The following is a 252,754-nucleotide window of genomic DNA, read 5'->3' on the forward strand; positions in this document are numbered from 1 at the left end:
GTATTATTATCCCCATTTTGCAGATGAAGAAACTTTGCTTTCTTTTATATTCATCCCTCTTAGATCTATATTCAAATGCAATCTCTTTCCCTTTGCTAATTTCATGATCTGGGAGGGGTTATCAACCTCTCTGATCCTATCCGTGTTTTCTGAGCTGTTCAATGGAGAATAAATTGACAGTCCTCAAAGCACCCAGAATGGTGCCTGACACACATCAATGAGTTTATTCTTATTAGGGTTCTTCCTTCGTGTTCATATTTATTTCTGGACTTAGAGATAAGAACTTAGTTGAAACTGGAGAAAGAATGATGATAAAGATAGGTTTTCAACTCTAGAACATAGATACTTTCAACTTTTCGTAGTGTATTGGTTTGCTAGGGATGCCGTAACAAAATACTGCCAACTTGATGGCTTAAACAATGGAAGTTTTAGAGTCTAGGACAACAGTTCTAGAGTCTAGGAGTTCAAGATCAAGGTGTTGGCAGATTTGGTTTCTTCAGGCCTCTCTCTTTCGCTTGCAGATGGCCACCTTCTCACTGTGTCCTCACATGGTCTTTGCTCTGGGCATGTGTCCCCCTGGTGTCTCCCTATGAGTCCAAATTTCCTCTTATAAGGAGACCAGCCATGTTTGATTAGGGCCCACCTTCATGACCCCATTTTAACTTACTTGCCTCCTTAAAGGCCCTAACTTCAAATACAGTCACATTCTCAGGTATTGGGGGTTAGGGCTTCAACACATGAATTGGGAGGGAACACAATTCAGCCCATAACACATAGATTTAGCAATTTGGAAATAGAAGTCTGTTTATTGACAGAGACTGATAGATGCATTAAGCATTGAGCCAGGCTTGTGACCTGAAATTGACAAGGCATTCCTATGAATGGCAAGAGCTGGAAGGCAAGGGAAATGGGAGTAGAACTGAATGATCAAGGTTACAGCTGCCCCTGGTCATGCGGCAGTAATCTATGACAGGAAGGAGAGAGAAAGAAATTCATCTCTTGCAGGTGTTCCAATATTGGCTGATATCTATCAGTTGTAAACAACTATTCTAAGGTAACTCCTACTTACTGTGTTCTGTCTATATAATGTGTACAACTTATTCAACAAATGATTCTTGGTCATCAAAGATATGTTCTGCACTAGGACATAAGGACATGCAGTATATAAAACAAATGGGCCTACCCCCATGGAGCTTGTAACCTGGCTGGGGAGGCAGACAACAGTTTGGGCACAAGCAGATGGACGTGAGCTCGTGTCAGAGGGATGTCACACAGGAGGAGGGAGAGGCGAGTCTCCTGTACAAAGTGCTACTTCTCCTGAAACCAGAAAGATGTTTAGGAGTAGAACAGAGAGGCAAGAGGGAGAAAGGGTAATGCAAACAGGGGGATCTGAAGATCCTAGGGCCGGAAGAAAGGGAGAAAACTGTGTATTTGAACAACTAAAAGAAAGACTAGAGCTTAAGATGTCAGTGAAGGTGAGGAAATGGCAGAAGATGAGGCTGGAGAAAAAGGCAAGAGCCAGACCTCTAAGAACATTGTAAGCCATGAAATGGATCTCAGATTTCATCCTCACACAACAGGAAGTTACTGAATGGCTTTATAAACTAGAAAGACATCTCAGATTTGGGGGTTTGAAAAATTATCTTCGTTGTGCTTGAAGAATGAATTGCAGTTAGGGGGATAGGAACCAGAGCCACTGCATTTAGCCTGCTTTATTATTATGGAATCTGGGAGATTGAGAAGAAGCAAAGAAATTCAAGAGGCTCTGGTGAGAACATCCAGGGAATGGAAGGCTCCATCATGATGCCAACCACAAGAACGACTTGTCAGGACAGAATTAAGGGGAAGGACATCAGTGTCATTAGAGTGTCTCTAATGACAATCCCCTATTCACATCTGCATTTTCTGTTTTTGAGTTTGTTATACTCTTCATCATAAGGAAAAAATATGTATTATATAATACTGGATGTTAGCTTGTACATTTGGTTTTTAAATTTTGGGAAGGAAACTTCTTTGTACTTGGCTGAACTGTTCCATCTTTGGAAGTTTGTTTATTCTTTCTGAACTTTTGGGTTGTATTCTAGAAAATCCTTTAGGGCTGGCCCTTTTTTATGTTTGCCAATTTAACCATCTTGGTCAGAGATGAGTAATCAGATTAGTCTTTCCAAATTTCATAGTATGATGGGGAGAACAAAATGTAAGTTTTTTGCACTTGAAGGATTCCATGTACTTTTTAGACTTTCCCATGTACAGTGGAGAGAACAACTTTATTCATTCTTTGATTATCCAATAGGAGGTCTTAACAGACAGGAAGACCTCTTGGGAGGGTCCCAACAAAACCAACCTAAACCTCTATATACTCATGTGAATGACCAAAGTTTTCTGTAGAGGAAACACTTGGAGTCCAGAATGTGAATATGTTACTCATGTGTTACTAGTGATTTGAGAATTTTTTGTAAAAATAGACCCTACTCTTCAGTACCTGGTAACAAGAGATGACAATTTTCAGAAGCCCATTGCCTAGACTTTGAAGAGATCCTTTTGATATGTCTTTTTTATGTTTCATAAATTCTTGGGGTTTTAAGGTAGTCTATTTAATAGCCTTTATAAATTAAGGTCCCAAAACGTTAACCAGTAAATATATTTTTGGTTCTGAAAGTTAAAACACACAGCAGAAAAATGGATTCAGAAATTTCTAGGAGCTGTGATGTGGAAGTCAGGAGAATTTGCTCTAGTTGAGGCTAATGTGAATGAACCATGTGGGCATTCACAAAATCAAATACTCACTTTCTTATCTATAACATTAGGGTTGAGAAAGCTGCTTGCCCTCCCTTACCCAAGCCCCCTCCTCCCTCCTCCTTCTCTCTTTTCCCCCCACTTTCCCCTCTACTGTTGTGTGTGAGGGGGCAGGACTCGACTCTCAGAGCTCCTTGAACTCTGGCTCAGGTGGATAATGGGATAGAGGAGGGCAGAGCTAAGAACATGGGTTGCTGTGTTCACACCTGCCCATCCCACACACCATATCCTCTCTGCTCTTGAAATATTGGTAAAAATCCATGTATTTCCCCCACCTTCTTTTTTCTTCTGGCGGGGGGGAGGGACAGAGTCTCACTCTGTCACCCAGGCTGGAATGCAGTGGCATGATCATAGCTCACTGTAGCCTTGAACTCCTGGGCTCAAGTGATTCTCCTGAGTAGCTGGGATTACAGGGACATGCCATCATGCTGGGCCACTGTTTCTATTTTTTGTAGAGACAAGGTCTTATTATGTTGCCCGGGCTGGTCTTGAACTCCTGAGCTCAAACAATCCTCTCACCTTGGCCTCTGAAAGTGCTGGGATTATAGGCATGAGCCACCACGCCAGGCCCATGTAACCTTTCAACAACATACTTATTAATAAAATCATTAGAAAATATTATGAAGGCTGGCTATAACATTTGCTAATACTATGAAATTTGCAATGTATGTCTCTGTCATTTTGGATCAGATAACAGTAACAGATAATATACATTAGGTTATGGAACCTGAACTGATCCTTTTCATGTCAGAGGCTTATTAATTTATTTCAAATGGGGACAGCTAGGTTAACTTTTAGGATAACAGAGAATTTATGCAAGTTATTATCATTGACCTGGAATTATATTTATGAACTGGCTTTCTCAAGATGACTGGAGAATAATAAGTGGTATTAGTTAAGTGCTTTATAGTTTATTGAGTACATTTTATGAGCATTCTCTCATTAATCTTGAAACATGCTGAAACTTCTGGAGCTATACCTGATCAGAGCAGCCTTTTCCCCTTTCCTTTGCTCTTTGGCTCACACACAATAGATCACATATAATTGAGGAAGTCAGGGCAAGCGTGTATTTCCAGATCCTCTTTTTTAAAACAAAAAACCCTATTTTTAAAAAATTCAAAAAAATATTTGGACATGTTAAGATAAGTCAAATTATCAGGCTTTTCAATTGATTCCTGGCACTGAAATTGTCTTTTTAAGACTTTTGTGTAAATGTGCTGGCTTGCTTGCACTCAGCTTTGGCATTAAGTTTTCCTAATCACTGTCAGCTTTTTGAACAAAAATGAGACCTTGTAATGTGCTGTGTAAATAACTACACAAGTTAATGACAGAAAAATTTCTACTGATAGGGTTTATGGGTTTAACTGTAACTGTGTGAGTAACTTAGGGATCTTGTGGAATTAGAGGCAACAGTCTGGCTTACAAAGAGTGAGTGGGGAGGGAGGGCAGGTGGGGACCAAGACCAAGAGAGCAAGGACAGAAGGAGAAAGACAGAATAAGAGAGAAAGGAGGGAAGGAAGGAAGGAAGAAAGAAAACATTTGCACAAGTTTCCATTGTGAACAAAAATAAAATCTTAAGGTCACCGCCCACCGGCTGACTGAATAGACCCCCTCTTGGCCAAGGGACTGTCCTAAAACCAAATTGCCTGCCATGAGGAGGGAGGTCAGACATGCCTCATCATGCCCCCCTCCCTTCTTTGGGACATCCTTTGTAACCCACTGACAGGCCTAAGAGTATGCAAGACAAACCTGCAGGTCCTCAATTTACATAACAAATATATGTCTGGTGGCTTGTCTCTGATAAACAGCTCTTGATGTTAGAACATTCCAAGCCTCTAGACAAAGCTTCATGTCTTTAACCAATTGCAAGTCAAAGAATCTTTAAACCCACCTATAACCTGTAAGTCCCCCCACCCTTCAAGATGGCCCACATTTTCGTGCCAAACCAATGTATGCCTTCCACATATTGATTTATGACTTTACCTGTAATCCCTGTCTCCCTGAAATGTATAAAACCAAACTGTAACCCGGCCACAGCGAGGCCACTTCAAGGCTTCTTGGGCGTGGCTCTGGGTCATGGTCTTAAATTTGGCTCAGAATAAATCTCTTTAAAATTATTTTACGGAGTTTGGTTTTTTTCCATTGACACCATGAACAGGCATTTCAGCACCTTGCCCAGGAATCAAGGTCTCCCTCTGCTCCGAAGCATAGTGGTTGTGCCGGAAAGGCAGCTTTAAGTAACCATAACAATAGCATGAAACTGGCTTCGTAGTGAGATAAGATCAGGTATCTTCCCAGTGACCTACTGTGAAGGAAAATTCAGTTTTTGCACAGTTTCATTGTGTGGAGAGAACAGCACTATTACTAAACATTTTTTTTCAAGACTACACCTTTTGGGAATTGGCCTAATCTGTTTTTTGGAGGCAGTTCAGACATGAATAAAGGAAGGAAAAAACCATCTCCTTCCTTATTCCCCATCTGTTTATCTCACTATTTCTCATCCTCAGATACACTGAACTGGAAGCTCACAAATCCAGTTTCTTCTTCTAGATCTCTCCTCAATGTTAACTTAAGGCAAAACGTACAAAGTCCTTGTTTTGTATAAGTTTTTTTGCTCTCTCTAAGACAAAAATGTTTCTGCTATATACCACGTAGAGACTTTGCAGGGATTTATTCAGGATGAATGAAGTAATAGTGGCAGATGACTATACTTATTCCAAAGAATGCACTACTATAGTATGTCTATTTGGCTTTACATTGATTTTTTTTCCCTGGTCATTAGTTAATTAATTTCTACTAGACAGTAGAACTGCTCTGTTTGTGTCTTGTTATTTTTGGAGTGTAATAATTTTCCCAGAGAGCTAGAAATAAATTTAGTGAACTGGAATTGGAGAATAATTTATTCTTTGCTACCATAGATGTTAATTATTTATCATAACACAGAGCTGGCCAAAAGGGAATCTCGGAACTTTAGTTTGGATGGAGACTTTGCTTTTTATGGTTTGTTCTAATCCCTTTATTTTATAGATGAGGAGATTAAAGCAATTAAGGTTAAGTGTCTTTTCTTATGTCACACAGTTATTATCGATTGGGTCATACCTAGAGGCTAGATTAACTGTTCCTAGGGAGTACATTTTCTACTAAATAGCTGTCTTTGTGAAGGGAATAATAGCAGAATTTATGGGTACTGAAAGTTGCCCAGAGATCTCAGGAAGAGGTATTGGGATATTCAGGGTTACTGTGGTGTGACATTGTTAAATAGAAATATATTATTTTTCTGGAGTCTCCAAAATAGTGATAATGATGTTGGCGATGATGATGATAATAGTAATAGTTAACATTTATTAAGGGCTTACTTAGTTATAGGCATTATACCTAGAGGTTTACACACATCTCATTTATTCCCTAGAATGATGCTGTGAGGTTGGAACTGTTAATTCTTCTGATTTACAAAAGAGGAAAATGAAGCTCAGAGATATTTAATAAATTGCCTGACTTCTCACCATTAGTAAATGGCAGAGCAGACCAACGTGACACCACTCTGTGTCTTGGCACTGTATTACTCTGCTACATATTTGAGAGTCTATGAAATTTTATGATGCTCATTGTCTACTACCAACTTTTTCTGACTTGTCTTGGAATGAATAGTATTTCTAGAAGAAATCTTTGATATATTTAAGCAAATTTCAGAATTTTATAGTAGGAATAAGATCTTGGATGTTAAGTAACTGTATGTTTAGGTGGTTCTGAGTAACAAGATTTTTCTGCATTGAGTTTTAGAACAAAGAATGGGAAGGGAAGTCTTCCTTAATATTAATAGAAAGGCAGGGAACATGGACCCCAGCTTACCAATTACCAGCTGTGTGGCCAGAAGCAAGTTGCCTAATTTTTCAGGTCAGTTACATAAAATTTGATTAGGAGATAATAGCAATGTCCACATGAGGGTTATAGACAAGATGGATGTGCAAGTACTTAGTACAGAACTAGGAAGATCACCAAATGTTAGTTGATCTCAGTGAGTTCCTGGTAAAGGTCGAACTCTTTCAAGAGACCGTATTTTAGCAAAATGTTTAGAGGAAGAAAAAAATAACTACATAAAATTAAAACCCAGATACTATGGAAAGGTTTCCTGGTAACTTTCAAATGAAAGCAAAGGAAAAAGGGTTATACAATGTGAGTATGAGTAATGAATAAATTTAACCATAAATAGGTAAACATGATCTCAATTATTACTGTGAATTAGTGAGATGGCAGTCAGAACTGGAATATGACAGGGTAAGGCCACCTGAAATAGAAATATTAAAGAAATAGATCTGAAAGCAGGGACAGGGTAGTAGAAAGCATATGCACAAATGAATTCCAAAAATCTAAAGGAGAATTTGTTTGGGCCAACAAAAAAGGATAAAGAGAAACGTGAATGTACATATTGAAATCTAGCTTGGCTAAATCAGATGTATATCAATTCAATGTAACTTAATGATTCCACTTACAGTCAGGGTATGATGCTTGGTGGCAAGAATTAAAAAAGAGAAGAATTAAGTTTTGACTTTAAACACCTTCTTATCTGGTGAATATGAGTAGAGCAGGTGAGTGACACTTGGCACAGAGTGAAAGCTTTATAGTGATGGGGTGGTATATTCTGTCTACTTTCAAAGGAAAGCATGTGAAAAATACTTGACTTACCTTATTGTCAGTTTTGATTGTCTGAAGACAGATGAAGCCAAAAAGGAAAAGCATGACTCTGTGTTAAATTCTAATCCAAAAGAAATAACTTCCTTTTTAGAAATTTCCATTTCGGGTAAAATGCACAAAGCAAATGGCAAATGTAAAATAGTTTTAGTAAACTGCATATCCATTTTTGTTTTTTAATTTATAACAAATTCTACATTTGCCCTTCAAGAATGTTAAGATTGGATAAATGGATTCATAATGAGTATATGGTTACATTTACATTTGGTAAAGGTATGTGAGCCTATGAAACACTGAGTTTGTTCATTCTTTGAAGGTGAAAACATAATAACAAGATGTAGAGTTAAAAAATATACTTTGGTCTGTTATAAATGAAATTATGCAAAGAGATGTAATCTGTGAATTGTGCTAATTAGCTGTAATGCTACACATGTGATTTATGAATTCACTTGGTTAGATTTTTAAAATTATTTTTTATTTTGAAATAATCTCAAACTTAGAGAAATGTTTTAAAAAAGTAGTATAAGAAAGGTTTTTTTCTCTAGAACCATTTGAGAGTAAGTTGTCAACATGATGTCTCATCATCTCATATTTTGGGCCCACAAACAAGGACATTTTCCTACATAAGCATAGTTTACCCATAATAATATATATTAATATATACTTTTCAGAGCAATCATAGCTCCCTGAAGCCTTGAACTCCTGGGCTCAAGTGATCCTCCTGCCTCAGTCTCCCATATCATTGGGATTGTAACTGTGAGCCACTGTGCCCAGCCCATCATAATTAAAGTTTAACAGGCTAAGGTATAATGTATTGTTGCAGAATAATACCAGAAAATGCTCCTACTGTAACTTCATGTTACAGACACGGTATTGTCTTCATTATTATTATTATTGTTATTTTTAGCAATTATAGCCTTATAAATATTTTGGTACATATACATTTGTAATTTCTTTTTTGATCATATTTTTGTAAACACATATTAACATTTCGAATGTCTTATTGTTCTATTAATATTTTACCTGTCTACCGTATGATCCAGCAATCCCACTACTGGGTATATACCCAAAGGAATTGAAATTAGTATGCAGAAGAGATGTATGCACTCCTGCGCTCACTGCAGCACTACTTCAATAGCCAAGATATGGAATCAGCCTAAGTGTCTGACAACAAATGAATGGATAATGAAAATGTGGTGTATATACACAATGGAATACTATTAAGACATGGAAAAAGACTGAAATCCTGTCACTTGTAACAACATTGATGAACCTGGAGGACATTGTATTAAAAAAATAAGCCAGAGACAGAAAGACAAATACCGCATGATCTCACTCATATGCTGGAATCTAAAAAAACGAAAATCGATCTCAAAGAAGTAGAGAGAACAGTGGTTACCAAAGAAACTAGGGAGGGAACTGGAGAGGAAGGAGGATGGGGAGAGGTTGATCAACAGGTATAAAGTTACAGTAAGATAGGAGGAATAAGTTCTGGTGTTTTACTGCATGGTAGGGTGACTATGGTTAACAGTAAGGTGCTATATGTTACAAAATAGCTAGAAGAGAGGTTTTTGAATTTTTCACCACAAAAAATTAAAAATGCATGAGGTGATGGACATGCTAACTACCCTAATTTGATTATACAACATATACATGTATTGCAACCTCAAATTGTATCCCATAATTATGTACAATTATAATATGTCAATTAAAAATAGAAAGTAAAATATAATTGACTAAATATTGATTGAATTATACTGTGATTGCCAAAATATATATGACTTGGCTAATAATATGAAACAAAATGTTCACATTTAAACATACAAATAAATTGTATTTATATAACAATGTGACTCATAATACAACATACATATTTTACTTATTTTATCATTTTTGTCTATGGCAAGTGAAGTTATTCATAAGATTTTTAAAAATTTGGCATGGTAGGAGGCCGAGGCTGGAGGATCACTTGACGTCAGGAGTCCGAGACCAGTCTCAGCAAAAGTGAGACCCCCGTCTCTACTAAAAATAGAAAGAAATTAGCTGGGCAACTAAAATAGAAAAAAAAAAAAAAAATTAGCCAGGCCTGGTAGCACATGCCTGTAGTGCTAGCTACTTGGGGGGCTGAGGCAGGAGGATTGCTTGATCCTGGGAGTTTGATATTGCTAGGAGCTAGGCTGACGCCGTAGCACTCTAGCCTGGGTAACAGAATGAGACTTTGTCTCAAAAAAAAAAATAAAAAATAAATTAAAAATAAAAATTGGTACAGGAATTGGAATGTATTTGCTGTCCTATTAATGGTATCATTTTATTTTTTAAATTTTTTAAAGATGGGGGTATTGCCATGTTGCCCAGGCAGGACTTGAACTCCTGGGCTCAGGGGATCCTCCTGCCTCAGCCTCCCAAAGTGCTGGGACTACAGGTATGTAACCACACTTGACTTTAAATGCCAATTTTTTTTTTTTCCTGGAAGGAATTATGCCAAACTTTGATAAGTTAATTTACTAATACAGTATTTTTTGACATTGTGTATTTACATTTTTACACTTTTAAAAACTTTTCTAATTATTTCCTTAGGTTAATTTCCTAAAGGTAAAATTTCTGAGTTAGAAGGATATGCCAGATTACCTTCCAAATATGTGATACCAATGTAAACTCCCCCCAACAGGCTGAGAGTAACTATATCCCTTCTAACTATGTAATACTTTCACTCTTTTAAATCTTTGCCACATGTGGATAAAAAAATTAAATAGTTGTTTCCATTTGAATTCGTATATCTTTATTGCTAGTGAGGTTGAATATTTTTCATATGCTTATGGGTTATTTTTTAAAATTTGTTTAGTTGCCTGCTCATTTTCCTTATCCAGTTTTAATATTTTAAAATATTTTTATTTTGTGTAGTAGTTATTAGAGTTATGAAAGAGCACTTATATCATAGAAGTGTGTTCTGAAAAGGTTATGCATTAAAAGGCACGAGATCTGGGATTGTAAGTAAAATAACCTGGTAATATGGTGGAGGCAAATGAAACAAGAATGGCCATGAAATGACAGATAATGATGGAAGACTGCGGAAGGGTTCATAGAGCTTCATAATACATTCCTCTCCATCTGTGTATACATATGAAAATATCCTTTAGAAAAGATAGACTATGTCCTTATATAAATAAATTTATATTTATAAGGCCAAGAAGGAACTTTTGGTTTGAAGAATTTAAGAATATATCAAAACATCAAATTGTACACTTTAAATATGCAGTTTTATTTGTAATAGCCCCAAAACAGAAACAGCCTAAATGTCCACTAACAGATGAATGGATAAACAAATAGTGATATATTCATACAACAGAATACTCTCAGTAATAAAAGAATGAGCTATTCACATAAGCAACATTTTAAGATTTATAAATCTTAAAATAATTATACAGCATGAGGAAAACCAGAATACTAAAAAAAGAAAACATTTTATGATTCCAATGTTAAAAGACAGTAAATCAATGGTTGCCTGGAAGGCCAGTGAGGACAGGGAAAGATTATAAAAGGGCAAAAGGTAGATACAGGGGTGATGGGTATATTTGTTAACATGATTATGACAGTTCCATAGGTTTATATGTATGTCAAAACTAACCCAATTGTACACTTCACATATGTGTAGTTTATAGTATATCAATTATACATCAATGCAATTTTTAAAAATGGTTTAAATAAAAGTCTAGATCTACTTTTTTAGAAAACCATAAGGTTTGGCAACCCTACATTGACTCCATCATGCTTTGTAGGTGGAGTTCAGCTCTCCTTCAGCGACAGGAAATATTGGCAAGCAATAAACAACATTTCCGTATGAGTCAACAGAAATGCTAATGGAGTGACAAAAGCCACATCCCTGGATTACGAGAGCTCCCATTTCTCTATTTTCATTTATTGACTGTGCAGCAATGGCCTTGAGGTCATTACAGTTGTAAATAAAACCTCATTTGCTCTGACAATGACGTCAACTCCAGGAAAAACACCAGTATGGAGTGTACCCACTCATCCCACACAGCCATAGTCATCAGAACACCTGTGGATGCAGTTGCAGAAGAGGCACATTTTCTCTACTTTGGTGCAGTCTCCTCAAGACCCTATTAATCACACCCAGTGTTTCTGTACTAACCCAGGTTTCAGCCTGGTCCCTCTGTGTAGTCTTACCACAAGTGACACCAGCAAACTAAATTTTGTACATGGGGCACATGGTTCCTGTGCAGTGCCTGGGAAACAGCTTCTCCTCAACAGTGCTGGGCATTACGTGATAACCTCTGGGAAAAAGGGAACCAATTCATCCTTCTCCCCCAAAGCAATGCAGGTTGTCACAACAACTTCCCTTTCCTCAAGATGATCTCTGGTCTAACAAAAATATTCTGGCATTCAGGCCACAAATTAGACCACAAAGTGTAATGTTCTTTCCCTGGTGGCCTTTGGCCACAATGCAAATTAAATCACAACTTGAACAAGGCAAAATTCTTTGCAAGTTGCCGGTAATACCCAGACTAGATCTCCTTGGACAAAATGGGTCAGGATCATGCCCTAGCTGGTCAGAGAGGAAGGAACGACACCTCCTAAGAGCTCACACTATTCATGATTTTCTCCAGAGACTGGGAAAGCCGAAACATCTACCTTCTTTTCTTACACCGGGGTGACAAATATATACTGTGGGGCCCCGTCAGGTGGTAGAAGTGAAATGGCTTACACCGCAGAAACTGGCAGTGACCTAAATCTGGCAAGGGCCCTGGCTTGCACAGGTTAGAAAGTACAATGTGGCTCCTTAAAGCTTCCCACCTACCTGGAACTTACGGGGAATCTCTCCACCATGGACGTTAGATGTATGGGGTTCAAGTCAGGTAGACGGCTCCCTCACAATGTCTTTCCTACCGAACACGGAGGACTTTCTCCAGCGTGAACTTTCCAGTGTTGAATGAGGCCAAGGCTTTGTTGAAAATATTTCCCATATTTACCACACTCATAAGGCCTTGCTCCAGTGTGAACTGTCTGGTGATTACTAAGGATAGAGCCCTGGCTAAAGGATTTCCCACATTCATCATACATGTGAGGCCTGGATCTAAAGCGAATTCTTTGGTATTGAATGAGGCCAGAGCTTGGGCTAAAGAAAATTTCCACATTCGCTACACTCATAAGTCCATTCTCCAGTGATGAATGAGGCTGGAGCTTCGGCTAAAGAATTTCCCACATTTGCCACACTCCTACAGCCTTTTCTCCATTGTGAATTCCCTGATGTTGAATAAGTTTGTATTTGTGGCTGAAAAGCTTTTCCAAATTCACTGCACTTGTGATGACTTTTTCCACTGTGAAAGGTCTCCCCAGATTCAGGGAGACTGTGTGGCTTCCCTAGTTGGTAGTGGCCTGTCCTTCTCCAACACAGGGGAAAGGCCTTCCTGACACCTGGAAACTGCAGCCCTTTCCAAAGGCCCTGTCCACTTGCCTTCTCCATTGATTTCCTTCTGGTGTCGGTGCAGGTTCGCACTAAACCAGAATTGTTTCTCCCATGCCTCACAAACGTACCATTTCTGCCCAGACAGCGTTTCTTGGCGCTCAGCCAGGTACAAACGTTTTTCAGGACCAGGACACACATCTCACAGGGATGAGCATTCTGGGTATGGACCTGGCTATGGCACTTTCTACTGAAACACTGCACAAAACGTGCCTGCTCATGCTCCGCTCCACACCAACGACCTGGTGAGGCTGTAAGTGCAAAGTTCTTCCGCATCACATGGTACAGCTCTCTCTGAGCTTCATCAGAGAAACTCCTTTCCTCCCTGATGTCATTAAAGGTACACCATGTCGTTAAAGATCACGCTGAGACGCCCGTAGGCAGGCCATCCCGGAAGCAGAAGAGGCTCCCATGCTGCCCCGGAAGCGGAAGCAGTAGCGGAAAGCAGACTCATCTCAGGGTGGCGCCAACCCTCAGATCCGCCTGTGAAGGAGAGGCGACGCCTCGAACCCGCCTTCCCGCAGTCTTCACTTTGCACCAGACAGAGTGTCCGGTGAGTATAACGAACTCTTGTCCGTTTTCTAAAAAGTGATTTCTAGGCCGGGTGCGGTGGCTCAGGCCTGTAATCCTAGCACTCTGGGAGGCCGAGGCGGGAGGATCGCTTGAGCTCAGGAGTTTGAGACAAGCCTGAGCAAGAGACCCCATCTCTACTGGGAAAAAAAAAAAAAGTGATTTCTATTAATAATTTATGAGAATGTAGTGGGTAAATCCGTGGGCTCTGAATTTAATCAGGTTGGGTTCAGAGTCTGGCTCTGCTACTTACTGTGTGAATTTAAGCAAATTGTTTTACCTTTCAGAGCATGAATAAAAGGAAGATTAAAAACAATTTATACAATTAATTAATAAGTGAGGGAATGCTTGTAAAGCATTTAGCATGATGGCTGACATATTAAGCACAAAATAAATATTAGTTGCTTGCAGTATTATTAAAAAAACATATATTACAATATGCGTATTTCTGATTGTTTCTGGAAGCCATTCCAGTTCTTAAATTGCATACCACATTTGAAGTCACCTGAAGAATATATATAAAATGTATACATTTTTGCAATTTTAAAGAAATTCCCAAATTACAAGTTTAGAGGAATCCTAGAAAGGACTGCAAGTTTGTAGACTTGTCAAAGATATTAAAATGAAAGAACAGTATATTTTAATTGAACTACATACTTGATGGGCTTATATTAAACAACATTATATTCATCTAGTCTGTTCACTCTTTCATGCCCTACTGTAGCTAATTCAAGAATTTCCAGTCCCTTCTAACCTCCTTATCTCTATAACACCACTTTCATTTTCAGTAGGAGTCTTTTTGCTGTACTCCACCTTTCACTGTCAGCAGGAGAGCTCTTACTTTACCTGAAAGTATAAAGTGGAACTTCCTTTGCTTACTTTCAACACACCTGGGACTCCACTTCTTTTCTCCTTGTTTCCAGACCATGCTAGCAATGTCACTTTTTTGCCTTAACTCTGTCTCCATTGGTACTTTGAAATGTAGTCCTTTCCCTCTTCATTGGAATAGTACTTCAGGATTTATCTGCTTTATTTCTCCCTTATTTAGAGTTCCCCTTCCTCTACTAGCATCAATTCAATGGCATGTAAACATTTCAGTTTTCTCTTTTCTTGAATTAAAAAAAATAAAAATGAGCAAGGTGCGCATAGCTCATGCCTAGAGTCCCAGCTACTCAGGAGGCTGAGGTGGGAAGATCTCTTAATGACAGGTGTTCATGACCAGCCTGGGCAATATAGTGAGACCCCCCATCTCTAAAAAATAAATAAATAAATACAAATAAAAATGAAAGAAATTCCTTGGTCATATATTAAGCAATTTATTTTAATGTTTGTGTGTATTCATTATTTCAGATTAATCATGTCCCATTTATTCAATACATTAAAATGTGCCTTTCTCTTCACTTATGTTTATTGTCTGTTTTCCCCACTTCAAGAGTGGATGTTATACAAGGGCAGAGTTTTTGTTTTGTTTTGTTTTCATTATATCTCAAGCACCTGAAGGACTCTACTTTTCCTGTTTGTTTGTTTGTTTTGAGACAGAGTCTCGCTCTGTTGCCCGGGCTAGAGTGAGTGCCATGGCGTTAGCCTAGCTCACAGCAACCTCAAACTCCTGGGCTTAAGCGATCCTACTACCTCAGCCTCCCGAGTAGCTGGGACTACAGGCATGCGCCATCATGCCCGGCTAATTTTTTCTATATATATTTTTAGTTGGCCAGATAATTTCTTTCTATTTTTAGTAGAGACGGGGTCTCACTCTTGCTCAGGCTGGTCTTGAACTCCTGACCTCAATCGATCCACCCGCCTCGGCCTCCCGGAGTGCTAGGATTACAGGCATGAGCCACCGCGCCCCGCCTACCTTTCCTTTTTAAAGAACTCCATTTCTTGAAACACAAAGGGCTCTTTAAATATCTTTGAATGGATGAATGAATGGGTGATGGACACCAGTGGACCACCTGAACTTTTAAGAGTTCTCTTAAGATAATAACAGTATCGATGCTGCAGTGTCCCAGTATACCCAGACACATTGTGGTTTTTGTCATCTTTTACTTCTTCACCACTTAACCCTCTTTATCTCTTAACTTCTTGAAACATTTTCTTGCCTTGCATTTCATGCTCCTGCGTTCTGTTTTTTGCCCTCCAATTTTTTAGTCTTTTCGGGTTTCATTTTGCAGTGTCCTCTTCTGTTAACCTGTTGGTGTCAACTTCTTACTGTTGATGCCTTTTAGGGCTTTGACCCAGGCTCTCTTATCTTCACACATAGTCTCCCTCAATATGCACATTCATTCCCATGGCATCAATTTTATCTAAATGCGGATAATTCTCAAATCTGTAGCTCAAGCCCAGTTCTTGTACCTGAGATTCGTCTATGTTTATCGCTCTGACCTTCTTGCTTCTATTAATTACTGCCCATGGAATCAGGTTCTTCTCCTATGTTCCACATCTCTGTGAATTGTGGCACTGTCTCCCCATTTTGCAAAGTCAGAGATCATGGTGATATACTTACTCTTCCTTTATTTTTCTTTTTTTAATTTTCTGAGGATTTCTTCTTACCCAGCCTATTCTAACTCTGTGGTGTCTTCAGACTGACAATAAAAGCAATAGGTTTATGGACAATTTCTATTTACAAATAACCTTAAACTTACGCATTATTGTTGAAATACTTGTACTGTATTATGTTCATTGGTCCCCTTCACTCAAAAAAGTGTAAATTCCTTAATGGTAGGAGATACATCTTAGTGTTTGTTACATTCCCAGCTCCTCACACATGTCTTAGCAGTTAATGTGTAATCAAAAAACATTTGTTCAAAATGGTAAGATATTCAAGATAAATTATAATTTTAAGTAATTTAATTATTTCAATGTCTTTGGGTTTAATAGTGTTGAGTACACAATAGCTGAAATTATATATATTAAGGCAATATTTTAAAACTTTCTCTCAATAGAGGAAATAGACTAGATATTGTACATTCGAGTAAAAATATATGATTTGAGTGCATTCTATTAAATAAGAAATTTCTGTCATAAAAACTCTCTACAGAATCCTCAAATAAATACCAGTACTACTAATAAACACATAATTCTTCCTTTGTATGCACATATACTTCAAACATTAGCAGAGAAGGGGTATGGTTGCAGATAATCAGAACCATATGTTTGGAAGTATGGAAGATTCCCTAAAGAGATACTTGCCTTGCCAAGTAATGATATTGGCAGCATGTCAGAAGTGTAAAGAATCTAAGAAGTTCAAACTACAGGTTGGCCAAATTAATCTTAATATGTTAATATTCATAATTTTTTAATACTCTAACGGCAGTTGTAAAATTTGAGAAAAATTTAACATTGTCAGTAACTTGAAACAAAATTACAGCCCCTAAAATGTATTTTACTTTTCACACACTTTTTTGAAGTTAAAGGCTTTATTTTTCAGAGCAGTTTTACGTTTATAGAAAAATTGAGCGGAAAGTACCCATGTTTCTTCCCCTCTCCCGCCCTTTCTCCCCTTGTCCTTATTAATGTCTTGCACTAGTGTGGTACATTTGTTACATTTGATGATGTAGTATTGATACATTATTATTAACTGAAGGCCATAGTTTACACTAGAACTCACTCATTGTGTTGTACAGTTCTATGAGTTTTCACAAATGCATGTCATATATCCACCATTATTGTATCATACAAAATAGTCTCACTGCTTTAAAAATACTCTGAGCTTCACCTGCTTACCCCTCTCTTCCTCCACCCAAACCCCTGAAAATCAATGATTTTTTTTTTTACTATGTATAGTTTTGCCTTTTCCAAGCTTCTTTGAAGTCAAAGAATGCAAAGAAGCAATACGCATAAACGCTTTTAATGAATGCTTACAATGTACAAAGCATTGATCTAAAAGCTGGAGAAATAAGAATTCATCACCGTAATGAGCTCATGATCTAGTAGAACTAGCTGGTATGCAAATAAATAAATAAATAAATAGATAAATCACAATAGACTGAGGTAAGTATAGGAGTCTCATTAAAAACATATAGAGGTGGCACAATAGCACAAAACTATCTGTAGATGGGGGTAAATGGAGGGTTGTTTGCTTAGGCTTCCCAGAGGAAATGATTTCTAAGCTGCGTTCTGAGAGACCAATAAGGATTTGCTGGAACAGAGGAGTCATCTGTCTCTAGTTTTTATATTTTGACATTTCCAGGAGCCATTTATACTAAATAACATTTCATACATATAGCCACTTGAAAACAATTCCCTTTTTGTATATTCTTTATATGGTCTAATATTTTATTGGCACTATATCCTGGGCACATAACAAATAAAAATAAGTGAAAGCAATTTAAAAGACTTGCATGGCATATGCAAATAATGATGTTATTGACCCAAGCTGCTTGTACTTGGACATGTTTTTCTGTCAGTGATGATCAATTTATGACCAATATGGCTGGAATTAAGGGTGTTGTCAGAGCCTATTAAAGGAAGTCATCTGTCACACACTGAGCCTGAACATATGAACCTCAGTTTTATGACAGAATACATTGCCAAAATGGTTTAAAGATTGTTTATTCAAACAAATATATGCACATATATACACCATTAATGTTAACAAATATTGCTGTTTTTTCCTTTAAGTAAATTTCTATTCTGAAAAAATTAGTACCTTAAAATGATTATAGATAATTTGAAGTTGTATTTTTTTATATTTCTGTGCCCCCAGGTATATTTTGAATATCTGTAATTGTGAATGTGAATTGGATGAAAACATTCAATATTTGTTGGATAAAAGTATGAGTACAAGGTTTATAATCCAGAAAATGAAGGACATAAAACTCAATACCACATTGAGGTATTTTTTAAAACCCATTTTGATATTTCATCTAATTCCTTATTTCCATAATTTCTTATTCATACCCTTTAATTTAGACCAATAATATGGATCACTGCAAATAACTTTGAAAACATGAAGGGGTCTTATCATCAACCTATTACTTTAGGTAATTGAAGTAAGAAGTCTTTGGCTTATTGTGCATATTAATCTCACAGAGAAATTTTCAGATCATGGGCATAGCTTTAATTAGCTGTTTGTCTCAGATCTCAAAGACTCAACCTTTAGTCATGCTTTAAATAAAAAAGAAAATACAGAGTGGCTCAAGTCATTTCCTGTACTTAAAACATTTGGCAAAAATGAGTTCCAGGGTTGTTAAAACTGATGTGTTCAATTTTGGCAGCTTCTTTTGTCCTCAGGGTACATTGTAACATCTGGTATTCTATAGTGTATATACTAATAATGAGAGGCCTTGTTTTCTTATTGTATTTTTAATCCTTAAATATATGTGAAAAACAAAACTTACAACAGCCTTTTAGATGAAGGATATTGTAAAATGATATTGGCCTAGTTTGGGGAAAACACATGTTTTTCTCTTCAATTAAGCCCAAAATATATGAATTGAACACCTATGAAGTAAAATTTCTCTCTTTTTATTTCAAGCAAAGAACCTAACAAAATGAAAAAATAAATTTCCTAAGTTGAATCATTGAGGAAGACTTGTGATGATCTTAGCTTCCATTGATATGCCTACAGCAACAGTCTTATTAAATTTCTTCTCAGACCCAGGCATTTTCTGGTATCTCTAGTGGAGGAAATTAGCTTCAGAAGGCACAGATAGGCAGAGGGAGCCCTTGGGGCAGCTGTTCTGTGGTTACAACACAAACAAGCTATTCTGGTCTCAATGAGCTATATGTTGAACAGAAATTATAAGCCACTCACTTGCTAGCTAAAAAGTCTTGGGGTTTACAAAAGCAACTTATACTCTAGGAAACAAGGAGATGTCCTTTAACCCAAGTATCTGTGCAGCCCCATTGTGTAGGGTAAGTGTGTATTTGTGTGCCTGGGCCTATGAGTGTGATATGAATTATAAAACTTTATATAAGATTTCAGATACATAGTTTGCTAGGTGTTATATATGCATATATATTAATTATTTGAACAATTTTTAAAATACATTTTATTTATTAGAAGTTTTAGGTTTACAGAAAGATTGTGATAGCAACAGAGTTTTTCCCTATACCCAGTTTCTTGTTATTAACATCTTGCATTAGTACAGTACATTTGTAATAGTTAATGTACTAATAGTAGCTTTTTATTATTATTAATAAAGTTCATATTATTCAGATTTCCTTAGTTTTTACCTAATGTCCTTTTTCTGTTCCAGATCACATCCAAGATATTTAGTTGTCATGTCTCCTTAGTCTCCTCTTAGCTGTGACAGTATGTCAGAATTTCTTGTTTTTTATATCTTTGACAGTTTTGAGGAGTACTGATCAGGTGTTTTGCATATTTTCTTCATTACTTGCTCTCTTAAAAATTTATAGCTAGTGGATAAATTCCCCTTTGTCTAAGGTTTAGGGATGCAAAAGAGTGACGCTAATTACCTTGAGGTGAAGTCAATGGCCCCATTGCTAGATCTCATCAGCAAAAAGCTTCCTTTTTATAGAAGACTGGATGTTTTTCCAGGATTCATGCTGTAAGAAATAATATCCTGGCAGTTGTTGTGACCGTTTTTAAAAAATACATTTTCATGTAGATGTCCTTGAAGACTGGTGACGGTCTTTTTATGATCTCAGTGACGTAGAGACAATTCTGAGTTTTCCAGTTGGCAATACTCGAGTATCATTAGGTGCTATTCTGAATCGAAAACGTGGCTGTTCTGGGATTCTCTCATCTGATTCAAACACTGCATTATAACCAGTAGTAGGAAATGTGGTGTGTGTGTGTGTGTGTGTGTGTGTATGTTTTTCAGCAGAATATTTTTATTTATTCAACAAATACTCATTGAGCCTCCATTCTATGTCAGGCACTTAGCTAGTTGCACTGACAACATAGTTCATGAGCCATTTTCTTGTCTCTTTTCTGGTGATACCGGGGCTTCCCTGTTCCCTAGTCCCTAAGTCTCCTAGTAAACCCTTGAAGATCACATTTTAAAGAAATCAAATTCAGTTGACCTTGTATTATAAACAAGTTAGATGAGAAGTCAATATTTTTAAACTGTAAATGAAAGAAGTAAATTACTAAACAATGCTAGCTTTGTACCTGGATTATGGCCTAAGATGTATGATGTGGTATCTTGTGATTACAAATGTAAATCATTACATTGGGAACAAAGGTTACATGTTATGTGGGATTATGTTTTTCTTTCTTACTTCCAGGTCATTTGTTTTGCATGTGTTTTGCAAATAAAGATTTTATTGTTTTGTAAGTCAGCCAATATTTTTAGTTCCATAGTCTAGACTGGTGAATGGCACCCATATTGACATCCTGTGCAGTCTGTACACACTGCCCATGAATAAAAAGGACAACATTACAGGGCTCTATATCTCTGCATGCAAGTTAAAAAAAATTTTATTCTTGCCATGCCATTTAGCTTTATTTTGTGAATTCCAAGAATTAATTTATCCATTTTTATCTTGCCTTTTGATAGATTTGAAAATGTTATTTCGGTCTAGCATTAGAAATAGGTTTTACAAAATATCTTCTATCTTGAATGCATGGAAAGCAAAGAGGAAAATTTGATGTTACTTTGTGTTTCTTTGTACCTTTAAATGGTGTCAAATACTTCAAGGTTAATTAATTGTGGTGCCTTGGGGAAATAATATCGCTTAAATATACAGCATCAACATAAAATCAAGAAAACTTTAGCTCTTGATTTTGAAAGTGTTTGCATATTTAAAATAATTTCTCCAGAAGTCTAACAGTTTTTGTTTGCCTTTTTAAAGTTACAAATGTTGTGACATCCTGTGCATGGATTTTAAGTTAAATCCTGCTTAGTTTGGAGTATGTCTATAAAGATACAAAATCATCATTAATGGTTCAGAAATCTAAAAAGAAAGTCACAAATTAAGTGTTCTGTGGAATTAAGCATCTGGAAGGGGAGAGCTTAAGCTCTCCACCATGTGATATCACCATGTGATATTTTTCCTTCTTATGGGAAGTGGAAATATAGATACATTTATGTGTTCAGTTATTAAGTAAATTATGCCAAAGGTTTCATCATCTTTTATGACATCTGCATCCTATTAAGGAAAGATACATTTATTTGTAGATTCCCTTGATTAAAATTCTTTTGTTCAGGGACCATGCTAGCTCATACTAACCCTTTCTAAGGTATCTAGGGAGACGTTTGTTCCTGTTTAAGGATTTACCTACGACTGCCCCATATAAGAGCTAACTGGATTTAGTCTTAAAGAGGCTATGAGTAGCTTTCTTTTTTATCAATTATACATTTTCCCTTCTTCCTCCTAAGTAGTAAAAGTTTAGAATATCCATTATTCCTGGAGTAGAGAGTCTGGAAATTTTCCAGGTTGGTTCCTCTGTAGGATGTTTCACCAGAGCCTTCCAAATTATCCACCCTCCAACATGACCAAGAAATGCCAGTTTAGGGTGTAGGACTGTTCAGACACTTAGTTTTTCCACTTTCAGATAGAAAGTTGGAAGCAATGTGGTTAACATGTGAATATTCATTGAGCATTATATTTATAAATATGTACTAGGAGATGAATGAGCATGTAAAAACTATTGGCCAGTTTCCTTCTCTCAGTCTCATGAAAGCACTGTCTTGATGAGATTAAAAGAAAGTGTTGTCTAACTCACACTTGGAAGCTTCTCCTAATACTGTGCAGCTCCCAATCAATAACACCTGTGTTTCTAGAGCTCACCCTACCACAGAAAGGAAGAAGGCAGGAAGAGAAGGAATCTGATTGATTTCTTCTCTTGTTCTGAGGCCTGTAAACTGATAAAATGAGAGAAATCCTGACCTGGCCCTAACCTGTAAGAAAGAATGTTTAATAATACTGACTTGTGTTATTTGCTAAGGCTGCACCAACAAAGCACCATAAACTGGGTAGCTTAAATAAACTGAATTTTATTGTCACAGTTCTGGTGGTTAGAAGTTAGAAATCAAGTTGTCTGCAGGGCTGTGTTCTCCGTGAAGCCTGTAGTGAATCCCTCCTTGCCTCTTCCTAATTTCCATTGGTTTTTCTGGCAATCTTTTGGTGTTCCTTGGCTTACAGCTGCATAACTCCAGTCTCTGCCTTTGCGGCCACATGGCATTCTCCCTGTGTTGTCTTCACATGGCCATCTTCTCATAAGGACAACGTGTTGGATTAGAAGCCCTCCCTGCTCTGGTATGAACTCATTTAAGCTTAACCAACTGCATTTTCAGTGACCCAGTGACCCTATTTCCAAATAAGATTACCTTCTGAGGTACTGTGAGTTAGAAGCTATATTTTATGGGGTGGAAGGGCACAATTCACCCACTTACAATTATTTCTTTTTTCAATTGTTGTACCTTGCATGGTGATGACTTATTCTGAAAAGTGGGGTGACATTTTCATTGTTATAGTCATTCAACAAATCTGAACAGGCAGTGTCTGGAGATACCAGAAGGGGAGCTTCCTGTCTTTAGGAAGGTTAGAATCTAATTGAGAAAACAGATCATTTACAATTGATTTATGTAAAATGATAATTCTTATAATAACAGTGGGATCAAAGTGCTGTGAAAGCAGCTAATAGACTGATACATTTTTCTTGGATTGAAGTGATTCTTATTTTCTTTATGCTTTAATGGTTTCTGAGTTTTCTACAATGAGAATTTGTTAGTTCAAGGAGACATTTTCATAAAGGGAATAGACAAAAGGATATGATTTGAAGCATTTAAGATATATGCCGGAAACCAGCTTTCAATTACTGTGGAGGAAGACGTTATGTAGAGATTGCTTTCTGTACAAGAGCTCTCCTTTATTCACCTGCCATTCATCATTCAACAAGTACCTAATCAGTTCCTGCTGGGCACTGTTCCAGGTGTCGAGGATACAGTCTTATACAGACAGGGTATAACCTTGCTTTCAAGGAGCTTATAGTCTGGTAAGAAGATATACAAAAATGTAAAGAGACAAATCATTACAATGTGTAATAGAGAAAATAGTGGCAGAAATGCAGGAAAAGTCTCCATGTGTCTCTGTCTCCATGGCTGTCACATATTAGGAGGGAATATTTAAGCTCTGAATCCTGAAGAATGAGAATAAGCCAACCATGCAAACAGCAGGAGAATTTTGAGTGGGATTTTTGTTGGAGAGGTACAGTAGAAAGTTGAAGAGTAAGGGATGGAGTTTGAGTGAGTTTCAGGTAAGAGATCTGCATTTATAAGTTATCTTGGTGATACGGAGTGGATCAGCATAATATTGGTAGTGAAGGTCAAGTACAACAACTTCCAGATTCCTTAAGTGTCAGGTGTTGGCAGAACAGATGAAAAGGGAACATTAGAGAAGCAAAGAGATGAAAGAGACAGAGGCAGAGTGAAGGAGAGAAGGACAGAGTTGTCAATAATGTTAAATTATAGAAGTTCCAAAAGAGTGCTGACAAAGGTGCTAGAAAAATATCAAGTAATTTGCGTACACTTACATATCAATGTATGTAAACTTTTATGTGTGTATACCTTTGGCTTCTGCAATTCTACTTCTATACATTTATCTTAAGAAATATCAGAAATTTGTGCTAAGATATCTGTACAAAGAAATAATTTTCAATGTGGTTTATAAGAAAAAATAAAAGCAAACTAAATATCCAGTTATAGAATATTGGTTTAATAAATTGTCATGTATCCATACAGTGGAATAGTATGCAACTGTTTAAAAGTATATTATAAAGAAGCAAGTCTAAAAATTTTAATTTCAATACTCTTTTATTTTCTTAAAAATTAGGGAGGACCCTAAAGAGCTTTTGTTATTGTGAGTTATAGCTACAATATTAATATTTCCCTCAGATCCTGTCTTACTATGCTAATGTATAGTTCAACTCATTCCTTTTTACTGTGCTCTGGGCCCAAGGTAACTGGGCACAAAATAATAACTTCTGAGACACGTAGACCAGCAAAGATACACACCAATAGATGTTTTCTATAATGGGAAAGAATAAAATGAATATAATCGTTAAGAAAATTTCCAATATACCACCAAAAGTTGACTCTTGGGACTTCCAGGCAGACTTTATGAACTAAGTGGCCTCAAAACCTCAAAATCAAAATTTAAAATAATACACTGTCTTTTCTTCTGGAACCCATCAAGATGAGTCTGAGGAATTTATAAGTAATTTTCTGTATGAGAAACTATTTCTGAGTAAGGAAAAATTGTAATGAACCTCCTGTGTTTGTTACTTCATTATAGTATCCTTGTTTCTTGTTTAGCAATAGCCTAAACAGGCTCTGCAAGATGCTCAGAAAATGGTTTCATGGGTGGAGCTGCAGGCTAAACAGGATACCAGAGAAAAGAACTAACAGGCCTTGCTGGTTTCTCAGAAGCAGCCCTGTGTATTGTAAGAGGCTTTCATTAGGAGACCTGTACCTTCAGCCCATCAACTAGGTGCAATATCAAACCTGCTTCTAGCTTACTCCTCTGTTTGATTAAATTGGGGAAAATTTAGCTACTGAGGGGCTTCTCCTCTATTTAATCGAATAGTCTTAGTCCTGTAGGGAGTCTTAATGCAATAAGCTGCTATTGTCCTAATGCAATCATCTGGTAAGAGTCCTCATCCAATATTTGAATTCCCTGGACAGCATCCCCCATTATTATTGACCAGGCTTCCTGTAACATCTTCAGTAATTTAAATTTCACTACCTATACCAGGCAACCTATTCTTTTATTGAATGGCTTGAACTATTATGAAGTTGTTACATAGAGCAGCAAAGTATTTCCTAAATAGAAAAAGACCTGTTGTTCTAATTCTATCCCTTGGGAAGACAGAAAAACTCCAGTCCCTCTTTTTCAGGTTATTCCTTCAAATATTTGGAAGCAACCATGTTATTTCCCCCAGTATTTTTGTTTTCAGCACAGTTATTTACAGTTTACTCATCACATGGTTTCAAGTCTCTCTACAATTCTCATTGTTCTATGGACATATTTTGAATTAAACAATGTCCCAAATTTGAACACAAAATTCTGTCTCTGTGTATAGTAATGAGTAGACCTATCAAATTATACATTTCTATGACATTTACAGTTAAATAAATTTTAAGTATTTTTCAGATACCTTATCTCTTTCTCTGTATTATACTTTGAGAATTTCTTTTTACTCAAGTTTTGAATTTTATTCCTAATCTTGTGAAATCTAATAGTTGATGCAATATAACAATCCAAGGGTAATTCTGGATCTCAAATTTTTCATTCAAACACTTGTCTATCTTTAACCTGCTTATAGGAATTCTTTTTTCCTTTGTGTTTGAAAACGATCCATTTCACACAGGTGGGTTTATATAGGATTATGGCTGGTGTCTGTTGTGATTTCGTGATGCCTGTGCCGTACCAGTAGTTACATATTTTGAATGTCACCCACTCCTGATCTTAAATATGTCAAAGGGATTGAATATAGATTGAGGGTTAGATTTAATGTAAAACATCAGAATAATACCCATATGTGTGCTCCTCTAAAATAATAAAACTTATAAATGCTATATTGTCTATAATATGCACATTATGGAAAGACTTAGAAAAATTCTTTTAATTAACCAATTTATCTATCTTTGATATGATAATTACAAAAGTTAAATGTTATCCAACTTTGAGGAGTACATCTATTTAATGGTTAAAAACAATGTTAATCTCCTTTAAGCAAAATGTGTTTGTTATTTAATGCTGGGTCCTTTCTGTGTAGATTGTTCAGAATGTAAAATAACCCATTGTTCTCAGCTAAAATGGTTCTCTGTTACTATCTTCTTTCGATCTTTGTCCTTCATGCAGTTTTAAATCCGGATGCATAATTTTCCTGCCAGAAGTTAATGCTTACTTCTCATTTGTTTTCATTTCCTGTTGCCTTCAGAGCTCCACAGAGAGAAGGTGCTATTTCTGCAGTTTCTAATTCATGTGGCTTTCCCAGGCAGATTGTTTATTTAATGAAAAAGAAGAGAGGTACACTCTATGTTTGGAGTTATATAAATATTCTTAAAAAGGATTTCCTCATTTATTCTACTTTAGCCTTCCTGTTCAGGGAGAGCTTTAATCACTATATGATGACAGCTGCAGTTACAATTTTATAATAGTACCAAATATATTAAATACATTGGAAATAAGGAAGGCAAAATGGAATAATAATTCCTAATTTCTCTCCATATGTATTATCAGTATAGGATTATTGCATAACTACATATTCAAAACCAGCTTATCATTATAGACCCAATAATAAAAGTAACCCATAGTGCTATGGTCCTAGCTAAGTTTGGATGGAAGTTATTGAAAAGAAACTGACAATGTATTGTTCTGTATGTTCTATCTTATAGTTTTATTTCTCTTTTAACTCACATTCTTCCTCTATAGAGTTTGCTCACCAAGTTGTGGTTAAAGTTGGAAAATTCTTTAAAAGGTATTATAATGGAAGGATATTTTCAATCAGAAAGTTTTCTTTTATATTCCCCTTGACATCACCTTATGATTTGTTTTAAAATAAACATAGAATTCAGAATAAACCATAAATAAACCTTAAACCCTTTTACACTGTTGCAAATACAATTATTTCTCAAATACATAACCGGAATGGGCACATGGTACTACAGAGAGAAGAGAAACAGCAATGATTAAATATCATTAAAAATATTTTATAATATTAATATAACAAACATTTACACATATGTAATACTTATATGTATTACATCTATATAACATTACAAATAATATATTTGATATATATAATGCATATATTATATGTATTTTAATATATTTATATATATTTATTTATAAACAAATACACTGTTCAGGTTGGAATTACATTATGGCTTTTTTATTTCATGGAGTGAATACTTATAGATCACTCACAGATATTTTTTTCTCAGAACATTTTTATGCCACATTAAGCATTATAGTATAAAAATAGTGAAGTAAAGCCATCAAAATGACTGTAACAGCCCAACATAATTACTTAAGAAGGCAAATATTAGTATGTAATTTTTTATCTAAAGCATGATATCTATAAATATAGATGACCTATTTAAGGAGAATAGGAACATGTTCCAGTCACACAGAAATAGCAGAGAGAAATGTCATGAATTCAGTGTTATGTGAAGGAAACTTCATGTTCTGTCTATATAATAATAAATTGTCATGTATTTTTTTACAGCTTCTTGAAGTTGACACATGACCTTTAGATTTTTTGAGCATGATGTGTGATTTTTTTGTTTGGAGTTGCACTGGTTTTGTTCTGCAATAAAGTACATTAATTAATCTGTTATTCTTTTTATTTATAATTTTGGACATTACTTCCAGAACAATCATAGTTTGATGTGCCTCAAAACCTTTGAACTCAGAAAAGTAAAGGAAGTTGCTTTATGTCAAGTATGATAAAAACAAACAAACATTGAATAAATGTTGGATAGGCAAATAGTTTTCTTTGTGTTTGTCTCAAGCATACATTGAAAGCTTATTAAACTGTCTTGTGTTAACTTGTATAATAAATGTCATAAAAGAATCATAGCTCTGGAAACTTTTTCATGGTTCCTTTAGGCAGAACTGCATCTGAAACAAACGGAAGTGAGAGAAAGTATGATTGTGCAAAAGAAGTTAGAGGAAAGGATTTTATACATGTCCTAAACAACTGTTCCTGTTACGCTCACCTGCACTGCCAGGTCATTCATCCTTTCTTTTCAGTTGTCTTCTCTTTTTATTGTAAGTTAGGGCAAGTAATTGCTTCCTCTATTGTCTTTAGTTTTGGGTTACATTAGCCTACTATTACCTGGGCCAGATGTTTCTTTGACCAAGATGGCTTTTTCTCTGTCTGTCTCTAGGCTTGAGCCTGTCACCATAGTTCTTTTTTATCAAAACTTTCATCACCTTGAAAATTTCCTTCTGTGCCTTTCAAAGTCCTTCACAACTTTCGGAAATGAGGGCTGATTATCACTGACATGATCGACTGACTTTATTTCCTAGCTGTGATTTTCTCAGTATAATTTATCTTCACAACTCTTATGTCTTTGAGCTGTTTCCACCTATTTGTTTAATAATTTTATAACTTCTTTCTTTGTATTTTCTAATATTATGACAAAGAAGGAAAGGTAGGTGAATTGAAGCCCACATTTCAATGGAATAAAGCTAAGAGTGCTTTTTTAAAGAGAAAGCTCATCTATACTACTGAGCTTCTCTACTGTCAGAATATGAAGAAGATAGTAAATTCTTTACTTTGCAGATCTGAGACCTGAATCACAGGACATTTGTTGCTTTAGTAAACTTCCACTTAGCAAAATATTTACAATTTACTATTAACAATTAGAGTAAAAGTAACATTGAGTGATATAATTATTGCTGTATAGGTCAGTTCAGAGCCTGCTTAACACAAAAATCTGAATCTCAGATCCAACCTGTTTTCCACCTTTTCTTCTTCCTTCCCTCTTTGTCTTTCTCACCTTTCTAGTCCCCTTCCCTTGTACTTCCCTTCCACCCAACTCCATACCAACTCACTTGAACACAGATTTCATGTTTCTTAAAATAAAAGTTAGTGTTTTTATAAGCATTTTAATAGCTCATAAAAGATTTTAGCAATTCAGAAAAGTACAAAGAAGAGAGCAACAATAAACTTCCCACTTATTGTTACCATTTGTGGGCATCATTCCAGATATCCGTAGCAACCCATCTGCAGCTAAATGGCTGAATGGATGGTGATAGTAAAAGCAGCAGCAGCCAGCACTTGCTGGGCACTGTTAAAAATACTTTCAGCGAATGTATTTAATCCTTCCTGTGAGGTCATGGTTATTTTTATTTCCATTTTACAGATGAGGAAACTGAGACTCCTGACAGTTAAACAACTTACTCAAGGTTACATAACCAATAAGTGTTGATGGAGTAAACATGTGCTCTTAGAATTGGTGAGGAAAATAAAAGAGAATGGAATAACATACTTTTATTTTTTTAATTAACAGATTTAATTTTTTTAGAGCAGTTTTAGGTTCACAGCAAAATTGAGCAAAAATTATAGGGAGTTCCCATATGCTACCCCTCTCCCACCCGCACCCTTCCCTGTACATTTGTTACGACTGATGAACCGACACTGATACATCATCTCTCAAAGTCCATAGTTTAAGTTAGAGTTTACTCTTTGTATTGTATATTCTGTAGGTTTTGACACTTATAAGTGAGAACCTGTGGTATTTGTTCTTCCATTCCTGAGGTACTTCACTTAGGATAATGGTCTCCAGTTCCATCCAAGTTGCTGCAGAAGACATTGTGTCATTCCTTTTCATGCTCCATGGCATGTATATACCACATTTTCTTTCTCCTCAGTTGATGGGCACTTAGGTCGATTCCACATCTTTGCAATTGTGAATTGTGTTTGGGTACAGTGTCTTTTTTTATAAAATGACTTCTTTTCCCAAACGGTAGGTCTACTTAAAGTTCTCTGAGGAATCTCCATGGGGCTTTCCATAGCAGTTGTGTAAGTGTACAAGTTTACAATCACACCAACAGTGTATGTGTTCCCTTTTCACTGCAACTGTGCCAACATCTGTTGTTTTTTGATTTTTTAATAATGGGAATTCTGACAGGGGTTAAGTGGTTTTAATTTGCATTTCTCAAATTAAAATTAAAACCTCATTGTGGTTTTAATTTTCATTTCTCTGTTCATTAGTGATGTTGAGCATTTTTCATATGTTTGTTGGCCATTTGTATGTCTGTCTTCTTTCGAGAAGAGTCTGTTCATGTCTTTTGCCCACTTTTTGATGGGATTATTTGTTTATTTGAGTTCTTTGTAGATTCTGGATATTAGCCCTTTGTCAGATGTATAGTTTGCAAACATTTTCTCCCATTACGTAGGTTGTCTGTTTACTCTCTTGATTAGTTCCTTTGCTGTGCAGAAACTTTTTAGTTTACTTTAGTCCCATTTATTTATTTTTGTTGTTGTTATATTTGCTTTTTGGTTGTTAGTCATAAACTCTTTGCCTATACCAATCTCCAGAAGAGTTTTTTCTACATTTTATTCTGGAATTTTTATGGCTTTAGGTGTTACATTTAAGTCTTTAACTCCTCCATCTTGAGTTAATTTTTATATATGGTGAGAGATGAGGATCCTGTTTCACTCTTCTGCATGTGGTTATCCAGTTTGCTCAGCATCATTTATTGAATGGAACATCTTTTCCCCAGTGTATGTTTTTGTCTGCTTTGTCAAAAATCAGTTGATCATAGCTGTATAGTTTTATTTCTGGGTTCTCTGTTCTATTGGTCTGTGTGTCTGCCTTTATACCAGTATACTGCTGCTTTGGTTACTATATCCACGTAGTATAATTTGAAGTCAGGTAATGTGATACTTCAGGATTTGTTCTTTTTGGTTAGGATTGCTTTGGCTATTTGGGGTCATTTTTGGTTCCATATGAAGTTTAGGATTATTTTTTTTAAGCCATGGGGAATGACATTGGAGTTTTGTTGAGTATTGTGTTGAATCTGTAAATCACTTCGGGCAGTGTAGACATTTTAACAATGTTGATTTTTCTAATCCATGAGCATGGGATGTTTTTCCATTTGTTAGTGTTATCTGTGATTTCTTTCATCAGTCTTTTGTGGTTCTTGTTGAAGAGATCTTTCCATGTCCTTGGTTGAGTATATTTCTAGATATTTTATTTTCTTTGTAACTATTGTAAATGATACTTAGTTCTTGTTTTGCCTTTCAACTTTACTGTTACTAGTATACAGAAATGCTGTTGATTTGTGTACCTTAATTTTATAACCTCAAACTTTACTGAATGTATTTATCAATTCTAGGAGTCTTTTGGTGGAGTTTTTAGGGTTTTCCAGGTATAAGATCATACCATTAGCAGACAGGGATAGTTTGATGCCTGCTTTCCCGATTGAGATGCCCTTTATTTTTTTCTCTTGCTTGATTCCTCTGGCTAGGACTTCCATTATTATGTTGAATAGAAGTGGTGACAGTGGGCATCTTTGTTTTGTTCCTGTTCTTAGTGGGAATGCTTTCAGCTTTTCCCCATTCAGTATGATGTCGGTTATGGGTTTGCTTTTATTAATATTATTTTGAAATGTGTTTCTTCTATGCCTCATTTGATGAGGATTTTTATCATGGAGTGCTGGATTTTAATGAATGTTTTTTCTGCATCTGTGGAGATGATCATATGGTCTTTATTTTTACTTCTGTTTATGTGATGAATCACATTTATTGATTTGTGTATATTGAACCATCATCCTTGCATCTCTGGGATGAATACTACTTGGTCCTGCGGATTATTTTTTTAATGTACTATTGAATTCAGTTTGCTAGTATTTTATTGAGGATTTTTGCATCTATGTTCATGAGGGATATTGGTCTGTAATTTTTTTTGTGTGTGTGTGTGGTGTCTTTTCCTTGCTTTGGTATCAGGGTGATACTGGCTTTATAGAATGAGTTAGGAAGGATTTCTTCCTTCTTGATGATGTTATGGATAGTTTCAGCAGAATTGGTGGCAGTTCTTCTTTGTATGTCTGGTAGAATTCATAACCGAATTCTACCAGAACCTGCGCAGGATGGCAAGGGTCTATGGCAGGCAGTCCACCCAGATTCAAAGGTGGTGGCTGTGCTGGCTTTCATCCCACTTGGAACCTCTCAGTGAGTGGTGGTGGCTGTGCTGGTTTTTGTTCTGAGCGTGTCCTTTCAATGGGTGGCAGCAGCCGTAGTCTGGCTGCCCCAACGGTGGGTAATGGCTGCCAAGGGCTACTGGCACATCCTCCACCCAGGCCCTGCAGGAAGTGCAGTTGAACAGTATTATCCAGACCCCAGGTGCTGGGCCCATGGTCTTCTGCGTACTCAGGCTCCTGCCCCCCTGCGTGTAGGGGTGCACGTCACCTGCCCACAGGGCACATATGAGCACCAGAATTTCCTGCTCCCTCCCCACCTGGAAGGGGCAAGAGGGAGGCAGCAGTCATAGATCTGACCCCTGGACAAAAGTAGTGTTCCAGGGTTGGGATGTTATAAGGCCACAATGCAGTGCCCAGGGCTTGCAAGCCAGCTGACCTTTCTCTCCAGAGCAACACAGCTGCACAGCCTCCAGTCATTTCTCTATATTAGACCCGAGGCCTGTTGCAGTGGAGGGGCCCTCCCGAAGCTGTGCTGCAGCATCCTTGGGGGAAGCACAGCCTGTGAGTCTCTTCTCTGTCCCTTTCCCACATATGGGCACTTTACCTAATTACTTCTGGTCCTGCTGAGCAGGTCACTATCTTCTTCATTTCACTCCTGTCTCCTCTCTGTGGATTCTCAGTCTCTTGCTTAGAGGATCAGTGCAAAGGTAGAAATCTGTTCACCACATTCAGTCTTCTTTGCAAGAGTGGCTTTGTGCAGGCTGTTTCTAGTGCACTGTCTTGGCGCCCCACTTCCAACTGTAGGCTATTTTAAGTGTTCTGAGCACATTTAAGGTACGTTAGTTGTTTCAAATGTAGTTTTGACTTAGTATATTTTTAACTTAACAGTGGGTTTCTCAGAAGGTAACCCCATTGTGAGTTGAAGAGCATCTATATATATCAATCAAAAAAGAATAGATTTCCACTTTATTTTTACAATTGCTTTAAGAATAAATTTAAATGTATTTACTTGAGCCTTTTTCATGTTAAAAATTAGTTTCAAACTTAAACTACCTGGATATAGTTACTTTCTGGTATTTTCAGTTTAAGGCAAAATTCAATTGGAATTTAAATAATTTATATCAGATATATCAGCATTTGCATAAAATCAGGAAAATTCAGTAAGTGTAACTTATTGACATTATTCATTATAACAACAATCATTCAAAAGATCTGGTTCAATACAGAATTGGATGTATTCTACAGAAAATGAAGTAGAATGATTAAATAAACTAAAATAAAATCACCTTCTCTACTTCTATTATATTTTCTTTTTAAAAAATATTTATATATCAAGAATAAGCATTGGTTGGGAAATTGCTGAAATTAGATTATAGTGTTCTATGAATCTAGAGATTAGGAAGGAATTTAACTATTAATAACTGATAAGGGGGCTGTGTTTATACATCTTCAAGGCTATCACCACCCTTTGTAAACTGCCCTGACTCTTCTTTGGCAATTATGTTCTATGGGAAAGTAATAAAACAATATTCCCCTTTATAATTTTAACTTTGGAAGGCAAAGCCCCAAATAAATGACTAATTTTCTTTCATTATAATGAAAAGTTAAACATTCAAACTTTAAAGAGTGAATACATCCCCTGTTAGGGAAATATAATTGAAAACAAAATCTTTCCCCAAACCAGAACACTTCTCTACAAAGCTGATAGATAAAGAAATCAGTTTTATTGTTGAGTAAGTGTTGAACCAGAATGTGATGCACATCACATTGAAAAGACAAAAAGGAATAAATTTCACCTCCTTATATCTTCAAGCAGATACACCTAATACATACATGCTCTCAACATGAGCAATCATTAGTCATCAAGTAAGAGTCCTTCACAATAACTTTGTCACGCTTAGTTCATCCTAATTTTATTGTGGTTATTGGGGAGACTCCCGTGTGGGCTTTATCAGGAGGAGTAACTGACTTCTCATTGCATATTGGAACAAGGTGCCCGCAAATGTTAAGCTCTTCCTCTCCCACAGTATCTGGGAGATAGGGGCACTGTCTCCCTTTACGTTTGCGTTTAAAAAAGATGCCTGTCCAAGAGGACAGGATTCTAGAGCTTCCCTATTCAGATAGCTGAACATGTGGAAGCTCCACACCTCTTCTTCCATCCCTCCCCCTATGCATGTCTCTCTCTGTATCCTTTGTAATATCCTTTATAATAAATTGGTAAATGTAAAAGAAAAAAAAGCTGACTCCCAGGTCCTTGAGGAAACATTCCTGTGTTGTGAGACTGGCAGAAGCTTATTTAGTCATTATAAAGATTTACACTATTTTAAAAGGACAGAGAAAGAAATTCTGAAATAAAAATAAGGGGCAAGGAGAAGTCTCTTGCCTTTTTTTCAACAGGGAGAATTATGTCTTTTATTTTTAATTTGTATTTGTCCGTGTACTACCCAGAGGAACAGAGAAATGGTGTTTTTTTTCATTATGACTCCCTGCCCTCCCCCAACGTTTTGAAATAAGCTGGAGAGCTTTCTTTGGGTGCTACCTATTTATTTTTACAGCTTTATGGAGGTATAATTGACATCCAATATGCTGTGCATATTTAAAGTGTACAATTTGATGTGTTGACATATGAAACCATTACCACAATCAAGATAGTGAACCTGTTTGTCACCCACAAAAGTTTACTCATGCCTCTGTATAATTCTTTCCAGCACTCCTGTCCTTCCCCTTGCTAGGGACACACTGATCTACTTTCTGTCACTACTGATGAGTTTCATTTTCTAGAGTGCTACATAAATGGAATCATTTAGTACGTACTCTTTTAAAAAGTCTGGCTTTTCATTTAGCATAGTTATTTCGAGATTCATCCATGTTACAGGTTATAGTAGGTCTTTGTTTTTATTGACAAGTTGCATTCATTTCTTAGTATATACCACATTTTGTTAATACATTCACCTATTAATGAATATTTGGCTAGTGTCCAGTTTGGAGTTATTATGAACAAAACTGCTACGAACATATGTGAACCAGTTTTTGGATAGACATATAATTTCCTTTCTCTTGGGTAAATGCCTAGGAGAATTGCTGAATCACATGATAGGAATATGTTTAATTTTTTAATGAACTGCCAAACTATTTTTCTGGAGTGGCTGTATCATTTTAAATACCCACTAGCAGTGTATGGTACCTTCTTCAACACTTGATATAGTCAGTTTAATATTTTAAAAATATTTAGCTATTCTAAAATGTGTGTAGCAGTATCTCATTATGGTTTCAAATTCTTTCCCTAATCATAATATTGAACATGCTTTTGTGCATTTATTTACCGTTGAAGAGGATCAGAATTTGCTACTTCAAAATATGATTGAAAGTGGAGAAGCAGCAGACTCAGGAAGAACTCTTTGGCCTCTACCTTTCTGCCTAAATTCAAGGAATAAGTTTCCCTTTATGAAGGTGATATAAGTTTCTATTTATAAAGGTGTTTTCTCTCCTGTACCAGGAAGAGGGGAATAACTCTTACGACTTGTCTGCATAACAAATCTCACTAAACAACCCTTATCTACCATATATTTCCTAGTTACCTTCTTACAGTTTACCAACCATAGTAGCTCAAATACCCTTTTCTTTGCTTAGTGACTTATCCACAATTTATCATCCTTTGTTAAAATGGCTTGTAAGCTCCTAGGTCTAACAATCTCTTTGGGTTTTGCCCTCTCTTCTGTGAAGCTCCTATGTACATAAAATCAAAATAATCAATAAAACTTGTATCCCTTTTTTCCTGTTAATCTTCTTTTGTTAGCTTAATCCATAGGCCCCAGTGACAGAACATAAGAGGGTGCAGGATAAGTTTTTCCTCCTCTACACCATCCATATATCTTTGGTGAAATGTTTGAGTTTTTTGCCCAATTTTAATTTTAATTGGGTTGTTTGCTTTCTTCTTGAGTTTTGAGTGTTCTGTATACAAATCTTTTATCAGATGTATGTTTTGCAAATGCTTCCTGCAACCTGTAGCTTGTCTTTTCATGCTCTTCACAGTGAATTTTAAAGATCAAAAATGTGTAATTTTGATAAAGTTAATTTATCAAATTGTTCTTTTATGGATTATACTCTTGACTAGGAAAAATTTGGCTAACCCAAAGTCACAAAGATTTTCTCAAATGTTTTTCTCTTGAAGTTTTATAATTCTAAATTTTATATTTGGGCCTGTGATCAATTTTGAGTGAATTTTTTGTATATGGTTCAAGATACAGAGTGCAGTGTTTTTGTTTGTAAATGTGGCTATCCAATTATTCCAGCACCATTTTTTAAAAAAGCTATCGTTGGTCCGCTGAAATGCCTTTGTATCTTTTTCAAAGTTCTGTTGTCCATACATGTATGAGTCTATTTCTGGACTCTCCATTATGTACCATTGATATATTTATTTATATTTACATATATTTATTAATACTTCCATAGTATAATTTTTTTTTTATTGTAAGTTTATATGTCTTAAAATCCAGTAGTTTTTACTCTCCAACTTTGTTCTCTTTTTCCAAAGTTGCTTTGGCTACTCTGTGTCGTTTGTATTTCCATATACATTTTATAAACAGCTTGTTAATTTCTATAAAAATTTTGACCAGGATTTTTATTGGGATTCCCTTGAATCTATTCAGAAATATATGGGACAGTTGACATCTTAAATATTGAGTTTCTAACCCATGAATGAGGTATATCTCTCCATTTATTCAGGACTTCTTTAATTTCTTTAATTTACATAAACATTTATGAACCTATAAACAAATCATTAGAATAGGATCATGAGCCTGCTAAGGAAAGGCTACTACATTCTGCCTGCAATATCAGAAATTTTTGGAGAGAATAAAACTCTTGTTCTGATTTATGGTAAATAGGTGATAATTAGGTGAACAAGTGAGATTGGGGAGAAAAAAAAGTGTAAGAGCATTGGAGTTAAGTGTAAGAGCATAGGATTAAACACTGAAAGATCCACAAATAGTTATGGTTTGACATATTTGAAATCATTGGTGAATGTGGGGGACATGAAGGGAGATGTGTGGCTAGACCCTTGTCTTGTAGGCTCCTTGAAGGCAGTTGGACTTTATCCTGTGAGCAATGGGCTACTAAAAGATTTCAAGCAGAGGAGCAGCATGCATGTTTAAAAGATCACCCTGAAAGTTAAACAATTAGTTTAAACATTTTTAAAGCTATTTGTACCTTAACCTTTACAAACTGGGGGGAAGTCTCCATATTTGTGGAATATTATGTATACTGTATAAATATTATTTATTTTTGTTTGACTTAAACACATCTCTTTTAGAATTACAAAATGCATATTAGCTTTATTTACATTGGACTGTGGTGAGCAGTTTAACCCTAAGGCTATACCTGCTTCAGATGTTCTCCCATTTTCTATGGTTTCAGTTCTTTTCAGCATGCTCTCTCTTCATTTACCTATACAAAAAGTTGCATTGTTTTTCTTCTTTTGTTGTTAATTGTTGTTTTTATTATGCTCTGTTGTAAACTCCTTTATGCACTTAGTAACTTTAATTACTCCCTTTATGTATTCCCTGACACCAATGCCTGCCCGTACTCGATACTGCCACCCAAGTTGTCTTTTTCACATTATCATATCTCTTAATAAAATTATGATGCTTTTCTATAACATTATCTCTTATAATTGACTCTATGTAACTAATTCAGTTGCTTTTCCTTCTTAGGCTTTCCACTCTAGGGGGCAGGCAACACACGCTCTGCTGTTTAACCTACCTCCTACCTTTACCACAACCTAAGCGAGTGTGGGATGGTGGTGGGCTTCTTTGTGGTTTCTTGAATTCCTGTGTGCCTCTTTAAAAAATTGCTATGCTGTCAACATACATTTTGTTAAACAGGAGTCTGTTTTACCACAGCTAGTGAGGGTTGTATACGTTGCTGACAAGTACAATCAGTCAAAGTTTACAGACGCTAAAATCTAGCCTTCTCCGTTCCCAGTCATATTTCTTTTCTCCCTTTTATGTTTCAAAGTTAATTTATACTGTTTCAAAGAAAGCTGTTCTTTCTAATCAAATATTTATTCCTTAGTAGACATCCTCTTCTTATATGTTTTGGTTGTTGACTGTCTTTCTCTAACTCTGAATATTGGGTTTTCTTAGCTGAACAGGTTCCTGACTGACCTTAAAACTCCCTTCCCCATCATGTCAGTATTGTTTGTATCCTTTAAAGAAGGCAAAAGGATATTTCTGATCTAACCTAATTCTTCTGTTTACCCAGGTATTTTCAGATACAGTGCTTTGTAAAATCACTGTGGGATCTTAGAACGCTGGTTCTGAGCTAGGCAGTGAGAATAAATTTGCCAAATTCCACATCTTCCTTGCAAACATGTTTTTTTACCCTCCTTAACCTTCTAAACATTTTTTTTTTTAGAGAAGATAAGAGCTTGATTAATCTTTATTACATTCACTATATGTTTTTATTTTGATTTTCTGGGAGCACTCTAAGTTTTACAGTATTTAGAGCCTCTGTAGCTACGGTCCCCCAACCCCAGTCTGCAGACCACCGCCGCAGAGTTCTGCCACCTGCCCCCCATCCGTAGAAAAATTGTCTTTCATTCTTTTTTTTTTTTAATTTTTTTTGACATAGTTCATTAAGAATCACCGTCTACTTGACAAAATTCCAGTTTTTGATACTAATTTTCTGATATGACTTCTGGAACTATTTGGTCTCAAAAAACTGTTCTGCTTGTTTTATAAACAATTGTTGTGAGATTGAGAAATATGGATATGTGTGTAAAGGTAATGAGTAGTTAAGTATTTTTTTCTCACAGTATTTTGGATAAATGTTAAGTTAGCTTGCTTAGTTTAGTGTGGGTGCATACTCAGAGCAGTATGATACTTGTTGAAACTTTCAAACTAAGTGAGACAGACAAAATCAAATATAGTTTTTTACCCAAGATTAATACAACCCTGTAGCCCCATTAAAGTATAGCTAACTGAACTGACCACAAGGAACATTTTGTTGCATAGAGTTCAGGGGTATATGGCTCAGTTAACGAAAATAAATTTGTGGTGCCTCCACATAAAATTCAAGGAATTCTAAAAACCAGGCCAAGTCAACCAACATGAGTGTGAGTCAATGATAAATGAAAATAATTCCTTAAGCCATTGAGTGCTACTTGGCATTGAATAGCAACAATTTGATTTATATTGCATTTATGTTTTACAAAATCAAACTCCCTTTTTTAGAATTTTTTTCAAATATACTTTGATGAACAATTAACAATCTCTTTAAAATAACTGGGGAAATGTTGGAATAGGTATTGTGCCAAATTATTCATGGTGAAGGGCTTAAAAAGAGACATTGTTCACAAACTTAGTGATGTGTTTTTAGTTACAGAAGAATATTTGTGATACATGTGATAACTGATTTTACCTGGTGAATCATGCTGACACATTTGAGATGAACTGCTGTAAATAGCACCTTCTTATCACAGCTGGGAGTGAGGGGGCAAAAAGGACTGTTCTGGACAAACATTCTCAGATTCACGTGTCAGCTTTGTCGAGAATAACTGTTCAACAGGCTCAGGACATCTTACTGAAGTCTTTCTGTTTCACTCAGGGTTTTTTGTTTGGTTTTTTTTTGAGACAGAGTCTCGCTCTGTTCCCCGGGCTAGAGTGCCGTGGCGTCAAGCTTACAGCAACCTCAAACTCCTGGGCTTAAGCCATCCTTCTGCCTCAGCCTCCTGAGTAGCTGGGACTACAGGCATGCGCCAACATGCCTGGATAATTTTTTATGTATATTTTTAGTTGTACAACTAATTTCTTTCTATGTTTAGTAGAGATGGGATCTTGCTCTTGCTCAGGCTGGTCTTGAACTCCTGAGCTCAAACAATCCTCCCGCCTCGGCCTCCCAAAGTGCTAGGATTACAGGAGTGAGCCACCGCTCCCGGCCTTTCACTCAGTTTTAAACATTCTCTCTCTGATAGGCTATCTCCATTTGTGTCCTTTGTCCATCTTCTTAGCAGTTGGCTGGGATTTGGCTTTGCTTGAACGATTAAATGTTTCCTCTCTGTATGCCATCAGTTTCATGCTCCACACTTGTTACCACTTAGGATTATCTGAACCAATACCCATGCTCTGCCTGGATCCCGTGCCCTGGGGTTCTGTTTTTTCTAGAATGCATATAAAGCCAAGCACATTGTTGTATAGAGAAGTATCTAGCTCTGTAACTGTGGGATCCCTTTATCTCAGAATAGGAAAGCAAGAAGTTACCATTGGCACTCAGCTATAGTTATTATTATCACAAACAATAATAATTTAAAGTGTGATTGTTTCTGGTATGTGGTCTTGGTCTCTTGTCTGGTTGAAGACAAATTCCTGGTCTCCTGTTGGCTCTTCCTAAAACTCCCTAGACTTTACTATTATTTTTTAACTCATGAATAGAACCTTTATATCCTTTCCATGACCGTTTCCTGACCTTCTATAAACTTGAGTACAAATCCTTTGGAACACATGTTCTTTCATGTAGTGGAAAGAATGCAGACAGACTTGGCTTTGTAACCAGGCTCCTCTGCTTACTAGCTGTGTGGACTTAAGCAAGTTATTCTCTGAGCCTCCATTAGCTCTGAGGTTAAAGATGATACTGATATCTAGAGTGTTATGCTTTGATTATATGAAGTATAAGGCATTTATCACTTTGCTTAGAGTACAATAGGCTTTTAAAAAATGCTAATTCTTGCCCTTCATCATTTCTCTTTCATTCCTATCATTACTCTCAATACTTACCAGATCATTCCTAAATTAGTTGATTAAAAATCCAAAATTGCATCAATTAGGTGATCATATTGTCATCTTGCACATATCTTCTTGAATATTCATTTCCTAGAAAAATATCTTTGAATAATAATCTTTGAATATTTTCACTGAATCCCATGCACAAAATATAAACAGACTGCAGCTGAATAAAATGGTGAGAAACATTACAGAGAGATAGGTCACATGGCAGCTGAGGACACACCAAGTAGTGAGGGAGGAGGAGAGGGCAAGTGAGCACAAGCCCAGCCACAAGAAGGTAGTGCCAAAAGTGTAAACCAGTAAATTCCTTTCCAGTGCTTAGGAATCTTTCTAATATACTGTGTACCAAACTTTCTTAATTCTAGTTTTATTTTCCCCAAATGCTCTCCTTTTGTTCCCCCTCTATAATAGAAACAAATAGAAAAGTTAGAGATACCTACTCAATTTTATTTGTTGAATGAGTTAAATAAATGGATGCAATGATGACTAGTATGATGTATAAATTTTAGTACAAGACAACACAGGCCTAAATCCATGATCTACCACTTAGTACCCATGTGATGTTGGAAACTTAATTTAGTTACACTATTGAAGGCTCAGTTTTCTGACTGTCAAATGGAGATAATATCTGTCTCATAGTACTGTGGTGAGGAGTAAGACAATGTTCATAAGGTCTTTAGCACATTGCTTAATAATGCTTATTACTCATATTACTATCACTCTATTATTCCTGTTACCACCACCTCAGTTGTGTATCTCCTTCAGAAAGTCTACTAAATGTCTAATGGTCAAACACAGTCCCATTCTTTTATTAAAAGGGCTTGGAGACCCTGGGCTTAAATTCCAGTAACCACACTGGGTGGCTCTTTAGAGACGCGTGCGTGTTTACCTTGCTGCTTTCGAGAGTCCTGGTTTGCTGCCCTTTTCCAGTATGAGAGGTCTTGGAGTCACAGCCTGCCTCCTTTCAACCTTCAGGAGTTATGTGGGCACTGAAGTCTTCTCCTCTGGAGAACTGGAAAACCTTCCACTCTTTTTTTATATTCAATGTTTATACTCCTGGGTTAGTGAATTTTATTGCACTTAAATAATTTATATACCCTTCAAACTACAGATGACAATAATATGCACTGGCAGGTCTATTCGGTCATCTAATGTAAAGTTCTCCTGGGCTGTGAAAATCAGATGTATATGTGGTTTATTTTGTGTGAATAGGTTGTAGTTTGTTTCTGAAACTTAGCTTTTTTTTTTTAATCTGAGCCTCATCTTCCATCACATTTCGTAGGTGTATGTTTAGTAGAAACTATTGTACTTATAAACAAATATTTTCTTAAAATGAAGTATATTTTCTCAAAATGTATGTTTTCCTTGATGAAATTTTCTGTTGTATTTGACAAAAAAAGTTTCTGGAATAAATTCTGTTTAATCTTTTGTAGTATAAGTATCTTTTCCCTCTTTTTATTATATCCACAATTTGAAACATTTTTGGGGTTGTTTACAATGCTTACGTAACTAGTTTACTGCATCAGCAGGACTTCGATAGACACAAACATAAAGTAACTTTATTCCTTCTCCCTAAATGCTCCTTTTGACTTATCTGTCAAATTGTTCACTTCTATCCCTGCGTGAGGATTCCACAGTTTTGCCAGTCACTCTCAGGAATTAATTAATTGTATTGGTTTTCAGCCAGTAGAAAGTGCAGCCCAATACAAAACTGTCAATCTCTCATTGGGTTTGAATCTCCCCTTCCTCAGCTCAGTGCTGCTGTTGGACAACCTGCAGGAGGAAACAGGATGGTGTTGGGTTTTGTACTGTTTGCTCATCCTTTTCTGTTTTTTCTTCGCCTCCACTCACCATGCAACCTCTGACTCTTCAATGGTTGGGAGTGAGAGTGGGGACTGGGTAATGGGGACTGTTAAGGAGCACAAAACTTTTTACTTGACTGTTGTAGTTATAATCTCATACTGGAATCCTTTGGTATAGCAGATTCCAAATGTTGATTATTTCTCTCGTGAGGCAGTCTTTGTAGGTTCTTTGAAGTTCCCCTGTTGGGAAGCCCCATCTGCAGTTCCCTGAGATGGGTAATGTATATCACTCTGGCCTCAGCCCTTGTCTTCTGGCAGCCACCCCACACTGACTTTGTCTGTTGGGTCACTTAATTCTAGATAGTGCTCTCGGGCAACTCCTTCAAGGTAGCACAGCCCAGATCCGTCATCCAGCCCTCATCCAGTCTATGAAAATGTGAGTGCAGCCGTGGAACAGCAGACTGTGCTCAAAACACCCCATTTTGCTCCGTGCCACAGGTTGCTGGAGTCAGCCTCTTGCCTCTGGACTGCTCAAGCATGAGTCGGGCACCAGACCCTGCTTTCCCCAAATTCCAGAGGTCACCAGACCATCCTGCATTCATCCTTCTCACTTAGTTTGGGGATTTGGTGATGATGACTGACTACTTTTTTCCTCTCAACTTTATTTAAGTCTGATTGACAAAATTGTGTAAATTTGTGGTATACAATGTTATGATTTGATATGCATATATATAGTGAAATGATTACCACATCTATCACCTCACTAAGCTACCTTTTTAAAAATGTTGAGACAAAGACTCTCTCTTGTTCAAATTTTACAGGCTCCTCTGAGCCCTCTCCTCAACTATGCCTCAACCCTGTCCTATAAAGACTTGAACAAAACGCTGACATAGTTTCTAGCAGCTCAAAGTCACATCTCTAAGATGACCTTTGCCTTCCTTGAAGTTCCTGCCTGCCAAAAAAATTTACTGTTTGTTCCAGCCAACACCTGAGAATAGGGCCTCTGTCTTCTAGTCTCTTGTGGGAGAATAGGCTCCTGATAATTTCCAGCTGGCAGACACAGCTGGCCTAATGGCATTTATACTAACTAGCCCTTTGTAGTTTTCCCTTCCCTGATTCTACTAAGCCCACTTTCCCCCTCCTTATTCCTTCACTCTCCCTTTAAAACACTGTTCACCTCTGTACAAATTGGGGTTCAGTTCACTCTGGACCCTTTTTTCTATTGCAATAGTTATTTCCTGCAGTTAACAAATCCCTCCTTTCCATTTTAACTAGGATATGGTTTTGTTAACCTTTGACTTTGGGGGTAGAGATAGGAAGGGAAGCATCTATGAGGTGCTCTTACCCTATTTCTCTGAAGACCTCCATACTTTGTTGTCTCTTTATTTCCAAGCCTCTTTATATATATATATATATATATATGTACATATATATATATTTGAGATAACAATGAATTAAGAATCTATGGGCCTTTTTTTATTATCCCATTGGCAAGTTCCACACAGGTGCTGGAACTTCTCCTTAGACTATGTGAGTCCTTGAAATCTTTTACTCTATGCTGTAGAAGCACAACTGAGAGTAAGACAACAAAAATACGTTGTATATTTATAAAAAAGTTGTACACCGTGCACGACAGAAGATTTTATAATACATTTCTGATAGGTAGCACATTAATCATAATTTACTTCAAATTTTAATATTATAAAAGGAATATTAAGCATATTGTGGAGGTCTGAAGATATTGTTTGTGATACTAATACATAGTAATGGTATATCAATTTCATATGAGCTATAATGTTTACACTTCATGTTTTTCAAGTTTGAATATCTTTTTTTTTTTTTTTACTTTGAAAATATTAACAGAGGTACAAATGTTTTTGGTTACGTGGATCACTTTTGTGCTTTTGTTATGCTTGAGTCAGGGTTATAAGTGTGCCCATCACCCAGATAGTGTTCATTGCACTTGTTAGATAGGGTTTCACCCATCCTCTCCTCAATTGATTTCCACTGAGTTTTACTTCCCTCTGTGCCCATGAGTGCTCACTGGTTAGTTCCAGTGTAATAGCGAGTACATGTGGTGTTTATTTTTCCATTCTTTAGATACTTCAATTAGGATAATGGTCTCCAATTCCACCCGAATTGTTGCAAAAGGCCTTAGTTCATCCTTCTTCATGGCTGAGCAGTATTCCATAGTATACATATACTACATTTTGTTAATCCACTCGTGAATTGATGGGCACTTGGGTTGATTCCACATCTTTGTAATTGTGAATTACACTGTAATAAATATTCAAGTGCCGGAGTCTTTTTGATAAAATGACTTCTTTTTCTTTGGGTAAATACCCAGGAGTAGGATTGCTGATCAAATGGTAGGTCTACTTTTAGTTCTCTGAGGAATCTCCATAGTGCTTTCCATAGAGGTTGTACTAATTTGCAGTCCCACCCACAGTGTTTGAGCATTTCTTTATCTTTGCATCCATGCCAGCATCTATGGGACTTTTAGACTTTTTAATGAAAGTTATTCTGACTGGGGTAAGGTGATATCTCATTGTGGTTTTAATTTGCATTTCCCTGATAATTACTGATGTTGAGCATTTTTTCATATATTTATTGGTCATTTGTCTATTTTCATTTGAAAAGCGTTTGTTCATGTCTTTTGCCCACTTTTTAATGGGGTTGTTTTTTCCTTGCTGGTTTCCTTGAGTTCTTTGTAGATGCTGGTTTCCTTGAGTTCTTTTTAGGTACTGGTTATCATCCCTTTGTCAGATGTATAGCTTACAAATATTTTCTCCTATTCTGTAGGTTGTCTGTTTGCTCCGTTACTATCTCCTTAGCTGTGCAGAAGCCATTTAATTTAATCAAGTCCCATTTATTTATTTTTGTTGCTCTGATTGCCATTGGGATCTTCATAACTTCTTTGCTTAGGCTGATTGATATCCAACATTTTATTCTAGCACTCTGATGGTTTCATGCCTTACATTTCAGTCTTTTATCCATCTTGAAATTGATTTTTTGTGAGTGGTGACAGATATGGATCTGGTTTCATCATTCTGCATGTGGCTATCCAATTCTTCCAGCACCATTTATTGATTAGGGCTTCTTTTCCCCAGTGTATGTTGCTGTCTGCTTTGTCAAAGATCAGTTGGCTATGTGTGAATATTTTTACTTCTGGGTTCTCTGTTCTGTTCCATTGATCTATGTCTCTATTTTTGTGCCAATACCATGTTATTTTGGTTACTATAGCCTTGTAATATAGTTTGAAGTCTGGTAATGTGAGACCTCCAGATTTGTTCTTTTTGTTTAAGATTGCTTTGTCTATGTGGGCTCTTTTCTGGTTCCAGAGGAAGCATAGAATTATTTTTTCTAGATCTGTGAAATATAATCTTGGTATACTGATGGAGAGTGCATGGAATCTGTAAGTCACTTTGGGTAGTGTGGACATTTTAACAATGTTGATTCTACCAATCCATGAGCATGATTGTTTTTTCATTTGTTTGTGCCATCTGCAATTTCTTTCCTCAGTGTTTTATAGTTCTTTTTGTAGAGATCTTTCACCTCCTTGTTTAAGTATATTTCTAGGTATTTTATTTGCTTTGTGGCTATTTTGTATTTCTGTGGTGGTATCAGTTGTAATATCTCCTTTTGCATTTATGATAGAGCTTATATGGGTCCTTTCTCTTCTATTCCTGGTTAATCTAGCAAGAGGTCTATCAATTTTGTTTATCTTTTCAAAGAACCAACTTTTTGTTTCATTGATCCTTTGTATTTTTTTGTTTTACATTTTGTTTAGTTCTGCTCTGACCTGAGTTATAATATTTCTTTTCTTCTGCTGACTTTGGGTTTGCTTTTGCTTTTCCTTTTCTAGTGCCTTGAGAGGTGTCATTATATTGTTGCTTTGTGGTATTTCTGTCTGTTTGATGTGGGCATTTTAAGGCTATGAATTTTCCCCTTTGTACTGCTTTTGCTGAATCCCGTAGATTTTGATAGCTTTTGTCTCCTTTGCCATTCAGTTTGAGGGATCTTTTGATTTCTATCTTAATTTCATTATTGACCCAGTAGTCGTTCAGCATCAGGTTGTTTAATTTTCATGGCTTTTTGTAGAATTCAGTGTTTCTCTTGGAGTTGATGATTTCTAGTTTCATTCCACTGTGGTCTAAGAAGATACATGATATGATTTCTGTTGAGACAAGTTTTGTGGTCTAAGATATGATAAATCTTGAAGAATGTCCTATGTGTTAATGAGAAGAATGTATATTTATTGGTTTTGGGGTAAAGTGTTCTATAAATTTCTGTTAGCCCCATTTGTTCTAGAATCCCATTTAAGTCCAGCGTTTCAATTATTTATAATGTTTTCTGCTTGGATGATCTGTCCAGTTCTGTCAGTGTGGTATTGAAGTCCCAAGCCATTATGATGCTGCTGTTTATCTCTTTGCTTAGATCTAGTAGGGTTTGCTTTATGAATCTGGATGCTCCTGTGTTAGGTGCATAAATATTTAGGATCGTTATGTCTTCTTGGTGAATTGGTCCCTTTACCATTATATAACTATCATTTCTATCTTTCTGTACTATTATTGATTCAAAGACAATTTTATATAAGAATGGTTTCACTTACTGTCTTTTGATTTCTATTGGCATGAAATATTATTTTCCATCCCTTAACTTTCAGTCTATATGAGTCCTTTTGGGTTAGATGTGTTTTCTGGACACAGCAGATACTTGGGTTATATTTTTTCATCCTTTAAGCCAGCCTGTCTTTTGAGTGGGGCATTCAGAATGTTCATGTTGATTGACAGAATTGATGTGAGGATGCTGTCCTGTTCATCCTTTTCCTTTGTTTTATGTCTTGTGCCATTGTTTTATGTCTGAGCTTTAGCCTCTGGGTGGTTTTACACTAGTGGATGTCTATTGTGCTGATCCATGTATAACGTGGTTCTGAGTGTTTCGTGTAGGGCAGGTATGGTCTTGACAAATTCCCTCAGTGTTTTGTTTGTCTGGAAAAGAAAGTCTTTATTTCTCCTTCATATATGAAACTTAGTTTTTCAGCATACAAAATTCTAGACTAGAAGTTCTGTTGAAGAAGACTGAACATGGAGCATCAATCCCTTCTGGCTTATAAAGTCTCAGTTGAGAAGTCTGCAGTTTGCGTGATTGGTTTTCCTTTGTAAATTACTGGGTGTTTTCTCCTCATGGCTTGCAGGCATTCCTCCTTCATGTTGACTCTGCCTGATGACTGTGTTTCTTGGTGATTGCCTCTTGCAATAAATCTCCCATGTGTTCACTGAGCTTCTTGCACCTGGATGTCTAAATCTCTAACAAGAACAGGGAAGTTTTTCTGAATCATTCCCTCACATAGGTTTTCTAGCCTTTGTGCATTTTCTTCTTCACTCTCAGGGATGCCCATGATCTTATATTTGGCCATTTTACATAATCCCATATTTCTTGCAGGCTTTGTTAATTCTTCCTAATTCTCTGGTTTTTTTTTTTTTTTATTTTTGACTGACTGAGTTAATTCAAAAGAGTTGTCTTCATCTTCTGAGATTCTTTCTTCTGCCTGGTCTAGTCTGTTCTTAAAACTTTGCAATGTGTTTTTTATTTCCTCAAATGAATTTTTCATTTCCAGAAGTTCTATTTGTTTTTTTCTTAATATGTTGATCTTTTTAGTGAATTTTTCATTCGTTTTCTGAATTGTTTTTCTGGTTTCTTTGAATTGGTTTTCCATTTTCTCTTGGATTTCATTGGGCTTCCTTACAATTCATATTTGGAATTCTTTATCTAATATTTGAATATTTGATTTTGGTTGGTATCCATTGCTATAGAGCTGGTGTTCCTTTTGGGGGGTGTTATTTTGCTCTAATTTTTTATACTTCTGGGGTTCTTTCACTGATTCCTTCTCATCTGGGGCAGCTGTTCCATTTTGTTTTTGGCTTTTCTTTTGTTTAGATGGGCCTTTTCCCCTCACCCCACTTATAAAGGAGTGTCCGTAGCATATGTTGGGTAAGAACCTTTGGCTTTGTGGGCATGTTGATGAGGGTCTGGGCTCTGGATGGATGCCTTGGTTTTAGATATCCTTAGTGTGGTTGTTCTCTCAGTTGCTAGTTGTAGACTATAGCAGTGGTGAGTTATGTGTATGGGCTATTTCCTGTTTCTCTTTGATGAGGTAGGATGGAGGTTTTGAAATTATTTCTCTTTCCCAAGCTCTGAGGTTTTCTTAACAGTGTGAATTGTATTGGCATGCCCAGTTTAATCTCTGAGATAGCAGGTGTTGCTTGTTGGTAAGAATTAACCACCCTGTATGATTGAGTCAGTAAATGCTGTAAAGGGCTGTGTAAATTTATCTCCCTGTCAGTAGGTAGTGCTTGCTGGAAGGAGCAAGCTGCAGTGTTGTTTTTGAGACCTGTGATTGGCTCTAGCCCCTCAGGAGAAGCACTTGAATGCCTCAGGTGGAGGGTGCTTCCAGGTGAGTTCTTATTCTCTGCCAAAGCAGAGGCAGTTGGAGGAGTGAGGTTGGGTGGGGCTGGGTTGGGTAAGTTTGCCCTAAGGCTCCACAATAGCTGGTATTGTAGCTGTTTCGGCAGGGTTCAAAGGTCTGCTCCTAGCTTCTGGGGAAAGCTGCCAGGGAGAGGCTGCAGTGGCCCCACCCTGACAGTAAGTCTGCTTCTGGAGGCCAGCCATCTGAGATTTACAATATGGCTATCAGAAGGGGGTTTCGCTTTTCTTTCTCCTCCCCTGCTCTGTGGTTGCTGTGCTGGAAGGCAGGAGCTCAAACTAGCTGTGCTGCCCGATGATGGTGCTGCAGGCTGGGAGCTTCCCTGTTCAAGATCCTGCCGTGGGCTGAGAGCATAGCCTTCCTGTGGGGGAAGGGGTGCTCTTGAGTGTACTGCTGCTGGGATACACGCTGTGTTCTCTTTTTAGTTCTGCCTATGCAGGCTCCCTGTCCTCCTGAGATTAGGTCACAGTTTCTCTGTTCCCCCCAGCAACACAGTGGAGTCCTGTGGGTACCAGAACTGGCTTGTGGGCCTGTCCCTGGGACCCAAAGATCAATCCCTGACTGTGCCAGGGAGAAGCATGCTGGTCCTGAGTTGCCTGTGGGGTGCTCAAGCAGGTTTGATGTCCCTCTGCTTTGAGGTATGCCCTGCTCTGATGGAGTATACAGGCAAGCAGCCCTGGGGAGGGTCAGTGAGCAGGGAATTCACAGTCTGAGTACCCCTTAATACTTTCCAGGTCTTTAGGTGGAAAGGTTTAAGCCCCTCTCTCTCTGTGGAAGCCCCAGTGTAGTGTATGCACCAACAGGGGGGAAGGTGCAGCTCCTGAGAGCCCTAGCTCCATCATCTCTCTTCAGCATCCACGGGCAGGGGAGGGGAAAGGGGGGAAAAGAATATGAATGGAAGGAAAGCTAGCACTCTGGTCGTCTCTGTCCAGAAGGTAGCCCACCTGGAATGTCCAGGCTGGGGTCACATAGATCCCCTAGAGCCTACCGGCCCCGTTTGGCTCCTACAGTCTGGGCCAGAGTTGGGAAATGTTTGTGTGGGAACGGGCAAGACGAAAACTGAGGGGTTGAAGCCCCCTGGGGAGGGCAAAGGTGCATGGTGGTTGTAGAAACAATATGGCGCCCACTGTCTTGGATCAGGTCTGTGGATGAGAAGTGCCCCAAGGGGGCTGGCAGCCTGATGCTTTGTTCTCAAGAAGCTCTTAGTTCACTGGCAGCAGCAACTTTTGGGCTCGTGATGGTAGAAAGGCTCTCCAGCAGATCCGGAGCCTGCTGACTGCCAAACATGTGAAGGAAGGAGAAACAAACTTGGAGTTCGCTGGACTCCAAGCCTCTGCCGGTATCTTGCTCCTCCTTGTTCTGCTCTGCAACTTCTTCCTGTGGAATCTCTTGTAGGTTCTGGCACTTTTCTCTTGGAATTACACACAATCTATGGTTGTTTGTTTATTTGTTTTTTGTTTTTCATCTAAAACTTTTCCTTTTTTATGACACAATCTGGCCACTGATGTCTCTGGTCAGCCATCTTGCAGTCCCTCCCTCGAGTATCTTTCTTTTTTATTAATTTTACCATATTTATGCAGATATCTCATCAATTTTTTTTTTGTAATGGGATAAAAAAAAATTAAGCCTAGGCTTATAGCCAAGATATAATTATCAACAAGATCAAAACACTCATGCTTAAATAATATAAACTTGTCACTTCAAAAGTGATTTGTAATAACTCATAAATGTAACTATAAAAATGGTAAATGTTTATTGTAGCAAACTGAGAAATATAAAAATATATGATGAGAGGATTGAAATCACCATGAATTCAGAAAATCAAGGACAGTTCTTTTAAATTTTGATGTGTATTTTCTAGTTTCTACTTTCACAGGGCATATTTTGTTTCTATTGAGACCATAGTGATGCATTTGCAATTTATCTTGCTTTTTAATTTAATATACATTAGTATTAATGCACAGTGATTGAGAACATGGCAAATATATTTTAATGACTGAAGAAAAATCTGTCATATAGTTATAACATCATATATTTTATCATGTCTCTACTATTACATATTTATATAGTCCTCAAGTTCCATTATAACAAACACATCAATAAATTTATTTATGTGTAAATTAATGTATAAAGCCCCCATTTTTACCTTAGAATATAAACCTTCACTGACTGATGCAAAGATCAAAAGGTTTGAACATTTTGAGCTTTGTGAAAGATATTTACAATTTATTTCCAGATTCTACTAGCTATGTGTGAGTACCAGTATTACCAAACCCTAATAGACTATTGCTTTATAAATTTCAATACTTTCACACGTGAATATAGTATTTTATTATTTGTATTTTTACTTTGTGATACTTACGCCTTTTAATTGGCTTCCATTTTCAGCACATGAAAGTCTGTGCCAATTGGAATATTCTATTTGAAGCTATGGTTATGTTATATATCATTTTAATGTGCATTTCTGGCTTTGTACTTTTTTGTTAATGACTTATCACTTGCTGTTTATTTTATATTTATTTTAGACTATGGAAATGATGTTAGACAAAAAGCAAATTCGAGCGATTTTCTTATTCGAGTTCAATTGGGTCGTAAAGCAGCGGAGACAACTCGTAACATCAACAATGCATCTAGCCCAGGAACTGCTAATGAACATATGGTGAAGTGGTGGTTCAAGAAGTTGTGCAGAGGAGAGGAGAGCCTTGAAGATGAGGAGTGCAGTAGCCGGCCATCGGAAGTTGACAATGACCAGTTGAGAGCAATCATCGAAGCTGATCCTCTTACAACTGCATGATAAGTTGCCGAAGAACTCAACATCGACCATTCTACAGTTTGGCATTTGAAGCAAATTGGAAAGGTGAAAAAGCTCGATAAATGGGTGCCTCATGAGCTGACTGAAAATAAAAAAAATCGTCTTTTTGAAATGTTTTCTCTTCTTATACGCAACAACAACAATGAACCATTTCTCGATAGGATTGTGATGTGATGAAAGTTGATTTTACATGACAACCGGCGATGACCAGCTCAGTAGTTGAACAGAGAAGAAGCTCCAAAGCACTTCCTAAAGCCAAACTTGCACCAGAAAAGGTCATGGTCACTGTTTGATGGTCTGCTGCCGGTCTGATCCACTAGAGCTTTCTGAATCCCAGTGAAACCATTACATTTGAGAAGTATGCTTAGCAAATGGATGAGATGCACCGAAAACTGCAAGGCCTGCAGCCGACATTGGTCAACAGAAAAGGCTCAATTCTTTTCCAATACAACACCCAACTGCATGTCACATAACCAACGCTTCAAAAGTTGGACAAATTGGGTTACGAAGTTTTGCCGCATCCATCATACTCACCTGACACCTTGCCAACTGACTATCACTTCTTCAAGCATCTCGACCACTTTTTGCAGGAAAAACACTTCTACAAACAGCAGGATACAGAAAATGCTCTTCAAGAGTTCTTCGAATCCAGAAGCATGGATTTTTATGCTACAGAAATAAACTTATTTCTCGTTGGCAAAAATCTGTTGATTGTAATGGTTCCTATTTTGATTAATAAAGATGTGTTTGAACCTAGTTATAATGATTTAGAATTCATGGTTTGAAACCACAATTACTTTTGCACCAACCTAATAACATTCTATAATTAAATATTGTACAGTATATATTACATATAGTATATATAGTACATATTCTATAGTGTACTACAATTTAATGATTTCTTGTTAGATGACAAGGCTTCTAATTTTTTTAATCAGAAAAAATGCATTGTTCATACACCTCTTGGGCTTACAGGTTTTGATTGTTATCAAAGATAGCAAAGATGAAAGGGGTAAAAGGGAATGAAGCCTGTAGCTTGGGACTCATTAATGCAGTAATCTGATTAGCCAATATAAATTAGCCAGAATTTTTTTTTTTTTTTTTTGGCAACAGAGTCTCTCTCTGTTGCCTGGGCTAGAGTGCCATGGTGTTAGCATAGCTCACCGTACCCTCAAACTCCTGGGCTTAAGTGATCCTTCTGCCTCAGCCTCCCAAGTAACTGGGACTACAGGCATGTGCCACCATGCCAGGCTAATTTTTCTATATATTTTTAGTTTTTCAGCTAATTTCTTTCTATTTTTAGTAGAGATGGGGTCTCGCTCTTGCTCAGGCTGGTCTTGAACTCCTGACCTCGAGCGATTCTCCTGCCTCGGTCTCCCAGAGTGCTAGGATTACAGGCATGGGCCACTACACCCGGCCTGCTAATATATTCTTTAGCGGAGCTGGTACTCTCTTTAATGTGTCCTTTAGAAAATTGTAGGAAAAAGAGCAGGAAGTATTTCAGCATGATTCTACTTCCTGACTCCCAATTTCTAACTGTGGATAGTTTCTTTTTGCCTGAAACTTTAAAATTTTATTTTTTAATTGAAAAATAATAATTGTACGTATTCAGAGTACATGGCAATGTTTTGATACATATAATGTATAGTGATCAGTGAGGGTAAGTAGCACATCCCTCATGTCAAACATTTATCATTTCTTTGTATTGGTAACATTTAATACCCTCCATCTAGCTTTTGAGACTATATATATATAATTATTAAGTACAGGGCTATATGACACTAGAACTTACTCTTCCTATCTAGCTGTAATTTTCTATCCTTTAACATATTGCTCCCTATCCCTCCCTTCCCCCTACCCTTCCCAGTCCCTGGTATCCTCTATTCTACTTTTTACTTCTATGAAATCAACTTTTTTTGGCTTTCATAACATATATTATTTAACTTTCTGTTCCTGGCTTATTTCACTTTTTACCAAGGGGAAAACCTAGGTAACTATGGTGATTGACAACTATGGAAGATGAAAACATGGCGGTGGTGGACTCCAAAATCAGTCAATATTTTTGGGCAGGATACTAGTGGGCTCAATTTATGAGCTCAGTGTGAGTGGGAAAGGAAAATGTAAATGAACAAAACCAAGAAATTCTAGCGAAGGTAGAGAGAGTCCTAGGTAAGCAAAACAAATTCTAAGTTTTTTCCTTCTGAGACTCTTAGATTTCATGACCAGAGTAGTATTAAAAAATAAAGAAGACAATGTTATTGGTTGCATTTTAGCTAATCTAACTGCCATTGAAGTATTGAGGATGGAGAAAGGAAATACAGTTTCTCTAAATCTAAGAAAAATTAATTTTAATTCAGCAGAGACTCTTTAAAACAAACGTTTGGCTACTTCATAGTGACCTGGGACCAATAAAATCTGTTTTTGCCAGTTGATCATAGCTCAACTGAATCAAGCTGCCAAAATATTATTTTAATGGATTTTATTGGTCAGTTTCAACTCTTAAGGTAAGTTAAATGTAAACATAAATTCACATAATCTCAATCTTACAGTATATATACGGCTCTCATAGATTTTTTAAAAAAGCATCTTCTGGTCACTGAATATATTTTTAAGATAATCTGAACTTGTTGACTACACTTTTCCAAGAAGGGTTTCCATGGATTTTTAAAAATAAACTTAAATGTGCCCTCAAAAATGGGCCATTATTAAGATATTCTTCCTGATCCTCTCTTGACTCTTTCCAACACAAAAATTGAAACTTAGTTTGACCTCTTGTACCACGGTGTTTGCCATGTACTCCAAAACTAAATAACATTATCGTCACAAATAAAACATTCAATAAAACAGCTGCCATGGAAAACTGATTTTGAATGGGGCGTTCCAGAGTTTAGTGTTATCTTTAGCATCGAAATCAGATAAAACTTGAGCTCTCATAAGCTGTTTGGTACTCAAATTGGCAGTTTTATTTAAAATTCTTGTGTTAATTAAATTAGTCTTATTTCATGTACTACTAAATAATACCACTTTGTTGCCTAAGTGGAGTTTTGACTAGAACATTTTTCTCCTGAGAAAGACCAGACAGGGGTCTTTTTTATTCAGTTGGTACTACATAAAAGACATTTTCAGACAACACTATGGCCCTTTATTGATTTAACATGTGCTTTGGGTTGGCTTTAATCCTCCCATCCCCCCACCCTCCCATGCCCCCAATCTCTTCCGCAGTCGCAGAGAGCATATTGCAGTACATAACAGGAAACCTTCTTGTCCGTGCTCTGCCACTCAGGGTGCTTTTAGGGGTGGGCTGCTCAGTGATTTGGACAGCTGTCCTCACTGCTGCTATACTGATGGGAGTCAGAAAGCCAAGGTGGAGCAATTCACTGAGGGAGGGTTAAAAAAGAGTGTTGTGTTTTTTTTGTTTGTTTTTATTTTTGTTTTTGTTTTTAAAGGGATATGAGGAAGGCACTGATAGGAGATTTCTTTTAAATTTCTTGTACCTTCCTAGATGTAATGGGGACTCTCTCATTGAACGTTTTAGATAATACTGAAAGAGGTGGATTTGAGAAATAGCTCCCGTTTCTCAGCTGACATCAATTGCAACAAAACACTTTCTTCCCTACTGATACTGTCTCAGTAATTGGCTTTCTGTGCAGCAAGTAACCACTGGAACTAGGCTGGACCACTTTTAAGTTTGGTAACAGTATTTGGCATAGACAATCATTTAACTTGTAGGTATTGGATTTAGATGATAACAGTAGCTATTACAAGAAGCTAACACTTACTGTATTGTGTCAAACAGTATAAACTAAATACATTATCTGAATCTAGGTAGGGAACATTATTACTGCATTTTATAGATGCGGCAACTGAGGCTCAACTCAAAGAAGTTGATGTAACTTACTCAAGGTCACACAGAGAGTAAGTAACAGGACTGAGATGCAGACCCTGGTAGTCAGGCTCTAACCTAACGTGCTCTGATTATGTGCTCTTTTACGCTTTGGTAGTTTGTTTCTCTGTCATGAACATAGATTTTAAAAATAACCTGAATTTTTCTCTCTGCAATTTTCAAGAATTTAAAGCTATAAATTTTACTTATGTGGGCTGGTTTAATCTTTTAAACAGAAATCATAATATCCCAAGGATGTCTGAAAGCTGTATACTTTTCAAGAGATTATTTTACATGTGACAACTTAAGAAGCTATAGCTAAGAGATAATGAAGAGTCAAAGTTTGGTATCTGATCTCCAGTCCAGCGCCCCACCCTCACCCTTTCTTAGGAGAATGGTAACTATTTACCAGTACTTGCTAAGTGCCAGGCATTGTGCTAAGCACTTTGTTAGTAATATATCATTTAATCAGTATCATTTGCATTTTATAGATGAGACAGCGGAAGTTTAGAGGATTATGCAGTTTGCTAACTCTTCCACAGCTACTAAGTGGCAAAGTAAGGATTTGAACTCCAGTCTGAGTAGAGCTCATGCTTTTAATTGTACCAAACTTTTCTACAATGTAGATCTGGCTCGAGGAAGACTGAATGCATTGCAGTGCAGTTGGCCCTTGGGGACCTTGCTGCTTTGTAAGTTCTGGGATGTCACACCCTTGGAAGGATGGCATTTTCCACAATGCTGCTGACTGGTATCACTGGCAAGCAGAACTCCATCCTTGTGTGGCTTTGCAGTAACAGATGCCAGTGTGTTAGGGAAAAGAGGACAGCATCTGTGAAACTATCTTCATCAAATCTGGGGAAGACTTGGACTGAAGTCTCAAACCAAATGACAGCAAATAATAGTCAAATTTCAATATTAATGTTATTGTGCCCCATTTATATCCACATGCCTGTGTAGCCTAAGGACATTTGAGTTTGTTAGGTGTCCTTTCATAATATAAATTAGCAGAGTTTTCTTGGGCTCAGATTAAACGAACGTGTAAGCAAAACAAAATCTTTAAGGTAGGTAAAACTTGTATCATTAGAGAAATAAATAAGGATATAGACTATAGCTCACTGAGACGCTCCATCTTTCTTTTTGGCATGGTACTTTTTTCCCATTTCCAGATGAGAAAATTCTAAATACTCCTGACCAATTGGGAGAGCATTTCCACTTATCTTTGAATGACTCTTTTTCCGTCCAAAATTTCCTAGCTAGTTGTACATGGCTGCTCGTATATGTCCATCCTTCTCATTCTGTGGGGCTGATCTTCTCTTGACCTTGGCCAACTTCTTAGCCTTCAAAGATTTGTGTCTGTCATAATGTATTTGAAAGCATTTAGTGTACTGCCTGATCCCCTGCCTTCCAGACTTTCTATGTAAGGGTGAGATAGGGAACTGGCAGGCGCTGTTCAATAAAGAATCATAAGCCCCAAACTGAGGTCTCTGATAAAATAGGAGATGGCTGAGAAACCAGACAAAACTGGCTAGAACCCAGATGGCCATGAAAATGACCTTAGGTTACCCTAAATGCTGATTATACCCTCCTTATAATATATTAGCATACTAAAAGAAACCCTCACCAGTGCCCTGACAGTTTACAAATGCCATAGCAACTCCCAGAAGTTACCCCATATGGTTCAGAAAGAAGAGGAACTCTTGGTTCTGGGAATTCCCTGCCCCTTTCCCAGAAATCTTATGAATAATCCTCTCTCCTCTTAACATAAAATTAAATAGAAGGTATAAAATAAGACCCTGGAAACTCACAAGGTGGTACTCTCCATTGCTCTGAGAAATAGCTGCTGCCCTCTCTGTGGGCAGCCTCCTTTTTTTTCTTCTTTTCTTACTTTAATAAGCTTGTTTTTGCTTTACTCTGTTGGCTGGCTCTTGAATTCCTTCCTGCCTGAAGCCAAGAACCCACTTTGCTTTGAAAGGGACCCCAGTTTTGGGGTCTACTTTCTTATATCAAGAGTGGTTGAGGGCAGTGATCTTTCTGAAGGCAGGGACTAGAGGAGTTATCTTGGAGCTATGTTTGCCTAGAAAGTACATTGCTTTTATTTACATTTTTGTGTGCTTGAAATGACTTTGGGAAGGCTGTTGGAGAGTGTGGAAGGACTTATAGCCTGAACAGTCCTACCTCCAAATAGTGAAAGTATTCTCACCAAGAAGAAAGTATTTCAGAGGTTGTTGAGGTTTATCTGAGTCATTTATTGTGACATGAGAGATCTAAAGTTTAATATTTGACAGGTAGCATGAAAGGAATGATAGAAAATATATTGCTTAACTTTCAGTTAATGAAATTTGAAGGATTTTCTTTCCCCACTTCCCTTTCTGTCGTTAATGAAATAGTATAGCAAGAACTTGGGTGACATTATTTAATCTGTCATCTGTTAATAGTAGCAAAATACCTTGTGGTTATAGCAGGTTTCGTATTTAGGTACTCCTTCTTCCCAATTGGCATATGTGAAATAATGGCTGCAACTGAGTTGTGGAAATTGTGTTTGTCATCCCACCATCCATTTTGTCCTTCCTCTATTGTGTAACCACAATGTGAGTTGACTGCTGTGATCCTCTCTCCAACTCTAGGAGTGATCCCTGATAACTAAGTAATCCAGGCAGAAACCAGTCTACTCATGGCTCCCAGAGATTGGATGTTGTGAAGAAGGAGCTACTTGGAATTGAATTTGGATTTTGTGTTGATGATTGTGAGAATCATCTTGCCCTCTTTTGCCCTTAATATGAATGAGATAAAATATACCTAGGAGTGTGTATTCTTCCATGCAAGAAAAGGTCCTGAAAAGGAAGCTGGCACATGGAGAAGTATAGAGCCTAAAGAATTATAAGGAAATAGAGTGCAAACTCTGTTGAAATCATGTGGAAAATTTACCCTCCTGGGTCTTTAGTTATGTAAATTAATAAGTGTCCTGGATTGATTTTGCCTGTTTTTTTGTTTTTATTACTTGCAACCAAAAGCATCATAACCGATATGAGAGTATACAGCCAATGCCAAATAAGAATAGTACTTCATAAGAATAATGTACAAGGTCTGTCTGGAAAGTATCCAGCCATTGCTAATATTAGCATAACAAGAATGGTTTCGTGACATCGATGTAACCTTGTAGCCAAGTACAGTGGACTGTAATGCACATGTGTGAACAATGACAACTGTCACTGTACTAGTTAGTGGGGTGCTGGACGCCGTTGAGTGAGCATGTGTACTCTGTGGCTGTTGCATTCAAAATGACTAAGCGAATAGAGCAACAGATCTGTATCAAATTTTGCGTTAAACTTGAACATTCCTCTGCGGAAACTATTTGGATGAGTCAGAAGGCTTTCGGGGATGATGCAATGAGTGCAGTGCAAATAAAAGTGTGGCACAAATGCTTCAAAGATGATGGAGAATCTGTTGGAAGTGATCCACGTTCTGGGAGGCCTACAACAAGCAAAACACCTGAGAATGTTGAACGTGTATGGCTTAGGTTGAGACACTGGGAGAACTGTGTGAGATCCTAAGGTGCGTACTTTGAAGGGAACTGAGGCGTCATTGTCCTATGAAAATGTTTCTTGTATCTCGTATCTTCTTCAATAAATGTCTCTATTTTTCATATTGCATGGCTGGATATTTTCCAGACAGACCTTATGGTATCTTTCTTTGGGTGGGAAACTTTGGGATTTGTTTTCAAGCATTTATATATGCTTTTCCATTAATATTTAAAATGGTTATTGCAGCAGCAGTATATACTTTTATGCTTATGCTTGCTTCACACGGAAATTGTGCTACAGAGAAATTAATTACTCTGTTGTAATTCACTCCATAATATTGCAAAGTTAAGAAATTAGAGGAAAGGTTGTGCAGGAAGATAGAGGGAAAGAGTTGAATAATTCTTCAAATGACTAAATGCAGTCATTTGAATGGGAAAAAGCATACATGGCTTAGAGAAAACTCATTTTATTTTTGTTCTCTTGTTACCAAATTAAAAGAAAACATACAGGTAAGATCTTATACTCAGAAAATGTTTATGTCTTTATTTTGTCTCATTTTAGTACTTCGAACTCCATAGTAGTTAACCCCTTTCAAGTCTTAATATATTGAAGCGAGAAGAAGAAACACACACAGAGGGGACACAAAGGAAGATTTTCAGTAAGGATAATATGATGAGCTTATTAATATCTTCTCTAATACTTCAGTTTTTTGGTTTGTCACATTTACATATTATTAATGGAGAATGAATATTCCTTTTTATTTTTAGTAATCAGTTATTCAAGTTATTCAAAGGAATCTTGCCACACATTGGCATTCATCCCCAGCTTGGGACTAAGCTAGGGACATTCTTCAAAATGACCAAGGTAAGCCTGGATCAAGGGCTGTGTCCGCCACTAAGTTAGCTTCTAGTTTTTATTTTTAGCGCATGACTACAGTCACAAAGCTATGCTTAAGCCTGGGTGAGTCATGATTCATTGCTGACTGCCATTCTGTGGCGCAAACTTTCCATCCTGCTAATGGAGAAAATCAGAGTACTCAAATGTTTCAAGAATTTTAAGAATGGATTCTTGATTCAAGCTAAGCACTTATGCAGATTAATAAAAGAGGAAGTACTCTCCAGAGCAGACATGTGACATTTTCAGTCTTTTTTCTTAGCTGCAAAATGTTGAGCCTCAATTTGTGTTCAATATTCATATTACATCCTTACTATCTATGTCTGCCACTTTAAATTATTGCCTCATTTATGTTAAGTGGCATTATGTTTTATGGTAAGTTCAGATTATTCATAAGAAAAGTTGTATTATTTAATATACTTTGTCTCACTTTAGTGCTTCTAAAATAAAAGGCAGTAGTATTTTTAAAAGACATTAAGATGTTTCTTGTTTAGCCATATGTAATTTTGAATCATATTAATATTGATTAATAATATTAATTAGCTTCCAGATTGATTACTAAGTCATCTATTATTTTCAGTGACATGTTCCACCTACATAATTTCAGCCCTTAAGGAGACTGGCATTTTTTTAGTAAAAGCTTGTGCTAAAATGCCTATATGATTTTCCAGCTAATATAGATGCTCTAGTTCTTATCTCTGACCTTGACCAAAAAGATTTCATTATTTCATTATTTAAGGTTGTGGAAATATTTTGGTTTCTAGTTTTCCTTAGTTTACTTTTCTTGAATACTTCATTTGGTCAGGAAAGATACTCTGAAAATACTTTTCTCAAGATGCCATCACCTGAAAAGCCAGCCATATGCATATAATCCAACTAGATTTCATAGTCACAAGTCTGAGGCCAGTATCTTTGTGAGCTTTGTTAAGAATGTCAGGTGCAATATGGAAAGTCCACACTTTCTTCTTGGCCCTTGTAAAGACTTTTATATTTGTGTAAATTGACTTATTGGCCAAAAATCAAAGTCAAAGACAATGAACCATGCATACTCTGTCCTATTAACTAAAGGGTTACACATATCATTTTCATTTGAGCAGGTAGGAGCCCGTGTGTGTGTGTGTGTGTGTGTGTCATGGCATATAAGAGGGGAGTAGAGATTACCGGGGACATTGGTAAATCTGGTAAGAACTCAGGTACTCTTTGTGACTTATGTTTGGCAGGTAAAAACGATACAATTTTTCCTTCTTACATTTTCAGCGTTTTCTCCATTTGCAGTGTCCTGCTATTTGCACACACATGGTTCCTTCATGGCAATGACATAATCAAGACTCCTCTTGAAGAAAGTCACCCTTTTATATCCACCCCCAACCCTGCCCATTGCACAAGAGGAGATTGAAAATTTTGAATACTGCACACAAAAATTAAAATCAGAGGGATATCAATTTCTCATTCATCTGCTTAAAAAATATAAAACAAAGAAAGTTAATTAAAAATTGAAAATGTTAATAAACCAAAGTATCCTAAAATTTTCATTTTCTACATACATTTTCAGTTATTCAAATGCATAAATATGACATGTAATTTTAACAAAAGAATGGAAATTTCCTTGTTCTATAGAGTTTATACTCTTTTTTCTGCCTTTATAATATTTTATCTAATGGATAAACCATACTTTATTTGAACACTCTCATGGAGTCAGACATACAAGTTTCTAATGGGATTTTGCACTAATGGGTACTGGTAGGATTAGCAGCTTCATACATAAAGATCTTTTGCTTCTTTAAAATAAATTTCCATGAGAAGGGTTACTGGCGCATAGTGAAGATAATTTTAGTTTCTTTTGATCCATTTCTAAAAGAATTGCATAAATTTCCTGTGCTTTAAGCAGTGTGCCAATGTTCTGGCATCACCATATGATGGTTAATATTTGAGTATTGCCATTCACGCTGTCACTCACCAATGACGTATGCTGACCAGTCTTCTAGGAGTTTGGGATACATCAGTGAACAAAAACAGAGAACAGCATTTGGCCTTGTGAAGGAAAAAAAGGTGTCTATTTAGTATGGGCCAAAATAGGCCATAAAATTGGGTATAATTTACATTCTTTCAATTGCTTGTGAGAATGGATATTTGTCTATGTGTTTATTTACCATTGGCATTCCTTCCTGTGTGAATTTTCTGCAGACATATTCTGGAGTCAGTCTTCAAAGCAGAGATTCCATGGCCATTACAGCCTCAGTGACCTAAATAAATCAACTCCAACATTTTAGGCAGGTTGAGAATGTTGATAGTCATCTCTGTTTCTCATGCACTGATCCAGCATTTGGTGACAGAGATTTCTGATATTGTCTCACATCTGATGATTACTTCCTGCAAAAGATGTCCAAAGGCAATGTAACAGGGATATTAGCAGCCACAGCACTCAATCACCCAGGAGAAATCTAGAAGGTGAAGCTTTCATACCCCGTTGGATCACCTTGTAGGACTCATTCTACACCTGGAGGGGATTAAATAGATGGTGTAGACTTCAACTGCTTAGAAATATCTGCTTCTGCCAGATTTCCTGCTACCTGTTTTACTTGTGTAGAGTTATTTAGTTGTCACATTAGCTGTGTTTGAGTCATTCCCCCAGTGAGTTGGACACAGTCTGAGTGTGCCTTATAGGGAAAGGGCAGTACGGTTTGTAATCAGAATCTGTATTGACTGAAGGGTGGCAGCAGTTCCTTGTCAGATGAATTAGCCTCAGGTGATTTGACTGTGAGCACTCAAAGAATAAGGAAAAAGTACCTAGGGTGTAGAGCATAAACATGAGTGATAATTATTATTATATCATTATATACCATCCTTATATAACATCATTTTGATGACAGGAAAAATGGAAATCACTCTAGGGACCTATAGTCGGGTGATTTTGCACATTTCTCTTAGTCCTAAGTGCCCCTAGGCTCATATATATTTTATGGAGTAGGAAGTCCGTGAAAAAACCCACTGTGTCCTCTGTAATCAGTTTTCTCCGAAAAGCAGTGACCATCCACATAATAAAGCTCCTGCAAAGGCGAGACAGTAGACCAAAATAGAGAAAATCTGAGTCTATTTCTTCAATAGATTTTGAGAGTTGTGTCTACACTGTATAGCTGAATATTATTCATGATTTGTCTTTAATTTGTAAACATGTTTTTTAAATGAAAATTTGATTATCTCTCTGTCCAGCCATTTTCAGCCTTGTATGTATGTCCAGCTACTGGTGATTTTCAGTTGTCTTTTATTTCCTGGGCCTTCGTACATGTTGCTTCTTCTGCCTGTAAAGATACTTTTTTCTTCCTTTGCTGGATAGCTCCTGATCATTCTCAAGCATGATCTCCTCTGGAAAGATTTTTCTATCTCGGCCGGGCGCGGTGGCTCACGCCTGTAATCCTAGCACTCTGGGAGGCCGAGGCGGGTGGATTGCTCAAGGTCAGGAGTTCGAGACCAGCCTGAGCGAGACCCCGTCTCTACTAAAAATAGAAAGACATTATATGGACACCTAAAAATCTATATAGAAAAAATTAGCCGGGCATAGTGGCGCATGCCTGTAGTCCCAGCTACTCGGGAGGCTGAGGCAGTAGGATCGCTTAAGCCCAGGAGTTTGAGGTTGCTGTGAGCTAAGCTGACGCCACGGCACTCACTCTAGCCTGGGCAACAAAGTGAGACTCTGTCTCAACAAAAAAAAAAAAAAAAAAAAAAAAAAAGATTTTTCTATCTCTTATCTCTTCCCTCTTTCCCCTTCAGTTAACTGTTGTCATGGTATTGTGTATAGGGGTTATCATACCACAGTGTATTTTAATATTTTATTCCCATGTCTCTCTCCTTCATTATGCTGAGCAACTTGAGAGAAGGAAATATTTATTTTATCATGGTGTTTCTAGGAATCAACAGTGCTTGGCATGTCCTAGGTTCCGATAAAAATTATTTGAAGGAATAAATGACAGTAAAAAAATAAAGTAAGGGTTTTCTGACAATAGAGCCATTTTCGCAACCGAGGGAGCAGAGGCATGCTAACTGAAAGACCACAGTATCAGATAACTGACAGCTCCCGTCTGAATTGTCTCTTCTAATTTTCTTTTAGACCTTTATAACGTATCTTCTTTGATCAACTGATGCTGTCATAATGATTCATTAGCTGTTTTGTGAATCTCTGCAATATAGCACTCTGCTTAAAATGAACAGGGATTCACCAAACTTAACATATTGTTTGATCTTCTAATAACAGAAAACCAAGGAAGTAGATTCATAAGAAATGGCAAGTGTACCTGTTATCTTTATTAATACATGAATACCTGTCATTACCCTCAAATAAGTTATGATTGAGGTGTTGTATGTTGGACTGTAGTTGATTTATAATGCAGTGCTGATGAAAATGTTGGGATTGTTAGGATAGGAATTTTGTCTTTCATTTCTTTTCTTATTTTCTTTTAGAGACAGGATTTCACTCTTCATCCAGGCTGAAGTGCAGTGACACAATCATAGTTCGCTGCAGCTTCGAACTCTTGGGCTCAAGTGATCCTCTAGCCTCAGACTGCCGAGTAGCTGGGCTACAGGCATGTGCCACTACTCCTGGCTAATTTTATTTTTTTAATTTTTTGTAGAGACGAGGTCTCCCTCTATTGCTCAGGCTGGTCTCTAACTCCTGGCCTCAAGCGATCCTCCTACCTTTGCCTCCCAAAATGCTGGGATTACAGGTGTGAGCCACTGTACCTGGCCTCTCATTTATTTTTTATATTGCTGAGGTCAGATTTAAGACTTTGGGTCATTTTTTGTTTCCTTAGCTGAAATGGCAAAAGAAAAGCTTTGTAGAAATTACCAAAAGTAAGAAATGTTATCATTTACACTCAGATAAATTAATAATAAAGAGAAAATAAACTTGAAAATCAAAACCAAAAATACTCCTAACCATTACACTTGGTATGAAGCATTCACAGAGGAGGAGGAAAAATTATATTCATAAGTAATAACCTAGAAAATATAACTAAAATTATTTGACACAATCAGAAAATTCACTAATGTAGTGGGTTACTAAATATATCAAAATCATGAAATTTTTAAAAGTAAATTTTATTGTGTATATTTGAGGTTTACAACATGATGTTAAGGGATACATCTAGATAGTAAAATGGTTACTATAGTGAAGCAGATTAAATCTATTCTATCATCTCACATAGTTTGTTTTTGTGACAAAATCAGCTAAAATATACTTATTTACAAGAATCCCTAATACTATACAATTTTATTAAGTTTATCCCTCATCTTGGTATTAGATCTCTGAACTTGTTCATCCTACACATCTCTATTTTGTATCCTTCGACCTACATCTCCCCATTTCTTCTTCCTCCCTCTCCTGCCTGTGGTAACCACTGTTTCATTTTCTGTGTATTTGAGCTTTCCCTCTCTATTTTAAAAATATATTCTACATATAAGTGAGATCATGAATATTTTTCTTTCTGTATCTGGCTTATTTTACTTAGCATAATGTCCTCCAGGTCCATCCATGTTGAGACAAATAGCAGATCTCCTCCTTCTTAAAGGCTAAATAATATTCCATTGTATATATGTACCACATTTTCTTTATCCATTCATCCATTGATAGACATTGTTTCCATATCTGGACTAATGTGACTAATGCTGCAGTGAACATGGGAGTGTAGATACCTTGATAAAGTGTTGATTTCATCTCCTTTGGGCATATACCCAGAAGAAGTATTGCTGGGTTGTAAAATAGTTCTATTTTTAATTTCTTTAGGAACCTCCATACTATTTTCCATAATGGCTGTACCAATCTACATTCCCACCAACAATGTACTAAGGTTCCCTCTTCTCCACATCCTTGCCAACATTTATCTCGTCTTTTTTTAAACAGTCATCCCTGCAGGTGTGAAGTGATATCTCATGGTGGTTTTAATTTGCTTTTATCTTGTATTAGTGACGTTGAGGACCTTTTCATACACCTGTCGGCCATTTTTATGTTTTGTTTGGAGAAATGTCTGTTCATGTCCTTTGCCCATTTTTTAATTGGGTTTTTCTGCTGTTGGGTTGTAAGGGTTCTTTATAAATTTTGGATATTAGCCCCTTCTCAGATATGTGGTTTGCAAATATTTTTTCCTAGTCTGTAGATTGTCTTTTCAGATTTCTCTCTTAAATTATTTCATATGAGAAAACAAAAGTAGTTAATTTATAGGAGATGATCAGTGCAAATGTATCTTTAGAAAATACATGAACATTATTACCTACTAAAACAAGTTACAACTTTAGACATTGGCTTTTTCATCATGTTATGCTGAGTTCTCATGAAATGATAGTATGATAGAACTGTTCAGACTAGGATACTGGCTTAATTCCTTCCTTTTGTGAATTACTCAGGCAATGTATCTAAGATTAAATGCCAAGGGCCCTTTTCTTGGGACTTTCTTAGCTTTCTCTGCCAATTATTTTGTTTTGTACTATGTAACATTTTTCATCAGGAACAAGTTTAAAGTATTTAGTATCAAACAAGTGCCAACAAAACAAAAGTGGTTAAGGGAATTCTAGACTTTGTTCCTGTTCCTCCCATTCTCTCCCTGTGGATGAGAAATACTTAAGTAATAACAACCAATTTTGTAAGTAACTTTTGAGATCCATCTGATTACTTTTAGTAGTTACAACTTCAAAGAATGAGATAAGACTTGATTTTAGGGAAAACACTTTCTGTTGTAGCAAGTTTAGTGGTCTCTGCTGACATTCCTTTAACTATTCCAACCAGCCTTATCATAATCATTGGATAGAATACATGCTAGCACAGGAGCTTACTGCACATAAAACATACTTGAAACTAGGCCAAATACATTGTTCAAGTATTTTTATTCTATGAAAAATTTCTTTTCCTTAGGATTGTTTTTATTTTTGGTGTTTTATGGTCACTACACAAATTGTTTTATATACAAATTATGTATTACAATACTTATAGTCAGTTCACACTTATTTCTTCAGGAGAAAAAACTCCCCAGACATAAAAACATGCAGTTTCATGATGCAGTTTCAGATGCATACACACATGAAACCACAACCGTGTCAAGAAGGGAACGTGATCATCACTCTGGAAAATTCCTCCATACTCTTTTCTCAGACAGTTACCACCCTTCCCTCTAGCCAGAGGTAATGAATTTTGTGATTTTTTTTTGGAAACACATACTTGCCTGTTATAGAACTGCATATCAAAGGACTCATATAGTATGTACATTTTTGTGTCTGGCTCGTATTTAGTGTAATGTCTGGGAAAGTCTTCAATGCTGTTGAATGTAAGAGAGGTTTATTTGTTTTATTGCTGAGAAGTTTTCCATTAGTGAATATGCCAGATTTGTTTATGCATTGTCATGTTGTTGGACATTTGGGTTATTTATGGTTTTTGGCTATTATGAATAAAGCTCCTGTGAACATTCCTGTACAAAGTGTTGTGGGTTTATATTCTTATTTCTCTTGGTTGAATAAATAGGGTGCAATTGCTGGGTCATACTGTAAGTGTATTTAATCATATAAGAAACTGCTAAACCTTTTCTCAAGTTGGTTGTACCATTTCACGTTCCTGCCAGCAGTGTGTGAGCATTCCAGTTGCTCACCAACATAAGATATTGTCAAATGTTTAATATTAGCAATTCTCATTTATGTGTTGTAGTATTTCATTGTGGTTTTAATTTTGACTTCCCTGTTAACTAATAAGGTTGAGTACTTTTTAAAGTGACTTATAGCCATTCATATAGGCTGTTAGCCCAACTTAAAAAATGGAATTTGTAAGAGTTCTTTTAGATAGTCTAAATACAAGTTTATTTTTTCATGTTGGTTTTTATGAATATTTTTTTACACATTCTGCACCTTGCTTGTTCATTTTGTTAATAAAGCCTTTTGATGAGCAGAAGTTTTTAATTTTGATAAAATCTGTTAATGATTTTTAAAATGGTTATTGCATTCTGTGTCATGCTTGAGAAATCTTTGTCCACCCCTAGGTCAGGAAGATACTATTCTATAATTTCTTCCAAAAGAGTTACAGTGTTGGGCTTTATATATTGGTCTGTGATCCATCCTGAATTAATTTTTGTGCATGGTATGAGATAGGAGTTGAAGTTCATTTTTTTTCTCCTGGAGTATACCCCATTGTTTCAACAGGATTTGTTGATAAGAATTTCTTTAGATTTCAGGATAGCTGAAGATAACAGAAGTTGTTTAGGTCTCTATCTCCCAGTGTTTCCTCCCAAAATATTACATAAAAACAAGGAGGTAAAAAAACATAAACAAGCTTACCACAAAACAATGTCCTCAGCAGAATGTGAAGATAGAAAATGCTCATATCTCAAAATAACTTGAAATGTTAAAAGTGAAATCATAAATTTCCAGGGAGTAGTCTCTCACTCTTCTATCCTGCTGCAAGTCTGGTGGCAAGAAAAAGCAGGCCATGAAAATCTGTGGGAAGAGAGAAGGGAGAAAGTAATGGCTCTAAGATTGACCTTACCTACTGTGAAAGATCGGGGGAATAAGAGAATGTCCTGGTAGATCAGAGCATAGTCTGCAGGGAAGGGACTTAACAGCCTGTATGATGAGAAGTGGCAGCCTTTGAAACTCACATCGTCTGTAGAAGAAAAAATCAAAACAGAAAGAAAGAAGTGGCACTTGGTAATTAGGTGGTCTAGGAGAAAAGTAGGAAAGGGAGAGGTTTTGATTACTGCAAGACAAGACGAGCAAAATAAGGGGGAACAAATAATCCCTTCTCCTCCACCACAGAAATAACCCACTAAAGAATCTAGATTTTGTTATAGTGAATGAAGGTAGTGTCATTGAAATAGGAATCTTGTAAAGTGCTCCAATACCACAAACATGAACAGACAAAAGGAAATAAATCCATATAGAGTTATGAAAAATTAGAAAATGAACTCATAATGCCCCAACTAGTGAAAATCTCCTCCAAAAAAAAAAAAAAAAAGCCCATTACCCAGAACTAGATTATAATTGTCAGAATGACAATTTATTATATAGTTTGTGGATTTAAAGGGCTTTACTATTTCACACATTTTAATACTTCCTTAGTATTTAATCTTTTAAGTATTCTTTGCATATCTTATCCCCTAATTTTCCCTTGGTCATTATTTGCGACTAATTACTTTGAGATTAATATAATGCATGTTACATTATATTTTCTAGGAAAATAATTAAGTTTGATAATGTTGACTTTAAGGACTAAATGCCAAATCAAATATTTTCTAACAGTGATGTCAATCTTTTTTCCACTGAAAATCTGGTCAAAAGATTAACTGGGTGACCAGAAAAGACTATGATATTGGAATCAGAATTCAAGGACTATAAGAGGAAGTATCACATAGATAGGGATAACATGATTTTATATAAAATATTCTGGGCAGATTTCCACCTAAGGGAACGCATAAAATTGTGCTACTGCTAAAATTTGAAAGATGTTTATATTTTAAAGGTACTGTACAAATATAGGCTGTAAATGTTAAGCTACCGTATATATATATATTGGAATTGCAACATGTTATTTCCAGAGGCAAATCAAAGAAATTTTCATGACATACATAGCTCACCACTGCTACAGCCTACAAACATTTAGCAACTGAGAAAACCACTATCACTAAGGATAACTATAACCAAGTCATTCATCCAGAACCTAGACCTCCATTAAAGCACCCACAAACAAAGCCAAAGGTTTTTACCCAACATAAGCTACACTCCTTTATGAGTGAAGGGGGGAAAAAAGCCCAATCTAAACAAAAGTAAATCCAAAAATAAGAAGTGACAGCTGGCCCAGATGAGAATGAATCAACAAAATAACTCCAGAAGTAGGAAAAATCAGAGCAAATTGACACCCCCGAAAGGGAGCATGGGCTCATTAGTAATGGATACCAACAAAAATGAAAATATTGAAGTGACAGATAAGGAATTCCAAATATGGATTGTAAGGAAGCTCAATGAAATCCAAGAGAAAATGGAAAACCAACTCAAGCTAACCAGAAAAACAATTTAGGAAATGAATGAAAAATTCACTGAAGAGATCAACATGTCAAAAAAAAAAAAAAAAAGAACTTGTGGAAATAAAAAATTCATTTAAGGAAATACTAAACATAGTGGAAAGTTTTAAGAATACACTAGACCAGGCAGAAGAAAGAATCTCAGAGCTTGAAAACAACTCTTTCAATTGAAATCAGTCAGTCAAAAATAAAGAACAGAGAATTAAGAGGAATGAGCAAAGCCTACAAGAAATATGGGATTATGTAAAACAGCCAAATATAAGATCAAAGGCATCCCTGAGAGTGAAGAAAATGCACAAGGGTTGGAAAACCTGTTTGAAGGAATAATTCAGCAAAACTTCCCTGTTCTTGCTACAGATTTAGACATCCAGGTGCAAGAAGCTCAACGAACACGTGGGATGTTTATCATAAAAAGACAACCACCAAGACACGTAGTCATCAGACTGGCCATAGTCAACATGAAGGAGGAACTCCTTCGAGCCATGAGGTGAAAACATCAAGTAACTTACAAAGGAAAACCCATCAGGCTAACAGCAGAATTCATATTTTAGTTAGGAGAACTGTGACAAAGACATTGTCCTTGACCACACTCTAACATGGTGGGATAACCCAGTCCCCCTTGAGTTCCTCTCTGGAAAAACTCAAGGCTACCCCCAAAATTTACCATTTGTTCCAGCTAACGCCTAACCCCAGGCCCCTGACCTCCGTTTCTTAGAGCAGTTATTGTAAAAAATACCTCACACTTGTAAATGCTTCCTCTGTCCCTTTGGGACATATATGTGTATCTTACAGTCCTGGAGTGTCTTTCTCTAGGACCTGAGCTATTCCCTTGAAATACAATCATGGGGAAGTATAGGGCCCTTGTCTCCCAGTCTCTGTGGGAGGGTAAGAATCTACCTTCAATCTACCTTCAATCAAGTGTCAGTTAGCAGACACAGATGGCCTAATGCTGCAGTCCCCAAGTCCACTGCTCCCAATCAGTGGAAAAATTGTTTTCCATGAAACTTAGGATGGGGGTGGGGGGGTGCACAGCAGGAGGTGAGCGGTAGCAATTCATCTGTATTTATAGCTGCTCCCCATTGCTAGCTCACATCACTGCCTGATCTCCACCTCCTCCCTAGCACCCCTCCCCCACCCCTGTGGAAAAATTGTCTTCTGTGAAACCCATCTCTGGTGCCAGAAAGGTTGGGGACTGCTTGCCTAATGGCATCGACATTTACCAACCCTTTTAGTGGCTTTTTTAAATTTTTTGCTTCCCTGACTCTGCCACAGGGAAATAAAATAAATCAAATCTGTCTTTACTACCTTTAGTGTCCAGCTTTGTTTATCTTTGACAACTGTTTTGTAACTTGTGGAAAACAAATTGCTTTATTGCTATTTAAGGTAAGCTACGAGATCCATTGAGAGATCATCTTCATTTTTGCCCTTTCTTTCATGGTATCATAGTTTTTAGACCTTTCCTTTTGTCTAGACGTGATTAGTCTAGTTAATGTCCAGTTATGGATTTGTAGAACTTTGACATAACTACTGTAAAATATATATTCTCTCCCAATTAGTGATCGTCAGGACCATCATCTGACATTATTTACCAGTATGTTCTGTACATAGTTTTAAGGTCTGGAGATATTTCCCTTTTTTCAAGCCAGCTGCTTTAGTATTCACGATGTGCAGGGCATTTGTTATAGTTACAAGGTATTTAGGGTGACTATTTCATCTCCAAAACCCAGTAAGAAACTATTTCTAAGTGTAATAAATTTAGATTTGTTTTGCCAACATAAACATACGCGTTTTTCCATTTTTGATAACGTGACCCAAGCAGAATATATATTAGTAGAATATGTATGTGGATATATATGTTTGAGTGCGTATTACTGTGGTGAAGAAGTAAGCAGAATAAGACTGATTAAATGCTAGGATATGTTATGTAATAACAATCTGTTATTACAGATTGTAATAATAATCTGTTATGTAATAACAGATACTATTATTTACCTACTATGTGTCAAGAACTTTATTTACTTCATATTTAATCCTTACAACAAAACTACTAGATAGGCAGTACTTTTACAGTTTCACAAATGAGGCAAACGAGACTCAGATAGGCTTAGTAATATGGAATTTAATCCTAAATCTGTGTCATTCCTAAATTTGTGCTCTTTCTACTATACCATGCTTCCTCCCAACTCATATCCAGTCACTGGTTTGGGAAAGAAAAATTTCTTTACTGAAATTATTCTCACAAGTTTTCTGGCAGAATCAACAATGCTGCAAAAATGTAAAGAGAAATCCTCAATTCAACTTAGAGACAAAGAAGTGAGAATTTATGTGCTGTTACCTAACAAATACAGCCAAAATAGTTTGGATTTGGATTTGGATTCTATAATGACTTTGTTTATGCCAAATGTAGAGTGCTGTGGGACTGTGCAGAAAAATAACTAGACTGTTTTGCACACTCAGAGTGAATATCTATTGTATACTATTATATTTTTTTTAACATATTACAAAGAACTTTCCTGGGAAGGACATTCACATCACACAAACAAAGGAAAAGACAGCTGTACAAAAGGAGATTGGCAAGAAAATATAATAAAAACAAAAATACTCTTCATACCTGGAAGTTAAATATGCAACTTGTTAAATTGTGCATCTTTTATGGTTTGTGATTTGTTTTTACTTATCTTCTTGTCAGATTTGCTGCTAAGTTAGAAATAACTGTCTACCATTTTTTCTTTTTTATTCAGTGTGTTGTTACTTATTTTTGCCTCTGCTGTGGCTTCCAACTATCTGTATTTAAAATGCACTAATGTATTGGGAAAGTCATGAATGTTCCACACTTAATGAAACTATTTTGCCTGTTTGATGAAGTAAGCCGTCCCCAACCAAAGAGCTTCTAGTCATGAATTAAATATGTATTGTGTCAGGTTTACTGTGTAGTCCACAAGGCTAACTATGAAATAAGTATTTTGTCAAATCAGGACCTGGGTTTCCTACCTTTGAAGTCTTCTGAGTTAATGCTAGTCAGGGTTTAATCTTATGGATCAGATTAAATTTAGAATCCATAGTAAGAACTCTTTTCAACTTTAGGATTAAATATAATTCTGTATATTTGGGGAATTTCTCATTTCAGTTTCCATTCCTTATGTTAATTTCTTTAAGCATACCTTTTGTCTTCCAACATTTAGTCCACAAAATGGCCGTAGTATCCTCAGCTATTAAGAATGAATCCTTAAATATTTAATTAATTTCTAAAAAAATTTTGACACAGTAGAATTTTAAAATCTCAAGGAAAAAAAAAATCAATGTTCGTTAGGGAGTAATTTATTTAAATAATCCAGAAAATCCAAATCAGCTATTTTATTATCATTATTGTATATAAAGGCAGAGCCGTGGAATGGTGGTATTTAATGATGGGCCCTTGGTACCTGTCAATGTTCATAATTGTAGTACTCAGGGGGCCTTATGGCAACATGGATTTGGACATTTAGCTTTGCTTTGAGACAAAACAAATACAACTACTTTTTTTCTGCTTATTTAAATATTTTTCTCACTTTATTATTAATAAAGAACCTCTGCTTAGTTTCAGAGTTTTTCATATAATGCTTCTTATGTTTCTTACACTTTATATTTCCATATCAACCTTTAAAGTGAAATAATACAGTAAAATGCTGAAAAAACCCAAAAAATTTAATTAATTTTCAATGCCAAGAAAATTGGTTTTTCTTTAGTTTTATTTCCTCCCTCTCTTCCTTCTTTCTTTTCTTCCTTGTTTCATACTTTCCCTTACCCCTACACTTTTTTGAATACATTTCAAATACATTAAATATTAGCATCTTCTGGGCTTTTGACCCTCCCAAGGAATCTAGTTTCTTCCTGAAGAAAAAGGATAAATGGGAGAAGAAACCAGTTTCTCATCCTATTTCTCATAGCTCTGCTATTAAACACACACTGTAACTGAAAGAACTCAGATAGGACATGAAGAACAGGAATATAATATAAATAGTATCTTAGTTACTTTGATATATATAATGAGCATCAATGGTCAATATTGATATGATTAGAAATTAGGTAGGTCCTCTAATTTGATTACTTAAAATGTTTTCCTATTTAAATCTGTCATTGAAAAATTTTCTTTCTTATCCTTTCCCCATTCCACTTTTCTTGCCCTATGATATTGGATATAAACATATTTTAAACAATGTAACTAGAAGCTACTGAAATCTAAATTATGGAACTCCGTTACATAATATCAATGAACTTCTCATTAGTGTGGTTTTCCAAACATGGGAACAAGCTCTGGTCTGAATGAGTTTGATGACCTGGGGGCAGCAGACCCTTGAGATTCTGGAGATAGACAGGGAAAAACTTGACAGAATCTGGAGAATCATATTCCTTTCCCTTCTTTTGAGTTTCCATGGGAGTGTGTACTAGTTGATTTCTAGTATATTCATTTAAGATTGATTTCTCATACTTTTAATAGATCAGTGAAAGTAATTAGGGATGAGAGAGAAAGGGAAAGGAAAGTGTTGATAAGGATAATTAGGGTTAAATCAAGTGTTGAAGTATCACGATGTGTGGAGTTCAATAGTTTATAAACTGTTGTTTACAACATAGCTTATAAGAACACTTTATAAGAATTCTATTAATTTTGACATTTTTTAGCCTTACTTATTTCTTCTTTAAGACTTTGAGTAATGTGTAATTTGTTTCCATTATGTGTTATATAAGATTCCTTTAGATATATATATTTTTTATTTCTTATTTTTCATTATTTATTTTAGAATTTTATTTGGTGGAACTGAAACCAAGAGGTTAATCTGATCAGGTCTGCCAAATGTAGTCTGCTCTGCTTGTTTTTGGTTGCTTGCTTTTTGTTATTTTTTTTTTCCCTCTTGAAGTTGAAGGCTCCAGTAGCTGAAGGCCATGCCACTGAAAACTGAAACTTAACTTTCACTGGTTAATTTATAGATAACGTTCATAAGTCACCATGGTAACTGTCAGTTGTTTTTCTGGACCTTGGGCCAGCTCCTATTCAGTTCAAACTAGTTGAGACCACCAACCCTTCAACTGGGCCTGTGCAAGTGTCCAAGAGGTGACCTTTGACATCAGAGTGCCAAAAACTCCACCCTGGGATCATGCTAATGCTGCCATTTTCTGTACAAATGTCCTAGGAAATATCATGAACCCCAACTACACTTGTGTGGAACAAACTTGTTACTTCATTTTTCCCCACTGCCAATAACCTTTCCACACACCCTAGACCTCCACATTTCCTAACCCATAAATATCCATAAGCCTTATCTTCAGAGAGGCAGATTTGAGAGCTGTTCTTCTGCCTCCTTGCTCAGCAGCCTTGCAAATAAATCTCTCTTTTGCAAAAACCCCTTGTCACAGTGATTGATTTACTGTACATGGGCAGAACAGACATGGACCTGGCCAATAACATTTGACTTTATAAGTTTTCATACTTGACATAAATACAGTATTAAAAGTCACAAAGGTATAAATTTTAATCATGTAAAGTTACTAGGCACCTAATTAGGGCCAATTTTGGACCTTCAAAATCTGATCTGTACCAATCTTGTCCTATCTCTACCAATTCACATACAGAGGAATTTGTATTTGTCTGAGGAGACAAATATAAACACAAATAGAAAATGAAGAGCGATTAATTTTAACTCTGATCGATCAAGGAAAAGAGATAATATTTAAACTGGACTTTAAAGGATGGCTAATATTTCAAAAAATCTTGGTAGGTGAATACTATCCCAGGAGGAGGAAAAAATATGAGCAAATTTTGTAGGGTTTTAAATATTTTGTCAGGGTTTCAGATTTCCTGGTATGGTTTGTTTTCAGGGTTAGTATGGAGATAAAGGGAAGTATAACTTGAGATTAGCCATGGAGAGCCCTGAAAACATGTTCAGAAGTCAGAACATTATTCTGTTGTCTCCAGATAATTATCAGATATCTAGAGTAAGGAGAATAAGATTAGATCTTTGCTTTTTAGATTACAATGGTAGGTTGTACAATGGTTGTTTATTGGCAATGAACTCTCACACTGTGTTGATTTTTATTAGTGGTAGTGGCCATTGTTTGTTGCCTTGTCTTAATGGATCATGCAGCAATTATTAATAGTGTCTAGGACATAGAAAGTTAGTTCCCACCTCAGGAAATTTTCATATACTCTTTTCTCTGCCAGTGCTATTTTGTCCATATGCTTCATATGACTGTTTCCTTCACATCATTCATGCCAAAGCTTACGTCTCACCTGTGAGTAATTCATGACTATGTCAATAAAATGATACAGGAACCAAGCACAAACTAACTTAAGCAATTTAAGGACAATTTATTGACCACAAACTGAAATGTGCAGAGGCAGATTCTGGCTGTTGTCAGAATTATATTTGCTATTGAGGGCTCCATTTCTCTCTGTCTCTCTAATTTCTTAAACAAATTTCCTCTAAGCTGCAAATGTGACAGCGGTTCACTTCTTAGAAGCTAAGCAACTCTATCAGGATGGGACCATCTTCCCAGTTAAAGCTAAGCTGCTTCCTTGATTGGGCTTGCTTGGGCTATATGCTCACGCCAAAGCTAATCACTGTTGATGAGAAAGGAGCCATAATCCTCTCTTTGTGGCAGGTGGAGTAAGCTCCTGGGCCTACAGTCTGACCCCAAAATTCTCAACACTGAGAATAAACAGTTCCCAAATCCCCAAGATGCAGTCTAGAGACACCAAGCCATCCCAAGTCCACCAAACTTGCTCAGAGATACCTTTCCTGACATGCCCATCCATTTATTCTCTAAGTTCTTCATAACCGTTACATCACTAATCGTGATTTGTAATTGTCTCATTTATCCATGTTTCCGGTACCAGAATATAAACTTCATGGCCCAATGGACACTACCTTCCTTGTTCATTGTTGAGAAAAGATAAAAAACAGGGCCATTTTCTCAAAAGCTGTCACTGCCAATGTCAGGCACTCAGGCTTCATGAACTCATTTATGTTCACATCATTGTTAAAATGGTAGAAGGAACCCATACTGGGAATTCGATGTCATGTTTTCCACTAACTATCCTGAAGTCATTCCTTTCAACTGGCTTGTAAAACAATTTCTAGGATTATTATAGATCTGACATTAAAGACACTGGTTTACCTGTAAAGTAGTATAACATATGCCAAGTAAAAAAGATAGAAATAAGTGCAAGTAACCCTGAGCAGCAAGGGTTGCTGAGCTGTCCAGATCAACTTGATAGAAGTTTGCCTTTAGGTTTAGGCCCACCTGAACCAGGCGCTTTCCCACATTCTTTCTCCCAACTTCATGACCTAGATTTGCCCTTCTGGAATTTTCCAAGTAAAAATATTAAAAGGAGGGTGGGAGGAGGATCTCAGCTAGTGGGGGAATGTGGAATCCCACTTTTGCAGGGAGAAATTCATGAGATGTCACAGCCCCATAAGATGAAATATAGCTGAAGCCAAAGAGCCAGAGAGAGGCAAATACTGCTGACAGCCTGGATTCAGAGCCAAAGAGTTGCAGGGCAAGGGAGACAGTAAGAGAAATAGGTTAGAGTGTCCTGTCTCTTTCTTGGAACAGGTTTTGTTTTATTACTTCCTTTTATGTGTAAGCCATAGTGGGGTGTGGGTAGGTGTGTGGGTGGATGTGTTTGAATGTGGGTGTGTACATTAAAAGAACCTTGGGTAAGATAGATGCCTCTCCCAGCAGGAATCAAGTAGAATAAGTGAGACAGAAGCAGACAGAGAGCTATCTCAATGATTAAAGTCTCAGTACTGGTATCATGTGCATATTGTTTGCGTTTCCAATTTTTGTGGGTTTCCTATTTTTCTTATTTATTAAATTTTTCTTCATTTTTTTTCTACCTTAGATACTTTACAACTGCACGTCTGAATGTTTGACATATCTTGTAGAGACCACTTTCATTTTACATTTTTTCCTGGTCTATTCTTATCCATTTATACCATTACCTTCTTTTCTTTTTTCTTTTCTTTTTTTTTTTTTTTTTTTGAGATGGAGTCTTGCTCCATCACCTGGGCTAGAGTGCTTCACACCACCACCATGCACACTACCACGCCTAGTTAATTTTTCTGTTTTTAGTAGAGACGGGGTCTCACTCTTGCTCAGGCTGGTCTTGAACTTCTGACCTCAAGCAATCCTCCCACCTTGGCCTCCCAGAGTGCTAGGATTATAGGCATGAAGCACCACACCTGGCCTACTTTTTCATTTAGTTGTTTTTCTGATTTTCTTTTGCTCTCGTGTTTATCCAGACGTTGGTTTCCTGTTCATCTTGACCATAGATACCTGTTTCATCCTGTTAAGTCTTCCTGAGTGCTGACCCAATTCCTAGCCTGTGGAACAGGGATGGATGGATTTTTCACACCTTGAAGTGGGCAGCCCAAGGAAGCCAAGAAGTAGTATGCAGAGCCCCCGAGGTGGGAGAATGAGAGAGTGCTGACAGGAGAAGTGTAACTACTTCCAAAAATCTTGGCTCTTAGTTTTATCCAAATCCATCCTGGCTGTTAATGTTTTGTTTTAAAAAATTAATAGTTACTCTTTGTGCATTAGTGGTCTTTCAGTACCAGTCTTTCTAGTCATTTGTTCATTTCAAATAAACCTTGATTATCTTTCTTAAAACAAAGCGAATTATGATGCTCCTTCTCACAACCCTTATTTCTTGCTTCCCATTACCTAACAGAAAGCCCTCTTATCCCTGTGAAGTCCAAGCTTGACCTGGAAGGATCTTCACAGTTTTGCACCACACCTGTCTCTCAAGTCTTGCCTCTACTACCTTTCACCCTTTCCATTTCACAAACCTATACTCCATTCCTGCAGTACTTCCCCAAATAGGATGTGTTCTTTTTTTTTTTTTTTTTTTTTTTGAGAGAGTCTCACTCTGTTGCCCAGGCTAGAGTGCCCTGGCATCAGCCTAGCTCACAGCAACCTCAAACTGGGCTCAAGCAATCCTCCTGCCTCAGCCTCCCGAGTAGCTGGGACTAGAGGCATGAGCCACCAAGCCTGGCTAATTTTTTCTATATATATTTTTAGTTGTCCATATAATTTCTTTCTATTTTTAGTAGAGACGGGGTCTCGCTCTTGTTCAGGCTGGTCTCGAACTCCTGAGCTCAAATGATCCAATCACCTTGACCTCCCAGAGTGCTAGGATTATAAGCGTGAGCCACGGCACTCAACCAAGATGTGTTCTTTTATGATTTTTCATCATTACATACATTCCCCTTAGCCTGAGATAGTTTTCTTCCATTTCTTCACCTCATCTTTTAAACTCACCTTCAAATATCGTCTCCTGTCTTCAGGGTAACTATTTGAAATGTTCATCTATTCTTAGTGCACTTTATTTATACCTTCTTTAATAGTTCTCATTGTACCCTCTCCTTTCCTTTCATTCTTCTCTTCCTTTCCCTTCCTTCTTTCAGTAAATATTTTTTCAGTATGGACTCTTTGCTGGATAGTGCATTAAGAAAATCCATAGTCCCTGTCTTCAAGGAGCTTGCAGGTGTAGTGCACTCTAATTGCTTGTTATCTATGTCTGCCACTAGTCAGCAGCCACTTGGGGGCAGAAACTGTCTTGTCATCAAATCTTCAGTAATACTTAACATAGCAGAGGGCAGGGAATAGTCTCCCAGAAATGTTTTTTAGGGAAAAACTAAGAAAGAAATTAATATATTTTTAAATAAAAAACCTCATTTTCTTCTAGCTATGTCGTATACATTTAGTACATCTCTGTAATCTATCTGATAAAACAGACAAATAAACAAAGACAACATAACCATAGACTGGACAAAGCTTGTTAACGTGCATTTCATTTAAACTTTACGATAAAGGTCCTTTTATGATCTCTATTTTATAGCTGAGGAAACTAAAGCTACCGAGCAAGTGGTGCAGCTGGCACTTGCACCTGTCTTGCTGGACCCCGGCAGCTGAGGGCTTCATCGTTTGCTCTCTCATCTGTCTCTCGTTTCAGTCTCTGGTCTCCCTTTGCAACCATTGGAGCTATAATGAAAGGAGTAGGGTTTTTGTTTGTTTATTTTTGTTGTTTTTATCACATATATATGTTAAAACTCAAATTGTCTAATGTTCCTTTGATGGATTATGACTTTTGTGAAAGAAAAAGTGTCCTACCTCAAAAACTAAAACAAAAGAAAACCCCAAAAAGTATCATGGGATGTTATAGTACTGAACATGCACATTTCATTTTAAATATTGGAAACAAGAATATGCCATAAGTTTATTTAAGGTATACATCAGAGTTATTGTTTGCATGAGACTTTCTAAGCTTGATACAAAAATATTCTTAATTCAAATTTCAACCACGGTTACAATTTTATAATCATTTGTCAGCAATGCTTAAAGTAATGAGCTTCTGGAGGTTTACATCCCATTAACCATGTTGTAATGATAACAAAAATCCCAGTGATAATAAAATAAGTATCTACTAATAGAGGCTGGGAGTTGTGGGGATACTATAACTCCTGAGACTGGTTCTTTAATTTGTTCTGCTACTGTACCCTCTAAATTTGGTCTCTATTCTGCTAGAGAATAAAAATGACACATTTGTAAATAAAAATGACACATTTGTAGCCTGTTTACTGTTTGCACATGTTGAATCAAATCAAAGAAAGAAGCACATTGTGTCAAACATATGGAAAACTTTGTTCTCTGCTTTCTGCATACACTAATGAATTATCCTAACACTGATCATAAGGTTGAGGGTGGGAATTTTGTATTAAACTTTTTCCATTTCTGAGGCCCTACTGTACTTGTCTGATGTGTTCACTATTTTATTTGTTCAAAAATATTTATTGGCTATTTACTAATTGTTAGTTGATGTATTGGTTATAGATGTACAGAAATTTTTTAAAAATGATAAAGTATGATCTCAAGGAACTCACAGTAAATTTGGGTAGCTCACAGTAAATTTGAGCTTCTTTTTAGACAGAGTTTCGTTCTGTCAGCCTAGGTAGAGTGCAGTGGTGTCATCATAGCTCCCTGTAGCCTTAAACTCTTGAGCTCAAGGGATCCTCCTGCCTCAGCCTCCTGAGTAGCTGGGACTACAGGTGTATGCCACCATGCCCAGCTAATTTTTCTATTTTTAGTAGAGACAGGGTCTTGCTCTTGATCAGGCTGGTCTCGAATTTCTGAGCTCAAGCAATCTTCCTGCTTTGGCCTCCCAGAGTGTTAGGATCACAGGCACAAGCCACCAGGTCCAGCCGTAATAGCTTTTATAGTAGAAGTATACGTAGAGTATTTTGGAAATCAGGAAATAGTCCAAAGGAAAAAGCATGGGTTTACTATATTCAGTATGTTTTTATAATGTATTTGGTAATATTTTCCCAGGGGGACCTTAGTATTGGAAGATAATAACATGTTAACCATGTACATTAGACAGAGAGAATGTCTTGGATAAAGGGGGCACCCTAAAATATGGTAATGTTTAGAAATTTATAAGTAATTTAGTATATCTGGAGCAAAAGATATATGTAGTTCCAGGTGAGGGATAGGGCTGGAGTAGTAGGATTTCCAGACCATGAAAGGCTTCCTAAGTGCTTTGTCAGCAATAGAGTTCCAGTAGAGAATGTTAAGCAGCGATGTAACAGGATCAAAGTCTGTCCTTCTTTTTAGAACTAGCCATCTGGACTGATTGAAGGGGTGAAATCTGAGCTATGGAAACCTGTTTGGAATCTGTATAAGAAAAGATTAAGATCTGAACTATAACAATGTCAGAGGGAACAGATATAAGAACTTCAGAACACACAACAAGTAATTAAATTGAAAGGAATATGGTGAAAGAGAGAAGTTTCAGATGACTTAGAAGTATATGGCACAATCTGGTCGTGCTTTTAAGAGCCAGAGAATACAGGAAGTTATAGTTTTGGGTATGTTAATTCTGGCATTAGAAATGAGTTTAATGTGGTGATGAGACATGTCTATGAGGAATTTGGAACTCAGGTCAGCGAACTGAGTTGTTGATATTGATTTGAGAGTTTTCATCACATAGGTGATAGTTGAAACTTTTTGAGGGGATGGAATTGTCTAATAATAATGTGTAGGGTGAGGTGAAAAGAACTAAAATTGAATATAGCTGCCATAGAGAGGTCCATGAAAATCAAGGAATAGAAGTTTCCAGTATGTTTGGCAATGGTAAGGTAAATGTAGATAGAATGAGTGAGGTTAAAGCCAGATAGAAATATAATATAGGAAACAATGAATTGATTCAAAGGGTCCAATGCTATTTTAATAAATGAGTAAATTGCATGGAATTAATATAGCAATTATATTGTTTTACATTTTGGAGAGAATCCAGTCATTCTCAATGTGAAAGAATTCGGTGAATCTCAAAAGAAAATTAGGAATGTGGGGACAAGAAGATTTCTAGACTTTGATCAGTATATGAGTAGTGAATTCAAGTTAACTAATTTGAGGAACGCGAAACCACATTATTTTGAAGACAGTCTCTGTCGTAGCAAGAGGAATTTCTTCAAAGTCCAAGAATTCTCACAAGGATTTGAATGGAATAGGTCTCTGCACCAAAAGAAGTTGATTTTCCCCAGTGGAACAAAAAGTTGCATCAGCTTTTCTTACTGATGAGAAAGTTATTAGGCTTTCAAAGTAGATGAGGCAAACATAAAAAGTTCAAAAATATATTCAAACCTAAGTTAGCCTGTAACTAAGTAATTAATAGGATTTTATTGGATTTATTATTTAATAGGAAAAGTAAATTAAGCATTTGTATTTGCTACCTGTCTACTTCCATATGTCCTATAATCTCACAATAAAAGTTTTGCTCATATTGCTTTTTGTCATTGAAGTTCTCATGTTTTCAAACAGCAGTGTAATTCTACTTTCTTTCTGGATTATACTTACTAGAGGAAAAAGGTAAAAAAAGCAAGTTTTTGAGAAATTTCCAATAGCAGAACTCAAATTACATAGGTTCTATGTTAATATTTAATTTTAAAAAGTTAAAAAAAATTCTCTGAGCATATAGGTTGTTCGAATTTTAACTATGTCATGTTTATAGAGTTCTTGCTGAGTAAATTATGTTATATTATAATACATGACAATTATATACTGCCACCTTAGAATGGCCATACCAAGTAGCAGTGGATATCTTTATATCATGAACAATGTCTAGTATGTCCCCAGGATTAAATAAATATGTTTTAAAATAGCTGAATATAGTAAAATCTTATAATTTGACCAGTAACAGGTATGACTCAATTACAAAGAATCTGAATGTTATGACTAGATTATTTCTATATTATAAGAAAAATGCGTGTGATACACAATATCTCAGATTGTCTTCTTATCAACTAAAAGACTCTGTGTAATAAGGAAAACAAGATAGAACATAATTCTCAAATATGAGGAGACTAAGAATCAGCTATTATTGGGGATTGTATCTTTTGAACACATTATATTCATATTGAATGTTTTTCTGAGATGAGTGTTTAATTAAATCAAATTTCAAGTCACTATTTTTAGGGTCTTGTTTACTCAGTTGATTGACCATTAGCCTGAACATTTGAACCATGCTTGCTTATATTAATAGATGGTATTTCTACCAATCTATTCTTCTCAGAAGAGTTCTTTGCACAATGTGGTCTCACTAGTTTTGTTTATTGTGTTTTTAAATGCTATAACAAAATTAACAAGTGCTGTTATATCCATATGATGGAATATTAGCCTGCCATAAAAAAGAAATAAAATATTGATATATGCTGTCACATGGATGAACCTTAACAACATTATGCTAAGTGAGAGAAGCCATACACAGAAGGCCATATATTGTATGATTGCATTTACATGAAATGTTCAGAAGTAGGCAAATATAAATGTAAAGTGCTCAGAAATAGGTAGATCAGTGGTTGCTAATTGGTAGGGGATGGTTGGGAGGAAATGGGGAATGACTGGTAATGGGTAGGAGGTTTCTTTTTAGGGTGATGAAATGTTCTGGAATTAGATAGTGGCAATGGTTACATAACTCTTTGAATATATCAAGACCCACTGAGTTATACATTAAAAAATTTATGGTATGTGAATTATGTCTTAATACAGGTGTTATAAAAATTAGCTGGAGCTATACTTCTTCATCTTTTGACTATTAAGCGCTGATTAATTCAATATGTATGTTTTACTATATTTTTTGCAATTTATTCTTAGGAATGTGTTTTTCTTGTGACAATCAGCACTAAAGCAATTTAAATTGAAAAACCTTTTATTGGTTGTGACTGAAATAGTTTGAAGAAAAATTGAATTGGAGATACGTCGTAGGAATAATACTGGTGATAGATATGAGTTAGGATAACCTATTTCAATAAAGCTATTGAAGATGTGATGTATGGTTAAATAATTTAATTTATGTGCATGCAAAATAAAATGGAAGTGCTAAATTTAAGTGAACATAAGAGAAGTTTTAATAGACCAATGTATGCTGACCTGGACTTAATTTGTGTTTCACATGTTGGGGAATACCAACTCCATATTCTGCGATTTACTCTGTTTGAAGAATAGTCATAGGTACAAGAATGGATCAACACTGGGACACAGGCAGCCCCTGACATTTAGTGCTATATCCAATCCCATTTTATTTTGGCAACACTACTGATAAGTAAAGGAATAAGTCCTCCTAAATGAATGTTTCATCCCTCTTACAACTACCCTCATGGTTGAAATATTTACAAACTATTTCTTTACATATAAGTGGTTGCATCTTACCAATCATATTGTTCATTATTTAGTTTACTTTAGGGTTTTCCCCTGTTTCCCAAATGAAACCATAATGTTTTATCAATTTGTCTTGGAGAGGATAAGTAAATTTTCGCTAATTTATACAGTTCCTTTCTAGGAAGCCTCTAAATGAATGCTGTTCTGAGTCTTAACTTTTTCTTACACACATACTGCATGTTGTATCTATACCATCTCTATAATAGATGATTCTCTTATCTTGGTCACAACTAATGAAACCAAGAGAGGTTATCTAAACCAAACTAAGACAGTTTATAAAGTGGCTAATAGGTTAAGAATTAGCCTAGATGCAAAACCCTGCTCAATAGAGGCAGACTATGTTGGAATGTGCCTGGCTGAACCAATTAAATTCTTGCTTTTGGTGAGTTTGACTAGGGGACATACTGAGGAAGTTAATGGTTGGTAGTGGGAACAGAAGCTGAAAGAGTGTAAAGAAACTAAAAGTCAGGAGGGGCCATTATGTACAGAGAAAAAGCTAGGGAAGACTCCATGGTTTTTGACAGGAGCAGCTGAATTAAATATAGGATATACTTGTGTCCTGCAGCAGTGAAACAGTGAGTTGCAGGCAGGAAATAGTGGATGCCTGCTTTGAGGGTATGATCAGGCCCTTATTTCTTGCTAGTGTTTTGGTGTGTATTTTGAATAACTTTCCCATGCCTAGGAATACTGGCTTTCCAGTGCTTCATTCACTGTTCATTACACAAATACTTACCATGTGCCTTTGGGCCCAGTGCATATTCTAAGTCGGGATACATTAATGACTTACCTTCCTGGAGTTTGTCTTGCAGTGGACAAGATTATTTTTATCATTTTCTCTGTATCTTTATAATAATTTTTTATCACCTGACTTAATTAAGGCATGCCTTTGTTTCTTACAGTCTATTAATAAAATGTGATGTTTTTATTTCATTTTAACAGGCATTATTTTATGTGTTCTTATTCAAATATTGATTCAATACATTTTCATGACAATTCTAAAAGTATCTAAATTTTACAGAATAGGAAATGAAGGCAAAAGAGTTTAAAAATTGTCCAAAGTAGATGGTGCTAATAACATCTATTAACAGTACAGGGGCCGGGTGCGGTGGCTCACTCCTGTAATCCTCGCACTCTGGGAGACCAAGGCAGGTGGATCGTTTGAGCTCAAGAGTTCGAGACCAGACTGAGCAAAAGCGAGACCCTGTCTCTACTAAAAAAAAGAAAAAAAAAATAGAAAGAAATTAGCTGGACAACTAAAAATATATAGAAAAAATTAGCTGGGCATGGTGGCACATGCCTGTAGTCTCAGCTACTAGGGAGGCTGAGGCAGAAGGATTGCTTGAGCCCAGGAGTTTGAAGTTGCTGTGAGCTAGGCTGAATCTATGGCATTCTAGCCCAGGCAACAGAGTGAGACTCTGTCACAAAACAAAAACAAAAACAAAACAGTACATGGTGCAACCAACTTTTTAATTTAGCTTGGCTCTAGACTTCATGTTCTTAATCACTTTTCTATGCTGACTTTAAAACAGCTATGGTAGAATTCCCTTTATGTTCTCAGTAATTATGTTTATGTGGATATGATGATTCTATAATCTAGTACTCATCTTGTATTTCCTAATTATTTTTATTTTTCTTGAGGATAGGCATTTGTTCAGTCTTTAATATATGTCATCAAAACTATCTACAGCTAAGGGATTATAAATATTATGGGGTGATGAAGTGATAATGCTACTAGTTACCTTTATCACCACTTATTTCAGAAGGTAATAATTGTTCCTGAAATCTTCCCAGAGCCATCAGTCCTTGTAGACGCACATGCTATCATACACAGTAACATCATGGTGAATCACAGTGATTCTCAGAGGGATATGCGTATTATTATATCTTTTCTATGCCATAAGTTGTGAGTCAGGGGTGAATTGACATAACACAACTACCCCTCTGGGTACTACAGTAATTTTTCTGAAAGATGACTTATGTTGTTTATTATATAATATTATTGGGAAAGTTTTCCATGTTATTCTCACCTTTGCTACATGGTAAATCTCTATTGCTTTGGATACAATTTTTTTTTTGGATACAATTTTTCTTTAAGTTGTTTTATCGTGTGAAATGGTTGAAAACGTGCAGATACTTGAAACCCATACACAACATTCAGTTGACCTCATTCTACTTCCTCAGTTTACAACAGTGTGGTAGACACTGAATACAAAGTATTATGTTCACATTAAATTACTAACAAACATTCTTTGAATATGATCTATTTTCTCATTTTTTGTTTCAACTATTGAATTTTGATGTAATTTACAAAGATCCCAGAATCTATCACAGATGTTTTTGATATTTACCCAGTAGCCCCACTGGGGCAATGTTTGTTAAAATTCAGTTGCATATATTCCATTAAAATTCACCAGTGTAAAAGGATTAAAATGTTCAAAATGCTGCAGGTGGCTTTCAAATTTATCCCCTGAAGTGTGAACCCGTTACCAAGGAAACATACTGCAAATGTTAGTAAATCTCTCACTTACTTGCCTTTTACATGTCCCCGTGGTTTGCATGTGTGCAGAGTCTATTTTGCAGAGTGCTGCTGGCAGCTTCCATCCCCGTTATGTTTATAAATACGTTACAGCCTCACTAAAAACTAGGCAGAATTGCTTGCAGAAAATTCTTCTGGTTTTCTTATCAGTGAGAAAACAACAGATCAGAGGATTACATTGATCAGAAATAGTTTCACCAGTTTTAAAAATTTGAAGTGACAGGGTTGGAGGGAATTTGGAGAACACCAAACAGTAAAACAAGTTCAGCAATTGTAATGGTGACAATATTTAGACTAAATCATAATAAATGATATTGATAATTTCAAATCTGAATATTGAGAATTTGGAGAACAATGTGATTAACATATTAGAGATCAGAGTTAAAGTTTGCCGTACAATAATATCATTTTCTGGGAAAAATAAAATAAAAATACTGTTCTATATTTCTAAATTATCTTTTTAACCACATAAAATATTTACTATAAAAGTTTACTATTGTGGTCCAGATTTTCTTTTACTCTCAACATCCCAACTTTAAGGCATGTGTGGGGCCATAAATTCTGAATGTGAGAGGTGTCTGATACATTGAAATGCATTACTTTATCTGTTTTGAAAAGGCCATATAACTCTCTGATATGGAAGGACATAGGCATAAGGCAAATTAATATGCTGTAAACTGGATTGGTGGTTATGTACAGCCAGAATATTTATATTTAACTTTCTTAAGAAAATGATTAAGCAAGCCAGGCTATAATAATCCTGATAATCCATTGTATGTCTCAGTTTCCACAATAACCATTTGATAATTATCTATGTTTCATTGATTTATTTATAAAACAACCATATGTTTATTGATCAATTATTAGATATGTGCTTGAGGTTGAGGTTCTAAAAATAACCAATAAATGGTCCTTACTCTAAGGAATGTAGTTTTAGTGGTGACATGTAAACAGAGGAATTACAGTCATATGATATTAGAGGTATGAGTTTGGGAGAGCTTGTGAATTTTCTGTTAATCTTGATCCTCATTACTAAACTTTTAACTCCATTAACGAATAGACTATGAAAACTATCAATCTTGTACATGAGGAACAGCTTACTCATGGTTTCATGTATGGAGTCACATTCACTAGGATTAGATAAATGTCTAGGTGACTAAGCAAGTGTAATACTAGGTAGAAGGCTATGACTTCCAGCATTTTTAACAAAGAAGAATCCATGTACTTTTGGCCTTGAGGACTCTTTTTCCACTTCTGCTTTTTCTTACCAGAGATGACCAGAGAAAATTATCCTGGCTTAGATGTAAATAGATTACTGTTAAGCTTAGATTGCTCTTATGTGGACCAGTTATCTCATTTAATGTGGTATTTTTCTTTCCCTAGAGTGTGTTTTTCTGGTTCTACTGAAGATACCGAGCAGGGAGCAATGCCAATTTCTGTGTTTTTCAATTACTCTAAAGTTGGAGAGACAGATTATTTATGTTTTTTCTTACTAAATTATAATTTTATTATGTACAAAAATATCAATTTACAATATATTTTATTTTGCTTTAGAATTACATAGATGACTCAAGGAATTTTATCCAAATGCTTTTCAGAATTAGAAATTCATGCATGAGATGAAAGTTTTTAATGTTTACTTTAAATATTTCTATTTTCATTATTAAATAGAAATTGAAACTAAGAATGAAATTTAGCCATACGTTGAAAGCCAGAAAGAAATAGTCAAAGGAAATATCCAAATTAACAAATTTTTGCTTTGTGGATTAAACAACACAATTAAGACACTATTGTTACTTTGAAGGTATAGATTTTAAATTATACATTGAAGTAAGGGCAATAACATGACATGTGATTGGAACTAGGACTTGGTTATCTTGGCAACATATTTTAATATTCTACAGATAATTCTCTTAAATATTTCATATACTGGTGCTGCACCTTCTACACTATTAGTGGCCAGTTAACTCAGTCAAAGAAATGAAACCAGTTATTTCAGTATTTTAAGATGGATGTTTCTCATATGCTGAAATAATGGAGAACCAAGTAAGAAAAGTTGTCTCTACATCTAGCATTTCCAACCTGTGGCATTCAGTCAACTGTGAAACAGTAAGTTGGCTTAAAATGAAGTACAGAGAAGTGGAACAGACACATAAGTTGTGATGAGACCCTTGCACGTGCTTTCTTGACTTCAGAATTAATACGTATGTATACTTAGCCTACCCTGTGTTTCTGCTTCTTAAATTAGCTCAAGAGAGCAGCATGGTTCTCAGCGATGGTTAACATTTCCACCAGAACCCTTAATGAAACTGGAATATAGTTGGAGGATAAAATGGGTATCTGTGGCAGATTCTCCACTGTAACACTGAAATTTCTATTCTGTTTTTGTTTCATATTTTATACTCATTCTAATTTTATATTTTTTTCATGACATATCTTTCTCAAACTTCATAGTAAAATTGTCTCCACAGGATGACGTTAATATTTATCTTGTGGTTTCTAGTTCCTCTTACTGCAATTTGAAGATCAAGAACAAGGACCAATAGAGAGTGTAGTTCTGGCTTTCATAGTTACTAGGGTCAGTCCCGCTAAGCAAAATTGCCTGATATCTTTAGGCTCCATCTCATTACTTGTAAACTAAGGATTTTGTGAAGCTTCCCCCCCCCCAGCTCCATTTAATGAAGCTTTTAAAGTACAAGAGTAGGCCAACTTGTTGCATCTTTTTTTAATTTTTTAATTAATTTTTTATTTTTTTATTTTTTATTTTTTTTTATTTCAGCTTATTATGGGGGTACAAAAGTTCAGGTTACATACGTTGCCCATGTACCACCTATCCCCCCGAGTCAGAACTCCAGGTGTTTCCATTCCCCAGACAGTGCTCATTGCACTCATCATGTAGGCATACACCCATCCCCTCCCCCCACCCCCTACCTCAGTCTGATATCCGATTGGTATCATTCCCAAATGTGCATTTAGGTGATGATGAGGGAAACCAATTTTCTGGTGAGTACACGTGATGCTTGTTTTTCCATTCTTGGGATACTTCACTTAATATAATGGGTTCCAACTCTCTCCAGGAGAACCAAAGAGATGTCGTATCACTGTTATTTCTTATAGCTGAGTAATACTCCATGGTCCACATATACCATAATTTACTAATCCAATCATGAATTGATGGGCATTTGGGTTGTTTCCACATCTTTTCGACTGTGAATTGTGCTGCTATAAACATTCAGGTACAGGTGTCTTTGTCATAGAATGACTTATGTTCCTTTGGGTAGATGCCCAATAATGGGATTGCTGGATCGAATGGTAGGTCTATTTGAATCTGTTTAAGGTATCTCCATAATGCTTTCCACAGGGGTTGCACTAGTTTGCAGTCCCACCAGCAGTGTATGAGTGTTCCTGTCTCTCACCCTTTTATGCCAAAATATTGCCCTCAGTCATTAATGACATTGTCCTCATTGTTTTTTTGAATGACATTTACAATTCCCAAACCAATGAGAGGGAGCCATCTTGTGGTTTAGGTACAGAGTGGCTTATGTTCTATCTACATTTATAAGATAAAAGAATGTGTAATCTTTGAAAATATAATAACCTTAGATACCTTGTGAATGTGATCTAAATTTTCAATTTACAGGCAATTGAAAAACTCCAATTCTGGATAGGAGTAATTGTTTTTTAGACAATTTAGGGAACTTGTTTGAAACTAAGGGTATGTAGCACATAGCATGTTGCTGTCTGTAATCATATTCTTACTTGGTGAAAACCTTTCAAAATGTGCTTAGGAGTTATAATGCTTAGTAAAGATATCAAAGGGATTTGGGCCATCTTACTTAGGAAATAATTCAGAGGACAGAATAATGACATTATAATAGACAACTGCATATTGCTTTCTATACTCTTTAATTATATTTCTGATTTATAAGAATCAAACAATTTTTTTTTTTTTTTTGAGACAGAGTCTCACTCTGTTGCCTGGGCTAGAATGCCGTGGAGTCCTGCTCACAGCAACCTCAAACTCCTGGGCTTAAGCAATCCTTCTGCCTCAGCCTCCCGAGTAGTTGGGACTACAGGCATGTGCCACCATGCCCGGCTAATTTTTTTCTATATATATTTTTAGCTGTCCAGATCATTTCTTTCTATTTTTAGTAGAGATGGGGTCTCGCTCTTGCTCAGGCTGGTCTTGAACTCCTGACCTTGAGCGATCCTCCCGCCTTGGCCTCCCAGAGTGCTAGGATTATAGGCTTGAGCCACTGCGCCTGGCTCAGAATCAAACATTTTGATGCTAATAATAACATGAGCTTGTCATAATTTGTTGCTTAAGAATATAATACGTAACACATATTAAAAGGTAAGTATAATTTATTTAGCATAAATAATACCAATGTGACAATTAGCAAAAATATGCTAACAATATTAAATATAGTAATGTGCTGTGTAACAACATTTTGGTTGATTATGGACCACAAATAAAATGGTGGTCGCATAAGATTATAATGGAGGTAAAAAGTTCCTCTAGTCTAATTGTGTAGGGAAAAAAAGGCAAGATGAAATTGCAGATTAAAAAAAAGATCAGCATTCCATTTTGAAATAGTCTCTATGGGTAAGCTAAGTATAAATGATTTATTCAGTAAACAGATTTTAAGGATAAGGCTTTCAAACAAGCAAACAAACAAAAAATTACAAATACAATAATGGCAAAATATTGTTCCAGTTAGTAACATATCTTCTCTCATTCTATCCTTAGTAGAAAAGTTTCATTCACTATTCTTCTTGTTGTACTTTTCCTAAAATGGGATGCATATATTGAAACTTCTGTGAATGGTACATCACTGGCTTTGTAATCCTAGATATAATAGTGTCCATCAGAACAGAAATATACTATGACTTTTGTCAGGAGAACATGATCATTTTATAAAATTTGGTCTTAAAAAATTGGACAACAGATGTATCCATATTCTTGAAAAGTGTTCATTTTTATTGTTTTTGATCAAATGTACAGTTACAAGATAAATACTATACTGTTCACGAGTTAATGACTCTGATAGTTTGTTAGTTGCAGAATTGAACTAAAGGTAATATAATGAAAAACAAGTTGATAACATCGTGCATAAATTTTTACATATATTTTCAGTATAATTTCTTGGAAAAATATGATATTATCTGGACAGCAAGAAAGACTCAGACATAAGACTCAAGAAGACAGAAAAATAATTAACACCCTAAAATAGCAATACTTTTTTTGGTAGTCCTTTAAACATCTTGGTTCACTAATAATGAAGTCACTGTGTACCATGTTATGATGTTACATGGAAAATATATGGCACATTTTCTTTTTATTTCGTTTTTCACAGCACATTATATTATATCCCTGGAATGTCAGGGCGATCCACTCTGTTTTCCCCCCAGTATTATAATCTGTCATACATTACAATACAAATTTAAGGAATGGCCATTGCATAATTCATGGAGATAAAAGCGAAGGAGTGCAAAATTATTCAAGCACATTCAAGTACAGCTTTACAACTGAATCCTTTCCTGGCATTTAAGCCTCAGCTCCTTGCATCTTCGCCTACAGTAACAAGCCAGGCTGGATAATGTGTACATAAGTGGGGCTGCCCAAAGGCACCTTTGCTAAAACCACCCCAGAGAAAAATCGACTATTTAAATAAAACCACTTAATCAATTCATTGCATTTTTATTATAGTTTACTCTAAAAATATGTATTGTTTGGCAGTTTTTAAAATTCATATTACTTTCTATGGCTTTATATAATATCTTCATATCTGAAATGAATTTTTAAATATTTAATCTAAGGGTATTGCTAAGTTATAGCAAGACATTTAAGATTACTGGAAATAATTTACATAGAAATTTCTATTTCTCATGTAGACAATTAATTTTATATTTCATTATTTTATAAACCTGGAACTATATCATCACATTGTACTGATAAGGGGTTGAAAAAGGATATTGATTGTGCTTAAACACAGATAAGAGAAAGTATATTATGGGCTGTCTTATTGGAATGGAATAGGTTTATTTGTTATTTTAGGAAGTAAAAAGTCATTTCTTGATGAAGGTTAACATTTTTATCATATAGAGCTATGCTACAATGAACAGGCTGCCTTCAGAGGAATGAGCTACCCATTGCTACAGGGGTGTTAGGAGAATGTGAACAATGTAATGGTGAAGATTCTGACATTGGGAGGAAAATCAGAACTGAAACACCTCAAAGGTTTATTTTTAATTCTAAGAATAAATATGAGAGACAACTAAAATGGATTGCTTGAAGAAAGAAAAAATTATAAAATTATAAAAGTGTTAAATTGAATCTTACTAAAAGAATAGGCTTGTATATGTTCATGTCAGTTGTCTCACTTGTGAAATATTGTCAGTAACCCAGAATTTTTTATGTGTTACTCAAGAGACAGTGAATTTAGCACTTAGAACAGTACCAGGCACACCTAAGGTGCTCAGCGAATATGTGTTTAGTTGATGATTGAATCATAATCTTCTATTTTAGACACCAAGCATGTACATATTTTTAAAAACATCTAAGAGATTCCAATATACACCCAGCGTTCAGAACCACTTTTTAAAAAATAATGTTCCATCACCTTTAAAATTCTCCTCTTATTTTGCTTATTTGTGAATCATAAAAAGTACTGAGAAAACTACCCGTTAAGACACTGCAAAGTCACCCAGTATTGCTAGTTGTCTTTTGGAAGAACTGTTTGCCAAATATTTAGTCACTCTTCAAAGACAGTCCAAAGAACGTTTTAGAATTCCATTTTAAGGGTTAGAGAAAATATTTGATCCAGATAGCTTTTTTTGTGTATTTTTGAGGCAAAATATTATTTCATGATTAAAAGATGGCCAAATTAAATGACGGTACTGTTCATATTTTCTACCAGGAATCACTTAATATTATAAAATATTGTAAAAAGGATTATGGACCTTTTCCCAATAAGGTTGACTCCCTTTGTATTTTTAATTTGAAAGAATTATCCCATTACCAACATATAATTGTATGTATGTATGCGTGTGTGTGTGTGTGTGTGTGTGTGCGCGCACGTGTAAAGAAAATGAGAAAGATGAAGACAGCATTAAGATGGAAAATATAGATCAAAAAATCAGGTAAGATCTTCTAGCTACTGACCTGGTTTCTGGGAGAAGCTTCTCCAGGATATTTTCCCTGCCCTAGTTATTTTTAAATTGTAGGAAGTCATATTTTATACATGGGCTGTAAGGATCTTTGTTAAGGAAGAACATGCATCACCTTACTTTTTACGTAATTAGAATACCAGCTGTCTCCCTGTGGAAGCTCACTTTTTAGTATCACTGTTTTTAAAGAGGAGTTGGGGCTGAGATAAAAGCTTAAGCTTAAAGTTAATTAAATTAATACAGTTTATAGTATGCACTATTTATTCATGCAAAGTTTATATGATAATGAAAATAAAATGAGATTGATATATTTTACCACTCTTTGTAGTTCATGATTAAAAAATAAAAACCAATATATTATATCTAGTGAGGGAGCTGTCTCTTACACAGAAATAAAAGTGCAATGGATATTATGGAGATTTTATTTGCATTCAACCAAAAGAGAATTTGTGTGTCCATATACACTGTCTTCTAACATAGTGTATTAAAAAGCACCAGATTGTTTTATACTTGGAATTGTCCTATACTTTACTAGGTCAACATCAACTAGATGAGAAATACAGGTTGTACATGCTGATAAATTTTGACAGTTTATGCTATTGTCTGTGTTGCAACCTGTGTGTAATCTATTTTGGAATAGGACACATGACTTCAAAGATTGTTAATGATCTAAAGGTCATTAGACATATTTTCATTCTCAGAGTTTTGTTCTTAGAGTGCTGTAAGTTGTGGTTAGGGATACCTCTGAATTACACTATTGCCGATTTCCTAGTTTCCCATTTACAAAATATTGAAAATATTTTCTATTTGAATTTTGGCAAGTCCCAAATTCTCTCAAGTCCATTTCATGGAATGTGTACTTTATAGATGAAAGGAAAATTTAGCTGCTGATATAATATTCAATCCTCCCAAGTAACTAGCAATTAAGGTATATCATGTTAAGAAGAATAGAAAAGTATATATTTTTAAATGGCATGAGAGATACTAAGCAAAAGGGATGTATAAGTTATGAAAGGTAAACCTAAATTTTCTCCAAATATCATAACTACTTACATTGCACAGAGTACTAAAGTAGTTAACAGCTTGCTTGCTTCTGTTAAACATTTTGGCTTATTTTTTTCACATTTTGTTCTAAAATTTCCATTATATTCCATAAGATCTTAGGCATTCATAAACTAATAGATGTATTAATGTCTTAAGGATATGTAGATGTTCAATCAGTTAAAATTCAAAATTGAGATAAAGGTTATTAGAATATACCAATAGAATAGGAATTCATTCTAGAATAAGATGAGCAGCCATAATGATCCCTAATATAGGGGCTGAGAGTTAGATGGGCTCTCCAGGTGTCATGGAGAAACTTCTAGAAAGGACAGAGAAGTTGTAAGGACCCTTGGCTTTCTTGCTTATACAGTGCATCTGGAATCTAAGAAGATTTTAAGAAGTAAAGAAAGTTCTAGGTCCCCATTATAGTTTAAGTCCAATTTTAATGGTTGGGGGAAAGAAAAGGAAGTTGGGCACATATATGCTAAGGCACAAGATTTCCTAAAAATGCCATGGAACCAAATATTTCAATGATTGAGATCCATAATTCTTTTAAAAAGTGATATAAACTGCTTGCACAAAAATCCCATATTTTATAATGTGGCTGTTTCAAAATACTTCAGAACATCTACATTGGAATTCCAGCTAATGGTAGTTAATGTATATGCACACATTTTTAATTTCTTATCATTAATAGTGTTGTGGTTGGTTTAATTTGAAATATTCTGGTTTGATACAGGGCTTACTGAGGCAAATACTATCTCAGGTTGCTAATTACAATGTAGTTTTCCAGTTTTAAGGGGTCTATAAGAGTTCATTAGAGGAGGTATGTTCCTTTAAACATGTTGGATTCAGCCACTGTTTGCCATGTCACTGTTGCCTTGTGAGTAAAGCTGTTGTAATATTTTCTTAGTGCAGTAAGACAGTAACAAGTATAATGGGAAAAGGAAATTATGCTTAAGGAAAGTATAGTACTTTGAGACAGAATTCTAATGTACCAACACCATTGTTGACAAATTGTCTCATGGTTGGCATTTTTACGTTCCAAGTTTCAGATTTAAAAGAGCCATTTTTAATATCCTCAAATGTGAAAACAAGTGATGTCTGTGAGTGTCTTTTGGAAGTATGCATGTTTATGTTTATTATATTTCTGTTTGTTTATGGCAGAATTCACTTAATTTAAGCAATGTTGGAAAAATTTTTAAATAAGATATGTAAAGTAGGATAATGTATTAAAGTATTTCAGAGACATATTGAGACAATGTAGTTTATCATTACATCAACATTTCCTAATTCTCAGGAAGCACAAACAACATGTCTTGCTCTAATCTTCAGTACAAGAAGATATTTCCATGGTTTTGGTTCATACACATTAAATGAAGAAGCATATATTTAACTTTTGGATGAACAGGCCTCAAAGTAAGAAAAGTACATAGTAACATATTATTTTAGTTGTGGCACTTGCATATGATGCCAAACATGGTGATATTTTTTTCCTTACAGTGTTTCAAATTATTTATAAAGGAGGAGAGTTTGGATTTTTACTAGGAGCAAAATGTATTTTGCTGAATGTATGTTTTAAATAGATATTTTTAAAAATTACAATAGGCTAAGCTCCAGTTCAGTAACATTGAAAACTTTATAGTTTTAAATGGCAGTTTTTGCTTTTAGTTTGAGAGTGGTGGAAGGTCAGAAAATAGTACCATCTGGTTCAAGAACTGATTTACTTTTCTATCTTACATCTGAGTTAACTGTTCTAATGTTTACACTTTTCTCTGTGAATAATTTGGTATACTGAGTTTCCATTTAGTGCAAATGACCAATTAAAATATTTAAAAAGCATTTTAAAGCTTTTTCAAATACAGAATTAGTGGTAAAAATAATTTTAAAAAATATAATAGCAAAACTTAAAAAGAATCAGAGTCTGGTTCAATTTAACCAAGAACTCTGTCGTACATTTATACCTGATTACACTGCACAAAACGAGTTAATGCCCCATTATAGTTGATATAATCCCATAGGGTCATGGAGAAATTTTATGTAAAAATTTCATTTAAAATTATTCACAACTTGTGAACGGCTTATATTTTGAAATCATTAATTCAGATATATAAAACAATCCTCACTTTATAGAAATGAGTTACTTATATCACTTAGAATTAAAACTTTCCCTCCTTATATTTTTGGAGATAGGAGTTTGAACCCATATAACTTTGATGGGAAAACTGTTCTTATTAAAAACATCTTTTATGAGTTCATTTTTGTTTTCCTTGAATTCATTTTTATCCAAATGTAAATACTTTAATCCCATTGAATTTTAAAGTCTCAATCTAAACTGAAATATAAAAGTCTTACTGAACTTTGTTTAATTACATCAAAACGTTAAACACAATCACATACTGACAGTTAAGCAGCTATTAAAAATCTAACAAAAACAAAGGTGCTGGCTTGAATTTTTCAGTGTTTGGCAATAATTAAAAATATATAGCTATAACACTTATTTAAAAACAGTTGTTTTCAGTATTTCCACCTTCATTCCTAGAGATGTAGAGTTTAAGAAAAGTAGATTTTGTATGTAACATGATCTCTTATGTTATTTGTTTTAAATTTGCATAAAGGGAAATTTGATCTTCTAAACAGTTAAGCTTAGTATTCTAAACAATATAAGTCCTTTATTTTATCTTCTAATTTGAAAATTTTTATAATTACATATGTTGGTTCTATAGTGTTTGTATATACAATCCTCTATTAATATGTGTGAGTTTTCCACTGAATTAACTGATTATTTTCCTATTTTTAAGTACATTGTAAGGAAATAGCTTTACATCTCAAGCTGTTGATTTTTATTTTCATCATATCCCCCTTTTCCTTTCATAAAATTTACTGTGCAAATTTTGCCTTTGTAGGATTTAGTAGCATTGAATTAAAAATCAAGAAATTCAAAAGTAGTTTCATGTCTACTATTACGTGATATTATATAACATATATACTTGTTGGCAGTGAAGCTTCCACATAAATGATTTACTGTGAAAAAACAAATCATCTTGAATTAATATGAAATAGAATTCCATAATATATATTTTGTATCCATGAAAAGAATCTTAATCTGTCTCATGACTTTGCATAGCAAATCAAAATACAACCCTTTTCCTTATGTTGTTTAATACAGTGATCATCATTTGTATATCACACACATACACACACACACATACCCACACATACACACACCCCTATGGCAAATAAGCTGTCTTCTGAATTGACCGTTTGCACTTGCATGCCTCCAGAGACTTAATCTTGTTGCTGATGAATATCCTCGTGCCTAAGAATTTTATAGATAACCCAGTAGAAAATATTAAAAATCAAAAAGGCTAATGGGAAGCAGGCTCGAGAGATGGTGTCAATCTTCTTGGCCCGGTCGATAAAGACCTTCCTCATTTCATCAGGGCTTTTTGGCATTACCTGGACAGGAAGGTTTGTGCCTTTTGGCGTGACACCGTCTTTTGCTTGTAGACATGGTCCCATTCCATAGGCTGTGAAGCTGAATCGACTTTCCCTTACCTCATCATCCTGGCAAAGAAAAATGTAAGAAATCCCTTTAGTAACAGAATAGACCATGTATAACAGGCATTTCAGAATCATAACTTAAGTTTTATCTCACAGTCAATGTTTAATATAAGAAAAAGATAACTGAAGCATATAAAGATGAGTTGCTTTTTTCCCTATTGAAGTTTTATTCATTTATTCCCGCTACATCATAGAGGGTGCCCATTAATAAATATGAATCTCTTAAAAGATATGTTTTAATAAAAAAACTAAAATTCTGACAGTGTCTACATATTGCTAGAATATCTAAATAAAAAGACCAAGACAAAAAGCTATTGGGATATCGTGTTATATATGTTCATTTACTAGTCTTTTTCTGCATTGTGGTAAATATGTGATATCAAAGGGGAAAATACCAGCATCATTGACTGAATTTTTCTTTTTCATGGAGGCCAAATTTTTAATGCTTGTTTCCTGCAATTCTAAATTACTTCCTTGGAAAATACATTCTAATTCAATAACATCGCTTGGTTTTTGTTATCCTCACTTTATGCTACTTCTCTGTTTTACACTAACCTTTTTGGAAAATCTGTAAGATAGTCATGTATTCTAATTTATATACAGTTACTTTTCAGGCACATTGGTTTGGTTGAAATTATGAATGCAATTTTACAGAAGTTTATTTCATGTTAAAGAAATAAACTTATAAGCTTATTATTTATAACGTATTATGTTCTTCTAAAAAGTATCATTACTTTCAAATGTAGCAAATTGAAGAGAATTTTCCATGAATGTAAATGAAAACTAAAATTTAAAGAAAAAATTATTTAATAAACATGATAAATGAGATGTGGTCATGATAGAGGAATAAAATATTTAATAATTTATAATGAAAATTGTTAATGAATAATTTAACACATTTGTTTAGAATGTAACAGTAGATGGCTACATCTATGAAGAAGGGTTTTTTTGCTACTAAAATTGAAAGTTTAAAAAATGAGACATTTTATAAAGTCAAATCTCTCCTATGATAATACTTTGTCATAGTACTATAAAACATAATTAACTGGCTCCAACTCTTGAAAATTATTTGGGGTCTATGAAAGTAGCTGCTCAATGAACAGTATATTGTAAAATATGAAAGTGAAAAATAGAAATTATTATGGATTCTAAAAATGAAAAGATGACCAAAGTTGATTCAGTAATGTATAAAATAGTTTTTTTGAGAGTTATGAAAGTAAGGTAATTCCATGTGAAAAACAAAAGCATATAATTAGTGGAAAAGATTTTAGCTGAAGACATATAAACAATTGAATGTTGAGGACACACATTTGAAATAAAAGCTGACAATCCAAATTACCTGTGATTACTGTTATAATCTTACAAAAATTGTAAATCAATTATTTTCTAGTACTTTTTAATAAGCACGTTTATTTAGACTACCATTTCTTTGGTTTCCACGAAAATTTTAAGGCAAATTTATTGTTTGCTTTATATTTTCTGTATCTTGGAAAAAAGTAGATATACTAGGGATTAAACTATTCCTATGTAAGTGCTAAAATAGCATCCTTATAATTTAGCAAATCATGCTGGTGTTTGCATGCTGGAAGGAAAACACAGGTCACTGGGTAATTTGTACTATTTTGTGTGCAAATCAGCTGAATGTTAAAGTATAAAATAGGTTCTTAAACTATATCAGTGCATGTGTTTAAATAAATCTGTCAGAGAATAGGACAAAAGATAGCTTCTTAATGAGCATTTACAATGAGGTGTTGACATATTAGTTGAAGCATTTTGGAAATTCATTACTAAAATGCTAAGATTTCAGGATTCTAGCAGATGTGTTTAGTAAAGCAGAATTCATTTACTACCTTTCAAACCCTCTGTTCTGGAGAACTTCCTTTAAAACCTTTAAAGACACCAGCTGCTCATCTCAAAACAGAGATAATCCACTTAAAATGAACACAGCAAACAACTGATTTTTTTCTCAGTTGTGTCTTTCCACATAACTGACTGTAAATAAAGAGTAACATTGGCCTGGGCTGTTATGGGACTGCTGGGAATGACCCCTGATTCGTGTAGCATCATTTCCTTAGAAACAATAAGAGTTACAGTACGTGGGGAATTGGCGTTAACCTTATTAGTGTGAAGGACTGCACCTGCACTGGGGGAGCTGTGTGTTGGCCTGAAGACCCCTGGCCCACCTGGCTAGATGGTATACAAGTTTGGTTCGAAACAACGGCTGTGACTACTGTGTGTCAAGGTGATCATTCACACCTTGACTTTTGTCCATGGCAGTTGTACCTCCATGTGCTGTGTGGGTGAGGGGGCAGAAGAAGCAATGCTCTTCAGAAACTGCTGAGTTTCTGTGCAGTGAAGATGATTTAGGGCTGATGAGTCTCCTGCCTTACCTCCTCCTATAGAGCTGAGTAAATATAATATTAGGTTTAAACCTATTGGTGTCTGGAGAGTCTGAATGACAATTTGATTCTCAAGTCTCAGCAGTGGTAAAAGTTGACCAGGCTTTCAGATCCATTCAGACTCATATGGCCAAAAGTTTTGAAAAGAATCTGATGTTGATCCAAACTGGGTATTAGGTAGCAAAAGCTCTGCATAAAATAACTGGGCTTGAATCTTACTATTGGAATATGGATGGCACAGATTTATCCCCTGTTGAATTGGCAGATGAATGATCAGTGAAATAAAACTGAAGGGAAAGAGGCTCAAGATACAATGAATTCCTTATTTCCTTATTAATTAATAGCTGCATGGAACTGAAACCACCTGGGGGAAAGAGACACAGCAAGTAGAGCAAGCAGCTCCATGACCTGTGCTGGAGATGAAAACAAAAGCCCGGTTGGGACTTGGAACGACATTACACTTAACATTGATGTCCATATTCTGGAACCACAGGCAAGTGACACTGGAAACAAGTGACTATGGTGCAGCCCTGTTCCATAAAAATATAATGTGAGCCACAAAGGGAGGTGATATGTGTAGTTTTAAATTTTACATTAACTATATTTAACAGGTAAAAAGAAACAAGTGAACTTAATTTTAATTTTTAAAAAATTTAACTCAGTATGTTCAAAATATTTTAACATTTATTTGTAGTAAAAATCGAGGAGATATTTTACATTCTTTATTTCATACTAAGTCCTTGAAATCTGGTATGTATTTATATTTACTGCACGTCTCAATTCAGACTCTGCATTTCCAGTGCTAACTAACCATGTGTGGCTAGTAGCTACCAAATTAAACTAAGAAATTATAGTATTAATATAAAGGAGCTGGGTCACTGTGCTGAGACGTGATACTTGCTGGTAGGTATGTGGGAAATCCATGCTTTCCCGGATATTTGGGTCAATTGACCTAGGAGCTAATATATTTTTGGACACTGCAGCATGCAAAGTAATGTTTGTTATGAATGCTAACCCCCAACTTGCTGCAGTGTTGCAAGGAATTCAGGAATTACTGGCAGGGATAATAATATCAATGGTGAAGCCTAGAGTTGTGTGAATCTAGCTGAGAAGCGAAACTGATGGGATCTCTCACTGCTCTGAAGTAGAACACCTCTGTAGAAGAGGAGATGTGTGAAGTGTAGTAGCAAACCTGGGCTGCCGATAAGACAGTGTGACATGAGCCTACCCAAACCATATCCTCTGACCTACGCTCTGGCAGACACTGGTTAGAGGAGTCCCTCAGGCATGTGGCCCTCATTTGGGAAGGCAGGAGGGTTTATAGACTCATGGGTACAGTTATTTACTCTTGCAGCTGTCATGCTGGGTATCATTGACGGCAAGAAATCCTGGGCTATTCAGAAGAAAGATCATGGCCAGAGGTAAATCTATTAACTCTCTTTAGGTGGCTGTTGAGACACAAAAAAGAACACAGGGAAAATGGACAGGATTCCTGATTTCCTGGCACATTATTGCCTGCTGGGAGGATGGAAGTCTGTTCCAGTTTCTGCAGCTGCCTCTCCTAAAGAACCCTGTTATATCTGTTCCTTTCATCTCAGAAGTTAAGTCTCATGGTTCCAGTGGGGAATGGAAACAAAAGGCGCTGACACGGGTTGCTGGGTTGCTCAATTGCCTCCATCAGTTAAGGCAGTTGAAACGGAAAAAGACTGGCTTGAAGGCCAGGATCTCCTTGCCCAATTCTGAGCCAGGCTCTAAGGCTGTGGTTAAAGTTGAATGGCCGGGGGTAGCGAACACAGGTTTTGGGGATTACCTGATGCCAGAGCAAAATATATGTTAATACTGCTGAGGAATAAGAAGGCAATCAAGAGCAAAAGAGAAGGTGCTGGAGCAGGAAAGGAGGCAAAGGTATCATGGCCATACTAAAAACTGTAGCTAGGAAAAAAGAGAGTCAAATATATCCAGCAGGTGGCATTGCCTTTGGCTAAATGTGTAATTGGAAAGGATGTGGCACACAAATGGAGAATCTTGCCGTTTCTGGCTTGAGCCTAATCTTGGGCTAGTCATCCTTAGCCCAGTTTTAATTAGGTAAAATGAGAGCCCTTAGAATTGCCTAAATCTTTCTATGTAGTAAATATTAAATAATGCAGGACTCCAGGAAGATAATGGAACTCTCGTCTCTGATTAAGGGAAGGGTGGAGGCAGCGGTGCTAGTTCTCATTAATTCTCCCTAGAACAGCCTGACTGGCCCATGGTAAAACGTGGTGGATCTGCTGCTTGTGTTCACTAAAGAAGTCCCCCGACTGCCTCTGTCATGCTGGAGGTGGTGAAAACTATCCAAGAGTTTCAGCGGGAAAAAGGGGACTGCTATGATTTGCTATAGTTAACTAATGCTTTCTTTTTAGTCCCAAATATTTAAAAAAGCCAAACACAATATGCCTTCGTGTGGGGCGGTACAATTAAAATCTTACTGTCTCCCGCAAGGGAACCTGAATTCTCCAGCATATTGCCACAACTTGAAAAGAAACAATTCGGTCCAGATCACAGTCAAAAGTAAATTGTTTAATGATAAATGGTAGTTTCCCCTCTCCAGGGAGAAAGTCAGGGAGTTTGGAAACTGTAGTGTTCAGCACCTGTGACTAAGTAAAAGGTGGCTAATTAATCCAGATACGATTCCAGGCCCAGCCCTATCAGTCCACTTTCTGGGAATACCCTGATCTGGAGACACTAGATACAATTCACAAACATCAAAGGACACGCTGCTATCTCTTCTGGACACCACTATGGGAAAAACAGCTTATAGAACTACTGAAATCTAGTGGGTACATTTTGGATTTATGTTGCTCCCGCTGTATAAAGTGACTAGAAGACAGACTGAATTTCAAAGGGAAACAGAGGCAAGCTGTCAGAGACCTGAGGCACACGGTAGCCCAGGCTGCCCCATGGGACCTTCAAATTCACCAGTTGTGAAGGAATCTGCTACTAAAACACACCTAGAGGGGAGTTTCTGGAAAAAGCTCAGTAGTGGCACTCTAAGGTGGCTGCTAAGGTTCTAGACTAGACAATTCTCTGATGCTGCCAGCAGGTTTAATCTATTTGAATAACAGCTACTGGCATTCTCTCTAGTTCTGATGGAAATAGCCCCCAAGACTGAAGGAATCTGAAGGACATCAGTGCATAGTTAGGCCTGAGACCATATCATGGATGATGTCAAAAAGACATTCCAATCCAAGTTCCCTGATGAAATGAAAATGGTATATTCAGGAACAACTCAAGGGGAATGACTTGGTGGAGTGTGTCATATCCGTGTAAAGGAAGCCATCTGGCAGGGACCAATGATGGAATCTCCAGAGTGGTCTGAACTCAAGTCTCTCTTCCCACTGAGGAAAAACAGGCCATCTAGTTCACCAGTGGAAAGTGCCATATGGAAGATCAGGACCCTAACTGTAACTGGCACTGTTCACTCAGTGGTATGAATAGCATTAGTTGAAAAAATCAAAGGTAAGTCTGTATGTTGAGCTGACTTGAGGACAGTATATGTGGCAAGATCAAAAGAATTGATTCTTGACCTCAAAGCAATATCTGGAGATTTAAAACCTCCTGGGATCTAGCCAGTGGCCTTTCCTTGCCTTGTGGGTAGGCAAATGGGCCTTTGTTAAATGCACAGTTAAGAACATCCCATGGTGGGAGATGCAGTTCCTTATAGAAATTCCAGGGGAGAATTAAATTGGGTCATATAATGCCTACCAAGTTGCTGGCTCAGAAGGGGACTAGAGTACTAAGGCAAGTGCCTTGGATTGGCCGTGCATGTAGCCACGGTGGTGCTCAGGCCATGGCACAGTGGACAGGACTGTGACATATTCCTGTGTCACCCATTGAAGCTATTTAGATGGCAAGGCCTTGTCATGAGTATCAACAAGAGAAAACCTGCTTTAAAACTGCTTTGGGGTTGAATCTCCCAAGGACAAGTGCTAACACATAGCTGACACATGGAGGAATGCTTAGGTTCCTTGCCCACGGCTCCTGGAGGATTCAGTGGATTTTGGCAGAAATTCACAGATATCTCATCCTGGGCTTTGTTTACATTTTAACAAAAGCCAAAACTGAAAATACTATTAAGGGCTTGAAAGGAGGCATTTTTGTATCAGTTTGGGCCCCTCAAATAGATCTCATTAGGCAAATGAACACATTTTAACATGGCCAGTGTATAAAATGGCCCAAGAGCACAACATAGGAAGGAACATATCATATCCCATCCACCCACAGAGCTGTAGCTCAAACAGAACTTGGAATGGGGGATGCTGAGGGCATGCAAAGTCTGGATAACCTTAGTTTCATTACTTCACTCTCTGATTCTTGGTTTCTTATTCTAGGAAAATATTATTATACTACCCATTCTAGGAGGGGGTTTTTTGGGTAAGAGAAAATACATAAAACACCTGACAAAGCAGATTGTTATTATTGTATTATTATTTTGATTATAATAATTATAGAAATTACATAAAGCACAATATGAAATAAAAATGCTAATAACAACTTGAATCATTTTACTTTTAGATGTTTTAAACTCACAGTAACCAAACTAGCACTAAAATACTATGTGAAGTAGACTTACCCAGTTGCCTGTTCCCCACATGGCCTTGCATTTGTGCACTGTTACACTAAAAGGTTAACCAACGGTACAAAACTAAAAAGATCGCTTCACCCCTCAAGGCCTCATTGTCTTACTGTTACAATAGATGTGTTTTGCCATATGACTGTTAGAATATTTGCAAATCTAAGTTCTGCAATCAGGGAGTCTTTAAAGTTGTAAATATGTTCAATGAAACGCAAATAATTTGAAGTGTGTCCGTGAGATAAGGCACATAGAGTCATATCAGGGCTCTTGCAGAAATAGGATCTCAGTTCTGTGGGGATGCAATGAGCAGACTCTTGAACAGGGCTTAGTCTGTACTCCCAGTAAGACAGGGAATGAGAGAGACCAAAGGTCCCTGGACATTAAAAGGTCAAGTGATCTTTTTTTTTTTTTCTTTAATGACTGGCTTCTTTGCATTTTTTGAAAAGCTGCACCTAAATAATAATTTTTAGCATAGATGAAGCTTTTCTCTAAGCTTATCATTATTAGATTACTAAATTAGAAGATGCATTAAATATTTTATTACTATGCTTTGAATAACCCAGTTATAAAATTATCATGTGTATATTTATGCTTAGATGTACAGTGATATTCTTTATTCTAATTAGCACTCAAACATTTCTTTAAGATATTTCAATGTTCAGGAAATAGATTCAGCTTAAATTCTAACGGCTACGTGCCAAAAAAGCAAGGAGTTAAAAAGCAAAGCCCTAAAACTTTTGATTTAGAGACACTATGTTTTAGCCAATATTTAATGGTTATAAAATTAACACACTTTACAACTCAAAATATAGGTAGTAATAAAGATTAAATGGAATCAACTAAAACATGGTCTAAAAAAGATGGCTAATTAAAAACATAAAATTAAAGAAATAGTTTATTCATAAGTAAATTACTACGCTTCAAGCAAGTTAGAAGAGTAGGCAATGAAGAATGGGAAAAGCCATTTGGTTACTATACAATTCTTTTTACAGGAAGATTTTTTTTCACTAAATTTGGAACAGAGAAAAAGTTCAGTAATTATGCATCAATACTATATTGTGAAACTTTCTAAGTACCTTTCCTTTTATTTAGAGAATTATGCCAAAGACTGATTTATATAAAATGCATACTGTACGTAGAAATACATAGTAACATGTATGTGAGATAAGAAATAATTTCCTATCCTATTCTTAGTCCTCAAAAATGACAAAAAATAAAAATAAAAACAAAAACTTTTTGGATGTGAGAATGGTGAAGGTATGAAGATTGCCATTGAATATGAACAAAATATTAAGCATTTATGACAGTGTGAGTGTTCATTATGTGAATTGCTGTAAGATATAATAGTATTAAACACATTATTTTCTTTCTAATGTTTCTCCCTTAGTAGGTAGCTTTGGGGCATTCTTTATACAATTAAAGTGTTAAACAGATTATTCCAAAGGTCTTTTTGTAAATAATTTTCTGTAACTTTATTGTCAAATGGGAAAGTAACAGAGGAAGGCAAACTGAATTGTTATTAATTTCTATTTATATGGTTTCAATATGTGTAGATTTTTAAAAAATGCAAATAAATATAACAATGATTTATTTTCTTGGGAAAAATCATTATCCTTTAGAAAAATCTGAGATAACAGGTGTGAATGAATTAAAAATTATTTTTCTAAAATATCAGTCTAAAATAAAATAGTCATTTTCATACATCTATACACATTTCTATATCACTTAAAAATGGATGGCTTAAAAGAATGCAATTATAGATGAGGTTAAAAAATATTTTATAGTTGCAAGTCAGTTGTTAACGTAAAATTCTTTGAAATCTAACTCCAGGAGAACCTTGCATTTATTATAGATGGCATCTGAATTAGCTATTAATTAGCCAAGTTTGTGCTTGGCATATTGAATTTAGATTCAGAAATGGTTTGGAGATTAATAAATGGTAAAATGTACGTTTAAAAAGATGAATGTTTTAGATGAAATGTTATGAAAATATAATACAAATATTTTAGAAGACAGATGAGAAATCAATGGAATGACTTATTTAAAAATCTATATATCTATTTCTAGCATATGTTCGATTCTTTCAGTGCCAACTCATAATTATAGAGTGATATAAGATATTACAACAGACGGCATATGTAAAAAAGTGGCATTTCTATTTTAGTTAACTTTGAGATGGAGGTCACCATAACTCATGTGAATTTAGTTTACAGATTATATTACTTTTGGATATTATTGTCCTGACTAGATTTCCAGAGAACACATAGCTCTAAGAAATAGTTGTGTTTAATATAAACTCTGAATATTTGTTTGCAGGAAATAATTAAAATCTTATAATTTTTGTTATGCTTGAGAAGGTGAAATTTTAACCCCTGATATCAGAGTTATTGAAATAGATTTTGTTTGAGTATAAATTATTGGGAAACTACTTTTCCTCAGATATGTATGAAAGAAATTTGTAGGAAATATTTCATCTATTTTAAGAATATCTGAACTCTAGAATATAGCAAAACTGACATGGCATGGAAAGATTATGATGTAATTTAGTGTATATAGATGCCATATTGCTTTCAACCGTGGAGCCTCAATATCTTCAACCAAAATAGTATACATGTATATTTGTATTTGTCCTAAGACTATAGAGCTGACAAAATCCACAGGGCAGAAAAATCAATTATTTGTTATCCTTAGAAGTTATTTTGAATTATTTTTAAAATAAGACAGCATATAAATACACAAGTAAATAAAATAATTACAAGTTTCCATACAGATAGTCAAAATGCAGTCAATGACATCTGTATTAAAAGAAAAAAACAACTAACCATTGTGCCTAACAAAACATAAACTCGGTCATGATTTCTTAAATGTAGAACTAATGATCTATTGCTATTTCATTTGCATATATAAATAATAATAAATGATAAGTAGGAAAACAGAGGTACTAGAATATCCTGTGAACGTGTTTTTTTCTCAGCAAACCATCGTATCATTATGTTGCATTCTGGAGGAAGCTACATGAAATGCATCAAAGCAATCCCATTTCATCCATACTGCTCAACACACAGCATGTTCAAAGATACCTTGGTGTGTTTTTATAAGCCCCCAGGACTAAAGTAATGATATCATACATGAGAATAGCAACTTCTATCCCAATACATTCATGTCATGCACACACCCACATACACACAGCACTGGAGAGCGCATCCGGGACATGGTGCGGTGGGTAATCGGCACACAGCAGGCCATGGCAGTGTGGGGTGGGGAAATAGGGAGATAAGAGCAAACTTGGATTCTTTCACAATAGACACAGGATTCTCTGGTACCTTTAGAGAGGAAAAAGAAAAGTACAAAAGATTGTATACAATGCCTAAGCCAATGCCAAGCCAAGTTAAAACTTCCCTAGGAATAACATTTGCATTAATGGAAGGTTCCCTGTGGTGACAAACTGTCTATGATCAGACTGTTCTATGTACATTGCCTGTTCTGCCAAATCAGAGCACTGAAGAAATTCATGTAAACCAGTACTCATGATAATAAAGGACACAGGGCCAACATTTGGACTCATTTTGATTACGTTTATTTAAAGATTTAGATTGCTCAGACTGTTTCTAAGCCAAATACATAGTTTAAAAAAAAAATGATGAGTTTGGTCGGCCCAGAGAGTTGTTAGCTGAGGGAAACAGTTTTCAAAAAGTCAAAGTGAGCACCCCCGAATTTGCCCAATGCTTATAATATTTAAAAAATAAATGGGATGCATATACTTTCTAGTGAATACATTTATATTACCACATTGCTTTTTTTAATAAAAATAAGAATTCGTTGTGAGGTAAGCCTGATTTTTCATCAGAGTTCCTTTGTAAAGCAACATTTAATTGAATATATAACTTTCATTCTATAGTTTCTGTAAACATTAACTGTTTAGTTACTGGAGATATAGTATGTTGATCTTCCAAAGAGAAATTATATAGATAGTCCCTACTATGTAGTCTTATACATATATGTGTATATATGAACGTATATTGCAACATTACATCAGATTATGCAAATTCCATGTAATTAAAAATTTACAGTTAAAATAAATAAAAAAAGTAAAATAGATCATTTGAAATTATTTTGCTGAGATGAAAAACAAAGGGAGAAGTGGGATGCTGGTAAATAACATGTAATTTTAGTAGCAAAATTTATTTTAAAGCAAACTTTAAAATAATACTGGGTCTAGGTAATCTGCTATGAAGTTGAGATTACTGCAATATTCATTTAACATTATGTCTCTTGCAGGGATCCTTAACTGCAGTGTACAGTAGGATCATCTGGGGAGCTACTTTTAAACACACTTTACTCCAGCTATTTTAGTTTAGTAAAGACGACTATTTGTATTGACTTTCCAGGCTAAATTCTTGGCTTCAGTAGATTTATATTTAATTATTTCATACTATATATAATGAGCCCACAAGTCAAACCACCTATGAACTAATACTATCTATTCTAGATTACTTAGCCATTATACTTGGACATATGTCATTGGGATCTCTTTTTATTTGAAAATTTCAAAGGGTGCTGCTATCAAAACAATATTGTTCACTTGCTATAAATAATCTCAACATATTTTAACATTAAGATGGGTTCTGAAGCATGTAGATTGTACAAGCATTTGCTTTTGCCTTATTTTGAGGTCTCCTGTGCAGCTGCTTTTAGAATTTGTATGAATAAGTTTCCCACTTATTTTGAAACTAATATCTCTATTCTATATGATTGCTTCTCCTGTGAAGATTATTGCAAGATATATATATTTCTCTTTAATATATATTTAAAAATCATTTTGACTAATCAAATAGCTCTCTCTCTCTCTCTTTTTTTTTTTTTTCCCATGGGACATACCTGTAGTCCCACCTGCTTGGGAGGCAAATAACTCTCTTGATAAAATTAAGGGCAATATTTAAATATCCTTTTATAGAGTGAGGGAAGACAAGAGTGAAGTTCTTAGAAAAAGAGAATACCCTATTAGTTGAAGGGGGATGGTGTTTGCTCGGCTTCAAATATGAAAGGGGCTATGTTTCCCCACCAAACACTGCCTCAGTGGTGCAGAATATGCTGTCTGCTTTTTACTGATGACCACATTCCTCTATTTAGAGTTAAGAAAGTCAATTTACCATGTCTGAGAAACGGTAAAACTTCTCCAATGCAAAAGCTTCTGTCTGTGGGAAGTGGACCAAGAGGGATTGAGAAACCAGAGAATCAAGTCATATATGATTAAATATAATTATACAATTGTTTTAAATCACATATACCATTTGAACATATATACGTATCGATTAATAGATTTTCACAAATGCAAGGTAGCTACCCCAAAGTATGAATAGAACTTTAAAAAAAAAACCTAGTTTTTCTCTGCATTAAATCTTAATTATACTTAGTTGCATTTGCTTGCTGAGTATGTCCAGTAGTTATTAGAAAATAATAATATATGACAATTTTTGCATTTCTTTATTTTCCCAAAGTATCAGTCACTGGAAAAATTAATCTTTCCATCTTTCTATGAGCTAAGGAGTAAGGGGCATCACATATTTTTTATCTTACTTCCACCTGTGGTAAAACTGAGTAAACAGATATTTTGGTAAGAATAATTTTTTAAAAAGGAGGACCCACAGTTGAGTGTCTAAGTTTTCCCACTGGATACTGTGACTGTTGGTTGGGTGGTGAATGTAGAAGATGTCTGAGCTCTCAGACTTTCCCATCTGGACACCATACACATAATACTTCTCATTTCTAGTATTTGCGGCACATAGTTGATACATTCTAACTTGGGTAAGAGGAGAAAGAAGATAAAGAAATGGAAAATAAAAATGAAAAAGCAAACCATAGTGATAGGGAAAATGAGTATTGTTTTACTTCTGGTTAATGACACTAGAGGGGAAAATTGTCTCTACCAATTACTAATGGGAAAGAACGACAAGGGCTTCCCCCACTGTGATACAGCATTTGTCCTTCTTCAGCCAGTGCCAGGTATCATGAGAGAAAAGGAGAGCAAGTAAGCGGGAGAGAGGGAGAGAGGAGGGGAGGAAAGAGACATAACAGGAGAATGAGGAAATGTAGAGACCAGTAGACTAGGGTGAGGTAGGGGAAGATAAAGAAAAGTTAATTTCCCCATCACAATACATTTCAATATGCAAATGATATGATTTTGTTTTCATAAAAATTTAACTAAATGCAAGCTCTGGCATTGTTTTCTGTTCAGTGTAATACTTGGTCTCCCAATGCTGCTGTTCTTTCCATACTGCAGTTAGCTGGGTGTTTATTGGTGTAGTGATGATTTTTGAGGGGTAACTAGAAATGATTGAATAAGTTACTGTTTTAGAGTATGTTTAATGCTAAGTAGACTCAAACAGTGAGAGATCAAAGCTTGGTGCTTCAAAAAAGTTTAGTAAATTTATAAATTGCAGTCAATAATTCAGAAACCATAAAGTATCCTTAAAAAAATTAAAACCTTTAAAAATCTTTAAAAATGTACATTATATCAACCAGACTATTATCATTAAGACTCATGTTTTGACTTAAATATTCCGGTATATTGGATCCTGGCCACAATTATACATAACTTCGACATTACTCTCTATTACTTTGAAGACCATTTGCTTTTTAAAATGTCAGTTGGCACATTCACATCAGAAGAAATAAGCTCAGAGGTTTTCTGTCAGTAGGAATTCTCCTTTACAGAAAAGGAAAGGCGTTGGTCAAAAGCACATGCATGTAAAGGGAGATGCCATTACAGGTCTGAATGGAGGGCGGCCACCCCATTCAGGGCATCCAAATCCAATTAGGAGGCTACTTCTACAACTTCCTATCATCTCCTAATAGTGTTCTACATAAATTTTCTCCTGGTTTCGTCTTTTATCAGATGATAGCAAGGCAACAATAGCACTTTATTGTATTTCCCAAAGAGTTTCCAAAGAAATGTCTTAAGAACAAGAAAATATGCATAAAAAGAGACCACATAGTTTTGCATGAACGTATCATCAAGGCATTAATAAATAAGCAATATTTGATGGAAACCATTAAAGTAATTAGCTCAGAAAAAGGAACAACCTTAATAATTGCATTTGATGACTTAATTCAAGTAGATCCATTAGCAATTGTAACATTACAAGTAAGAAATATTTCATTAATTGAGGCAAAAAGTGTGTTCCAGGAAGTACATTAGAAAGAAGTTGATAAAGGTCTCATGTCACCAGATACGCTGTTTAAAGTATAGCTAGGTGTCATCCTTTCCTCCCTGAAACTATTTTTGACACTTCAAGTTTCAGTTGGACAAAATGAAAAGAATATCATATCATTTCATCCCCAGCCCCAAATTTATTCTCTTTGCATCTCTATTGAATACAACAAATTCACTTTCCAGTGAAAATTGGATTCCACCAAACTCAATACAATTAATCGTTTACCTTATTCTTTCTCTTTCGCCGAAATCTCAGAAGTTCTTTGTGTTGCCTTGATACAAAATTTACAGCTGCATACTCCAGAAGTGCTGAAAACACAAAAAGGAGGCACACTGCCATCCAAATGTCAATAGCTTTGACATATGAAACCTAGCCAAGAAAGAGAAAGCAAGCAAATTGATTTATTTTGTTTCTTCCTTTGAGAACAAAACTGAATTTTTCTGATTCTGATCTATGTCATTTATATATAAGTTGGAAAAATTAAAGAATGACGATTTTTTCTTAACAAGAATTTTTCTTAAAAATTTTTGCAGATTTTGTGTATTAGTCATATTTTAAAACTTTTATGTATTTTGTTAATTTTTTTTCACATTAGGCAGTAGCCCAAACATATGATGAAAGGAAAAATAAGATGAAATATATTTTATCTTCAGAACAGTATAACGCTTGAAAGATATGAAGCAACATTGAAACTAGATACACTGTTGACATTTTAGTTTCATATTTTCATTTATATTTTTTACTTTAATGTATATTTTTTTAATTTTACAATTTTATTTATTAATCCTGTTAAGATAATTTTATTTTAATGCATTTACAAATGAGTAACATATGGTTATTTGCTACCTATTTTGAAATATTTTCAACCTTAAAGATATGTTATAAGAATAGTAAAAAGAACTTTCAACTTCCCGAGTTAATATTTGACCACATTTATTATTTTTTATATACCTATGTGTATATATGTTTTCCTCTTCCCCAAATTATTTAAGTGTAATTTTCAGGCATGACACCATACACTCAGCAAAATCAGGAATTTAACATTGATAAAGTCCCACCACGGAACCCTAAAGCCCCATTTCCATTTTACCAATTGTCTCTAATAATGTCCCCTGGGTTTTTTTTTTTTGTTTTTTTTTTTAAAAAAAGAAACAAAAACACTTTTTTTTTTTCCAGCCCAGGATTTAATCCAGGTTCATGTGTTGCATTTTGTTGTCATGTCTCTTCAGTGTGGAACATTTTGCTCAGTCCCTCCTTGCTTTTTATGTCGTTGGTATTTTTGATGAGTGCAGGCCAGTTATTTTCTAGAGTGTCTTTCACTTAAAGTTTGCCCAATGTTTCTTCATTTTAGGTCCAGCTTATGGATTTTCAGTAGGAATTCCTCACCAGGATGCCCTGCAAATACACCCCGTGTATCCCATCAGGAGGCACACAGTTAAGGTGATGTCTGCTAGGTTTCTCTAGTGTAAAGGTACTAATTTTCCCATGTATGGAATGTTTTGAAACTATGTAAATATTCAATTACTCTTTAAACTTTCAAATACTATATTTAGCATTCACTGATGATTTTTGCCTGAATCAGTTATTACAATGATGTTTATTAAATGGTGATTGCCTAATTTCATCACCCATCTACATTTGTTACTTAGAATCCTACTGTAAAGAAAGTTCCTGTCTCCTATATTTATCTGTTTACCCATTTGTTGATTTGTATCAGTGTAGACTGATGGATAGCTATTTTATTCAATGGGATGTAATATATCAACATGATTATTTATTTTGATGCTCACATTATCCCACACTGGGCTAGTAGGAGCTCTTGAACGTTAGCACATAAATTCTTTTGACAAGACTCCATTATTTGAGCATTTCCTCATTTCTGGCACAAGACATTCTAGGTTCATATTGTACTTTTGCTGCTCTAGTCCTTGCGTCAGCCCATTCTCTAAGGAACAGAACCTCCTTTAGTGAATGATGGCTTTTAGAAACCAAGATCTACATGCTAGTGTGCTCACCTCTTCCTGAGGGGCATTACTTCTAGGCCTTCTACATGAGCAGAGCTAGAAATTACAAACATATATATACACACAACTTACAGCATCTGTATCTATTTCTGTTATCTATTCATCCATCCATCCGTCCATCCATCCCTTAAACGTGAACTCACACTGGTATCTCTAATTCCACCTCAACACCACAGGATTCATACTGGCCTTTGCCCTTTCTGTATATCTAGCACTTTTCTCTAAAAGTGAGAAACTTGTATTTAATCATTCACCCTGTATGTTTAACTGACATCTCATTTCCACCAAGCACCTTCTCAGCTCCATTGGCTTCAGTTGCCTCCTTGGTCCTGGTCCCATCCCTGGAGGCCCCACTGGCCTTGGTCCTCACTATCTGTTTACTCTTCCTCACAGGCCCTCGCAGTCTGGCTGCATCCTTGACGCTGGTTCCGCCAGCCCCAGCCAGCCTCCTTGATCCTAACCACCTCCTCAGCTGTGTGCCCCAGGTCTTGCTGTCTCTTGTCACCTCAAAAGCAGGGAAGGGAAGTGAAGGATGAGGGAAAAAATGGAAAGAACTGACAATGTTTATTTAAAGAACACAAAATAAAGAGATAGGAAGGGAAGAGAAGAATAAAAAGAGTAAAAAGGCATATATTTTCTAGGAACAGATTGATAGACCTAAGTCCTTTGGCATGAGCAATTTAGTAACTTTTAAGAAACTGCTTTCATAGTCCTCTGAGGTTAATTGGGGCAGTGATTTGAAGTTGTATTTGCACACGTATCTCTGCATATGTCCATTGTTCAAGGTTCAAAATTTGCCTTGAGTACCAGTGTCCCGTCTTATTGTATCTGTGTGTATGAATGTGCGTAGATATTCCAGAGTTAAGGTGTGATACCGTGCAAACAGTGTCAGCAAAAACATTACCTTTTGTGGAGTGAGATAAATCATTTTGTTGCTTACCTTGATGTAGCCAATTCAATGTGGAAAATCCTCTCATTTAATAAGTATTCAAAATAAGAGTAAGAGATATTTATGAAAGCTGTTTTCCCATCTTTCCTTGGAAATAGATAATTACCTAGAAGCCTGCTTCCCCATGATATAAACAAACATCCCTAATCCCAAGAAGATGTGGGTCTACGGGACCGGAAAGCCAGGCTATGTTCAAGCAAAGATGTTCTACTTCTTTGGATGCAGTACACAGTTGTCTTAAGGATCAACATCCTACATTTTGAGGACTTGACTATTTTTGTGCTGTTTGTATCCTCTGTATTTTTTTCCTTTCTCTTCATCCTTAAGATTTAGTGTTGTTATTTTTATCAAATGTCAGCCTGTGGGAATGTTGACCATATTTAGGTTATAGTTTTGAAGGATAAGTGGCTCAACGTTTGGGGGAAGGTTATGGTGGTAGGAGCAGTAAATAATGTAGGAAAAAAACTCTCTCTCACATCTCCCAGCTAGCCCTTAAGGCCTGAGGCTTTTGCCCAGGTCTGGTTCCGAATCCCATGGCACCTGTGCTTACTTACTGTGCCACCTTAACACACTGCACGGCAATTGCTTGTTTCTTGTCTCTTTCTGTTTAGACTGAACTCTTTGAGGGCAGATGGCAGCTCTGTTTTGTTCACCATCACAACAGTGTTAGGCACATGTACACATATTTGCTGGGTGGGTGGACAGATAAATGAAGGTATTAAATGTTAAAATACATGGGAAAGAGTGAATAATAGATGACTTATATGCAGATCCACTGTCTGGAGCAACACTATTAATACCTTGAATTGGATCTGATTTTCTTTTTAAAAGAGTCCATTTCTTGACACTTGCAATAGTGTCAATTTACATATGAAGCATTTCAAAAAGGGAGCCACCTGCATCTCCTCCTGTAACTTAAATGTGACTTCTGCTGTCAGAATGGTCTCTACTGGGCAAAAAGTGATCTATCCCATTTTATTCAAGTGCTGTGTTAAGTGTCCATCTGTTTGCAAAGTATACGTTTAAATCTCATAAATTCTATCATTCTGCCAGAAATTTCTGGATGCCTCCAGATACATACAGTCTTGGAAAAAGTAATATAACTTTCAAAGATGTTGTCTCAAGCCAGATCATTCCTGGAAGAATATGACTCAAAAAGTATGTGCGCATTCTTCAACATCCTGAATCTTTAATGACATGAACCAAAAAGATTAAATCATAAATATAATTTCCAAATTAATTCAATGAGAGTTTTCAGTGACAACAGACATATGGAAACATCATTGGTGTCTGCCAGGGTTCTAATTGTGAACAGCTCTTGTGCATTGAGCCTGAAAGGCCTGCTTTCTTCATCTTCTCTTCTGACCCCCTTCACCAATTTCAAATCATTTCTCCTCCCCATCCTAACTTCCCCTCCAAGTACAGCAAACACAGGACCTGGGGTGTTTGGAACTCTAGGCCTAGTAACTTTAAACTAAAGACAGTGCTTGTTACTCCAACACATTCACACAACACACCAATGACATACAATACCCGCCCCCCACCGCCCCCCCAGTGATTCAGAATTATTACCTTCTCCCTTACTCATGCTGTCCTTTGGGGCAGTGTCATTCCAATCTGGCGCATCCCTCTGGGCCACCTTGCCAACAGTCCCATTCTCTACTGTGTAGTTGGAGCCCTAATTTTATTTTAAGGAACAGTCTCTCCTCACTATTACTCCTTGAATACAAGCATCTGCGGAAATAAAACCTAAAGGCTTACTAATTAGATGCACTGGCCAGGAGACCGTTGTCATGGAAACCACTCCCAAGCCAACTTGCAGAAAGAAGGCTGCTTCCTTCTCAAAGGATGCTCTTTCTGTGCACTTTTCATGGCTCCGGAACCTATGCTATCCAGGTTTCCCTCTCTCTATTCCACCCAACCCACTTTGCAGACTCTTCTCTCCCTCCCTGAGTTTCTCAGGGATGTGGCCTGGGCCCTCTTCTATTCTCACTCTGAGGCTTCTCACTAATTCATGTTATCTATTCCCATGGATTCAATTCCTCCTCTGTACTCAGGACTCCCAAATCTCTATTTCCTGAGGAGACCCCTCTCTTACCAGGTTCTTACTTGACAGCACCGTTTGGTTGTCATGCACCTCAAACTTAATCTGACCGAAAAGGAGTGAGGGACCTCTGCCAGACTGCCCCACACAAACAGGAAACACACAGCTCCCTCTCTCTCAGTGAAAGGATCCACTCTGTTTGCAGTTGTTCCCAGGCAAATCTAGAGGGCAGCCCCCCTCCTTCTCTGTCTCTCACTCTTTCGTGTCAATCCAAGCCAGCCCCGTTAATTATACTTTCTTGCTATTTCTCAAATTTATCCATTTATGTCCTATGTGACTCCTGTCGCATTGATTTGAGCCACCATAATCCATTTCTCGCGTGGGTCTTTCAGTGTCAGACTTCTCGCCTGCCACAATCCGTTTCTCAGTGCCTCGGATCTGTCCTTGACACACAACACTCAGTGGTTTTTAAATGCAAATTTGATCTCATTGCTGTGGGCTTAAAACGCTTCAATTGTTTTCCATTAATTTAAAGTCCAAAATCTGCTTCACGGGGTATAAAGCCCTTCATGATTAGGCGCCAGCTACCCTCTGTCACCACATGCCCTCATTCACTGGTTTTGTTTTTATTTTTTACACAACACGTATTGAGTGCCAGGGTGAACCCAGGTTATGTTCTCAGTGTTGCAGGTACAGAAATGAGTGAGACAGGCAAGGTCCCTTATTAACGGAGCTACATTCAAGGTGGGAAAACATACAATAAAAAACAAACAGAAATAAGATAATTTAAGAGAAATGCTATAAAGAAAATACAGGAGGGTAAAGGGGTAGCGAGGGACTGGGCGAAGGGGGGTGTGCTAGGTGGGAGTGGTCAGGAGAGGCCTCCCTGAGGCTGTGATAATCCCCTTATCACGGGCCACTTTCTTACTTGCTTATTATGTTCTAGCTACAGTTTCCTTCTTTCAGTTTTTGGAACCTGGAAGCAATCGGCAAACTCCATCCTGCCTCAGCGGCTTTGTACTTGCTGTTCCTTTTGTCTGGAACACGCCTTCCTTTGGGTAACTGCTGTCTATCCTCCAGGTCTCAGCTTAAAAGCTACTTCCTCAAGGAAACCTCCCCACATGGCCAGAGCAGGACAGCCCTTCTCAGCAATGCCACCCCTACTTTTCTCATAGAACCCTTTTCTCAGGTCTCTCATTACGTTGTCATTATGTTTATTTTTGAGGAGGTCTTATAGGCTGTCTTCTGCATAGCACCACTTGAATGTCCTGCCTTCCGTTACTAACTCTGTCCCACACTCCCTAAGTGCCTTCTGTTTTCCAAGCTTTGCTTAGAAGAATACAAAAAATTAGTATGTCTGTGAGGATTTGAAGGTGAAATGTCTATACTGATAATTTAGCAAAATATGCATTGATAGCAAATACCATATAACTCATCTTATTATCGATTTTGCCCCACTGTGCAGACATTATCCATTTATGTGTCTTTTTCCTTTAGGCTATTATATGCTGTGAGCTAAGACAAGGGCCTGGTCTTATTCATTTCTGTATTTCCAGGACCTACTGCAGTGCTCATCATAGTGAAGGCTTTCACCTAATGTTGAATTGATTGAACCACGTGAATTGACTGGCCATTTATTATTAGAGAAATAATTATAATAACTAATGTGCCAAGAAATGTTCTCAATAGTGTCCATATATTAATACTTTTAATCCTCATGACCACAGAGGTAATTATCCCCATCTTAAAAATAAGAAACAGAGGTGCAGTGAAATAACTTGTGTAAAGTCACATAGCTACCAAGTTGCAAAGTTAGGGTTCAAATGTAACTGATCTGGTTCTAGAGCCCATAATCTTAACTATTCTTCTGTATCACCTAGTTATCGGGCTGCTTCTATTTAAGCAACCACTACAAATTACAACAGTAAGCACTGTAAGTTTCTCTCTGTATCTTGAAATTCCAGCCTCTTTAACTTTCATCTGATAGTTAAGAGTAAAATCGGTACAAAAATACATACTTTAAGGTCTGTCATATTTGCTAGTTTTGACCCTAAATTCTGACAGTCAGCTTCCTAGGAAACAATGTAAGAGATGGAGACATGGTCAGTGTGTCTACTAGATAAAACAAACTAGTTGCTCTGGTAAAGCAAAACTGTTAAGATCAGAGAAACATTTTGTCCTTTGAAAAACAACGAAACTGCCCCAACAATATTAAATACAGCAAAGTTGTTTGTGAGCCAGGAGCCAGCCACATTGCCTGCTCGCCATGTAGTCATCTGGGAAGAGCCCAGCTTGATAAGTTATCACTTGAGTACCCGGCGCTAGGTTTCTGCAAGGCCTTGTCTTTTTCGTTCTAAAAAGTAAGTTTCATAATTTAGGGGAAGGAATATAAGCATCATATGTTCTGTAGACTTTTTATATCTTTTTTTTTACTAAAAAAGTATAATCAATGTCAAAGCAAGGTGCAATATTTTCTAAAGTTCCAAATAAAACCTTTTAGATGGTATTTTTTTTTTCAGAAAAAGTATGCATTCTTTCTACTTTACAATATTATTAAAAAATAGAGAAAGCCTGCCTCTTGTACCCCAAATTAAAAATAACACATAATTGGATTTTATCATTATCAGTCATACTGGTTATTAAAGATGGAATCCAGTCACCTGGGCCCTGGGAAGCAGTCACGTTCAGGGCATTTGCCTTAGCATGATATTTCTCTACATCTGTCCCTCTAAATATATGAGGGTGTGGGTATAGGGAGAATTCAAGCTGGGAAATGATAGAGTTAACAAACAACCCCAAATCTCACAGGCTTAAAACAACAAAGGTTTATTTTTCTCTCATACTCCATGTCCACTTTGAGTCAAATGGTGACTCTGAAGTGGTGTTGTCATTGTTACTCTCACTTGTAACACAGCAGCAGAGGAAAACCAGGGCACTGGTGGGTCTGACATATAATAATAAATATTCTAGGCTAGAAGTGGCACAGGTCACTTCTGCTCAAAGCTCAGTAGCCAGAACTACTCACAGGCAACCTTGAGAGAGCTAGGGGATGCAACCCTCCCACGTGCTTGCAGGGCGAGAGAGAGCCCACCTTTGTGGCACACAGCACTATGACAACTCCAGAGGCAATCAGGTGGGGAAATCTCTATTTGTACTTCTGAAGCAAAAACAAAAATCCCCGTAAGCACAGGATTGAAAAACAGTGTGGGTTATGTATGATTTGATCACTATTTATGATAACTTGAGTAGAAAATAAAAACAGCTTTGTTAAAGAGCAAAACTCTCTGCTTTATAGAAAGAAGCTATCAATTATTAATAACTAGGGTGTGACAAAGAATAAGAAACAATCCCTGATTTTAAACCCCAAATTTTCTAAAACCATAGTATCAGGTCCAAATTTAGTAAAATCAATTGTAAGGGGCTACAAAAAATAGAGTCTAGGTAGTGCCCTGAAGCACTAACTTAATCCAAGACAGATAATCAATTACCTAGACACAGGGAGTGAGGACAGGCAGGCTGCAAGCCAAATTCAGGCATGGGAATGAGTTTGTTTGGACCGCACTATGTCTCAAAAAATAAAAAGAATATGCTGCTAAGCACAAAATGCACCTCACCAGTTACCCGTCCTACTCATCCCTCCTCCCTTGATTAATTACACCAGACCACTTTGTTTATTTGTGCATCTGACCCCAGAAGTCTTTTTGATTTTGTGCTCTCTGATCCAGAGGAACAGAGAGGTTGCATGTATCTTAGGCAAGCCTTCATAAATAAGTTAACACTTGTGTAAGCTTCCGATAATATTATGGAATAGCATCAATCTCAGATTATATTCCTTGGTGTGTACATTGGGGGAGCTATATTCTAAGTATGACACTATATGCTGTGGTTGAGAGCCCTGCCCAGATGCATTTCTTTATCTTAGTCCACAGAAGTGGTCAAAAGGATTATTGTGGGACTAATAAATTCCCATGCTGCAGCTTATAGCTAACATTAGTGAGTAAAAATATGTTGAATGTAGTTATTAAAGTATAACCCAGGCTACTATTAATATTAATCAATGGATTCTAGAAATAGAAATTTAAATGCATTTACAAATAACATAGCTTAAACTTAAGAATAAGAAATTGGTAAACAAGAAGCTGGATTTGAATCACAAAAACTCATCTAATCCTGCATGAAGCTATTCTGTAAGGTAAAATTCCAGGGACTACTTAAGAGAGCATACTTTGTAAAATTTTGTCTCAATCCAAACTTGCCTTTTACTTGAGAAAGAAGTAAAACCAAACATTGCTGTGTATGCTTTTGATTAGCTAACATAGCCCTTGGAAAAGGGTAATTGCTTCTCCTTCTAATGACAATCAGTCCTGGTGGAGTTCCCCAGTTCCTCAGAAATGTCAAGTAAACTGTGATGAGTAATTTGGGCTGTGGAATGGGCAAGTGACTCAAGCATACAGATAAACGCTTTTGCTCGGAGATATGCAGAAAATGTCTCTGCTTGTGTCGTGCCTTGTCTTCTGAGGTTTTTATTTCAGATTTCCTTGACTATTCATTTCATCTTTCATGTTCAAAATCCTATTTGTAGTACACTTAATCCTACATTTCTCCCTAGTGCAAAAACCTATAAGAGAATTTTACATTTTATAACAGGAAAATATTAATCCCAAAAGCATTTCTAAATTCATTTAAGACCTAAAGCCAGGGAGAAAGGAATGCAAACAAAGTAAAAGAATAAACAGTTTTCAGAACAGCTGTTGAAGCAGAGTGAAGCTGATATTGAAGAGGCAAAAGGGGCTGACTCCAGGACTGTTTTCTCAGAGCACCAGGCACTAGGCGGTGAATCACACAGCCCAGGATACTGTGAGCTTTGACATTCTGACATTTATTATCCTGGAAGGCGACTCACAGCAGTCCTAGGGCTGTCACGGGCATACTGATTGTCACATGCACGCATAACCTTAGTAAATGAGTGATGCTTCTAACACAACAGTTTTTTCCACATAAAGGTTGTCACTTTAGGAGGTAAAATGCAACCAAGAATCATGTAATAACAGCGATGCATTGTTTCCAAAGCGATGAACTTGACCAATCCTTCTAGTCACAAGGTGAGGAAAGTGCAATCAGAAAGGCTAAAGGGTGTGTGTGAGAGGCCACAGGGTTATCTCCGACTCCCACTCGGGTTACCGCAGCTTCACCATCGTCCCTTCCACAGGGCGCAGCTCTTTCTCTCGTGTTTAACCCTTAGATGAAACCGTAAAATAAATCTAGATGTTACTGAAAATGCTTGTTAGGCACATGCTGTTAGATTTAACTGGCATTGCTTAAAATATTACCTTTTTTGACCTACTCAGTTAAGGTCAAATTATATTTGTGACCTCTTTCTTCTTTTTGTACTGAAGATTTTGTATTTCTGCAACATCTCTTTATTGTAATCATATACCCTCCTCTTCCTTTTTCCTCTGGTGTTTACCAGCTTTGTTTATAATTTCAAACTGGAATCATGGAAACAGATAAAGCCCAGAAAGTGCTTTTAATGCTGGTTTGGGGACCAAACTCTTTTGTTCACTGGCTAAAGGGTAGTTTTATATCCATTTTGATCTTTTAGGGGGTTCACTGTATGATTCCAGGATATTTTTGAATGAGTAAAGGGAGTTTATGACATTATTTAGGAAAGGTGGTCTCAAAATTGCATACCCATCTTCTGTTTTTATATTTAGTTTGATGCCAAGGCCATTGTATTATACTGTTTTAAAAAATTCTAAACTTTGTGGTTTGGTCACATACTTTCCCTAATTGTTCCATCAGACTTAAGAACTCATGCAGCAGCTCTCTCTCTATGTAGAGTACACAGAAATCCTTGATAATTGTAATTTTTCAGCTTACTTGGATCTAGTGAGCCTACTAAGTGTAGGTTCTAAGATGAAATGCAGAACCAGAGATATCCATCAATTTCTGTTCTTTTTATCATAGGAGCCATCCATGTTTAGAACTCATCTGTTTACTGAACAGATAATTTTTATATCAGTAATAAAATTGAATGGTATTGATATGCATTATATCTTGTGATTCTAACAAAAAGACTATGAATAAATAATTCTTTCATAATCTGTGCCTTTTTCCTTTTTTTCTCTTTTCTGTAAATGAGTATGTATATAACTACATTCATTAGTATAATCTATAAAAATTTTTAAAAATTTAATTAGAAATATTGCATCAAATATTATCTCATGAAATTAAATTTGCTTATTAAGTATTTTGTCACATAATTAAAAATAAATCTACTTGTATCATATTTTTACTGAATTTGATTGAAATGATACTAATTAATTATATTTTTAGTAAATATTAGAATATTGTATTTAAATGGTGAGGACCAAAACATTACTGACAGTCATAACTATTAATTGTTGTATTAATAGGAAAATCTTATTACTATATAGTTCCTGTAATCCCATTTACATTATCAACAACATTTATAACTTATTCTCCTTTAAAACTGAAGGGTATTTTTTTCAGAAGAAAAAGAATGTATATTCACTAATTAGACAAGAACACAACAGTGAATACAAATTCTTCATTTTTCTCCCCATTTCCTGTCTTTTCAGTGCAATCAACCTTGCATATAAATCATGTGTCAGCCCAATCAGGGCATTCAAAAAAAATAACAGTTCAATTTATATTTTTTAATAGTTGTAATCACTTCTATAATTGGCATCTTTATTAAGAATAAGAACTTAATATAAAAGCTATATTTATTATATTTTCTAGGAACCAATGTTTTCAGTATACTCTAAGATAGATAAATGCAATTCTTTTTCATTAATTTGGTGGTTTTCAGGGGAAAAATATGGTTTAGCATAAGTAAAGCGTAATTCAATGACATCCTCTCAAGTTAAGACTACTAAGTAAAAGTTTTCAAAGTTCACATAGTCTTTAAATACCTGCTTGATGTTCACTGAATAGCCATATATTATGTACTGATTTAGGTTGAGGATAAAAATATTTAAAAGATAGTCTGTCCCCTCAAAAAGCTATTCTTGGTGGGTTTCACAGACAGATTGAAAGGGGGAAAATGAGAGGAACCCTGAAATTTAGGTAATCGTCGTAATTTTAAGTAATTGTTGAGGATAAACTGCTCTGGTGCAGAATTTGCAATTTCCATAGGCTGCAGGATTCTGCGCTCCTGTGAGATATTTGCTAAATTAACCATCTTTGAGATTTCAAGCGCTCCTTATTTGTTAATGTTTGGTAGCTCTGTTCTGAATGAGCCGGTCATAGTGGTGGGGGCAAAGTGACAGAAATCCACATAGAATCTCCCTGGAACTGCTCCCTCTTTCCCCTCTCTATCCCTTCTTCCCCTCTTGTTCTTTTGAGTATTTATTATACTAATAAGCCATAGTGTAGTCTAAGAAAGGAGACAGAAAGCTTGTAACAAATCATTGCCCTGAGGCGGACGGACAAGATGATTTGTTTACAATCCTTTTTCCCTCTCTTCCTCTCCAAGGCTTCCCTGTGGGTGGAGGACAGTCCCCCACCCCACTGACTTCGGGTTTGACCCTGAGACTTGGTCTAATTTATGGACGGAGAATAGAAGTGACCGTGTGCTAGTTCTGAGCAAAAGCCTTGCATGTTTCTGTTTGCCTTCTTCGTTTGCTGCACGCCCCCCATGGGAGGAACACGTTACTGGTACCTGTAGTCCCCAGATGAGGAGACCCAGGGAGCAGACTGGAACCCACTCCACAGCCTACTCCAAGCCCCCTCTAACACAGCCAGTCTCAGGCAAGCTCAGAAGCAGCACAGGTGACTCACAGGCCTGTGAGCAAAAGAATGAATGTTGTAAGCCATTGAGATTTGGGGATTATTTGTTATGCAGAATAATTGCAACTAAATTGGAGTGAAGCATCCCGAATCACCAAGAATCTCATAACATACTGTGTTAAGTGCTAAGGTTTGTATGAACTTGAATCTAGAGACTTCTCCCACCCCGCCAAGTTTATATCTATGTGTGAATGTGTGCAGCGTGTATAGTGTGTGTGTGTGCGCGCGCGTGTGTGCGCGCGTGTGTGCGCGCACACACATCTGATATGCTATGTTCAAAGGTCCCTAATATGGTAATGGGGTTTTTTCAAATTTTTTAAAATTCTTATTATTGTTTTTAGAGGCAGGGTCTTGCTCTGTTGCCCTGGCTGGAGTGCAGTGGTATGATCATAGCTCACTGCAGCCTCGGACTCCTGATCTAAAGCAATCCTCCCGACTCAGCCTCCCAAAGTGCTGGGGTTATAGACCCCACTGTGAGCCACTGTGCCTGGCCTGATATGGTAATAGGTTTGAATCTCTTTTTTAAAAGACTAAACTAGTGTATGCACAGTGATGCTTGTGTACTTATGCAGATGGTATGAAACAAAAAACATGTACCAAAGCTGATCTTTAGCTGGTCTCTATGAAACAGGAAGAAAAAAGGGATAAAGGTAGGTCTCTCACAGAAATGAGTTGATTGTTGAGATTAGAAAAGAAAGGGTACGGTTTAGGGAATAGAGCTACATAGTCAAAATTTCCCCAGAGTTCTCTAATGTGGATTATTTCTAGAACCCAGAGTTTCTAAATTAAATTGTATTTTATCTCTTCTACTGATTTTCTCTATTCCTACCTATCCCCATACTTAACAAAAAATATAATTCTCTCATTGCCAAGATCTTAATTGGGTATAGTAAAAATCAAATTAGTACTGAAAAACAACTGAGTCATTGTATCTATTCCCTCTTTCACCCCTGGTTAAAGCCTAATCTCCTTAAGGAGGATCGCTTTTCCATACCTAAGTAAAGATCAGAAAATGTTGGGATCTCAAAGAGTTTGGGAGAAAAGTTTAAGGGTGACTGGGTCTTGCCTTTAACCAGACTGTCTAACACACTCTGTTTATGGGTATAGATGGCCCTAGAGGACGAAAGGAGAGAAAAGATTTTTCAGCTGTAGGAGGAGAGCCAACCACAAATACATCTACTTTCCCCCTATTTCTGGGCTTTCTTTCATTCTTAGAAAAATCACCTCCGATCTGCTTTCCTATCCATTTGCAGTTTACTCCCTAAAATCTGAGGCCTGGGTGTTCCTGGGCAGAACTTTAGAAGTTCTTAGTTTTTGACAGTTCCGTGCAGTTGCCCTATAAACATCTCAAAGTTAACATATTCAAACGAGAAACTTGGATCACCCTCCCCCTCAACCTTCCTCATCAGTAAGTGTCACCACTACTTGCCTAGTTACTCGCTTGAACACCACCCTTGACTCTTGAATTCCTGAATCCTCAATTCGGAAGGAAATCCTGTCTGTTTCACCTCCAAATACATTTTCTCAAAAACATCTACTTTGTAAATCCATCTGCTGCTCCTCTCTGTCTCTGCTGCTATTCATCTCACCAGGAGATCATCTGCCGTGGACTTCAGTAGCTCGCTTGGAAGTCTCCCTGCTCTTTTTATCTGATCTTCATGCAGAAGTCAGAGTGATCACTGCCCTCATTTAAAACTTTTCAGTGACCTACTGCTTCACCCAGAATAAACCTAATCATTACCAAGGTCTAGAAAGCCCTCCATGTATGGCCCCATGATCATCACTATTTTTTCTCACTTACTGCTCCAAGCACATGGTGTGAGGAAGTTCTCCTAAAGTTACATATATAATGTTGAAAATTTTCTGGGAGTAGAATGTATGTCACCCTCTTCCAGCCACCTGATGCAGGCACTGCAGAAATGCAAAATAGCTCCAACTTCTAAGGAATGAATCACAGGAGCCTTCTTGCTTTTGGGCCATTCCATGCTTGATTTATCATGACACTGTAGAGGCCAGTGCAATAGAAAATATAGAGGATATCATAGCGGAATCTCATCTCTGGTTTTCAGGGAGCTGGCTGAAGTGTATATGCTTTGAGATTTTAGTCTCTGAGTCTTACTTGACTGATTTCCAAGCACCTTCTTATCCTACAGAAGATGTATTGGCACAGAGCTTAGACAAAACACTAAGTAATTATTCTAAATCAATGATTTATTGTTTCTTCCTCCTATGTTTGATAATCAGTTTTCCTGAATTTATTTATTTTCCTACTTTCTAGAATTTGTCAGCAGGTGAATGGTGAATGTTTTAGCTGTAAGACTTTCAGACATCTGAGGGTTCTTTTGTGAGATCGAGAACACAGATTTTAAGGTGGATGGTTTTAGACATCTGCTCCTAAATACAAGTGTGACTCCTCATCTCCTGCCTTTCTAGCTCAAAAAAGTCACAGAATAAGAATTGCATTTTTTCAAGAGATTTTCTACTCTTTTGAATGGTCTCATCCCATAGATTAATTCTTGTTGGTTATCCTGGGTCTTCAGGGTCTGCCTTCCTAAAATACAATGTATATAACTAAACCTTGTGTTCCTTAACTATCACAAAGTCTGAGATGATCTGGTCATCTTCTCTTAAGATCTCGCTTTGCCAATCAGTTGTTTTTGGGGGTCAGAGTTGGACCTGTCATCACATTTCTAGAGGTCATTGTCTCTATGATCGGAGAGATGAAGAGGCTTTGTATACATGTATGGTTATAGCTGAACTCATGGTTGAATATTTATTGCTTCCCTGAGATCTTGGTGAAACTAATGCCTTTTTAAAAAAATGTCTCCTATTTTTTGAGAAAAAGTATGGAGCCATCCTAGACCTTGCTTGCACCTTTTTTTTTTTTAAAAAAAACTTGTGCCTCCATTCTGTCTTTTATATTTATTGCTTTCTTTATTTCTGATTTCACTACTCACACTGCATGCTTCCCCAATTCTACTTTACTCTCTGTATCTAAGTGCTTTTCTGCTGTGCCTATAGAAGCTACAGATTGCTGATATGGAGCATTTTGCTCTCTTCTTCCCGGTTGATAACATGCAGAACAAATGAAATTTCATTTCTGTTTATCTCATGAGGATCAGTGAGTAAACTGGTGATTTCCTTTACAGATTAACTATGGAATTTCCACTATTACCCACAGCCCTTGTGACATTTACACATAAATAAATAAGCATTGAGACTTGTTAATTCAAACTTATAAACAGATTTATAATTTTCACATAGACAATATTTCATAAAACACTAGTTGATGGTATCAGCTATTATAGACCATTTGAAAATAGTGTTATAAAAGTAGGCATTATTTTGAATGACAAGAGTAAACATGTTAAATAACAAGTTCTTCCTATATTAAGTAATATTTTTAATAATAAACTATTCTGCTGCCCACTTTTATTTATGTAGGCATTTTTTTTAATCTAAAAAAATTGAATCATAGAATGCAACTCATAGAAAGGGCTAAGGAAGCCCTAACAGTAGATTTATTAATAAAATTTACTTGTTATGCCAAGAAGATAGCATCAAATGTACAAGAAAAGTTAATATGATTTTATTGTATGAAGTACATCATTTAAATGAAAATAATAGTAAAGCTTCCAAGAAGGATTACTAAATTTAGGTGACAGAAACTTCTTAGAAGCACTTTAGGGGAAGAAAATAATTTTATATTTCTGTGCAGCTAAATGGATGAAAAGAACTTCCTGTGTTTTATTTCAGAATATTTGATTAAAAGAAATAATAGGTCCTTTACAAATCTCACAAAGGGAACAGTTTTATTTTAATTCTGGCAGCTCAGCATGGACTGAAATCATGGAATTAGATAAGCTGTCCTTCCTATTGACCTATAGCTACGTAAAAGCCAGAGGGGGGAAACCCACAAAAATAATAAATACCACATTTGGTTTAGGGTGCAGCACCATGGACAGTCTGATACAATACTTGTGGGAGTATAATTGCTATAATGTTTTTCTAGAGGTAAATTTGGCGATATATAGCAATGCATACAGCTATCAGTGTAGCAATTCTGGTTCTAAGACTGTATACTGAGAAAATAATACAAACTATGTATAAAGCAATATATTTATATGTGTAATGTGTGTGTGTGTATATATACATATATGTGTATACACATAATATGTGTGTATATAAATATATATAGATGATATATGTGATATGTAGACCCTACACACATATACATATATATAACATTTATTATATAAATATTCATTATAGTGTCAGTCCTAAGAGAAAGTAATTCATGGCATATCCATACAGTGGAGTACTATGCTACCATTTAAAATTACCACGTGGATTCAACTTAAATAAATATTTTATATTTTTCTAAATGTTTAAATATTGATAGGTACAAAGAATTCCATAGTGTATAAGAGTAGTACTGATATTTAAATAATTAGGGATCATAACACAAAATGTGAATAGCAGATATCACTGGTTTATAGAATTTTTTCCTTCATTGATTTTTTTAATAAGTTTTCTGCCCTGGTTACCTATTACTTTGAAAATGGGTAATGAATAATAAATGCTATTGAAAAAGATCTTACAAAAGCTGAAAACGATTTCTTTACACATGCAAATATGTGTCCGTCTAGTCTATTCAGTGCACTTACCTTTGGTAAGGAAGCTCGTGATCCTGAACTCTGTGTGGTCATGGTCAGCACAGTGGTTATTCCCAGAGCTACCCTGGCCGGAGCTGCATCCATGTTGATCCAGAAGGAAACCCAGGATAGAATAACAATCAGGAGACTGGGAATGTACATCTGGATCAGATAGTATCCCATTTGTCGTTCAAGATGGAATCGCACTTCTATACATGTAAACTTTCCTAATTGGTTATAAAATAAACATAGCAATTAGTAAAAATAGGTTCTTGTTATGGCATCAAATATCACAGGTTCATTTTCATAATTATTTTGTCATAAAATTTTCCAGTACCATGAAAAGAGACCCTAAATCACATGTTCATATTGATTTATGAAAAATACTTTTGTCTGTTAGCATCTAGAAGCAATGTAATAAGAGAGTGTACTCTTTCAGGAAATAGTATGTGATTTTGTTACTTAGCATTTGAATAGCACTTCATACTTGTCAAAGTACTCAAAGATTATTCCACTTGATTCTAACAATTGCTTCTGAGGTAGGCAAGAGAAACATAAATTTATTACATAAACATCTTTTTTACTCATTGATGGTTTCTGATGCTTTTAGGTGTTAATTTAGAGCCGGATGCTGTTTGTTCCAGAGGATTTTACATTTACTTTAAATGCTGAGGGATAAAGACAATTGAGGATAAATCATTTTTTAAATAATAAAGCAAACAAATAGGAAAATGTGTGTTATTTCCCATTAATAATTTTAAAAATAACACACAAATGAGATACATTTGTACTATATATTTATGCCTTTGTGTCTATTATTTACCTCTATTGTGGTAAGTAATAAATAGAGGTATAAATTATGGCTTAATTAAACATTAAGTTGATAGTTCTGCTTATCCTTTCCTTTTACCCCTTACTCTATTTCTCTGCTACTCTAGCTTATCTATCCTTTAAAAAATGTTCTAAATTACCCAATTCTTGGTCTTATTCTCTCTTTATTCTCATTATTTTGAAAAGGATGAGGTCAGAGAGTTAACATTCTGTTCTTTATGTAACATTCTCTGACTCACCATGAAAGAAAGATATCAAAGAGCATCTTTGCTCACCAGGAAAATTGCTACCATATTGCTAGATAGGTTCAGTGCAAAGCTTTTATTAATGTGACTTGGGCCATAAGTGATTGCACAAGTGATGCAAGCGGACTAGCTCTGGATGAAGAATGGATGTGATTCTAGGGCTGAAGTCTCACCAAAAGTTCATAAGCTCCAGGAAAGTTGGATTCCATTCTTAAAATGTGTAGTAATCAGAAACATACATGCAAGCCCCACATAATCCTTTATCAATACATACAGAATGCCTAAAGATTCCTGAAATATATGAAAATACTTTAGAGTGTTAGTAAACATAATTTTTAAAAATTTTTCCTTAAAAATAATGAAATGAAGCATGAATAACTGAAACATTTTTATGATATCACTGTTAAATAACCTGTTAAGTAATCTCATGTCATGATTAGTAACAGTGACCATTTGGATAATTTGTGTAAGTTCTCCAAGTTCCAGGTGATTCTTGAGAAAAAAATAAGCTCTCATTGTGTTTTCATTTTTTAAAAAAGTATTTTTAAATTCCCAACATCAGGGAAAATGTCAATCAAAACCATAATGAGATGTCATCTCACCCCAGCTAAAATATCTATTATCACAAATACAGAAAATAACAAATGTTGGTGAGAATGCAGAGAAAGAGGAACAATGGTATACTGTTGGTGAGAATGTAAATTAGTGGAGCCACTGTGGAAGACAGTATGGAGACCCCTCAAAAAACTAAAAATAGAACTACCGTATGATCCAGCAATCCCACTGCTTGGTATATGTACAAAAGAAAGGAAATCAATGTATCAAAGAGATACCTGCACTTCCTTATTTATTGCAGCACTATTCACAATAGCCACCATATATTAATAGAATCAACCTATGTGTCAATGGATGATAGATAAAGAAAATGTGGTATTTATACACAATGGAATAGTATTCAGCCATAAAAAGAATGGAATTTTGTCATTTACAAAAACATGGGTGGAACTGGAGGACATTACGTTAAGTGAAATAAGCCAAGAAGAGAAAAATGAATTTTGCATGTCCTCACTTATATGTGAGAGCTATTAATAAAATAATTAACCTCATGGTGGTAGTGAATAAAATGGTGGTAACCAGAGTCTGGGAAGGAGAGCGGGGAGGGGTGGATGAAAAGGGGTTGGCGAATGGGTACAAAAATATAGTTAGATAGAAAGAATAAGTTCTAGTGTTCCCTAGCACAATAGGGCAACTATAGTTAACAATTATTTATTGTATATTTCAAAACAGCTAAAGGCGAAGACTTGGAATATTATAAGAGGTGACGGATACCTCGATTACCCAGATTTGATCATTGCACATTTCATGCTCCTAACAAAATACCACATGTACCCCACAAATATGTACAACTATTATGTATCTATAAAAATTTAAAATAAAAAATTACACACATGTACACATACACACCATTTCTTGTATATAAATACATATACTCTGTGTTTGTGTGGTTCTAAAGAGAAAAATGAACAAGTTGGACCAAAAAAATCATCACCTATGCATTGAAACACACCCCAAAAATGTAGATTTAAACAGAATAAATACAATACAAACTTAAGACAATGAAGGAAACATGCAACAAATAAGTAAACATAAAAATGAATGATACGATTTCAGACAGTGAAAGCAGAAAGTGGAGGGGGCTTTGGGTCTCTAACATAGGCTTGTTACATAAGGACATTTCAGGAGTTGGCATTTGAGTAGTCCTACAGGATGTGAGAGTATTAGGCTTGGAACAATTTTGGGAAAATCCTTACATGTAGAAGGAAGAGCAAATGCAAAGTCCCTAGGGAAGGAATGAGTTTGGTGTTTATGAGTGAGCAAAGCCATTGTGGCAGATTATAGAGCAAAGGGAAGAGAGGTAGAAGATTTTGGAGAGAATATTAGAAGGAGACAGATCATAGGGCCTTGTAGTACATAATTAATAAATACTTTGGGATAATGAAAATATAACTGAACAAATCCTCTAAGTTTGTGCAATTCATTTGTGTATGAAGGCATTTTTAACTTCTTCAGTATATTTCGTTTTATAGAGGGAAGGTATTTTCAAGTGTGGTTCTTATGTAACCTAGTGTTTTTGTGGGGTTTTTTGCATTTGCATAAATAACTTAGGGGAACTATGTAGTAGCTGAACCTATTATTGGAAAATTAACAAAGGAGCACTGTGCATTGTAGGAGTAAATATAAAATGGAGCTCAGGGTCTGAAATTAACCACATACCTAATTGAGGACACTATTTTATTTTCTATGTAACTTTGGGCAAGTTATTGTGCTTTAATCGCCTAGACTAAAAAGTTGTGAGATCTCTATGATGTCATCCAAGAAAATACCTTTCCAATTCCTTGCTTATAGTAGGGATTCATAAATGTAAATTCTTTTCCTCTAAGCCATAATAGCTAGGTAGATAACTCAATGAAGTATGGAAACTTACTTTATGCTAAGGAAGGGTCTTGAGACTATCATAAAATATTCATCCCCAGGTGATGTTTACAACTTCATCCCTTATTCTGGTTTGAATAATATCTCCCTACAGTTCATGCCCACCCAGAACCTGTGAATGTGACTTTGTTTGGGAGTAAGGTATTTGCAGATGTAATCAAGTTAAAATGAGATTATATTGGATTGAAGTTGGCCCTAAATTCAATATTAGTGATGTCCTTACAGGAAGAGGGAAATTTGGACACAGAGACACAGACACACAGGAAGAATACCTTGTGACTGTGGAGGCAGAGGCTGAAGTGATATATCTACAAGCTGAGGAACACCAAGGATTGCCAGAAATATTTAATAGAAAAGTAGGAAGAGGCAGGGAAGGATTCTTCCCTAAAGCCTTGAGAGAAAGCATGGCCTTGCTGACACCTGGATTTTGTACTTGTAGCCTCCAGAACTGTGATAGAATAAATTTCTTTTGTTTTAAGCCACCAAGTTGTGACAGTTTGTTATGGCAGCCCTAGGAAACCAATACACCTCCCTAAGCCAACTCTAGGGACTTGTTAGCATTTCTCTGAAAGGAATTTATTAATACAACTGCCCCTCGGTGCTGAGCAAGGACATTGCTGTTGACTTGCCGGCCCTTTATCTTTGTGTTGAGATTTTAACCTTTAACTCCCTAATAAGTTAGATATCAGCTTCATCTCTGAGTTAACAAAAAGGGCAGTGACTTTTTGATCAGATATTGTGAATTTTTAAGGAGATAAGAGAGACTAGGGATTTTGTATAGTGAAAAGTCAGACCACTGTTCTGGAACATGCTGAGCCCAAGATGAATCATAGTTACTGTAATGAAATGATAAGAGTGGCAGCTGATGCTAGTGGGAGACCACGTTCTCATCACCGTGGAGTGATGTCTCAATTATGAGCAGTTTAATGGAATTCACAGGAATAGGTTATACAGTCAGAATAGGTTTTATGGAAATAGCTCATGCCAGTTAAGGGAAGTGAACAGACTTTGTGAATGTACAAATATCACATTGAATCCTTCAATCCTTTATGTTAATATTATAACTACATCTGATATCTACCTCAAATGTGAAAGGCTCCTGTGTCAGTGTGAGTAGTAGGTACTTAGAGAAAAATACCTTGAAATGCATGAAAATATGACAAAGGGAAAGTTTAGGCAAATGAAGCCTTTTTTTAAAAAAAGCAATTTCTTTTTGTTAGCAGAGACAGTGTTTATTGCCCAAGAAGGGTTAAAAAATATATTTTTATTGCTCACATGGGAATTAAAGGGAAATTTTTGGAAACATCATTACTATGTAAGAATGGGCATTTCACAAAAAATTTAAATATAATTGGATACCAGGAATTTCTTGGGTCCCATACAAACCAATTATTTAACAATATGTAATGAGTCACAGTTCATAAGTTTCAAATGACATCCATTGATGTCATGCATCAATGAAAGACATTGAGCTATGAATAGTTAAAATAATTATCCTAGCATTATAATTAAGAAGCATCTAGATATCATAAAACAACAAGTCATAGATGTAAATAAGACTACTCAACCCCTACCTGTATTGTAATGTTTAGTGCAGTATCGCAAATCTTTTTCTTCTTTCAACAGAAATTGGGGCAAAGTGAGTCCTTCTGCCACTTGTACAGGTGCCTCATCTTGCCATTCAAAAATGAGATCATTCATTGTGTACCCAACTAGGCAAAATATAATAAAAATATTAATAGCCTAAAAAGGGCCATTCAAAGAAAAGAAATGCAAAATACTTCTATAGTCACATAGGATGAGAAGCCCAAACAGTGTCATCTTAACTCTATGGGTTGAGCTATACATTGCCTGATTCCACGTTTCAAAAGTCTGTTGAAGTCTATTCACATGGAACACTCACCACATAATGCAAGAAAATGAAGTAGACTCATAAAAAATACAACATGCATGTGGAAACTTTAAGGGACATGCATATACATTCTTTCCTTGGTATAGGCAGGTACTGGATTAATTCAGCAATTTTCATTGTGATTCCGCTCCATTAGTTTCCTCCTCACCTTCTCTCAAATTATTCAGGACTCTTTCAACAAAAACTGAAATCATCACTCGTTAGAAAATGACTTAAACTGTAAGATCTGTGGAGGAAAAGTATCACCACCTGATGCCTTTCTTGATTTAATCATTAACTATTTTAATTTATGATATCTGCTTCAATGTCTCAAGTCCCAAAATGGACAAAACAATATTTTAAGTAGAAATGTCTGCTATTCAGGGAAAGTAAGAGTACAAAAGAAAATCCACATGGAATAATTTGTGGAGGAGGAAACACTTGCACGTATCCGTGAATTCAGGATAGATTTAACAAATGGATGTTGTAATAAGTCAGCAGCCTTCAGTAAACTAAAATTTCATATTTCTATACAGGAGGTGCCTCAGAAAAGCAGAATTTTATCTTTTTCTTCCATCTGAGTGAGAAGCTATTGAAATGCATGCTTGAAGGCTACTGCAGAGAAGGAGTGAAAAGTGAATGGAAACCGTGGGGCAGGATTGTTGTTACTCTGATCAATGAGTTCTTTGATGCACAACTACCATGGAGGTAGAAAAAGAGAGGAACCATGGTGTGGCCTCTGAACCAAGTCAGGTGGTCAGATGAAGGAAGCAGAAGCTCTAGGTCTATCCAGCGGCACACAGGGGAAATGGTCCCAAACAAATTCTCCTGGAAACAAGCTTGTATTGTAGGGAAGAGGCTGTGTGAGTGTTTGGAAACAACTGGCGTGGAGCAGGTTAGACTGAAAAGAGCAATGAGTAGGGAAGGGAATTGGTTAGCCTCTACTCTCCCCAATACCTGGAAAAACTCTTTCCAAAGACTGCTAAATCTGGTCTAGCTCAGGTGGTAGTGACTGGAGCCAGACATCCCACCACCCCCACTTGTCCCTTGGGCATACCTAGCAGCATCCACTCCGTGGGCAATGGGGGTGGTAGTAGCAGGAGCATCAGTGATCAGAAGATCTCTTTAGACTGTCTTGGATTCTTCTGTGAGGTCTTTAGCAGCAGTACCATCAGCATGATGGCTCATTATGGAGCAAGCACCATTTGGTAGAGCTTTTCTTTTGGATAGGTACCTAGTGTCTTTTTAATACAATGATTTCTTTTCCAGTGGGATTGCTGGATTGAATGGTAGGTCTACTTTTAGTTCTTTGAGGAATCTCCATACTGTTTTCCATAGAGGTTGTACTAATTTACATTACCACCAACAGCATATAAGCGTTCTTTTTCACTGCATCCATGCCAGCATCTATTGATTTTTTGGCTTTTTATTAATGGCCATTCTGACAGGGGCTGGTGGTATCTCATTGTGATTTTAATTTGCATCTCCCTGATGACCAGTGGTGTTGAGCATTTTTTTCATATTTGTTGGTCATTTGTATATTTTCCCATAGTGCTTATGCCTACTTGACATTTTATATACCCATGAGGTTTTTATTTTGTTTTTCTACCTTGCATCTCAGAATTTACGCTTTATAAAATCGAAGACTTATTCTGTTTTAGTCACTAGTATATTTTCCAGTACCTAAAATAGTATGTGGCATATAGCAGGTACGTGAATACTTGAATTAGAAATAGAGAAGGGAGAAGGGGGGAGGAGGAATATGTATGTGTGTGTTTCTGTGTGTGTGTTTGTGTGTATAGGATCAGTTTATTTTGGGTTACATTGAATTTAATATGCTAACAAGTGTCAGCATTGCCTTATATATATGTTAAACATAGTTGCAATCAAGGACCTAGGTATTGAAAGTGAGGTCAAGATTAGAGATACAGGTTGAGAGTCACCTATCTACAGATGATAATTAAAATTACAGCACACCTGATATTATCAAGAGAGATAATACAAAAGAGAAGAGGAAAAGCTACAGAGGAATCTGAGAGAATGCTTTGGAAAGAGAAACCATTTAAGATTAATATGAACAAAAATTTTTATTCTCAGCAAAAATTATAATATGTACATGAATGAGCTTACAAACACTTGTGAAATTTATGTAATTAAACATTATTGAAAGACAGAAAACATGATCTCAATAAACATAGGGAAATGCTATGATCTTGGGTAGGAGGATTCATTATTGTGAAAATCTTATTCTCCCCAAGTTGATCTGTAATTTCAGTGCAATTTAAATGATAATCATGTGATTTTCAACTAAAAATTAATCTGAAGTATAAAAATATATACAAAACAAGGCAGTTTTGAAAAATAAAAAAATAAAGAAGCAGATTTTTCTAACAAAGGACAAAATGTACAAATAGAACTATAGTGTTTAAATGGCTTCAGGAATGGCCAATTAGATAAATGGTTCCAAAAAGACTCCAGAATCAGAACTATGTGTGGAAATTTAAGGTAAAAATGACACTTTAAATCAATATGGAAAAACTTTCATAAGTGATGATCAGAAAAATTTCTATACACTTAGAAAAAAAGAGTGACACAAAAATAAAATCTGATTGTATTTAAAATGAAAGTATAATCTATGCTACAGAAGCTCTGAGTTAAAATATATGATAATATTTTTGTAATTTTTTATAATATTGGCATCTATCAAGCATAATTTATTAAGAAAATATAAATTTAAATATATATATTTACAATCATCTGTACTATGAAAGATATAATAAAGTCAAATGTCAATAACATATACAAAAATAATATAAATAAAAGTGAAAAGATAATCCCACATAAAAATGGGCAAAGGTTTAAATAGGCAATTTACAGAAGAAACAGTAATGGTTACTAAGTAGGCAGAAAAAAGACAGCTCAATCTAAAGGAGATGAAAATATAATGAAATATAATTTTATATCTATCAGATTGGAAAAAAGCTTTAAATCTAAAGTAAATGGCAATGTTAACATGAGCTTGATACAAGTGATTTTTTAATTTTCTGTATATTTGTTTGAAATATCTTTTAAATTTATAATCAAACATATAGCATATGTGTATATACACACACATATATATGCATATATACAAGCATATTTATATGCATATATATATGAGAGAAACAGAAAGTAAGGAAAACAAAGAGAGAGAGTAAAAGAAAACCAGCAATGAAGCAAAATCAAAAGTGGGTAACGCTAAGTGAGGAGGACTGTGAGTTCAAGATAATGCATTCATTTTTGTTTGTTTGTCTTTCAGTTTCTATTGCTCAAATTTTCTAGTACAAACATTAATTTTGAAAACATCATTCAAATTTATTCTGTTATCAATTTTTAAAATCAAATAATCTTTGGTAGTTTAGAGTAGCTTAAAAGACTACACAAGAGAAAAGGGGTTATGGTATAATACTTTATACAATGGGTTGTATAAAAAAGAAGTACTTATTCAAAGGGAGAATGAGCACTGAGAATATATTTAAGTTCAAAGTAAGTAGGGATTTGTTAATAAATTATAGATTCACATTTGTTAGAGAGAGAGATAGAGAGAGAGAGAGAAAGAGTTCTAGTTTTGACCCAGTTTGCAAATGTTTATGTTCTTAATCAGCAGCTGGAATTTAAAAGACAAAAGGAAGAAAATATCCACTCTCAGCATATGCTGACTATTGCTAGGAGAAACATTGCTCAAGTAAATCTTATTGACCTGACGGGAACAACTACTATGTCAAAATGTATTTAACAAAAACATTTTAATTTGTGCATTTAATTTGAATATTCTTACCTAAATCAAGATGTTACATGTGGTTTTGTTTAAATCACAGGTCTGCTAAATTAAGTGTCTTGGTAATTACATTTTCTCTAAAACCTGGTCTAACTGACCCATAACCATTACCTTACAAGTACATTGATTAGATTTCTCTTTGAAGACCTGAAACACTTTCATATATATCCTAGATTTACGCTTTCCCCTCTTTCTCTTGGGATAACAGTGGAAGTATAATTTGTGAATCCTAACTGCTCTTCTAAAATGACAATCACGATAATAACTTTGTTCACATTTCTCAAAACTTCACAAAATTGCTACACATTGAATATACATTGTTTAAAGTTCTTGTGAGAAATTTCAATTAAAATCAGAAAAGGCCTGAGTCCATTTAATGAAGAAAAGGCATTATGATTGGTTGGATTTCTGGCCTACAGGAGGTTTTAAGAGGGCCCTGGCTGACTACTGCGTTAGAATAAACTTTGGGTTGTGGGAAAACATTCTGTGTCTGTCTCCCAGAATGTTAGAAGTTCAGATCTGCTCAAATTTGTGACATAATAAATTGATATAATAGGTCCCAAATCATAACAAACAGACACTGTGAGCCCAATCATTTTGACAATATCTAAAAGTTGTGTAATGTTTTGAAAAGAGAATAGGAAGGCACTATAATAATCCTTTGACTGGTCTCAGGGTTTTTGATGCCTGTTATTTCAGTATCACTACCCATTTACAAGAACCAAAACCTCAGCTACTTCTAGAGAAGAAAGATTTACATGATCTGCTTCAGATTCTTATTTCTGGAACATTTGAAGAGTATCATTATGATATAGTATTGATAATGCTATAAAATTAAAATTTTAACATTACTGGATACTTTAAACATCAGAGAATAAAATCATACATTTAGTACAACTTCTCTTCAAGGTGAAATATCGTAAAATGCCTATCATTATAATACATTCATTGAAGTGCTGGAGAGAAAGTAATCAGCATGGCAATGGACAGATTTCAAACACTGATATTCACATTTAAAGCACAGCATAATAAAAATTGATACAGAAATCTAGATGTTGCTATAAATTATTTATTATTTTATAATTTTCTATATATTTAAAGCCACATTGTTCCTCTCAGGTCTCATAGCACATATAATTACTGGGTTTTTTTTTTTTTATTATTACTAAAACTTTAAACAAAAAAGAATATTGTCAGACAAGGCAAAAGAGAGCTGATGTTTTCTATGAAACCAAAACCTATAACATTAAGTATACCTACAATGAAAATGGCATTTGTGCAGAAAAAATATCCAAGTAACTAGAAGTAAGCAACTCCATATTATTCTGTTTCACTCTAAATAATCAAATTACATAGCAAAATTGATGATGACTCAAAAAAAAAACCAGATTTATAGGAGCCTTAATATATTGTTATGAGAACTACTATAATAATAAAATTCTACCTAAGTTAATATGTTTTTAAATATGATATCCTTTTGATGAAATCATCACATCAAAGAGTATTGAAAGCTTACTATTTAAAGTGTACAAGTCTTAAATTACTTATTACAAATGAACCAGACATTCAAAACTGTACTTAGTTTAAATGATCCCTACACTATTTTAGAGAATTAATATTGGTTAAATATTTAACACAATTATTTGTTAAATCATTCAATTATATTATAATCTACACTGCCAGGATGTTTTTCTTTGTGTTCCAATTCATAAATTGCTAAATTCATGCTGATTTATTCCAAGTAAAAATGAAAAGCTAACTCCAAGAACAGGAAGTTTTTGCATCCAAAGTATATATTATGGCTACTTTATAATGGAGATGACAGAGACGAGTGATTGTAATTATGTTAAATTACAAATGAGCATGTAAACTACGTCCAGAGAAGTATGTACCATTTTCTGTGTCTAGACTACAAGCATGCATCATTTTATTGCGCTTCACTTTATTGCACTCTGCAGATACTGTTTTGTTTTTTTTTTCAAATTGAAGGTTTGTAGCTACCCTGTATCAAGCAAGTCTCCCAGCCCTATTGTTTAACAGCATGTGCTGCTTGTCTCTGTGTCATAGTTTGGTAATTCTTGCAATATTTCAAACTTTTTCATTATTATTATTTTCATTATTATGATACCTGTTATGGCGATCTATGATCAGTGATCTTTTATATTACCATTATAGTTGTTTTGGGGTGCCACAAACCATGCCCACATAAGACGTAGTTAATGTGTGTGTGCTGATTGCTCCATTGATTGACTATTCCTCTGTCCCTCTCCATCTCCTCAAGCCTCCCTATTCCCTGAGACATAACAATTTTGTAATTAGACCAATTAGTAACCCTACAGTGGCCTCTAAGAGTTCAAGTAAAAGGGAGAGTTGCCTACCTCTCACTTTAAATCAAAAGCTAGAAATGATTAAGTGTGGTGAGGAAGGCAAGTCGAAAGCCAAGACAGGATAAAAGCTAGGCCTCTTGCTCCAAACATTTAGCCAACTTGCGATGGCAAGGGAAAAGTTGCTAAAGGAAATTAAAATTGCTGTTCCACTGAACACATGAATGATAAGAAAGTAAAACAGCCTTATTGCTGATGTGGAGAAAGTTTTCATGGTCTGGCTAGAAGATCAAACCAACACAACATTCCCTTAAGCCAAAGGCTAATTCCGCCAAAAGTCTTAACTTTCTTCAATTCTGCTAAAGCTGAGATTGGTAAGTAATCTGCAGAAGAAAAGTTTGAAGGTAGCAGAGGATGGTTCATGTGGTTTAAGGAAAGAAGCTGTCTCCATAATGTAAAAGTGCAAGGTGAAGCAGCAAGTGCTGATATGGAAGCTGTAGCAAGTTATTCAGAACATCTAGCTAAGATCGTGGATGTAGGTGGCTACATTAAACAACGGATTTCAGGCCTTTCATAGCTAGAGAGGAGAAGTCAATGCCTAGCTTTAAAGCTTCGAAAGACAAGTTTGTTCTCTCATTTTAGGGGCTAATGCAGATGGTGACCTTAAATTGAAACCAATGTTCTTTCACCGTTCTGAAAATCCTAGGGCCCTTCAGAATCATGCTAATTCTACTCTGCCTGTGATGTCTAAATGGAAGAGCACAGCATGGATGACAACACATCTGCTTACCGCATGGTTTACTGAATAGTTTAAACCCACTCTTGAGACCTACTGATCAGAAAAAAGATTCCTTTCAAAATATTACTGCTCATTGACAACACACCTGGTCACCACAAGAGCTCTGATGAAAATGTACAAGAAGATGGATTTTTTTTTTTTCATGCCCACTAACACAATATGCAACCTGGAGCCTGTGGATCAAGGAGTAATTTCAACATTTGAGTCTTGTTATTTAAGAAATACATTTTGTAAGGCTATAGCTACCACAGTGGTTCTGCTGATGGATCTGCATAAAGTAAATTAAAAATCTTCATGAAAAGATTTACCATCTAGATGCCATTAAGAACATTTGTGATTCATGGGAAGAGATCATAATGTCAACATTAACAGGAGTTTAGAAGTTAACTTCAACCCTCATGGATGACTTTGAAGCATTCAAGATTTCAGTGGAGGAAGTCACAGCAGATGCAGCGGAAATAGCAAGAGAACTAGAATTAGAAGTGGAGCCAGAAGATGTCACTGAATTGCTGCAATCTCATGATAAAACTTGAATGGATGAGGAGTTGCTTCTTATGGATGAGCAAAGAAAGTAGCTTCCTGAGATGGAATCTACTCCTGGAAAAGATACATTATTGATATAACAACAAAGGATTTAGAATGTTACATAAGTTTAATTGATATATAACAGGGCAGGGTTTGAGGGGATTTTGAAAGAAATTCTGTGGGTAAAACGCTATCAAACAGTATCACATACCACAGTGAAATCTTTCATGAAAGAAGAGTCAATTGACACTTCATTGTATCTTATTTTAAGAAATTGCCCTAGCCATGCGACCACTACTCTGATCAGTCAGCAGCCGTGAACATTGAGACAAGACCCTCCACCAGAGAAAAGATTATAACTTGTTGAAGGCTCAAATTGTTAGCATTTTTTAGCAATAAAGTATTTTTTAATTAAATATTTTTATTAAAATAATTATTTTTTTGTAGACATAAAGCCGTTGCACACTTAATTGACTGTAATATAAACACAACTTTTGTATGCACTGGGAAACAGAACAATTCACATGACTAGCTTTATTGTGATGGTCTGGAACAGAATGTACACTATGTCTGAGGTATGCCTATATTCAAATATATTCTATCAATTCCAAAATGGCTTGTTGGGGAAATTTGTGAGGCTATTGGTGACATAGAAAAAGAATCACTATTCCTAGAAAGTATTTTAGATTTACTGATGGCATATTTGTATCATATTTGTATGTAAGGGACATACTGCAGAAAAGTCTTGCGTTTAAGGAGTTACATATTATAATTATTATTTTTAATCAACAGTTCTTTAGCAAGTCTGAGGACTGGAAATTATTCCATGGTTTCTATATTCTATATTCTTAATTCCACAGATTTTTGGCCTTGTATATTTAAAGAATTTTTGGAATCCTAGAGTTGAGATGACCTTTACCGTCATCTAATGTAGCTCACTTATCTTACAAAAGAGAAAACTCAGCTCAGTCTCTTAAAGTAATGGATTTATGTAATTTATATAGTTTCTTTTTTTTTTTTTTTTTTGAGACAGAATCTCAGTCTGTTGCCCAGGCTAGAGTGCTGTGGCATCAGCCTAGCTCAAGCTCCTGGGCTCAAGCAATCCTTCTGCCTTAGCCTCCTGAGTAGCTGGGACTACAGGCATGCACCATCATGCCCAGCTAATTTTTTCTATATATTTTTAGTTGTCCAGCTAATTTCTTTCTATTTTTAGTAGAGATGGGGTCTCGCTCTTGCTTAGACTGATCTTGAACTCCTGAGCTCAAACGCTCCACCCACCTTAGACTCCCAGAGTGCTAGGATTATAGGTGTGAGCCACCGCAGCTGGCCTATATAGTTTCTTAATGAAAGACTTAAGGGCATTTTCCTGAATTGCTCTTGTTATATATGTAGCAGTCAATGCACAAGACAGTTTAAGGGATTATTGCAATTGGACACTAGGGTCATCTCTGGGGAGGGTGCTGCTTAAGTTTTGAAAGCACATGCTCTGGAAAGACCATTTGGTTTGGGTGGAAAATATGGGGGTTGAGGGAACTGGGGTTATTTTGGGAGTTATTTAAAGATAAAAGAAAATGGTTACAGCTTTGAGCAGTAAAGAATAACAAATGGCAGTATCATAGAAAAAAAGACTGTAATGCTTTAAATTATAGGGGATCTGGAGTGTTCTAAAAAGTTGGCTGAGCTGCATATCCATTAAGATCCAAAACATACAACATAACAACTGTTGACAGTGATGTAGAGAAATTGAAACCCTAGAACACTGCTGGTGGAGTGTAATATGGTGAAGCTGCCATAAAAAACAATATGGCGGCTCCTTAAAAAGTAAAAAAATGAATTACCTTATAATATAGTAATTTTGCTTTTGGGTATATGTCCAAAAGTATTGAAAGAAAGATTTTAAAAAGATATTTGTACACTCACATTCATAGCAGCACTATTCACTGTAGCTCAAATGTGAAAGTAACTCTACTGAGAGATGAATGGAGAAACAAAATGTGGCATATACATACAATAGAATATTATTCAAACTTAAAAAGGAAGGAAATTATGAAAAGTGCTGCAACATGGATGAATTTTGAAGACATGCCCGGTAAAATAAGCCAGTCACAAAAAGGCAAATACTGCATGAATCTACTTATATGAATCTAGAGTAGTTAAATTCATAGAACCAGAAAGCAGAATGGTGGTTACCAGGGACGTAGGGGAGCGGGAAATGGGGAGTAGTTGTTTCATGAGTATAGAATTTCAGTTTTGCAAGAGGGAAAAGTTTGGGAGATTGGTTGTAAAACACCATGAATACATCTCACACTACTAAACTAAACACTTAAAAATGGTTAAGATGGCAAATTTTATGTTTGTGTATTGTTATAGTTTGAATGTTTATCCCGTTAAAACTCTTGTTTAAATTTAGTTGCCATTGTAACAGAGTTGAAAGGTGGGACCTTTAAGAGGTGATTGGACCATGAGGGCTCTGCTGTCATAGATGGGATTCCTGCCATTGTATTTTGTCCTTTGGCCCTTTGGCATTCTGCCATGGGGTGATGCAGCAAGAAGGCCTTCACCAGATGCTGGAACCTTGATCTTGCATTTCCCAGCCTCCAGAATTGTGAGCCGATAAATTTCTCTTCATTAGAAATTACTCAGTCTGTAGTATTCTGTTTTACAAGTACAAAACAGACTAAGACATGTATTTAACATAATTAAAAATAAAAAATTAAGAATAAAGAGAAAAGACTGCTGAAATTCTGAGGGAGAAGATGAATAAGGAAAGCACAGCATGTAGAAGACTTTAGGGGCATGATGACATGAGTTGAAAGTAGAGCCTGGAAAAATACAGTGAGTTATCTTCAAGGAGTCTCCCCAGTTAATGAGTGCAGACAGGAGTTGTTTCAGGCTGCAAACTTGATGTTGTCTTTAATGATTCCCTGAGTTACATATGATCACAGGTGAGCCGCATTAGCTGCATTGTATAAGATATGCCCACATTATTGACTGCAGTTAAGAGAAGCTGGAAGAGCGCTATCTTAGTTTCCATCAGGATGTCTAGCCATAACAAGTGGGAAACAAGAGAAACAATTTCCCTGTCTTCACAGAACTTGCATTTCATGGGTGGGTTGGGGTGGGCAATGAAAATGTAATCAGAATTAAAAAGAATCATTTCAGCTAATGATGCGATACGTATTTTGAAGGAAATACTGTAATTGGATAGGAAGTGAGTGGGGAGGAGAGAGCTAATTAAGAAAAGATGGTCTGAAATGGCCTAGTGGAATGATGCAAACAGTCAAGCTATTTGTAAGTCTGCAGGAAACATATTTTAGGCAGAGGGAAGAGCACAGTTTTATGATATTAGGATTATACTAGCATCACTAGTGACAGCAAAGCACATTATTGAAATAAATAAACAAATGTATCATTTGATATCAGATATCTTTGTTAACTAACAACTTGTCTGAAAAAGTGCACTAACGTGATATGAAGTGAAGGAAATAAATGATAGGTCAAATAGAACATCAAAAACAAAAGAACAAATATTTTCCTGACATATTGAGGCCATATATTTGATTTCCTCCACATTAAATTTGAAAATACAAACAAGAAAGGGATCACTTGGTTCTGTAAGAATAAGGAAGAAATAGGAACACTGCTTGGGGAGGATAGGAGAAAGATAAGCTTTTTATCTCCATATTCTGGGTGAAGAAAAAGAAAATTCCAGGGCATGGAGATCTTTTGCAGATGAGATTGCTGATGCGAATGGAGTGATGAAGAATTGCAAAGCTTTTAAGAAGTTAGCACTGAGAATGTTTTCAAGATTATTAACAGGTCAGTTCTGTGAATTACAGATAAAGGAGCTCGACACCAAATCTACACAATTCTAGAAAAGTTAAAATTTCATCTGTGAGTAGGTAGAGCAGGAAGCTGTGGTCAGTAGGAGCTGGCATTAGGGTCATAAAAGAAAAGCCATGCCATGTTAATATGGTGTCATGATCTTATTACCAACTATGCTGCAATATTAAGGGATACTATAAATAATGTTTTGAGCAAGATATTTGATGAATTCTAATGTTATCCTTATAAACAAGGATTTCAAAATGACTGTGGATGATCAACAGTCGTTGATGACTGTTTATGTGATTTCTAGCTGATTGAAAGAGCAATTGTTCATTTTTTTTCAGTAGTAATAAATAAAAAGTACCTCTAGTGTACTGTTTTCTCAGGCCTGGCCTTTTGGGAGTGCATAATAGTATGTTGTTGAATTCTCTGGATGATTAACTAGGAAAGATAATGGATCATCAAAGTAGAAGTATGGTCTAACAGGATGATATTTAACTGGGAAAAGGGGAAAATACTTTGCATTTATTCAAGTGATCCAATTGGGTAAACAAGGAACGGGGACATAGAACTTAGCTGTAGTACTTAGCTGACTGGAATGTGGTTCTAGTCAAGCGTTTTGCAGCTGCCTCTAATGTATGAGTGCTCTTAGACTGCAAAGGCAACAGAAGGTTGACACGGTCCTGGGGTCTGGGGAGCCCTACTCTGCAGTTCTTGGTAAATTAGGCCAATTTTAATACACAGGAAGACATCTAGGGCAGAGGAAGTAGGCAAAAGAGGAAAATCTAAGTCTTTTCATATGAGAAAGTGAAAATTACTGTGTATGTTTATCTTGTAGAGACAACTTAAGAATACCATAGTTATAAATATTTGGAAATCATCTGCTAGATCTGTCCACGCCATAGTTGTGTTGTTACAGTGAAAGGGAGGCTTAACATAACTAGCTTCATTTTGCTTTTGACCCCCTGTGGTAAGATCCACCATCTTCTCAGTTTGCTGGCCCTTGGAATAAAAGTCGCTTTCCTTGCCCCAACACCTTGTCTCTTGACTTATTGGCTGTCCTGTGGCAAGTGGTACGAGTTTGCATGCGGTGACAGTGTGACCTTGGGAAAGTCACTTAACCTCTTTAAGCCTTAATTTGCTCATCTTTAAAATGGAAAGAAAAAAATATTTTTTTAGTTGTGATTAGGATTAAATCAGATGACATATGTAAGAGATATAAAACTATTGTAATATGATCCTTTTATAAGACATGTAACTGCATCATATTTTTATTATATTGTCATACGTTTAGAATATTTGATAATCAGCAAAAATTCAACCTACAAAGATATGGACAGATTTGGAGATAATGGTTGCTGGTGTTACATAGGATAGAATATTTAATGTTTAAGTGGGGGTTGGTTTTTTAAGTAGCCAGTTCATTAGTGAATGTTTTTGTCGTGGGAAGCCTTTTGCTTTCTAATCAACATTTTAACTGCAAAAGCTTAAGTAACAAAAACTCAGTTAAACAAGAACCATCTGTATCTCTGACTAGGCAAACAAAAAAAAAAACAAAACGTAATACTATTTTGAACAATACCCAAACTTTTAAATTATGAAAGAGCTTGGATAACAGTAGAGATTCTTAGGAAATAATTGTGAAAAGTCATCACCAATCTTATCTTTTGCCTTAACTAACTTAGCATAAATTTCAGAGTAACTAGTCTGAGTAATGTCCAAGGGGCCAGTGGGGTTACTGCCAAAGGCGGAGCTTCCAGCCCATGATGAGTCAGACATGGTTTTTCAATGAATATGAAAAATTAAATAGTAAAAACCTCTCATCTTTCTTTAGAAGTTTCTATTAAAAGCCTTATTAAAGTATATTCTTAGATATTTCTATCCCCAAATCCTATGAAAGTACATTTCAAAAGTTTCTTAAAATTTTTCTTAGTATTTTTTTCAAGTTGACCCTTAAAAATGATCCTGTAATTTTAGAGATTTAAGAAAACAGTAGTTCTTCACTGAGTTACTTTCCCATATTTTCTTTTCCAACCTCAATGCAATTTTCTTTAACTTTTACACGTTGGCGATGTTTTCCTCTTTTGTTATCTGTGTTCCTCTTCAGATATGAATTACAGAATTAGACCCTTTATGGATCTGTCATCTTTATCTCTTAATAGCACAGCTTTATTATAATGATGCTGAGAAATCATTATCCAGTATTTTCTCATGATTAAGAAATCCTTCATGTCTTTTATCAACTAGCAAAAAATTTCCCAGTTAGAAATTTTCTTTAGAATATAAATAATAAGCTGCAAATTTAAAAATCTTGAGTTTTTTTCCTCAGCCCTATTCCTGTGCCCCAGTTTCCACCATACATTCCTTGGGGGAATAGTAGGTCATGATATAGCTGTGTTTCCTTCCTTCATAGATTTGTTACTTGTGTCAACACCAAATAATTTATAAATGGATTGATGTATAAAATATATTTATAGGTAAAACTGTGATATAAATGGAAATTTATCTTTTGAACACATAGCCTTATGTTCTACTTCATACAGCTAAAAAAAATGTTAAAAAGATCATGCAGTGGAATCTGAAGTTCAGTAAATTAATACAATCTAATCCTGAGAAGGAAGGTTAGTAATCACTTTAATAGTTTATCTTCACTAGAAACTTTCCTCAGTTTCACTTATTGTAAGCAACAATTGCACATAAAAATTGGGGCTCAAATTTAAAACATTTAGTGAAAAACAAAGCTTAATTGCAGAATTCTTTCTGTGGTGTGTATGATTTAATATTTTTATTGTCATTTTATTAGGTTTCTATTAACATGAATTTTGGAGATGCATATTGTTATGGGAACTGGCCTGTGCCTTCTAGCTGATCTTGAGAGTTAAAAATGAGTATTAGAAATAGAGAGAAATAAATGGAATAAACACATTTTCTTCACATCCAAAAGTAAACATTTATAGTATTTATCCCAGAATTCTCTTATGAAGTTGAATGAAGTATGTTCTAAACCAGAGGAATAAATGTTATGCTGAACTTCTGGCTGTTTTAAAAGCAGTTAGGTAAAACTCTGTTGAGATTTGTGGAATATGCACACTATGGGGCAGGCCTTCATATTAGATAACGGAAACATCTTCAACTCATTTAAAATTTTTTTTAACTTTATCTACTTGAGATCTGGAGGTGCAAGCAACCCCCCCAAAAAAACCCCAAAAAGTAAAATCTTTTAACTTTCCATTTTAAGCCACTATTAAAAAAGAAAAGAAAGAAAGAAAGAGGAGAAGATAGAAAAGAAAAGAAAAGTAAAGAAAAGAGAGATATAAGTAATTACCCTAAGAGAGTTTAAGAAAAACACCTTGAAGAATTTGACTTCAGTAGCTTCTACTTTGACTAACAGGATTTTCTTAGCCTCTGCTAAAGGAATTCAATAAACATCTCTGTTGTGAACTAAATTAATTTCTAATAAGCGGGCAGAAGTATTTAATGACTGAAATGTTAAAAGATCTCTTGAGGCAACCCACTTACAAAGGATTTAAGAAACAAGGGGGAAAGGTTCTCTTTTCCCATGTTGAGATTTAGATGCTTTGGAAATGTTCTGAGGAAGGCAGACACTGAAAGGCCTTGTCATGTCAGTTCTTGTGTCCTGCAAAATGGCCCCAGTAAGCTTTCCTGTACTAAAAAAGAAGCTCAGTGACCTAGTTCATCTTTAGGCACCGTACCCTTTCTTTAATAACTAACATTCATGGATTAACTGATTTCACTCCCTGCTCACACTGCCCTATCACTGTAAAAAAAACTTTTTAAGAATCCAGTTTGACCCTCATCATTCTAATTACATTTGTCTTTGTCAACAATAACAATGGCTCTTTTGTCAATTATCTGTTTTTAAAAAACATTTTTGCAACATTTGATACAGTTAAACAGATCTCCTTGACAGTCTCTTCTGCTTTGAGATCGAATAATGTTGAATTTAATTTGCTATCTATGACAACCCCTTGTCTGGAATTTTTTCCAACAACCTCTAAATGTAAGCATTTCTTAAAGTCTGTTTTTGTTTGTGTTTTGTTTTCCTTTCCTTCTTCAGCTATTTCTTTCATCTGATTCCTTGAACCACTTTGTATATGGCTTTTAATAGTTTATTTTCACTTTTAAGTCCTCCCTTTGGCTTTAGACCTAAATTTCCCAAACCTCATATATATAAGGATTGGGTTTATGAGTATCCCCATCAACATTTGCTTCTCATCATGTCTTCCCTTTTTTCGTTAATGCTTCTATTATGATCCCATTTATCTAAGCTCCTTAGCTCTGACCAAAAGGCACAAATGCCTTCACATCCACGTTGTGTCAGCCTCTGTTGCTCCCATCTTCCATGTCATTCCCCTTTGTCCCTACTTTCTATTCATTTTGCTGGACCATTATGAAAACTTCTTAAATATTCTTGGTTCACTTGGCTAAAATAATCTTTAAGAGACATAGCAAGGATCAAATATTATAATTTTCTTGCTCCTTAAATCTCGAACAGGTTCTCACTGCCTATTGAATAACATCCAGCATCGTTGGCTTCATAGTTAGGGCACTAGTAGACTGTTTTGCACTTGCTATATTTTCTCTCTACTCTAATATGTATTTAAAACATCAACCAAGATACATAATCATCTTGTCCCCAAATTGTCTTTCTTCAGTTTCAAAATCTACACTGCTGAGAATCTTGTTGTTCCTCCCTATTTATATTGATTGCTAAGTAGCTCCCCCAATTTTAGTTTATTTTAATTTCCTCTAGTTTACTTTAGTATTTTATCCATATGTATGCTTACTATTTAAGAACTACTTACAAGAATAATCCATTTAAATTTTATAATAAGGAGTTATACTTAGAGAAATAGATACTTCCACTTCTTTAAAAACCACATAGGAAGGCGGCGAGGGTGAGGGACGGTCACGTTCCCCCACAAGGTAGGCACGCCATCTAGTGATACTTCCACCACACTACAAGCCCGCCTCTCACACCTGAAGTCTGAAGATCCACCTTCAAATTTTCTTCAAGGAATATGTCAAAACAGATCTCTCTCTCTCTCTCTCTCTTTCTGATTATCACATACTGCCACGAAAAAATAATGTGTATTGATCATGTTTTTCATGGGATTAAACACTTTAAACAATTAATTGAGGGTTGATTATATAGATAAGTTCAGAAAAAGAGAAGGGCCTGAAATTCTCATCTGTGTTAGTATTAATCAGTGATGCATATGGATCCACTTTGAAAGAAGAAATTTAGAGGAGCGCCTGAAAGCTTGGATAAGTCTGTGATAAAGTGTGAGACATTTCTTTTCTCCTGAGATAATATACATAACGTACCCAGTAGACTAATATCCAAATAATAAATGTTAGTTAACGGAAGAAGCATAGGCTTTGAAGGCAGATGGTTTATGATCATCCCCTCTGTGAACTGGAGGACAAGACTCAATCATTCAAGATGCCCACTTCTAAATCTGAAAACATGAGGGTAACAGTGTCTTTGTTGTGAGGATAAAAAATAATATGGACATAATACTTGGTCTACAGGAGGCACTTCATAAAAAATAGTAGTTTGTTTTTAATGATTATCATCCTTTTGGTTTTTGATGATGTGTATAGAGACATATATTTTATTTCAAGTTTAGAAACTGTTATTTCAACATCCTAATTTTTTTCTCTCTCATAGTATAGAGTACATATGTTGATAGATACCATTACTTTCAATACCTGGTGAAAGATTACATGCCTATTTAGTAAATATGTGACCAAAATGATTACAAAATAAATTATCTATATAAGCCATTAACAGCTTATATCTATTATATTTTAAAAGTATTCTGAAAAAAGTAAGTCTTCATACTTACAGCTTTCCAGTTGCATTATACATGTTTGTACATCCATTGGAAAATTCTTAAGATCCATTGGACAGGAAAGTGTTAACGTCAATCTGAAAGAATTCAATATAATTATTTTTAAAGGAAACTTATCACATCATATTAATATTCTGTTGTTTAGGGAAAACACTGTTGCTTTGGTAATGACTAACATCAATTCAAATAAAATTTTCTCCAGCTTAGGTGTGTTATTTACTATGAAACAGCTATTCTCCTGTATATAAATTTTTTTGCAGGGTGGGGGATAGTTGTATATATAAATATACCATCATTATCTATCTATCTATCTATCTATTCCTTTAGAGAGGGCTGTGGATGTCTAGAAGAGTCTACATATCCAGAAGAGACCCCTCCCAAAAATAAATTTGAGAGTGGGTTTTATAAAATTAATCCAAGTTCCAAAAGGTATCTTTCCACCCACATAGAATATTTGAGAGGCAAGTATATCAGGGGAATTGGAGTTCTAAACCTGGAAAAGCAGGGCACAAGGAAGCAATCCCAGGTGACAACTTTCAGTCGTCTTTGTACTGAAGAAGTTGTCAGGAACATCCAGCAGTACTTAAAATTTAGTTATTAGAGTCAAGTTCCTAGGGCATTTCACCAGATCTCGTAATAGTCAAGAAATAGCTCTCTAGATTATCCATGATATAATTCCGTGTTCATCAAAGAAATTTATGATTTGGCTTCACACAAAGGATAACCTTGGGGGTGCATATCAGCATTCTGCTCATTCGGAAGGCTCTCCCCCCACTTCCAAAGCCTATTAGTATGTTGGTATTCCAGATAAATCATCACCCTTGAATACTTAGTGTTAGAAGATGATATTATCCAGATCTCTTCAGGAATTACCAAGAATTTGTAGTTCCTGGGCCTGAGAGAGAGGGGCCTAGATCCAAACTCAAGTTTATTCAAATGAAGTTCTTTTTTGAGAACTCTTTAGGCAGCTTATTTTAGTGAAAGTATTCCCATTGAAATTCAGTATTAGTGGGATCAGTGGGATTAGTGAGCACCCTAGGTGGATTAGTTACTTAAACTTTGGCAGATTTCTTCAACCCCCCAAGATTGCAGTTTTCTTATCTCTAAAATGAAGATAATAATAGTACCTACTCCAGAGAGTTGCTGTGAGCAATACATGAATTAATACATGTAAAGTACTTAAACAAGTGCTTGACACATAGCAAACGCTCAGTAAATGCTAATTATTAATGATTATTAGTACATTTAACAACTCCTAGACTCCTTCATTTGCCCCTGCCCAAAATTTTATAGTGTCTGCAAAAAGATGACTGAATCAAATCACATATAAGAACTATTTAAGCTTTAACAAGAAATAACCAGCAGCTCTACTCTATATAACTACATTCTCCAAAATAGCATTTTTATGTCGACCAGAGACATAAAGTTGTAAGAATGTATATTCTACAGTGAATACTCTTAGTGTGTTAGGTCCAGTTAACATAATTTGAAAGACATAAATGGACAGACATGTGAAGCTGCTGACTTTTTAAGTGTCTCAGGAGATCGTTCAGTAATTCATTTGAATCAGAGGCCATTACACGCTAAAATAATTCATAGAGTTCAATGTTCAAAAGCAATTTTTCTCCTTGCTCAGCTAAGTTAAGTGATCCTGGGAAGTATGATCGTGAAGATTTACAAAGTTCTCTCTTAAAAAGGCAGTTGTAACATTGGACGCAATGTTCCCTGCCTTGTGAAAGGGTTTATTAGAAGTGTATGCACACGTACATTTTGAGCACACACATTCATTTTCCAAATATCCAAGGCTCTCAGCCAGGCAGTTTCAAATGTTGACTTGCAGAATTAATTCTGTGACCTTTCGTATGGAGGTAAATAGCATTCTCAGAATCTTTTCCACGCTCGCACCATGCATGTGATGTCAAATTCTTACCCTGGCTATTTTTCTGGCACAAAATGAGAGACATTACATAATTCTTAAAAAAATAGCACTTGAAAGGAATTATTTGGCAAAGAAAAACACAGTTCGTAGAACTGCTGTCATAAATCCTATCCTGAAAAAGATCTATTTATTGACTTTCCTTTCTTTTTGTTTAAGGTACAATTGCTCCTTTAACAGCATATTGATGAAAAATATGTGTCACCTTGGTGGGTGTGATACCAAATTTCTTTATCAAAACATTACATATGAATTAAAGATATGCCCTGACCACATCAAAAGAAAACAAAATCAAGAGGCAATTAATCACATTCTACTGTTTTGAAAATGAATGTCTTCTTGTGTAAGGGACAATCAGTTCTCTTTCTGAGACAAGACACATAAACAGGATATGGTGTTTCTTATTTTCCCTTCGGAAGTCTTGGCTTAGTGAGTAGTAATGTTAAAAAAGATGACTGTAATCTGTGACAAACAATTGACCTCATTAAAATTCAGTTATTGCCCATTTTTGAACAAGCTTTGCCTCGAGTAAGGAGTCTACCTCGAACACTAATTGAATTAAAAAAGTTTTCTGACTCTCATTACAGACTTTTTATAAAAGTATGTATTTTATTAGACTTAATATTTCTGAATTTACTGTCATAAAACTAATGGCCTCTTAATTAGTAACTTACTAGTTTTGAAATATTGTCTGTGGTATCATATTAGGTAACACATTTATAATGTTTACTGTGTGGAAGGCACTATTCTAAACATTTTATATACATTAACTCATTAACTCTGTGCTGCAAGCTTATGAGTTAGATAAGAGATATTTACCCTGTTTTGGAGATGAGGAAACTTAGAGCTAAATTTGCAGCCCTGAGAGTCTAGTTGTAGATCCCATGCTACTAACTTTTAAGTATATTGCCTCTGAAAAGCATCGGAACATTTTTCATGAAAATTGGTTCTGTAATTAATAAGCCATTTTAAATTTTATATTTTTATAACACAAGAAATGATATCTTGTATACACTATTTGTTACTAAAGTTAGAATAAAACATACATAAATAATTCTTCCAAAAGAAATCAGAGAAATATAATTAAACTATAGAAAGTATAAGGATTTCCCTATGGATTTTACATATTTGAGTAGTTGGGTACTTTATTATGAATGATTTTATAAAGAGCAAATAACTCTTGGGATATTAGATTGTTGGAGCAGCAGAAGGGAGATTAGCATTAGCTTCTATGAACTACTTCTGGAGTTTGATTGTCATTTGATGATAGAGACAAAATAAATCTCAATGACATCACCAAGGCAATCTCAGTATTTAGGAAGCTGATGTAAGTAAGCTATGGACCTCTTCACAAGAACATACATAATCACACACATGCAAAATCCTCCTTACAACATATATTTTAGAACATTGTAAATTGATTTCCCTTGAACAAATAGCATTTTAAAAAGTATCTGTCAAAGTAAGTTTGATTTCCTATTTAAAAATAAGGTCTGTCAACCTTCAAAAAATAAATACATATTATACAAGTAAACTTTAATTATCTTCACAATAGAATTTCAAACAAGGATTGATTATATTTAGCTTAAATAAAAGTTGAAATCATATAATCTTTGACAAGTTGCTGTGAATAGCATCTTTGGCATAAAATTTGATTCTTAATGCAATAATGGTTCTGTAATATAAGTAGTAAAGTTGCAAGTATTAGTAAAGTAAATAGTATATAATATTTAGTTGCCTGTGATGTGCTTCCATTACCTTGTGATAAGGATATTATCATCTGCATTTTATAAGTGATAAAACTGAGGCTTAGATTAATAACTTACAAGAGTCCATACAATGCTGATTTTATGAATTCTGGGAAACAACAGAACTTACGCTTTAAATTTTGTTTTGTTTTCTTTTTGGAAAGAAAAAACAACAACTTTAGTGCCTATTGTATGCCTAGCACTGTGCTGGGTGTTTTAAGTACTTTATTTCAGGCTCAAGGTAATTGGTATTATAACTATCCCTATATAAGAAAAAGAAGATTTTCAAAAGTAAAGAGACTTGCCCCAAATCACAGCTAGTAAATAGCAGAGCCTGGATCTGGGTTGGAAGATATAGTCCTCCTTGGGGCTCTGGTTCTCCTATATGTCTTGCTGGTATACCAAGTCTGCAAGGCCCTAACCATTCTTTCATCTGAGCCATTTCTTGGAATTGTTTATGAAGCTGCTAATTTTGAGAGATGAGATAACATTGTTCACTTGGGCAAAGAGAAGGCTTGCTTACAGCTTGCTATAAAAGTAGTGGGTTCCCCAAGCTCAGTGTTCCACGGTTGTAACATAGACCCACTGTGTGTGTTATATTCATCCCAGCCCATTGCATTGTTCCACTGAGACTTGAGGACAGGGGAGAAGTAAGGCACATATGCTGATATTTATGCTGCTAATTTATAAAGAGTTATAAATTTTTCCATCTCTGCCTCAGGGCTTCAGTCAGCATCCATGGCTAACTTTACAAGTAGGGCACAACCAAATCCCAAACTTGACAATCTGGAGTCACATATCTGGCTCTAAAGCTCTCACTTAAAAATTAATTTATTTAAAAATTATCAATATAATTCATGTGTATCATCTAAAAGTTCAAACAGTTCTATAAAACATATAAAAATCGGTGAAACTTTGCCCTTTCCATCCCTACCCAAGTTCTAGCTCCCCAGAGGTATCCTTTCTTTACCTATTTGTCTGCCATTCACAATCAAATACCCAAAGTTGCTGTAATATTACATTTGACTTTTAAAATATTTGAAATTGTCTATTAATTTCCTACAGGGGAAAATAAGAGTTTATTTCCCTTATATCATAGTCCATGTATACTTAACTCTCTACCAATTCTCAAAATTTAGTTATAGACACATTTATGGTTAAACTAATATTCAGTGTTTATGTGTTATGAATATGCAATTATTGTTCATGGTTCAGCTTGGTAGTTTGCTATAATTACAACTCTTGTATAGCATTTTGTTTTTTCTAGTGTTCATAATGTCTCATTTTAACAATCACTTCAGTTTCCATATTCTTACTACTGCTTCAAATTCAGTTCTCCCTCAGAACTACAAAATCCTTCTCAGTAGTTAAACACAGCAGGTAATATGTCAATTCTATTTTTTATGGAAACCTGTTTTCTATTTTTTTCTGTTCTTCCCTTCCAGTCAGATATTGGATTTCTGCATTGACATTCTGATTTTTACATCCTTTCTCTCCTATTTTCTATTTATTTGTGTCTTGATCCTACTTTCTGGAAGATTTCTTCTCTTTATCTTCTCAACAGTATACTGATTTATTTTTCCACCTTAGTTTACTATGTGCTTTTATTATACACTGAATGTTCCTACTTTTTCTTTCCTAGAACTATCTTATTTCATGCATGCAACTGGTCATCTGTCCAGAGATGTTTTTTTTAATGGTCTCTCTGCTCCCTGCATTTTCTTTTGAGTCATTTCTTTTCATTCCTTTAATTTTCTTTCTTTTTTTTTTTTTTTATCTCCTTTGTCTTCTTTTTAAAAAATCTTTCTGGTGTTTCTTCCGGTCTCTACTTAAAAAGAAGTATTACAACATGTCCTCAAATGTATCTCTATATTTAAGAATGAGGCACTAAAAACTATTTGGAGCTCAATTAGTAGCAGACTCAGAGGTTCCCCAAATGTCAGTATCTGTAGGTCATTTCTCTTGGGCGAGATAGTTTTCCCAGAGATATATTCTTCTATCTACTGCTTAGTGGAAGATGTTTAGGTCTGGCTTTCAGCTATTGTAGGGTGGGCAAGGTCACCATTCAGTGTACAGACCTTATGTCATCCTCATTTTCTTGGTATGATGCCTCATGAAAGGCATCAGTTGTGCCTAGAGTTCCCACTCCTGAAGCTCTTGGAAGAACCTCTCTGGAGTTTTCTGTCCTCGTGCTTTCCTTCCAGTCAAAAGGAAAAAAAAAAAACCAAAAAGATGGTTTCTAGCCTTTAGAGCCATGGGGGAGGAAATCGAGAATAGAGGCTCCACTGTTGTTCCTACAAAGTTTAAATCAATTCTTTTCCTTTTAGCTCTTTTCTTGCCCTCAATCTCTGAAGTCCTAGCTGCCTCAGATTTCTAAAAGTTTGGAGATAATTATTTTCTTCCTTTTGAGCTCTTCTCTTTGGCTTAAGTTTCTATCTCTGTCGGTTAAGTCGGTTTTCACAGGTGCACTCATTTTCAAGCTTCCTAAAATATGTTGTCATCACTTGTCTGTTGCAGTCTTCCTTCCCACTGCTTTCATCCTTCCGTGTATTAATGTCATTTTTAGTCCCTATTTAGTTTATTTCCTTGTTTTAGTGAGGGTTAAGGAGGAAATGCGGAGAAATGTGAAGTTCAATAGGTCGCATTAGCCGGGACATTCTGCTTCTTCCTTTAAACAGGCAGGAGAGCCAGATTGCTCATGAAACATCACAGATGTTCCACTGGTAAATTCAACAAGATTTTTCTTTTTCTAGCACAATTTTTGTTAACAAAGAAACTGAAGATTTATTTGAGGCATTTGAAGATTCCAAAGTCCTGTGAAATTTCCAAAAACAACTCACAAAAAATGAATTTTTTCTTTGATCATGTGAACAAACAAAAACTAGGAGCTGAGACCATCTGTTTCATCTGAATTCATACTGAAACACAAAAGATGCATTGATGAATTATTCCATAGATTTTCTCAAAATATTAGAAGAAATATGAGCAATTCATAATGAATGACATCATTTATGAGACATAATTTCAGTTTTATTCCTCTAAGACAGAAAACACTTGAGCATTTCCAGTGCACATAGTAAAAAGGCCTTATAAATCTCATTTAAATTATTTATTTTTTCACTATAATAAATAACCTTTAGTATTCTTTAATATAATACATCTGAATTGGAGCAATTAAATGTTTTGGTACAATTATGCTTTTGAAATGGCACAATCTTCTTAATAACAAGGTTCATCTTATTTGACAAATTTTCAGGATGGGCAGAGTTAAATGCTTTCAGCTTTGATGACATATTGTTAGCAAGAAGCTCCTTGCCCAAAAAGTAGTCTAGCTTTTATATTCTCTTATGTTCAATGATAGGAAAAAACTAAAAACTTACTCATATGTTCTTTATGTTGACATTTTCCAACTCCAATAAGACTTACTACAGACAAATATCCATAATCATACAGGATAAGGATATACTACACTACACACACATGCACACACACATAATGTATTTCAGTTCTATCAATGGAAATAGTCCAGACATTCTATCTTTGCAAAATGATTATTCCGTGCTACCTGGTGATATAGTTTTGCAACCTAAGCCACCCCAAACCTGTCTAAAGTGAAACAATACTTTAAAATATAATTTAAAATAAAACGGTACTGGCACAAGATCAGAGATAGACCAATGGAACAAAACTGAGAACCCAGATATAAAACCATCTTCATATAGCCATCTAATCTTTGACAAAGTAGACACAAACATACACTAGGGAAAAGAATCCTCATTCAATAAATGGTGCTGGGAAAATTGGATAGCCACATAGAGAAGACTGAAACAGGATCCGCACCTTTCACCTCTCACAAAAATCAATTCACGGTGGATAATAGATTTAAACCTAAGGCACGTTTTCTGAGAAATCTATAATGAGTAGGTAAAACAGAAATAAGCTCTTTTCCAGGTAAAGGTAAAGATTTTAATTGGCTTCCACTTTTACATAGTACAGTGAAATTTTTCTTTCCCTGCTTTCTTCAAATTTTATCAGCAAATCACCACTTTGCAGCATGTTAGAAAGGGTAAAAATTAGGCAGGTAGGATAAAAATGCAAAAGTTGATCAGAGAAACTCAAAGTTATTAAAAAATACATGTATCTGAAAAATAATTTGTGTAAAATATATTCCAGACAAACAAACCTAAACATTTTTTCACCTATAAATGTTTAAAGGAGATATATATACTTAAAAATATAATCATGATGTATGATTCAGCTGCCTTTCCGTTTGCCTTTAAGACTCTTGACAATCTGGCTGATGTCAAGAATCACCTGGGCCACTTGTACAACAGTGGATTTCTCATACAGTTCCTAGATCTGGGACTTGGGCCCGTTATTGTGGATCAGACATATTTGGGAAATGCTATATTATAGGATCTCAAGTGGAACAATAATAGCACTTGCTCAAAAGTTTAAAAACTCTCACCAAAAAGGTAAAAAAAAACTCCACAATACTCTAATTCACTGAAATCAGGAATTTGTTTGTGACTCACCTTATTGAATAAAGAACATTTCCATTTTTAAAAATTCTGAGCAGTTTGTTGTCGGTAGTGACTTCATGAAAGTTGGCACCCTTTTCATTAGCAAAGAACAAATCAGGTTTCCAAATGGAGTCCAACATGGAAGGGTCGAGGTCTAAAGAGTCATCAGGATATTCACTATATGCAAGACGAGGATCATTCCATTTCTGACGAAGAAAAATATTCACTCTGTAATCCTATGATAAAAGAAAGTAGAAAATCACTCTGCTTTAAAACAGTTTAGAATCCACAGTTTCAGTGTAGTAGTGTCAATGTAGGTTCATCACTTGTAACAACGTACAGCTCTGGTGGGGGACATTGATAATGGGGGAGGCTGCATGTGTGGGGGCAGAAGCTATGGGAGAAATCTCTGTACCTTCCTCTAAATTTGGCTGTGAGCCTAAAACTGCTCTAAAAAATGAAGTCTTTAAAAAGAGTTTAAGATCTTATATTCTACTCTTTGGGTTTCTATGAATTATAACAAGAGCCAGTGACATCCTTGGAGTTTTCATACTTCACCATCTTCACTCATTACTACTTAAAATAGTCATTCTAGTTCTGAAGTTTTGGCCGTGTCTTCAGTGACCATTATGCTCCAAAAGAAGAGACCACAGCAGACCACAATTATCATGTTTACATTTTGCTTTGCCATTCAAATTTTACTTCCCTGATGTGTCTGAATAAAATATTGGATTGCTATTAGAAACTTGGAGTAGAATGTTTTTACCTTTGCATTTATTTTCTAGAATCATTTCTTTAAGAGATATCCAGTAACATCCAGAATATGTTTAGTGAAATTTTCTTGAAAGCTGTCTGTGTTACAAAATGATCATATATACTTCACAATGAAGACACATTGTATCATGTTAATATCACATATAAGTTCTATGAAATAAGTAATTTGGGAAAAAATGAAAGATGATTTTGGAATAATAAAAGAAAAAAAAGGACAATTATTACCAATAATACTTTAAGATTTGGCTAAGGAGATTTCCCAATGAAACCTTTAATAGTTAATTTAAAAAGGAGAGAGCTCAATGATTTCAACCAAATTCTTGCTCACAGTTTTGGACTAATGTATACAAATATTGAAAATCATGTATATGTGTAGTGTTTGTGTATACACAGTATGTAAAAATAGGCGGCACACATGACTTTGTAAATAAAATTTTCCCATTAGATTTTTGAAATGAGCAAATAAATTAAATATAGACTTCCTTATAAGCAAACATTTGAAGAAAACTTCATTTCCATGAAAATTACCCAAGGCTGGAGACAGAAAAACTGAAAACCAATCTTCATCTATTTTTCCATTTTTTGGATAGTAAATTATGAGTTGTTAGCACGTAGTAACCAGGCAATCACAAGCGATACTTCCATAATATCAGACTAGGCAAATTGCCTATCTTTATGGGGTAGATCAAATTCAGAGTTTGTATTGAGTGTTACACTTCTGTATATCCCCTTGATCAATGTTTGTGTACTGAGACCACTGTCTTCTAACTGCAACTAAAGTTACATACCAGATAATATTTTTTCTGCTTGCTAGGCGCCCCACGCATCTTCCAAAGTGACAATGGGGCAGAGTTCACTTCAGCTTTTTATCAGAAAGCTCACAATAATGTAGAAATCTCACCAGCCACAAGGATCTGTAGAGCCTGTGAGGGATATGTGAACAAGCTTCTACCAGGCAAAAACAGGTCATCCTCTCTTAGTCTAGAGTTCAGAGCACCATGAAGCACAGCTCTGTGGTTGGTGACCGGTTCTTGTTCCCTTCGCCATTCTGCAGCATGTGCCCTCACTGCCACCAAAGGAATCGGTGGTGGCACTAGAATCAGGCGATCTCTGACTTGTATGCGGGAGAAGACTGAGCAAGGTCAAGTTATAATCATGCCTGCCAGGAAAGGTAACTGACTAGTAAAGAGTTTACATTTTTAATGATTCATAAGGTATATAACAAAGTTGTTTGAAGCATTTTTATGCTGTAACATATTTCTTGATTGAGAACTCTCTGCAGCTGTTGCTTACACTTAGGCTAAAATAAAAATACTTTTATGCTTCAGTATATGTAATAAAACTTGGCTGAATCTCTTCATCCTTATGTTATTGGCACTAGTGATAAACTTTAGAGGCACAATTTCACATCTTCCAGCCACATTTTTTTTGCTCCAAGAGTGAGCTAAAAAAGACATCAAATATCCTTTAGTTTCTGTTTCTAAATCACACAAGGAAAAATCAACAGTCACCTGTCACCAAGGCCAAATGTTATCACATATCAAGTGTGGTGTTTTTTGTTGTTGTTCTGTGAATAACCAGAAATATTTCTGTTTCTTTACCCATTTAGGTCTTTGGTTTAGGGCCAGGGTTCAAAGCAAAACTCTAAAATGACCATGTCCGTAGGTTTTAGCACTCCTCAGAGTTTGAGTTTTGATTTTCCTGCTAATGAACACTGAGAATGGGAAGTTTCCCTACTAAGTAGCCAAATTGAGCATTTCAAAAACAATTTTTAAGGCAGATTCCTCATAGCCACAGTATTCCCTTATACCTAGCAAGCAATCGTATTAATTATTTTTGAATCCTGGTCATTTGTGAAAATGTGCAAAGAAAAGGGTAAATAAACTGACATAGTCAAATAATACCACCCTAAGAGAAGTCCTTGTAACTAGACTTGAAATAACTTGCCTACAATAAGAGACCTTGGACTGAAGGAAAAAATAGCTTTGCACAATACAGACTATAGGATGTGTATGCACCATGTGCAAAACAATTTTTAAAAGTTACAAAAGTCAGTTTAAAAACTCAAACATTCATTGACTATATATAAAATAATGTTTTATTAACTGAATTTTCCCTGTTTATCCATTCATTTAAATTATGCTATCAATAGACTATGTCTCTATAAGGGTGAAAAGGTAGAAAGGATATTTATGATTATTTTTAAAGAACAATAATAAATGTGAGATATATATTGAGAATGAAATTAATATTTATGTTTTAGATTTCTAAAATTTGGACATATATTGAGTTCATGCATGAGCCTTAAAAGTTAGTTGAACTGACCTTAATACAGAATCATAAAATTTTAGGACAGAGACATTAATGATTCTTTTGTCCTACAAACTCCTTCTGCAGTAAATATACACTTTTGGGAAGCCTTCAGAAGTTTAATTTATCCATACATCTGTTATGTAATACATGTTATTTGTAAATATATGTTGTACCTTGTGAGTCTATTATTAATATTTTAATGTAGCTGATCGAAATATAATAATTATATTCATAATATAGAAAGACTAATTTGACATTTTAGAAGTAGAGTGATGAACTGTATTGCAACTAATTTAAATTAATGGTGTAAGAAAATATTTTGTTGGCAAATAAAATTATGTGTCATGTTTAGTTTTGAAAATAAGTACCCACTAAAATGTAGTTTAAATTCAATCTGTAGGTCACATAATCAATAATATACTCCACACTGCATTTCTGACTGAATGTTTGAAATTCTTACATTATGAGGTACAAAAAAATAATAATGCATGTTAGACAAACTATTATAATGGTGAATAGACCAGGCTGAGGAATAAGTCTTCTCATGATCAAATCCAGTTCTCCCAATTAATAGCTTTCTAATCTCCCTGTGCCTTGTTTTTCATCTGTGAAATAAGAGTGGCTATTAAAAGTGGTTCCTCAGAGAGTGTTGTCACGGGCACTGAATTGGTCCACATAAAGTACTCAAAACTGCACTGGTAAATATTAGCTTTTAGACCCCCCCAGATTAGAAGCCATATTGAATAGAAGTTTGGTTGTATTTTCTGTTTCTAAATTAGTTTTGAAATACTAGGGATATTTTGATTTGCTCTATAAGAATTTGGAAAAGATAATTGCAACTTTGCAATCTGGTGAATAACAGTTGGGAAAATTTACAGAACTATTATAATAAGCTTATTGTTAACTTTATGTATTAACTTTTGCATTTCAACATTCATGTATTTTTAGGTTTTTTTGTCTTTATTCAGTTGCCCTCTTTTGCCCCACATAGATATATATACACATATATACTAAATTTGTATGTTTGTGTATACAAAGCTCTTATCCGCAGTAGTAGATAGAGTTGTTCACATTTACATGGCACTTTGTGCCAAATGCTATACTAGATGCTTCATGGATTACTCATTCTATCCACATAGCAAATCTATGAGGTAGGTGTATTATTTGCCTAGTTTTACAGATCTGGAAAGTGGGACAAAGGAGATAATTTAAGCGGCTTTAACACAATCACATAACTAATAAGTGGTGGAGCTATAATGTAATTCAGACCTAGGGGTGCTGGCTTCAGAGCTTTATAGGACATGCTGCCCCTGTGATATATTGTCACTCGTGTTTTCCCCATATGAAAACCAAGCATTCTATACAACGACCTAAAGATTCTGGGTTTATATGGTTCATGCTTGCCTTTGTGAGGAATTTGGGGGCTTGTTGATGAATATGCTTACTGATAGGAAATTACAACATTAAAACCTAAATATTCTCTGGTTAAATTTAGTAGGTGCCAGGTTGTTATTTCTGCAGAATAAGTACCTTGGCAGAAGAACAAATTTAGTAAAAAGCACAACTTAATTTATCAGCTAAAATGGTATATAAAATATGAACGTTCATCTTTTGCTACATAGGGAAGTATAGGATTTCTAGAAACTAAATTGAAAAAACCAATTAGAAAAAATTAGAGAAAAATAATTATCTAATGTCAACAAAGAAAGTCGTAAGTGGTTCTCTTCACTTATCCTCTAATTCAGTTAAGTTTTAAGTTCTCCAGCACTTTTAGGCAATTTCTGATCCAGCACCTATTCTCCCTCTCTTCTTTCTTTCCCCCCTGCCACCTTCTTTCCTTATCTCCTCCTTTCCTCCCCTGTCTTCCCTCTTTCTGGCTCTGTTTCTTTGTCTGTATCGCTCTCTTTTTCACACACACGCGTGCACACACACGCACACACATGCATGTCCTGCCTCTTTAGGACTGGCTGCCAAGTTTCTATATTGGTACATTTCTATACTGGCATGGAGGTGTTTTTTTAATTGTTTTTTACAGAGTTAAGAAAAGTGATTTCTATAATGCTATCCTTGATTCCTTTACTTCCTTTCTTTTCATTTTCCTACACATTTCACAGTGTTGAAATTATATTGCACATGCATTTTTGCATCTTTCTTTTTTACTTAGTATATTTTATGCATTTCTCATTCTTCTTAATAATCATTTCAATGGCTATCTGATGTATTTTCTTATATAAATAATTGTTTATTTGATTGAATAAGATCTAATGCCTATAAAATTATGCAATTTGCAAAAAACCTTGAATGTGATTCATTAGTTTTTAATAACTAAACATATTCTTGCTTTATGTCTCAATAAATTTGAGGAAGAATTAGGGACATAAAATATTTCTACAAAAGAATATGCCAGGCATAATATCAGAAGATAAGATTTCTAAGAAACACTCTTGGAAAATGGTATTATAAAATAGTTATTATGAAATCACATAGTAATAAATATTATCACCAACTAGAGTATTTTTTAACAATTTGAATGCTTTCAAATTGATTGTAAAAATTTCTTCTAAAATGGTGAAAATTGTGGCAGTTATCACCATTTTTCTTATTTATAGTTTTAATGAGAATGGTTTTATAAATTTAACATTCAGTGTACTAATTAATCTTTTAAAAAGATACCTTTTCCCAGATTAAAGAATTAAGTTTGTATTCCTGTTATTATAATTGTTGATGATGCTGTTGTTGTTAGGAAGTGATATCTAGCCTTATCAAATTATTGGAAATTTGAGAGCTATGTGATTTTTTATCTTGTTACAAATTTTTCCTAATTGTCACATTATTCAATCATTTTCTGTATAAGATGTAAACACTTTATGGAATATGCATATATTTGAGCACATATATGTTGAAAAGTTGAGATGGGTCATATTTATTAACATTTTAGCTAAAATTTCAACAGAATTTATGTGATGGAAATCTTTACTAAACAACATAACACTACTCAAGAAAGTAACTTTGAGTGAATTACAAGTTCAAATATGATAGGTAAAATTAAAAAAAGAAAATATAGCAGATTCCTAAATAAATGGAATGCTGTGATTATGCAAAGGAAGATGAAATATTATAAAGGTAGCAATTCTTTCTAAATTACTTGCTAGATTTAGAGCAATTTTTGTTGAAATCCCCAATTTTTTTTGAAGGAATTTTTAAAGAAATTTATCATGTAATTTATATGGAATAACACCAAAGGTTCAGGAATAGCCGAGACACTTTTATGAAAGGACACAAAAAGTATACGGACTTCCTGTAATAGACATTTAAAAAGATTATAAAGCCGTAGGACATTATTATATTGATGCAAAAACAAAATGACAAACAACTGAGTAGAAAAATGGCCAAAACAGTGAAAACATTTTACTGGTCAGGAATCACAAATGTCTCAATAAATATTTGAAAAAAATGTTCAGCTACATTAGTAAACAAAGAAGTGCAAGTTAACATATTAACAAGATACCATTTTATAATTACTGGTTGTTAAAAATAAAAAGTTTGATGATAAAATTTGGCAAGCATATGGAGCAAAATTATCTCTCACATACTGCTACTGAAAGTAGAAAAAAGTACAAAAAATTGACATCATATTGTAAATTTGATATGTGAATATTCAAGATACAAACAATTTACTTCTAAGTATAAACCTTAAAGAAACTTTTGCACATATGCACCAGAAGATGTATGCAAAAATATTTATAGCAACACTGTTAACTATAGTGAAAAGCAAAACAAAACCACGCCAAAAACTGAAACCAATCCAAATATCCATTGGCAGGAAAATGGATAATAAATAGTGCTATATCAATAAAGCCAAATGTTATGTAGCAGTGAAAATGAATTAATACTACTATTTGCAATAATGAGGATGAATCTTAGAAATGTAAAATTTAGGAGGAAAAAAGCAAGTGCTGAAGATATAACTTATGGTGCCATTTTTGTAAAATTCAAAACTGAGCAATCTCTATTTCTTTATCTCTCTGTATCTATTCATCTATCTATCATAAAATTATAAGAGCAAGCAAGGGAATTATAAACACAAACTTCACAGCAATGGTTACCTAGGGAGATGTTGGGGAATAGGACAATAGTGGGTTATGCAGGCATCTTTAATATGGGTAATGTTTTTCTAAAGGTAGGTGGTGGTTTCAATAGTGTTCATGTTGTTAGATTAGTAAGTATGAAATGTCCAATTTCCTTAAGTATTAAGTTTGATAGTTGATATCACTGACATTTCACTTTGACACTTCTTGTTTTATTTTTACTGTCAAGGTATATCCTCAGGCTTCCAAATGCACATTTGGCTTGTGATTATCTTTAAATTTTTTTATAGCAATTTTTGTGAAACCATGGATAAGTAAAAAATCCGTGTTATTTTTGAATATGAGTTTCATCATGGAACCAACGCATCCCAGACAGCTCGAAATATCAACGAAGTGTTTGGGAAGGATATGGCTACTGAATGCACAGTATGCCAGTGGTTTGAGAAGTTCTGTTCTCATGATTTTAATCTTGAAAATGAGCCACATGGGTGACCTGAGACCAAGATGGATAATGATGAGCTGAAAGCTGTAGTGGAAGCTAATCTATCTCAACCTATGGGTGAATTAGCAGCAAGGTTTGATGTTACTATTCCAACAATATTGGGCCATTTGAAACAAATCGGCAAGGTAAAGAAGCTGGATAGGTGGATTCCACATGAATTAAACGGGCATCAGCAGAGAAATCATCTGGAAGCTTGCCTTTCTTTGCTGTTACGACATAAAGGTGAATCATTTCTCTACCATATCATTACGTGTGACGAAAAATGGATTCTTTTTGACAATCGCAAGAATTTGGCACAATGGTTGGATAAAGATGAAGTGCTGAAACACAGTCCAAAACAGAACATTCATCAGAAAAACTAATGGTGTTTGTTTGGTGGTCCAGTGCTGGTATTATCCACTACAGCTTCATCAAACCTGGTCAATCGATTACAGCAGATGTGTACTGCAACCAATTGGATGAAATGATGAGGATGCTTGCGATTAAGCAGCTGAGATTGGTCAATAGAGACAGGCTAATCCTCTTGCAAGACAACACTTGACCACATGTTGCACAAACAGCACTGCTCCAACTATAGCAGCTGGACTTGAAAACTCTCTGTCATCCACCATATTCACCAGACCTTGCACCAACTATCACTTCTTCCAGGCTTTGGACCACTTATTGTGAGGAAAGATACTCAATTCTCAACAACCTGTGTAGAACGCTTTTCGTGATTTCATTGCTGCTCACTCTCCAGGCTTCTTCACTGCTGGCATAAACAAGCTACCGTTAAGATGGCAAAACTGTGTCGATAGTTTAGGCGCATACTTTGATAAATTGTATTGCTTCTTGTTTGAGATATAATAAACTACACTTTTGATTCAAAGTCAGACATTTCATATTTAATAACCTTCACTACTTATATATTATGTATGTAATTACATGCCAAAAAGAATTTTCTTATCAAAAGGATCCTTACAAGCAGAGAATCAGTGTTAGAATGCTGTGATGTGAAACTGACTGGGTCTTTGCTGGAGGAAGGGAGCTGGGAGCCAAAGAATGTGGGCAGCCTCTAGAAGCTAAAAGGCAAGGGAATGGGTTCTCTTCTAGGGCCTCCAAGAGGAACATAGCCCTGCAGACACCTTGATTTTAGTCCAATAAAACACATTCTGGACTTCTGACCTCCAGAATTGTATGATAATGCATTTGTGTTATTTTAAACCACTTGTATTATACATATTTTAAAATTTTGTATATGTTATGATGTTTTGACATCTTAAAAAGTCTTTCTGGCTGGGGATAGACTGTCTCTCCCAGGGCCACTCACTTTTTAGAGATAGGGAAGGACCTACCCTGGCACATGCCTTTGACATGCAAACTAACGAATCCGGAGCCATACCTCTTTTTTCAGCCTGTGCACCCCAGGACACAATATTCCTGTGCCCTAATCACCCCGGGACCAGGTACCAGGCAACTAGATGTCATCTCTAAAGCCCAAAGCCTGCCGAAATTATTCAAAGTAGCCAATCCTAAACTGCCCTGCCTTTCCTTTCCTGTAGAAACCCAATAAAGACAGTGGCTTAAACCTTCTCCTTGTTCCTGTCTTCTGTTTTCTGACCACCCTGATGTCTTCCCCACATGGCCCAGCATGGCATGATGTACCTCTTGTCTCTAGGACCTGCAAGTTTAATAAACTTTGTGTTTTCCTGAGCCTCTCTTCTGTCTCTTCCTGTGGCCGTACACGACTGACCATCTCATAAAAGGATACAAAACACTGAAAGTGAGGGCAAACCTGATTAGGCCTGCCAAACTTAACCTTCCTTGTTTGCTTTTAATCTCTTACTTCTAGTTGATCTTGAAACTCCCAATAGCAAGTCACTAGCCAAACAATACATAACTAAACTCCCACTAGCTTCCTTATAGATAACATCTCTGACTGTGGTTCATTATAGTAACAGGTGCTTAAAGTTGTTTTACAGGTACTAGGGGCAACACTTGCCCAGTTCAAGCTGGTTGAGACCACTGACCCTTCAACTGGGCCTGTGTAGGTGCCTGAAGAGTGACCTTTTGATGTCAGAGCACCAGAAACTCCACCCTCAGATCATGCTAATGCTGCCATTTTCTGCACGTGTCCTATGTAGAGCCATGTGGCTCAATTAGCTTGCACAGAAAACCCAATTACATCACCTTTTCCACCAACCAATCACTTTCCCCACACTTTAGACCACCTCTATCCCATAAGTGTCCCCAAGCCCTATTTTCTAGATTTGAGATTTGTTCCCCCAACTCCTCACACAGCAGCCTTGTGAATAAAATCTTTTTCCTTTTGCAAAACTCATTGCCACAGTTATTAGCTTGCTGCACATGGGTAGAAGGGACCTGGCTGGTAACAACACCACTAAATTTGTGGCAATTTGTTACAGCAGCAATAGGAAACCAATACATATGTCTTTTTGAGTTGATTTGGATATATTATTGTGGTTGATTTTTTGAAGAAGTTTCTAGGACAATAGATTTTTTTTAGTCAGTAACTGGAGAGGGTAGAACATTTAAGGTAAAAATCGCTGGATTCATAGCCAAATGGAAAAATAACCCAGAGTTCTTTCTGTTTTAATGAATCCTAATGAGAGATTCTGGCTACTTTCAAAACGATCAGAAAATAACTTACCTTTTCAAAAAAATAAGAACAAAGTTCAAACTCCTGAATGAATGTTTCTCTAGTTTTTAAGATTTTCCAATTCTGAAGTACTTCACAACATAGGTACCATGCATCACAAAGCACAGAATACTAATACTCAGTGGTGGAATAATTGCTTCTAATGTCATCTGTATAATATCCCCATGTTGTCTGCACCATCTGCTCTAAGAACCCCACCGCAGGGAGGGTGGTCATCTGGGGCCACTGATTCTGAAATAATGGCCCATTGGGGAAGTATCTTTTAATTCTCAGTTACTAAACCAACAGGGAAGAAAGCCATTTTATAAGAACAATTTAAAGGCTTAGAAAGGTTATCTCAAATCTCCCTCTGACTTCTCATTATCCATATGTTTAATTATTCTCTTAGAAAAGGGCAGGGTTATTTTAAAATTACAAAACAATGTTAAAAGAAACCTTATTGTGTCTGGAAACACAAAATTAAGAAGCATTGGTTAGAACATAAAGTGTGTTGAATCAATGAAATAACATTCTTTATATCTTACTCACTTACCTCTGTATAGATAGAAGATTAAAAATTAAAATACTGGCAAGAACAATAAAAAGCTATGTGGCCATACACAATAAAAAGCCACTTGGAACACTCCCAGTCCTTACGTGCGAATGTAATAATTGCTGGGGAGGTAAACTTAGTTCATGAGAACAATCTTTCAAAAGTTGAAAGAGATTTATTTCAACTAATATAGTTCATTGAGTTTGGGGATGCCTGAGTTTAGGGGTAAACAGTTACACAGAGCCAGAGCTTCCAGGAGCTGCTGTTGTCAATGAAAAATAGTAATTTAGGTTGCTTTTGACTTATAAGGTAACAGGTTATTCTCTGCCTTAATTTTTTCGTTATGGTCAAATACATATAACACTTACCATTAATGACGTTAAGTACACTAACAGTATTATGTAGTTACCACTCTCTAGCTCCAGAAAATTTTTGTGAGGCCAAAAGGAAAGCCTGTACCCACTAAGTGGTCGCCTTCCCCTGTCCCCCACCAACCCTAGCTGCTGGCAACCAATAATCTGCTTCTGTCTCTATAGATTTGCTTACTTTGCATGTTTCATATTAACGGAATCATGCAACATGTAACCTTTTGTGTCTGTCTTCATTCACTTAGCAGAATGTTTATGAGGTTTTTAAGGGGTATTTAAGAACATAGAGATTATTTGTTTAATTTTTAGAAATGAGAAGGGTCTTATTAGGAGAATTGTACGTAAAAAGTGATACAGTTTCAAAGATATAAATGTTTTTGGAAGTGAATGCCATATATATGTGAAATGATTTATAGATGTTTATATATAAAAAACATCACAATGTCCATACATATATACACATAAAAGTCATCACAATCCATATTCATAAAAGATGGAAACAATAACTACTTATAATTGAATGATACTAACTTTCAGACGTGGCACTAGATGCTATAAATGTAATTTGGAATTGAAAAAAATAATAATTAAAGAATTTTCCTTGTATATGAAGTTTCAGGATTATATTTCATCTTCAAAAGGCCTAACAGTTTCATCTGGAGTTACAAATCCTTTTCATGATTGTGGTGTCTGACACTTTCAAAGTGTATCTATTCACTTCCCACCAATCAGATCTTCTTTGAATATCATATGTAATTTGGTACTAATGTTACAGAACTGACTAATGAAGGAAGGAAAATTTATTTTGAGCCTATGTAACATCAAACTTTACCAAAGTAAATAAATTTTGCAAACCAAGTTTCTTTATCTCAAGTGATTCCAGTTTAAAGATACTAAGATTTTAGTTATTCACATTTGTATTTTTAAAATTTAATCTATTATTTTGGTACAATGTTCACACTTCCCTTCACAATTTTAATGAACTATTAACACTTAGCAGCTTGGTGTTTGGGGAAAAGATACAGTTTAGTAAATAGGAAAAAAAGAATAGATATTACTGGCAAAAAACTTTTGTTGTATTTCTTTTCATATTTGTCCTCAGTGGGAAAGTTGGGCATGTAAATAAAACTATTCCTATAATTAATTTCAATATTTTCAAATTGTTCTCAATGCTGAGACTTATCACACTTTTAAATTTTAACTGATGTTTAAATTTTCAGAGATTTAAATCCCTTATTGTCTTTTGGGAATGTTTTAATTCATGAGAACTTAAATGCTAGATCATTTACCATGAAATGTTAGAGGTTGAAAATTAAAAGAAAACTTTAGAAAAGCTTTAGTGAATTAAATATTGTATGTCCAAGACAAATTATATTGTGTTTGGAATGATGTTTTCCTCCTGAGCAATCTAGATAATTCTTAACCAGCTGTTTATTGACTTGGAGATCGTCCAAGGAGCAGTGTGGAGGCTGTTAACTACACTGGAAAGCTGGAGAGGAATTAACTTCTTTTAAAAACCATCGTTGAATATTGCAGTCTCATTTAGGATGGTTCTTGAGAGTAACAGATGAAATGTTTGCTTCTTCTGCATCAAATGAAATTTTTAAAGTCTACACTTTACTCTTAATTACCTGAGTAGTACATATACAACCTACCAAAATCAGAATTAAAAGGAAAATGTAATCAATCATTAGATAATTTGCTTTTTGGGAAGAGAACACCATTCATTTTAGGTTTCATATCTAGGTTTGTGGTCCACTATAAGTTAATTTTTGAATAGGGTATAAGTATGTATTGAGGTTCATTTTTTTTCTTTTGTATGGATGATAAATTGTTCTAACACTATTTGTTGAAAAGGCTAGAATGATACTTCCTTATGGTGCATAACCTAGGAAGAACAAATCTAAAACTACATGAAGTAAGACATTGTTTGTTTGTATCTGACTTTTGTTCATCTTTGAATCAAAACACATAAAATTTTCTTTTTTTCAGACAAACAGAATGGTTGGCATTAGCTAGAAATTCCCTAGCATGATTTTTCTAAGAGTAATGATTTAAAAGACAAAAGCAGAAAAAACTAATATGGCAAAACACAATAAATCTCAACAATTTTGTTTTTAAAAGAGAGAAAGAAAAAGAATAATATTTAAAAATTTTAAGAAATGCTCTTTGTTAGAAAGCTGACAAAGTAAAATTGAATCAGTGGTTCAATATTTGTGAGGATATTGACCAGGGGCTTACCTAATTCATGTGGGCTAAGAGAATGTATTGTTCAATTTTTTAAATAAGCTATTTTGAGAAATGTGATTTGAAGAGTAAGAGCATTAAAGCTTGCTTTGAGTGTTAAATTGTTCAGAATGAAGTAAGTTTTATAACATATTCCACAATAACTCTGGTACTAAAAATTGTCAAGGGCAAACAATTTAGCCCTGATAAGTAATAAGAAATAGAAGCCTCAGAAAGGAAAGAAGATTACAAAAATATATTGCACTCTGAATCAAATAACCACTAGGCTTCACAGGGCAAGACACTGCTAAGCTCATGGAGAAACTTAGGAAGAAAAAATCTCTCTCTCCTTTGTTTCAGATGTTTGCTTTTTCCTGTCTGTTTTGAGAGTGAAAGGAAGATAGTTGGAAATTCAGACTTGCAATATGAGCCATTTGCAAGTTGTAAACGTCTTAAGATTACAGCAGACAAACAATAGCTCTTCAAGCCTGTCTCCTAGTATTTCATCACCTTTCCCAGAAGGACATAAATTACTGGGGGAGAACTGCTGTGAATACATCATTACTTTTTTTGAGATGCCTGTTCCTTGTGAAACCCAATCTATGTCTCAAAGAGCAGAGTTGATAAGCAAGGATGATACCGTAAGAGAGAGATGCAGGCTTCCTGAAGGTCCATTCTTTGGCTTGTTTTGTTTACTCTTCCCATTTCATAGCAGCAAGAAAGAACAACCTATTTGATTATATGAAACTCCATGTATGTTATGGAATAAAAGTATTTCTTAGGGAAATCCAGAAATAAAGTATTTTCTCCCTTCTAATTTTAGACTTACAGAAAAGTTGCAAAATGAGTAGAATTCCTGCAAAGCCTTTATACAGTTTCTGCTAATGTTAATATCTTATATAATCATAGAGTTTTTAAAACCAGAAAATTAATATTGATACAATATTATTAACTTACCTACAGCCATATTTTGAATTTCATGAGGTTTGCTCTCCAATGTCCTTTTCTTTTCTTTTTTTTCTGGTCTAGGATCCAATCTAGGATCCATGTTGCATTTAGCTGTCAACTTAGTCTTCTCCAATTTGTGACAGACCTTCAGTATTTTTATTTTTTTTTCTTTCATGCCCTTGACACTTTTGAAGAATCCCAGGCAGTTATTTTGTAGACTATCTCTCAGTTTGCATTTGCCTGATGTTTTCTCATAATTCAACTGGTATTATTAAGTTTTAATAAGAATGCCACAGAAGGGACACTGTGCCCTTCTCATTGCATCTTATTAATGGCATATGCTGTTGAGATGTCTCATGAGTGATGTCAAGCTTGATCACTTGGTTCAGGCAGTGTCTACAGGATGATTTATGGTATAAACCTGTAGTGAAGTTTATTTGTTACTGTTTGCATGACATTTTTGGTGCTCCCTTAACCCTTTCATCTTGGTTGATTTCAACTCTTCTTATAGATATGTCGTGTGGCATTTTAAAAATATTTTGTCATTTCTGAAATTGGGACGTTACATACAATAGACGCTTAGAGTTAATTTAATGTTTCTGTGATTTTAAGTTGAAAAAGTAACAGATTATGATGTATCTTAAAAGTAACAGCACTTTAGGATGATGTGTACTCACAGGAAGAATGAAATCTTAAAATGGAAGAATTTAGGCCTATCAGGGTTACATTCAGAATTTATTTTTTACGTAATTGTAATCAAACTACATATATTATGTATCCTGCTGTGATGTGTTCTATTATTAGTCACCAAATGTTCTGGCTTCTCTCTTTGTGGTTCTTTTATTGAAGTGCAATTATATATCCCTGCCTTGCTGAACTCAGGATTGGCCATGTGACCTAAGAGGCAACTATGACACAATGAGACAGTGAAGAGTTGGGGGTGGGGGAGTGGAAGGAAGAGTAGTTGTGGAAGGAACAGCAAATGCAAAGGAACAGAGGCTAAATAAAGTGTGGCATACTCGAAAAAGTAAAAGTTCACAGGGCATGTCTGGAATGCAGAGTGGTTTAGGAGATGGGGTGGAAAGAGAGATCGGTCTGAAGTCTTAAAATGAGACAGATTATATCGGCTCTTGTGAGCCACAGGAATTTGAATTTTGCTCCAAGAGGAAACAATTGAGAGCCAATGAAAGTGCAGAAAAAGGAGAGGATCTTATCTGAACTTTAGAAAGATCCCTGTAGCTTCAGGGTAAAGATCGGGTTGGCAGTCAAGCAGGGGCGGAGTTGGATTCTCTGGCCGTCTGGCTGTTCCTGTATGGTAGTGAGACGTGATCTGCAGAGTGGTGAAAAAGGGACAGATGTGAGAAACACTTGGAAGGTGGAGTTGTTGTGACTCTGTGATTCATTAGATACTCGGTGTGAGAGAGAAATAAATGGGTCCTCGATTTTCTGGCTATCTCAATGTGATAGCAAACAGGTGAAAAAGCAGATTTGGATATGGTGAGATTCAGGAATTTGTACAATTGAGGAAGATGACCAGTTCAGATGTTTGAGAAACCACTTTATTAACTAAAGTGTCAGTGTGCAGTTAATTTTGTCTTCAACACTATAGCATATGCATATGTTGTTCCAAATACCATGTTCCAAAGTTATTAGAGTTGTTTTTTACTTCCCCACCCCTTTCATGTGGAGATGGTTGGGCTATAACCATTGATTTAAAATTGCCACTATATAGAGAGAGAGGTGGCCATGAAACCAAGGGTGAGTATAACATACATAGAGAGGATGTATGTACCAAAGGCAGTGCCTCTGATTGAACCCTAAGAATGGCCAGCTTTCAAGAAATAGAAAAAAGAAAAGAAGACTACATATGGGTTTAGAAGGAGTGGTCAGAGAGTTAGAAAATCAGGGGATGGTTGCATCAGAGAAGCCCACACAAAAGAGTTTTTAAGAAAAGCGTGATCCACCATGGCAGATTCTGCAGAGGGGTCAAGAAAGTTAAAGCTTAAGCCGTTTTTAGTGGTTATTGAATACTTTGGGAATGGCAATTTTAGTGAAGCGATTGGAGTGAAGCCAGCTGGAGAAAACTGTATTAGGAAAGGAATTGGAGAATGGGATCATGTACAACCCTCTGAAGTAATATGGCTATGAATGGAATGAGAGAAATATGGGAACAGCCAGAAGTGGACATGTTGTCCCGGGAAAGCTTTACCTTTAGGAGGATAGTTAGCAAATGGAAATGTTGAAGAAAGAGGACACATAAAGAAGGAGAGGTGAGGACACTTTGAGTGGGGTCCTAGAGTAAAAAGGATTTGATCTAAAAGAAATTGGAAACTAATCTTACATAAAAGGAGAGAAATATGCCTCAATATATTAGCAGCAACATTGGTGTAGGTAAAGGTTAGTTCTTAGGTTAGGTGGCAGGTAGATAAAGGAGTTCTTGTGTGGTGGTTTCTACTTTCTGTGTGAAGACAGAGGTAAGACCATTTCTTGAGAATAAGAAGAGAGGTTTGGCAGTTTGAGGACAAGTTGTATTCTGTGTGGAATACTGAACTCAACCTCTGTTTGACCTGTCTTGTAATGTATCTACCTGTACTGCAGAGACTAGAAACATAGATTTTTTGATTCCTAGATTTCAGCAGTTTGTCCTTGGAGCCAACTCTTCAAGTAGCAGCCTCCTGGTTTCCTACCTTGCTGACTCAGGTGGGGGTAGCAGCTTTGTTTACAAGCCAAATCTGTGGTATAATCCTTCTCCCCCAACTTTCCAGTAATTTTATAAACATCTGATTCCCAGTAATATTAATAAATCGCTTTCTGTGAGGTGGCTGGAATGGGTTCTGTTACAATCACTGAACACCAACTAGCACAATATTTGTCACCAGAGATAATTGTGGAAATAGAAACTTTGGACTGTCCAGTTGGCCTATTTGTGTTTGAAGGCCAGTGCATATCTGAATCCATTTAAGGATGATAGGATCCTAGGAATGCATAGAAACTCTTGGAAAAATTAATTGCATTTTTTACCCATGGCCACCTGAAATGAAGTCTATAATTTTCCAAACCAAGTGCTGAAGGCCATAGCAAAGAACAGTGTCATAAGCATGAGGGATTCAAGCACTGAGAGATGGGCTACCTACTTCTGATCGTACTAGAGAACTCAAGGGAAAAATAAAATCTGGTGCAGAAATTTAAATTCTTATATCAAGGCTTGGTCAGAGACCAGAGATTTTCCATAACTTTCTGAAAGAGTATCTTATGTCCTCCATCTTTATCGATGAGGATAGTATGGCCAAAAACTAGATGCGAAGGGTGAATCTGTGGATTACTAAACTAAAAAGTACATTTTTTTTCACTCTCTTGCAGAATGAAGTGTATGAATATTAGCTCTTTGAGTGGGAAAGAATGAAACTTTAAATATTAGAATGGTAAAAAATTGGAAAGACTTTGGAAATTCCAAGTATGCCGAGCAAGAAAATTATATAGTTCCTATGTTAGCAAAAGCAGCTGCTCCTTGCAACTATGATGAAAGGTATGTCCATTTTTCTTATACCCCACCTTTACCATCCGTCATTTCCCTCAGACCTATAACGAAAGCAGATCTCTGAAAGCAGCCAGGGAGCCAACCAGTCCCAAGAGAAATTTTACATCCTGCAGAATTGTGAGACTTTCCTAGTTTATGTTTGCATAAATACTTACTTAATATGGAATAGATTCTGAGAGTGCTAGACCATATATTGTGAAATAAAATTTTAGAATTGGTTAAATTTATTGATATGAGTATGTTTACAAAGATTCTGGATGCAGCGTGTTAGTTCAGATAGTTAGGGGTGGTCCAACCGGTTATTTGGTTAACTGAAAGCTGGGCCCAGCAGGGCCTATGCTGAATGAAGTTGTTGTATCATAAATTTCTTAGTCTGTTACAGAAGAGTATCCAAAGACTTAGTGAATAAGAGACATAGAAATGGATTTAACATGTGTGACCAATTCATTCTCTTTTCCCAACTATATGCCCTAAGAGGGCCCATTTATCACGGGATTAGAAAATACATTGATGAGTGAAAGGCCAGCATCTTTGAAAAAAAATTTAAAAAAGTACTGTGATGGCTGTCTTCTATAAGTTGAAGATATTGCCACTGAAGTTAGTGCCCAGATTTTAATGGTGGTGACAGTTGTCAGGGTGACAGATAAAACTGAGCAGTATTTATTAATAGTTCCAGGGGTAAAATAGACATGGTTACCATAACTGGAGCAGAGTTGGAGTGGTATTCAGAATATGTAAACTGTAATGGTCTTTGATGGCAAATGGTTGATCAAGAAGTCAGTAGATTTGACATAAATAGGCAGACCATTCGGGAAGACCCCACTTGTTTTGAATAACCAAAATAACAATGGAACTGACTACTAAAAGGCCTTGGGCATCTCTATGCTGGAAGCTTACCGATAGGTAAATTGATCTTCAAGTTCATGGGAAAATTTTCAGACAAAACTCAAAAGTGTCTCATGAACTTTACCCCCAGGAATCTATCTAGGGCAGTATCTCAGCAAAATTTACCCTTGTACTGGCTTATCCAGAAAAAGAGAGAAGTCTGTCTATCTATCTACTATTTTTTAATATATTACACCTTTATAGAACCTTTCCGTGGCTAAGCCATGATGTTGTAATGTCAAATTATGATGTATATTTCACAAAGATTTGTTGCCAATAGAAAAGACTTGAAGAATGGACTCTGTGGGAAATATTTTGAGAACAATTATATCAAATAATGAAAGACAGGATGCAACCATGTTTATATGAATGAGATGAAAACATTAATCTCATCATAGCAGAAAAGGAAAGAAATATGGCCCTAGTGTCAGATATGAAAAATAAATCTGAACCAAGTCTGAATATACTTACAATTAGTGTAGGGGGGTGTGTGTGTGTGTGTGTGTGTAGGTACACATATAAAAATTTAAAAAATAACATATAAAAAGAAAACATTTGTACAATAATAAAAGAGAGAACATAGTTTGACCTCCAGTCCATCCATATTAATAGTTTTGCAAATAGCTAGGGGCATAAAAATGTATTCTTTCCTCCATTGTTTCTGTCCCATTATGTGACAGTATTGTTACATATCCTACTGAGCAATGAGCATAGAAATATTATCCTTGGGCACATGTACACATTAGTACCCTAACAAGTATGTCTTTTAGAGAAGAGGTCCCCAACCTCCTAACCATTTTGGCACCAGGGACCATTTTCATGGAAGGCAATTCTTCCACAGCCAGCGGGGAGCGTGGGGGGGCGGGGAGGATGGTTTGGGATGATTCAAGTACATTTATTATGCACTTTATTTCTATTATTATTACATTATAATCTATAAATAAATAATTATACAACTCACCATAGGTTGGGACCCTTACTTTAGAGCACACATTCTCAAGGGGGACAATATTTTCCCCAAGGGAGCAAAAACTGGTTCTTGGTGGGCAAAAAATTTCTTACTCTTTTATGTATAATTCAGAGACATACACAGAGTATATACATAAATATACAGTCTATATGATGTATTAAAATTTCAAGAGGAAGGCAATTAGGGAAAAGATATCTAAAAAGCCTCCTTAGGAAGGCATAATGAAAAAAAATGTTTGAGAAACACTGCTTTAGGGGAAACTAAAGAGAAAAAAGCATGCAGAGCATATGCATTTCTTTTTATGTCTGCTGTCAAATTTTGATTAATCATCTTAATCTTATAGTGCATGGATGAGGAAGAGCAATTATCTTTACAGCTAGTTACATATGATAAAAAGTTAGAAGCAGAATTTTTAGCCTTTTTAGTACTGTTTCTTGGGATGTGTATATCAAGCATACGATATTAGCATATTAGCACAGTAAATGATTGTTGGAGGACCTAGCAAGCAGAAACTACAAGAGGAACGATGCGTATAAGAAATGACTCTAAAAGGGAGAAACAGTAAAAGAACAACGTAAAGCAAACAAAATGACTTCTGTCACAGAAAAGGGTTAAATTTCATCTCATCAGCTCAGAGAGAGATCTGGCCATTCTCTTACTACCTCTGGGGGAGAGTCATATGCCAGGCACAGGCTTCCTGGAAGACTGGAAGTGAAACAATATCACACCTAACACCCAACACCACTAAGTGGTGGAGGCAACTCCAGCTGGGGTGGGGCTGGGAGTAGGGGTGGAGGGGGAGAGAGAGATGAGAATTCGCATAGGGAAATGTAAAGAGGAATTCTTCTTTGCTATTCCAAAAGTCTGGGGAGAGAGGAGTCCCAGAAGAACTGAAAGACTTAATGAAGAAGTAAGGACTCTCAAATCTTCCCTACCTTAGGAGGAAAAACAATACTTCATTAACATCTGTAGATAAAGTGAATGGGTCTTGCAGATGAAGGTTGCCCAGGACTTATCTGTGAATATTTGCAGTTTATCTACTTGATGTTGATATATATTATAAACCCCATTTTGTTAACTAAAGCTCTTAATATAACTCTGTGGCAGGATTATTTGTCTTATGCTTTAACTGGTCTTTGGAATGCAGGCAATATTCCAAGAAACTACTAAGGAGAATGTTAAAAAGATGGTGCAGATTATAGTACTACATTTATGCTAATAAATCTATGTTTCTTCATGTTCTCCATAGGGAAAAATGTTATCAAGTCTCCTTGATGAGATTGAGAGAAAAATAATTTTCCCTTTGTTTTAAAACCAAATTTCCAAGTTTCCAACATATAAATTTCTTTTATATGTTTTGTGTGTGTGTGTGTGTGTGTGTGTCATTGTGTAATAGGAATTTTCCATATTCTAATTGGCTTCCTAAGTAATAAGGACTGCTTAACCCTTTTGCCTGCCTCTGTTCCATGTGACAGGGCCCTTGTGGCACAACCCAGGTCCTCGTCAGTGTCACCTGTTTGAGCCCTTCTGAAGCAGTTGGTTGGCTTGCTGTTTGGTAGATAGGCCTGAAGTCTCATCACAGCACCAGAAATGTGCCCTCTAACTGGTCTGGAGTGTCAGTGTTAACTTTAACTCATTCATCTGTCAGAGATTCAGCCTAACTGCTGAAGTGCTATTTGCAATTTAAATCGATTGCCAAGTACTTAACATTAATTGACACGCTAAATCCACGACTAAGTAATAGATTATGACTAATGCCAATCATTTTAGAGAACACAATTCCCAATCTTGCTGCCCATTTTATCTTTAGAGGTTGAAATGACATTTTGGAGTGTATTCTTTCATAAAATCAAATTCTCTTAGAAAAAGGTGCATGATGATATACCATGAATACCATGAAGATGAACACTGTTGCTATGAACTATCGTTCATGAGAATCTGATCATTTCTATGTTATGTCAAGTGACCCAGAAAAAGTGTTTCATTGATCTGACAGCAGTGAATGCTAAACAATGACTTCTTGAGAGATCCTGGGGCAGGTTATTGTCACTTTCCATTACAAATTAACTTTAAAAGCAGGCTGAGAGGAAAGTTAAATTAAGTGACGCATATCTTTGCCATTACATTCAACTCTATAATCTTCTGTATTTTTTCCAGTCCAAATATTTCAGATACCTAAAACTGCAATTAACTTTTTAATCTGCTTATCAAAAGGAAACTCTACAAATATATAAGGTCCAATACAGGAGACAATTTATAGAGTTGTGTGCCTGACAACTCCCTCAGTGTACACATTTTTCTTTCTGTTGTCATTAGCATTAGTTTGGCGCTTTTCCCTAATAGAATTGGAAATATGCCTTTTAACGTGGTGTTTGTTTTAGCAACATTGTAGCACAACTGAACAATTGTACTCTTTATGATATTCTTTACAAGAAATTTTACCTTTGTGAAAAGGATCAGCAGACAGTCCCTTTTTGAGCACAGCGATTATAACAATGATCTGCTGGATGAATTCATCAGCAGAGATTTATTCATATTCCTGATGGGGTCACTGGGGTGTGTAACAGTCATGCATACCTGTCGTTCTGCAACCATTCCCATACATAAGCCTATTTCTGATTGATGCTTATAAATGAGAGTTCAGAGCACATTCATGCTGCCAATCACTGGTTACTCATGCATGAAATTAAAGATCTTTCAGATCAATGCCATTTCTCTATTTGGTTTGGCTTTACCTATTACTCAAAGTAAAGAACTTAGAGAGTGCGGATGACAAAGGATAGCAGGATGCTTTCAGGCTATTCCAAAAAGAAGTCAAACAGCATCAATCTAATCCTGTCCTATATTAACTATAAATATGAATGATGCAGGAATAGTCACTATTATGGAACTCATAAATAGTGAATGAATGTACCTTTACAAGACTTAACTCCTTGGCAATAGATACAAAGGATCAATGACTCATTTCTGGGAAAGGTTACAAAAGGACAGAAAAAATGAACTTTTCTTCAAATTAGAAACATTTCCTTTCAATTGTCACCAAAAATTACTGTGAAACCTAGTCAATTCCTGAAATAATTGCACCTTCATATTTTTGAGTTTTAAAAATTATTCTTGAATCACCATAAGCACTATATAGATAGGAGCTCTAATTTCTTATCATAGAGCACTCTCCATAGAAAATTTTAGCATTCTTCATAAAATTATCTTTCTCTCAACACAGCATGAAAAAGCAAATGATTTTTGAGAAAAAAATTGTAAAATTACATGGGAATATTTGGATAAAAAAGCCAAGTTCATTTGGGCAATATTAGCCAGCATTTACAATACATACAGGTACCTGAAAAACTATTAAACCAAAATGTCTCACCTTTTTTTTGTTTTTATTTTGTTTTATTTTATAAAATAATTTATTCTATGGGCACTGGTGAAAAGCAATGGTTCCATGAGTAAATATTGATTTAAATCACATAACAGAGCAATCCTCTAACTTTTTAACATATGTGTAACAAGATGGAGAGTCATCTGTTTTCTGAAGATAGGCGGTTAAGCCAATATGTTCATTTTGGAATATTGCACTGGTGTAGACACACACCCAATCTATTGGGGGAGCATAAGGAACAGGAAATGGGAGGATGTATAGGCAGACTTCCAGGGTATGACTTTTTTGACCCGAGTGTGGTTACATGGATATTCATTTTGTGATAATTCACTGTACTGTATTCCTATAATTTGTGCACTTTTATGTATGTGTATTAAATAGCAATAAAAAAGTTAGAAAAATGAGGCTCATAATTTCAACTCTATAATGGAAAAAGTTTATGGTTTACTAATAAGTAAAGAAAAAGATTGGTCAGAATAAAATGATTATTTCATTCTTGGTGCATAAAATTCTTGGCTCATGGTAAGCTCTCAAAAAACATTTATTGAATGAATGAATGAATGCATAAACTATGTAAAAATAATATGTACAGGGAAAACAATTAGAAGACAATATAAATACAGGCAGTTGCTAATAGTGTTGGGTTAATGTGGGGGCATTAGGAGTGTTTCTTTTCTTAAAATTTATTTTATGATTATGTTTCATGTTTTTAAAATTATATATTTTAGAAATAAACAATGGACTTTTAATGTCATCATGGCTTTAGCTAATCCCACAAGGTACTCTTATGATGGGAATTTCTAACTTGTTTCTATCATAGTTCTATTTCACAGCATGGTCTGTGGTTGAACTGTGAAGGTAATCCCAAAGGCAGAAGGATCATGAAAATTTTGTACTAGTAATGCATGTCCTAGGGGTAACTTATGCCATTGTCTAGCTGAAGAAAGACCCTCCTTTGACTAAATTGCCTGGCCAGTACCATGAGACTAGTGACTCTTTTCTTCTTTTCTTTCAAGACAGTAGAACTGTATTCTATTCTAACTATTCTTTGCTGGGATCTTGGGGGTTTTGCCGCCTTTTTTGGTGTTATTTTGGCTGCTCCTACTGCCAAAGAATTTCATTTTTATTTTTTCTGTTTCTATTTCTGAGCTTTTCTTAAAGTTTGACAGTCAGCGAGAGCTCCTGGGTTTCCTGTAGCCAGCTCCCATCCTCAGACCAGATCAAACAGAATTCCCTTTTATGTACATTGTGGAAGTTGCAAATCCCATGCAATTTTTTTCTTCAAGATTACTTATTTTTGGTCATTTTAACTAGGAGTTTTAAGGATTGGCAGGGATAAAGTTAGAGAAATCACACATTAATGTTCTAAACACTCATACCCTTGCAGACTGTTTCTGATGAAAAATAAAACAAAGTTTTTATTTTAAGCTCTTTTTGTTTAACTTCTAATGTTCTCATCTCTGATTGCTTAATAGATTTGTTTTGTATGACACTCCTGGTATATTAAATTTTAAATTTTTTGAAGGTTTTTGTTTACTTAAAAATCTTTTTAATCAAGATATTATATAACATCCACTCATGACATACACCAATCTTAAGTGTACATTCAATGATTTTTGACTTATTTATATACCTGGTTGTAACTACCACCCAAATCAAGATATAGAACATTTTCAGTAGCCAGAAGGCTCCATGGTATCTCCTCACAGCCAATTACCAACCCTCCCCCTGACAAAGGTAATCTTCTAGAAGTCAGAAATCTTTTATCAAAACAGTTGATTTTGCCTGTACTTGAACTTCATATAAATTGGTGTAAATGTTTTGTATTCTCTTTTGTCTGTTTTCTTTAGTTTATAATTATGTTTATGAGAAATATCCATGTTGTTGCTGTGCAGTATTCCATTGCATGAATTGTGAAAATTGATTATACAAATTGGAGTTATTCCTGTCGTACCCAACAAAATGGGAAAAGGGGGTAAAAGCACGTAGGGCACCAAGTGTCTGCTGCAGGAACTGTCTCACAAGCCCAGCTGCTGCAATGACCTGCTTTAATCCTAGCACCAGTGTCGCGTAGTAGCCACTGAAATGGCCCGCTGTAACCCTAAGACCAGTTTTACCTACTGGCTGCTGCAAGGACCTGCTGGGACTCTAACACTAGTTTTACCTGGCACCATCACTCACCTGGCAAGAGCTCACCAGCTCTGGAAAAACTTTGCTAGTGTCAATGAACTTTCTTTCAGAATATTTTATATAACATTTCTCTTCCCCAATAAAACCCCAATCTCTTCTTTTGTTCTTTGGATATACCAAAGACCAGCCTGGTCTGTGTATATGCCCCAGATTCCAATTCTGTTTTTATACATATTTCAAAATAAAATATTTTGCTTGAGCATGAAAAGCCAACTTAACAACCGCTTTCATCTTGGCTTATAAGCCTTATCCACAAGTCATTACAGGTTTGCAGGAGCTTGCTTCACTTAAGAGTCACTTAATGTGACAATCTTAAGCTTCCCTCCATAGAAACAATCATGAGCTCCTTTTGTCACAAGTTTCAAAGGCAGGACAGATGTGCCCCTCTTACCAAGGCCAGTGGGCAAGAGAATAGCTGTCATGATGATAAACTATTATAATTTTATTTTTAATTTTTTTTAAGAACGGTGGTTCCCACTAATTGTAAGATCATTGTCCATTTAAGAAGAATGTGAACGTGGAACTATAGGAGCTGAACAAGTCCTTAGAGAATTTCATTGTACATAATAACATATGACTCAAATATGAGGGAAATAGGGAAGTTAAAATTCCCATAATATTTATAGAAAATATTTTGATGGCTATCTGTTAAGGACAATAAAACTGCACTCAAGCAATAATGGTTGGCACTAAATTAAATTACTTCTATTAACAAACATCGGGCAAGGATGAGTTTAACAGCTAAAAAGAAATTTGAGTTTATACTATTGAAAAAAATGCATGCAAGTATTTTAAAAAATTGGTGCAAGAAGATGCAAAATATGTTAAATTTGAATTAACTTAATTTGCAAAAAGTAGACTAAAAAGTAGAAATTATCTACTAGAGAAATTTTCTCAAGAATTACATAATAACCTCAAATGGAACTAGAGCTGCATTTCAAAATGGGGAGCGATACTATCCATTAGAGGCTGGACCAGCAGGGGGAGCTCCGTATATTTGGTCAGCAGACATTGAAGACTTAGTTAAGATCTTTGTTAAGCAGAGGTATATAAATTAGTAGAATTATTTAGTTTTATTTCAAACATGAGTTCTCAGACACAAAGATATTCATTAATGACTATAGATAATTTGACAGTCCGTCTTCTCAATTTTAATTGACTTAGTTGAAACAGGATATTTCTATTATAAGAACAAAAGTAAACTATATCCAGTGTAAGAAATGTGAATAAGTTTAAAAATATATCAACACATATATTAACATAAAAATGAATTTAAACAAATATAGCAATGAAACAACGGGATAAAGCTTAGTTGCAGGGTCATGATGGTGGACACTATGAATAAAATATATCAACTGAACCAAGTGGGACCAAAATATTGTGTGATTCTTATGATAGAAATATACTAAAAAGTTCTAATTTTCTCTATGCCTATGTAGACGGACACCACATTGCAGCTATTCTAGTTGATATTAATACCATTAAAATTTTACAAGTATTGAATCTTATCGCTTGAGTGGAAATAATATTGTCACACATTTAAGAGTTTAGAAGAATAAAAAGAAAGCTACCAAGGTGGACATAGTTAATTTTGTCATACTTGACCTCTGAGGTGTTTGAATGATGTTCATTGCTGCTGTTTGTGACTGTGAAGAGGAGAGTGATACACAGTAACAATGATTTCAAATGGAATATGTGATAATGGGATGCACAAGTAGGCAAGGGAAGGGTTGCTATGCTGGAGGAGGGAAATAAAACTGAATAAGAGTTATCATGAGAGTAAGTTTGCAATATTCTGCATGATTTTTATAGAATATTATTCTGTAAAACAAGTCTACGTAAAATAATTTAAGGTAAGAAATTTAGCTGGCATAGTCATCTTATAGATTGTGTTATAACCATATTAGTAGTAGACTAATGAATTATGTCATAAAGAGCAGACACCTTCAGAAAACTGACAATTTTTAAGCTTTAATGAAAAGGCAATCTGGTTATGTGCTCTCTTTATTCCAAGTCCCCTGCCTCCCCACCCCCCATAAAGATGGTAAGGCTGTAAACCTGCCCAACTATTGCTGTTGAATATATTTTGTGGAAGCAATCTTGCAAAAAAAATATAAAGAAACATATTTATAGGTTTTTATAATTATACAGCATGTATAGAAACAATTAAAATGAGAAAGTTGCCAGGGCTAGAAATACAATTTGGGAAGCAGAACAAAGCTAACAGCAGTTCTTTCATCTTTGGATGATTTGTACTCAGTGTGTACAAATGCAGGATATAAATCAGGACCGGATATTCAACCAGAATCTAGAATATGTCAAAGCCTGAAACAGGATTATAGCCACTTTAGAGACGGAATTGCAGCAGAAACACATTGTGCTTATACAAACAAATTATATCCATTTTCTCTGTCTTTACGCCCATACACATACATGCATGTTAACTTATAGTAAAGTACTGTATTTAAGACAGTTCTATATAATGCCCAAAAATGCAAGTTCAGTTCTTCTCCACTAATGCTTTTATTGTAGTTATATTAAATTTGAGTAGAACCACAGAGAAGCTGCTAAATGACTAAATATTGCACATATTACAAAACAGCATTTTTAAAAAAATGGTGCCTGAAGACAGTCTCTTCTTGTTGAGATGGATCCCTCCCCACACACACTACATCCAAGCATACCTCCACATATGTAATAATTTGCATATTAGAGTATTTTAAGAAAATTCACCAGCAAGTGATTCTGAAATATATAAAAGGAGCATAATTTTCCATTTAATAATGGTTTTTGGAACTAATAAATCTTTAAGTATTTATATCATATTTTAGTTAATAGTAACTTTGAAAAGTAATGCAAATTATACTTGCTAATTATAGGAATAGAGTATAATTCTATGTAATCTAAGAACCATCATACATAGTTTCAAGAAAAAGTAATTGGCTGCTAAATAATGTTACAGATATTCAGTAATTCATGTGTCTATTTGTGCATTTTATCTTACCTAAGTGCACAAAAGAAGCTACAGGGCAAAGATGAGATAACATCTGATCTTTAAAGAAAGTTATAAAATTCAAAACAATAAATTTGGTCTGTAATGACCATTTACATGTTTTTCTGGCTTTGATGACTTGATTATGTAACATTCACAATTACATAGTAATGTTAAATGAAAACATATACTATAATTTATAAAATCTTTGATGTTTAGGCAAATACCATATTCATTTGAAAAAGTAATGAGGCAGAATATTTAAAATAATATTATAAATAAATTTGTAAGTGTACAGAATAATTAAACATATAAGAATTTACTACCATGCTTATGTCTGGCAACTAAAGAGCATTGTAAATAAATAAATGATTTATATGGTAAAAATTTCCATTTTGAGGCTTAATATTAGATTGTTGAATTGGAAAAGATCGATCTTGTTTTCACTTACATTTATTCTCTATTATACCATCTCTAAATGAAGCATCATTACTTGTAGTTGATTATAATTTAATTATACCACTAATTTTATCTTTTAAAATCTTGTTATATTAATTTGGGTTTTAAATTAGATAACATTAGCAGAAAAGTTGTCATTAATGTGATTATACGTTACTCCTGTGTGAAACTTGTTACAAAGTCAACATGCCTACCATGGTAGTCTCTGCGATAGAGCCAAAGCTGTTGATGAATATGTTGCATGTGACATTAACTGGAGGGCCTGAAAAAGAGATTAAAACATAAGGGCTGTTTAGAGACTTATCTAAAATATTTTCACATAATGCCTTGCTTCTCATTATTAGTGAAAATGAGAATTTTTTAAATATATGTGTACATACAGATGCTCAAAATTGAAGACAGTAATTCCATGAAAAAAATCTGGATTGAGAATCACAAGATTCATGGTCTCCCTTGAACACTGATGCTAACCATTTTTAACCTCTCTTGGTCCCAGTTTCCTTAATCTAGATATCTCCAATGGCTCTGTAAGTGCCAAATTAGCAAGTCCAACATCTGAGCTCCTTCAAAGATGGTTTCTCTTGATCTTTTTCCCCATGCATGGGCTATATGTTTCTATTTCTTTGCACGTCTCATAAGTATTTGTTGAAAATTAGACACTTTTTAAAGATAATGTAGCAACTCTGGAAACCAGACCCTCCCACCTCCAACCCACAGTTTGTGTCCCTGGTTTTTCTTATTATTGTTCTTTGTTATTTAGTAACTTACCTGGACTGATACTGTGAAGTCTGTATTTCCCTGTAGTGCACAGCCACTGAAACCTCTGCTTAGTGAGCTTCGTGGTCAACTAATGTCAGAGATTTCCTTACTACCTTGAACCAATAAATCTACCAGCCTTTGTCAAGGGGCTTCATGCTTGTTTGGGGACATGCCTTCAATGCTCAGACAATTTACAACTTTGCTTTATCCTTCACTTCCTGCTTACTCAGGGCCTGAGGTCGGCCAGAGGAGAGTTACTGGGGCTCATGGGACTTTTCTGGCCATGTGCACAGCTCTGTACACTCATGGAACCTCTAGATAACAATAATATCTCAAAGCTTTTCAAAGCTTCCTAAGGACATCTAATTTCCCCAGATCTTTTAAAAATTTTGTTCAGGCTCTGATTTGCCCCAACCAGTATCACAGCTGTAGGCAGCTACAATATTAGACAATTTTCTGATTGTTTTCAACAAATGCCCTAGGGACTGGGATTTTTCCCAAGTGAGTTCTGATTTAAGACAAATGATGAAAAGCCCTTCCAGTGAGGTTTATCCAGGGAGCTGCCAGACAGGTCACACAGAGACACAGCTCTGAAGATGGACTTTCTGAGCACCCCCAAACCTGCTCTGCCCTCTAGGGGGGTTGCAGCTTCTGTTGTTTAGAGACTGGATTTCAAGGCTACTGTGGAGCTGTGAAGTGGAGCAAAATTAAAATGTCTTCTGTTCTTACAGAAATCCATTAATTTTTCTTGACTCAACACTCCTAAGATAGTTGCAAGACTTTGTTCAATTTTTAGAGTTCTGAAAGTTAATTTTGACAATTTGCCGGTGTTTTTGTTGCTTTTTTGGAGGAGTGAACTTACAGAGATCCTCACTCCTCCATTCTGAAAATTTTCTGTTAATGCCTGATTTAGTATTCAGCATAAATTCAAGGAATTTTTTATAAGGTCTATTTATTCATTCCTTTACTAAATATCTAAAACTTTGGTACAGCAAATTGAAGAAGATACAAAGAGATTATTAGCAAGCAGAGCAGTAGGAGCAGGAATCAGTAAATTGTTGAGCGGTTTGCTGTCAAGTACTGTGCTGGGCGCTGGGAGTGGGTAATACTCCATTCTTTACCTAACGGGACATTGAAGCCCGGGGGGATACATATGATGCCAGTGAGTAGAACAGTTAGAATGTGAACCATTGGTCTAAGAATCATTCTTTTCGCTAACTTCTTACATGACATTCAAAGCCTTTCATTATCTGTCACAAACTTTGTTATTAGGCTGATAGCTATATAAATATAAACATCAAAAATATTGTGTGGTAGGGTTAAAATAGCTCTATGTGAGTTATACTCTATCTAAGGTAGATAAAACCACACATAAAAACTGCTATCTAAGCCTAATTTATTTTGTTTTTTTTAACTGAACATAATTTAGTAGTAAATTGATATTACAAGGTTTGCCACAAAAAATTATAGCAGCATCTGGCTGAATTCCTCCATTCCCCTCCCTTTAGAAATAATTATTTCAACTCATTTAATTGATTCTTTGGGTATTTACCTCAATTTCTCTACATAATACGTTTATTTTGCTGCTTTTATGTTTCCATTAGAGTCATCTATTCTGATGTCCACAAAGAAGAGAAGGAATTAGCCTTCCTTCCTACGTCACCCCTGTCCGTACTAACATAAACTTTTTTCTGTCCTCCCATTACCCAAGTATGGTTAAATTGCCATTTTTTTGTTAGATCAGTATTTACTTTTTACATTATTATGACAAGGTAAACATGACCCCCAGCTAAGCTATATGAAAAAGTATGAAAAGCATGATTACTTTTCCTTTCCTGTAGAACATTTTCCTGAGATTGATAATTGCTTTATATATTTCATATAGCTTTCTCCATACATACCATTAACTTATCCACAAGTCCTGATGTCTAAATTATGTTTCAATATGTTCAGAGCCATCGGATACTCTATTAACTTCATCTTTCTTTCAAATTACAATCTAGAATTTTTTACTCTGGAGCAAAGCAGCATCTATGAACTCCCAAACATAATATTGGGAATTACTTCCATTGCTTTCTTCCGCGGAATCCTCTTTCACGGTACCAGACCTTCTTTCTTGGTTTATTTCTTCTTTTAAATGGAACATATCCTTCAGTAATTTTTGACAAATGGTGCATAAAGCTGTGAAATTTTGAGAGTTTCCTGGTCCAAAAATGTCTTTTTGTATGCCTTCGCACATAATGTATAGCTAGATTTGGCAGAAAATTTTATGCTGGAAATTGTTTTTTCTTCTGAATTTTGAAATTTCTCTATTATCTTCTGTTGTACAGTATTATCTTCAAAAAGTCCAAAACCATTATGATATTTGATCTTTTGTAAATGGCCTATTTTTCTTTCTGAAATAAATAGGATGTTTCATTTTTCCCACAAGTTTTTTTTTTTTTTAAAGAAACTACTTCATTAGTTAGAATGGTTTGAAATATCATTTGAGGTTTCTATTTATATTTACTTGATTCAGTAATCATGTTCATGATTTTCATCTTTATTTGCTTTTCTGTTCATTCTCTAGGTGGCTATTTATCTTGCTGAAATTAAGGTAGAGAAAAACTAATAAAATTATTTAAAAATAAAGCCTAGTATTCATGGGCCTCTGAATTCTGTGCTACATATTAAAGTAATCTGGGGATCTTTTAAAAATATAGATGCCTGATTCTCACCTTCTAATTTAGTTGATATGTAACCAAGGTATTTTTAAAAACACTCTGGGTGATTGGAATGTGTAGGAATGTTTAGAAACTACTGGCCTAGGAAATTCCAGACTAGGAAGCATCTGTGGCTGTTATGCTACAGGGCTAACCATGATCTGAAATTTTCTTAGAGGGAGAGACATATAGAGAGAGGAGTCAGGGCTTGGGAACATTGAAAATTCAAGGCTACTGATTTTGATAAGAGAGTTGCCCATTATAAATTTGGTGAACACTGATAATAAAACAATGTAGATGCTATGTACTGAGAAACAGTTTAAAGTTTGTTAAGCATAAAGATACCTAGAACATAAAATTCAAACATATATAGAAGTTAATTTTTTTAAATATGAAGGATGGATAAAATAAGTAAACCTCAGAAAAGTTCTGAATCCCTGGAGATGCTGTATTTAGTTACTAATAAACATTTTATATCTTTATTGGTTATTTCTAAATATTTACAAATTTCTAAAATTTGTAAGAGGAGTATCTTACATGTCACTACGTGAAAAAGGAGAAAGCAATACTTCATAATTTTTTAAATCCCATTGTAAATGACATGTGAAGTTACAATTAGCTGTCAGAAGATAATTTCTTCCTTAATCTAAGCCTAAAGTGAACACTGAAAAATATACACAAGCTGACTGGCATCCTTGAAAAGCTAAAACTCATCTTTCATATTTTCTAGGTTGTTCTCCTTTTTCCCCAGACAACACTTAAACCCTATTTCCTTTTGCTGGGAATAGCAAATATGAATCTGGGGAACATTATTTGGCTTGAGATAAATTCTGTTGTGCTCTATTGACTCACACTATTTGGAAAAGGGAAAACACAAGAGCATTAATATAGGGTTGATTCACCTTCAAATAAAATACAGATGGAGGTACATTCATGTTGGCAGAAGCTGCTACCAGAGGATTGCTAGCTCCATGTGATTGTGATCTCTTTGGCTGAAACTAGAATAAATAAAACAGTGTGGAGATGATTTTTAAAACTTTAGGAAGGGGAAAGGCATTTGTTGTTTTGTCTTTAATTCTCCATGGGAATTGAACAAAAGGTGAGGTATTCTCTAATATATTTTTGGTCTCATCTTTCAAATTTGATTATTATCCATAGAATTATGGATAATAGTGGTGAAAAATAAAATGGAGGCAAAAGTTCAGCACAAACTTCAGGGTTCTGAAATTAGTAGTGTATGTTCTGGTACATTTCAGTATTCCTTGGGAGCATGTGCTATATATTAATAGCACATCTTAATATTCCAGGAAAGTTCTGAAAGGAGTAGTGTAAGGTATGGTCTCAGAAGGAGGAAACCTCTGATACTTTTGTTTTCTTTCTAAAATATGGTACTGGCATCACTTGTTGACGAAAGACTTGAATAGTATGGCCAATGGATGAAATAAGGAAAATAATACTTCCATAGAAAAACAGTGGTCAAAGAACAAGTGACTAATTTAAGCTTTTAATAATAGTTGGGATCTCACATGATGCCTCATTTTATTTGAAATAGACTTCAGCCCCTGCCTCTACAACATTTCTCCAATGAAATGCAGAAAGCTCTTCCTAAAACTGAAAAGTCAGCCTGGTTTCAAAATCTAAATTTCATCTGGGAGTAAAGTAGCTCACAGTGGTCTCAGGTCTAAACTTTATTCTTCATCTGGTTACCACATATGTTCCCTGCCTGGATATTAGGACATAAAAAGTGCTATTTGGTTCTCCTTTGACCATGTATTTGTGTATATATTCTCTTCTTCAGCAGAGAGAAGAAGGGTGAATGGATTCAGGCACCACCTCCTAATTCCAAATTTCAAAAATATAGCAGACACTCACTTGAAAGACAGATATATAGATAGCATGTGTAAATAAGAATAATGTTTTAAAAAAATTTAAAAATATTAAAGTATAAAGCAATATGGAAATAAAAGTCATTGTTTCAGTCATGGAAGTCTTCAATGTGAAGCCAAGGTATTTTGAATTTACTTTATGAAAACTTTGGAGGCATTGCAGATTCTTGATCATGGGAGTATGGGAACCCACATGATACTATGAATGGCTGCATTCAGGCAAAAGTTTAGGGACAGAGAAAACAGGAATTTATTGCAATAGTCTGGAGTGTGGGTGTGTGCGCGCGCGTGCGTGCACAGAATGGACCTGACCAAGGACAGTGACAGTCTTTGGAGATAGATTACCAAGAATGAAATGAATACAGCACTGTAATGTTTTAAAGGTACTGTGTTCTACACTTTAGGCTTCTGGTCTATGTCAGATTAGGGTGGCAATCTGGGGGTAGTCTTTCTATCCTAGCTATTGCTGTGTACGTTCAAAAATTTTGTGGAGAATAAAGTTCAGAAAAGATTGTAAATCTTCTATAAATCTTCTATTGCCATTACAGAGAACACCTGTTTAGCAGTTCTTGGCCAATCTGCTACTTCTCTGTGCCAATGAAAAAGCTGTTCTATCCATCCAGTACACTACTATGTTTAGCAACAGAGCAAATAACTGCTGTAGCATCCATATGGCAAATTGTGCTTTAAAATTGTTGATTACATTAGGCATCATTGGCCTGAAAAGCAAATGACAGTAGTTGCAGATGTTTTTAGCAGCAGGTTTTCTTTTAAATATTCCTTAAAGAAATAGAAGGTAGCTTTTAAGTTTAGGGATTAAGTGAAGGCAGAATAACAAAGTACAATGCAGAGCAATGATATTGTTATTGCCAATATCATTGATGATGATATAATTATTATTCGTATTAGGGAACAATCATTCACCAGGCAGGTCTAGAGCTGGCAAATAAACAAACAACCCAAATTTTCATAAGAATGATTCTAAGGAATTTTTAATGTAATGTATTAAAGGCTTACCCTTTTTAAAGACAGAATGTGATTGAAAGATTAAATTTCAAAATAATTTAATAAATCAAGAGATTTGTTTTTACTTTAGATAAATGCACATATATATATTAAAAAGGCAGATGTTATTTTATTTTTTAATTGACACAAAGCATATTTGATGATTAAAATCCAAATTTAAAATTATTTGTTAGGTGCCTTAAAAATGTTTGTAAATTATGGCACAAAGACAGAATCCAGTTCATCCTTCCCCTTTCTCTTTTCTTTCCCTTCTCTTTCTTTTGCAGTCCTAAAGCCATTTAGTCAGGCAGTGCGATGTAGGCTTCCATACTGGGGTGGCTGGGGGAGTGTAACCTTGAGCAGGGGAGGTAGGTAACATGTGGAGAAGGTAACATGGCACAGGATGCTGGAGCCAGAATGAGCGAGAATGATGTTCCCGCGATAGGGCAGCCTGATGTGGAGTGTCAGGACTAGAGAAGGGTGAGGAGTGTGTCTCCACGGGGATATCCTGGCACGTAGGGTTGCAGTTGCACAGGGCTCTGCACAAGGAGACAGCCCTGAGGAAGGTTTCAGAGTCCCACCAGGGCAAGGAGGGTATCTGGGAAGGAGACAGAGTAGTAGCAGATGAGGGAGATGCATTACATATTGATCAAATAAGTAATTATATTGAGGATAATGGGAGCCAGGTTTCTTACTGTCAGAAGAGGGAATTAACATATGAAAACTTAGAAACTAGAATAAGCCTATGATATTGGAGATAATCAGTGTGAATTCATGGTATCTATAATGGTGGGATTGTGGTTATCTAGGACTGCAGTCCCCAACCCCCTGCCGCAGACCGGTACTGGTCGGTGGTCCGTTAGGGACTGGGCTGCAGAGCGTAGTTTTTTCAGTATTTGCCTCAGAGAACTGTACCATCAGGAGTGTTGAGCCAAAGAACTGCTGCTTTTTGTCACTGATATTTTTAGACAATTTAATTTTTTACCAAGTTTAGGTACATGAGTTTTACTATTGGCATAAAAAAAACTAACAAACAAATAAACATGCAAAATAGCACCTGCCTAGCAAGTGGTAACACGACTTCCATAGCTTCACATTCAAGTGAAATGCTTTAGGATAAGGAGGATTGCGAAGAGACCAAAATGCAGTTACAGAATTATGATCTCCATAAGCATTGAAGAAGTGTATAAGTGACACCCTGTTATAGCAAGTCAGTGATTCACAGGATAAATCTAAAAGAATTCTCCGCAAATGTAGAGGGAAAGGGCAAAGAGGGGAAGGATATGAGGGGAATGTGTTAGAAGCAGATGATAGAGGAATATACCAGATTTTTTTTTTTAATAAAGGAAGAGTCATTTTGGAGAAATAACACAAAACAGTGCCAGCTTAAGCAATAATCTTTCTAAAGAAAAATGCCCAGAGTTAGATAGAAAAATAGGCTATATATAAAGGAGCAGGAATCAAAATGAGATTTGACTTCTTTATGATATTAAATGTTAGTAGGCAACGGAACAACATCTGCAAACTTCTGCGCTAGAGTTCTGTAGCTTGATAATTGTATAAAGATTCTTCAATGTCAAATGCATAATAAATTATCCTGGAATGTTAATTCATGATAAAAAGAAATGAGCTATCAAGCCATGAAGACATGAAAGAACCTTAAAAGCATATTGCTAACTGAAAGAAGCCAATTTGAAAAGTCCACATACTGTATCATCCTAATTATATGACGTCGTGGATAAGATGTCTAGAGACAGTGAAAAGATCAGTGGTTGCTAGAGGTTGGGGATGGCTGAGAGGAGGAGGGAGAGAGGGATATTCATAGCACACGCACAGGGGATTTTTAGGGCAATGAAACTATTCTGCATGATACAGAAATCATGGACAGGTGTTGTTACACATTTGTCAAAACCTGTAAAAAATGTACAACACAAAGGATGAATTTTCATGTAAATTTTGGATTTTAGTTAATAATAACATACCAATATTGGTTCATCAGTTGTAATAAATGTATCTCAAGAATACAAGATGTCAACATTTGGGCAAACTATGGGGAATGGGTGGGGGTATATGCACTTTCCAATCAATTGTTCTATAAACCAAAAACTGCTTTTAAAGAAAGTCTATTAATTAAACAAAAATTGGACAAACCAGAGCTCAGAAACTATATAAATCTTACTCCTGTCCTGAAGATGAAAATGTGTTATATGTCGTTTTTGTTGCTATGTGGAGACAGAGATAGAAATACAACTTAAAAACAACTCTCTTGTTTTTAAATGTTTCGTTTATATGTGTGTGCATATATATATATGTATATGTCTGTGTGTATATATATATTTCAAGAAACTACTGGTCACAAGGATTACTGAATCCTCCCTAACGCTGGATTCGTCTGGCCCTCTAAGTCTGTAACGACACTGGACTGTGCTGCCTGACAGGCTCCGTGGTGTGTGGTTTGTGCCTGGGGACCTGGAGTTTTCTCTCACTGGGCCTCTTCCATTTCTGTTCTTTTCCCTAACCAGGAAGAGTTTGAAAGAGAAAGGATTTCAAATTCCAAGAAAGGAATAGTGGCATCTATTAATGCTTATTATTTTCATTTCTCAAAGTAGAAATAACTGTTTCTGTACATACCATTTCTCCACCTTAAGACCAACTTTTGAAATGATTTGGGCAAAAATTTATTTCTGTTTAATGATCAACTAGTTGAGTGACACATGGAGCTTTATTTGTAAATTCTTTTTAGCAAACTCTCAGATCATTTCTAAGCCCATTTATCACTACTAAATGCCTTTTTTATAATAGTTTTTAAAAAAATATTATATTTAATAGGACTAAGGTATATAACAGAGATTTGAAGTAATTTTTATACTTCTGTCAAATTATCCTAAAGGCACAGTGTTTTTATTGGAGAAACCTGATTCTCAAAAATATTTAAGATAAATTAATACTATTCTGGAGGAAAAGAAAACAGATTGATCAGTAAAAAAGAAAGATAGTGAGTTAGGTACGTAATTATTTTAATTTCTTTCAATATTTATTTTATAAATAGCTATTATTTATATTTAATTATTTACTAAAATAATGTTTGATGGAAGAGAGGGTCTTATCTGTGCTCTGTACCAATTTAAACTGCTTTAAGAAAATTATTTATTTATATTTCTGTGGTGCATTTTAATAACATTTAAAGTATTTAATCTTAAACAGAGATGAGATTTTTTTGAAAGTGTACTTTTTTAAGGGAAATGACACAAAACAATACAAACAAATGTCATTAAAGAAAAAATGTATAAATCCAGATTTTTTAAAAGTTAGCAGTATAAAGGAGCAAAATCAAAGCTACATTTTAACGTCGTCAATTTCTATTTTTTAATAGTTATTTTCCACTATGGCCTTCAAGATAAATTCCCATTCAATATACATATACTTACGAAAACAATCACAAATTTGAAACTAGTAGTCCAAAAATAAATTTTGTAATTATATACATTTTAGGCTGAAACAGTTATTATTTTTAAATGTTGATAATTTGAGAGGTGAAAATGTTATCACATTATTGTTATAATTTACTCTTTGTTGATTGCTAATGACGTTGAATATTTCTGTTTATTTTCCTGTTAATTGTCTAATTATGGCAAATACTGAGATTTTATGTTTGTCTTTTACAAAATTTATAAATTCCAGAGAGGTCAAACATATATGCTTTTATTTATTTATTTATTTATTTATTATTTTTTTTTTTTTTTGAGACAGAGTGTCGCTTTGTTGCCCTGACTAGAGTGAGTGCCGTGGCGTCAGCCTAGCTCACAGCAACCTCAAACTCCTGGGCTTAAGCAATCCTACTGCCTCAGCCTCCCGAGTAGCTGGGACTACAGGCATGCGCCACCATGCCCGGCTAATTTTTTGTGTATATATATATATATATATATATATATATTTTAGTTGTCCATATAATTTCTTTCTATTTTTAGTAGAGACGGGGTCTCACTCTTGCTCAGGCTGGTCTCGAACTCCTGACCTCGAGCGATCCACCCGCCTCGGCCTCCCAGAGTGCTAGGATTACAGGCGTGAGCCACCTTGCCCGGCCTGCTTTTATATTTTATAAGAAGTTTGCTATCAACTGATTAGTTGTCTAAGTAAATTACTTTCTAGGTTTATTTCTTCCATCATTAACACTTTAATCAATGAAGAAGTGAGGATCAGATCATTCAAGTTATTTAATATATTTTCCCAATATTATAATTTTCATGCCTTTTCTTCATTTAAAAATTATTAATCTAATTTTGCTCATTTATTTTTTCAAAAAAATTTAGGCCAGTACAGTATTGTATTATTAATATTCATGTCTCTGAACTCTCATACTATTAATTCCTTGTTTTTGACAATTGGAAGGGAAAGCATATGTAATACCCACTCTAAATTAGTTCATTTGGTTATCTAGCTAAATTCCTTGAAAGATTTCTTTCAAAAAAAATGAGAAAGACATTTAACCAATATGGCAGGGGATTTTATTTTTAGTTGTGTGAGCTACCTCACAGAAATATTGATTGAAATATTATCAGGAGAACAGGCTCTTCGCGTCATCTCTACGTTTGATGGGCGTCTTTGTTAGTGAGGTGAGGCGGTCACGCCTGACAACAGAAGGGCTGATCTCCCTCGCTTTCTTTTGTCTAATCCTCTCCCATTTGGTACTGGATTTAGTTGCTAACCCCTAAATATTTTTCTCTTAGCCATAAGGAAGAAATATCATATAACGACTTTTATTTATATTTCCATATTGGGTAATGAAATGATGGTCAAAAGATTATGGTGTTGTTTTATTCAATAAAATGAAACAATGTTGAAAATGCTTAATTTGGAGGTAGAGTTAGGAGTGTTTGCTGAAGTCAATAACGTTTGACACTTGGCCAAAGATGAAAGAGCAAGGGTGTTAGCTAAAAACTAATCCACTCAATTAATTTTATATTGATACTATTATTTTTGGTAATCAAATGCAGCATACATTTCTTTTTCTAATATCCAGAGCATGAGATATCCAGTAAAAACCATGAAAGAGAGAAAATCTTCCTTTTGTTTTCTTCCTTTAGGGACATTGCGGGGTGAGAATGGATTCTAGCTCCTCCCAAAATCTAATCACCTTTGAACTGGCTTGCTTATCAGCTTGCTTTCAGGAATGCATTTTTATTAATATTTAAGAAAGAATCAGTACCTCTTTTAAGTAAGACCACATCCTTGGAGTCCTTTCCTAGTCTCATACATAAATAGCAATAATTAGTTACATTTTAAAATGGTTTCAAGTTTCCTTTGTCTGTTAAATTATTGAAATAATAAACAAAAACAAAACTTTTCAAGGGAACAGGAAAGGCACTGGGCCACTATTGCACGGTTAGTACCATATCTGTGGTTTTATTAAAATATCTGTTGAGGCTATTTATGTGCTTTTTAAATATTCACAGACATTTAAAAATGGAATACATTTTCCTCTTTAATTTTCAGTGAAAAGAAAGCGATACTTTTGAATCACTGAATATAGAATATAAACTTAATTACTGATTATGTTTCCGGTGGTTTACTTATATGACAACTGCATATTATTTCAAGATCAATTCCAAATTAGTTCTCAAGTAAGTCACAGCGATATTGCTTTCTCTCAATTTGAAGAAGATCCTTATAATACTGAGATTTCTCACTTTCATTTATATATTGTCTCCCTGCCAAGCCTACTATTTTTGCACAGCCCGAACTTAGTGTTTTCTTCTTGAAGTTAAAAATATTTATGGTTGAAAAGCTTAAATCAAGAAATGCAATCCACAATATAAATGTTAAACTCATTTGAAAATGAAACCATTCATGATTTTCTACTCATAAATTATCAACAAGTTTTCCTCCATCTCCTGCTACCCAATGGTGACATTTATAACCCCTCTATAATTAATTCTTACACAACTGCTAAGCAACTCTTTTTTTCTTCCATAAGGACAAATTCAAGGAAAAAAAAAATAAATTGCAGACAACATTTTTTTTTAACCTTTAAGAATGGAAATTGCTTAATTGAATTCCATGGAAAAAGTGTGTATTCTTTAACTTTGATTATTTTCTTTATTGAATAAAATAGCATTCAAGAAGGTACTAAATAAGTTGGGGCATAGAAGCAATCTTCTGATCTTTTACCCTAAAATTAAGTGACGGGATATATTGTGGTTCTGAATAAGTTACATAGCACTTGTATAAATACGTTGCTTATCACTATATTAAACAGAAGAATAAAAAGTACAACTCTTAAATTAACGATTACCTTCTTTCCTAGGGTAAAACATCTGGTAGGTGGAATAGTTTTCAACATTATCAATGGCTTTTCATTAGTAATCTAGCCCATTCCCCAATTAATATAAATTTAATAATGGGTTGATTCTCCACACACACAGAATCCTAGAGTGGGAGATTTAAAGATGGGAACACTTATTGCCAATTCTCACAGAAGCTTCCATTCCAGTTAGTGAGATAACTGAGAGAAGAATTAAATAACAGGTATATATTAATAAATAAAAATGTATATTCCTAAAATTAATGGTCAAGAAAATAAGTATCATAACAATTAGAGAAAGAAAAACTACTGTTGGTCCAAAGAAGGCAAATTATGATAGCTGTGATCATGTGAATAGATTTCTTCTTTCAATATGTATCTCTGACTAATACAGTATTTGAAAGATTATTGGATATAAGCATTAGAATTTCTGGTGGAATACACTTTAATATTTATCTTGTTTGAACAAGATAAATATGATATAAATATTTAGCATATAAAAAAGTATTTAAAATAGTAAACAGAATAGTTACCTTTAAAATTGGGCCTGATTCTTGCATCATACCCCGATGTCCTCCCCATCAATTTATCCAGAAAGTCAGAAGGTGACATTGGAGCACTTCGAGATCTTGCACTATCTGTTTCCTTTGTGGCAACCAGACTACAAATAAGAACAAAAAAAAATACAAGTTTTACAAAAAGAAGTCTTTCTAACAATTATTACCTGAAAATATAAAATAGAAATGCTTAGAAGAAATGCCTTGACAACAAGAAGAAAACCTTAGATACCATACAGTGAATATTATCATAATAAGGCAGATATTTATAGATTTATAGTCAGTATTTGTAAGGTTTCACCTGTAGTCCGTTCAATTGTCAGGGGTGGCATTATTTTGTATTAAAACTGGAAAGAAAACCACCTCTGAAATACTAGGTTTTCAAAATCTGTATTTACCCAAACTTGATTTCTGATTGCAATTTTTAACTAAACGTTCCTCAGGCATAAGACAATATGAAAGTTCAGCTGTGAAATACAATTCTTATTGCTTTTATTGAAGGAAAAACATCACCTTTCAGGTTTCGTGAGTTTTTCTCAGCAGTAAAAAACGTCTGTCCAGTAGATTAAACAATAATATTCTTTTCTTCAATTGGCATGCTTCCTGTGTTAGTAACACACCCAGTTAAAAGCATTCTGCTTTCACTTACATGCCATTAATCTATAGTAACTTTTGCTCAGGTCTAAAATTTGTGTCAAGATTGAGAAATTACCATAAATGTGGTCTGTGCATGTGGATATTATATTACAAGAACTTGTGTCCAGGGAAGATGAAGTATTCCCACATTCTTTTCGTTCAAATATTTTCCTTTTTCTGCAGCTGCCCATCCTAGAAACCTATAGTATGACTGCTTCCCCTGTCCAGCTCCTCCTTTGCCTACATGGCTTCACCAGAAGCCTGGGCCTGCTTGCTAAGATTAAATGATTCTTTTCATCCACAGTGCTTTGCTGAGGAAAGTGAAGCTGACTTTCTGAACACACATCGTGTTTGGAACTGATGTGTTCAAGCTGATGTCACTTCCTGGAGGTTATCAATCATCATGTCCTCCCAGTTCTGTCACTCAACTCAGAGCATTGCCAAGCTTCGAACCATTTGGGTCACCACCTGATCATAGCACAATCAAGTTATTAAATTCGTTATATTTCTCCTGCCAAAACTGTAGTGAGTAGTGAAAATGGGCCTCAGAGCCATCATCATTAATTGTCATCATAGGCTTTTCTGCAGTGATTCATAGGCACAATGTTTAAATTCAATTTCAGTGATAATGATATTTCTATAAGGATAGTATCACAAATAACAATGCCCTGTTCTAGAGGTTCCACCTGGTTTGGGCACTCTAAGTCACTTATCTTCCCAGTGACGCTCATTCGGTCATTCTTGCTTTCTCCCCAAACGGAAGCTTCTTCTCTCCCTCTTCTGTTGGTTCCTTATTACTTTGTGATCTTTTATCTAGGATTATTACTGCTCAACCAGACTCCCTGTTATTATGATCACTGGGAGGTTTATTTAATGCCTCTTTTTGCTATATATATACTTCATCCCTTGTTCATCTCATCCAGGCTCATGATTTTATAATAAATATGGTATAGAGTACATTGATGACTTTACTTTTATATCTCTAGTCATGAATTCTCCCTACACTAAAAACTATTAGGTCCAATGTCTACTTGACATCTCTACTTGAATATCTGAAACTTAACATGTCCAAACGGGACTTTTGCTGTTCCCACATAGACCTGCTCTTTCCCCATTCTTTTCAAACGTGGTTAATGGCAAGTTCGTTATTTCAGTTCTCAAGTTGAAAACCTTTTGATAACTGTTGACTCTCGCTTTTTATTTTCACATATCCTATCCATCCTGTTGGCCTTATCTTCTAATTTTATTCATAATTCAACCATGACTCGCCATGTTCTCTTTGACTTGTCTGGTCCAACCTACTGCTAGCCATTAACTCTTTGCCTGAAATGTTGACTGGGACTCTGTTCATGAATTTAACTATTAATTATCCTTATCAGCTAGGTTTAAGCATCATTTCTTCAGGAAGCCTTAACTATTCTCTCTGATTTTGCAAAATCCTGTGAAATATGTCTCAAATTTGTGTCTCTCAGTTGTATCTCTCATTAACAGCACTTGTTACAATGCAATTGTCATTTTAATGGGAATAATCAATCATTGTCTATCTCCTGCTTTGTAGAGTCTACTATTGAAGCAAAATTCATGACTCTTCCATTTGTTTTAATAGCCCCCAAAACAATTCAGAGTATCCAGAGTAACTAACTAAATATGTTTTTGAAATTAGTTAACTAAATATAATGAGAGGTTAAGCATCAGAATATGACACCCCAAGCCAACCAGTAATCATGCTTTGAGTATATGTTTAACAGTAGAGAATATCCAACCTTGCTCTTCTCCCATCCTTCTGCCCAAGTTACAAATGCTGCTAATGAATAACCAAAAAGGATTATAGACTAATATTTGTAAATAGGAAAAAATCAAGACACAGAAATCTGAAAGAGGGACATAAATCATCAATATTATATGTCTGAAAATTGTCATTTAATGGTGGATTTGGAGAGTTGTAAATTAAGTGCCTTTTTAACCAGGCTTGATGTTGCCATGGTGTCTTATTCAATGCTTACATAAATTAGTGTTTATTAGGGGTATCTATGTTCAGTGCTTGCTAGTTGCCAGTGACAAATTATATATTGTTTGTGTATATATGTGTTTAAGTGTAAAGGATTAATACAGGGTTACAAGTGGGAGTGGGGTAGAGGACTCCATTCAATAGTGAAATACATGACAAAGGATTAAATAGTGATCATTTGAGGTTTCTTAAGTATAATCTTTATGCAATTTGTTTCATTTACAAAATTTATTTTTATCATAAACTCATTCATTTTTACTAAGCACTTTCAAAATGCTATGCCTGAAATTCATGGTAATTGTTATAAATTCATGAATACTATCTGTTCTCCTGGGCAATAGTTTACTTCTTTATAGTTTTGGCATCAGCTTATTTTAACTGAAAGAGCTAAAAGGCCATAACATAGCTAATTAACTCACTGATTTGTAGCTTCTTAATGACTTATTTATTTTAAAGAAAACCAATTAAGTGTTTCAGAATACATTGAAAATTACTTAGAATAGAGTTAATAGCTGCCATTGTATTGAGTGCAGAAGAAAATTAAATGGAAAGCATCATGGCACCAACCATGGTTAAGGCTCCAGATGGATAGCCAGGAGGCTTGGGTTTTGTTCTTTTCTGCCATTCATAGATGTTTGGCCTTGGGCAAGCCAGATGTTCTTTTAACAATATAAAAACGGAAACTTAAAAGTGGTACACATTTTTCACAAATAAGTTTAGTAAAACAAATGATGCAGTATATACATATGTTTAGAAAAATGCCAATATCTTATGTGAAAGTCTGGCTTTTGCATTGGGTACCATGACTCTTTTGGTCAGAGATATCTTTAATTGAAATGAAGAGAAATCTACTCAAGCTAATTTATTTAAATGGGGCCTGGATGGTTATAGTAGTATCTCATGAAACCCCAGTGTAGAAAATACAAACACAGCCTCAGGAAGGACTGAGCACCATAAAGGAAAAAAATCTGATTGACTTGTCCCAGTTCCTGAATTCAACTCCTGGTTGAAACTGCTTTAGCAAGAGAGGCTCAGAGTCCCATTGCAAGTGTATAGTTGTATAATGGGGCTCTATGAAAAAGTTTCAGTGACCCCTATCTGTGTTTATAATTCTCTCCCTCTCATGTTTTGGATCCTAAGGACAATAGGGCTTGGTGACCAGAACCCTGTAACTTTTAACTAACCACTTCACCTTTTTGAGTTGTTTCCCCCAAATGACAAGCCAAAGGAGTTGATTTCCTAAGGCTACTGACCAGACTTTCTGAATTCAAGGGTGACCATCCCCCACAACTTGCCCCAGTGCCTGTAGTTCCTTGGTAATTTCAACACAACCTGCTCCAATGAACTGTAGTCCCTCCTTTAAATAGCCTATACTCTCCATTAGTCAGGGAGACAGATTTGAGGCTGCTTCTTTGGTTCTTCTGACAGACATCTTTCGTATTAAAAATTTCCCTCTTCCGTGACAATCATCCTTGTCTCAATTGGCTCTATGGGTGGTAACTGGACCTCGGCTGAAACCCCCTTGCAGTTTCAATAACAACTGTAGGGGACTTGACTGACAGTCTTGTCTACTATTCTTCCTTAAATAACTTCTCATTTGTGACATTCAGCCTTTCACAACTCAACTATTGAATGAATATTTAAAGTGATTTTGGGTTTATAGCATCTTCTATTCAATAATTTGGTTTTGGTTTTGGTTTTGGTGTTCTAGCAAGATTCTAAATAACTGAAAAGAAACCTATCGGTTTGTGCAAAACTCAGTGGAAATTTTTAGGAGAAGGTACTGCTGAAACAGTAGTCTAGCATTTCAGGCAGGAAAAGATTGAATGGACAGATAATAAGAAAAAGTACCTTAGAACCTGTGATGGGAAGGAGCATGGGAGTACAAGAGACTAAAAGAATGTCAGTGCAGCTGGAATAGAGTCAAAGAGTGTCAATAACAAATGAGGCTGGAGAATGCTGTAGGTATCTGTTAATGCAGTGCCTTAAAGATCACATTAGGGACTTTGGTCTTCACAGCTTCATTTAGAGACAACTCCAGAGGTCAAGGTGGAAATATTCTGGGTAATTTTAATAGCAGCAGGGGTGCAGAAGAGTAGAAGAATCTAAGAGATATATAACTAATAAAATCCAAAGAATTTTATTAGTGATGGTTTGGTACTGGATATGAAGGAGAAGAACATCTCAAGGATAGTTATGGTGATTTTAAAATTAGTTCCTCAAGTTTTTTGAAATTCTTCCCTTTAAAGAGTAGTGTCCAGTTTCCCTCCTCTTAAATGTTGGCTGAACTAAGTAACTTAATGATTGGGTGTGAATCCTGTAGTTAGATCATAAAATGCATTGCCACTTCCACCTTGCACTCTTTTAAATCACACACTCTTAGAAAGCTAATCATCATGTTGTGAAGACACTCAAGAAATTACACAGGAGAAACTGAGGCTTCTACCAATAGGATTCATCAGCTTGCCAGCCATTTAGCTGAGCTGTCTTGGAATCAGATCTTCTACCCAGGCAAGCCTTCCTATGACTTGACTGACATCTTGACAGTAAGCTCAGGAGAGATTTTGAGCTAGAACACTTATTTCAGCAGCTCCTGAATTCCTGACCCACAGAAACTTTCAATACTAATAAATATTTATTGTTGTTTTAAGCCACTTAAATTTCAGGGTAATGGAAAATAGTATTTTTTTTTAACCAAGAAGTTTCTGTGTAATAAAATACATTGATATGGCACTCAATAAATTTTCAATAAATCATATAATTTATTATTGTTATTAATTTCATAGAAGTTTCATAGAAGTTAGTTCAAATAAGGATCTGTTTCCCCCGTACTGCTGTCTGGCAAAGGAAATAATTCAACTCTTCAAACTTCATTGTGGTTCCAGAGGACAACAAAAGCATCCTTGATTTGATTCAGACTATCACTGTCTCTTTGGAAAGTGAGCACGTAGTGTCTTTATCTGGATGTTTCTTCATATTTCCTCTCAGAGAAAATACGTCTTCCTTGAGAAGATCAGGCGATAGGTACAGCAAAGACTTTTCCTGAAGGTTATAGCTCCTTTTCTTATTCTATTAAAATATTTTTGAGAAATCATTTTTTTTTACTCTGGGAATTTCAAGGTTTTTAATTAGGCATTGACAATAATAGGTTTAAAATTATAAACTTTAATCTGTAGCTTTACATGCATGCATCATGACAGCAATAGCTGCATGCACAAGTCTTTCAGCAAAACTATGCTTAATTCACCAAAACAACACAAAAGGCAAGTTTTTAAAATCTAAGACTAAATGAAAGAAAAAATTCAAAATTTATTTTTTAAAAAAATTTATTTGTGTAGATTTAGTGGGTACAAGTGTTTTTTGTTACATGGATGAACTGTATAGTGGTATAGTCAGGGCGTTTAGTGTACCCGTCACCCAAATAGTGTATACCGGACCTGATAGGTAACTTTCGATCCCTCACCCCCCTCCCAGCCTCCCTTCTGAGTTTCCAATGTCCATTATACCACTTTGCATGACCATGTATACCTATCATTTAGCTCCTACTTATAAGTGAGAACATGTGGAATTTGTTTTTTTTCATTCCTGAGATATTTCACTTAGGATAATGGTCTCCAGTTCCATCCAAATTGCTGCAAAAGACATTATTTCATTCATTTTTATGGCTGAGTATTATTCCATGGTGTGTGTGTTTATGTGTGTGTGTGTGTTTATTTATTTAACCACATTTTCTTTATCCACTCATCAGTTAATGGTCATGTAGGTTGATTGTATCTTTGCACTTGTGGGATGTGCTGTGATAAACATACAGTGTAGGTGTTCTTTAGATACAGTGACTTCTTTTCCAGTAGTGGGATTGCTGGATCAAATGTAGGTCTACTTTTAGTTCTTTGAGAAATCTCCGTACTGTTTTGCATAGAAGTTGTACTAATTTACATTCATACCGACAGTGTAGAAGTGTTCCTTTTTCAATATATCTGTACTAACATCTATTGTTTTCTGACTTTTTAATAATGGCTATTCTGACAAGGGTAAGGTAGTATCTCATTGTGGTTTTAATTTGCATTTCCCTAATGATTAGTGATGTTTAGCATTTTTTTCATATGTTCAACAGCCAAAAAATTCAAAATTCTTATGGAAGAGTAAAATATGCAGATTGCTAAGATAAGATGAAAAAGAGTATTTGTTCCCCCAAATTTTATTTCATATATATGTATGTATATGTGTATATACATATATGTACAGTAGCCTTCCATATCTGTGGGCTCTGCATCTGTGGATTCAACCAACTGTGATTGAAAATATTTGGGAAATGAAGGATGTTTTTATTTGTACCGAACATGTTCAGGCTTTTTTTCCTTGTCATTATTCCCTAAACAATACAGTATAAAAATTATTTAAATAGCATTTACATTGTATTAGGTTTATAAGTAATCTAGAGATGATTTAAAGTATATGGGAGGATATGGGTAGGTTATATGCAAGTTCTACAATTCTATATCTTATATAAGGGACTTGCATATACATGAATGTTTATATTGGTGGGTGTCATGGAACCAATCCCCCACGGATACTGAGGGACAACTATATGTGTATCTGTATATAGTTATATAAGTGCACATATACATATAAAACACATTGTTCTGTATTTGTTTAGTTATATATATATGCAATAAAAGTTACCAAAGACTCTGCGTGCTATAGACTAAAGTATCAGTGAAGGCTCTGTGACCAAGGAGCGTATGTTTTAGTAAAAGAAACAGAAGATAAACAAACAAACATATAAGCAATCGAGATAATTAGAAATTGCTCTACATTCTCAAAAGACAACGGCCAGTATGATAAAACAGAAAATAAATAAGAAAGTCTATCTTAGATAGGATGGTCAATGAAGACTTTCTGAGGAATTAATACATGAGGTGAGTATGGTGCAGAAGGAAGAACGTCTAAGGTAGAAGGAACAACTGATTCAAATTAATGGTATTGTAACACTTAGCAATCTATTGGAAAATAATAACAGAAACTTGATCTGTTATTTTTTTACCATGAATATAAATAAATTCCAGATAAATTAAATCTCTAAATATAAGTGTGTAAGTATTTAAGTAAATATTTTTAAATAGTTCTGGTAAGCATACATTTCTATTTCTTTCCATTGCAACATCCATGTTAGATCTTTAGATGACTAAAGATCTACAAACTTTAACTAAAAGACAACAGAAGGAGATATTGGCAAATGAGAAATTATTACAAATTTCTGGAAGATGAAAAGAAAGAAATAATCTATATCTATATCTATTTAGAGAATTTTCAGAAATGAATAAAAACATGTATTTTCAAAGTTAAATGAGCCCATTTGGGTTCAAAGGAGGTTGAGGTAATAGAGAACTATTCCTAGACTTTTTTAAAATTTCCAAACATTAAAATTGCCAAAAATTAAAATGAAGAGAAGCCTACATGTATAGTAGGATATACCATCTAGGTTTGTGTATGTGTACTCTATGATGTTCACACAACAATGAAATCGCCTAAGGATGCATTTCTCAGGACGTAGCCATGCCATTAAGCAAAGTGGGACTATAATCAGAGTAAGAAAAACACAAGCCTTTAAAAATGGTTGGCCTTAGGAAGCATAACTCAGTACTAGGGAGATGAGGCCAAAGAGTGCTATCAACAGTATTAAGGCTCTTTCTTCATTATTTGATTTTTTAATCCATATGCAAATTTTACTTTGGAAAACATGTCAAAGTAAAGGATTAGAAATGTAGAGGAATTTGTTTAAGACTTATTGTAGAAGAGACTTTCATAAACAAGACAAAATGAAGAGCCTTGCAGGAAAGGCTGATTTCCTTAGTACCCATTCTTACTCATTTTTGTCTTTAAATATTTTTTGAAAATGGACAGTGTGCCAAGCACTGTTATAGGGACTGTGGATTCCCTTCCAACTTCAAAACAAAACAAAACAAAACAAACCGAGAACTTCCTGTCTCAACTGTGTCCACCTTTACTTAAATTCCTAGTGGTCTCCTGAAAAAGAGGAGTCTATATTTATCTTTTTCTTTAACTCACAATTCAATGTTATGCAAAAAATATTTGTACATGTATTTTTATACCAAAAATACACTTGAAAGGGCTACTAATAATCTTCCATTTTTGTTTTTGTGGCATTTGATAGTAATGATCATTCTTTCATTTCCAGAAGTCTCACTTCTGTTAGGTTCTGCGATATACTCTCTCTTCGTTCTCTTTTTTCTCTTACCCACTCTATTTTTTCCCCAGTATCTCCCCTTCTGCCCATACTTTAGAATTCGATGTTCTTAGAACAGTGCTTTGGAAACCAGATGTGCTTGTCAATCACTTGGGAAGCCTGAGAAAATGCAAATTCTGGTTCAGTAAGTCTGTGGTGGAATTCAAAGTTAGTAGTACTAACAAGCTCCCAGGCTGACGATCTTCCTACTGGTTAAGGGACCACACTTTGAGTAGCGTGGCAATAGACAAGGAAGGACTCTTTCTCATCTTTGTGCCCCAATGGGTTATGTGTGTGTTGTGTTATCCATAGCTCAGCCTTCAGTGTCTGAGCTGAGGTCTGGGACAGCTGGAATCTCTGCAAGTCACTGGGCTTGTTTGTTTACTCCAGTTGGATGAAACATCTATGTGTGCTGCTCAAGTATAAAAAATGTTGGAAAGCCCTGCCCAGAATTCTAGTCATCCAATCTCACCTATTTCCAGGTCTTGTACTCCTGCCTCTATGCTAAAGCTTTCTATTAACTGGATATCTCATCGGCATTACATTTTACTTTCCCTGTATACATCTGGAACTGAACTCGTGATACTTGTCTATGTGACTGTTCCTTTTCTTTAATATTCTATTTTGTCATGGCACTATCATTCACCCAGTTACTAAAGATATAAATATGACGACTGTTTTACACTGCTCTTTCTTTTCTCATATGCAATTAGTGGATAAATCCTAATCTTTTTTTTTTTTTTTTTGGTTATTTCTCACATCTGTTCCCTTCTCTCCATTTTTGGAATGTCCTATTGCACTGATCATACACTACTTTCTCTGATGCCAGTTTTACTCGTCCCCCACCGACCAACTCATTTTCTTCTCAATTCTTTATATTATTATGCTTCTTTAGTGATATTTCTGAAACACTATCTGATCATGCTCCTTTTCTATCTATAACAGCTGCTTTTACTTCAGTTAAACGCTGGGTTCCATAGGCCTGAATACAGAACATGATCTGGAGCCGTTGGACCTCCCTTTAAAGACACTTCCAAGAAGTTAAATATGTCACTTCTATTTACAACTTACCAGCCAGAATTTGGCCACAAGGACACAAAAGCTGTCAGGGAAACTGGAAAATCTTTAACATTTTGGAAGTGTCTTTAAAAAGAAGCCTCTTCCTTCTGTCTGATGACTAGAAAGCCGCGAGGATGACTGGAATCAGAGCATCTGCCTTGGATCTCAAGGAAGAAATCCCATGGGAACGGTGGCAAAACAACAAGATAGAAGGATTGGTAACCCCCTATTCCAGCCTTGATCTTTTCCCTTCCATAGTTTCTCTTTCATTTTTTTTTTTTTTTTTAATTTTGAGAGGAAGAAAAACTTTCTTAAACCAGTGCTGTTATGCACTTTCTGTCATTCACAAATGAACTTAATCCAAACTATCACAACAATAAAGGGCTAGTCTGTTCATCTCTTATTTATTTTCCTGTCATTCAACACTTCTCATCTCTACCACTCTGTATTTCAGAGAATAGATATTTGGAACAAAGGTTACTGATATCAAATGTAGTGATAAATTGTAGCTGTAATGCTAACTACATATTTCTGCTAAGGAGAGATTATCATATTTTGACCATGTTAGCTTAAAAAATTGTACTCTGTAGATGGATACAGCTCTACTCATTACATTTTAGAAGCAGCACATTAAATACAATCACTCAGTCTATAGAAAGGTCACTCAGTCCTTCACAGAGAGAACTGAGATCTGACCCTGACTCTTCTTTCTCCAAAGTTTTTCTTGTTTTCACAAAGCATGTGGAGAGAAGATAGAATACAAGAACAGTTAATTTGGAAAACATCTAAAATAAACTAGCTATTTCTTGTAGAGGTATAGGTCTCGTCTTCTTTTTATTATACTACTATATTTTTGAGATTGAATTTTAATTTGCTCTAAGAATTTGGATTTTTTCATATCAATCAGACTTCTCCAGTGTAATGTTTGCACTAAGTTGACATATATAATAACTATGCATATGCACACACAGAGATTTCCTTACACCTTACTGATTGTTAGTAATTCTACTTTCTTTTCTGTTAATAGCATTTTACTTGATGCCACAATTTTCTGCCAATTATTTTTTTATTTTTCATAATAATATTACTCTCAGTTCTTTATACATTATCTCTTAACCTCTGCATTGGAGAACATCTAGAGATAATATCACTACTAACTGTTGAGATCTTGCTTTATAACAACTATAAATTTAACTTTAAATAGGAATATTAACCGTTTATATTTATTTAACATCAAAAACAAAAGAAAATCAACAGTCTAAATCATAGAAAAATAAACTGTAAATGATAATATCACTAAGATAGTTTTATGAAATTACGAAAGTTACCTTACAATGACATTAGTAAGAGAAGTAGTGACTTGAAACTTACTGATGGAAAAAGCCTAGTGGCTTCTGGGAACCATATGCATTTATGGAAAAATAAATTGCTAAAGTCTTCTAATGCTTCTTAGACTCTTATTTTAAAGAGTGTCAGTAGATTAATGATGCCAAATATTTGTTTATTTCATAAAGCTGCATTTTTTCATTCACTAGAATTTTTTCATTCTAGTAAAATCCAAAACAAGTAAATACTAGCTTTATTGTTTTATTTCTGTTATGACCCAAGTGGCAAAACTATATAACTCTAATCTAAGAAGCATTATGAAAGAGGAGCAATCATTATACCATGATATAATATCACCCCAAGGCAGGTGGGCAGAAATTTTTTCTTGGGGGGAATAAAAAACGTTATTTTTTATGTATAAAGCACAAATATATAGAATGTACATATGCAAATATACAATGTATCATGGTATTACAGTTTTATGGAGGGCAATTAGACAAAAAAGTCTAAAAATGTCTAAAAAAAGTCTCATTAGGAAGCAACAATGGAAAACAAGTTGAGAAATAATGCATTGCACAATACAAATTTCTGTTTCTGATGGGGCATTGAAGAAGCAAATTCTTCACTTTTCCTTTAGATGCTAGCAATTTTTATGTTTTACAACCTCTTCTCAGGGGAGGTACATCTTCTAAGGAGATTTGTTTGATCTTATATCTTTTATGTGATCTTGAACACAAGACTCTCTTTTCACTCCAGGTGATAACATAGATTTGAATAGAATTAAAAGCTAAAGTCACAGATAGATAGATGTGACAGACAGGCAGATGTCATCTCAGTGCTTATTTATTATTTGTTAAGCATCTACTCCATGCATGACATTTAATTAAATGTTATGAAGGTAAAACAAAGATCATAAATGATCTTATCCTCATGAGACTTAAAACTTAGAAGGAGAGAGAAAATTTGCATTAAAATCTAAAGCACAAATTTGAAAGTGATGTCATGGATTCTCCCTCCACAGTGATATATACTTAAAAGTTGGGGTTTTGTTTCCCCAATACTTCACATACTACCTGGAATGTAGCCATTGCTCCATACATTTTTATGGAAGTTAAAGAGATATTCAGGTAGAATACCATGGGTACTCTGAAATTGGAGCATCCAAACCATACATGGAGCACCTGCAGGGAAAAGCTTATCAATTCAAACCATGCCTCACATATAGGCACAATTTCCTGAACAGGAAGGTCATCTCAGTCAAAGAAAAAAGCCAAGAAAACACAGAGACAAATATTTGTGTAGGTACATATAGGAAAAAGTAGTTCACTTTGGCTAGGAGAAAGTAGAATGACATTTTAGTTTTTATTATTTATTAAGATTGATAAATATTTTCCTTTGGAGTAAAAAAGTCCTTATTGATGGGAATTTTAAATTTTAAAGGATGACCACCTGTTGGAGATTTTTTTTAGAGATTATTAAATTTAGGTAGGATATTTGATGATCCAGTTACCTCCAATGTAAGCCCAATCATCCTCTGTTGTTGGTGGTTATGTAATATTATCAGAAATAAATATCTCAGGGATTAACCATAATTCACAATTGGTTATGGCAAATGTCTGTAGGCACTCATAGAGTATTCTTCCTCATTTGCTTTGGAAACTCTTCCATTCAGTAAACTATTTCCAGAGAATGTTAATGACCTTTAGATTTTACACTATTCCTAATTGTACCACTGAGGTGACTGATTCTGTGCCTTAAACTGCCTATGAGGTACTGTAATACTTTCTCCTAAAAGTATCTCTATTAAGGAGATTCTGAAAGAATTTCAGAAATGCACTATGATGGATCTGCATCTTTTTACCACTGTTTCTTCTTCTAACAATATCTGAGGATTTGAAACTCTGTTTCCTAAAATTGTGTGTTGTTGCCATGCAGGTGTTAGAATACCTTCATTTAGTGTTACTGAACAGCTCCTTCTATTCACACACTTCCTTTTTGTTATTAAACAGTTGGTCTTGTCTTGGAATTCCTATGTTCACTCCAGAACCAATTCTCTGGAGGTAAAACACCTGTTCCTAATCTTGGCCACTCCCCCAAGCAAGACAAAGCCATAAGCCATAACGTCCTCATGGAAAAAACCCAAAAACCAAAAAAATAAAAACATGATATTTCCACACAGATGCGTGCCTATGTATGACTTTATTTTTGATAAGTACTGTTAATCCAAGTATAAAGAGAATCATCTGGAGAAGGGTAGAAGTCAAGTTTGGTGGGAAAATCAAGGAGGATCCGCTATATATGCTTCAGAATATAAGGAAAAGTAAAATATTTACCTTTCCCAAAATAATTCCCTAAAAGTCTCTTAAGAAAACTTAAGTGAGTAAAATGTATCATCTGTAATTATAGACTGGTTTATTAAATTAGTTGAAATGAGAATAATGGAAGAAGGTTTTATAGAAAATTGATAGAATGATATATGCCTGTAGTCCCCAATCCCTGGGCTGCAGACTGGTACCCGTCTCTGGTCTGTCAGGAACCAGGTTGCACAGCGGGAGATGAGTGGCGGGAGAGCCAACAAAGCTTCATCTGTATTTACAGCCTCTTCCCATCGCTCACATCACAGCATAAGCTCCGCCTCCTGTCAGATCAGCTGGGGCATTAGAGTCTCATAGGAGCCCGAACCCTACTGTAAACTGCACATGCGAGGATCTAGGTTGTGGCTCCTTATGAGAACCTAATGCCTGATGATCTGAGGTGGAGCTGCGGCAGTGACGCTAGCCCTGGGAAGTGGTTGCAAATACAGATTATTATTAGCAGAGAGGTTTGACTGCACAATAAATGTAATGTGTTTGAATCATCCCCAAACCATCCTCTCCACCCCCATCCATGGAAAAATAGTCTTCCATGAAACTGGTCCCTGGTGCCAGAAAGGTTGGGGACTGCTGATATATGCTATTGATAACAGTGGGTCCTTGAGATCACTAGTATAAAACTATGACAAATCTGCAACTTCATCATTTGGTTCTGATCAGTCTCACCTCCCTGGCTTAGCTCAGGGCTCTCTGAATTCTTTGTGTCCTTTTCTAAGTGTTCTACTCTTATTGTCTATAAATGTATTTTCCATTCTTTCTTTGCACACAGTATGATCACCTTTACAACCCTTTGTTAAATCCACAGTTCTAGCAGTTCAATCTTTGCAAATCTCTGCATTCCTAGCTGATGGCAGAGATACATAGCTTTTCTTCAAGCATCTCAAACTCAAAACACGCCATGCGTTAATGGGTAAAAAATGGGTTTGATAGAAGAAATAAGACCTAGTGTTAGACCAGTAGGGTGATTGTAGTTTATAATAATCTTTTGTACATTTCAAAATAGCTAGTAGAGAAAAATTCTAATAAAGAAATGACAAATATTTAAGGTGATGTATATCTCAAATACATTGATTTTATCCTTACAAATATATGAATGTATTACATTATCATATCTACCCCAAAACTATGTACATCTATTATGCAACAATAAAACAAAAATTAAAAAAAAAAAACCACACACCAGACAAACTTCAACATTTTCTTTTCTTCCAGCAATCCAAATCCTCTACTTGATTCTACTATTTCTTTTAGGAGACCATATTTTGAAATTTAAATTTTGAAAAAAAATTCAAACATGGTCTCCAAATTCTAAAACAAGCAGATCAACCTTTTCTTCTTGTAGTTTTGTCATTGTTTGTTTCTTTACGTAACTCTTACTGTTGCCAACCTTATGATTAATTGTTATTTTGAAATAAACTCTACTTGTGAAAGAGAGGGATTTTTGAGATATTTTGAGTCAAGTTACAAGACTATTCTGTAATGATGATTATCTATTTATAATTAAATTATTTGCTTCTAAATTTCTTTCATATTCCACTGTGAAAGGATGCTGTGATTCCTCCATATTTCTGCAGGTTTGTTACAGAAGTCAGCTCAATAGTGGTTGCTAATAGAATAAAGTTTTAAATCATTAACTGTAATTTGCTCAACTGAATTGACCACCACCATTTCCTAAGCATATATTGTATACCTGTATCATTCCTTTTGCACAGAATATTCTCTTTATATTTCATTTTATGCCCATTGAAAAAGTATCTTACAAAGCCCAGCACAAGTACCAAGCCTTCTTGATAGCTTTCCTATGTCACATTCTCTAAAACATTGCTATTTGTGTTTTTCTTTTGTCACTTGACCCTTTGAATTTTCTTCTAGAGACTCTAAGTTCCATGATGGAAAGGTGCTAGTTGTTCAATTATCCATAGCTAAATTGTGCTTTGCACAAAAATTTGTGCACAGAATTCAGTGAATAAATCATGTTGAATTGCTTAACATTATACATTAAACATATAATTTTTGATTAACTTGCCTCAGTACATAGTTGTGTGGTTAAAGGAGACAAAAGTTATATAGAAGAGGAAATTTTTCCAGCCTATGCTCTAAATCTGCAGGGCAAACTGCTTGAAGCATTGACTGAGGAGCTGAGTTATGATTCTTCTATACATGGGACAATTTATGGTTATTTTCAGGCAAAAAGGGATGAACCATATATTATATGGTTTTATACATTTTTATTACATTTTTTTAAAAAACTATATAAAATCTTGCTACCATACTTGTGTGTAATAAATCACCATAATAGTAAAAGTTTACTCATAGAAGTGCAATTTTTCTTCAGTATCTTACATAAGAAAATAGAGCCAATATTAAAAAGGATTTCCCACATCCTCCAAAACATATCAAAAGCAAAACCAAGAAGCTCTATGCTAAAATGTTTTTCTTAGGCTTTGAAGTAAACCAAAAAAAAAAAAATTACATTTTTTATTATCATAACATCTGAAATTTGCACAGTTTTTGACACATGTGCCAGAATTTATTCAAGTAGCAAATCTGTGTTGGTATCAACCTTTAAAGATGAAAAATTAAATGGTGTGGTATGAAAATAATCAATTTAAATGAAATATTTTTGGCAGTTTTCCTGCTTTTGGAATTTGTTCTGCAAGCTCTTCCTAATCATCACTTATCTGCATTTCAAAGAAAGCTGAACACTGATGTTTTGTTCCTTATTTTTATTAGTGTGAGGACTAAAATCCAGAAGCCATAGAAGAATTGTTTCATAAAACAGTAATATCTGAGCAAAGCATGAAAGTTTTAAAAATTTCACTACTTGGAAATTCAGATTAGTTATGTCTGTTTATGCAGCTTTCTCACTTGTATTTACTTAAAATATTAACCTCTTAAAAAGTTCCCCTTTAAAACTTACATTTCTTATATGTGATATATTCTGGCAATGAATACTTCTAATTATATTATACAGTAAATATTTTTGTTTTGCTGCTTTTGCCTTAATGAAGCATATTTACCAAAAAGTAGAAATTATGGCAACATAAAAAAGCTAAATATCATCTCTCAGCTCACAATAATATGCTAGAAAATGCTAGAAATTTTTATAATAGTGCACTGATCAAAGTTTGTACTAGAAAGCAACAGGAACTCTCACACGTTGCTGATAGGCGTGTAAATAGGTACAACAACTTTGGAAAACTGGTAGTATCTACTAAAGCTAAACACATGCATGCCCACTCTTTGATCCAGCAAGTCTTCTCCTAGAGAAAATCTTGAACCCAACTTACACAGTCGCAAAAAATGCATAATGAATAATCCACAAAAAGATGTTCGAAGATGTTCAAAGACGTTCATAACAGTACTAGCCAAAACCTGAAAAATACCCAAATATTTATCAACAGGACAATAGATATATAAATTGTGATGTATTTCTAAAATGGAATACCATATAGTAATAGGAATAAATAAGCTATTGCTACATGTGGCAATATGGAGAAATCATATAAACATAACGTTCATAAGAATAAAGCAGACTCAAATGTGTATTTCTATAAAGTTCAAAATCAGGAAAAACATATTTATTGTATAAGTCAGGAGAGTGATTACCTTTGGGCAAGGTAGTGCCTGGGCAATGATAGGGTGGAAGAGTGCATCTGTGATATTAATACGTCTACTTCTCCATCTGTGGTCTCTTCACCTGGGTGTGTTCCCTTTGTGAAATTTTATCTGGATGGAAACTTATTTGTGCACATTTTTCTGTGTATGTTATATCCATAAATTTTTTAAAAAATTCTTTGAAACTTATGAGAAAAAGGTCTGTACCAGTAAATTATATATAAATGGCTGTGGTTTCTGCTTGTTTTTCTTGCCTCCAAATTACCCTGGAAAGATTCTTTCAAATTAAAAATATATATATATTTAGGAATTAATACTAAATACTATTTTGTCTTTAGTTTTTTCTTTTACTTGTTTACTTTTTGCTCAATACATCAGGAATCAATCTAGAGAATAAAGAATTGTTTCCAAAAGGACATTTATTTTACAAAACTGTTCCAGTAGAGGGAGCTTCCCTTTTTTTTTTTCCTTTTGCTACAGGAAATCCTCTTTCAAGGGTCATCACTAAAAGTGAAAATTCTTAATTTTTTACATATGATTAAAGCTTTTCATAGAGTGATGAATACTGTCATCTAAGACTATTCTAGGATAGAGAAAAATTTTATTTGATTTATGAAAAAAACAGAAAAACTTGATGAAGAATATGAGTATGGTATAAACTCTATGTTGTATGTCTTTTTCAAGGGATTATCTTTTTGAATATTCATAAAATGCAGTTCTAACTAAAATTATTTCATATTAATGAGGATAAATTCTTATAATCACAATTGTCAATTTTAAATATATTTTTCATGAATCGCAATAAAAATAGACAAAAATCAGAGGATGTAGTGATGAAGATTATGTATCTAGGAATATATTATAAAAATATCATGGTGAATTGCCACTATGCAAATTTGACCTCATTGATCAAAACATTCTAGTTACTGACCTTAAATTTCCTAAATCTAAGTATCTATCAACTAAGCAAATCTTTTCTTTGAAAAAAGTGAATATTTTCATCTAAGATATTAAGAAATAAATTATACTAAAATCATCAATTTCTATTATAACATGAACTTTATACTCCTTTCCATGAAATTTTCATAAACGTAAAAGCTCCACACACTTTGTTATGATTACCATATATAAACTTTCTTACAATTATAAAGTCACAGAAATTTACTATCTCATATTAAAATTTTTTTACTGAAAATAATTTGATTTAAATAGTTCAACCCCTTACTTTTGCAAAAGATCAACAATTTCAGAAATATAATCTTCACAAGTTTCTATTAAATATAGGCATATCAAAATAATATGGCTTTCTATAAGGTAGTTTTTATGAGATAAAGTATTTTTTAAGGTAGCCCAAAGATGAAAATTTGACATAGCAACAGAGAAAAAGAATATGTACATACTTTCCATAGAAATCACTATACACATAACTTAGTTACTCTAATTATTAGACTTCAATTTTCTTGAAAAGCTTGTAAGCCATAAAAATGGAAATCTTATGGTAATTATATAGTAATAGCAAAATAAAATTTATATTGGTGGTTCAAAGATTTATATGAGTAGTGTCTTGCTTTTTCTACATTGTTTGATTAAGAACAGGGGTTAAATTATCTAGTTTGCCTAGTTTCTTTTATACTCTTAAATTTAAAAAAAAGTCTGCCAAATGTGACTGAAACATGATAAGAAAATGACATGTCCATAGAACAGTTTTATAGTTTAATGGATTTGTTTTACTATTACTTTCTTCAAAAAGATTATTCTTGACATAGGACACATATAATTATTTATGATTTTTGCCTTCACGTATTGCCTGAATGAGGTCATTAAAAAATAGTACTTCCAAGGCCCTTATTTTGTATTCACTTATTCTCTGGTTATATCAACAATGTTCAGAGTTTCTTGGATCAGTAAATGTTTATGTTCTATATTTCTGCCTTTTAAAAAGTAATGTTTCATTTGTAATTACTAAACGTTTCACAGCTTGCAAAAAGAGAATAAGACCCAGAATATATAATTCCCTTAGAAAAGGGAAACTTTTAAAGCAATTTGAGAATAAAAACGTAGTCTTTTGAAATAATTTTTTTCTGGAGTAATCTCAGCTGCAAATAACGTAAGATGCCAGTTACAAAAATACACTCACTAATCAATGAAAAGAGAGCAAATCACCTGTTTTTAGAGGTCTTAATAGACTGCTAGATAGTTTTAGATAGAAAACAAAACGATTTAAGGGGTACTTTCAACAAGTCAATATAGAATTGCGAATTTCTCGGTTATATCCATAACAAGTGGTTTGCAACAGGCTTAATGAGATCTCAACTGCTAAATACAAGTGGACTCACCTGAGTAACAGGGCTGCTTCCCAGAAGTAAAATCCCGAAACTAATGTCCGCAAGTGTCTCACGTGGGCCATGATACGGAGAGATATATTCACGGTCTTGAAAAGAGTCTCCTCCAAGGCATGGGGAACCAGAAACACGGAAATGGAGATGTGCGGTCTGACCCCGCGTGGTGTCGGTGGACAGTCGGTGGACAGCGGCTTCAGCACCTCAGACAGCTCCCCGCATTTCACGGCGACGTGCTGCCCCGGACCCGGAGATGCGGTCCCTTCTCTGAGCGCGGAGCGGCGGGGAGACTCGCAGGGTTAAAGATGTGTAGGTGATTTGTACAGTGAAAGCAGAAAAGGGAACGACATGAAGTGCCTGAGTGCCTAGGTTCTGGGGAACAGTTCGCTAGGGCTCTGGCAGCAAAGGAAGAATGCTCGTCCTTGCGGGACCCAGACTCCCGATTGGAGGACCCGCAGCAACAGCCAACGGCAGGGACGAGGATGCTCCTCCACCTGCTGCAAGCGCCGCCCGCCGGAATCCCGCTCGCCACCTTTAGGTGAAACCTGAGCCACAGCGCGGCAACGGGACGCGGGGGCGGGGCCGGACGACCCTGTGTTGCCCGCCAATCACGACCGCACAGCGGGACAGAGTGACAGGCCACCTACGACGGTAGGCGGTGCTTAGCACTTCACCCTTTGGAAAAAATACAGTGAGGAGCTGGTGCAGAGCCCCAACGACTGGAGGGTTAGGGAGGTGGGGAAAAGAAGCCACCGGGTTGAGAACAGGGAGAGTCCGCAGCTTTGTGGATTAGGGACCGCGAGGGAGGGACCCTCCAGGATTCCCTTGCGGGAAAAGGCACAATTTAGTAACAAAAAGTCTTTTCCGATGTCACACTGTCCCTTAGACCTTACACCGCAATGCAAGCATCAACAGTAAAACCAGACTCTTGCAAAGGGCTGGGGAAGAGAAGAAAATGTGCTGCATGAGCGCCAGGGGAACGGAGGAATCAGATGCCTCTAGAATCCTCTCATAAACCTGGCCTGGAGGCGTTGTTGCCTGGAGTAAGTTGCGTTTCCTTTAGTAACAGTAAGGGTTCTAAAAAATGAAGGCGGAAATCGGAAGAGATAGCTGCTAAGGCGCAATGCTTCCCACCATTTTTTCCCTACTCGTTTTACATCTTCACAGTAAGTTTAAGTGAGGAGGACAACTAGGTCATTAGTATCCTATGGTACATCTCTTCTTCCATCACCTCAGCCTCTCTCTCCCTCCCTTTCTTTCCTCTGAGTTCTGGAGGTTGAAAGTCCAAGATCAAGGTGCCAGTAAGTTTGCTTTTTTCCTGAGGCCTTTCTCCGTGGCACGCAGATGGCCACCTTCTCCTTATGTCTTCATATGGTCATTCCTCCACGTGTCCACATCTCTCGCATCCCCCTGTCTGTCCTAATGTCTTCTTCTTGTAAGGACGCCAGTCACACTGGATTGGAGGTCATCCTAAGGGCTTCATTTTAACTTAATTAGCTCTTTGAAGGCCCTATCTCTAAATACAGTTACCTTCTGATGTGCCGGATGTTAGGACTTAAGCAGATGAATTTTGTGGACAACACAGTTCAGTCTATAACAAGGACCTGTCACCATATATTGGCAATTGATTAGGGGAATGTACTGCATCATGGAGAACAGTACTGCAAACCCACAAGGTATTGTCCTAAAGCCAGGATATTTGCTGAAACTTCAAGAGGCTACTCTGCCATTCTGTTAGCCAAATACTTATACATGATATCAGACCAATTAGTCTAATAGTTGTAAGCCCATTCTTGTATATTTTGTTTGCAATTGATAATTGCCTGCTCTCTCCTTTTAAAGTAAAATCCTTTAAAAATCATTTTTAGGGGCATATTTTAGAATATTTTTCAAAGTCTATTTAACTATCTCCTACACACATATTTACAAACACTATAAAATTATTTCTGTTCATGGAATGAAAAATGGCATTGTTTAAAATGATTCACCATTTCCTTTAAGGCCTCAAACTAAAACTTATTATTCTTATCTGTAGTTTCTTTCCCTTTCGTTACATTTAGTTGGAATGCAGACTATGAGTTATTTTGCTAGAGTGTCTCACTTGACAAATAAAGTGATTAGACAAACAATGACTAGCTGTTAAGCCAATTTTTTTGCTTTATTATTTTTTAATTTTAAAATGGCATATTATATGCGTTAATTTTCACTCAAGTGAAAATGCAAATAAATTACCAAGATGTGGCTTATAGATGAAATACTTTTGTAGTAGCAATAATACTTTTTATTGCTTTTTAAAAATGCTAATTTTTTTCTAAGCTGGTAGTATGTCAATAAGATATACATGTAAAATTCTGGAGTTGTTTGTCATAATGTTCTCTTGTTCTCGTGATCTCATCAAGTCCTCCTGTGTAGGCATTTGGGCTACAGCCCTTTTATTATTCCATTTACCTTCAGAATTGTGTGTTGCAATTTGCCTGCCTTTATGGTATATGGGGCTATGGCCAAACAATCTAAAACTTAATATATTCAATGGAGTAGTCAGAGTAGACACTTTACCCATTGTGCATTGAATTTTGTCCCCCCAAAGGAGGTATGTTGGAGTGCTAACCTGTAGTGTTTCAGAATGTGACCTTATTTGGAGATAGGGTCTTTATAGAAGCAATCAAATTAAAATGAGGTCATTATGGTAGGCCCTAATCCAATATGACTGGTGACCTTATGAAAAGGAGAAATCTGGATTCAGAGATAGACAAGCATAGATGGAAGGTGACATAAAGAAACACAGGGGGCTGGGCACAGTGACTCATACCTGTAATACTAGCACTCTGGGGAGCTGAGGTGGGAGGATCACTTGAGGTCAGAAGTTCCAGAACAGCCTGAGCAAGAGTGAGACCCCGTCTCTACAAAAAATAGAAAAATCAGCTGGGTGTGGTGGTGTGCACCTGTAGTCCCAGCTATTCAGGAGGCTCAGGCAGGAGATGATCATGTGAGCCCAGGAGTTTGAGGATGTAGTGAGCTACGATGATGCCACTGCACTCTCGCCAGGGTGACAGAGCAAGACTCCATCTCCAAAAAAACAAAAACAAAAAAAGCATAGGGAGAAGATGGCTACGTACAAGCCAAGGAAAGAGGCCTAGAACAGATATTTCCCTCATAGTCCTCAGAAGGAACAAGCTTGCGAACACCTTGCTTTTGGACTTAGAGCTCCCAGAACGGTGAGGCAGCACATTTCTGTTGTTTGAGCCACCCAATTTGTGGTAGTTTGTTACAGCAGCTTTAGAAAACTAAAACAGTTCTCTACACCTGTTATCCAAATTCCTGACCACCCATCTGTCTTTTCTAAGTCAAATTGCCTTGAAATCAATAGGAGGATAGGCTTGAAGGGGATCTTGATAGAATTCGTAAGAACTCTTTCTTCCCAGGGCTAGAAGACAGTTTCCAGATTCTTGCGAGAACCTGGCACACAGAGGTTCTTAGATTTATAGGGGAAAATGTGACATTGGTGGAAGTTTCCTGAATGACTGTGACCTTCGGGACCAGGGAGGAGCTGGACTAGGTCCTCCTCCCCTGAGATTTAGAGTTCACCTGGAGTCCTGGGAACAGGAAGGCTTTATCCTGCTGCTCAGCAGGGGACAGGCAGCCCTTCTGCCCCTGCACCACTGGCTCAGTGTTGCAGAAACTAGCAGACCACCTCCACTTGTTTACTCCCACCACCAGATCTAAGGGCCAGTAAAGAAAATAACAAAGCTAGACAGGAGCTCTAACAGCCAGAGAGGAAGATCAGTCAGTACAAACAGATCTCATGCCAGCAAAACAGAGTTGCTGTAGGAGACAGAAAGTCACTTGAACAAACAAACAACAGGAACTCTTAAGGAAACTTGATTGCACCCCAATCCCACATGCTTTCTGAAACTAAAATAACATGATTTTCCCACTAAGTGTTTCAGTAGGTAAACTGAAGTATGGTTGAACAGTTAAACCATGAACCCTTTTAGAGGTATAGAACCTCTAGAGGAAGAAATGTGTTGAAGCACAGAAGTACAAGTTATAGTAGAAAAACAAACAAACAACTAGGCATTTGGAGAGTAGATATAATAAAAATAATAAACAAAATTAGGAGTTACATAAGAAAAAAACACGACAGAAGCTTAAGAGGTAGTAAGCAGGGCCAAGCATTGTATAATTCTAGCACTTTGGGAGGCCAAGGCGGGAGGATAACTAGAGGCCAAGAGTTCAAGACCAGCCTGAGCAACATAATGAGACCCTGTCTCTACAGACTCTACAGAAACTAGAAAAATCAGCTGGGTGTGGTGGTGTGCACCTGTAGTCCCAGCCACTCAGAAGGTTGAGGCAGTAGGATGGCTTGAGACCATGAATTTGAAGGTGCACAGAGCTATGATGATGCAACTGCACTCTAGCCGGGGAAACAGAGTGAAACCCTGTCTCAAAAAAAAAAAAAAAAGGTAGTAAGTAAAAAAATACATACAAAAATGTATATCTTGAATTGAAGAAACAAACAAAGCTAGTCATACCTTGCTGTAATTAATAAGTTCTTAAAAAAAGAAAAAAAAATTACTATTAAGTTTTGAGACAGATTATAATGCAAAAATCTAAAAAACAAAAACAACCAAAAAACTATTAGATGAAAAGAACTCAGCAATTTATCACAGGAAAAAAATACTCTATAACCAAGAAGCATTTATAGCAAGAAGGCAAGGCTCCTTCAATACAAAGAAATCTCCAACATAATCAGTTATTAACAAATCTAAGATGTAAAGCATATAGCCATTTATGGAATTTGAAAAATAGTGATAAAATTTTGTAATTTCCAAGTAAAACAGGTATGTTTGTAAAAATATTTGAATGCAATAACTATTGTCTAATACTATCATTACACTTATGCCTTTTTATAAAATCATATGTGGTGTATATACAGGTAAGGAAAACAAATTTGGCATGTTTCTCGATTATGAAGATTAGGAAACCTTTGTACCCACTGTTTGGGAAATGGTATTGAAGAACTATTAAACATTTTTAGACCAATTTTTTTTTTAGGTATTAACACAGATTGTTTTTCTTAGTATCTTCAAATTAAGTAAGAAATGTGGAAGCCAGCCATTCAAATTAGTTTTGCCACATGCAGAGTTTTGTCAGAGCTTTTTCCCTCATGTTTATTGATGTCTGAAAGTTTAATACTTCCTGTCTTATGTAACCATAGACAATATTTATTATATGAATCCTATGGCTAATGTATGCAATATTATATTGTATTTATTTTATGGGTTATTATCACAAATTTTCATTCATAAATATTGACTAAGCCTTATTCTATGTAGTGTTTAACAAAATAAAAAAGAGAGTTATATAAAAAAATCTTAATTCCTGGGATGTGTCCTTTACATTTTTGAAGTTAAAAAATATATTTCATGGTTTATTATTTTCCCAAAAACATTTGGATTGTCCTCAGAATATCATACTTTTTGCCTCCATAATACTAATTTAAAACATACAGATAATTTTATTTGAAGAGGCTATAAAAAGCTTGTTTTAACAAAATAAATACATACTCTTAGAATTTAGGATAGTGGTTACCTTGGTGGGGTAAGGGGTATAATGGGGGTCTTTTAGGGTGTTGGTAATGTTCTGTTTCTTTATAGAGCATGGAGAGAGCATAGGTGTTTACAATTTTTGAAAATCCATTGGACCGTTCAATTATGACATATGCACTTTTCTGTATGTATGTCATATTTTATATAAAGTAAAAAATCACTCAAGAAAAGCTTGCCTTATTATGTAAATTATATATTTCCTTTTTGAATTGATTTTTCCTATTACCATATTATTTATGCTTTACTTTGACATTGCATATTTTTAATGTTTTTGCTTTTAGGTAAAGCCTTTAATACATTTCTATTGCTAAAGATTTTCTCCAGTCAGATTATTATTTTCCTGTCATTATTGCCTCCTTTTTTCTGTATTTTAACAGAACTTTTTTTTATACTACTTTGGGTATTTATACTTTAAAAAAATACATTCACACTTGTAAATACTGTCACAATAATTGTAAAAAAATTGTTACTATAAAAAAGAAATTCTTCTTAATTGAGAAACTTTATTTCAACACCCCCACTCAACTACCCACTCAACAGATTTAGGTAACCCTTCTCTATACTGTATGATTATATCAATTATAGAATTGATCACAAGTATTGCAAATTTTTATTTATTAATACATTCTTGTTTCTGCCACTAGACTGAGAATATCTCATTTTGGTCTACCATCATAGCCTTAAGACTTACAGGAGTGACTAACACAGAGTAGAGTGTAAATAAATATTTAGAGTAAATGAATAAATAAAATGTATATTTTCAATAACAATTGATGGGGCATCTGTTTTAGTTGGACTTTCTGTCCATCTGTTAAGTTGGACTTTCTGTCCAGGGTGATTGATTTGCCTTCATGTAATAGTGACAGAACTGATAAATGGCCTACATAACAATTCTACCTGTTTTTATAGCAAAGAATATTTTTCATATTAAAGAGATACCATTGGATAGGTGCCCAAAATGAATGAAGCAGAGCTTTGATTCCACATATGCAAAGACAAGTGATTTACAATGGCAGTTTAAATTTTGTGGTCACAATGGTTAGTATTCTGTTTGTTTCCAAAGCATTTTGATTAATCATTTTCTGGACATTGTATGAAATTTTAATTATCTGGAATATTTAATATACATTTTCCCTTTCCTTCCCTGAAGGAAAAATGTTAGAACCATAAATATTTTAAGAAGATAAATTTTTAACACTTTATAGATTTTTTATTTGTGTCCTAGAAATATGACTATTTGATTGTTGTGAGATGATTATTGTGAGAAAGATATTTATTTGCTAAGATACCAGAATATTTAAAGAAACTTGAAGACCAACAAAAAGATTTTAACATTGGCTATAACTAGCCTGAATTCAACTTCCATCACTGGCACCTACTCTCTTGTTACCTTGGACAAAGTCATTGTTCTAACTAATTTTTAATTATCTATGAAATAAAATTATAATCTGTTTCATATTCATACTTCATACATTTTTCTTTGTTCTTCAATTAAGTTTGATTTCTTTTGAACACTATATTGTTATTTGTTGAAAAGTTTGTAACTCTATTACCATTTGATTTTATCTACCAGAAAACCCAACAATTTAATGATTAAAGATATTCTTTATATTTTATTATTAATATAACTTTTAAAAGAATAGCTTTATTGAGAAATAATTTACATTCATGCCATAAGACTCACCCTTTAAAAGTGTACAATTTAGTAGTTTTTGAGTATATTTATAATAATTGTGCAACCATTACCACTATCTGATTTTAGAACATATAACCACTCCAAAATAAACCCGTACCCATTAACAGTCTCTTCCCATTTCCCTCTGTTTGTAGCTCCTGGAAACAACTAATCTACTTTCTGTCTCCATGGACTGACCCATTCTGGACATTTCATGTAAAGAAAATCATATTCCATGTGGGCTTTTGTGACAAGTTTATTTCATATAGGTTAATGTTTTTCAGATTTGCTGTAATACCCTGATTTCTTAAATTAGTTTGGTTTCTAGCAAATATAGGTGTTTATGGTTCTATTTTTTTAATTTAATAGACTTTATTTTTAGAGTAATTTTAGATTCATAGCAATTGAGTGGAAGGTATGAAGATTTCCCAAATACCCCACAAATGTATATCCTTTCTCATAATCAACATCCCCTACCACAGTGGTACATTTGTTACAAGTGATGAGCCAAATGATGAACCTACATTGACACATCATTATTACCCAAAGTCCATCGTGACATATATCGTACAGAATGGTTTCACTGCCCTGAAAATCCTCTGTGCTCTGCCTTTTCATCCCTCTCACCCCTTGACCTCTGGCAACGACTGATCTTTTCATGGTCTCCATAGTTTTGCCTTTGCTGTAAAGTCATGTAGTTGGTCTCGAACTCCTGACTTTGAGAGATCCTCTTGCCTCGGCCTCCCAGAATGCTAGGATTACAGGCGTGACCCACCTCTCCTAGCCTATAGTTGGAATCATACAGTATATAGTCTTTCCAGATGGACTTCTTAGTAATAGGCAGTGCATTTAAGTTCCCTCCATGTGTTCTCATGATTTGACATTTAGTGCGTTTCTAATTAATGCTGAGTAATATTCTACTGTCTGGATGTACCACAACTTATTTAAGCATTCACCTACTGAAGGACATCTTGGTTGTTTCCAAGTTTTAGAAATTATGAATAAAGCTTCTATAAACATCTTTGTGTAGGTTTTTGTGTAGTTCCTGTTGCTCTACATACTTGTCAGCTTTTGGAGTTGTCAGTGTTCTGGATTTTGGCTATTCTCAGAGGTGTGTAGTGCTATCTCATTGTTGTCTTTTTAAATTTTTATTTATTTATTTATTTTCGAGGCAGACTTTCACTCTGTCGCCCTGGCTAGAATACAGTGGCATCATCACAGCTCACCACAACCTCAAACTTCTGGGCTCAAGGGATCCTCCTGCCTCAGGCTCCTTAGTAGCTGGGACTACCAGTGTGCACCACCATGCCTGGCTAATTTTTTCCATTTTTGATAGGGATGGAGTCTCTCTCTTGCTCAGGCTGGTCTCAAACTCTTGACCTCAAGTGATTCTCCTGCCTCGGCCTCCCAGATTGCTAGGATTACAGGTGTGAGCCAATATGCCCAGCCTCAATGTTGTCTTAATTTACATTTCCCTGATGACATATCATTTGGAGCATCTTTTCATATGCTTACTTGCCATAAAGCTCTTTGGCTCAAATTCAAATTGACTTGTTTGTTTTCTTATTGTTGTGTTTTAAGAGTTCTTTGTTTATTTTATATACTAGTGTTTTATCAGATATATGATTTGCAAATGATTCTTCCCAGTCTGTGGCTTGTGTTTTCATTCTCTTCACAATGTCTTTTGCTTGCAGAACATGAATTTTTAATTTTAATGAAGTCCAGCTTGGCTAGGTGTAGTTTTCTTTTCTTTTTTTTTTTTTTTTTTTTTTTTGTCTTATTGCATTAGCTAGGACTTCTGGTACATTGTCAAAAAGTAGTGCTTAGAGAGGACATCCTTGTCTTGTTCTTGATCTTAGGAAGCTTCAGTTTCTCACTGTTAAGTATGGTGTTAGCTTTAGGCTATTTGTAGATATTCTTTATCAAGTTGAGGAAGTTCCTCTCCTAGTTTACTGAGAATTTGTATTGTGAGTGGGTGGTAAATTTTGTATAACGCTTTTTCTACAACTATTGATATGACCATGTGAAATTTCTCTTTAATCTGTTGACATGATGGTTTATATTAATTGATTTTTAAGTGTTGAATTAGTCTTACATACCTGGAATAAATCCATTTAAGTTATGGTGTTTAAGTCTTCTATACATTGTTGGATTTGATTTGATAATATTTTTGAAGATTTTTGAATCTATGTCCATGGGAGATATTGGGCTGTAGTTTTCTTTTCATGTAATGTCTTTGTCCAGTTTGGTATTAGTGTAACATTGGCCTCATAAAATGAATGAGGAAATATTCTATTTTCTTTTATCTTCTGAAAGAGGTTATAGTGAAATGATATAATTTCTTCCTTATTTGTTTGGCAGAATACACCATGAACCCATCTGGGTTTGGTACCTTCTGTTTTGAAATGTTATTATTTATTCAATTTTTAATAAATATAGGCCTATTCAGAGTGTCTATTTATTCCTGTGTGAGTTTTGGCAGATTTTGTCTTTTAAGGAATTGGTCTGTTTCATCTAGGTCACCATATTTGTGGGTACAGAGTTGATTATGATATTCCATTATTATCCTTGTAATGACTGGGGAATCTGTAGCGATGTACCCTCTTTCATTTCTGAAATTAATATTTTGTATTTTCTCTCTTTTTTCTTTCTTAGCCTATCTAGAAAATTATGGATTTTATTGATCTTTTCAAAGACCTAGGTTTTGGTTTGGATATTGTGTTCTTTTGTTTTCATTCTCTTTTCTCTTTGCTTTTCAATTTTGGTAGTTTCTATTGAGATATCCTCAATCTCAGAAGATTGTTTCTTCAGATGTGTCCAGTCTACTAACAGGCCCATCAAAGGTATTCTTCATTTCTGTTATAGTGTTTTTGATCTCTGTCATTTTTTTGGTTCTTTCTTATTATTTCTATCTCTCTGTTTACATTGTCCACCTGCTCTTCCATGCTCTCTACTTTATCCATATTAGCTCTTAGCATATTTATCATAGTTATTTTAAATTCTGTGTGTTAATTCCAGCATCCCTGCCCTACCTGAATCTGGTTTTAATGCTTTCTCTGTCTCTTCAAACTGTGTTTTACCTTTTTATATAACTTGCAAATTTTTTCCTGGATACCATATACCGGGTAAAAGGTACTGCTGTAAATAGGCTTTTAGTAATGAGATGGTGAGGAGAGAGAGGAGGGGAAATCTTCTACAGTCCTTTGGCTAGGTCTTACTCTAAGGCTTTTAGTGAGCCTGTGCCCTGCAAGTACTTCTCAGTTTTTCTCCCCTTACGTGTGGCAGGATGGCTAGAAGGATCTGGCATTGGATATTTCCCTTCCTCCATATGGAAGGTAAGGCAGCTGGAGTTGAGTATCTCCCTTCTCTCAGGTCAGTTGGGCTCTGATAATACCAGCAAGTTAGGCTTTGGTTAAATAGTTTCCCCTGAGGGAAGACCTTGTTAAGAACAAAATGCTCGGGTTTTTCCAGATGGTTCCTTTTCCCCTCCCGCACTGGAAGCATGAGGAGACTGTTCTCTGATATTCAGTGTGAGAACCCAGAGAGCTCCAGGAGGTAAAAGACACAAAAGTTTGTGTTGTGTTGCAGGGGAGGACCCATGACATGGACCCCTTGGAGTTTTTGACTCTCAGGTTGTCACACTGAGCATCTGACAATTTGTCAATTACACTTTAGGTTTTGCTGCCCTGACAGTGGCTCCCACGTGGTTTCCACTCTTGAGTCTGATCCAGTCAGCACTGACTGCCTGTATTCACCTGTCTGTCTCTTTGCCTCTCCAGTTCTTGGAGTGCTGATTTGCCCTGTGACCTAACTTCTGTTATAGTTCTAACAAAAGTTGCTTTTCAGTTTGTTCAGGGTTTTACCCGTTATGATGAAGTAGTGACTTCCAAGCTTCTTTTATGCTTGACAAGAACCTGGAAATTTCTTGTGGTTCTATTTTAAATTATTTTAAAAGCTTAACGTAATATTAGATTTTAGGATTTTTTGGTAGCTTTGGGGATTATTTGACTTTTTAAATTTCTGAATATTTTGGTCTGCAATGGGAACTGCGCTTAAGCCTGCACCATATTTATTTTAGGATTTAGGCATGTTTAAGGCATTTCTAGAAGACACTGGGGTCTATGTAGCTGTATAAATGAATACGAAGAAAAATAAACCTATTCTAAAGTAGATTCAAGCCATATAAATTAAATGATAAGCTTCATTTCAGCTCCTCAGACATTAAGCTCTCTCTTGCCTGAAGAATTGATGTTTGCTCTTGCCTCCAGCTAGAATGTTCAACTGTCTGCCGGGTTAGCTCCTCTCGTCACGTGTCACGTCTACGCTTGCAGATTCCCTCAACAAGGCTTCTCTGGCCGACCTGTGAAGCAGCCACCACACCTGTTACTTGCTATCACATCGCTCACTCTATTAACTTCACAAGCAATGTTAATCTATTTCATTTATTTACTCTTTTTCTGTCGCTCCTCCTCTGGGGTAAGCTCCATGAGGTAAGTACCCCCTTCACCTTTTTCGCTGATGTGTCTCCATTGCTTAGAACCACCTCTGGCACAGGATATGTGCTCAAATAATATTTGAATCCAAATAGTGAAAGGACTCCAAATGAACTTCAGAGAGGAGGAAAGTTTCTAAGTACAATGTGGTATTTATAACTTAGAGCAATCTTCTCTTCCCCTTACCCACTGTTTTTTCCTGTATCCTAGGGTGAAAGAAAGAATGTAAGAGTGAAAAATACAGAGAGAGAGGGAGAAAAGAGAATTTTTTCTATAATGTGGGATATTGAAAATTTGAGAACACAGGCCAGAGATAACATTTGTGCTAATTGATGGAGACAAGGCTGGAAAATTTGGTAGCATTCCTAGCCTAGTCTGTGGGGTCCTCAACATTAATAGTCATCAATAATTGGTGCACACATTAGCAACAAGGTCAGCCTCAGGGGCAGACACTTGAATCTGTGGCAGCTGCGGATGCGGTTGTGTCTCTAGTGGGTGTTGGTTTCATAGTTGACATTTTGAGAAAAGACATTCAGTGAGCAAAAGAAGGTGCTAAAAAATCATGCAGTAGCCATGGAGACAAGCCACTTCTTGGAGCATTGGGTATGACACTTCCAGAAACCCCTCAAGATTATATAGGAAGAAATTGAAAGAGGTTGGATTTCCTGATGAATAAATAGGAACGTGCAGTGCCAGAGAATTTTTCTTTTCTTTTTATTTCAGGATATGATGGAGGTACAAACATTTTGATTACATGTTGACTTTGCCTCACCCAAGCCAGGATTAGAGGCATGCCCTTCCCCCATACAATGACATTGTGGACTTGTTTTTAATCTCTTATTGCCAGGCTACTGAGGCCTAAGAAACAAAAGGTTTTCTTTTAAAAATAATTAATCTTATTTATTTGCCCCGTTGAGAAAGAAATCTTGAGACAAAACAAAAAACAAACAAAAAAAACACACAAAAATTACCCCACCTACCTCTAAACATTTTCTATATAAGTGATCACAAGAATCTGAAACAAGTAGTTGTTTCTTTTAGCCATATAAATTAAGAAAAAGAATATAGATGTTTAGGATAATTAATTTTTTTTCTAAGTTCCTTGGGTTCAAAACCAAGTTCTTCGGGTCTTAATGTAGAAAAAAATCATGAAAAATATTATTCTCCTACTTTTCCTAATGTTCCCATATCACAGTTATGCTACATGAATTTTTTCCCCGATGGAAAATGCAAACTTAGTATCTTAACTCTTTTGCAGCATAGTGCAATTTATAGCAATCCAGACCCACTCTTGGCTGCATGAATGTTGGTATGGCCCTTGCTGTCTCCTCCTTTAGACAGAGTACTGGGGGTGGTTGCTTATGTTCTCTATACCATTTTCCCACACTTGTGGGAGAAAGGTCCCAGCTCGCTCACAGACTTTCAAAATAAATGCTGAGTAGGTCTATCTTTACCATTGCTCTGTTTTTGTTTTTTTTGTTGTTGTTTTTGTTTTTTCTCCTTCTTTTGTATAATGCCTGTGAGGGATTTTTCTTGTGTCTTTTTCTAATTTATAGCATATAGAAGACATTCCATCTCATGATGACTTTAATATAGTTGGTATGCACTATTATTTTTCTCTACAGATAATTACTTCAACAGTACTAGAAATGAATCTATTACCTTTAAGGCTTAGGATCCTACGACATAGAACCTTAATTTTTCATGCAAGTCTTATACCTTGTATTTAGGTTGTGTTAAAATTGAATCTTTTCTTAGAACATTTAGAGGCTGACAAATACTTAAAACAATTTCAAGTAAAATTATATTTATGTTTATAGCTGCACATTAATATCAGATTTATTGCTAAATCTTGACATTTATTCAAGAGGACATGTAATTTATAAATAGCTAGGGGGCATTTCTGAAATTAGAGGATCAATAAAATGATGAAGTCTTTTATTTTTTTAGTTATTTTCTTTTTCCCAATGTCTCTCCAGGGTTGTGTGTGAGTGTGTGTGTGCGTGTGAGCATGCGTGTGTATAAGCATAGTATAGTTTTTATTGGATTCTCTCCAATTTATGATATGATGTATTTCATATTTCTATAAAACTGTCTATAGGAATAGGTTTTACCAAATATAGGAAATAAAAATGATATTTATAAATCTATAACACAAGATATATATACTAATGTTACTTATTTTAAAATCTCATAAATTATATGTATAAATATAGAAGATATTTAAGTACTTATGTTCTTTCCTTTCAGCTATACTCATATCAAAATATGAATCTTTAAGCTTCTTTGATTTTTCTCCAATGTATTTGGTATAGATATCAATATGTGTTTTCAACTTTTAAATAAAATTTAGAAGCATAATATGAGAAAGCGTCATATAAATATCAAAAAATAGAAATAATATGTAAATAGCCACATCTTTTAGTACAATACACATAGTCACCATATAAATTTAAATAAGTGATCATATGCTATTTAAATAATGTGCTGTTTTTGCTCGAGGATTGTGATGTATTGTCATCTGCAGTAACAGCTGATTCTTTAACAAAATGAAAGAGTGTTATATTTTTCCCCATCAATTAACACAAAGTGATGGATCAGAACAGATATATGAAACATAAACTAGCAAACATGATCTCTATAGCTTGCCCCTGGAGTTAGAAGTTTGGACAGATCATATTTTCTTAATAAGACTACTGACTGCTTGAGAGTTCTTGGCTCAAGTGGAGTTTTCACCATACCCAACCCTCAAACTAATTAGAATATTATATAGCAACAAGCAGAGTCTCCTTCCCCTTAATGGACCCTTAGTGATAAAAACCTACTATTCTTATGACCCATGTTTGGGATAAATTTAGCCCAAAATGTTTTCATATAAGTCTTGGGCTTTAGTTGTTGTACCTAAAGTACACAGTAAGTGCCCTTCTTACTTCATAGACTTCCTACCTGAACCTCTTGATCCTGGCTCCCGGGTGTGTCTGTTGTTACAGCAACAGGTTGGCCATAAACTTCAGACCAGATGAACTGCCTCAAACCACTTGAAATGCAGCTCTAGCCCATGCATCACTGCAACAAATTTGATAGGAACCTTTAGATTTTTACCCTGTTCCCTGAGCCATGTCTTTTTCTAGTATTTTTTTTTTCATGTTTTTTAGAGAATATTTATAGATAAGGAAAAATGTTCACGACAAATTATTAAATGAAAGATATAAGCTATAAGAGTGTATGTGTTTGGACTGAGTGTTTGTGCCCCCTCAAAATTTATAGGTTGAAGCTGTAATCCCCAATGTAATGGTAGGAGATGGAGCCTTTAAGAGGTAATTAAGTTTAGATGAGATTATGAGGGTGGGGCACCCATGATGGGATTAGTGTCCTTATAAGAAGACACTGGAGCTCCCTCTGTTATGTGAGGACAAAGCAAGAAGGCGGTTGTCTGCAAGCCAGGAGGAGAGCCTCAGCAGTGATGAAATTTGCTGGTACATTTGACCTTGGACTTTTCCAACCTCTGTAACTGTGAGAAACAAAAGTCCATTAGTTAAACCACTCAGACTATGCAAATTTGATATAGCAGCCTGAGCTAATATAGTATGCATAAGGGATTCCTATGTTCTTCTAGTATTTTGCATAGATCTTTATCTGAGATACCTAGATTAGAATGGCTATTGAATACCAGAAGTTGTAATCCACTGGTTCCCTGAATGATTTTTGCTCTAGGATGTTTGAGGAAAAAAAAAAAAAAACTAAGAAATATACATTTTTTCAGATTTATTCCAAAGATATATGCACCTAACTAAAATATAATTAGGGCATTTGCATCATGGTGGGCAGCATTATAATTTTTTAAAAAAGATATAAAAATAAGAACAGACATTAATTGTGTATTTATTATACTCTATGTCAAGCATTGGGTTAAAATATTACATACCTTATCTCATGTAATTCTATCAAGAACGTATGAGGGAGTGGCCAATATTATTGCCATAATATAGAAAAGGAAACCATGAGACTTAGGTGAAGTAACTTGCTCACACTTAAACAGCAGAGAGCAGATCTCACCCATAGCCATGACTGTCTGACTCCAAAGACCATATTCTCACCTACATCACACAGACTTCTGTGCCTGTTCAAGCTCAGCACTGACTATGCAAAACCAAAAGCACCAAAGCCATGCTACCCAGGAGGCAGAACTAAAGTCTCTCCTTGTATCTCTGGCCAATACTCCTCTTAGTAAACCGTTTTATGTTTTTTTCCGATTTATGAACTGTTGCAAATAACCTAGCTATTTGAAATACCATCTTAAACATTATAGACTGTCAGATTAAAGACACGCTTCTTTGGGACTGTGGGCTATAGGAACAAATTGCAGGTGCTATTCAAACTCCCTAGTTCACCTAGTTCATGGTAAGGGCCTGTTTTCAGGTGATACCAACTGGGATCATAGACAAGGTATCTGATAGATGTTTCATACTCACTACCATCCACATGCACCTGGCATACTGAACATTGGAATGATCTCTTCAAAAATTGACTCAAAAATATTTCTAACTCTACATCATTTACCTCCTCCTGATCCAAATACCTTAGAAAGGCACCTTAGTCAATGAAGGCAGCTATCTCCAGAAAGGGATCATTTCATCTTGGGTGCTTCCTGGGTAATGGTCAGGATAAACATATTTTGAAAATTCAGGATTCTGTCCTGATAATTCTCAAGTATGATACTTCTTTCTTTCGTTTAGCAGCAACCCTAGTCTGGCCTTACTAGTGTACCTTACGGCAGTCCAGTGAAAAGAAGACCTAGGGGATTCAAACTTAATTTCAATTTAGTCACTTGGATTCTCTCTTTGGATTTACATGGCCACAGATCATAATGAAATGACCACTTCATTGAGTAATCTGCTTGCCAAGACCCCCAATAGTAGCCCATGTAAGTCCAAGTGGGTAATGTAGTGGATTTAAATTTTATAAAAATTTCTTTGTCTCTCTTGTATGTGAACTTCCCAGATAAAAAGTCTGAGTGTGGGTAGGGAATGGTTTGGGGAAAAAATGCAGTTATAGCTACTGGAAAGGGTGGAGTTGTAGCAGACAGACCATAGGATGGCTGCCCTAAATCCTCATTCTTCATATATGTGTATGTGTATGGTGCAAGAAAGCTTAGTAAAATTGTCTCCTGATGTTAGCAGAAAGCAGAACTTGTAAATGATAAAATTATTTATTTAGCTAAGGAGATTTCCAAGCAAAATGTTTCTTGTTTTATTTCATAGCACATAAGATAATTTATAATAATTGATTTATGATATTTACTTAATGCCCGTCTCATTTACTACAAGACACTCCATATATACTCAGAACCTAGCTAATTGATATTGAAGACTGGATATATAAAATTATTTATAAGTGAATGAATAAAATGAAGGAAGAAAGGAAAGAATCAATAGACAATTTCACCATTTTTTAATTATCCTTCTTTTCCCTCTACTTCCTCTTTTGCTTTCTCAAGTTCAAAGTTCATACCTGATCTTGCTAAACTTTAGAGACATTGCTCAAGAATCTGTGAAAGCAGAAATGTGAAGTGTAAAATTTCACTCAAGCTGAATAAGTTTGTGTGCACTGCTTCAGCTCCACCTACTAGCTTCTCACCCAAACTTCCTTCCCCTGAACTTTCCAAGATCTTGACTGTTTAATCTTCTCAGGTATCCATGATAATACTTACTGCTAAATATGTTACAAATGTTAGTGACCACATGTAATACTTGAAGCTATTTCCAAAGGGAAGATTTCCCCTCACAGCTGTCTTTCAAGGTCACCCCTAAATGAAGTTGGAGCGTGTCACCCAACACTTCTGTGAAACAGGCTTGACTTTCCTTCTTTCTTTTTTATGCTTCATCTATTAGCTGGTCATACAGACCTTACACAAGGTTATAGGTGTAAGTGGAGATAGAGGTGTTGAGGTAGAGTAGGTAACAAAGGGGTCTGGCCCACCTGTTCATGTAACTTACTTGTGTCATCCAGGCATGCTTGGGCTTAATCTCACATATACTACTTTCAATTTACGCTGGTGTGTTGATAGTTGGCTTAAATTTGTGACATGCTGGCTCCAACAATGGTCAGTGCCTGATGGGATCTTTAATCACATAATCATTTGATGCCTCACAATGAGACATTCAGTATCCAGTAAGGCCCCAAATCCAGAAGTTGTACTGCAAGTGGTATATAGAATTCTCTGCTGAAGATAAGAAGGTCTTATTCCAAAACCCTAGTTGTCTGTGCTGTGCTTTCTTATTGGAGTATTTTAAGGACTCCACAATATTCTTTTCTATAGCAGGGGTCAGCATACTATAGCCCCTGGGCCAAATATGACTCAGGGCTTGGTTTGGTAATTAAAGTTTTATTGGAACACAGACATACTATTTGTTTATGTATTGTCTACGGCCCCATTTGCACTACAGTGATAGAGTCGAGTAGTTCTGCTGTAGTGGCAAAGTTGAATAGTTACACTGCATCAGCAGAGTTTCGTTGTTGCAACAGAGACCCTAAGGTCCTCAAAGCCTAAAATAGCACCTGGCCATTCACAGAAACAGTTTGCTGACTCCTGCTTTGTAACATCATTGGGTCCAGCAGATCCTATGTCCCAAGTGGTAGGGCTGTCTGTGCCACAGCATGCGTCTGCCGCTGAGCTGCCTCCTGCTCAAAACTGGCAGCTTTCTAAGTCACTTGATAAGTGAGGTACAGCAGGATGCTCCAATATGGTATATGCTTATTCAGAAATCCAAAAACGTCTGCTGAGCACTGTGACTCTTTTTTAGAGGCAGGAAGTTCTGATGTCCTGGCAGATCATTGGATCCTTAAAAGTTTCATTAATATGACAGGCCCTTTGTTCTAGGAAGCAGTTGACTTAAGGTGTACAGAGTATTTGCCACTTCTTGCTTACCAAGGCCTCAACAAAGAATCAGAGAGAAGTTCCACAAAATGTCCAGAGAATCAAGATCGCTTCAGACTGCAGTGTGACAGAATTTAGCAGAGTTAACACAGTCCCGGGGAAAGATCAAGTACTACTTACCTTCCATCCCAGTGAATGCCTTAGATTCTCTTTCCTGATGGGGAATGAAATGACATTCATTCATTAGATTAATAAGTACTGTGTTAATTTTTTACTGCTGCTGTGACTAATTACCACAAATTTAGTGGCTTAACACAGTGGTTCCCAACCTTTTTGACACCAGGGACTAGTTTCATGGAAGACAATTTTTCCACGGACAGGGGGCAGGGAATGGTTTTGGGTTGATTTAAGCGTTATTTTATTTGTTGTTCAGTCAAACCTCTCTGCAATGATAATCTGTATTTGCAGCCGCTCCCCAGTGCTAGCATCACCGCCTCAGATCATCAGGCATTAGATTCTCATAAGGAGCCTGCAACCTACCTCCCTCGCATGTGCAGTAGGGTTCGTGCTCCTAATGCTGCCACTGATCTGGCAGGAGGCAGAGCTTATGCAGTGATGCCAGCCATAGGAGCAGCTGTAATTACAGATAAAGCTTCATTTGCTCTCCCTCCACTCACCTCCTGCTGTGCAGCCTGGTTCCTAACGGGCCATGGACCAGTACCAGTCTGCAGACCAGCGGTTGGGGACCACAAGCTTAAAAACACAAATTTATCATACTATAGTTCTTTAGATCAGAACACAAAACAAGTGCCATTATTATATAATGTAATTCTATAAAAATATTGAATAGCATAATTGAAACACTGTTTTGTATATCCAAAATTGCTTTTTATTTTGGTAAGATTATCAGATATTTTGGTTGGTAATCTTTCAGTGTTGTCTCTCAACATGCCTTGGATATCAAGGCATTTGTTACACAAAACCTCATTGAAGGGCTGAAACCACCACATTCAAGAACCACTTCCCTTGTTCCTATGAAAGACCATAAAAAACAAATTGAGAAATAAACAGAGGCATCACAGAATTAATATCATTGAGCACCAAACACTGTCCAGTATTAAACACTGTATTTGGAAGTATGTTAACTTGGATATTTCTTCAAAGTGAGGAAATTGTGCTCACGTCAAATCATTTGATTGAAATCACTGTCTTTCAAAGGCCTTTGTTTAAAAAAGAAATCTTTCTAAATCTTGCTACTGTGAATCTTTTCAGTGAAACAGTGATCACAAGGTTTATAAATTAAATACTTCATGGTACAACATGTTGGGCTAAACACCACGAATTCAACAGATGGCAATTCAATAAGACATTTAATTGTGTTAACATTATTTGTCATTCGGTATCTAGTAATCAGTAATTACTACATTATAGTGTTCTGTTTTAATATATTAATGAAAATAAACAATGCAATAGTACAGGGGTAGGGCATTATATCATTCTATTAATAGCTATTATGCATTTTGATGTTTGTGTGATTTCCCATTACAACTTCATATCGAAGTCTATTTCCTGAAGATTTTACTTTATTTCAGCATATTATGGCGGTACAAATGTTTAGGTTACATATATTGCCTTTGCCCTACCCGAGTTAGAGCTTCAAGAGTGTCCATCCCTCAGATGGTGTGTGCCGCACCCATTAGGTGTGAATATACCCATCTCCTCCTCCCCCCTCCCACCTGCCCGACACCCAGTGAATTTACCTCCCAGACTTCAGAGATAAGTTTTGACACATTTGTTTCAGATCTCTTTCCTGTTTAATATCTTTTCATTTTTACATAATAAAATATTAATACTATGTAAAAAATAAAATAACACAGGGACTGACAACTGCCTTGGGGGTAGACTACCATTTACATACCTCCTGGCTGCCTCAGGCATCAGGCAGGGTGGAGAGAACCAACCAAACTCTAAAAAGAACCTCAGTTAAGCTGTGTCAAGAAACCAAGACAGATTGGGTTCAAAATCTTCCCCATTGCCTTAATGCAAGTCTGGGCCTCTCCCAAAAGACACTAAAGCTCAGTCCTTTTAAAATGTTACATGGCCGACCATTCCAAGTACAAATTATTAGAGAATGCACTGAAACTAGCCATCTTCTAAAACACATTCTAGATCTTAGCAAGGTGCAATAAATAAGCTTTATTAGACTATGGACAAGAGGTCTTACCTGGTCCTCAAGAAGGGGAAATCTACTTCCCCATTCAGTCAGGAGACTGGGGATTATTAAAAGACTGGAAAGAGGGGGGTCTATTAAGTCAGTTGGAGCCACTGTGGACAGGCCCCTACCAGGTTCTTTTGTCCGCCCCACAGGAGTTGAACTAAAGGGAATCGAGAGCTGGATACATATCTTAAGAGTCAAATGGGTGGATGCCTAGGACATAGAGACCAACAAAGACACCAAAACAACGGACACTTCTTGCACTTTGAATTATTTAAGAAAAAGAAAGTAAAAACTTATTTGGATTATGATGTGTTCACTTTGAATATAACTCATAAAATGAACCAGATAGAGAAATGAACCATATATATGTGTGTGTGTGTATTACACACACAGATGTATATATAAATGTGATTTGCTGGTGAAATTGAAATCAGTAGGAATATCTCTCAGTGTTTTGCCAATGATTTTAAGCTGAAATGACATTTTCCCCTCTGATATGAATATACATTATTCAGATTGGGATTTGGTCAATTTTGTGAGTTTTACAGTGTCATTAATTTTAAAACTTGATTTATTATCTTGCCTAATATTCTGATAAAGAGAACCATTGTTGACAAATTACCCTCTACCAAATATGGAATATAAAATTGATGTGTAAAATTACTATTGCTGGTTCCATTTAACAAATTTATTGCTTTCAAAATTAGTGTTATGAGTCATACAATTAATAAAAAAGACATGAGTTATTATTTAGATTTATAAGCACTCTTCATAAAAATTGATTACAATAATCATGCAAAAATGGAAATAGTTGCATAAAGTTTAGCATTATTTTCTAATTTACTCTATGATTTATTATAATCTCCTAATGATTCCACACAGCTAGTGGATAGGATGACTTTCCAGAGAAAATTATTTTTTAAAAAACACAGTGTTGGAAAATGAATTTATTCAACCAAAATGGTAAGGCATTTACATAAAAAGCAGTGTCTGGGTGCTGGTGTCATCTCAGAGATGAGAAGAACTGGATAGTGTTTCTTCTTCCTTACAATAAGAAAAAAAAGCCAAAATAAAAACACTCCTACAAATTGATGACTTTTACTGTGAGACAATGAATGTTGCAGGGAAAACATAAACTTAAATCAAGAGCGAGAAATGTGTTTTCAGGGAGAAACAGGACCCAGGAATTTGCTTACCTGAAACACAGATGCTGAATGCCATAAAAGCTGTTACTAAAAGCCAGTTAGAAATTTTTATCTAATTGCTAATGTCTGAGTGTAGGTGGGCACGAAAATTGGAAGCCACATAGGGACACAGGTGAATGTAAATTTGCACCCGCTTGCAGGATTTTCCTCTAGGAACCCCACCATGTGCTATCAGGGAATGCTGGAGAAAGCTTCCCTCATGGTACTGGCTGGAAACTGCATCCACTGCCTAGTATCAACCCAGTCTCATCTTCCCTATCACACCTATGAAAACAAAGCTTAATAGGCAGGGAGATCACCACCAAAACTTGTAGCCTGAGGGCACATATGGAAATCTACTGCAGTTGTGGGAGAAGAACAAGAAGTAAAAAAAAAAAAAAAAAAAAAAAAAAAATACCACTTGGGGAAAAGAAGAATGAATACTAAGCCAAAGGTTATGTCTGGAGGAGGGTCATGGACATTTGTGAAGACCTCACCCTTGAGACCCATGTTTACAGTACCTGATTAAGCCGAGGGATACAGCTTAATCAGAACCTTAGAGAATGTTTTCTCCTCTTTTTCTCCCAACCATCATGCTTACAGGATTCCAGTGAAAAATAACAGTGGAATATAGCTGGGAGAGCTGCAAGAGAGAGATCCTTTCTGGTGAACAGTACAAAGTGGAAATTTAAAGTCAGTGGGGAGAACAAAGCAAATCGTGAAGCATATATATAGAGAAGAAAAAAAATTGGCAAATTAGCCAATACCTTCAATACAAGACATCACTAGAAGAAACTGAAGCCTTTGGTACACTGAGGGTAACCATACCAACAATAAGCTTCAACCCATTCCAACTCTTAACAAGATCAACAATAAAAAATAAGACCTAGCAAAAAGTAATGTGTACTCATTTTCAAGCATGAAAAATACTTTAGCTTAATATCCACTGTCCTATATAATAGGCCTGCCTTTCAAAAACAAAGCCTGCAGAGACAAAATAATCATCAGAACTAGTCTCAAGCATTATACATATGTTAAAACGATCAACAATTGAAAATACATATAATTAATGTATTAAAAGTTCTAATGGAAAACTTAGATAACATAGAAGATTACATGGGTAATTTTAGCAGAAAGATGGAAACCATAAGAAAAAAATATATGGAAAATGCTGGAAATAACAAACATAGATAATCTCATTTTTAGCAGGCTCAGCAGTACAGGCATACCCTAGCCATATTGTGGGTTAGTTCCAGATCATTGCAGTAAAGTGAATATCATAATAAAGTGAGTACATGAATATTTTGGTGCATGCAAAAGTAACATTTACACTATACTCTCTATTAAGTGTGCAATAGTATTATGTCTAAACAACAATGTGCATAACTTAATTTAAAAATACTTTATTGCTAAAAATGCTAATGATCATCTGAGCTTTAGGGAGTCTTAGTCTTTTTGCTGGTAGATGGTCTTTCCTTGGTTCATGGCTGCTGACTGAGCAGGGTGGTGGTTGCTGAAGGTTGGGGCAGCTGTGGCAATTTCTTAAAATAACAATGAATTTTGCTGCATCAATTGATTCTTCCTTTTTTGAAAGATTTCTTCTGTAGCACGTCATGCTATTTGATAGCATTTTACCCACAGTAGAACTTCTTTAAAAATTGAAGTCAATCCTATCGAATCCTGCCACTGCTTTATCAACTAAGTTTATATAATATTCTAAATCCTCTGTTGTCATTTCAACAGTGTTTACAGCATCTTCATGAGGAGAAGATTACATCTCAAGAAAAAACTCTTTGCTCATCCATAAGAAGCAATTCCTCATCCATTTAAGGTTTATCATGAGATTGCAGCATTCCAGTCACATCTTCTGGCTCCACTTCTAATTGTAGTTCTCTTGCTATTTTCATAACATCTGCTGTGACTGCCACCATTGAAATCTTGAACCCCTCAAAGTCATCCATGAGGGTTGAAATTAATTCCTTCCAAACTCCTGTTAATGTTGATAGTTTGACCTCCTCCCAAAAATCATGAATGTTCTTAATGACATCTAGAATAGTGAATTATTTCCTGAAATTTTTAAATATACTTTTCTCAAATGCATCAGAGGAATGACTATTTATGGCAGTTATAACCTTATGAAATACATCTTAAATAAGACTTGAAAGCCAAATCTACTCCTTGATTCATGGACTGCAGAATGGATGTGTTAGCAGATGTAAAAATAACATTAATCTCCTTGTTCATATCCACCAGAGCCCTTAGGTGACAAGGTGCACTGTCAGTGAGGAGTAATATTTGAAAGAAATATATTTTTCTCTTAGCAGTGGGTCTCAACAGTGGGCATAAAATATTCAGTAAACCATGCTGTAAAGAGATGTGCTATCATCCTGGCTTCATTGTTCCAGCACAGGGGGAGTAGATTTAACATATGCCTTAAGGATTCTAGGATTTTAAGAATGGTAAATGAGCATTGGTTTCAGTTTAAAGTCACCAGCTATGTTATCCTCTAACAAGAGAGTCAGTCTGTTCTTTGAGGCTTTGCAGTCAGGCATTAACTTTACCTCTCTAGCTATGAAAGTCCTAGATTGCATCTTCTTCCAATAGAAAACTTTTTTGACTACATTGAAAATCTGTTGTTTAGTGTAGCAGCCTTCATAAATTATCATAGCTAGATTTGGTTAACTTGCTGCAGCTTCTACATCGGCTCTTCACCTTGTACTTTTAGGTTATGGAGATGACTTCTTTCCTTAAACCTCGTGAACTAACCTCTGATATCTTCAAAGGTTTTTTTCTGCAGCTTCTTCTCTCAGCCTACATAGAATTGAAGAGAGGTAGGGCTTTGCTCTGGGTTAGGCTTTGGCTTAAAGAAATGTTGTAGCTAGTTTGATCTTCTATCCAGACCACTAAAGTTTTCTCTATATCACCATTAAAACTATCCCACTTGCTTATCATTTATGTATTCACTGGAGTAGTATTTCTTTTTTCCAAAAATTTCTCTTTGAGTTCACTACTTGGCTAACTTTTTGGTACAGAAGGCTTAGCTTTTGACTTATCTTGGCTCTTGACATGGCTTCCTCACTAGGCTTAATAATTTGTAGCTTTTGATTTAAAGTGAGAGACGTGCAACTCTCCCTTTTACCTGAACACTTAGAGGGCATTGTAGGGTTATTAACTGACCTAATTTCAACATTGCTATGTCTCAGGGAATAGGGAAGCCTGAGAAGAGGGAGAAAGATAGGGGAATGGCCAGTAAGTGGAGCAGTCAGAACACACACAGTATTTATCAGTTAAGTTCACTGTTTTATATGGACTTGGTTTGTGGCACCCCAAGACAATTACAATAGTAACATCAAAGATCACTGATCATAGATCATCATGACAGATATAATGATAATGAAAATATTTGAAATATTGTGAGAATTTCCAAAATGTGATGAGACACAAAGTGAGCACATGCTGTTGGAAGAATTATACTGGTAGAGCTGTGCCACACAGGGTTGCCACAAACCTTCTCTTTGTAAAAAATACAGTGTCATGAAGTACAATTAAGCAAAATGTAATAAAACAGTGTATCCTGTAGATTGAACACAGCTGAGGAAAATAATGAGTGAATGTGTAGCTAAATTAATAGAGATGACCAAACTTGAAATGTAAAGAGATAAAAGAATTGAAAAAAAAGAAAAGAGTACCAAAAACCTGTGGTATAATAACAACTGGTCTAATACATGTAATTGGAAACTTCAGAAGGAGAAGAAATAACAGGGCAGAAGACATATTTTTAAAAATGATGTCTGGGAATTTTCTAAACTTAGTAACAGATACCAAACCACAGACCCAAGAAGCTGAGAGAAAACATGCAGGATAAATTCCAAGAATTTCCATCTACATATATCAATCATATTCAAACTGTTAAAAACCAAACAAGCAAGCTAGTAACCAAACACACACACAAACACACACACACACACACAAAATCTCTCTCTTTCACACACACAAACATGCACACACACACACACACACACACACAAGAAAATCATGAAATAGCCAGGAGGGGGGAATATAATTAATAATAGCACTAAAAATGAAATGCTTTGGTATAAAAATAACAAAATATGTGCAGAATATGTATGCTGAAAATTAAATAAACCTGAGGGAAAAAATCAAAGATGATCTAAAAAAATGAAGAGATACACAAAGATTAATTCAGTGTTTGAAACACTTAATATTTGAGATGTTAATTCTTACCAAACTGATTTATAGATTCAACACTACCCCAATAAAAATATCAACTAACTTTTGTAAATAATGATAAGCTGATTCTAAAATTTATATGGAAAGACAAATAAACTAGATTAACCAAACCATTTTTTTTTATTTCATCTTATTATGGGGGTACAAAAGTTTAGGTTATATATATTGCCCATGCCCCCCCACCTTCCCGAATCAGAGCTTCAAGCGTGTCCTAACCAAACCATTTTAATAAAGAAGTAAAATGTGGAAGGCAGAACTGACACTACCAGACTACAGTGCTGTTCTAAAGCGATCCCACTCAAGACAGCGGTATTGATGCAACAATAAGCTCATAAATAAATGGAACAGAATAAATATCTTAGAAATAGACCCACAAAAATATTGTCAACTGATTGCTGAAAAAGATGCAAAGACAATTTAATAGAAAAGGCATACACTTTTAAGCAAATGGTACTGAAGTAATTGAACATCCACATGCAAAATAAATAAATAAACCTTGGCAGAGACTTCATGCCAATACAAAAATTAAACTCAAAGTGGATCATAGAGCCAAATGTAAAACATAAAACTATAAAGTTTCTAGGACAAGGAAGATTGCATGCCCCTGGGTTTGGTGATGAATTCTTAGATATAATGCTAAAAGCATGAGCCATAAAACATATACTTGATAAAAAGGTTTATCAAAATTAAAAACCTTTTGCTCTTCAAAAGATACTCTAATAAAAATGAAAATATAAGCAATAGAATGGTAGAACATATTTACAAATTACACTTCAGAAAAATACATAGAAAACACTTAACAAGCAAAAAAAAACACACTACTTAGTTAAAAATGGGAAAGATCTGCTTAAACATTTTGTGAAAGAATACACATAAATGACAATCGAAACCATATTGAGATACCTCTACATGCCTATCAGAATGGCAAAAACAAAACAAACAAAAAAAATGATAATACCAAATACTGGTTAGGATTCAGGAGACAAAAACTCTCTTTGGAGTTGGAAATGACAGATTCAGTGCTTGCTTATTTTAATTTTCATATATATACATAAGTAAATACACAAATATAGACATATGCATATATACTTACAAGTTTCTAGCTTTGCCTACTGAAAGAGTGAACAAGCAATACTAGTTCTGTAGCAATGAGTACCATTGTTGCTTATATCATGAATTCTAAATGTCATTCTTCAATAAAAAGAATCAAAGCTCCTTGGAGAAATGACTGATTCTAGGGCTGGGTCAGGGAAAATAAAAATGATTCTGGAGCATCTTTGCAATGCTGGAAAGTAATCAAAGGCTCATAAATAAGTAAATATGTAGGTGAATAGATTGGGCATGTCAAAATGATGCAAGAGTTGAGCTGAAAGAGTTCCCAAAGACAACCCTGGAACAATTTGAGCAACAAAATAAATAATTATAGTATTGAATTATAACCCAATAGATAAAATAAATATACATGAGTCCATGCTGATATAAATAAATGATCAAGTAAATTAATTAATGGAGAAGGGAGAAAGCTTCCTTACTCATGAGGGATGTAGAAGAATGACCACTAAAAAATCACCAGGATATTTTCAGAGCCTGAAAATATCTCCCCAAAATATTTATTAAATACTGTGGTGTTTCTAACATACGCCTATAAGGTCTTTGATACTTTTCTCTCCATGGTGGAGCTTGAATGTAGGCTAGACTTAGTGACAGGCTTCTAATGAAGAGACAAAAGGCAACTGTCCAGTGGAGAAATCTATCAGTCACCACCTTCACCATGTGGTTAAAGTAAACATCTCCAGTAATAAATCGTCAAATATCCCTGACATGGAAGAAGAGCACTTTAAGTGGTATTCTTTGCAAAATCCATACCTCCAGCTGAATTATGAGAAATCATCTGAGAAACCTAAACTGAGAGACATTCTTCAAAATACCTGATCAGTATTCTTCAAAAGTATCAAGGTAACAAACAACAAGGAAAGACTGAGAAACTGTCACAAATTGGAGGAGTCTAAGGAGACATGATGATTAATTGCAATGTGACAAGCTGGACTAGATCCTGGAAGAGAAGAGGAACATCAGTGGAAAATAAAGTGAAATCCTAATAAATTCCATAACTTAGTTAATACTATTATAGCTATGTTAATTTTCTGCTTTTGATAAACATGTCATGGTTATATGAGATGTTAACATTAGGGGAAACTAGATGAAGACTATTAAGAGAAATCTCGGTACAATCTTTGCAACTATTCTTTAATTTTAAATTATTACAAAATCAAAAATTAAAAACGAACCCGCTGCAGCAATGGTCTATATGCTGAGAAACAAAAGAGAGCAAAAATGAAGCTGGGTAGGTAATTTAATGAAGTTTCTGCAGTGGGGAATCAAGTGTCCAATGTCTCTTTATTGCAAAAGGGCAAATGTCTCCAAATATTAAAGAAAAACCTTCCAAAATTTTGATTGCTAAGCCCTAAGACATCTGCCATATATCCTGGCACTTTTACCCAACTCTCCCTGGGAGCAAACAACTTCAGGTGCCTGGTCCCTCTAATAACCCTCAAACACTTTGCATGTCCCAGCACTTACCTGTCACCCTCAGACCTTTAACTGAAAAACATTCTTTCCTCCTTTGTGACATCACGTCCACTAAGCAAATGGGGGATTGCGAAGATCTACTGTAAAATAGATGCTCTCCTGATGGCCTAGTCCTGCAGTCCTGAGGATGCCCTTGATCACAAACAGGTCATAGCTAATTTAAACCTTGTCTTACCTAGACTCTTAACACAAATTGAAGTTCAAAGAAGTAGCCATACTTCTGGGTATAATTTATACTACTTTAGAATATTTTGGGGGCTGAACCTATC

At 35.5% G+C, this 252,754-nt stretch overlaps 1 protein-coding gene across 1 annotated transcript; it reads right to left on the reverse strand.

Annotated features, from left to right (window-relative positions):
- Positions 1-99,118: 99,118 nt before the first annotated feature.
- Positions 99,119-223,657, reverse strand: GLRA3 (glycine receptor alpha 3). The gene is made up of 9 exons (XM_069493347.1): positions 223,587-223,657; positions 203,961-204,088; positions 190,969-191,036; positions 161,961-162,184; positions 153,736-153,818; positions 136,253-136,390; positions 131,122-131,336; positions 113,848-113,991; positions 99,119-99,397 (listed from the first exon to the last, which is right to left on the reverse strand). The coding sequence occupies exons 1-9, from the start codon at positions 223,655-223,657 to the stop codon at positions 99,119-99,121; spliced, it is 1,350 nt and encodes a 449-aa protein (XP_069349448.1).
- Positions 223,658-252,754: the final 29,097 nt, after the last annotated feature.

This window comes from Eulemur rufifrons, chromosome 18, assembly GCF_041146395.1.
Source record: "Eulemur rufifrons isolate Redbay chromosome 18, OSU_ERuf_1, whole genome shotgun sequence".
Classification (NCBI taxonomy): Eukaryota; Metazoa; Chordata; class Mammalia; order Primates; family Lemuridae; genus Eulemur; species Eulemur rufifrons.

What these genes read in the sequence shown, in the direction of transcription:
- GLRA3 (XM_069493347.1), bottom strand. Translation starts at nt 223,657, where the DNA reads ATGGCCCACGTGAGACACTTGCGGACATTAGTTTCGGGATTTTACTTC. An exon ending in GAAGCAGCCCTGTTACTCAG is followed by an intron (nt 204,089 to 223,586) that starts GTGAGTCCACTT and finishes TCTTATTTGTAG; the next exon opens with TCTGGTTGCCACAAAGGAAA. An exon ending in AATCAGGCCCAATTTTAAAG is followed by an intron (nt 191,037 to 203,960) that starts GTAACTATTCTG and finishes TCTCTTTTTCAG; the next exon opens with GCCCTCCAGTTAATGTCACA.